Source organism: Budorcas taxicolor, chromosome 10, assembly GCF_023091745.1.
Source record: "Budorcas taxicolor isolate Tak-1 chromosome 10, Takin1.1, whole genome shotgun sequence".
NCBI classification, from domain to species: Eukaryota; Metazoa; Chordata; class Mammalia; order Artiodactyla; family Bovidae; genus Budorcas; species Budorcas taxicolor.
Genome location: NC_068919.1, coordinates 21,661,980 through 21,876,685, shown reverse-complemented (window position 1 = coordinate 21,876,685; position 214,706 = coordinate 21,661,980). Strand labels below are relative to the sequence as shown.

General features: G+C 47.2%; 10 protein-coding genes and 4 non-coding genes across 18 annotated transcripts; 6 read left to right on the top strand and 8 right to left on the bottom strand.

Moving 5' to 3' along the window:
• Positions 1-13,151: 13,151 nt before the first annotated feature.
• Positions 13,152-21,707, bottom strand: AJUBA (ajuba LIM protein). Its single transcript, XM_052647044.1, has 8 exons — positions 20,604-21,707; positions 17,749-17,850; positions 16,072-16,139; positions 15,891-15,953; positions 15,065-15,195; positions 14,931-14,982; positions 14,047-14,115; positions 13,152-13,601 (listed from the first exon to the last, which is right to left on the bottom strand). Exons 1-8 carry the CDS (start codon positions 21,637-21,639, stop codon positions 13,476-13,478), a joined length of 1,647 nt encoding a protein of 548 aa, XP_052503004.1. The 5' UTR covers positions 21,640-21,707; the 3' UTR covers positions 13,152-13,475.
• A 3,667-nt stretch (positions 21,708-25,374) lies between these two features.
• Positions 25,375-44,583, bottom strand: C10H14orf93 (chromosome 10 C14orf93 homolog). Of its 4 annotated transcripts, none has more exons than XM_052646987.1 (7): positions 44,562-44,583; positions 33,627-34,641; positions 31,001-31,321; positions 27,497-27,558; positions 27,167-27,270; positions 26,392-26,504; positions 25,375-26,123 (listed from the first exon to the last, which is right to left on the bottom strand). In XM_052646987.1, exons 2-7 carry the CDS (start codon positions 34,221-34,223, stop codon positions 25,704-25,706), a joined length of 1,617 nt encoding a protein of 538 aa, XP_052502947.1. In that variant the 5' UTR covers positions 34,224-34,641; positions 44,562-44,583; the 3' UTR covers positions 25,375-25,703. The 4 variants fall into 4 exon arrangements, with proteins under 4 accessions (XP_052502947.1, XP_052502948.1, XP_052502949.1 ...); XM_052646988.1 differs by having other exon boundaries at positions 33,627-34,438; positions 44,562-44,582; XM_052646989.1 differs by lacking the exon at positions 44,562-44,583 and adding an exon at positions 44,477-44,535 and having other exon boundaries at positions 33,627-34,438.
• Positions 44,584-47,972: 3,389 nt separating this feature from the next.
• Positions 47,973-48,132, top strand: LOC128054913 (U1 spliceosomal RNA). The gene has a single exon (XR_008200057.1). It is a non-coding gene; the product is annotated as a U1 spliceosomal RNA (small nuclear RNA).
• A 9,125-nt stretch (positions 48,133-57,257) lies between these two features.
• On the bottom strand, positions 57,258-62,634 carry PSMB5 (proteasome 20S subunit beta 5). The gene is made up of 3 exons (XM_052646483.1): positions 62,276-62,634; positions 61,239-61,545; positions 57,258-57,770 (listed from the first exon to the last, which is right to left on the bottom strand). Exons 1-3 carry the CDS (start codon positions 62,471-62,473, stop codon positions 57,484-57,486), a joined length of 792 nt encoding a protein of 263 aa, XP_052502443.1. The 5' UTR covers positions 62,474-62,634; the 3' UTR covers positions 57,258-57,483.
• A 2,921-nt stretch (positions 62,635-65,555) lies between these two features.
• Positions 65,556-66,246, top strand: LOC128054270 (40S ribosomal protein S10). Its single transcript, XM_052646882.1, has 2 exons — positions 65,556-65,570; positions 65,665-66,246. Exons 1-2 carry the CDS (start codon positions 65,556-65,558, stop codon positions 66,244-66,246), a joined length of 597 nt encoding a protein of 198 aa, XP_052502842.1.
• Positions 66,247-68,424: 2,178 nt separating this feature from the next.
• Positions 68,425-69,294, top strand: PSMB11 (proteasome subunit beta 11). The gene has a single exon (XM_052647268.1). The coding sequence runs from the start codon at positions 68,425-68,427 to the stop codon at positions 69,292-69,294; it is 870 nt and encodes a 289-aa protein (XP_052503228.1).
• Positions 69,295-74,033: 4,739 nt separating this feature from the next.
• On the bottom strand, positions 74,034-82,116 carry CDH24 (cadherin 24). Its single transcript, XM_052646828.1, has 11 exons — positions 81,916-82,116; positions 81,439-81,733; positions 81,142-81,261; positions 80,901-81,068; positions 80,532-80,719; positions 79,950-80,203; positions 78,814-78,950; positions 76,058-76,179; positions 75,866-75,977; positions 75,015-75,263; positions 74,034-74,533 (listed from the first exon to the last, which is right to left on the bottom strand). The coding sequence occupies exons 1-11, from the start codon at positions 82,114-82,116 to the stop codon at positions 74,034-74,036; spliced, it is 2,346 nt and encodes a 781-aa protein (XP_052502788.1).
• A 2,709-nt stretch (positions 82,117-84,825) lies between these two features.
• Positions 84,826-124,133, bottom strand: ACIN1 (apoptotic chromatin condensation inducer 1). Of its 2 annotated transcripts, none has more exons than XM_052646135.1 (19): positions 123,771-124,133; positions 122,152-122,217; positions 120,148-120,259; positions 119,612-119,731; positions 104,524-104,612; positions 102,560-103,807; positions 101,911-102,126; positions 101,322-101,437; positions 93,668-93,809; positions 90,176-90,218; positions 89,187-89,317; positions 88,940-89,056; positions 88,273-88,414; positions 87,798-87,943; positions 87,436-87,543; positions 87,190-87,297; positions 86,657-86,981; positions 86,447-86,547; positions 84,826-85,749 (listed from the first exon to the last, which is right to left on the bottom strand). In XM_052646135.1, exons 1-19 carry the CDS (start codon positions 124,131-124,133, stop codon positions 85,423-85,425), a joined length of 4,020 nt encoding a protein of 1,339 aa, XP_052502095.1. In that variant the 3' UTR covers positions 84,826-85,422. The 2 variants fall into 2 exon arrangements, with proteins under 2 accessions (XP_052502095.1, XP_052502096.1); XM_052646136.1 differs by having other exon boundaries at positions 88,940-89,092; positions 89,187-89,320; positions 123,771-124,082.
• Positions 106,456-106,527, top strand: TRNAE-UUC (transfer RNA glutamic acid (anticodon UUC)). The gene has a single exon. It is a non-coding gene; the product is annotated as a tRNA-Glu (tRNA).
• A 92-nt stretch (positions 124,134-124,225) lies between the features above and the next one.
• Positions 124,226-134,374, bottom strand: CIROP (ciliated left-right organizer metallopeptidase). Its single transcript, XM_052646881.1, is given in 27 exon segments — positions 124,226-124,401; positions 127,106-127,162; positions 127,165-127,250; positions 127,882-127,988; positions 128,301-128,416; positions 128,419-128,435; positions 128,632-128,755; positions 129,546-129,668; positions 129,671-129,821; positions 129,927-130,023; positions 130,156-130,178; positions 130,357-130,423; positions 130,754-130,826; positions 130,829-130,907; positions 130,943-130,994; positions 130,996-131,089; positions 131,204-131,267; positions 131,470-131,498; positions 131,501-131,651; positions 131,999-132,042; positions 132,045-132,168; positions 132,450-132,504; positions 132,594-132,674; positions 132,714-132,745; positions 132,810-133,005; positions 133,007-133,049; positions 134,338-134,374. Coding segments are annotated over 27 exon segments (2,298 nt in total).
• Positions 134,375-141,253: 6,879 nt separating this feature from the next.
• Positions 141,254-142,793, bottom strand: CEBPE (CCAAT enhancer binding protein epsilon). Its single transcript, XM_052647082.1, has 2 exons — positions 142,284-142,793; positions 141,254-141,724 (listed from the first exon to the last, which is right to left on the bottom strand). The coding sequence occupies exons 1-2, from the start codon at positions 142,791-142,793 to the stop codon at positions 141,389-141,391; spliced, it is 846 nt and encodes a 281-aa protein (XP_052503042.1). The 3' UTR covers positions 141,254-141,388.
• Positions 142,794-151,739: 8,946 nt separating this feature from the next.
• SLC7A8 (solute carrier family 7 member 8) lies at positions 151,740-204,595 on the bottom strand. Its single transcript, XM_052647134.1, has 12 exons — positions 204,172-204,595; positions 203,574-203,757; positions 189,051-189,255; positions 187,913-188,064; positions 165,987-166,112; positions 164,238-164,391; positions 163,490-163,613; positions 161,540-161,643; positions 158,239-158,335; positions 156,287-156,436; positions 154,369-154,546; positions 151,740-153,886 (listed from the first exon to the last, which is right to left on the bottom strand). The coding sequence occupies exons 2-12, from the start codon at positions 203,713-203,715 to the stop codon at positions 153,732-153,734; spliced, it is 1,587 nt and encodes a 528-aa protein (XP_052503094.1). The 5' UTR covers positions 203,716-203,757; positions 204,172-204,595; the 3' UTR covers positions 151,740-153,731.
• Positions 171,367-171,472, top strand: LOC128054951 (U6 spliceosomal RNA). Its single transcript, XR_008200088.1, has one exon. It is a non-coding gene; the product is annotated as a U6 spliceosomal RNA (small nuclear RNA).
• On the top strand, positions 181,003-181,105 carry LOC128054952 (U6 spliceosomal RNA). Its single transcript, XR_008200089.1, has one exon. It is a non-coding gene; the product is annotated as a U6 spliceosomal RNA (small nuclear RNA).
• Positions 204,596-214,706: the final 10,111 nt, after the last annotated feature.

Sequence of the window (214,706 nt, the reverse complement as noted above, 5' to 3'; positions counted from 1 at the left end):
CGTTTAGAATGAAGGAAACATCCCAGCAAGTGGAGGCAGAGACAGGGAGTCCAAGCTCCATGCTGGGCCCAAGAGACCAGACCACGTGAAGCCAAAAACGTTATAGTAAGACAAGAAAGTTGAAGCTTATGGATCATCCTTGCAGTTAAAACTGTTGCAGAAGGACTTCCCTGGCTGTCCAATGGTTACGAATCCACACTTCCACTGCAAGGGGCACGGGTTTGATCCCTGGTGGGAAAACTAAGATCCCACATGCTGTGTGTTGTGTGCATGTATTGAGGCAAAGAAACCAAAAACCCTCTGCAGCAGGATACTGAAAAAGAGTCTTACAAACCACATCATCTGGTGTCCTTGAAGAAAAGGAGAGGCCGTAGAATTCATTCTCTTTCGCTCCCTTCCTATCGCTTTATTATGGACTTAAAAAAAAAGAAAGTTTTATTGAGGTATTTTGGCATACAATATTTAAAGTGTACCACTCATTAAGTTTTGACATAACTATACATCTGTGAAACCATCAACCATAATCAACACAGTGAACAAAAGCATCATTCCCTAAGTGATTACATGTGCCCTTTTATAATTCCTCTCTTTGGCCCCTCCCAACCACTGATCTCCTTTCTGTCACTATAGATTTGTTTGCACTTTCTAGAATTTTACATAAATGGAAACAAATAAAGATGCACTCTTTTTTCTCTGGCTTCTTTCACTCATCATAGTTAATTTTGAGTTTCATGCATGTTGTTGCTCTTCTCAATGATTCATTTTTTTTCAGTTCCTGTCTTATTATTGTTGAGAAGTACTATAGACCCTCTAAAGCCTTAATTTGTTTGAGTTTGTATTTAAGGAGGTGCTTCCTCCATGACCCCAAGGTACTTAGCATCACACAGAGGCACTTTTTTTTTTTTTTTTGATGAGGCTGCTTGGCTTGCAGGATCTGAGTTCCGAACCCATGTCCCCCTGGGGTGGCTAAGCAGAATCCTAACCACCGGACCACTAGGGAATTCCCACGTTTTTTGTTGAAGGGATGAATTTTGACCACCTCAACAGTGCCTAATACCTTATATAGTTATGTTTGTTCCGTGGAATGCTTGGTCTCTTAGGCCAGCATCTTCATGATGGTGTTCATCTCACCTTCTGCTATACCATATGCAAAATAACAACCACTCACTTCTTAAATGTTTTTTAATGATAAAGCCAAGAACATACTCAAGTGTTCTTGAGCTAGACTCTGGGGGAAGGGGGAAGGTGTCAGGCGGGTGGTGGAAAAAGATAAATTAGGCATCACTCCTGCTCCCAATGTAGCTCTACCTTCTTGAAGACACTGCTCTTCATCAAGTTTTCAAAAAATATGTTTTAACTTGATAATAAATGTAAATGGGAGTCTGAGAAAAAGTTCTACTTAACCTTTCAGACTTGGGCCATCCCTTTGCTGCATTGTTTAGAATTACAGAGAAGAGTAGAGATTTGCTGAGAATATTGCAGGGACTCTGCCTCCCATACTGTAGCCAGGAAACAAAACCATGCTCCAACAGAGATTTTGGGTGAGCAGTTAGTATTCTACTTATCTAACTAATGGAAAGGTTTAAGTAGAATATTTTCTCCCACTGAAAATTTGGGCTTAAATAACCAGTTTTACAGCTAGGACATTAAAAATAGCCATTGAATTATGGAACCATGCTTAACTGAGGAATTGTTTAGAAAAGAATGTTTTAAAAGCCATACCACTTTAGGGTGTTCCTGATTGCCTAGTGGTTAGGACTTGGTGCTTTCAGTGCAGAGGTCTGAGTTCGATCCTGTTCAGGGAAACATTGCACATGCCTCATCAGTTCAGTTCAGTTCAGTTCAGTCACTCAGTCGTGTCCAACTCTGCAATCCCATGAATCGCAGCACGCCAGGCCTCCCTGACCCTCACCAACTCCTGGAGTTCACCCAAACTCATGTCCATTGAGTCAGGGATGCCATCCAGCCATCTCGTCCTCTGTCGTCCCCTTCTCCTCCTGCCCCCAATCCTTCCCAGCATCAGTCTTTTCCAATGAGTCAACTCTTCGCATGAGGTGGCCAAAGTATTGGAGTTTCAGCTTTAGCATCAATCCTTCCAATGAACACCCAGGACTGATCTCCCTTAGAATGGACTGGTTGGATCTCCTTGCAGTACAAGGGACTCTCAAGAGTCTCCTCCAGCACCACAGTTCAAAAGCATCAATTCTTCAGCACTCAGCTTTCTTCACAGTCTAACTCTCATATCCATACATGACTACTGGAAAAACCATAGCCTTGACTAGATGGACCTTTGTCTCTGCTTTTGAATATGCTATCTAGGTTGGTCATAACTTTCCTTCCAAAGAGTAAGCGGCTTTTAATTTCATGGCTGCAATCACCATCTGCAGTGATTTTGGAGCCCCCAAAAATAAAGTCAACCACTGTTTCCACTGTTTCCCCATCTATTTCCCATGAAGTGATGGGACCAGATGCCATGATCTTAGTTTTCTGAATGTTGAGCTTTTCATAGCACTTTGAAAGTATCTGAAGACAAGTAGCAAGAGTATTATGGTATTATGGACTCAGAAGCTAGTTTCAGGAAAAAAAAAATTTTACAGACAGTCAAGAGATTTCAGAATTATTTTCAAGGGTGTTCACTGGAAAATGAAGGTATTCAGAGCTGCAACTATTGATGATTAAGCTAGAAAATTTCATGCCTATTGTAATACATGATTTAGGAAGAAAACAAGTGAATAAAGAAAATATGTAATCAACCTATGACATCAAATGAAAATTTAAGAACAAATGTTCATAATGTGCCATTTTTGCAAATATTTAACCCTTCTAAGGGGATTTGAAACCCAGCCCTTGTGGCTTCAAGGGTTGTCTGACTGTTCATGGAAACTTTTGTTATGCAGACTGGAATGAGCCTGGTTTTACTCTGAGACACTATTGCAAACCAGCATGTAAACAAGGAAATTTTGGATCTCAAAGAAAAGCTGAGAAATTTGGCTCAAAAAATGGGACAGATTGAAACCATTTTTACCAAAGGAATATGAGACAGTTAAAAGAAATTGATTCAGAAAAAGACTCCTATCATTTTGAAAAGCTAGACATGAGGCACAACTTGTTCAGTTCTTGTTATAACTGTGTGCTGCTGTAATGCGCAAACACGTGCCAGGCTGATAAAGTATTTCCCTGGGTTTTAAACTGATGATGATACTGTCTCATACTGAGCTGCATATGAAAGAGATTTTCTCCTTTAAAAATTGTGTCAGAACCAGTGGGAGAAACAGACCTGCCAAAGGGCATTTGGAGGTTCATGCTTGGGAAGAACATACACTGTAAGTTTTGAAATGCCTCCTATGATTAAAGTGTTAAGGGGAAAAAAAAAAAGCAAAACCTTGAGGAAGTTAGCAATGTGGCATACTTTCTATATTCCATTACCAAAGAGAAATTTTGCCAAACTAATTTATAGTGTTCAACCACGGTAGCTAAGTAGATTAAGAGTTACATCTGGGTTTCTCATGACTGGGTTGCCTTATAAAAACCCAGGCACAGATATTTCTGGAAAGCATGCTTTTCTTGGGCAGCTTTTCAAAACCAATTTATTGATATTTTCAAATGATTAATAATGGGAGGCTCTAGTATGGATGTGAGAGTTGGACTGTGAAGAAAGCTGAGCACCGAAAAATTGATGCTTTTGAACTGTGGTGTTGGAGAAAACTCTTGAGAGTTCCTTGGACTGCAAGGAGATCCAACCAGTCCATTCTAAAGGAGATCAGTCCTGGGTGTTCCTTGGAAGGAATGATGCTGAAGCTGAAACTCCAGTACTTTGGCCACCTCACACAAAAAGTTGACTCATTAGAAAAGACCCTGATGCTGGGAGGGATTGGGGGCAGGAGGAGAAGGGGACGGATGACAGAGGATGAGATGGCTGGATGGCATCACTGACTCGATGGACGTGAGTTTGAGTGAACTCCGGGAGTTGGTGATGGGCAGGGAGGCCTGGCATGCTGTGATTCATGGGGTTGCAAAGAGTCAGACACGACTGAGCAACTGAACTATGGATGGGGAGCCCTTGATCTTCCAAATCAATGGTTACTGACGCAAAAGTCCGTGGGAGCCAGGCAGGTAATTAAAGTATGCACAGTCCAAAGAGTGCTGGGGACTGTAACAAACCAAGGAAAGAATACATCAGATAAAGGAGCAGCCTCATTCAGTTCCACCCAGTTGTTGCCTTGTGGGAATGGAAGCCCAGGGGTGACAGATCTTCTCATTATGCAAAAAACCTTAGAAACCCTGCTCTTTGTATATAATATCCAGATTTTTATGTGAAATCTCTTGAACTGTGAATGCTAGCAACCAGTTATCTTGTTCGTAACAGCTTATTGTTATTACAGAACCAGTACACACGCATTGTATAAAAATAGAAAAACGTAGGCCAACAGCAGCAAAACATTTTCCCACCTCTCAGAGAGCACCACCGTTAACCCTTACTGCACATCCTTTCAGATCTTTTTTATTCATAGATATGTAGACATTTTAAAAGCAAAATGTGATTACCCTGCACGTGTGGTTTTGGTATTTTATTAATGATTTTGACCTTTCCGTCTCACTACATTTTCACCCCATCTAATCCCCTCTCCATATTAAAACATTTCCAGTTGACCACAAATGCCTTTTGTAGCAATTTGTTTAAACCAATAGGAAACCAGGACCATGTGTTTTCTTGCTCTCGTGTGCCTTGTGTGTGTGTGCTCAGTTGCTTCAGTCGTGTCTGACTCTGCAACCCTATAGGCTATAGCCCATCAGGCTCTTCTGCCCATGGCATTCTCCAGGCAAGAATACTGGAGTGAGTCGCCATGCCCTCCTCCAGAGGGTCTTCCTGACCCAGGGATCGAACCCGAGTCTCCTGCATCTCCTGCATTGCAAGCAGATTCTTTACCGCTGAGCCACCTGGGAAACACATTGTGAACCTTAAGTCTCTTCATTCTAGCAGTTTAGGCTTAAATATACATTATCTACTGACTTGCTGAAGAGAGCAGGCAAGTTCCCCTACAGACTGCCTCACTTCCTAGTGTCCATTAGTTTGCTTCCTCTGTTTCCTGTAAACTGCAGTTTGTATCTAATACTTCTTTTGGGGTGGGGAGAATATATGCTAGGTTGGGCTATGTATTTGCCTCACACCAGAACTAGTCTATGGGTTAGCAATACCAGGACAGTTTCCAGGAAATGAGTGATGACAGTCTGATCCCTCCAACATATGCTTACATTTTTGGCTTCAAAACTATATAAACTGACAGTGTTACTTGGCACTGTATGAATGTACAGTTGTCTCCAGTCATTTCACCTATAGTTTTTAACACTAATTAATAATTCTTGCTGGCTTCCCTAGTGGCTCAACTGGTAAAGAATCCACTTGCAATGCGGGAGACCTGGGTTCGATCCCTGGGTTGAGAAGATCCCTTGGGGAAGGGAATGGCTACCCACTCCAGTATTCTGGCCTGGAGAATTCCATGGACTGTATAGTCCATGGGGTCGCAAAGAGTTGGACACAACTGAGCGACCTTCACTTCACTTCAGTAATCTTTGCTAGGACCAAAAATTTTTCTAGAGTTCACAAAATGCCGTTTTTCCAATTCTGTCATTTTTCTACATTTATTAGAATTTTTCCCTCTTCAACTAGGATTCAAATTAATACTATAAAAAATAATTCCCAATGGGCCAAAGTCAGTGCCTACAGGTTGCTACCTTCTGATCAACACTTTAAGCCAGACCAGTCTCACCACTGTCATCAGTACCCTGTGCATTAGGTCTCTTATTTGTAACACTCAATTTCTTTGCACTTGTTGACATGTTGTTTGTAATCTTCTCACTGCATTTTATGTGTGTATTTATCTCCCTGGCTAGACTGTGACCTCCTCAAGGACAGGGACTCTCCTGTAGTATATTTCCTTTGCTTCTCCTAATGTGCTCTTAAAGGTACTTTGGTGATTGCTAATTCTAATTAACAAAAAAGCACTAGGAAGAACCCAAAATTTTCATATTGTCTCTTGTGTTCCCTGGCTTTCCCACTAAAACTTGTCCTAATTATCATAATGAAGTGCTTGTCTCATTTACTTATGCCCTGGGAGTCCCTATGATGAGGGGGCGGGAAGAGGGGAAATAAGCCCTTTATTAATCTTCAAAAGTTGGAAAGCCAATTTCCAGTTTTGTGACCTTGGGTAAGTTCCATCATCACTCACGAGTTTCTATGTCTTCACTTAGTAAAATGAGGTGACGGGGTTATCTCTGAACTCACACCTCACCTGGCTGTAACACTCCCGGATACGAATCCAACCGATACCTTTTAGTAGGTGTTCCTCCTAACCCATCTCTCCCTGCTTGAGTAGCACCTTGGCTCCCTTTATATGAGTCAACACTATCCTTTCTAAGATGAGATGAAGTCATACCCATGGTGGACAGAATTTGTCTCTGATGACTTTCTGACCATCATAATTAGACTGGTCTAATCAATGGCACCCCACTGCAGTACTCTTGCCTGGAAAATTCCAAGGACGGAGGAGCCTGGTGGGCTGCTGTCCGTGGGGTCACTAAGAGTCGGACACGACTGAGCGACTTCACTCTCACTTTTCACTTTCATGCATTGGAGAAGGAAATGGCAACCCACTCCAGTGTTCTTGCCTGGTGAATCCCAGGGATGGCAGAGCCTGGTGGGCTGCCGTCTATGGGGTTGCACAGAGTCGGATACGACTGAAGCGACTTAGCAGACTTAGCAATCTCTATACAGTCATCAAAAACAAGACTGGGAGCTAACTGTGGCTCCTTATCACCAAATTCAGACTTAAACTGAAGAAAGTAGGGAAAACCACTAGACCATTCGGTGAAAAAGTGAAGTGAAAGTGAAAGTTACTCAGTCGTGTCCCACTCTTTGTGACCCCATGGATATTCTCCAGGCTAGAATACTGGAGTGGGTAGCCATTGCCTTCCCCAGGGGATCTTCCCAACCCAGGGATCGAACCCAGGTCTCCCGCATTGCAGGTGGATTCTTTACCAGATGGGCCACCAGGGAAGCCCCTTTTCAGGTATGACTTAAATCAAATCCCTTACAATTATACAGTGGAAGTGACAATAGATTCAAGGGATTAGATCTGATAGAGTACCTGAAGAACTCTGGACGGAGATTTGTAACATTGTACAGGAAGAAGTGATCCAAACATCCCCCAAAAGAAACGTAAAAAGGCAAAATGGTTTTCTGAGAAGGCCTTATAAATAGCTGAAAAAAGAAGAGACGTCAAAGGCAAAGGAGAAAAGGAAAGATATAAGCATCTGAATGCAGAGTTCCAAAGAATAACAAGGAGAGATAAAGCCTTCCTAAGTGATCAATGCAAAGAAATAGAGGAAAACAATAGAATGGGAAAGACTAGAGATCTCTTCAGAAAATTAGAAATACCAAGGGAACATTTCATGCAAAGATGGGCACAATAAAGGACAGAAATGGTATGCACCTAACAGAAGCAGAAGATATTAAGAAGAGGTGGCAAGAATACACAGAAAAACTATACAAAAAAGATCTTAAGGACCCAGATAACCACTATGGTATGATCACTCACCTAGAGCCAGACATCCTGGAGTGCGAAGTAAAGTGGTCCTTAGGAAGCATCACTATGAACAAAGCAAGCTAGTGGAGGTGATAAAATTCCAGCTCAGTTATTTAAAATCATAAAGATAATGCTGTGAAAGTGCTGCATTCAATAGGCCAGCAAATTTGGAAAACTCAGCAGTGCCCACAGAACTGGAAAAGGTCATTTTTCATTCCAATCTCAAAGACAATGCCAAAGAATGTTCACACTACCGCACAATTGCACTCATGTCACACGCTAGCAAAGTAACGCTCAAAATCCTCCAAGCAAGGCTTCAGTAGTACTTGAATGGAGAACTTCCAGATGTTCAAGCTGGATTTAGAAAAGGCAGAGGAACCAGAGATCAAATTGCCAACATCTGTTGGATCATAGAAAAAGATAATTCTAGAAAAACATCTGCTTCATTGACTGCACTAAAGCGTTTATCTGTGTGGATCACAACAAACTGTGGAAAATTCTTAAAGAGATGGGAATACCAGACCACCTTACCTGCCCCCTGAAAAATCTATATGCAGGTCAAGAAGCAACAGAATTAGACATGGAACAAAAGACTGATTCCAAATTGGGAAAGAAGTACATCAAGGCTGTAAATTGTCACCCTGCTTATTTAACTTATATGCAGAGTACATCATGCAAAATGCTGGACTGGATGAAGCACAAGTTGGAATCAAGATTGCTGGGAGAAATATCAATAATCTCAGATATGCAGATGACACCACCCTTATGGCAGAAAGCAAAGAGGAACTAAACAGTCTTTTGATGAACGTGAAAGAGGAGGATGAAAAAGTTGGCTTAAAACTCAGCATTCAAAAAACAAAGATCATGGCATCTGGTCCCATCACTTCATGGCAAATAGATGGGGAAACAATGGAAACAGTGAGAGACTTTATTTTCTGGACTCCAAAATCACTGCTGATGTTTACTGCAGCCATGAAATTAAAAGATACTTGCTCCTTGAAAGAAAAGCTTTGACCAACCTAGACAGCATATTAAAAAACAGAGACATCACTTTGCCAACAAAGGTCCGTCTAGTCAAAGCTGTGATTTTTCCAGTAGTCATGTATGGATGTAAGAGCTGGACCATAAAGAAGGCTGAGCGCTGAAGAATTGATGCTTTTGAACTGTGGTGTTGGAGAAGACTCTTCAGAGTCCCTCGGACTGCAAGATCAAATCAATCAATTCTAAAGGAAGTCAATCCTGAATATTCATCGGAAGGACTGATGCTGATGCTGAAGCTGAAGCTCCAATACTTTGGACACCTGATGTGAAAAGCTGACTCATTAGAAAAGACCCTGATGCTGGGAAAGATTGAACGAAGAAAAAGAAGGGGACGACAGAGGATGAGATAGTTGGATGGCATCACTTGCCCGATGGACATGAGTTTGAGCAAGCTCTGAGAGTTGGGGATGGACAGGGAAGCCTAGCGTGCTATGGACCATGGGGTCACAAAGAGTTGGACATGATTGAGTGCTTGAACTGAACTGAACTGAATCTATGCATCCCAGGAACAGTCTGCTCAGATTTCCCAGGTCAAACCTTAGGACCTCCTTCCCAACCAGGGCCAAGTGTGGATACCAAGGGCCCTACACAAGCAGTTGGCACAGCAGAGGCTCAGTCTTAGGTCTTCCTTGCTGCAAGGGAGGAGGAGATGGAGAGAAATGAGATTGGTTATACTCTTGTCCTTCTTGTAGTATCTCACCTTTAGGCTTCTGAAGGCCTCTAGGTCAGCTCTGGGGTATGGGTCCTTCTAAAAAAAAACACACAAAATAAAAATGCTTTAACTCATTACTTTTTCCCAATTCTTTTCTCTCAGTCCTGTAAGTCTCCTTCCCCTCTTTTTGTTCTCTTCCATATAGGTGCAGTCTCAGGAACCTCATCCAACTAGCTTTCTGTACCCAGAAACAGATTAGGTCCATCTTGACTGAGGACATAATCAAGAGATAAACGGAGCCTTACCATTTCCATGGCCTTGAGCGCTCCAGGTGGAAGGGGGAAGCAGCCAAATCTCTAAGAAGTCAGGGAGAGAACCACCCCCCCCACCCCCGAGCTGCCTTATTCACAAACCACATTTGGGCCTGCAGCAAATAGGCTTGGCCAGCCAGAGCACATAGCTCAAGCATGCTGTGAAAGCCTGACCCCTGTCTGTGACTCCCCTCTAAAGAGACACAAAATGGACTCATAATTCTTCCTTTTCTCCTCTCCGCATCTCAGGCCTAGTGGCTGCTGATGAAAATCAGGTGGTGGATTCGCCAAACAAGGTCCACCTGTTGCTGTGTTCTTGGCGGCATCCCATGAACCTTTCAGCACCAACAGGAAATAGCAAACAGAACTACTAAAGATGAGCCGTCTCCCCGTGAACAGGAAGAAGGGAAGCTCTTGACACGTGGGCTATGCTTGGAGCTTGCCAGTGATGCCATGGGGCGGCTGGAGCTGCTCTTATGCCACGGTCTGCCTTCCCTGGGCCCGTCTTCATCAGACCTTACCACTTGTTTTTCCTCAGAAAGGAGGGAGAAAGTGGCCCCTGTGGCAAAGACAGAATCTTAGAGACCCCCACAAACAGGACTAGGACAGATAAGCACAGACCTGGAAAGGAATCAGCCAGTCAGTGATGGAGGTCAAGATTCCCAAGAGTAAATGAACTGAAGGAGTTCAAACCTGGTGCTCTGTGACAACCTAGAGGGGTGGGAGGTGGGAGGTGGGAGGTGGGGAGGTGGGAGGGAGGTTCAACGAGGGGGCGTATGTATTATACCTATGGCTGATTCATATTGATGTATGGCAGAAACCAACACAATATTGTAAAGCAATTATCCTCCAATTAAAAAAGAAAAAAAAAAAAAAACTGAAGGGATGGAGGTAAGGCTACACATGCTTGTCTGGATTTCCCAGGTCCGGAGTCGCCTGATGAGAAATTTTCCGGGTCACAGAATCTTTGTATTCACTTATTTTATAACAATAGTTCAGAAGAAGCAATCCCAGCTGTGCTGAGCTGTGTGCTTGGTAGCTTAGTTGTGTCTGACTCTTTGCGACTCCATGGACTGTAGCCTGCCAGGTTGCTCTGTCCATGGAATTCTCCAGGCAATACTGGAGAGAGTTGCCATGCCCTCCTCCAGGGGATCCTCTCAACCCAGGGATCAAACCTAGGTCTCGACCCACATTACAGGTGGATTCTTTACCATCTGAGCCACCATGGAAGCCCAATCCAAGCTGTAGAACAAGTAATTTCAGAACATTTATCCCACCAAAAACAAAGTGCATTTCCTCTCTTTCTGGCACTCTGGTGTGAATCTCTTCCACTCGCTCAGAGGCGTCTGTTATGCAATTCTCAGGTTGACTGGCAGTCTTTAGAATCATCCCTAAATGTGAGTTATTTCCAATATGAAGCTAAGTGGCATAGAATGAAGACTAAGGATTAAAGGTTATCAGATTAATTTGCCTAAAACCAATTTGCCTAGAGTCTCAAATATTTATCAAATCTGCAGCATTTCAAAAGAATTTAGCAGATTCACTCTCACTTTTTTATGACTTATAAAATAGCTTTTATGTATATTTATTAAACTTTAATTTTTACAAAATTGATATATCTTTGAAACCCTTCACTGAATAATTGTGAAAGTTGATCATATATATTGCCACAAAAAAAAAAAATGCATTTGAAAAAGGAAACTTGCACAGTCAACAATATTGGACCAAACTAAAGAATAAAACTTATTAATAAAAAATATTTAATACCAGTCATTGATAACAAAAGTTTCTCTCTCTCTACAAATGCCAACTGGTATAAATTTTTAAACTATGGAACAAAACAATATACTATATTATTATTTTGATTGCATGTAGTTTTAAAAATCAATCTGACAAGAAATGTATGCTTTTAAAAAAAGTAAGTAAATACTATATAATTTGCCAAAGTGCAACCAGGGATATTTAACTTGTTACCACAGGAACCAAATGTGGAAACCCAAGTTAGTACAGGATTTTGTATTTAGTCTGGCAAACATATTTGTTTTACGTGTCGTAAAACACTTTGTACTGTTGCAATTAGCCCTCTGCCTTCTTGTTCTGGGTAGGTCAGAAATCACAGCCGTCAGCAGGTTTTTCATCTTATTTATCAACCTCTTGAGAGTGCTTGATTCCACCACTATTAATTGTCATTAGTTTCACGTGCTGTTCTAAAGAACTCCCTTCCATATGCAATTGGGACTATTTTAATAGGAAATTGAGAAATATCTGATATTTCCCCTTACTTTGTCATAGTCCAGAGCAACCAACTATCATTTGACCAGTAAAGCAACACAGCATGTGCAGCGGTTAGACACACAGACTCTAGAGTCAGGTGAATACACTGAATGTGAATGCTGGCCCCCTAACTTACAAACTGCTAGTACTGGGGAAAGTCACCTAAGCTTATGAAGACTCAGGATGCAAGTATAAATTGCAAAGAAAACCAGCATCTTTCTTCACCTTTTCACTTTCTATTGCTGTTGTCTATACAACCTTTGTTAGTCAACTGAATAGGCCACATACTTGTTTGTTAAGAATACACTGATTGGCTTTTTAATAGAACGAATGTAGTAGACAGACCTAGGCATCAAAATCATATTGAGTTGTCGTACTTTTCAAGGCATATAATTTGGAAAAGAATATTGGATTAAGAAACACAAAAAACGATACACGAAATGTTTATATCAATTATATTTATTGCTGGAAACTTTATAGTTTAAAAAAAAAATGTGTGGGATGTCCCTGGTGGTCCAGTGGTTAAGACTCTGAGCTTCCAATGCAGGGGGCATGGGTCTGATCCCTCGTGGGGAAACTAATTCCACATGCCACATGGTTTGGTCAAAAAATTTAAAAAAAAAAATTTGTTTAATGTTTGAAAATAGGTTAACACAGGAAAAGATATTATCCACAAAGGTAAGAAGCAATCCAATCATTTACAAAGTGCTGCAAATCTGATAAAATTTATGTTGCTGATAACTCAAGAGTACTCTTAGATGAAGAGACACAAATCTGAAATACTCAAGAACAGAACAACTAAATGGCTATAAAAATACCCAAAAGAGAACTCAGTTTTTGGCAACCTGGTCATTAAGAGAAGTGAACTTTAAGTAAACTTTCAGTGAGTTGATTTTAAGAGGTCTAGCCAAACATTAGAACCAAGAGTTTTGCCTCTCTGGCTCCCAGAACCTCAGAGTTTGGGAGCTGCAGTGGATAATCCTGGTTCCCTCTAAGAGGCAGCAGGTCCAGAGAGCTGAGCTACTTCTAATGAACCAAGTGTAACAGTCACTAAGAAGCGAGTGTGTGTGCGCACACAAATGTATACTAGACATACAGACCAGAATCAGACCTTTAGAAAGTATTGGAACCCACCTGTATGTGCCTGTCACATGCTATAGCACAGTCTGTACACATGGAACGAAGGCCAGTCACCCCTACCATGGCAACTAGAGGGCTCCTCCTCCACATCCATTTGGGAATGTCTTTTTTTCTAAGAAAAAAAAATATGTTTGGCTGTGCCAGGTCTTAACTGCGGCACACGTGATCTTTGATCATCACTGTGGCACATGGGATCTTTAGTTGCAGCACACAGGATCTTCAGCTGTGGCATGTGGGATCTAGTTCCCTGACCAGGGCTCGAACCCAGGCCCCCTGCGAGTCTTAGCCACTGGACCACTAGGGAAGTCCCCCATTTGGAATGTCTTGATCTTTGGGTCTCTGGCCATTGGGGCCCTCCCTAGGGGACTCTCCTGCCAGGCCTGCAGTGCCTTTCTTGCCTTGGCTGGCCTCAGAGGGGCCCACTGGCCAGAGGAATTTGTCAGTGATGGTGTTGGCAGCAGTAGTGACTACATCTCAGATATAATTGGCAGGGGGCTGCCGGGCACTGAGCCTCTGCATGTGACAGCCGTGGCAGAGCAAGTGCCCATCTAGAGGGAAGCAGCAGCAGCCTTCCTCATCACTCAGCTGCATCCGGCAGTCCTAGGAAAGAAAGACACCTAGTTCAACTCAGCCCGGGCACCCTGGACATCTGGGGAGGCTGCCTTGTGCAGCACTGAACTCCCAGTGACTGGAAGAAAGTGGGTGGGGTTGGAGGGGATGAACACCCAGAGAAAACTGGGGAAATACCTCAACTGGACACCAGGTGTCGCTGCTACAGCAGAAATAATGAGACAGAATCCCATTTCCAGCTGTTAGCAGGAGTACCTAGGTTTAGGAGTCTTGACTCTGGTGATGCCTGATTTAGAAAGGACTAAAGGACCAGGCCCAGAGAGAGTGGCTGAAGGGCGAGAAAGAAACTGGAGATGGGTCAGAGCACCTTCCTGGTTTCCCACGGCCTATACCTCTCCTACAGACAACAACAGTTTTCAGACTTCACTCCCCCAGCCCCATTCCAGCTCTGGGTGCCCTGGCCCCCAACACTGACCTCACAGTGGTAGCATTCAAAGTGATAATCTCGGTCCATGGATATCACCCTCACGATGTCCTCACAGCCCTGAAATAATGCACACCCCCGTGGGCATGAAAGCAGCTTGACAAGCCGAGCTTCGCCCTCCCCACCTGGCCCCCTCCAAACGAAAGATCACACAGAGGCCTCCAGACCCTCTCTGCCTCCATCTGTAGCTTTTTTCTCTTTTGGCTGCACTACTGGGCACATTGTACTTCTCCAGCCAGGGATCTATTGCACCTGAGCCCCTTGCAGGGGAAGCTCAGATTCCACTGGACCACCAAGGACATCACCGTTCTGTAGCTTTGAGATGGCCTTTGCAAACCCTACGGGAACTTTCCCCTTCCCCATCCTTGGCACCACCTCCAGAAGGGTGGTGTCCCCTCTTGAAGCCTCCCCTCTGTCTGGAGGCTCAGGCCTTACAGAGAGGAAAGGGGCACGCAGCGTAAGTAAGCTAAGCCGGGGACGAGGAGACCCTGCAGGGTCTGGGTCCTCACAGGCTTTTGGCATTTTTCCCGTGGCACACACAGTGTAAATCATGTCTGACCCCTTCCTAGCAGCCCTGAGGATTCTTCCCACCTTTTTCCGGCCCCTACATCTGGCGACCTTGACTTCAGAGAAAGTCTCCTTCTCTGGACTGGGAGAAAAGAGATGAAGCCTGGGCCCAGCGAGGCTGTTGGATAAGTCCAGGCCCGGATGTTGGGGTCAGGGTGATGACCCAGAGAGCAAAGTCACACGGGAATCTTTGAGGAGTGCATTCCTCAGCACCACCGCCTCCCATGGGAGGCCAGGCAGCCGGTCCCCAGTCCCTTCCCAGAGGCGGCAGCCCTGGCTGCCCTGCAGGAGAACCCAGACACACTGACCTCTGAGGGGAGGATGGGTTGGCCACAGGCTGCGCACTTAGGAGCGTAGCTTCTGTAAGGGAGAGGACAGAGGTGAGCCGAGGTGGGGGCTCCCCGAGCCGGGTTCCACACCGCACCCCGCAGGCTGGACTCACTTGTGGTAGTCAGTGACACAGTACACCTGGTTGGAGAAGTCCACGGTAAAGGGAATGCCGTCCAGGCATTTGTTGCAAACGATGCATCGGAAGCAGCCGGGGTGGTAGGACTTTCCCATTGCCTGGAGGATCTGGTTCATGGGGTGGGTGGAGAATCAGTCTCTGCTCTTCAGCTACTGATGAGGCTCCCTGCTGCTCCCCCTAATCTCATCCAAGCCTCTGCTCTCCTCCCTCCGCTGTGGAACCCAGGAGGACCAAGCAGTATTAAAAATAGATGCAGAAACCCTGAAAAACGTCTTCAGAAGCATCCAGGCCAGTGTTTCTCAGCCTTGGCTGCATATCAGGATCAGGCAGGGAGGTTTTTAAGCCCATCTCTGCCTGGGTCCCACCCAGAAGTATTCACCACAGTCTCTGGAGATGACCCAGCCCTGGTATTTTTTTCTCTTCCCCTGTGATCTACTAGGCTGCCAGGGTGGGGAACCACCAGGCAAACCAACTCCTCCTTACAGAAAAGAAAACTGAGCTTCAACTGATCTCAGCCAGTAGCAGAAAGGGGATTAAGACTCAGGACCCCACACTCCAGGCTCAGGCGGAGGGCGGGGCTGTGCCTGCAGAGTTCGGGAGGGGCTAGATGGCAGGCTGAGTAGTCCAGACTTGATCCCACAAGCAAAGAGAAGCCACTATAAACAGTTGTTTGGGCAAAGAATGGGATGCAAGTGATTGCTGATGGGTTTCTCCCCTCACTTTTTCTCAGGATCCATTTAGTTCCTGATTCCGCCCCTCAGCCTAGCAGCCTCACAGTCTCAGCTGAAGACACTTTGCTTACCTTCTCCAAAATCAAGTGACCACAGACACAGCATTTCTCAGCTGCTTCCTGAAACCCTGAAAACTGGGAAAAGACCAAGGGAGGGCATTACAGGCTGAGAACAACCTGAGGAGTGGGACCCCAGCCGGCCACAGAGCAAGGCATGGGAACCAATTCCAGACCCAGGGGACCTCTCACTCACCAGATAGTCTTCCTCACAGTACACAGAGCCATTGACGCTGTAGAAAGCCTTGCAGCGCAAAGTTCGCCCTAGAAGCAGCAGAGAAGACGCTGGAGTCTCTCCGGGGTCCAGGCACAGGGCATCCCCGTGGTGGGGTCACTGCTCTCTGAAGCTTCACGGTTCACTTAAACCTGGACTTCAGTGCTTGTCCTCCTAACCGCTGTCTGCCCCACGTCCCCATCTGATGCAATTCCCATTTGCTCTGGTCTCATTCCTGCCAACTCCCCACTCCTGTGCTGCTACTTCTCCAGCTCCCGCCTCCTCACCAGCTTCCTGTGCCCCTGCTTTCCACGAGTGCCTTCTTCCCCAGTGTCTGGGCTTCCTCGGGGAGCCACCTGGCAGAGCAAAGCCCACCACAGGTTGGGGACAAGGTTCAGGGGCTCTGAACAAGATGCCATACGATACGTTCAAACGCAATCACACTGTCATGGACTCTGCCCTCTGGGACCTTTCAACCCAGGAGCCTCCACACAGCTCTCCTCTGAGCCCTCCCCGTCTCCCAGGGATAAGCTCCATGGAGGTCAGGACATACTGGAACTACCACTGGGGACAAAGTGCTTTGTTTGGGAGCAAAGTTGGTCCCCTTTCCTGCCACACTGGACTGTTTCCCCAATTTTAGAGGGACCCAGAGTCTCTGGGGTCACAGCAGCCCAGGATCTTCTGCAAGCAGACGAGGCAGGACGATTCCCCATGAAACCAGCACCCAGGAACTGCTCCAGGGTGTCTAAATTATCAGGGATCAGGAGGAATGAGACGAGGGCGGAGAATGGGCAAGTTGCCCGTATCTGCCCTCCTCTCACCAGAATCTCCACTTCCAGCTCTCCCCAGTGGTTCAGAAAAGTTGATTCAGAAACTTGTGAGACACAAGGGAGTAGAAGGAGGGAAACAGACATTCCCAGAAGAGGCTCTATAAACAGAAGGACAGACAGACAAATGAACCTAAAGGGAGCCAGGCAGAGGCTGGGAGCGGCGCGGAAAGAAACGCTGAGGGCTGGAGTCAGACAGGCATAGATAGGAGATTAAAAGGTTCAGCAAAGGAACCAGAGTGGGTAAGGGCGGGGGTTGGGGGGTGGTAATGAGGGAGGTGAGGGAAGGGCTGGGGAGTTGAAGCCACTGGGAGCACCCCCCTCCAGGCGGGCCTCCTGAGCTAACAGCAGCGGGCATTCCTGGAGCGTGATGTCATCAGCTTGGCATGGCCTGGTGGCCTGCACTCCAGCGAGGTGGCTGAACTCTGACCAGCCAAGAGAAACGCCCCCTGCCCCCCACAGCTCCCCACTCCCCCAGCCCACCCCACCCTTCCCACATTCCAGTCTTTCACCGTCGCCCCAGGCAACTCGGCTGCCCAAGACCAAGCCCCACCAAGGCGAGGCCAGAGGGGTGGGAGGGAGTCCAGCTTGGGCAAGCAGGAAGGCAGAAGAAAGCAGGAACAGAGCAAAGGAAACAGGCCGAAGAGAGGGAGGGCTGACTGGCTAGAAAGCTGACCCAGGTAGCGCACAGAGTAGGGGAGCAGGAAAGAAGGCCAAGGCCAGACCAGCAAATGCAGAGGCACAAGCTCCGCTTTCCCGGGGCACTCATGCGTGTGTCCGTGCTCGAGGCCTCGGGCCCTGTCCAGAAGGTCCCTATGGGGACTGCACTCACCACAGGAGCAGCAGACAAAGCACTGGGTGTGATAGAGGCTGTCCAAAGCCTGACAGGCGTTGCTCTGCCCATAGATGCCTTTGTTGCACTTGATACACGTGCCTGAGAGGAGAGAACAGCTTGTCAGCATCACATCCCACTCCCCTAGCTGAAACCCAGGCAGGCGCCATCTTTCCTGATCGCAGAAGACCACCAGCCACAACCTCCATTTGATGGGCTCCATTCTGGGAAGAACGAGTAAATGGGATGCAGCCAGGGCTTGGCTGGACAGACTTACTCTTGTTGACTGATTAATCAACAGACATTATCTGAACATCCATTTAGCGCCAAGCAAAAACACTGTGCCCAACACTGTGGAAAACTGGAGAAAGTCAAAGGTCCCCGGCTTTCAGATGCTGGTTTCTGTTGGGGAGAAAAGGCTAAAAAGGCAAGGTCTGATCCCTGGGGCACTATGTGGACAGAGATGCAAGTTCATAAGGCCCCAGCAGCAGCCTGGAAAAAATGTCCTAGTGAAAGGAGGCCAGGCCCAGAAAGCCTCTCCAGGACCTCAGTTTCCCCATCTGTAAAATGAACTGCTGTTCAGTTACAGAAAGAGCTCTGCTCCATACCCCTAAGCCTCCAAAGATGGTGAGAAGGATGTGGCTCAGCAGAGGGCCCTGTGCAGACGGGACCATGTGAGTGTGACTCCTCTGGGTACGTGGCTGCTTAGAATGCAGGGTGTGTTCCAAGGATTGAGGGTTGCAGAGGAAGGGGGTGGGGAGGGTAGCAGAACCCCTAATGTCTCCCTGTCATCTTCTATAATAGAAGAAACAAAGCTGAACTGCTCTTCCCCAACATCTCCCCTAAGATACATAACACCAGGCTATGGCACCCGCCTTTCCTGGGTGTGTTCTTCCCTCCTTCCACTCCCCAATTCCAGGCCCATGAGTGAGGGCCAGGGCTTGTCTTTGGGGAGCAGATCCCAACCGGCCCGCCTCACCCCTCACCCTGCCCCACCTCTCCCCCTCGGCACACTGCCACACTCCTTGCCTGTTGGGGCCCATCCCGGTCTTTGCCCAGGGGCTTGGGAGCCCGTGCAGCAGCTGCAGCAACTGATGGGCCCAGGCCTGCCCTGCTCCCACCCACCCTCTGGCAGCTGGGCAAGGCTGGAGCCAAGGAAGAGGGCCCCTACTAGGTGCAGGAGTGGGAGGGTAGAGTTAGGTTGGGGGTTCTGTCAAGAGGAGGCAACCAGACCACTAGGGAGGCCCTTCCCTACCCACCCTCCGCAGGGAGGGGAGCTCTGCCCCAAGAGCATTGTGCCAGGGGGCCCTATTAGAGCCACTTTTGGGGGAAGCCTTCGGACATTATGGGAAGATGAGAGCCAACTGCTCAGGCACGTCCGCCTCACCACCTCTAACCTAGCACATCCACCTCTCTAAGTTCTTCCTGCCATTTTTACAGCACTCTCTCCCAGCAACTTTCCTCCTTTTGCTTCTGATGGCTTAGCTGAGGAGACTTCTGTCCACCCATCAGCGGGTCTCCTGGCCTCAAAAGGAAACTGCTAAAAGGCTCCCTTAACTAAAGGGTTATCTGCTCTGGGGGCAAATAGGGAATGATTAGAGTTGAACTAAGCAGGGCCCTTTCAGCCGTTAGCCCCTGCTACTTCTGAACCTCCTCCCAGTCTTCCTTCCCTGGCTGGGGTTCTCTCCCTATTTACATTTCCAGCCAGAGTTCTAGAGCTTGGGGTCTACCTCAGGAACATGGATGGTGAGAAAGGTGAGAAGACGCTGGGAACACTGAACAGGCTCACAGACCTAGGTGTGAGCCCTCCACTTCTTTCTGTACTTCCTATCGAAACCAGATCAGCATTTTTTAATACAGTGGTGTCTGTGGGTCTTGGCTAAAAGATCATTCAAGACCGCAATACGCTCCCGCAGCTGAGACGTACAATAGTTAATATTTCTTGAAGTTAACTGCTTTGGAAGAGAGGCAGCAACCAGGTTTCTTTAGCGACAGAAAAGTAAGGATTCTGAGCAGGTTATGACCAAAACTCATGGCCAGGTTATTTCTGGCAGTTACACACGGTCGTCATCCATCCAGGGCCATCCAGGGGTGATGCCGTCCCGGGTGGTCAAGGCTTCTGCCCTGACTTCCGGAGGATGGGAAAAATAGAAGCTGACTCCACTGGGTCTGGACTTAAATGCCCACGCACGCACGGAGCCAGCAGGACTGGGGCCAGCCAGCAGCAGGGTCCCTGCTTTCCGTCCAGGGTTTTCTTCCTCCCCCCAGGCTCCATTTCCCCGACAGCGGCCACAGCTCCGCGCGTGTTAGGAAGCAGCTCCCCCACCCCCTACACCCCACCTCCGCCCAGCGTAGCGCGACCGGCCCCGCCCGCAGGCACCTGGAGCGCCCGGGCAGGAGCCGGCACGCACGCTGCCCGCCCGCCCCGCCCCGCCACCCTCGCATTCCCCGAATTCCTGCGGGCGGAGCCAGGGCCCGGGTGGGGGCGCGGCGCGCAGGAGCCTGCAGGGGCACGGCCGTCGAGGGGGGAGCATGAAGGGGGATGCTCTCACCGCCTCATTTGCCCCCCACCCCCCGCAAGGCCTCCTACCGCGAAAATACCCAGGCTTTCTAAAGCCTAAGGAACTGGGATTCACGAGATCATCGGGGCGGAGGTGGGGAGGGGGAAGCGGTGAATTTAACAGGAATAAGATGCCCATGGTCCATTTGAAACCCACTGGGTATGGGAAATTCCTCTTGCTTCTTTCCTAGCCCCGCGTCTCTGCCTCCGACTTCCCAGCGTCAGCCGTCGGGGCAACGGGCAACCGAATGAGGCGACCGGTCCTTTCCCGACCCTAACCACTTCTCTCACTCACCAAAGTAGTCCTCTCTGGACTCCGGCTCCCGTATCCGGGCCCGGGCGGCCTCTGGAACAAACGCACCCGGCGGCTCCTCGAGACCCGACGTCTCAAGCCCCGCGGATTCTCCGCGGACGCCGGCTTCTCGCCCACCTGTGCCCACCGTCAGGCGCAGCAACGCTGTTAGTTCATCCTGGTATCGGGCGCCCGCGGCGCAGTCCCCGTAGCCAGTCACCGAGTGTCGTCCGGGTTGCGCCCCTCTTCTCTCCAAGGGCCCTGTCGCTCCCACTCCGGCCCCGGCTAGAGCTCCCGGGCTGCCCAGGGCCGGGGGATACGAGTGGCGACTTTCCTGGCAGCCGAACCCCGAGGGCCGATGAGCGCACAGTCGGTCCAGGGCAGCGTGGAGCTCGGGGTAGGCGGACGGCACCCCTCCAGAGGAATAGCCCGCCGGAACCCCGGGCAGGGGTGGGCCAAACAGGCATGGCCCGGCAGGCAGGGGGCTTCCGTGGCGCTGGTCGTAGCCCATGCTGATGCCGCTGGTACGGTTGCTGCAGGGTCGGCTACCTCCGGCTCCACCAGCCCCCGCCCCGTCCAGCAGCAGACTGCCCCGGGGACTGGACGGCTTGCTCGCGTCGCTGGCTGAGCTACTGGCGAAACTGGAGCGGGGGCTTAGGGCTGGGGCCGTGGTCTCCAGCCGAAAGTCGGGGGGCAACGACTGAGGTAGAGGCAAGGCCCGGGAGGGAGGCGGTCCCCCCGGAAAGGAGCCTTCGTAGCGCGGCACCTCAAAGGAGCCGCGCGGGTTCCGCTCAGCGTCCAAGGGGCCTTGCTCCCGGGCTGGCTCCAAAGGCTCATCCCCAGGTCCCCCAGCAGCTCCACGGGGCCCTGATTTCCTTGGTCCCCCCAGCCCACTCAGGCGTCCCTTGCCCGGCCCGGGGGTCCCATCAGACCCAGACCGGCTAGATTCACCCTTTCTGCGGCCGAACTTCGCGCTGCCGGAGTCCGAGAGTCTTAACTTCTCCAGCAGGCGACTGGCTTTCTCCCCTAAACGCTCCATGCCCTCGGGTCTGGGGCGTCCAGCCCCCTCCCCGCCCGGCACCCTGCAGCGTCTCGGCTGCCGCTTCTCTTTCCCAGCGGCCGGACTCCGGTTCCCGAGGGGCACAGGATAGGCACAGGGGTTTAGCGGGCGGTCCGGATGCCCGGCGCCAAGAATCCCGCAGCATCCCCCAGCGAGAGGGGTTTCGTCCCCCCGCGCATCAGGGGTTAAGCGGGGCTAGAAGGGCCTACGGCCGCGGCTGTCCCGTCCGCAGGTCTATCTGTTCACGCGTAGACTCGCCCGACAGTCCCCACTCTCCCCAGCCCCCGCCCCCCTCGCTCACACTCAGCACCGACTCAACTTCTCTCCCAAACTTTTGTCTGCCTGGCCGGATCTACTTTCCCGGAGGGCGGAGCGCCGAACGCGAGAGGAACAGGGGTGTCGGCGCAGGAATCCAGTGCACCGGTAAGGGGTGCGGGGGTGCGGGTGCTGGTGCTGGTGCTAAGTGTCCCGGAGCTGGAGATCCGCCGACTGGAGGCGAAAGGAGGGCGGGGGGCAGTTTAGGCAGTTGCTACGACATCACTCAAGAATTAGGACAGGAAAAAGTGGGTGAGGGGAGGGGAACTCTTTGTTCGCAGTTGGAATGCGCGGAGGGGCACGGTGGAATGTCGCGATGCGAGACCGAGCGACGCGAGGCTTGTTCTGCGCAAACACCGTGACTTTGTTCCTAGTGTGGGAACTGTGGGAGAGATGAGCAGGGACTGATACAGAAGTCCTGTCGTGAGACAGAGGGAAGAAAGGCAGATACATAGAGAGGTTCAGAGACGCGAGACGCGTAAGAGGCCAGCAAAGCGAGGAAGCTTATATAGAGAGGTGGTGGAAGACAGGTATGGAGAGGAGAAAACGACCAAAGGGGATCGTGAGTGGTGCGGGGATGGAAGGCTGGATAGACCTAGAAAGTGACAAATTCGCGCAAATCCAGCGAGAATGAGAGAAAAACAGATAAGCTGAGATAAAAAGACAACTCTCTGAACCTAGAGCTCTGTAATGGGTGGGAGGGAGCTTTAGTGTGTGAAAAAGGAGAGGAAACGGCTGGGGACTAATCTCTCCCTTCAGGGTAGGACAGATAGAAGGATAGACAGACACCCCCTGGTGTTGGGAAATGAGATTTTTAGCAAATATAGCAAGTGACTGGGTATAGAAGGCCTGGTTTGAGGGTTAGCAAACACCCTTGGTTGACCCATAGGAGACTGGTGATGAAGAGTAAGTACTAACCTAAGGGGAAAAAGAAAAAAAAAAGTCATTTAGAGGCGATAGCAAGTGAAAATGATCAAGGTGGAAAAGGAAAAGAAGCTGATCTTGGAGGATCAAGAATAAGGAAAAGAGGAAGCCACTGCTGAAGCTGAATGTACCTAATTAAATATCAGCCAACTGATTTTGCCCAGACTAGCACATGGGGCATGGGGGAGGGGAACGGAAAAAGAAATGACTCCTTCGTATTTAGATAGTAAATTAGTATGAAAATGATATGAAAACAAATCGTGCATATATTTTCATCTCAACATTTTGAACACCTTTTATAATCTTAGTGTAGCCTTAGGGAATGAAGAAAGAAAGGAGGTTAATATCTTTGGGGAAATCAATTTGGCACAAACTGTTAGGCTTCTTTGTCCTAGCTGTATTGTCTCCCTGACCTCATCTCTCCTGAAAAGCAGCCTGTTTCCCAGATCAGGCCTACAGCTTTTCTCTGATCCAGAGGAGAGTTTACTCTCAGACTGGAAGCAGGGAGAAGGAAAGCATTAGTAAGGGAGCTATCAGGTTGCATCTAGAACCTGCCGTGAGCTACGTCTTCAGGATCAATCAGAAGGTTCTCCCTCCTCTCCTGTCTCCACATGGGGAAGGAGAAACTGGATTCTTCCTTCCAGTTACTTACATCCTCCAATATTTGGGAATTTCGTTCCTCTGGGATTAGAATGGAAGAGTAAATCTTATGAAAAGTTGACATGCCATTAAAGGAGGCCCATCCAGGAGTTGGTGGTGCAGCAATGGGCAGAGTTGGGATCAAAAACCTGTGTTTTCAGGGGATAACAGAAAGCAGACACACGTGGGGGAGGGTGTGGTGTGCTGACAGGGTATGCTCCAGTAGTGCTCATGACCTTGGAGTAGACACTCCATAGTCTGAGCTGGAGCTAGGAGCTCCACAGGCCCTGCTGTCCATGCCCTTAATTAAGCTCTATATACACTGGTGATTCCCAAATCCACCTCTCTAGCCCAGACCTTCTTGGACTTAAAAAACTCCGCTGACGACTAGCATCTTTACTTGGTTGTCTCAAAGGCACACAGCACTCTAAATTGACCTCACCTTCCCTGCCTCCCAAAACTGGCTCCTCCAGCATTTCCTGAGTGAATGATATCATTTTTTTTAACTACTTAGCTACTTACACCAGAAACCTGAATATCAACCTTATGTCTTCCTCCCTTAACCTCAAACCCAACTGAATCCTATCACCATTTATCAATTCTGCTTCTGAAATATCTTTCAAATCTGTCCTTTCCTCATCGCTACTGTATGTATGTGTCCTATATCTCAGGCCACCATCTTTTCTCTCCTGGACCACTGCAAAAGTCTCCCTGCCTAGGCTTTCTCTCCTTCCCATCCATTGTATACACTGAAGTGAAGTGATTCTTCAGAAACACAAACTGATCATCTTATTTCCCTGTTAAAAACTTGTCAACGAGCAAATTCACTGACAGTGGTTAAGACTCCATGCTCTCACGGCTGAGGGCCCAGTTTCCATCCCTGGTCGGGGGAGGTTCAAATCCTGTAAGCCCTGTGGCATAGCCAAAAATATATATTTTACAGAGTCTGTCTGCCCCTTCAGTCTCTTCTCTCGGCATCATCCCCTCCTGCAGCAGAACTGCACTTTGTCAGTGCTCTCTCTTGCCTCTGGACTTCTGTACTTGCTGTTTTCCCTAGGTTTGGAACACTCTCTCTGCCTCCTCTTCCTTCCTGGTTAACTTCTCCTCGTCTTCCAAGCATCGGTCTAAACACTCCTCTGAGAAGCCTTTCCAGACCAGAGCAAGTTAGCTACCCCTGTGGTACACAGCCATAGCACACACACATCCCCCTCATCACACCTATCACAGTTCATTTCATTGCCTACTTAAATGCCTGGTTTCCTGACTAGATGATAAAACTGCTCAGCATCTAGCCTGTTCAACAGAGTATCCACAGCACCTAGCACAGTACCTAAAACCTAGTAAGCAGTCCATATGTTATAGGACTGACTGAACAAAGAGAAAGCCATGTTTACGTCTCAGTTTATCCAAAAATGCACACATTCTCTGTGTTTGTGTGTATGTTCTGAATTTGTGCTTATGCATACACAAACACACATACACACACCTTCTTCAAAATACAGTTTGGCTGACAGAACTAAGAAATAGCTAGCAAGCTGCATATACTGCTTGGTCACACAGTGGGAAAGCAGCTGTTGGTGAGACAGGGGAATTCTTTAAACCTTAATTTCCTCATGTGTAAGGCAGGAATAATAAATGCTTCCTTATATAATTGAATAAACAATAGCTATTACTTCTAGATCTCAACTCCCAAATAGGCGCGGAGCTTGTGCTCTGCTCAGAAGCATCAAGTCCATGACTGCAACTGTCCACCAGGTGGGAGTATTACCCTGGCCTGGCGCTGTGCTGCCTCCACTGCAGAGCAAGACCAGTGAAACTAGCAGAAAAAACAACTCAGAGACCAGGGCACATGTCAAGAAGGCCTGTTTCTTTGACCCATACTCCTCCTTTTCTCATCCTAGGCTCCTCCGAGGCACTGTTTATGCTTAGGAATAAGCATTTTCTGGCTTGCCATTCACAGTTGGGGGTGTTTTTCCCCCATGAAAATAAGTCCTTTTATCCCACCAGAGCTGCTAGCTTCTACTTCCAGTGGAGACTGTGTTAAGAGAGGCGGGTTTGCTTCCTCAGACTGCAGAGGACATCTCGTTATTTTGGGAAGCCCTGTGGCCACCCCGTTCAGGGACATGGGGTTTGGCAGATGCCAGAGTTATTCTTGCTTTTAGATCTCACTCATCCTTTTCCACCTTGATTTCAATGAATGAGTTCAAGTCAGGGCAGCAGGTTTTGTGGGCTTGGTCAAAAGATGGGGAGACAGGGCCATTCTCATCACCTCCCTCATCCTCCTCTTCTTGGAAATTAGGATTATAAAGTTCCGGTGGAAGAAGCTGGGCCTCAGCAGAAGGCAAACGGTCTGAGGGAGGCCCATATACACGGTTGGCTTTGGTGCCATGCTTAGAGTTGGCATCCAGGTGGTAGCAGAGCTGCGTGAGGCGCTGGGCCCGGAAACGGGGAGGCCGGGCCACCCAGACACCTGGCTCATTAAGACTGTCCTCTTCATCTGACATCAGCTCCTCTGTCACATCCTTCCATAGACGTTGGTCCTCAGGGCCAAAATGCCTCATGATGCTGGATCGGTTGGCAAAAAGCTAAGGCAGGAGCCCAGGACAGAGATTAGGAAGAGCAACAAACCACACATTAGGTTTGGGGAAGGGGTTTGGGTAGGAGGAAAGCTGTGAAAAATCTGTGCCTGAGAGAACTAAATTCACAAGAAAACCCCAAACAGACCTTAGAGAATTGGCTCCTGTCTTCCTTCTCCTCCACTCAATCCTGTTCTCAGAGGCCACACCCTCCCACTGTGGCTTATTAGCGTTTCGAGTTTAGCATCTTTTCTGAAAGGAAAGCCTAGAAACCTACCCGGTATCTGCGACTTCGAAGTTTCTTCTCCTCTTTCTCCTTCAGGCCTTTAAAGGGGTTTAAGGAGTTGCGATACTCACGCCTCTTAGTCAGGAAGTAGGCTACACAGGCTCCTGGTGGGGAGGGAGAAGGGAGGCAGCAGAAAGCAGGGGTCCTCAGCCCCTTTTATTTTTGCTGTGACACTACCAGGTGGAAGAGGGGAGAACCACTTTTACACAATGGGCTTTCTGGGCACGTCCATCAGCATCTATCCCTTCCTCTCTGGTGTAGCTCTCCTGCCCCTCTGCGTCTCTAACAGGAACTCCTCTCACTGTGAAAGGACAACTCTGAGGCTTCTGCAACTCCCCTTCCCCAACCGCAGTCAGACCTACCCCATGCTACTCGGCTGACGGCAGATCCCAAGTACTTTTTCAGCAGGTGCTTTCTTAATGCTACAGACAGATAACAGAAGGGCACAAGAAGTAGGAAACCCAGGACGTGATACGTAGGGACAAAAGGGGAGGCCTGATTCTAACCTCCTTTTCATAATACCCGAGACTCGGGCTCTGTAGAAGCATCATGCATGATGGTGTTCTGGCCCCTTCCTTCTCCCATTTTCATTTCAGACTGAGTAGGGGAATGAAAAGACAATCCTAGGTGAAAAAATAGCCAAAACCAATTTTTGAAGTCCACTAGTTTCAAAACCACCTAAATCATCTCCATAGGCCTCTTCTCCTCTGGTCCGGAACAGGGGATGAAGAAAGGCTGGGGTGCAAATTAACTCGGTCTTTCTCACCTTTCAGCTCCTTGTCAGTATAATTGTGGGGACTTGTTACCAGTTCTTGCTTGAGCTTTTCCAGAAGAAACTTCACTACGGAAATATTCCAAGAGGACTTGATGCTGCCCCAAGAGAAGAAAGTAAATAAGACAGTCAGCATTTTAAAAGCTAGACAGAGATTCCTTGATTAATCAGCTTTGTGGGAAAGTCCCCCATGGCCTAAGACATGACACAAAGGGCAGTGGTGAGGTGGAAGCCCTAGCCTAACTATTATATTGGAGCAGTCCCCCTCTGCTTCCCTCTCCTTGGCAAAGTTCCTTATGATCTTTTCCCTCAAGAGGATCATACCTTTCAGACCCATTGAATCTCTTGTCATTGGTGATGTGGTTATGCACATTATGGACCAATTTCTAGGGGAAACAAACAAAACACAGAATCAAGCCAGGAACAAATATGATGAAACCCTTCTCTGGTCCCTATGGGGTTTTCTGCATGAATCTTGCCCATAGCCTAGGTACCATTTTCTGCTGATGCCCTTTTTTAGCCAGAGAGCCTACCCACATTAGTGTCTCTAATGGACACCCCCTCCCCACTTTTTTCCTTTTCATTTAATTTATGTGGAGCCTTCAGAATTATTCTGGGTCTTACTCTTGCTCTCTATGATCACTAGAATACAGGTTTTCAAACATTTCCACAAACATACTTCTAATAGCAAGGAGAGAGCAAATATACAACAGGGCTACTTCAAATAGACATTTCTTGAAGCCCCTTTAGTCAGTCAGTAGCTCAGTCATGTCTGATTCTTTGTAACCCCATGGACTGCAGCCTGCCAGACTCCTCTGTCTGTGGAATTCTCCAGGCAAGAATACTGAAGTGGTTTGCCATTTTGTATTTCTCTTAACATGAAAATGTCTTTCAAAATCTTCTAGTAAAATTGGTAACCCAGGAAAATGTCCCAGGTATATCTCTTTGCACATTACAACAAATCCCAGGGATCCTCATATCATGGTCCAAAAAACACAAACCTGAAATAACAGAAATGTGAAATGAAAGGGAACTTGGAGACACTGTCACCCAACCATCCGTTTACATCATTAAACAGGCTATCTTTCAGCTTTGCTTATATACCTTTAATGATGGGTTCTCACTAGTTTTTGACTCAGCTACTATGAACATCTCTAATTGTTAAAAAAAAAAAAAATTGCCTTAGATACTCCAAAATCTGACCCCAGTTTTGCCCTAATAGCACCTCAAGTATTTGAGGACAGCTTCCATGCTCTCCCGAGGTCTCCTCTTATCTGGTCTAAACACCAAGTCCTTCAACCAGTCCTCATGACATAGTTGCCAGACAGACTCTTCATGAAACTATGACGCTCTGGTTTGCCAGTGTTCCTCTTACAACATGGCACCTGGAACTGAATCGAACTCATCCACTGAGGTCTGGCCAAAGGGAGCATTACTTCCCTGAGGAGAACTCTATACTTCTAGGAATGAAACCCAAGATGCTGTTACCTTTCTTAGCAACCACATCGCTACTCAGTGCCACAGGGTCCATTCATAGTGAGCCTGTAGTCAGCTCAAGTCCATTTTTCACACAGATAACTATTTCCACCCTTCTCCAACTGTTTTTTTTTTTTTTTTTTTTTGTACTCTAATGCAGGATTTTACATTTCCTCCTATTAAATTTAGTTTTGCTGTTTCTGAGTATATTTTCATCCCAAGGTCCTTTAGTCAATGGAAATTACCCAGTCCCAAACTGATGGGATGCTGATCTCAGGATTTCAGCTTCGTATTCAGAAATGCCCAATTTCACCTCTTACTCCTATGGCTGACTCACCATATCAACTTAGGAAATTACTGTTAACTCTTTATGACTAGGGTCTCCACTCTATAAAAAAAAGAGTTGTACTAGCTTTATATCTGATATAGTTATTTTACCTTTTAGAAGTCCAGACTTGAGAAATCACAAGGGAATGGGTGAATGCTTCAGAAAGAATTTGAAAGAGTTGCAAAAAAAGAAAAAAGATGGGGGAGGAGTTGCATAGCTTTCCAATTCAATTGACTTGGAAGAGATCAGCTGATAAAATCAAACCAAGCTTGAAGTGAAAAGGGAAAATACTCTAGCCAATAATAAGTGTTAAGACTAAAGGATGCTGGCTCACCTGCCTCCTGAGCAAGCTAAAAATAAATAATTTCTCCAATGGGTGGCTGGATCTGCAGCAGTCCAAGGAATTAAGGTTCTGATTTGGGCCTTTTGGATCCCTGGCAGAGCAGCAACCCCCAGCAGCCTCAACAGATTGGAGAAATGCCTCTCGGATTCCTTTCCAGAGCTAAAGGTTGGGACAGTGAAGATCTGCAACCATCCCTCTCCCTCTGAACCCACGGACTCACACAAGAACATTTTATATCTTTCTCTGTGATGGGCAGCAAGACTCCCTGACTGGTCCACTTGCCCCTCTTCCCATCGTACAACACCGAGCATGATGGCTGAGCATGCTTCCCAGAAGGCACTGTGCCAGGCTCTCCAAAGAGCAGGAGGAAGCCTGGCCTCACCACTAGACCTCTCACTGTAGGCAGTAGGCACAAGAGGAATAAAACTAACCAAAAAAAAATCCTGATTTTATGCAAATTGTAATTATCACACATATATTCTGATTTAAACACTAAGAATTTGGGGGAATTCTCTTGAAAGGTACTTCTAGGTATAAGCCTCTATTTCTGTCACTGGCAACAACAGTGTCCTGTTGGATTAGAAATCCATGACAGAGAAACTAAACCTACTCCCCATTCTTGATAAGTGACATATCATTAAACGTAACCAAAATCTGAAATAAAGGTTAGAAATCAGTTGATACTGATTATGAATGGTGTCTTCTGGAAGGGGAATAAAAAGAATCTATCAACGTAAAAATGAAAGAAAGAGTAAGAGTAGGATCTCTTAGAAAAAAGGAGAAAGAAGTAATATAAATAAAGGAAGTATAAATGGTAGTCAGCCACTTTCAATCTTTACTAAGGCTGTAACAGGAGAAATGGGTTCTATACTCTGATGAGATTTCACTGGCTGTCAGTGGTGACCATCACCCTTGACCAGAACTCTCAGTTTCCCTCATAAGCTATTATCCAGAGGCTGGAGACCCATTACAGTCTCCATTAGAAAGATGTCTTGGATGACAGAGCTGATCCAAAGGTCTGTAGTCATCCTAAAACAGGGTTTCTTAACCTTGACTCTAATGACGCTGGATAACGGAGGTGGGGGCGGGGGATCCTATCAGATTGTAGGATGTTTAGGGATGCACTAGGACTCCAAGCCACTGTAAGGTTCCAGGCAGAACTGATTCAGGCCAGTACCTTCCCTGCCAAGAGCTCTGAGAATCACCAGACTCTTCTAACCTTTATCCTTGAGCTGAGTGTCTAGTGGTCCTCTGCATCTTTGGGGTATGGGACCACCTCAGGACACCTTGGCCTTGCTGCCCAAGGGGCCCCTTGCTGCTTGCCCTGAACATTGATTATTTGCAGGCAGTTTCTAGTGCTATCCTGCTGCAGTCAATTTGCTGAACCCCATAAAGATCTTCCCATCAGAATTATGAGATCACCAGGAGACATGATATAATTCCCTTATCTTTAAATGGAAGATATCAATCTATCCGGAAAAGCCTAAACAAGTTCCACTGATAGCAAAGGGACTGTCTGTCCCTGGGGCTAGGGAACAGTCTGTCCCTTCTTGCCCTTCCCACTCCAGCAGGCTTCAGGATACCATTCATTCCACATGGGACGTTTAAAAGCAACCCACATTTCACTCTTCACTTATCTCTCCAAACTGAAGAAAAATGTATAGAAACTGAGCTCACTCACAGAGAGGACCAGATCCCGCTTGCGTCTGGAGTTCTTCTGCCCACTCCCTCTGGTCCTGCATGGGGAAGCAGTGAACCCTAGAGACTGTCTCAGCTCCCCAGTTCCCCCAGGGCCTGACTCTTCCGAAGGCCCTTCCAGGGCGGCAGCAGCACTGAGCATGTCCTCCGGGCGGGGTGGCGGCAGCTTGGTTCCATTTTCTGGCCCGGTCTCTGAGGTTGCCCGCTGGATCGCCAGTTGTGTGACTGGTGAAAGCTGCTTGGCATAAGCAGGCACCAGCACCCGCTGCACTGCACCTTCAGAGGCCACGTAATCATCCACCAGCTAAGAACATACGGAAAAAAAAAAAAACCCTATTACCCAGCCAGGCTTGTAGGAACCTGGTCAACCATCATTCACTGGTAAGTATGATGAACAGGGAGTGGGGAACAGGGAGGAATCTAGCCCAGTCTTCAGTGGTTCATGGCTTGTTTCTCTGGGACTCTGGGGGGCACGTGGGGCAAATATTTCTTGCAGATACAGGGCCTCTCGGGCTTCCCTGGTGGCTCAAACAGTAAACAATCTGCCTGCAATGCAGGAGACCTCAGTTCCATCCTTGGGTTGGGAAGATCCTCTGGAGAAGGGAATGGCTACCCACTCCAGTATTCTTGCCTGGGAAATCCCATGGACAGAGGAGCCTGGTGGGCTAGAATCCATGGAGTCACAAAGAGTCAGACACAACTGAGCAACTTTCACTCAACGGGGCCTCTCATGTTGGGTCATTACCACAGGACTGATGGTAAGGACAAGGCATGTTTCTGATGCTCTATTTGTGAGTAGTCATTTATGCTTTGCACCTGAGTACAGGTAAGGTAGCTAGGTGTTTTGCCTGAAAGGGATTGAGTGAGAAAGTGATGATAAGAAAACCAGGCAAGAGGAGTGAGAAAATAAAATAACAAGAAGGAGAAATAGAAAAATGGGAGCAAAGGAGGTAGATATAGTCAGAAACCTCTAGAGAGGCTAGTACTGCTTTCCCCCTCCCCATCCCCTGCCCTCTTCCCTTTGCAGGACCAGCAGGTGCCCTCACCTTGATCCTGCCCTGGCTACATCTGACAGTCGCTGCCCTGACATCCGCTTGCCTGCCTGTGCCCTCACTCAAGGACACACAGGGTAGGGGAAGGAAGGAGGGAGGAAGGGAGAGAGGGAGAGAAGAAAGGAGGGGGATTTCTGCAGCCAGGAAAACAAAACAGTGAAAGTGGGGGAAAAAACACAGAAAGAAGCGGGGGAGGAGGCTGAGATTTATAGACCTGTGAGCTGCTTTCTGTGCTGTGAAATCTAATTCCATCCTGTCGGCTTGGAAGCCTTCCCTGCCAGAAAGAACCACAGCTCAGGGCACTGCCGGGCCTGGTGCCTCCCTGCCTCCTCCCACCTTCCCAGCAGCTCCTCTGACACCCCCAAACCAAGGATAGTCCCTGGCCAGGCAGACGGGCGAGCCTCGGGGCCATCACCCACCCATGCGGCTAGGCCTTGGTGGAGCAGTGACTGGTTGCAGTATGACCCTGGAGGCGGCCTTCATTCCTCAGAGCCAGCAGATGGGCTCGGAGTCTCAGCCCCCCTGTTCTGCTCTACTCTTTCCTGGGTGTCTGGGCCTTGTCGTGGCGGGTGGAGGAAAAGACAGAGGGCAGGAGGAGGACGCGGTGGAGAGGGTGGGTGGGAGCTGACAGACCTCCCACTGTCTCTCAAGTGGCAACACATCTGTTAGCTTCACATCTGAGATCTCTAGAGTTGCTCCATCTCCTTTCCAGACTTCCATGTGACATTCTTCAGTTTTTACTCTCCTCAGCCAGGATTGCCCTGCTCATATGGCCCTGAGCAGTAAAGAAGCTGAAATATCAGTGTATTTCTATGTCTTTTCCGGCTCACAAAACAGGCCCGTTGGCTTCCCTCTTCCTCCGTACGTGTTATTATCCTCTTAGGTAAACTCACAACTGCCCATTTTTCCTCATTTTATTTCCTTTCCTCTACCTCCCTCCTACCTTACCTCATATTCTCTCCCTTGCATCAATTCTTCTTCCACTTAGGTTCATCTTTCTCCTCTGCTCTTTTTCTCCACTTTTTCTCCTTTCTGAACCCTTCATTTCCAATGGCCTCTTTCCCTTCTTGCACCTGTCAGCTACCAGCTTTGCCCTTTCCCTCCCTCATTCCCTGCTCTCCCTCCCCGCCTCTGCCTCTCTCTCCTCACATCCTCATCTCTCTCCTAGTCCTGAATTCCTCTTGGCAAGCAGAGGGCCCATGATCAAATATGAATGAGTCGTCTGTGCATGGCAGGCATCCTCGCCAGGAGAGGCAGAGCCCATGGAGCTGTCAGGCAGCTGTGGAGAAGGTGCCATGCGGCGCGACAGAGTGGGAGGGCAGGGCAGCCCCGATGCCACTCATGCCAGCAATGGCCTTCTACCAGAAAGGCCACGGGGTCAGGAAAAAAACAGGAGGGCTCACTCTCTCTGACGACAAAGGAAACTCGGTACCCTGCTGTTCATCACTGATAGCACCAAAAGAAAGGCTGAAGGACGGAGAGGAGAGAGAGAAAGAGAGGAAGGCCAGGAAGGGCACAAGGGAGCAGCTCGGCTCCGGTCCTGTGCTGTGTACTCACAGGGTTGAGCATCGCGGCCCCCTCGCCAGCAGTCAGGGCGCATCCCGGGAGCCGCACATCTCTCTGAGCTGCGGGGAAGCCCAAGGGTCCGGGCCCCCCAGCCGAGGCCGCTCCCAGCTGCCGCAGCTCCTCGATCACCACCTGCACGCCACTGCCCACACTGTCACACTCCTCCTCCGCAGCCGGCACGGCCCGGCTGGCCTCCCCGGGGCTCTCCTTGAGGGGCCCGGGCTCCTCCAGCGGGGAGCCGTGTGCCCGACTCTCCCTGTCTTCATCCGCGGCGGGCACCTTCCCTTGCCTCAGCTCACCCACTTCCTCCTGGAGTCGTTTTAACAATTCGTTGTTGGCCCTGGCGAGACTCAGCGCTGCCTCAGCCAGACCCACGGCCTTATCCACCCGCTGGTAGATAATATGCAGGAGCTGCTCGGAGCTCTGGACGGCCAGGCCGTGTCCCGTCACCGTGATCGGGGTGCTGGGAGGATTCCCACCCTGACAGCCTGAGCTGGCCCCGCTTGTCTCGTTCTTACACGCACAGCAGCAGCATCTGGCCTCGCTGCCACTGGGAGGGGAGAAGAGAATGGTGGCGCTGAAGGACATGGTTGTCGAGGCGGGAAGGGCGGTGCTCACACTGCTGGACTGCTCCAAAAGTGTCCCCAGCCGACCGGACCGCAGGAAGCACTGGCCTCTCTGGATTCACTTTCCTTCCTCATGGAGGGTGGTCAGAGGAGCCTGGGCACCCGGGGTTGGGTTCTCTGAAGGAGCAGTGGGCTAGCCATGAAGGCGCACACAGACCATGGCTGCCTCTTCTTGTCCTGCAGAGTGGAGAGGGCCTTCTCTGTGCAGATCCTGGGCTGCCCTAGTCCCACACACTGGGGGGTCACCCTCACCCCTTCCCCATAGGGTGGGCGTACGAAGGCCTTCCCGAGGAACTCGGTTTCAGAGGGTGGAAGGCATGAAACCCCCCACCACTCCAAAACTAAGGTACAGAGAGGAGACTCTAAGGACCCACGGGCATCTGGAAAGATTAGAAGATTAAGGAAGAAAATGTAGATCTGTCTTCTCCGCCTCTCTATCTTGGCTGTAATAACTGTATTGCATTTTACGGCTTTGACATCATTCCTTAAGGAGTTCAGAACACTTCACGTAGGTTAATCTCATTCACACAACAGCTCTAGGAAACACATATTAACCCAGGGCCAGAGAAGAGACATGCAGAGAACTTATATATCTTTTTCAAGGTCAGGGAAGACAGCAGAAACCAGTTATTGCTACTTTCAATCTAGTGTGCGTGTGATTTTTTTTCTTAAACTGATACCACTTTTTGTTGACATAAAGAATGATGATTCTACGGTCTCTATAATTTGCATACAGATGCAGAATAAGACTCCTAAATAAGGAGGAGGCCAATCAGTGCAGCCCCCAAGACGCTGCCAACCTCACACTATTATATCATTAATGCTTTGGAGATGGGCAGGGGAATGAAAGGAAAACCTGGATGGGAGAACTGAGCTTCCCTAACCAGGGCTGCAGAGACCCCTACTCTCACACTTTGTACACCTGGGCCTCCAGCCTCTGCAATTGAAGCTAACTGTTCTGAATACTCCAGCTGGAAGCCCAGAAAAATCACCTCCAGGGCCCCTCATCTCCACTTCTCATGCTGCTTAAGGGAGCGACAGAGCTAAACGGGAGTTTCTAAGTAGCTCCATGCTGCCACTCTGCCCACACAACCAGCCCCCAAAAAGAGAGATCAGAATATCAATGATAAACCAAACTGCCTCTCCTCTGAATCACTGTAGTTAAGCGACTAAACTACTCCAGGAGAAAAAGAAAAAAAAAAGTGTGGGAGGGTTTGTACCACTGAGAACACTCCAAGGAACTTCATATTGTCATTTTCTAAATGACACTTGATTATAGAAAAAAAGAATCTTTCTGCCTGAAGCTCCCTAAGTGACAAAATCTTATGTTTACAATTTCCTCAAGAGATACATTTCTATCTTACCCTGTAAATTATATCATAACACCACAATTAAAAGGAGAGGAGGAGGTTAGGAGAATTTTCCACATACAGAAATTTGGGGTTTTTTTTTTTGAATCAGCAATCTCATTTCAGAAACAGGCAATATCAATGCCTCTGAGGTACTAAGATGTAAATCTGACAATGCATTTTAATTACATTTGGTTATTAAAAAATAGTCTTTAATTTGCTCTTTCTACCCTTTATATCGAAGAAATGCTTTTCTGTGCTAGATATTCACTTCTTGAAATAATGTTAACTCAAATCCATTTACTGCTTCTCTGTCATTAGAGTCACTGGAAAGCAGAGCTAAACCTAAAAAACTAAAGGTTAAAGGAACTCACTAAGCAATTCCCAAGTCAATTATGAATGAATCATTAATATATCCTTTTCCTTCCTAAATAAGGGCCTACAAGCTCCTGTGGGGTTTTAACTTTTTTAAAACCAACATCATGCAAAGAGTTTAACCTGAAACGTGGATGCTGTAAGAAAAAGTTATTTAAATGATAATACACAAATGATCGCTCACTTGGGTTTAGGATTTGTACAGTAAGAAATTAAGACCTGCCACTTATGTAATATTTTACATCAACTATAATTCAGTTAAAAAAAGTTTTTTTGGCAGCACCACTCGGCTTGTGGGATTTTAGTTCCCCAATCAGGGATTGAACCCAGGCCCTGGGCAGTGACAGCACAGAGTCATAATCACTGGACCACCAGGGAATATACCCCCCCAAATTTAATAAATCAGTAATGTATAAAATAAGCTATAAGGATATGTGTGTATGTGTGTACTCAGTCACGTCCAACTCTTCGAAACTCCATGGGCTATGCCAGGCTCCACTGTCCATGGCATTTTCCAGGCAAAAATACTGGGCTGGGCTGCCATTTCCTACTCCAGGGGATCTTCCTGAACCAGGGATCAGATCTGAGTCTCCTACATTGGCAGGCAGATTCTTTACCACTGCAGGGCCTGAGAAGCCTAAGCTACAAGAATATACTTTACAGGGAACATAGCTAAAGTTTTTATAACAACTATAAATGGAGTACAACTTTTAAAAACTGTGTACCACTGTATTATATACTTGCAACCTATAATATTGTACATCAGATAAACCTCAATTAAAAAAAAATTTTTTTTTAAACTAAGGTGCATCAGGTTGGGACTCTGGGTAGGTATCCTTCCTGGGATCAAACTGACAACTTCTACACTCTTGCCCCAGATACTCTTTCTTGCAGGAGGCCTTCTCCCCTGCTGGCCTTGTACCTGCCTCAAGCCCTTCTGTCCCTTTAAATGGTCTTTCTTAGGTCATCTTCCCAAAACAGCACTGAGATGGGAGTAATAAATAAGTAAATAAAATAAAAAATAGGGTTCTCATCATGCGGTACCACTTAAGGGCTATTTGAACTTGGGCCTCAGTGTTCTCTGGGGCTATCTACCTCCACTCTGCCCACTTTGAGTGTTTTTGTGAAGATTATAATATATATAAAGCCACCAACAGAGTGCTGGCACATAGTCAGTGCTCCACACATAACAGCTGGATTCCTGAAACATTTTGTGTTCCTATCTCGAACATCCATGCTGATGTCTTCATTTAGAAGAAAAAAAGCCAATGGCTTGAAATAGAATTTGGGGAGCTTCCCCTCTAAATTCAATACCAAATTTTTAAGAAATGAATTCAAGTCTACAAAGTTGCCTTTTATCAGTACAAAACCTTTTATGATGCAAATTAGAAAGGTAATTGAGAAAACAGTATTTGTAACTACTTGCTATCATGACCTGGCTTTAGACTAAGGATACTGTTCAACTATACTCATTTTTAATTTTGTTTACTTATTTATTTGACTGTGCTACATATAAGATCTTAGTTCCCCAACCAGGGATGGAACCTGTGCCCCCTGCAGTGGAGGCTCGGAGTCCTAACCACTGGACCACCAGGGAATTCCCAACTCTGCTTGTTTTTAATGTGCTAAATATATTTTCATATTTGTGTTGCATAAAATATCATGACACTAACCCGCTCTACAATTCCGTCCCTCAGTTTCTTTCTGTTTTTCAACTTTGGGTATTACCTAACTTCATCCATTTTAGAATGCCACATTCAGGGCAACAAATACGTGTTTTCTTGAATCAATCTGTCTATAAAAACCTGGTACAGTGCAGTGTAGCACAGCAGGCATTCAAATAACTCTTTTGGGGTATCTATGGACATCATTTCTGATTTAGTTTCCCTGGGTCCTGCTAGAGTCTCCCACATAACCTCTAAGACCCTGAATAAAAAGATAAGGAAACTGGGCTTGGCAGGTATTACAGGAACATTTCACAATTATATTTACTAACCAGATACCAATTTAAAATGCTAATATCATTAGCTACCTATATCTTCATTAGAGAAGATGAGCAAGTTATATATATATAAACAACTGTTTCTAAAAATTCTATCTATATAAGGCCATGCTAAAGGATGAGTCACCAAAATGGACTGCCACCTCCAAGTACTCAAGTGAAAGGAAGATAAAGTCCCTATACACAAGGAGCTTACAGTGCATGTGAGAACAAAAGTCTAAAGAACAAAGCAAAATATACACAAGTGGCTAAAAATATAGTATAGAATAGAAATATCTTGAGTTAGTTCAAAATTATAGAAAGATCAACAGAATGAAATCATGTGAGATAGGGGTCTTATCAAAGAAAAGTCTCCAACTGACACTTGAGCAAGGTATAGGATGAACTGGTACAGTGGTAAGAAGACAAGCTGAGTGAGAGGAAAAAAACCAAACATTACAGAATTAACAGGGTACATGTGAGAGGTCAGAGCAAAAGGGCTTACATACAAAGTACAGAGAGCTGACAGTGGGCTTTGAAAACCAAGTTAAGGAAACTCTTAGGTCAGGGGTCAGCAAACCTTTCTCTGGAAAGGACTAAAGAAATTTAGGCTTTGCCGGCCATGTGGTTTTTGACACAACCATTCAACTTTGCCATTGCAGCACAAAGGGGCCACTGATGATACATAAATATAAGTATGGCTGTGTTCCAATAAAACTTTATTAATACAGAAATGTCACAAAATATTACATTTTAATATTTATATTAAAAAATATAAAAGCCATTCTTAGCCCATGGGGCCAACAGAAACAGGTGTAATGCCAGACTAAGACTATGTGCTAAGGTTTACTGACCTCTGTCTTAGACACTTAAAGTGGAACAGTTAGAGATTAGAAGGCTGTTTAATCCTGGAGAGAGGTGATAAGAATGAACATTTGTGGATATGAAGGTTCAACACCCTGGAGGAAGGACTGATCTTATTTCTTAACTTAATAAATATGCGGGATAGAGAGATTGGTTAAGACAAATTCAAGACTGTAAACCTAAGGGTCAGAAGATGGTAACACTGACAGAATGATACAAATGAGGAAGCTGAGAGGTGGCACTGGCATGTTTGAAAAGATGTGTATTTATATAACATGTTAAAATATCAAACTGATGGCAGCATCTTTAAATGGAATGTTCTGAAAGCAACTGGCTAGGACTGAAAAACAAAAACAAGAGGAAGGTCAGAGCTGGAATGCAGACTTGGAAACTTTAGCAGGAGGTTATATTTGAACCTCAGAGAGTGAATGAGCTCTCCAAGGAGTACGTATAAGATCCCTGGCAGGGGCCAAGGACAGCACTTGGAGCCAATCCTTGGAAGAGTCTTCATTAAAAAAGAATGGTCAGTAAGATGGAATAAAGTGTTAGGAACGCCAAAGTAAAAAGAATAACAAGAAAGAGGATCTAGTCAACTGTGACAAGTGCAGCAGAATGGTTAAAACAAGATGAAAATTAAGGAAATGCATGTTATTTGTCTGTGATGGTCACTGGCGCTGACTAGTAAATTTTTTTTTTTTTTGGTAGTGGAAGTAATACTATGCATTAGATGAAAGAGAAATTGATGGAGAGAATATGGAGGCAAGACATGAAGTCAAGTTTTCTAGAGTATAGATATGAAAGGAAGGAAGCAGGAAGTCAGAAGGGGCACTACAGCCTCAGGATATTTAAAAAGCAGAAAAAAATAAGGTCAGTGAAAAAGGAAAGGATGAACATATTAGGAAAGGATTTAGGTTTTCTTCTAGCAAGGATCCTCCCACTGTGAGAAGGCAGGCAGGTGAGCTGTTCTCTGAGTCAGCAGAGAAGAAAAAAGATGAATGCAGGGGCAAAGATTCACTGATATGGAGCAATGAAGACAAAGATGAAACCTTCTTTTTTTTACAGATCTTCCTCAGTATGAACAATTCAAACTGATGAGAGAACTTTATTATAGACAGTGCTGCATTGTTTGCTGCTATAACCTATTAATCCTTCTAACATTGCAGACTTAACATAATCATTCTTGCTTTTTTCCATAACTAAAGTTTCAGAGCCCCTTTAACTCTGCTAATGTTATTAACATACCTACACTTTATTCTGATATCTTTATTTTACCTCTCAAAATGTCTAACTGTTTAATACAATAACCTGTGAAGCAAGCCATGGAATGTTTGGCAAAGCAATGGTTAACTGGGATAAATTATCCAAGCAGTGTCTATACCATTATTATTAAACATTAATACTGTCAACTTTTGCAATTTCAGATTGCTGATTTATTTTAAAACCAAGTTTGCATTTTTGTTCAAGAAAGAGGAATGAACTAAGACTGACCATCACTGAAGAATATATATGCCTTTTGCAAAACTGTGTTAACTTTTAGAATTAGAATGTTAAGAAAATGATCTTCAATCCTATGATGACTTGCCAACACAAAATGACAGCAGCTGTCCAACGTAAGTGTGCATAAAATCTGTGTTTGGGGTTCATCAGTATCAGTCTAATTTTAACAATGTGAAAGGAGCCTAGAAAATGTACTTTTCAATACTTTTGATATTTTTTCATAAATATTTGGATAAAGAATGAAAACTCATCTTTGGACAGACAGTTCAGGGTAAGGCTGTCCATAATCCTAACTATCCATTTCCTCCCAAGTCACATGTATTTTTGTTAGAACTAAATATATCATAGTCTTGGCAGCTCCCTTGCTTGCTTCAACCCATTCTGAGTTTGAATTTTCTGCATGACTGAGTTCACCTCCAAACTAGGAAAAATAAGTTTCCTCACTATCTAATAGATGTGTAGTCTATGGTATCACTCAGAAGATAAATGTTTTTATAATGGGCCCTTGACTCATTCAGGGTCATGCCAGCAATGGACTTCCTTAAATGCGATTACTGAAAACATAGCAATTCATACCATAATCTTCATTTCAAGAAATAAAAAGGAAAATGGCCACTTAAACCTCCTACTGTGCCAGTCAGCCCTGCTCCTCCACCTGAAGGTATAAAATGTCTCATCCACTAAAAAACGTCTAACTCCTCAAAAAAATCTACTTGTATGAGAGATGTGCTCTTTATCACACACGAGCAGGTAAGGAAATATCATTAATAGTCTTTTTCTACATTTTGAAACACTGACCCAAATAGAGACCAACAAAGAAAATCTAATACCTTGTTTTTTAGGAGTAAAAAAAAGATGTGGACCCAGAGGGCAGAGTGAGATGTTAAGAAAAGGATTTCACATAATCCGAAAATTTCAAGTACATTTGTATAGTAGTACCAGAGTTTTTAACCCAGTATTAAACCGCCTCTTTTCTTTACATTTGCTAAAATGCAACTTGGTGAGATTAAAATGACCGGTGTAAGGTTTTCATATCCATATACCTGACATAAACGGCTCTCCCTGCATTTCCGGAGAAACTGAAAAATGAAAACCTAGCTCCCAAAGTTGCGTCGTATGCCCAGCGAGCCCTTGGTAAATGTTATCTGATTAAATATTAGTCAAAGATGACAAACTGGGCACCAGGGAAAACAGAACCATTTCCGAAGAGAGTGTTTCAACTACAGGTAGGGCGAGCGCAGCAGCGCAAAGGGGGAACAGAGCTGAGCTCTTCCCTTGGGGCCGGAGGGGACAGGGCGACCCGTCGCTGAGCCCCCGGATAGACGGAGTGCCCTGGGGGTCTCGAGGAAGGGGTGTTCCTCACAGCGCCGCAGACAGCCGACTGACCCGAGGAGATCTAGCTGGATCACCGCGGCTAACTGCCATGGGGCCAAGAAAGAGCTGAGGATGGCGGGGGAGTTCCCGAGGAGGTCCAGCTTTGGCTGCCCTACTGGTATCCCACCGCGTGTGCCCCTCGCGCCGCTCCAGCCGACACGGCTTTGCCGAGTCGCCCGGCTCACTGCCAGGGAAGAAGGCGGTGTCTGCTCGTGTACCCTGCCAGCGCGCGCACGCGGGGAGGCCCCGCCTCACCAGTCTCCGGGCTCCTGGTGATTGGCGGTTGGGCGATGGGGCGGAGCAAGGCCGGGGACGTTACTGGCCGCAATCCACAATCACTCAACAAGTCAGGAAGGGGAGGGGCCTCTTTAGGGAGGGACACGACTGCGAGGCTTTTTCAAGGCCGCTAGACGCCATCTTTAGCTTGATTTTTTTTTTGTTTACTCCGTTTTGTTCCCTGCTGCTCATAGAGCTGCGTGTACACGATTATAGGTACATTGGCTACAGATCGGCCTCATACATTTGGTGGTGTAAGGCTTTTCGTTCCTGCCGGCCTCAGCTACAGATTTTTCAGATAACACTAGCAAGGTAGCAGTTGCCCTTAGTTCAAGTAAGTTTTCATCTCTACGGGCCCTGCAGATTGCAGAGCAAAATCATCCGAGTTTAGCTTTGCTTTGCCTCGGTAGGAGGGCCGAGCCAACGATATATTCGTGGGAGGAATTCTCTTACCCAGAAATTCAAAGCAAGAATACTGGCTAAAAGCCTAAATTCCTAGTAAAAATCAATTAACCTAGGAAGACAGGGCTTGGGCTGTGTACCATTTAGGAAACGCTGTCTTCTGCGAGAAGGTAAAAAGTATACGTGATGACGTACAATGAGGGGGGAAAAGAATAAGAAAGAGCAAAATTCCATTAATAATTCCAGCACTACTGCCATCACAAAGGCTACTTTAAGACTGACTAGATTTCAGATATGCAGGTCTAAACTTGTGGAATGCTCCACGTTTGAGACTGATGTAACTTGCATTGTTAGGGAATAGAAATGCACTCAGTACAGCTAAGAAACCCAGAGCTCACACAGTCTGCATTCATTACAGTGAACGTCAAGACTTGTACAAATAGTTTTATCGCCGTTGTTAGGTGTCCTAAATACAGCTTGAAACTGAGTGGGACGCAAGCTGGGGGATGGAACTGTATTATCATCGTACAGTGGTTTTGTTGTCCTCAAATTTGAACTCTACAGTAGATCCTTTTTTTATCTCGTGGTCACTATTTGTGACATTCTAGTTTCTCCCTTATCACCCCATATATTTTCTATCCTTTCACTCCAATCTGTCAATACAGGTTTGAATACGCTTTCCGTATGACTCCTAATAGGAGACAGTGGTCCTATAACAGAATTAAGGGAGAAAATGGCTCCTGTAACTGGAGGTACTTCTCTGAGCCTGTTGCCCTCTAATTTATACACTTCTGTCCATGACGCTTATCATAGGGAGAACGTTTTTCATTCCAAAAAACGCAACATGGTAACCAAATGCATTTCTTATCCCTCCTATGTATTATTTGCCTTTGCCTCCTCTTGGCCCCTCCCCCATCATCACCATCAAGACCGGTTTTAGAGAATTGGACTTGACTGGATTATTTTCCTGATATTTTGCCAGCTGTGGAGTTATTCAAACAAATCCCAACCTATAAACGACCATTTCTGTCAAAAAGCCAAGAGAGAACTTCCCTTCTGAACACACCAACCAAACCACACATAAAGGCCAAAATATACACAGCTGTACATTTAGGAACGTGAGACAATAAAAAGCAAAACCACTTAGGCAAAACAGTCACTAAAGAAGGCTTTAAACCACAGAGTCAATAAATTGCTTACCCTCATTTGCCACGTGGACTGTATATTCCCTAGCAATTATTTAATTATTCAGTAAGCTAATACTTTAGAAGAGGAGAAAATACAGTAAATGCACGTAGAATCAAAGTACCTAAGTAATTCTATGCATAGGATTTCTTCTAGGCTGTAGTTTGCGCATGAAATCCTGTCTGGATCACATTTGGGAACACAACAGGAAAAAAAAATATCCACATCCTAGGGACTGCTTTGCACACATAAAGCCAAAGGCAGTCGCTTTTAAAAACAAAATCTGATACGGCACATATACACACTGTACATACACAGAAAGCACAAAACCCCAAGATAAATCTTTACAAACTTATTTGCTTCAAAACACACACACACACACACACACACACACACACAGAGTCTTCATGAAAAATGTGGGTAAGACACATTGTAAAAAGGGCTTGACCCCTCCCCCAGGGAAATGAGTGTCACAATTATAAAATACAAACATTTTTAACCTATTGGCCTTGGACAATTGCCACATTCAAGCCACTTGGTTTTGGTTCTGGAAGAAGGTGTGTAAAACGCACGCAAACAGCTCTGTGAGGGAGCCTCAAATCTGTTTCCTTCGACGTTGCCTGTGGCAGAAATTTACATTATCCCTTCGGCCGGCTTCAAAAAGAAACCTCTACTTCCCAAGAGGCTAAATTTTTAAAAATCCCTCTACTATAAAAATTTACCAGTTCTTAAAATGTGATAGCAAAAAGAAAAAAAATCTCTATAAATTTGGCTGGAAACAGTTGTACACGGCCATCCTGCTTCTCAACTTCTTGGTATATTTAAAACCTTTACCAGGAAAAAGAAAGAGGAAGAGAGACAGAAAAAGAAATGGGGGAAAGCGCACATTCCCCTTAGCAACAGTTTCCTCACCCCAGCACTGCCACAGATCTCTATTTTTTAAAAAACTTGAATACACACACAAGATTAAGGAGAAAAAAAAATGGAAAAAGGATACCCGAAGGTCGTATGGCTCTTTGTATTCGTGTGTGTGCAAAAAGGAGGACTCGCGGAGCCCGAGCCGGCAAGCCCCGCCCCTCCCCGGACGCCAGCCCGGATTGGCCATTGGCGGCCGCGGGGCGCCCCGCCCGCGAGCACACGCGCAGCGCCCGAGGCGCGGGCCCCAGGGGGCCCCTAAGGGCCGCTCGACCCCCGACCCCAGCCACCTTCCGCTCCGACCTGGGCGACCTGGTTGGCACCTTCCCTACCTCTCTCCCCTTCCTTTCACTTTTCAGCCTCCTCTCACCCTTTCCGATGTTTTTTCATCAGTGAACCCTGGCCCTTGTCACCAGCATAAATAACAATCCAGAAGCGAGCACCTTCTCTGACAGTTTGCTAAATTCGGTTAACTAGTCAGTAAAATTCTAGAATGGGATTAAGCATCAGGCAGCCGATGTGTGGGGCGAGTTCATGATTTCCAGGTGGAACTCTCTGGGTCACATCTGTTGTTAACCCTTCCACCTTTAAATGAACCTTCAGACACGTATGTGGCCTCCTTCAGGGGAGAGGCAAAGTAGCCTTACACTTCTGGCGTGGTTTCGCTCAATCTTCTCCCCCGGTTTTTTTATCTGTTTGGTTAACATTGCGTTCTCAAGAACCTAGAATGGTCTCCCTTTAGCTCCTGCATGGAGACCTGGTGGCTTACACCTACATTATAAACCACTCATGATCTGAAGGTCCTAAGCCCCTGTTTGTACTTATTTCCCACAGCTCTGACTTCTTCACTTCTGTAATATTCCTTTGCTCACGTGGTCTCATCTGCCTGGAGTAATAATGCCTGTGTCTTCTCAGACTGTTACCCAGTCCAAGCTCGCTCAGCTCGTGGCACGATAGGCTAATGAATCTGAGAGAGGAGGTGTCGAGGCGAGGAAGATACTTTAATTGGGTAGCCGGCACACCGAGAAGATGGCACGCTCAGTTCAGTTGCTCAGTCGTGTCCGATTCTTTGCGACGCGATGGACTGCAGCACGCCAGGCTTCCCTGTCCATCACCAACTCCCAGAGCTTGCTCAAACTCATGTCCATCAAGTCAGTGACGCCATCCAACCATCTCATCCTCTGTCATCCCCTTCTCCTCCTGCCTTCAGTTTTTGCCAGGGTCAGGGTTTTTTCCAGTGCGTCAGTTCTTTGCATCAGGCGGCCAAAGTATTGGAGCTTCAGCTTCATCATCAGTCTTTTCAATGAATATTCAGAACTGATGGTAGGCTAGCACCTCAAAATAACCATCTTATTGGGGGCTGGATGCCAGGTTGTTTTATAGATCAGAGAGAAGCAATGAGGCACTGAAGTCAAAAGACAGACTAGAGAGGGAGATGCAGTGGGGAAGTAAAGTGAAAGGGCCTTCAGTCCTGCAAAACATCTCCAAGGGAATGTCCAGCCTTCAGAAGGGGTGAGTTAATCTCTTCTATTCACAGGTGTGTGTGTGTGTATGTGTGTGTGTGTGTGTGTGTGTGAAGTGGCTCAGTCGTGTCCGACTCTTTGTGACCCCATGGACTGTAGCCTACCAGGCTCCTCTGTCCATGGGATTTTCCAAGCAAAAGTACTGGAGTGGATTGCCGTTTCCTTCTCTAGGGGATCTTCCCGACCTAGGGATCGAACCCAGGTCTCCCGAATTGTATACAGATGCTTTACCGTCTAAGCCACCAGGGAAGTCCCATTCACAGGTGGGCAGGGACAAACTATCTCTCCCTGAGCTGAACAAAGGCACTTTAGTTTACAGTCAAGCAGAGGGGCAGGATCCTCCAGACAAACCATTGAGTATTATTATAATAATAAAAGCAAGTCAAAGAAATAGTTTCCAACATGGAGTCAGAACTGGCTTCCCCCCCTGCAACAAGACTAGTCAGTTTTTATCCATTCTTCAGCTGTTTGAATCAACAGAGACCATTTCCTTCTCTCTTCTATCAGCATGATCTTCATGTTTACTTAGGTTAGCAGCACTTAACCCTACCTTGATTGTTTCCCATATTTTAGTAATTTCACACTAGGAAACTGAGGATTATCTCTTAAACTTTTTTCCATTCAGGAGATTTAAAAAAAAAATTTTTTTTACTGCAGCAGCTGGTATAATTATAGACATTTAGTAAGCACCGAAAAAAAGTCATTTATAATTGAGTGAATTTTTTTCCTAGCTAAACACAGATCTTGAAACTCAGATCCCACAACAAGAATTTGCCTTCTTTAGGAACAGTTCAATGAACACTTACTGTGCAGGGATTGTTATGAACACTTTACATGTGTTTACTTATTTAATCTCCACAGTTATGGGGAGGTACTCATTATCCTCATTTTATATCAGTGGATGAGACTAAGACATTGAGAGGTATAATAATTTGACTAAGGCTATAGAGCTAGTAAGAGATAGACCTGGAACATGAATTCAGAAAATCTAGCTCCATAGCCCAAGTTCTTAACCATTATGCCTCACTGGCTCAACAGTACAGCTTTAAAAAATATTGATATCTGATTTGAGCCTCACAACATTCCACAAGACAAATGGCCTGAATGCTTCTAAAATATCAATGTAATGAAGTCACATACAAAGGTGAAGGGACTGTTCTAAATTAAAGGACAATAAAGAGACATATCCAGGAGATAGCGAAGAACAGGGAAGACTGCCTGGTGTGCTGCAGTCCATGGGGTTGCAAAGAGTCACACAGGATTTACTGACTGAACAACAACAAAATGCAAAATGTGATCCTTGATTGAATCTGGGTCAGGAAAAAAAAAAAAAACTATAATGGACACTGCCGGGATAATTGGAGAAAACTGAATATGGGAGATGAAATATATGAAATTAGGTAACATGATTGTATCAGCAGTGAACAGGCAGGTTATTGGCATCCCCATGTTATAGGAAACAGAGGATCAGAGAGAGGTTATTACAAGGTCTCATAGCTTAATCGATGACTGACCTGGACCCCCAAGTCAGCTGTCTTGTTCAGCCTCCCAGTGCTGAAATGCCTCCTCCATTCCCTGCTGGTTCTCAAAGTCCAGGATGTTCTTCATACGACTTGCTTCTCAGCAGAAAGGCCTATTGCCTCCAAGTGGTTTTTTTTCACCCTAACAGCACTCTGGCTTAAACAGCCACCCAGGCAACAACTGTGACTATTATATGAAAATGAGGTTGCATTTGCTTATATTCTTAAGGGTTACAGACTTTCTGTGTTTCCTTTCCCATGTTTTCCATTAATTATTTCCTGCCAGCCGGGAAATCACTGGGAAAACATTTGCTAGGAAGATACTAGAATATCTCATATCCTCGAGTTGTACAGGTGATCATTTTCAAAAATGTTAGGATAAAGGGAAAACAGAATTGTTAACAACAATTATTACAGTCAACATTGAGTGTTTACTAGGTGCTAGTCACTCTACTTCGTTTGGGGAGATACCATGATCACGAGGTGGTTTTCCCAGGGTGAGGCTTCTCTATTGCACTCAGGATGTGCTGACCCCTGCGATTTCCCCAAATGTAGGAAACTCAACTGCATAATTTGTGGTAGTGGGGGACTGCGTTCGTGCTTTCCCCTGGTTAATTTTTTGGGGGGGCTTCCCTGGTAGCTCAGAGGTTAAAGCGTCTGCCTGCAATGCGGGAGACCAGGGTTCGAGCCCTGAGTTGGGAAGATCCCCTGGAGAAGGAAATGGCAACCCACTCCTATACTCTTGCCTGGAAATTCTCACCGACGGAGGAGCCTGGTAGGCTACAGTCCACGGGGTCACAAAGAGTCGGACACGACTGAGCGACTTCACTTTCCATCACTTTCCATGAGATAAATACTAATATACTGTCTCTTTTACTAATGAGAAAACTAAGACTTAGAGAGGGAAGGTGTTATATACCTCAGGGTTACTGAGCTCATTAAAAGGTGGAGTCAGAACTTGATTCCAGGTCTTCTGACTCCAGGGCCTGTGTTCTTGGTCATTCATTAGTCTCTGACTAAATTCCAATCCACTCTGCCTTGCTATATGTTATCTTCTTTTGCTCTCGTTCTGAGTCCACAAAAGAGAAATCTGTCTTCCCTCTGATTATCAATAGAATGTTCATAACCCCCATACAACATCCCTTGGGATATAGCTTTAATTATGAGTGTGTTTCTACAAAGATCAGAGTTAAGATGGAAAAACCATTTTCTCTTTTTTGCCCACACCATACAGCATGCAGGATCTTTGTTCCCTGACCAGGGATTGAACCTTGCCTCCTGCAGTAGAAACAGTCTTAACCACTGGACCGCCAAGGTAGTCCAGTCATTTCTTTTCAAGTTTCTTTCTTTCTTTTTTTCCCTGCTATGGTCACAGGGGAATCTTTGGTAGAAAGTTCAAGTAAACCATTTTTGTGCTCTTAGGTAATGAGAATAGGGAGAAAATGCACAGTTTTAGTCTAATTACAATTTAAAATTCTAAAGCATTTGAAATTTCAAACGTTAAACTTCACAGATGACTTGTCGATTGAGGGAAAGCTACTTATTTAGCTTTGAATCAAACAGATCTCTTTAGTATTTTAAGCTGTTTCTGTTTAGTGAGATCCCAAAGGGGCCCCTCCATACAGTGAAATCTAGCTTCTCCTGGCACGAGGCCAGGAAGCTGTTTCTGACAGTCATTCATTAGCACACGGAAAGCATTTTAGAACAGAAGTAGAAGGAAATCCCAAAGTCAGCTGAGACTGGAGAGTCAGTCAGAGACACTGGAGAGGGGACAGTCTGACAGTGTTGAGATTTGGAGAAATGAGAGTTTACAGAAAGGTGGAAGATAATGCAAAAGAAAAGAGAAGGAAGACAGGCAGAAGGACATAGTACTCAAGGAAGAGTGAAGAACGGAGTTATGTTGTAGCAGGAGTGAGAGTCAATTAGGTTTTCAAAGAAAAAAGTTATGGATTTGGTTAATTGTTAAATGCAAAATAAACAGTATAAACAGCTGGGATGTCTTCCTTTCAGTGAGTTCAGCCACTCAGTCATGTCCTGCTCTTTGCGACCCCGTGGACTGCAGCACGCCAGGCTTTCCTGTCCTTCACCATCTCCTGGAGCTTGTTCAGACTCATGTCCATTGAGTTGGTGATGCTATCCAACCATCTTATCCCCTGTTGTCCCCTTCTTCTGCCTTCAATCTTTCCCAGCATCAGGGTCTTTTCTAATGAGTCAGTTCTTCACATAGGCTATGTAAAAACAAAAAAAGAAAAAATACCAAAAAATTAAAATTCAATAACATAACAAATTAAAGATTGATAAAAGCAAAGTAAAAGGAAGAAGAGGAAAAGAAAGATCAATGTCAGCTAATATAGACAGAAGAAAGGACAGAATGTGAAAAACCAACATTTGCAGCTGCCAATGCAAAAAGTGATTCAGGAAGGATCATCAGTGGATGCTAAAACCAGTGGGTTCAAGACTGTGGGAGAATAGGATATTCCCATGATTTCAAATAATCATTCTACTTGCTATTCATTTACTCAGAGAGTTAATTACAAAGGGCAAATGTACCTTTATAAAGAAGAAACCTAGCAGGCTCACTTCAGCATCATCAGTAAAGTAACAAACTGACATCATGTCCCTTCAGCAGCAGCGCAGTGGGAAGTATACAATATCACCTAGGCAATATTCTTGCTAAAAATGTTTGACCTGAATCGAATCATGAGGAAAGACTCAGACAAATCCAGATTGCACAAGACATATGATGGTCTGTGCTCTTCAAAGTATAAATGTCATAAGAGACACACACAAATATGATGACCTATTCCAAATTAAAGGCAACTGAAAAGACATGACAATTAAATGTGATGTGTGAGCCTTGATTAAATTCTGGATCAGGAAAAAAAAAGGTATAATGGACATTACTGGGGCAGTTGGTGAATTTGAATACAGACAGGATATTAGATAATATGATCATCTAAATTTCTTAGTGTGATAACAGTATTGTAGTTTTGTAAGGGAATATCTTAGCTCTTAGGAGACATATTTAGGGGTAAAATATCATAATCTCTGTAACATGATCTCTGTACTTTTAAATGATTCAGTAAATAAATAAATGGAAAAAATAAGTAAATGGATGTATACATATAAAGCAAATATGGCAAAATAACATTAGTGAACATATGTGAAGGATAAGTGGGTATTCACTGTAATATTCTTTCAACTTTTCTGAAGTTTTCAAGCATTTCAAAATTTTTTTTAATAGATAATTTTTTTTTTTTTTTTTGCTTTAGCAAGGAGATCAAACCAGTCTATCTTAAAGGAAATCAACCCTGAATATTCATTGGAAGGACTGATGCTGAAGCTGAAGCTCCAGTACTTTGGCCACCTAATGCGAAGAGCTGACTCACTGGAAAAGACCCTGATGCTGGGAAAGATTGAGGGCATAAGGAGAAGGGGATGACAGAGGATGAGGTGGTTGGATGACATCACTGACTCAATGGACATGAGTTTAAGCAAGCTCCGGGAGTTGGTGATGGACAGGGAAGCCTGGCGTGCAGCAGTCCATGGGGTTACAAGAGCTGGACACAACTTAGTGACTGAACAACAACATTTAGATTCAACCCTTTCTCAAAACAAGGTTACAGTCTCAAGGACTCTGGGGTTCTATGATTTATTTTAGGACTCCATTATAACGCTTCAGAAGATTCCAAAGCACAAGTTAATAAACACCACCTAGGATGTCAAAGAATTCTGTTTAAGCAGTGGAAGAAAAACAAGTGGCACAATGCTAGATTTTGAAGGAAACCAAAACCCAAAGAAAGGTGACTTGTCTCCATTTTTGGGCATGGGGCTTGGTGACACAACTTCCTCTCTTTCACCAGGAGTCTTCTCCTTATAAAGAGCAAGTCACTCAGGTGCCTGATACCCAGGAACCAGGCTTGGATATTGGCTAAGCCTCTGTCCACGGATTGAAGAGAAAAACAGAATAAAACAAAATACACTAAGGGAGATAATGTACAGAGCTATACCCACAGCTCAGTTCTTCAGGGGCTGATCGTATTCTGTGTGCAACTAATCCTGCAGTTTGAAGAGAAAGATAGCAGGACTGCAGGAGCCAGGCAAGGTGGGAATCGGCCAGAATGCTTCTTAAAACTTCTTTCTATAGTATCCAAGAGATGGTTGGATGGTGTCACTGACTCAATGGACATGAGTTTGAGCAAGCTCCAGGAGATGGTGAAGGACAGGGAAGCCTGGCATGCTGCAGTCCATGGGGTCACAAAGAGTTGGACACAACTGAGCAACTGAACTGAACTGATGGCCCCAGTTGTGGTCATTTACAAGCAGGGGGTGGCATAACATCTTTTAAAGATTCATAAAGCAAGTAATTTTAAGTTGTATTCCTTTAAAAATTAATGCCATTTCATAGTATGTTTCAGAGGAACAATAATAACATAGGGAATCATAGTGCTGAGAAGGGGTAAGAATCACTGACATTAGGATACTGTAGTGAAATCCTTCATTTATGCATTTATTCATTGAAAATACGTTATATTATCTCTACTAAGTAGCCTGCACCACGCCAGCCATAGAGGAATAAACAAAGTGTATAGTAGAGTAAACGCTTAACTGAAAAGGAAGACAGATACCATAAAACGATATGAGACCTTACAGAGATGCTCTTGGATGTAACCGAGGTAGCTGAGGATCGCAGTTGGGTTCTACTGACTGAAGGCTGATCCACCTTTCTGTGACTTTTCCCTCTTTGGGAGGTACTACTTAGAGGCGTGGGACTGTGTTTAACCTGTTGTTCTGGTTTTAAATTCTCCACTGCTTGCTTTTCTGAAGATGAAGCTGAGAGGGCAGCCTCAAGACTCAAGGGAAACAAGGTGATTATGAGCTGTCCCACAGAACCCTGGTGCTCAGTGGATTCCCTCTAATCAGACAACAATACACATCACCACTCCAAAAGAGCTGCTGTGAATAAAGGGTCGATGTGTTCTGTGGAACTCTATGCATGGGAAGGCTAAGCACATCTGATGTCCCTGGGAGAGCGGTGGCTGAGGCTGGGCTGGGAAAACAACTGCAGTAGGTATAAAAATACCCCTTTGATTTTGTTCCCTTGTGGGCTGCACAAATTCCCATGTGGACCTGCTTATTTCCTTCTTACTGGAAGTGCCTGCTATTCCTGTCTTCCTGGGAGCTTGTGTTTCTTCCTCCTTGCCATTTGAATAGCCTTTGTCCTGACCTGTGGGCATGGACGTTGTGAGGTGAGTGGCCAGGGAGTAGGAAGGTGAGGGGAGAGAGGACCTCTTTGTGAGCCTAAAAATAAAATGTTAAAAAGGTACTGGGGCAAAAAAGGTACTGAATCTGTGACCCTGCCTCATTTATGCTGCTGCTTCTCATGAGAGAGGTTTCTCCTTTCCCATCTACCTGGCTGGCTTGAGGAGGTGGTTCTGAGAGAGCGCCAACCTTCTTGCCAACCTTGTACAAGCAGTGTAGACACAGAGATTCTTGCAGAATGTAAGCGGCTGTGACAGTACAGGGGCAGCGCACAGAGGCGCACGTTCATCATGTATGGCTGGAGAAATTATCTGTCTCCAGGGGCACATGTTTCACTGTGCATTAGCTTCTTGCCGCTTGCTTCTTCCCCGTTTCTCTGCCCACTCTCTTTATCACTGTCCTTCTGAGGCTCCCTTCCCACTCCCTGACCCCCCCATTCACAGTTCGGCTCTGCCCGTCAATGTCTCCATCCGTCTTCTCTGCCCCATCCCTGTCTCCCTCTCCTCTTTGCTCCATCTCCCTCTTGCTGTCCAGGAGTCGCTTTTCTGTTTCTCTCATTTGTCTAGTTTTTTTCTAGCTCCCTCTCTCACATTCCATCTGTGCTTCCCTCTGTAATACCAGCTTTTTGGGTACCCTGAAGCTAGCGATAACCTTTTCTTGCTATATTAAAGTCCATCAGCAGCACTTGGTTTATTGATGGATTCGTTTTTATTTAGATTCTGTGAAGAAGGGAATTTTTATACAGTGGGAGCAGAGAGAAAACATGAAATCAAGCAAAGGAAGAACAGAAAGAAGGGCAGCCTGAGAGGAATGGAGTAGGGGGGAGGAGGGGAGGCATCAGAAGGGGCTGAACCAACAGTGCCTTATTTCCTCTTAAATAAACTGGTTTGGATCTTCATGGTTGATGACAGCTAAGTCTGGATTATAAAGGGTTAAGCACCAAGTCAGGCTTGGCGCCTAACTCAGAGGCAGAGCTTCAGGGAGAAACGAGTTGGTTTAAATAAACCCAAGAAGCTGACGTGGGTAGAATTTCTTCTGCCTGACCCATTAACAACTGCGAATGGGACATTTTAGAAATGGTTTTTATTGAAATGCTTCAGTGGGGCATAGCCCTGAGAAGCCAGAACTTGGCTCTGAGGCCAGGCCTGGGGTGTGCTGCAGAGATGTGGACAGTTGGCTGCTGAGGGGTTGGGGGTGGCCTGGGTCAGGCAGGAGGTGCCAGCAGCTGCTGATCAGGGCAGTTCTGATGGTTTGCTCTCTCATCTTGCCTGCTATAATTAAAGGTTTCCCAATATGATCTGACTTCCTAAAGGGAAATTAGAATTTAAAAAACAAAACAAAATCCCCAAAATAGCAGAGATGCTTAGTTGCAATATACATATGTTTTAAATCATAAAGTTCTTAATCCTGTCTTGTCACTGCTACTGGTCAGTTTCCAAGCATCTAATCTGTTAGAACCCTGGTGGGAGGGGCTCTTAACAAAACAATTAAAACCAACAAGAATGAAATACCTAACTGTACTCAACAAATTAGATATATGCATGTAAACTGCCACTGACCCCACCATCCTCCTTCTGGGGGGAATTGCTCCCCCAGAGTCCCTCCCTTTTCTCACCTGACCCTTCCATCCCGCCTCGTGCTTCTCTCCCCTGACACACCGTGTAGAACTCATGGACCAGAATAAATCAGTTGTTTTATTTCCCCTCAAAGGATGTAACTTTCCACTCCCCAAATGACTTTGACAGTTTTCTCATTTGCTAGCTGAGGAGGATATCAAGAGACACTGACCTTCTGGTTTTGCCTAAAGAGGGAACACTCAGTAACTATTATGCTTCAGTCCATGATTTGCTTTAACTACGCCCTTCCTCCCTCCCTGCCATGTCCTCGCTTACCTTCTTACCATCCCTCTTGAACCTTCTACTCAGGGCACCGAGTAGAATGTGCCCCACAGGGCACTGCTGCTCCCTGCAGCCATCCCTTGCCTGGTATGGTGATGCTATAAGCCACATTTGTCTTCAACCCCACAGCATTCCCTGCCAGCAAGAGAAAGCGTGGGGCCTCTAAGAGTGTTTTGCTCCCTATTTAATCAGATTAGTCCCATCACCTACCCTGAGGAGTCAGATTTTGGTGTTACTGAGCTATCTGTGGAAGGAGGAGAAATTGTCAGACATCACTTAAAAAGCCCTGGCCCTTGGACGCCTGGGAACTGCCGAGAGAAATTAATCTTCCCCCTATTTAAGGCAATTTCTTTTCCATCATCCTTTGTCAAGAGGACTGCACTGGGAAATGAATCTGATGGGAGTCCCTGAACTGGTACACTCCACTCAACAGCATCTCTCCGATGCTGTGCAGCATCCATCATCCCCATGCAAGCAGAGACTCAGACTACTGCAAAGCCAGCTCCCTACCAGTCATAGCAGCAAGAAACGGCCATCACAGAATGGGTGTCACTGGGTCTAGAGACTTGCAGCTTTCCTCTACCTCTGGTCTTTCCAGAAAACCTACCAAAAATTATCTCTTCCATTAAGCCAGTCTTTTATCCAAAATCCAGGAAGGCAGAGAAACAAGGATATGCTAGAATACAGGACTCTAGGACATGTTTCTTGCCTCAACAGAAGGACTCTGCCAGTGCAGAATATGTGTTAAATTGAACAGAGACCACTGCAAGGTAGGTGTGGGATAGCAACAGGACAAGGGCAGCCCTACTTCAAGACTCTCTTCTCTCCAGACTCAATTTTCTTTCATGGGCTAAGAGCCCAGGGAGTCTTATTGCTCTCTGAGGTCAGGGTGGATTTCCAATCTTCAACTCTTTTCACCTTCCAGGTTACTTCCCAGGGCAGTTATTTTCAAATTATGCTCCTTAGGTTACCAAGGGGCTTCCCTTGTGGCTCAGCTGGTGAAGAATCTGCCCGAAATGAGGGAGACCTGGGTTCGATCCCTAGGTTGGGAAGATCCCCTGGAGAAGGGAAAGGCTACCCACTCCAGTATTCTGGCCTGGAGAATTCCATGGACAATCCATGGAGCTGCGGACTCAGACACGACTGAGCGAATTTCACTTTCACTAGGGTACCAAGAAGTACCAGGGAGTATGTGTGCATGGGGAGAGCAGGGTGTGAGAAGTGGCTGGAGGGGAAAGCTCAATGGTTGAGGCACTGGACCCTTCAACTCTACTTCAATCTGACTTGATTTTGTTCAGGGGCTGGGATTTTCTCCTAAGTTCATTTTAAAAAGAGTTCTAATTTTGTAAAAGGCCTGCAAAGCGCTGTCCTAAGTGAGAGGAAGACAGCTGTGTCTGGGCCTCTGGACTGAGGCAGAGGGAGCTGTGGCGTGGCTCCTGCCTGCTCTGGCTGTAGAGCAGGTCCTGCTCCACACTGGCAGCTCCTGGCTCCAGGGTCTCCGGAGGCACTTTTCAGCAAAATGAATCTCCTCAGGCACGAGAGCCATTTGTTTTCCAAACTCCCTTCTCTGGTCTCACTAATTCCCAATTTCCCTGCATTTGACAAATGCAATTAACAAGCCTCGATCAGTTCCTGGCAGACAGCCCTCATCAATCAATATGGAGACTCCAGAGATCGCGTGAGGCTGAGCGGAAGGGAAGGTGCAAGAAGGGAAGGTGGCTGCAGTAGGGAAGAACAGGCTTTATAGCTCGCTTATCTCTGAGTGACCCCTCCCAGCCCCCTGGCCTCAAAAGAGGACACTCCACTGTCACCCTCACCAACCATTTTCTTGCTTTTGGCCGACTCATATAAAGCAGCGTTGACACCCTCCTCATTCTCTTAACGGTTTCTCCCATCAACCTCCTACATCTCTCCTGTCTTCTCCTTAACAGAAGGCCTTGCCATCTGCTGCCACCACAGCCTGGGAAGCCCCTCAGTGCTAGGGGTGACAAATCAGCCATCTCTCTGCTCTCAGCAGGGACTCTTCCACACCCACAGGCTCCAGGAACGATTTTGTGCTGTTTCCTGCCCAGGAGGCTAGAGGTCCACGATCATTTCCCTGTCTCCCACAAACACACACCGCAGGGCCAGGACAGGCACCACCAGGCTGGTGGTCACTATGCTTTCACATACAGCTCTCTGTCCTCTCTGTTCCCAGGGTCAAAGCCTTCCTTTCCCAACTGGCTTACCCTCCTCACCTCTCTGCTCTGCATGTGGCATCAGCCTCCCCTCCCCCAGCACAAGGGGAGAGCTTTTTTCTCGGCAGCTCTGCCTGGTACAGCCCTGTGCATCTTTCCACCTCATCAACTTTTCATCTCTTTGCAAACGGAATCAAGAAGTCTCTCCCTCCTCCCTGCCTCTCTCTCCTTCTCCTTTGTTATTAGCTTCATGAGTGGGGATGTTAATGTATTCACTAGACAATGTCTTCACACTGCTGTTTCCTGTAATTACAGTCCCTTCCCTCCCACTGTCCCAGCCCATCTGACTGTAAAGTGCTTGGAGGAGGGACAGTGTGGAGAAAAGACGCAACACAGGCTGAGGTCGAGTAGTGTCATGTTAACATTCAACAAAGTAAAACCAATAATTACCTCTGCAGTAGCTCATTAACAGCTGGTAACACATGGAGGTCAATGCACCAGAGATTAAAAAAAAAAAAAGTGATTGATACAATTGGGGACCCCTCCGCTAGAGGATGGGGAACTGTACCCATATTACCAACAACAGTCACCCCAAGAAATGCAAGCAGCCACATCCGTCCTCCTTCAGTGGGTAGATTCACTATACTTGTCATGTAGGTCGGCGACATTGTCACTGGAGACCCGGATCCAGCCATCCTCCCTGACATGGTAGAGGCTGACGGAACCTCCTGAGTAGGCATCTCTGTAGGTGGCTTGGTAGATGGCTCGACGGGCCAGATCATAGGCCTCCTCCACCTCCAGGTCATAGGAGTAACCCCGATCCATGACCCCATAAGCATATACAGAGCCAGAGCCTACAGAGAAGGTGGCCCCCGAGATCCGGTTTCCTTCACTGTCCACGTAGTAGAGGCCTGGAAAGAGAGATGAGGTTAGTAAGAAGACAATGAGCACCTCTTCGGACATCTAATTCATCTTTAAAGGCAACAGTTCTCCTTTCCTCTTGAGACCCAGGGAGACCAACAGAAATTCAAGAAAACAGCACTTCTATAAAATTACTAAAAAAATAAAGTGAAGAAATAAAATTAAATGTGAAGACTTCAGGATTCTACACATTCCACTCCACCTCACCTCACATTACAGTTACTGCCTTGTCTGTCTTCTCTGTACAACCAAAAAACTAGTATAATTCAAATGACTTCGGTTTCAAGCACAGAACTTCAGGCACTGTGGGAGATAATGTTTGAGACGATCCTAACCCTCCAGAGTTCAGACTATCTGGGAATATTATCTGGACAAGTATGCTATCTCTTCTATCACACAGTAAGAGAATAAAGCCTAGAATTCTAAGTCATATTGTAAAGAACCTACACTGTCCAACATGGTAGCCACTAGCCACATGTGATTCAACACTTGAAATGAAGCTAGGACCTACCACATGCTGGAGTGATAGTCTTTTGGATATACCAGGTTAAATGAAATATATTATTAAAATTACTTTTCCTTTTCAATTTAAAAAACATGGCTACAACATTTAAGATTACATGTATGGCTCACATTATATTTCTATTGGACAGTGCTGGTATAGACTAAACAGTTGGCCAGGCCAACCGCCTTTTTTTTTTTTAATTAAAAAAAATTTATTTTCTTTTTTCTGGCCACATCGTGCAGCTTGTGAGATCTTAGCTCCCCAAACCCAGGCCCTCTCGGCAGTGAAAGTGCACAATCCTAACCACTGGACCATGAGGGAATTCCCCCAACTGCCTATTTTTATAGTTTTTTTTTGGAACACACCCACAACCATTTGTGTATATAGTGTCTAGGACTGCTTTTATGCTAAAACCAAGCTATGTAGTTGAGACAAAGATTACAGAGCCTGCAAACCTAGAATATTTACTTACATTTGATCCTTTATGAAAAAGTTAGCCAACCTCTGGTGTAACAAAAAGTTAGACACAGACTTGATAAAATTTTTATCACTTTGATCTGCCCCCTGGACCTCTCCAGCTGGATGCCTTTGTCACCAAATTCATATTTAAATTTCCTGTCCTCAAATACTTCCAGCGTTTCTCCCTTATGGACCGAACTCATCCCTCTTCTGCCCCACCAATCCACTTCCTTCTGTACTCTCAAATTCTGTCAATGCATCACTAATATTTTTCCTATTTCAGTGGGTCTCAACAATAACTATGCATCAGCATCGTCTAAGGAAGTCTTTTTTTTTTTCGGCCAGGGCATGCAGCTCCCAGGACCTTAGTTCTCCAACCAGGGACTGAACCTGGGCCCCTGGCAGTGAAAGTGCCAAGTCCTAACCACTGGACCGCCAGGGAACTCCAGGTATTTTTTAAAAGATGCCAAGGACTTAACCCAGGTATTCTTTTTAAATTGGTCTGGGTGGGGGACAAGCACAGAGCTAGATTCTTAAGTTCTTCATGTGATCACGATACAAGCCAGGTTGAAAAGTACGGCCCTTATCAGCTTCCAGGTTCCGATGGTTGTAACATGGAGCCCCTCCGCAGGCCCACTGCCACTACCTTGCCAAGCCGGTGCACCATCTAGTTCCAATTTCCCTTTCTGGATCTCTGGCTCACTACTCTGCTTCACACATCTTCAGCTCCAATTACACTAGACTTCCAGTTACTCCCCGCAAGACCTCATGCTTCTTCCTTCTCTTTTGTTCATTTCTTCACATCCAGGAAAATGAGACCTACCTAAGAAGCCCTCCCCAGCTTCTCCCATCAGAAGCAATTCTTCCTACCTCCTTAAATTCTTTCAGCATTTTACTGGTTCTCTTTAAAGCGGTATTCATCTCATTCAGCCTCGCATGAAGTAATCTGGGATCCTTTCTGAGTCTGCTTGAGGCCAGCGGCTGACTCATCCTGAATGGGACAACTCGTCAGGAAGGCGTCTCTGAGACAGTACAATTTAGGTTAAGCTCTGGCTTCCCGGGTTTTCCTTGCTGGCCAGCTTTTGTACTCTTTTACACTGTTTTCCATCACCTGGGACCAATCCAATAGCTAACGGTTCAAAACAACATTTCCAAAATGTCTCCCTAGACCGCACAAGAGGTATGGAACTGTTCTTTCACACGTTTCAAAGAGAAATGTCTCAATTTCCAAAGTAACAAACTGAGCTCCTCTCTCACAGGCACTTTTAAGTCTCTCCTCATCCATCCTCTATTGAGGGGTGAACTAATATTCTCCAAAGCAAATGAAAAAGTGGTGGGTATTCTACAGTTGATCAATAGAGAAAAACTTAGGCATTTAGAAAGGTAAATGAGGGAATTCCCTGGCAGCCCAATAGTTAGGCCTCCACACTTTCACTGCAGAGGGCACAGGTTCAATCCCTGGTCAGGAAACTAAGATCCCACAAGCCACAAGGTTAGAAAAAAAAAAGCAAGCAGGTAAATGAATGAAGCAAAAACAACAGGAGGAAAGATTACCTATTTTCAAGCACCAAAGGGGAAAATTACACAGAATGTGACTAGCTGTATACCAGCTTGACTAAAGAGACATTCAAAATTGGCTGAAGAGGAACTGCTAACAGATACAAGTCTGAATTTCCTGGCAAGGATTTTATATACTAGGAAGAAAAGTAGGTTAAGGAATTCTTTTCGGAGACAACGGGACCAAGGTGATTATATCAAGCAAGGAAAAGAGATGGGCCTAAAGGGCCCCTTCTAGGCCAAAGACTCTCTACAGGAAAAAAAGGAAGAGAAATGACTAACTTTTGAGTAGTTACTTGGTTTTGTTGTCCAATATGGTAGCCACCAGCCATATGTGGCTGTTGAGCCCTTGAAATAAGGATGACACGCCCCTAAATATTTTAGTTATTATGGATTAAAACAATTGTTAAAATTAATTTCACCCATTTCTTTTCATTTTAAAAATATATCTATTAGAAAAAAGTAAAATTACATCTTACATGTGTAGCTCACATTTAATTTTTTAATTTATTTTCTTTATATCTAGCTCACATTACTTCTATCAAATTGCACTGATTAGAGTTTTTATGTCTATTACCCAATTCTTAAATACAACTCTTTGCACGTCTTATCATTTTACAGGAGAGACTAGAAGGAAAAACAGTTTACGTGCCAGACACTGCATATTTGACATGTATTGCCTCATGGAACCTATATATGATGATGAAACAGGCTGAGAAAATAAACAACCTGCCCTAAGTCACATGGATAATCAATGACACAGCTAATCTACCTCTGTGCCCTTTCCTACACTACATCTCTTCCTTGAACAAAGAGAAGGAAGGACTGAGAGTTAGTCAACACACCCTTAGCACTGACATATGCTCTTTCATTCATCTGTTCATGCAACCTCTCTGTAATGGCAGCCCAAGAATCACATGGTTGCAGCTTAACTTACCAGGGCCTCTCTTATCCCAGCCACAGATCATGGTGCCCATGGACAGCCCCATGCCTTTATACTGATACACCATGTTGGCAAGCAGCTTGGAAGCAGCTGCAACGGAGATGCGCTCCTTGTTTCGAAGCTCATAGATTCGACATTGCCGAGCCAACAGCCGCTCCCAGAAGCTGCAATCCGCTGCACCCCCAGCCATGGTGCCCAGCAGGTAGGGGTTGATCTCTATCACCTTCTTTACTGTCTGGGAGGCGATGTAGGCACCGGCTGTGGCCCGAGAATCTGCTGCAACAATGACTCCGTGGCGAAACTGTTAGGATTAGAGAAAACACAAGCCAGGGGCCACATCAGACCACAGAAACATCACCCTGACATTTCTTTGTGCATCGATACAACCCCAGAACATCTCTGTCGCTGCTGTTTTATACTTCACAACGTATTTTCCCACTTATATGTCACTGGAGCGTCTCATCAATAGCTTCAGGTGAGATTACTTTCACTTGCTGGCTGAGGAAACAGGCTCAATGAGATCGAATGACTTACCCAAGATCACAGAGCCAGTTATTACAAAGCTAGGCCAGGAATCTTAATTGTCTGGCTCCTATTAGAGTGCTTCCTCCCACCAACTTTCCTCCTCAAGCCATAACGTTTCAGTTACCCTGACCTATCCGGGCCACTGTTTCCAAAATCTTTGGTGATCACAACAGCCTTCCCTCTGCCAGAGTTCACTGTCGTTGCGGCCGCCTCTTTCCCGGACAGGAGCAGCCTGGGGTCGCCTGGGAATCAATCCAAACAGCCTCGAAATCCTTCTCCCACTTACCCTCACTATTCCCCAGCCCCACCGCCAGCCCGCTCCCGCCAGAATAAGAACCGAGGCCTCTCGGGACAATGAGACAGCGAAACTGCCGGGGTCGGGGCGAGAGGCCCGGGCCTCCGCCTGGGCTTCGCGGCCGCGGCTACGGCGGGTTCTGGACCCGCTGGGAAGCGTGGAAGGGCGCAGGCGGGCAGGATTCAGCCCGGCGCGGCGGCTGTGTCTGCACCTTGAAGGCCAGGGTGGTGGTTCCATGAAGCATTTCAATTCTCGGCTCCTCTGGGACACCCCAGCTGGGCGCGGCCAGGCTCAGCCCATCGCTGGGACTGCCTGGACCCAGGTCCAGCAGATCCGCACGACCCCCGAGTCCAAAAAACCCGCGCCGGTTCACCGGTAGCGGCCTCTCCAACACGCTGGCCAGCGCCATGTCTAGTAAGGGCAAGGGAACTGCTTGCCAGAACGCCTAGCAAAGAGCGACCGGGCAACGCCTCGCCGTCACAGCTTCACTCCCTATTAAATCTATCCCAGGGAGGAGCCATTTCAAGTCCTGGCAACCACGCCTCCAAACACAGGAGCCAGATGCGAGTAATTATTTTCACCAAGGAGGAAAAAAATAAATGGCTTCACTCCTCTTAAATGATAAAGGGGTGTGGCTGACATCTTGACTTTGGCCACGTAACCAACGCAGGATTAGATTAACCTCAAATTCATAGGAAGCAAACGCAAACGTCAGGTTAAGGGAGGGAAGTGGGGCCGGCCATCTTTGAGACGGGCGTGACTGGATGAAAATCTGTTCTAAACCGGTAGCAGTAAATCGGCCCCGCCCCGCCCGGTGTCCAAGCAACAATTAACATCTATACCTTTTCAGCAGTCTGTTAATGAGACTGAAGTTGCTATTTTGTTTAAGGGCACTCTGTAATACTGGGTAAAATAATGATCTACTCTGAGGCTATTTTCCTATGAAGTTTCTAAAACCACGGTAGTTTGAGCTGGAAAGCGCAACAAACATGAGTGCTATACCTCTTGTGTTTTGATAGCATCAATTGCCACAATAGCCAGGTTCTCTAACAGCAACCAATTTTTAAGATTCAGTATTGTCTTTACTCCCACCCCCTGGTGGAAATTCTAATAAGTAATGAATTGCCCAAAAGGCAGATGGAAGAATAAAGAAGGAAAAGCAAAGGGCCCAGTTAATTCACAGACTGGATTCGCAATTCAGCTCCTGAATAACTGAGTCAATAGTAATTTACCATTTCAGAGCCTGGAGGAGAGTTGAGGGTCCATAAAGATGTACCAAGAGGTTTCCTGACTTAATCTTGCTAAGACAAGCCCTTATTCAAGAACGTGCTGTATTTCATTGTCTCTCCCTCTCTCCACCCACCTTCATTTTTCAACCCTTTTGGGAACTATAACAAGCAAAGAAGTGGGCAAATGTATGAAATGTTGCCTTCTGCTTTACGTTTCTATGAAGTCAGTGTCTAGTCTTCCTTGTTGGATTCCAGCAGCAACATCCATCAATATCTAATTCCCTCACTCCTCTGATGCCCAACTCAGCCCCTCCTCTTCCCAGCAGACTCTGCATGTGCTGTATTTTTAATGCTGAAATTTGGCAACTCTTTCCAAACCCAACCATCAGAATAAAGAATGTAATGAAGCAGAAGATCTTTATGTGGGTCTCACACTTGGATGGTGTGGAAAGTACAGAGTGCCTCTGTTTATTGAGCACATAATATTCTGTAGTCACTCCTGCAATGCAACTAATCCTCCTTCTGACTTCTCTCAGTGGTTCTTTTCCTCTGCTGCTAATGGTGTCTGTACTTTTCTTAAGGCACTTTTATATTTTAACCTGGTTATAAATATACATTTATCTCCCACTGGACTGTGAGTGTTTAAAGACAGGTATTTCTCTGGAATTCCCTGGCGGCCCAGTGGTTAGGTCTTGGTGCTTTCACTGCCAGGGCCCTGGGTTTGATCCCTGGTCAGAGAGCTAAGGTCCCACAAGCCAAGCTGTGTGGCAAGGGGAAAAAAAAATCTGTAAAGACAGGTATTTCTCTGTGCCCGCTATATGCTTAATACATGTTTTTCAAATGAACACGTGAAAGGATGACAGTATTGTTCTAGTCACAGAGGCTTGAAGCCGTGGCTCATATTTGACAGCTCCTGTTCCTTTCCTCCACATCCAATATATGCCAAGTCCTGTTCATTCTCCCTCCACAGTGCTGCTCACATTCTTCTTCATTGCAGTTGATACTGCCTTTGGCTTCTTATCGTCTCAATCCTGAATTACTGAAATAATCTCCCAATTTTTCTGGGCCCAAACTATGTTTCTAATTAATTCTACACAGTACCAGGTTGATTTTCTTAAAACATCATCTTGATCTTATCATTTGCCTGCTTAATAATGGTCTGTAAGGTTCAGCTCCTCAGTATGACATTCAAAGCCTTCCAAAATCTGTTCCCATTTTACCTTGTATTAGTTCTCTGCTCCAAGGTCCCATTCAGGGAGACCTCAAAGAAGAGAGGTACAAATGATCAGTGCTGCAATGGGTGGAAATATAAACTGATACATACCATGGAGTATAGTATGGAGGTCCCCGCCCACAAAAAAAAAATTAAAAATAGACCTACCATATGATCTAGTAATCTCATGTCTGGGTACGTATCCAAAGGAAATGAAATCACTGTCTCATAGAGATAGCTGCAATCCAACGTTCACATTATTCACAGTTACCAGTACATGAAAACAATATCCATCATCAATGTACGAATGCATAAAGTGTTATATATGTGGTAGAGTATTATTCAGCCATAAAAAAGAATGAGATCCTGCCATTTGTGATGAGATGGATGAAACTTGAAGGCATTAAGCGAAGTGAAAGAAGTCAGGCAGAGAAAGACAAATAATGTATGAGCTTACTTATATGTAGGATCTAACAAAGCCAAAAGTTATGACCAACCTAGATAGCATATTCAAAAGCAGAGACATTACTTTGCCGCCTAAGGTCCGTCTAGTCAAGGCTATGGTTTTTCCAGTAGTCATGTATGGATGTGAGAGTTGGACTGTGAAGAAGGCTGAGCGCTGAAGAATTGATGCTTTTGAACTGTGGTGTTGCAGAAGACTCTTGAGAGTCCCTTGGACTGCAAGGAGATCCAACCAGTCCATTCTGAAGGAGATCAGCCCTGGGATTTCTTTGGAGGGAATGATGCTAAAGCTGAAACTCCAGTACTTTGGCCACCTCATGCGAAGCGTTGACTCATTGGAAAAGACTCTGATGCTGGGAGGGATTGGGGGCAGGAGGAGAAGGGGATGACAGAGGATGAGATGGCTGGATGGCATCACGGACTCAATGGACGTGAGTCTGAGTGAACTCCGGGAGTTGGTGATGGACAGGGAGGCCTGGCGTGCTGCGATTCATGGGGTCACAAAGAGTTGGACACGACTAAAGCCAAACTCTTAGAAACAGTAGATTGGTGGTTGTCAGAGGCTCAGAGTTGATGAAAATGGGAAGATGTTGGTCAAAAGTGTACGAACTTCCAGTTATAAGAGGAATAAGTTCTGGAAATCAAATGCACAGCACAGTAACTCTCGTTAACTGTATTCTTTTGTACACTTGAAAGTTGCTGAGAGTAGACCTTAAATGTGCTTACCATAACAACGAAAATGGCTTTCCAGCGCCGGCCCCGGACACAGCAACCGTCGCGATCTTGATGCCCAAGAAGAACCGGATTGCCATTTATGAACTCCTTTTTAAGGAGGGGGTGATGGTGGCCAAGAAGGATGTCCACATGCCCAAGCACCCGGAGCTAGCAGACAAGAATGTGCCCAATCTTCACGTCATGAAAGCCATGCAGTCTCTCAAGTCACGAGGCTACGTGAAGGAACAGATTGCCTGGAGACATTTCTACTGGTACCTCACCAACGAGGGCATCCAGTATCTCCGCGATTACCTCCACCTGCCCCCTGAGATCGTGCCCGCCACCCTGCGCCGCAGCCATCCTGAGACTGGCCGGCCACGGCCCAAAGGTCTGGAGGGAGAGCGACCTGCAAGACTCACACGAGGGGAAGCCGACAGAGACACACACAGACGAAGCGCCGTGCCCTCTGGTGCCGACAAGAAAGCCGAGGCTGGAGCTGGGTCAGCAACTGAATTCCAGTTTAGAGACAGATTTGGTCATGGACGTGGTCAGCCACCTCAGTAAAGTCGAAAGGGGTTGTTTTATGTTGAATAAACCTGTAAACAGAAAAAAAAAAAAACACAACGAAAATTATAATTATGCAAGGTGAAGGATTTGTTAACTATCCATATTGCAGTAAATGTTTTGCGATACATACATACACAGACACATACACAGAAGTATCAAATCATCATATTGTACACACTAAACTTAAATAATGTTATATGTCAATTATATCTCAATAGGGTTTCCCTGATGGTCCAGCGGTTGTCTGCCTGCCAAAACAGGAGACGAAGGTTCAAGTCCTGGTCCGGGAGGATCCCATATGCCGTGGGGCAGCTACTGAGTGCCACACTCTGGAGCCCAAGAGCTGCAACCACTGAGCCCACATGGCACAGCTACTGAAGTCTGTGTGCCCTAGAGCCCATGCTCTGCAACAAAGAGAAGCCACCACTGGCCACAACTAGAGAAAGCCCATGTGCAGCAAAGGAGACCCAGTGCAAACAAAAATAGATTAATTATATCTCAGTAAAGCAGGTGTTGAAGAAGAAAACAATGATAAGTGCTATAGTTCACAGGTGAGAAAGGTGGTCAGTATGGATCGGGGTGAGTTTGGGGGTCAAGGAAGGCTTTGTCAAGGAGGTCTGGATTCATTTCCTTAAATACCACTTAGGTCCCATTGCTTCTCAAATTCAGAGCCTCTTCTCTCTCGGCCCGTACCTGGGTAGGGTTTTCAGAATGGGTGATATGTAAGCCAGACTTGGGAGGATAAAATTCAAAAAGATGAGGGGGAGGTGGGAGATGTACTGGGAATAACATGAAAAGAGGTTGTGGTGGATGGGTTAGGATTGGGCCACAGGGGGCCTTAAATGCCAACCTGGGGTGGATTTGATCTTACACCCCTGTAAGGTTTCTTAGTAGAGGAGACATGGGATTTGAGTGATACCTTAGGAAATTATGTGAGCTTGGAGGATGAGGTTAGAGGGGGAGCTGCAATATTTAGAAAAGTATACTCCATATGGTTCCGGAAGTAGATGTAGCTTGCCACTCCGCCCCAATCTAGTTTCTCTCTCTGGAGGGCCAGCTGCCAGCGTCCACCCTTCCTTGGTCTGAGGCTTAGACTCAGTCTGATGGTGTCAAAGTCAGTTGTTTCTCCTGCCTTGAAACTGCAAACCAATCTCTTGCCGTTGTGAACTGTGGGGCAGAAAGGGGACCAACAGATCCTTTCAGCTGCCTGCTCAGAACTTCAGCACCAGTCAGAGAAGCTGTACTGCCAGAGAGCTGTCCGGTGTGCCACGACTGTCTGCAGATGGAAGTTCAAGCTCATGCCCAAAACAGAGAAGAAAAAGACCTCCAGGTTTTAGTCCCCCTTCTGGCCCCACGGAGCTCTGTCATTCTGAAGGTATCTGGGCGCCCCGTACAAGGCTCCCTCGCTCTCCTTTCTGCTGTCTTTGTGCCAGTCCATTCCGTTTTCCCCACGTTGCTCATGAGGAGAACCTGTAAGCTCAGTGCCATGGCTCCCTGACCCCATGCCCCTGAAGAGTGAACCCAGCATCCGGACTCCTGCCCCAGGGGGTCCATGGCAGTCTATTCTGTTTTGTTTTGGTTTGGGGCCGTGTCCTGTGACCTGTGGGATCTCAGCTCTGTGACCAGGGATCGAACTGAGGCCATAGCAGTGTAAGCCTGGCATCCCAGGGAACCCAGTCTGACTATGCCATTACACTGACTAGTCTGTACCCTTCCCTAGGCTGGGGGCTCTTTCAGGGCAGGGACAGGACTTCATTTATCTCTGTGCCCAGTGCCCCCCACAGGAAAAACAAGAGGAACCCAGCTCTGCTCCTTTCACTGGTGCCCCCTTTCCTTTGCAGTTACCCAGCCCCCACCCAACTCCAGGTGCTTGGAGGATGACAGACAGGTGACTCCTCCGGTGACGCTCAGGTGTGTCATGGGCAGCGTCTCCCCAGCGCTGAAGACTCCACTGGCCTCATCCTGTCCCCTCCTCAGCAGTCCTCCAAGGGGGAGGGTGCTGCTCCGTCAGCCAGTCCCAAAGCCTGGTTTGGGTTTTGGGAGAAGCCACAGATCACACACCTTCCTGTATGGTTCTGGCTGCAGCCCGGCTTCTCCTTACCATTTCTCTTCCTCCACCCAACCCAGCTCACAGATCCCTGCCTTGCTCCTTCCAACCTTCACCGGACCCCAGGGATGGCTCTGCAAGATGTGTGCAAGTGGCAGGCCCCTGACACCCAGGAAACCTCCCCTCACCTGCCTCAGGCTGGCAGCTGGGCTGTGCCCCGAGGCTGGGACCCTCAAGCCTTCCTGCAGACGCACGGCCCCAGGCTGGCCCATGGTACCACCACTCTGGCCTTCCGCTTCCGTCATGGAGTCATTGCTGCGGCTGACACCCGGTCCTCCTGTGGCAACTACGTGGCGTGTCCAGCCTCACGCAAGGTCATCCCTGTGCACCAGCATCTCCTGGGCACCACCTCTGGCACCTCGGCTGACTGCGTCACGTGGTACCGGGTGCTGCAGCGGGAGCTGCGACTGCGGGCACTGAGGGAGGGTCAGCTGCCCAGTGTGGCTGGTGCTGCCAAACTTTTATCAGTCATGATGTCACGCTACCGGGGGCTGGATCTGTGCGTGGCCACGGCCCTGTGTGGCTGGGACCGCTCTGGCCCTGCCCTCTTCTATGTCTACAGCGATGGCACCTTCCTGCAGGGGGATATCTTTTCGGTGGGCTCTGGGTCTCCCTACGCCTATGGTGTGCTAGATCGCGGCTACCGCTATGACATGAGCACCCAGGAAGCCTACGCCCTGGCCCGCCGCGCCGTGGCCCATGCCACCCGCCGCGATGCCTACTCTGGGGGTTCTGTGGACCTCTTCCACGTGCGGGAGAGTGGATGGGAGTATGTGTCCTGCCATGATGCCTGGGTGCTGTACTCGGAACTGCAGAAGCTTCCAGAACCAGAGAAGGAACGGGAGGAGGAGGCCACCCCCGACAGAGCTGGCGAAGGCAGAGAACCGTCTGTGGGGCTGGCACCTGGGGACTTGAAGGTGCCCACAGAGAGGCTGTGAGCAGCAGCAGGATCTGGGGGGCCCAGCCCAGGGTGAGAGATGGGGCCACAGGGGAAGCATCGGGGTCCTGCTCTCCTGGGTTGCTGGCTTCATTTGTTCCAAGTTTCTATCCCTTTCTCTTCCCAGAGCTATTGACCTCTCTGTCCGACTTGTTCCTGTTGGCACCCAGTAGATTGATCTAGCCTCCTTCTCAGCACCGAGTCCATCTTTCAGCAAATACTGAGCACCGGCTGCACACCAGATGCTGTGCTGAGCTAGACTCTCTTTTCTTGCCATCTTCCTTTCTGCTTTCTTCCATCCTATCCCCACTCTCTCTTCTTCTTCTCATTTTAGTTCTCAGCTCAGCTTCAGAGTCTTTGCACTTTCTCACCTGGATGGGGGGGACGGTGGGAGGGGAATGAGGGGGGATAGTAGCCCCCGGGACCCAGGCTGGAAGGGGCGGGGCCGGTGCAGCATGAGCATCTGGGGGTAAGTGATGGGCTCCCTCTACTGCTTTCCTCCTCTGCCGCCACCCCCCACTCGACCCTCCTGATTCTGATGATGACTCCTTTACTGACCGCAGTTTTCATGATTAACTGTTTAAGGTTAATGTGATCCTCACTTGACAGAAGAGGAAACAGGTTCAGAGATGTGTGACTTGCCCGAGGTGATGCGGTCAGTGCAGAGATGAGCCTGGGATCCAGGCCATCCACTCCAGGGCTGTGCTTCTTCCGCACAGCTTCTCTCCCAGGGCCTCTTCTTGCGCCCGGGGAGTGATGTGGGGGAGAGAGCAGCTGGGCTGGGCCCCTTCCTGCTGGCCAGGGAAGAAGGAACCTGGAGGAGCCCAAGGGTCTGGAGAGCGGAAGCATCCCCTGTTGAGTCCTCTCTGTCCTTTCTTGCCGAGGCCTGAGTCATCGGCACCCCGCAACCCCAACCAGTGCGCTCTGGCTTCTGAGCCTGTCGTGGCTGCTGCCAGACTTCGCCTGCCGTCCCTCTGCCTTCTCCCCAGCCTCTCCTTCCGGTAGCTCCCTCTGGGCATGAAGAAAAGAGGGAGATGGCTGTGCCAAGGGGAACTGCTGGGTTAGCGCGTCCTCTCCCTCCCCTCCTGTCTGCTTGCTGCTCCCCTGTGAGCCCTGACTTGGTGATGCAGGCTGACAACTCCAGGAGGGATGCCACCCTGCCCCCTTCCCCAGGCCAAGTGGAGGGGAAGGCATGGTCAACCTAGGAGATGGGACCCGAAGGAAGGTTCCTGAACCTTCTTTCTTTGTCTTACTCCCACTGCTTCCAGTCCCAAGATGAACAGCATCTCTTCTCCCTCTTGGACCCCCTCCTCCCAGCCTCTGGCCCAGTCCTGAGCCTGGACCCTGCACTTAAGGCTAAGAACTTCACCAGGCAGGAGCTGGGCCAGACAGAGGAGCCCTAGTAGGCTCTGGCTTTCAGGGGATGATGGGGGAGAAGGGAGGAAAGCTGGGGGAGCCCCAGGAAGGAAAGCAGTAGGGGGAGGAAGGAAATGAGGGGGGTTGCTGCAGAAAGATGCCCAGTACAGGAGAGCAAGCCTTTGAGCGGGGGTCTGGGAATCTGGCTTGTGGCCTCTATGCAATCTTTCATCCTTCACCCTCCCCTCAGCCTCAGGTGAGGAGGTGCAGGACTCTGGGAATGATAACTATAGGTCAAGGATCCTTAGGCTAGTTTTCTCCTGGAGGAACACAGGAGGAAGGGCAGTTTTTGCCCAGGGTTCAAGTGTTTGGTTGACTCAGATAGAAGGTGCACCTCCACGTGTGGAGATGAGTGTGGGTCTGTGACACTGTGAGTGAGTGATCCTGGATAAGTGGTGGTTCCCATGTGCAGAGACAGGAAACGGGCTACAAGGGAAAGAGCCCCGTCTGAGTAAGGAGAATGGCCAATTATCAGGGAGAAAGGGCTTACTATTTTTGGGGGGAGAAAAAGTCCAGAGTAGAGAGGAGGTGGGGCAGGGCTCACCCCAGGGGTTCACTACTTCTGCAGCCTCACTGCCCTCCCCGGCCCCCTGCAAACACCCCCACCCACCCAACCAGGGAGTGAGAAAAGGCAGGAATGGAGGGCAGGCTAGCCTGCCGTTGTCACCTGAACCAACCCCCAGGCTAGCTAGGAACCACATGCAGCTCCCCACCGCCCCCCTTCCCACACTCTGACCCCCTCACCTTCCCATTAATCAGGGAAGGAGGACTGAACCCAGATAGGGAGGGCTCTCTTCTTGTATCTCCTCCCATCAGCTCTCCGTTCTCTCTCTTCTCTTTTCCTTCCCTGGTCCTGCCCTCTTCACTTCCTTTGACAAATTCTCTTTCCAATGGTGAGATATTTAAGACCAGAGATAAACCTAAGGGTCTAGCTGAAAAGTCTGTTTCCCTACACTGTTTTCCTGGCAGCTGAATGAGTTGGGAAGGACCTCAGGAGAGTGTTAGGGAGGGCTGGCAGAGCGGGTGAAGGCCCGCACCCCACTTCAATGCACCGCTCACTAGCCAGGGGCAGCCCATGCCTCACTCCCTCCTCTTCTCCGCTTATTCCTAAAGGTTTGATTCAGGCATCAGGGGAGACCATGGGGGTCAATCTAGCCCTGACCCGGGAGACCCGTCCTGACACCCAGCTTGCGGTGCTGCCCTCCTAAGTGTCTCCCTCTGGGGCAGACAGACTGCTCTCATACAGGCCTTCAGGCAGGCAGGGCCCAGTTTCCAGCCTTCAGCAGAGTCAATGACAATGCCATGCTTGCACCATAGGCCTGGTTTGGAGGAACCCATCGACATCACGGCTTCCTGGGAGAAGATACTATAACTGTTTCACTGAACGAATCTGTTCTCAGAAACTGTGTCCAAGAAATGGAGGCCTGTACTAACCTATTTGATCCCTCCCTCCATCCTTCTCTTCATTGTTTGTTTTCTGGCTGAAGCCAAAGCCCTCTTCAAGCAGAGCTGCGTGTACAAAGGATCTGACAGGATGGAGGGCGGCCTGTCAGAGCAGGGTCTTTGTCCTCCCTGGTGGCATTAACCACACAGCACATAAGGTCCACGAAGGCATCTTCCCATTGGAGCAGCCTCCCCTGACTACCCTCACCTCGCACTTGGAAGGGAAGGTCACAAGGACCTGTCCTGACCTATCCACTCCCCAGGAGCTCTTGCTGGACTTACGAGACCTGGGCCAGGTCTACTGTTTGTTCCTGGGTGGACCCCTTCTCTACTCAAGGAGCCCACAGTGAGAGACGCTGGCCACCCGCTGGGCTCCCGTCCCAGCTGACTTTGGTTCAACCCCTAAAACAGCCCGCCTTCCTGGGGCCCCTCTCTCCCCTCCTCTGTGCCCATGAAGAACAAGACCACAGACCGGGAAGAATGAAGGGTGGAGGCAGCAGGTCCACTGTGACTGTACCACCTTACCCCGACCCAGCCTTTTCCAGCTGGGACCACAGGCCCCAGCAGGCGCCGGCTTGCTCCCCGCTGCTGTCCCCCGCCCACTGTCCTAGTCTAGAACCCCTCTTCCTCTCTCCTTAGTCTCATTATAGCTCCTCCTTCTCTCCACAGTCTCCCTCCTGCTCTCCCCTCTGGCCAAGCCCCATGTCTTAATTTCCTTGGACACTTTGAGACCAACAGAGAACCCAGAGGTGGTGGGAGCAGGGGAACGAGTCATTATCTCCTTAGTCCCAGAGTGGAATCAACCCAACCTCTCCTCTGTGAAAGGGACTTGAAGCAGACTGTCCCCCAAAGGAGAAAGGAGAATGAGCCGAGGGGGTGGGCTTAGGCCTCTCTTCCAACCCTTCAGCACAGTGACACGCTCTGAGAGACACCTGAGTGTGGAAAGGAAAGCAGGGCTCCAGCTTTACAAAATAAAGTGTTTGTTTATTATGAAATTAGAGATGGAGGCCCCTCCCCTTCCGCCCTCTTTCCCCTTCCCCAGCAGCCTCCCTCTTTCCTTCCCCTCCCCCAGGGGCTGGGAAGCATACAAGACGATGCCCAGAGCCAGGATGCCCAAGGCCGGTTGACAGCTGGGCAGAGCTCCAGGGAGGCGGCCACAGTGGGGGGCTGGAGCTCTCGCCCTGGGAGGTGGGCTGGCTCCCTCTCTCTGCTGGAGGCCAGTGGAGCCAGGATGAGGCCATGAGTGATGGATGGAACCATGCGGGCAGGTCTGTAAAGACAGGAGAGCCAGAGTTGAGAGGCGGTGAGTGGGGGAGGGCTTTGGGCCCGCCTGGTGCTCCTAGAGGTCTAGGGACACTGACCTGGGGCAGAACATCCCCTGCAGGAGGGTGGGCAGCAGTGGCTGGACGTTTCTCTTGCTTTTGGGATGGACAACAGAAAAAACCAAAAAGCCCATCACAGGGACCCACAGAGAATGTGGGCAGATGTGGGCAGGAGACAGACAGAGAGCGTGTGTGCACAAGGGAGACACATAGGGCCCTGGGTGACAGAGGCAGAATGGAACAGACCAAACAGAGCCCCGAGAGAGTGGAATCACAGTGAGAGAGGCGGGAGGTTCAGAGTCGGAGCCGCACAACCCAGACCCAGATAGGGAGCCTGTCGGAGACAGACGGATCCCTGGAGAGAGACGAACAGACGACTGGGGAGGAGGGACGTAAGGAGGCAGTTGCCTCGGGGAGGTGGGGAGGAGGGACACGGGGACTGGGGAGGCCTGGGGGCCCCTGGGCTGCTGCCGCCTGCCTGGACCCGGGGGGCTCACTCAGAGGGCCTACGCTGCCGCCCCGCTTCGGTGGGGGAAGCGGGGGCAGTGCCAGGCCCGTCTCAGGGGGCTGGGGGCTCCTTGGCCCCGTAGAGCTCGGCTAGGGTGCGAAAGAGCGGCCCCCAGTCGTCCAGCGGCTCAGCCGGGCCCGGGGCGCCGCCGATCTCGCTGCCGGAGCCCAGGGAGCTGAGGGAGCCGCAGGAAGAGCCGCGGCCCTCGTAGCCGTACACTTGCACGGAGTCGTAGGGCGGCACGCTGGGGTCCTCGTCCGCCTCGCGCAGCCGCAGCGCCAGCAGCTGCGCCACGTCGGCGGGGCCGGGGGGCCGGGGCTGGCGCGGTGCCCGCGCCCAGGGCAGCACATCGCGGCGCGCGGGTGGGCCAGGCGCCGGCGGGGCCGCCCCGTCAGGGTTCTGCAGGGCGCTGATGTCGAAGGCCTCCGTGTCCTCCTCACCGCCGCCCTCGTCGTCGTAGGTGATGATGTTCTCGCGCACGTCCTCCTCTTCGAGCACCATCAGGGCTTCTTGCTTCTGGCGCCGCAGAGCCACGAAGAGCACCACCAGGGCTGGGGGAGAGGCGCACAAGTTCCATTTGGAACGGCCCAGGGGTGGCAAGCCCTAGCTTTGACCTTTGGCAAAACGCTTTTAAATCCTGACTTCAACCCTTTACTCGCTGTGTGACCGCGGAGAGTTGCTTAACTTCTCTGAACCTCTTTGGCCCTTGGATTGCTTGTGTGGAAAAGAGGGGAAACATATTTACCCCTTAAGGTTGTTGAAAGGATGAAATACCAAGTGATGTGCCCAGCACCACATATGGCCCAGAGTTGGGGCTCGTTAAATAGTTTTTATGGCTCATGACTGTCTTTAGCTTGGCAGGTCAGGGATATGAGGCCAGAGTGTTTTGGGTGTATCAGGCAGTGGGAAGACCCAGACATGAGGTTCCTTCACGACCTAGGGTGGACTTCCCTGTGTCCAAGGTCCTGTTCTCTCCACACCCCCTGCAGGCCTGGACCTCACATCTATGACCCCATCTATGGCTTGACTCACCCAGCAGCGTGCCCACGCAGGTGACGATGGCAAGCAGAGCCCCCGTGCTGAGCCCAGCAGGTGAGAGCTGAGCCTCGGGCCTGCAGGACGCCACGGAGCCATCAGGCCGGCAGCGGCACACACTGACAGTTACTGTGGCTGTACTGCTCAGTACTGGCTGCCCCCAGTCCCACAGTTCTATGGGAACCAAGTAGGGGGCCTGGCGGGGTGGAGCGGGGCGAGAGGGCAGCAGCAGGCTGGCGGAGCCATCTGTAGGAGAGACAGGTCTTTGGGCACCTCCTGGGATACCTTCCCACTAAGGTCGGTGCAGCCCATGGAGACAGAGCTGTCTTGTGGGGAAGGTTTGCAAAGAGCAAAACCACAGCCACCTTTTTTATTTATTTATTTTGGCCACACTGCGTGGCTGGCAGGATCTCAGTTCCCCAGCCAGGGACTGAACCCAGGCCCCTGCAGTGAAAGCCCTGAATCCCAGAATCCTTTGGCATCAATGGTAAAGAACCTGCCTGCCAATGCAGGAGACACAAGAGATGTGGGTTTGCTCCCTGAGTCAGGAAGAGCCCCTGGAGTGGGAAATGGCAACCCACTCCAGTATTCTTGCCTGGAGAATCCCATGGACAGAGGAGCCTGGTGGGCTACAGTCCATGGGGTCACAGAGTCGGATACAACTGAACACATACACCCGCCCCCCCCCTCCCCCCCCCTCCCCCCCCCCCCGCTCCACAGGCCATCAGGGAATTCCCCAAACTGCATGTAGATTCTGTAGGGTGGAGCCCCAGGTAGGTGGGTAGAGTTAGGGATGGTGGAGGAGGGGAGGGAAGCAGGTAAGGGCACAGTTGTAGGAGGCTACCCACCTCGGTTGTCCCGGACAGTGAAGTTGGCATCCGGGCCCAGAGGGCCATGAAAGGAGACATGGCTATTGTTGCCGACTTCATCTCTGTCCAGGGCTCGGATGACCTGAATCAGCTGAGGGGAAGAAGAGAAACCTGTATGGAGTGGGCAGCAGGAGGTCTCGAGGTCCCAACCCGCCTGCCTCAGTGGCTTACCTGGCCGGGGACTGCAGAATCGCACACAAAGGTGTCATAGGGCTCAGCCAGCTGGGGAGCGTTGTCATTCTCATCCAGGGTCTGGATGGCCACTTGCACCCGGGAGGCCTGTGCAGAGCTGTCTGAAGCCAGAACACGAACACGTGCACCCCACGCAAGCACACACATCACAGTTACACACAGTACATATGGTGTGTGAATGTCACATCCAGAACATGGCATGCATGTGGGACACATGAGATATGCGTGAGATATGCAGGTAGCATCAGTGTGGTGAGGTGAATGGAACAAGTGCATATAACATCCATGTGGTACCCAAGAATATGTGGAATACACACCCCATATACATTCAACAGGAGCGTAGCACTCAGGACATATATAAACAACCACCCACATGCAGGGCACTTGCACCATCAAGGAAAGGTAGACTGATGATGCATAGCAAACAACAGCCACGAAAGATGTGATACGTTCATACCATACAGTCCATGTACTCAGTGTTTAAAGTGAATACAACGCACACAAAGGGAACGTTCCACATGTACAGTGCATGCAGCATCATCACCCCCAGGATGCAGAGAACGCATTTTCATGCACGAAAACAGTGGGACAGACATACACACTCGTGCACACACACACACGGCCCATCAGAGGTCTGGGAGGCTGTGGCGTAGCAATGAGTATCACTTAGGATTGACCTTGGGGAGGGAGGAGCTACCTGATTCTCAGGCGCAGAGCCAGGCCAGCCTGGGTACTGCAGCCATAGACAGGCCCCCTCATCACTGGGTGGCCCCCATCATTACCCTGCCTTGCTCCTCACTGCCAATGGCATCCAAGAGAAAATGCAAAGTATGCATCCCTGCCCTCCCCAGCGCCCATCTCCCCTAGGCTAAATCTCTCCCCTGGGCTAAGTCTCTCCCCTGGGCTAAATCTCTCCCCTAGGCTAAATCTCTCCCCTAGGCTAAAGTTCCTTTAGTCTTTCCCCCAGGTTGAGGGAGAGCTGGTTGGCTCTTGGGAAGGGGCTGAGGTCACAGCCTAGGCAGAGGAGTGGACTGCCTGGCTAAAGGGTCTGGGAGATGGGACAGAGTCCATCTTTCACTGCAGTAAGGGCTCAGGGCCTGCTAGTCAGTATTGGGATTTGTGGGCATGGGGAGCAGGATTTGGCAGGAGGTAAGAAGACAGTGGGGCTGCCGTCTATGGGGTCGCACAGAGTCAGACACCACTGAAGCGACTTAGCAGCAGCAGCAGCAAGAAGACAGTGAGGGAAATACACACACACACACACAAACACACAGGGCTATGTAAACAGACGGCCAAAGCACACACAGGGATGTTCACATGGGGAGACATGCATGCACTGTCACACAGCTGCATGGTCATAAACATAAACCTATCCACATACAGTTCAACACATATGGTGGAGGAGATAACAGCTGAGACTGCAACCTGACTGAGGCCCCACCACTTAATGTCTGCGTGACCTCAGGAAGTTACTTAACTTCTCTTTGTCTGAGTTTCCTCCTTTTAAAATGGGGGGAAAAAAATCATGCATCCCTCATAAAGCTGTGGTGATGATGAAGTGAATGCATCTGCATTCGGTACTTAGAACCGTGTCCGATACACAGGAAGTAGTGAATTATTACTGCCTGTCCACAAACACTCACATACACAAGACAATGTACACAGACAGCTACTTGTGTCTATCACTGGGCTATGCTTAGTCGCTCAGTCGTGTCTGACTCTTGGTGACCCCATGGACTGTAGCTCATCATGCTCCTCTGTCCAGGGGTTTTCTCCAGGCAAGAATACTGGAGTGGGTTGCCATGCCCTCCTCCAGGGGATCTTCCCAACGCAGGAATGGAACCGGGGTCTCCTGCATTGCAGGCAGACTCTTTACTAGCTGAGCTACCAAGTTTCACTATACATATCCAATTACATATATGCACAAATAATATAACTCCATACACTCAACTACATAACACATATATATGCAACTATAGACATATACTCACAAGCATATATATATAGGTATGTATATGTATTTTTCACACACAGGGAAGTGCGCGCCCACATGTACACATACACATAGCGCTTTAGCTCTTCATTGACGTGGTGTAAGTATGTATGCACACAGGGACAACTCCCATAGACAGGATGTGGACGGCAAACGTGGGAGATGCTGAAGCATGAGCAGGCACAGCAAGGACAGGTTCACAGAAGGAGGGGAGGCCTCCCTGCCCCCACGGGCCATGGCTGCCCAGAGGCGGCTGAACCATGCTGCTGATGACTGGTGACTGACACAGGCGGTGCAGGGAGCTGGCCCCTCTCCCCTTCCGTGGGGGCTTCCCACAAAGCTTCCCAGGGAGAGGCTGCTGGCACTCCCCGGTCAGCTTCTCCCTGTTCCCACTTCAGCCTGAAGCAGAGACTGGGCAAGGCAGGGTCTCCCAGGGTGCATGCCGGGCTTCTTAGGGATTGAGAGCTATTTGAGGTTAGATTTATTTTGACTTGGGGAAAGTCAGGTATGGGAGCAAATTAAAGGTGAGGGGAAATGCTTAAGCCAACCCACCGTGCCCAGTCCAGCTCAGGAGATCAGGAAGCCTGCCTGGTGGTAAGGGTCCAGGCTGGGCACCTAGTTGTTATACCCTGGGTGGGGGTGTGTGGCACTAACACCCCCCTCACCCCATCCCCAGGGCCGGCCCCTCTGCCAGGAGGCTGCCGCCACCTCCCGGCCGTCCTGGAGGCCCAGGACTCCTCACCAAGCTCTGTGGCCAGCACTGTGAGGTTGTGCCAGACACGAGCCTCTCGGTCCAGGGGCACTGCTGTGCGGATGGTGCCGTCTTCAGGCTCGATGGAGAAGCAGCGCTCCAGGTCCGAGTGCGGGAGGATGGAGTATCTGGGGAGATGGAGCCAGGTTCAGGGCTGAGCTGGGGCAGGGCCGAGCTGGCGGCCACCCCTCCCTCCCACCTGTTCACCTTGCTGGGCCTCCTGGCTCATCTGGGCAAAGGGCCTACATGAGCTGACCAGGCAGCGCCTGCCCTGTGCACCTGGAGCCATAATTCACATTAGGGTCCCCTCGAAAGACAAATATCTCTGGGCAGTCACCAATATTAAACACCTATCCTATGACATGGGGTGCTGAGTTTCATGGGGGTGTGGAAAGAGAGACAGAGGTGACATGGGGCAAACACTGCCTGTTTTTCTGACTCCTGGGCTCTGTTCTGAGGACCAAGGACCTGAGTTCTAGCTCTGCTCTGTCTCAGACTAGCTGTGTGACCTTGGGCAAATCTTTTAACCCGTTCCCTTAACTATCAAAGGAGAATGACACTGGCCCCTCCCTCAGTGCTGTGACAGGGATGCTGGGCAGCAGGCTGGGCAGGTGGAAAGAGCAGGTCTTCTTGAGGCTGACAAGTCCGGATTGGAATTCCCGCGTTGCTGCTTACTGAAAGTGTGACCTGGGGCACGTTAACGCAACCTCTCAGGGCTGAGCCTCTAAAGCAGCTGCAGCCGAGAAGACTGCTACCCTTATCTTCAATCCTCCTCTCACAGGTTGTTGTGAAAATGAAATGTTATCAAGTGAGTAAAATGTGAGGCGCTGCGGGAGTGATCAATAGCCACGGCCACAGCCATCAGCTGATCTGGTGCACTCATCAGATGAAATGCCATATCTGCTCTCACGGCCACTGGGAGGCGCCACTGCCATCCACACAGGGATGGGTGGAGAGTCTGGTTAGCAGGTCCTCCAGCCCTCCCCTGGCCCCCAGGCCGGCAGTGGGGAAGACTTCTGCCAGGAGGGGAGTGTGATGGGCAGGAAAGGTGGGGGGGAGTCCTTGGGTGGGAATAGCCTGCGGCTGGGCCTTTTCCCTAAGGCCCCGCCCTGCCCCCGCCAGCTCACCTGATGGGGCTGGCTGGGGAGTCCAGGTCCGTGGATGACACTTGGCCCACCAGGGTCCCAGGAGCCTTGTTCTCAGGCACTGCCAGGTGGTAGGCAGCCTGGGTGAAGGCCGGTGGCTCTGGAGCATCCTGCACAGCCACACGCACTGAGGCCACATCCTTAAAGGGTCCTCGCCGCAGATAGGCTGGGTCAATGAGCGTATTGGTAGCCTCCACGCGGAAAGAGTAGGCGCGACGGGTCTCAAAGTCTAGGGGCTATGGTGAGGGAGATGGAGTTACTGAGGCAGGTGCAGGCCTCAGGGAGGTGGGCACCAGAGGGGTAGTGGCCTCGGTGGTCAGGGTGGTGGGGGGCAGATTACTTGGTCAGAACTCCAGGTCTGCCCCTAGTTCAATCACAGACTTGCCCTGTGCAAAGTCCTGAGCCAGTCACTCCCCCATTCTGAGCCCCAGACTCTTATCTGAAGGATGAGGAGAGGACCACAATCTCTGAGCTCCAACACAGAGATCCCAAGTCTGCTCTAGCCTGGTGAGGAGCCTGTCCTGTGGGGCAGGAGGTAGGTGTGAGTGGGTCTGAAGCACTCACCTTGCGGACAGTGAGGAGCCCATCTCGACCCTGGGAGTCTGTGCTGATGCTGAAGGCCTCCGATCCCTCCCCGTCAAGAATGCTGTAAGCCATGAGGGCGTTGTCCCCCAGGTCTGGGTCCTGGGCCCGTAACCGGCCCACCAGGGTGCCTGGCCCAGCGGTCTCCACCACAGAGAACTGGTACAGGCCTTGGGGTGGATGGAGGGAGAAGTTCTTAGAGAGGCCCCCAGCCCTCCTCCCTCCCCCAGCATGTCCTTCTCCCAGGCCTGGCTGGGGGAATGGGTTGGGGGAGGCTTCTCCAGGGGCGACAGGGGTGGGGTGGGGTAGAGTGGTCAAAGGATGGCTCAGGCGGCGGCACTGGCCCCTTACTCTGAGGGAACTTGGGGGGGTTGTCGTTGACATCGCTGAGGGTGACCGTCACCGTGGTGCTGCCCGACAGCCCCCCCATGTGGCCGCCCATGTCCTTGGCTTGAATCACCACTAAGAACTCCTCCTGTGTCTCCCGGTCCATGTTGGGGATGGCGGTCCGCACCACTCCTAGGGAGAGATGATGGGTCAGGGTTGCCTGATCCCACAGCTGCCTCACCCAGCTCCCGAGCTCTAGCCTCACCAGTCTGGGGGTCCACAGAGAAGAAAGGCAGTCCATCCAACACAGTGTACACCAGCTTGGCGCTGTTCCCATAGCTGGGGTCATCGGCGTCGTGAGCAGTCACTTGGATCACTGATGTCCCTGCGGGGGTTTCCGGCACCCCACTCAGCCAGGACAGAGCCAAGTGGGGAAGAAGAGCAGATGAGTGGGACCCAGACACGAGCAGGGCTGAACTGAAGGAGATGGGTTCTGGGGCAGAAAGCAGTGGGGAAAGGGGAGGTGAGGGCACTCCAGGATGTCCAGACCTAGGGTACTCACCCACATTGGACATCTCGGGCACTGTGGCATGGTAGGGCCCGAGGGGAAAGATGGGTGGGTTGTCGTTGATGTCTTGCACCTTGATAATGAACTCCGATGGGGGCTCCAGGGGTCGGTTGGAGGCTCGGTCCACGGCTTGGGCCAGTAGCACGTACTGTGCCTTCTCCTCCCGGTCCAGGCTCTTGGTGACGTGGATATTGCCTGTGGCCTCATCAATCACAAATACGGTGCCTGCGCCCTCTCCGCTCAGCAGGTACTTGGTGCGGCCCTCGCCCCTGTCCACATCTGAGTGCAGCTGCAGGGGTCAGGGAAAGACAGCAGCAGGTTCCAAGAATGGTGACAGAAAGTTAAAGAGTCTGCATCTAGGACTGGGGACAGTGTTGGGAATCCTCAGGGACCAAGGTCATTGCAGAAGTGATGAAGTTGCAGAGGAGAGCCTTGAGAGTCAGGGGAGATGCGGGAGGGGCTGAGCCTTACCTTGCCAATAAGGACAGGCTCTGGTCCAGCGTACTCCTCAATGACAAAGAATTGGTTCCACACCCAGCTCCTTCGGGTCCGAAGCAGTGATGGTTCTGGGGCCCCCCGGGACCCTGCCCAAGCCCGGGCTGGGGCTGCCAGGCGCCCCATGCAGCCCCAGCCACCCAGCCAAGCCAGCAGGAGCCTCACCAGGCCCCACATGTTTGGGCTCCAGCCAAGGCTCTGTTCACTGCTCCTGGGTGCTGAGGCATGAGCTGGCTGGGGCAGAGGGGCAGAGGCGTTGGGGCTACCCCATGGATCCACACCTGTAGGACAGGCAGTTGTTCAGGGTCGAGGAAACCCTTACCATCTCCTCCCAAAGTTAGACGCTCCAAATATCAGACCTCCGAGGAACCAGACACCCCACTGCCCAGAACCCAGAATGAAAACGAGAGCAGTCTGATCTTTCCCTCCAGCCAGGCTCTCTGCCTGTATTCACCTCCAGCCCTCCAAGCTGATAAATCTTTGGCCAGTCAACTCTGAATAGGGAAGCTTGGGAAGAAAATAGGAGAGGGATGCTGGGAGGGCTTAGAACCGCAAATCTGGCCCCTGAACTCCCAGGGTGAGTGTGCAGCTAGGTGCTGGAGGAGATGGGGGCTACCATGGAAAGGGCTTAAAAATCCAGGAACTGGGATTCATGGAGGTGTGGTCTCAGGGTGCCGAGGGTCAGGCTGAAATGATAAGGAGGGCTGCCTCAGACAGGGTTGAGAACCTGTGAAAGTCTGTCCTCCACAGGAACCCCTCCTCTCCAGAATCTGCTCCCTGGCACACTGCTAGCTGAAGTCCTTGAAGGGGGACTGGGCTCACAGACAGAGTGAGAGGGGGGAGCTGAGAAAAGGGGAGCGGTAGAAGCCAGGAGACTGGGGAGGCAGACCCAGAGGCTAGAGACACAGCCAGATGCAGGGTGAGAACAAGACTCAGGGACTGTCCGCAGAGACAGAAAGAATGGCAGCAAGAAACAGGAGGAAAGAGATCAAAGGAGGTAATCTGGGTGTCTGAAAGGCAGAGAGGAGTCCTGGGTACCAGGCTCCAGAATGGGTGGAAGGGCGGCCAGCACTGTGGTAAGCAAGAAGGGGCGGCTTCAGCTGCGGGGGTCAGACCAGGCCGCCCCAGCTCAGAACTTCATTCTGGGAGAGGGGGCAGCTGGGAGGGGATGCGGGAAGGAAGGTAGAGAGAAGACCCTTCCCACCGCTGTCTCCCCCTTCTCCTCCTAGGGGGGACCCCTCAAGTGGCTGTGGCTGGGCCCCTCCTCCCCCAGAGCAGACACACACCTGACAGTCCTTGCCTTCCCGAGGGAAGAGGGAAGCCGGAGGGAAGCCAGGGACCTGGGAGGGAGGCGGGACGAAGAGAAGGTAGGGGATAGGGGAGTGAGAAACAGGATAGCGGGAAGGGAAGAGGAGAGGAGAGGGAGGATCGGGGAGAGGAAGGAAAGCGGGGAAAGGAAGACAGGAAAGGAGAGAAAGGTGAAGGAAGAAAAAGGCGAAGAGGAAGGGGAGATGGAGCAAGACAGGCAAGAGGGAGAGAGAAGGGTTGGGGAGACAGGGAAGGGGCAGAAAAAGCAAACAGGCAGAAGAGGAGGCAGGATGAAGAGAAATCGAGGGAGAGGAAAATGGGAAAAAGAGGAAAAGAGGTGCGAGGGAAGAAGGGAAAGCGGTAGAGCGCGGGAGAAGGGAGCCGGCAGTGGCTCCCAGCCGCGGAGCGCACCGCTCGCCGCTCTGAAGACACCCGCAGGCTGCGGGCCCCCTGCTGCCCCTTCGCGGATTCCCGACCGTGGGCTCCAGGACAGGCGCCCTTACCTGGCAGTGCCTAGGGGCCCAGCTTGGCGGGGAGCGCTCCCGCCCGCCCCCGTCGCCGGGTCCCGGGGGCGCAGCCCCGAGCCGATCGGAGCGGGCGCCGCGGCTCCGCTGCAGGTCTGAGCGGCCCCGGCGAGAACAAGGGAGCGAGACGGAGGGGGCGGGGGAAGGAGGCTCCGCCTGAGGAGGAGCGAGGCGGCTCCGCGCCGCGCGGGAGAGGAGAGCCCAGCCTCCGACCCTCCCCGGCCAGCCCGGGCCGCGCGGCGAGGGCGGGGGCGGCGCCTGGTGCCCGCCCCCTCGGCGCTGCTGGCCGCCGGGCGCATACAGATGCGGCGCCCCTCCCGGGCCGGGCCCGCAGCGCCCTGAGGGGCACTCGGGTGGGAGTGCGTCCAGGCCGTTTCCGAAGAGCAAGCGGGGAGGGCGCATCGCGGGGCGCGAAGAGGCCCGCAGCCGGACGAAGGGCGAGCGCACGGTGAGCCCGGGAACCTGGAACCCACTGCGGAGGCCCGGCTCGCCGCTCCCGAACCGGCCTTGGGAACTGCGGAGGACCTCGGCCGTGAGGCGGCGGCATTTTGGGAACCTGTGGAGGGCAGGGTAGCGGGCCGGCTGGGGGCCTTAAGCACGGCTGACGGGTCCAGGGAGTCCGCGGGCTGGGCCCAGGGAACAAACAGGTCAGGGACCGAGGCAAGACATCCGCGGGAGGGCACGGAGCCTTTTTGGGAAGCTCGTTTACAGAAGCCTACTGAGCGAGCTGCTGCCGCCCCCTGGTGGCAGTTATGGGAAGACCTTGAAGGTGGTGAGCAGGTGACCAACTGCCTCTAGCAACCCGACAGGACCGTCATCTTCCAAGGGGGTCTTCCTCACTGGGGAGGGGGGAAGCCGCACAGCTGTGGTGTGGTCAGAGCCGAGGCAGGGATGGAGGCGCGGTGGGGAGTCCCCTCTACGGGAAGGAGCAGCCTAAGTGTATGGAATGCAAGTAATGCTGGCTGCACTTAACAGGAGACAGCCTCCACTTCAATTTGGCTCTCACCCAGGCCCTGGCCAAGGAAAGCCACTCAATCACACACTAGTTAAAACTAAGTCAGATTTTTATTATTTTCCATAGACCACATCATTTAATAATAAAAAAAATAAAAATAAAAATTGAACAAAAGGAAAAGGTGGATATAAAGTGGAACCGGTGGGCAGGAGCCAAGGGCTGCAGGACAGAAGAGACTGGGAACTGCAGGGGCCCTGGGACTCAGGAGGAGATGCTGATTCAGCTCATAGGTGACCCAGTCCTGGCCCCGGCTGTTCCCAAAAGGGGGGTTCGAGTACCAGAGGTGGTGAGTAGGATGGAGGAAAAAACAAGGGAGGTTTGGGGCTCCTGGCTGTTCCCCACTTCTCAGCCAATACCTCCCTCCCTAACTTAGCTCTTCCCTCTCACAGACTTCACTGGAAATGAGAGGAGAGGGCTGAGTCCTAAGAGAGATTATGGAGGTGGGGTAGGGGTGGGAAGGTGGCCACTGCTCCATGTGGTATTTGGGGACAGGTGGCAGCCAGACTCAGCACTGGGCAAATGGTGTGAACGACCCTGGTTCCAGGGTGGTGGAGATTGTACCTATCCCTCTGTGGCCTTGAACCCACCCTGGGGCAGGGTGGCCCATGCCTGCAGCTCTCCCTAGTGTCTTCCCGGCTAGCGGCGCCCGCCCCGGTCCCGCACAGGCGTGCTCCTGCTCCGGCTCCTACTGTGGCGCTTGGTGTCTCTGCGGTCCCTCTCCCTGCCTCGTTCCCGCTCCCTGTCCCTCTCCCGATCTCGATCCCCCCTGTCCCGCTCCCGGTCCCTCTCTCTCTCCCTGTCCCTCTCTCGGCTGTGTTCTCGCCGCTTCTCTCGCTCCAGCTGCCGGGTCCGTTCCCGCTCCGCCTCCTTCTCCCTCTCCTTCTGCTCTTCTTCTTCTTGCTCCTTTCGCCGCTTCTCCCGCTCCTTGGCCCGTTCAGCCCGCTCTGCCTCCTTCTGAACAATCTGTAGCAGGCAGGGAAGGCAGAGAACAGGCATCTCAACCCCGTTCACACCAGTCCCACCTGGGCCCCCTGGCTCCCGGACCCTGCACTCCTAGCTCAGGATCACCGTCCGCCTTGCTGTTACGCAGGAAGGGGGAGGGCCCAGCAGTCACACCTGTCCTTGCCTCAGAGCCCCAAGCCCTCCCAGTTTTCACCTGTTACAGCCATGACAGGTAGCAGCACCATCCATGCCTGGCCTCTAGTATTTCCCAAGCTACTTAGCAGTGAAAAAATTCTCTATTTTCTTCAGTGGAGTAGCATAAGCCTAAAATTCCCAAAAGGCCCATCAAGAAAAAAGCCCCATTAAAAAAGCTAAAATTCCTAGAAAGGAAAAAGCAGAAAAATGGCTGAGTTTATAACACACAAATTTTTCGGCTAACTAAAATCAACTTCCAAGAAGTGTGGCTGGCACACCCAGTTTGGATACACACACAAAGCTCCAATCTCCATGTCTACCTTCTACCTTTTTGGGTCTGGCTTCTCTAGGGCACAATCAACTGGGTCTTGAAACTACCTCTTTCCATGATGCTTAGCCTCTGCCTTATTATCCTAAGCTGACAGGATACCTAGGCCTACTCTCTCCCGCAGTCACATGACTCTGCCCTCCATGCCCCCTAGCCTGATGCATCTCTGAGCAGGGCGGGAAGGCAGGCACTCACCTGGCTGTCAGTCAGTGGGAGCCAATAGATGCAGGGAGCTGCCTTGGTCTTGCGGAAAAGGTCATCCAGCAGCTTGGCAGGTGGTTCCTCCTGAGCTTTCTCTGAGGTGGAAGGAAGTGGTTCAGACTTGACGCACGTGAGCCTGTGGCCCATCCCATTTGGGTCCCTTCCCCACTTACAGGTGGGTACTGTGCCCCTGCAGCTAAGTACCTTTCTTCTCACTCTTTTTTTCTTTAGACTTTGCGCGTTCCTTCCGGCGACGATCACGGGACCGGGATCGGGAACGGGGCCCTTCTCGAACTTTGTCCCGATCCCATTCGCGCTCAGATCGAGTCCGCTCCCGCCGCTCCATTTCCCGTTCCCGTTCTGCCCACTGCTCCCGTACAGCCCGCTCCTGCTCCCGCTGTTCTGCCCTGGGGTGCTGTGGTGGCTGGGTTGGGGGTGGGGGCGGGGGGTGTAGTGGCCGTGGCATCCCCTGCTCCTCTGTCTTAGTTTCAGAGGGACGGTCCACCAAGAGGCCTCGGTGATAGTCCAGCTGCGGGCAGAGGAGGCAAAAGGGTGGAGACAACATCACGCCACTGAAGGAGCCCAGGCGCTGGCAAACAGACTCACGGCTCAACTCGGAACCAAAGTGGAGGGAGGAGCACCCTCAGAGACCACCGGTTTGGCCAGGGTCTCAGCTGGAGTCTCGCAGATGAGGGCCTCCCCTGCCCCTCCCCTCTTCCTCTCCCTTGGTTTCTTACCTCATCTTGCTCAGCATAGTCAGCACAAAGGAATTTGGGGTTGGACTGGGGCCATTTGACCCCATGTAGAGCTGTGCGGGTGGCAACTGCTTCCTCTACTGTCGAGTACTGACGGAGGAAGGGAGAGGCAGAAGGTCACAACAGGCCTTCCCTCCCTCCCACTTGCCGTAAGGCCTCAAACCTGCCCACGTTGGTCACAAAAGGAGATATAGGGCACAACCTAGAGAATCATCTTCTTCCCCTCACCGTTACAAAGCAGTGAGATTTGATCTTGTCAATCCAAAAAGCCTCTTCTACCAGAGTTCCTGTACGTCCCAACAACTCCTTCAGTTGGCCTAAAGTGAAGGGACGAACCTGCCAATGGAAATGAAACTTCAGGGTCTCAAAGAAGGCAAGAAATATGCTCAGGTGAGGCTCTCTACAAACTCGAGACAACCCTGCAAGGTGATACTTTTTTCTCATTTTTCATATGAGACAGGTTGTGAGGTTAAGTAACTCACTCAGAGTCACCGAGTGAGTAACCAGCAGATGCAGGAGCTGAACCTAAGAAACACGAGTCCACAGCTCTGACTCTACATCAAGCTGCACCGCTGGAAACGATGACTTACCAAATTGGAGATGTGGACGATGTTACTGATCTTGCCCCGGGGTGGGGAGGGCACCTGAGCAGTCCGGACTGGGTCATCAATCGTAATGGAAACTCCTGACTTCTGCTGGCTAATGGAACGTCGAGTTAAGGTATCTCCTAAAGTCACTATCAAATAGAGCACATGAATTGTTTTCAGCAGGGAGCAATGCTGGTTTTCGCCTTCAGCAGGACTTTTAAATTCCCTACCGGTAGTCACTCTTCCATCTAAATGTGCTGAGTACCTGCACTGTGCAAGGTACAGTCCAGGCTGATCTCCTCATTATGGGGACGCAAAGATTAAACAGATTCGAACCTAGCCCTCAAGTAGCTTGGTAACAAGACAGATGTGTAAAATACTACAACACAAGGCAGAAGACATTCGATGCTGTAAGAGGTCCACATCAGGTGCTCTGGGAACTCAGGGAGCCACACGTTTCACTCAGTGCTGCACCCACCTTTCTTGACTTCATGTTCCACAGGGGGGGGCAAGGCCACCTCTACTGAGACCTGGGGAGGTACAGGGGCTTCGGCTTCAGGCTCCTTCTCTTCTTCCTCCTCTTCCCTCTGCCCATTCTCCTGGCCCTCAGCAGGTACCACCTGTAAGGTATCAGAGTAACAGACGGATTCTTCAACACCAAACCGGCATATTCTTTCCTGCCTCTGGTTTCTTGGGGAGAGATGGTGGTAGTCAGCCTCAAGCGTTCTTTCCACTGAGGGGAAGATTTCATTATTAGGGTCACCTCCGCCAGGTCCTGGGACTGGTAAGACCTTAACTCATCCATGAGGAAAACTAAGGCATGAATTGGCAAATTTTTTTCTGTATAGAGCAAGACAGTAAACATTATAGAATTTGTGAGCCATACAGTTCCAACTAGTCAATCCTTGATATTATAGCACGGACGCAGCCACAGAGAAAAGTATATGAACTGGTGTTAACTGTGTTCTAACAGAACTTCATTACAGGCAACAGGTTAGATTTTGTATTCTGCTGACCCCTACAAAGGTCAATTAAGCCAACCCCCTGCACAGATTTCCCTTCTAGAGCTCCACCTTAGCTCCCTACTTAGCAACTCACTCTGCATTCAGACCCCCCTCCCCCAAAGTGGGGCACAGGAGCCCTACCTGAGTGACAGTCCGGCATATTTTCAGCCCCTTGTCATGGGTCCCATCATCACCATTACGCTCAGTCTCATCCTCAGAGATTCGGGAGTCGTCAGCATGAAGATCCACAACAGCCTCCTGCCCCGCCAGGGGTTTGATGTCGGGGATGAGGCTCTGGGACACAGATACCCCCCACCCCGTTACACTGGGCCCATGTCTACTCCCACCGCATGTCTCATCCTCCCTTCCCCGGCCCCTCCCACCTCACCTTGAGCGATTCAGTGGTGATACTGATGGAGGGTTTCTTCTGGGTGGCAGCTGTGCTGGCTCCCCAACGCCGCTTCCGACTAGGCTGGCCCCCCTCTGTGTCACTGTTTCCAGCTGGCACCCCCTTGGTAGCTGCTGTCCCCAAGAAACAGGACCCCACAGTTAGATGGTCCCAGGTTCTCTGCTGGTTCACACCACAACACCCACAGATAGCCTTCAGCTGGAATTTTAGTGAAAGGTTAACTTAAGGATATCACTTTGGGGGACTGGGGAAATCGTGTTTCAGAGTAAATAGAAAGCCTGGAGCCACTTCCTGAAAGATTAAAACTACTGATCTCTGAAGGCAAAAAGGGAGAAGTAACTAGGCTGGTGAGCATTTAAACTTTTACTGGTAGAAAAACCTAAAGCACTGGGGAAGACATACTGAGGATGACATGGGAATGAGAAGACTGTATGATAATAAAATTCAAGTTAGTTTTAGATCATGACATGACCTGGTTATGCTTTAGATAGTATTAACACTAATAGATTGATATTTAAGTCATAAAGATCTATTAAATATTACACTTTTGTCAACTTAAAAGAGTTCTTCATTGAAAAATGCTCAAGTTGTTGCTGTTTGAGGTGTGGGAACTCTCATTTTCTCAGATGTGCTCTTAGAATAAGGCATAAACTGGTAAGCATTTTATAGGAATCCCTCAAACCTACTCCTGAAAAAAGCAGGACTATAGATAAGTAATGGTGAGACACTTCACAGTGTATCTCATTAGGGTTAAGAAAGAAATGGGGGAAAAATAACAAGAATTGTTTATGAAGTTCTGAATTATAAACTGGAGCCTTAACTATGCCATAGATTTGCTGGGTAGAGTTGCTGGGATGGGAAGGGGCGACCCAAGAATGCCACTGAGAGAGAATGGAAGTCTGTCTCTCTGTGCACTCTGAGACTTATGGTGCTCTGGACCTGCATCAGGGATTTGGGGCTAGACTTACAGACAACGGAGATCTTCCTCTTGAATGATTTGGGCAGCAAGCTCTGTATAGAGAAGAAAGGGGGAAAAAAAAAAAGAGAAAGAGACACACCCCACAGAGAGGTGGAAAGGAGGTTAGATGGGGCAGTCTTAGCACAGGTTCCAAAGACACAGAGAGATAGAGACACAGAGACAGACAGACCGAAACAGAAGCGGCAAACGGCAAAAACGAAGCAGAATCAATGCAAGTTAGAGAAAAAAATAAAACCAAACATCACAGCAGGGAAAAGTCATCTAGTCCATACCACACCTATGTATTAGCTTAACCAGAAATAAGCTGGAAGAATTTCAGTGGCCTCCCAGCCCCTTAAAAGCACTGGTCATGGCCTCTTCCACTGGTGTCTATGGATGGAGAGGATGCGAGACCCAACAAACTATGCCCAAAACTGAGTTAGTTAGTCTTTCTAAGGTCTTCCTTGCTAACTGGAGCAAAATATGAGTAAACAAGGAAAACCAACTTTGGGATGGCAACTGTGACGATATAACCCTCCTCCTTTACTCAATGCCCAGCCCGACATCCACTGACAGTGGCTCTGAGCAGCTTGGACAGCAGACTGTTAAAACTGCCTGGATCGCTGCCACACTGTGGAAAAGGGCAGCACCAGACTCACTGGAGAGGAGCCTCTGAAGCCAAGTGCCGGCAGAAAGAATTTAAAGGTGTCTTTGGTAAAGACAGATTTTATGAAGGGCAGACAGTACCCAGGAAGAGTTTCAGACTTTCCGACCACTGTACAGAGCTCTAGCAGAGCCCTACTATGTCATCTCCAAACAGGGCTTATGCCTTAGGGGCTCTGTCAATGACCAGAAACTTCCAAACTTGCTTTTGAGCAAGTTTCTGCCCCTAAACACTCAGTGGAAGACTGTGGACAGAGCAAAAAGAGGAAGAAAGAGCAAAAAGGGGAATAGAGCATTTTCAGATTTAGGTGCTTATTTCTGGAAAAACTAAGACCTACCACCCTTCTAAAGGGTAGGGCAGGAGCCCTCTTGATGAAATCCCTTTCCCCCATCCAACCCCCAGCCCCGTTTGTGTTGTCTAACCAAGTCTCCTTGGTCTCCTTTAAGGGCCAGCCTGACCCCTAGCCAGGCCGCTCTTGATGGGTAAGTTAGTGAGAAAAAAAAGTCTTAATTAAAACAGGTAGAACATGAACCAAATAAATAAATCCAATAAAGAAATCAGAATAAAGATAAAGAAAAAAAATAAAAATAAAAGATTAAAAAAAGAGGAGAAAGAAGAAAATAAAGAGGAAAATAAACTAGGAATATGACAAATGTTCCAGGTACCATCTCACACCTGGGATCTTCAGTTCAGCCAATCGCACCTCACTGTGTACTGTATCTAGTCAACCGCCGGTCCAATCAGAATGAGCCCTCCCTGCTAGGCGCTCTGCATTTGGTGGGGGGTTGGGTTGGCAAAAAAGGTGGGCGCACGGCGTGGTGGTCGGCACGGCACTGCCAGAGTCCTCCCAGGGGCGCACGGGGGCGGGAGGGAAACGTGTGGGGGGACGCTGCCCAGTTTCCATGATGTCAAGACAGTTCACTGGCGGTGGCCAGGCTCAGCGAGGGGTACAGGGGGAACAGGGGCAGAGACATCAGTTCTGGCCCTGTAGGGGCATCATCCTGTAGTCCCTGATGAGATGGCCTGTGAGTAGCAGGAATGGTCCTGGCCTTTTATCGTGGGAGGCAGGCAGGACCCTATGTCCACCAGTGGCAAGCTGCAGCAACACCACCACCCAGTGCTTGGAATCCAGGTGATGACTCCAGAGTCCCTTTCTCCTCTGCCTGTAACTGGGGAGGGGGTCCTCTCACCGAGTGGGTTCATGAAGCCTCTGTTGAAGGCAGCCTGGGGGTAGTAGGTGGATAGCCCCAGGACCTGGCACACATTCAGCAGCAAGGTCAGAATACTTTTCTTCTGAGTGGTGTGTGGCATCTCCTCAGGGACTCCAGCTGAGACAGTGGTTCCAGTCAGGTGGATGGATGAGCCCCTGCCTCCAGGGATGGAGGAGAAGTTGGAGCAACCAACATGCTGCCCTTCACCATGGACAACAGGGACCAAAGGAAAGTCCATCTGATGAGCAAATGATGATACATGGCTGGGCTGTCATCAGCATTAAATCCCTGGGCTCAGACCCTAGACTTCTCTGCAGGGTTCCTAGTCGTCACAGCTTAAGCCGAGAGCCCCACTTGGTATTTTATAGCTGGCACTGTGATCACAAACATTGACTCTTTAGGAGGTCTTGGTGCCCTAGTTGGGGATCCCAACAGTCTGCAGCAAACAAGGCAACCCACAGTCCTCAAAAGGGCAAGGGCGTGTGGGCAGGCGCCCCAGCACTGACACAAGCTCTTCTTGGGGTGTCCCAAAGAGGGAGATGATGCAAGTCCACCCCTTTCCAAATGCTTTTTGCTTTCTTAATACAAGTCTCTCCAGAACAGTGCTCTTCTTGGCCCCCTGATGTAAGCAAGGCAGGGAGGCAAAAGGGGGCCCATCACAGGATCCCATACACATGCCCCCCTCTGGCCAAGACACCTGGATAGCAGACTCGGCTCTGACTGGGCAGCTCAGTAGCAGCGGTTGGGTCCAGAGGAAGAGGCGGCATCAGCGATTGGCCAGTTGGGCAGGGTTATATTTTACGGGCGGATTACCGTACATGAGGTACTTGGACAAAGTTTTACGGGGAAGAAGGACCTTGTAATAAATAATATTCTGCACATCAAATCACTTTCACCGGCCCCCACCCCCGCAACACACACCAAAGAAAGGCTACACACACAACAGTCCCTCCCACCCTGTTACTCTAGTCCCAAACCCAGCTAATTCTTTCTCTAATTACTTTAAGAGTCAAGAAGACTTCGCTGGCTCTGATGGGAGAAGCCCCCTGAATTGGGTGCAGGACACAAAATAACATGTATGCCCGAAAAGTAAGTTGAGGCATCACAAAAATAGCCAAGGGGCCTCTGGGATCACCCCAGGAGCTGGCTTCTAAGTAGCTTCATCTTTCAACAAGACCACTGGGGGGCAGATCAGCAACAAAAATTCCTCAGCATGGTGGTCAGCGGAGATCCACCAAAGCCCACTAGATGGCGCTGAGCTCCAACATGTTTTAAAAAGGAGGGAAAGCTAGGGGGCTACCACAGGGAGAAGCTGGAGAAGGCAGCAGGGAAAGCTAAGCCTGGGTCTTAGATAAAGGGCCATTAACTGACTTTCTGGGTGGTAACAAACTTCCCCAACTGCACTACTTCCCCAACAAGGAAAGGGGGATGAAGGAGTCCTGTCCCATCACACGGGGTCTCCCTGGCTAAACCAGCGAATTCTCCCTTGGCCCTGTCCTGATCCAAATCTTTGCCTAGTCCCTTTTTTAAGCTATCCCACTGTGGAAGAGGGATCACTGGAATATTCTACTCTTTCCCCTAGGTCCACTCCTGCCCACCCAGCCCAGTAGGTGGCTTGGGTATTTACCTCTTTCTTCTCCTCATCCTCAGCACTGCCCTCTGGGCGGTCATCATTGCTGACTTGGTCTGCAATAGGCATGGGGGGCTCTGGAACCTCATTTTCAGCTCTGTTTTCACTTGTGTCCATGGTCACTTCCTCCTTCTCCTCACTGTCATATGGGGATTGGTTGGGGGGCAGGAAAGAACCAAGGGGAAGAGAGAACAAGATGTTAGGTTTTGGGTCAAGGAAACCTCCATGCCTCAGTACTTGGGTGGGATTGGGAGGGCTGCTTTTCAGATCAAACTAGAGACTTTGCCCCAATGGAAAAGCAGACAACCTTTTCCCTAGGGGAAAGAGCACAGATCACAGCAACCACATCCTCCCACTGCCCAGATGGGATAAAGCTGTGATATGTGAGGTCAGGACTCCAATGCTCTTAGGTAATTCACAAGAGTACTCTTCTCATATGAAGAGGAGCAACATCCCTCTCTGAAAAGTCCCTCAAAAGTGACTGTTATTTGCCCACAACCCCAAGGCATCCCCAGCCCGTGGTCACGGGCACTCCCAAACTGCATGAGAAACTAAGGGAAGCCCAAGTCCTTAAAAAGATGAGAAAGAGCAGCCAAGGCTCTAGCAAATGACCCCAACTTTGTTGTTTAATCAACTGCTTAGGGTAAAAGCTTAATGACCCACAGATCTGGAGACACCAGGAATGGAGAAAATGGTGGGGTGGGGGCTGTAGGGAGAGTAGGGCTGGTGAGGGTTCAAGCTTCAAGGACTCTCTCTAACCAAAAAGGAAAAATTAACACTGCCAAAGTATGAAAGCTCAGAGAAGAACCAGGCCACTTTTACCTGCTCAGAGGTGTAGGAATTGTTCTTACATTCGGCTTTCGCCCAGTTTCTCCCACTCCCTTATTCCAACTTCCAAGAGATAAAGAGAGCAGGCCTCCCAGTCAGGACACACCCTCCCCCACACCACGCATCCCTCCCCCCGGTGCCCCCCCCACACTGAACCCACTCCCCCACCCCTCCAAATCACACAAGTAGGGTCCCACTGCAGGCAATGAATCTCAGAGGTTCACTTCAGATAAACTAGCTTCCCAACTTCTTTTTTCTGTCTTCATCCCTAACTTGTATCTCTAATCTCACCCCCACTACCACCCAAACACTGGGGTGGGGAGGGGAGGGCGGGGAACAAATCAAGATACAGGGTCCCCTCTCTAAGTCTCAAGAGAGGGGAAGCCAAGCCTCCACAGGCTGATAACCAGCACCAGAAAATTCGGCATTCTCGACAGGCTGCCTGACACTCAGAGGTCAGAACAGCCTCCCCAGAGCATGGGAGGGATGCACGGGAAGTGGGGGGGGCAGAAAATCGGAACTGTGCCCCCAGCTAATAGGCTCCCACAGAAACACGAGATTCAACTGCCTGAATCTAAAGAAAAGGCTCATCCAAAAAATACCTATTTCCCACACAGAGAGGGCAAGTGAGGCCAATTAGAAATCAGGCAGGAAGGACAAAGGGGGAAAGCAGAATGACTGAAAACAAACCAAAACGAAAGACAGAATGAAAGCCAAGGGGAAGAGAAGGGAGATGAGGAGGGCTAGGGCGGTAGGGAAAAAGGATACATGGAAATGTGAAGCTCTCACCCTTCTTTGCTTTCTGATAACATGATTTTTTTTCTCCCCCTGGAAGTGCTGTTTATCCCTTTCTGGAATGGAAGAAATAACAAAAACCAAACAAAAAAATCCTAAAAAATTTTAAAAAACAAAACGAAACACCTTCCTTGTCCCAAGATCCCACCACCTCCTCCCCAGCCACCCGATCCAGAGAGAGAAAATCGAGATGCAGCAACTGGGATCCAAAAAATGGTAAATGGAAGGAGAGGTGGTGGTGGTGAGGGGAGGCTAAAATAGATCTGGATTTTAAGAGATAAGCGTTAAGTCCTCACGGCAAACCCCGAATTCGGCTGGATTGGTCTCTCTGGAGGAGGAGGAGGAGGAGGGCCAGGCTGCTGGTAGTGGCTGGCTCTATTGTACTGGCGGAGCGGTGGCGATCAGCCGGAGACATGCAGGGGAGCCATCTTGCCACTTACCCAGCAGCCCGTGTGTGCGGATGGGGGAGGGCCCTGCTGCAGCAGGGGAGGAGAAAGGAGAGAGGGAGGGCGCTGAGTGAGCAAGGTTCTTATCCTCTGGCAAGCTACTCAGAGCTCACTGCTGGCTCAATAGGCCTGGCCCTTTCCCTTCTTTTCTCAGGTTACAACGGCTAACGAGGCCTAACCCCAAAGGGAAAGGGTGCTCTCTCCTTGTCTTCCTGGGGGGCGGGGGAGGGGGCTGGGTGGAGAGGACAAAGTTACAGCTGTTTGCTTGGAAGATTCCAGAGAATAGAAAGAAAGGAAACAGCAGAACTGGGAGTGAAAAAATGGTAAGAAGGAAGGTAACAAGGCCAAAGTTGAATAGAGACAGAGGGGAGGGTCATGAGCAATATTTTAGGTGTCCATCTTCCTCTATCCCAGAGGCCAGGCATGGAACATTGAAAACTGATCAGCTGGCTCAAGGTGGGAAGGTGGGATAAGATTTGGCACTATCTAATCACTATATAGTAACTGGCTGCTTACGGCAGCAATGACCACGTGTTACTACTTCAGGGAGATGAAAGGAAAGGATAAGCAGAGGTGCTTTCTGAATTACCAGTAAAGGAGGGGAGAGGTATCCCTAAAGAGAAGACAGACAACTTTGTTTCACAGAGTCTTTAATAAGGTCACCCTGCCCCAGGGTCTGCAGGAGCCAAAAAGAAAAAGATAAACAGGGCAAGGGGACCTTGCCTAAAGCATGAAGGCCTCTTCTTGGAGCAAGGGCTCCAAAGTGAGGGCTCTGGAGTACATAAGGGAAGTCAGAGAACTGTTACTGGGAACGGGGTGGGGTGTGTGCAGATCTGTTGGGAAAAAAGTGATTGGGAACTTAACAGAAATGATTAATCATGGGCATCTCTGAGCTAATGTAATATGTGAAGCTGTCTACCCATTCAAAAAAGCACTCAGTAGATGCTCAAAATGCTCATCTGTTGACTACAAAAGTGCTCCTTTTGTAGCCTAGTCGCAGTAAAGGTTTAACATTAGAACAAACTTCTGGATTCTTAACCTAAAGCTTAATATTATCTCATTTGTAATAACAGAGCTTTTAGCTAGGAATGAAATTTCCTCCCTGCTACTTAAAATCTTAAATGTACACACCAACTGCATGCTAGAGCAGTCACGTTTATACATCACACCACAGTTCCTTTTCACTTAGTGGTCCCTGTCGGCTCAGTAAGATTGAGTCTGGAGTCAAATGGCCTAGGGCTCAATCCAGGACCCAGCCCCACCTCACACAAGTAGCACACAAGTGATACCAATTTCTGATCCTCTCTGTGTATCAGTTTCTTTATCTGTAAAGTTGGGATAATAACAATATCTATCTCATCTAACAGTGTGATAAGGATTTGCCCTTAGGAACCTGGTTTGGAAGACACCCCAAGTCAAGGCAAGGATATGCATAAAATGCATGTATGTTTAACAGGCCGCTATCTCATCTGAGACTACCTATGGAGCTTTTCAGTGTCCTCAGAGTGCAGACTGCTCTTTCTATGATGTAAAGGCAATAACTGGTTTGTTGCTTCCACTAATGCCCTCGCCACTGTCTAGTGCCCTCTGGTTACTTGCCCCTTACCCTGCAGAGTTCCTCAGGGTCAGGGACACCTAGCCTGGAGCCTAACACAAAGAAATGTTCAGTAAATATATCCAAATTAGGTTGTCATTGTGGGTCCAAGTAAGATACTTTAATAAATGATTGCTGCATTAAAAGTTTCCTTAATATTTTTTAGACAGAATTCCCATAAAGACCATTACCCTAAAGAGAAACATTACCTTCAAACATCCTCAAATACATGTTCCCTGTCCATCAATTGTCCTAAAATACTTTCAGCTGCCAATACGCCTTTCCAAAAGTGGCTTCCTTGGAGAAAGAATTTTAATAGCAATTCTATGTCATTTTTTTCAAGAATAAGAATTTTACGATGCTATCCTTGGCCTTCATGAGACATGAATTTGTGTCATCTATTTGCTCATGATCAAACCTATGGGATCTAAGAATTACCAAAACTTTTCTAAGAGGAAACTCTGAAACTGCCCCAAAAAAGGGGACCCAATCTACTTGCAGGACTAGTCCCAAAGTCTCCTTAGCTATGTGTCAGAGCCCCACGCAGCATTTCTTGGTAGTCCCTTTTAGACAAAAGGCATCTCCTTTTCCACTACTTAAGTTCTTACACAAATGTTTCTGATACCTTTGAAAAGAAAGTGTAACTGCATGGGGATTGGGGATGGGTGATGTTGTTGTTTAAGGCACGTTTAACTCTTTCGTACCCCGTGAACTGGATTCCGGCAGGCTCCTCTATCCATGGGATTTCTCAGGCAAGAATACTGGAGAGGGCTGCCATTTCCTTCTCCAGGGTATCTTTCCCGACCCAGAGATGGAAACTGTCTCTTGCAGTGGCAGGCGGATTCTTTACCAGTGAGCCACCAGCGTGATACCTACTCATAATTAAACAGCAAACAAAGCATTTGCAGCCCAGAAGAAAAGGACAGAACTAGTTGAGGGCTAATAACATCACATTAGAGTTTGTATCTGAATATGAATGAGATTCAAAGAAACTAATGGAAAAGGGAAATTTCTATAGACATTTATGTTTGAACTTATTGAAAATTTCTATAGACATTTATGTTTGAACTTTATTGTAGAAAATTCACAAAGAGCTGAGGACTGATATGAAATTTAAATAACAGTAGGATTTGACTACCTTTGGTAGTGAGATTTAAATACAGAATACCCTCAGGAGCATACTAGTTCCAAGATAACCAAGGAGAGTATGGTTTAAGAGGGTATGTCCTTAGATACCAACTTCTCAGTGAGTGAACTCTACTACTGATAACAATAAATTCTACTTTTTAAAAACTATGCATCATTAGGCATACTGGCACTGTAGGTCCCTTAGGAGTATCAATTACACTGTCATACTGGTTTAAAGGACCATTTCCTTCCTGCTATTCAGGCAAAAGGACAACTAAACATAGTGTCAAGGGCCCAGCAATTCTACTGCCTTCAAGGTTTGTATATACAGGAAGGTTTTATTTAGAAAATTGGGGTTTGAATTAACTACTACTGGATGATACAGTTGTCCACACAAAGTTTTTCCTTTCCTTTTTTCCTCTATACATTTTTTTAATGTAAAAAAGAGTACCCTTTTTTCCTGTATATGAGTAAATTTTTGTTCTAGCTATAGCAGGCAAGGCCGAATTTTGGAACAGGGCTCAAATGAAACAGGACTGAGGGCTCACAAATTCCTGCCCCAAGAAATGAAAAAGATCCCTTACCTCATAAATCTAGAATCCCTCAGGGAACTAGAATCCCTCAGGAAACAATCAGAATCACAATGGATTTAACCAACCACAGCAAAAAAAAAATTTAGGTCATCTCTTCCCAGTGGTGAGAGATCCTTGAAGTAAAGTCTAATTTTTCTTTTTAACACTTTACTGAATCAATGGGCCCTAGCTCTATTTTTTAAAAGTCATGTGACTTCTTGTTGAGACAGAGAGGGAAACCAAGGTTAAGCCACAAATGGTCTTTTTCATTTAGCACTCCCTGTTGTTTCATCTCACTTTTAAAATTGGCCAGGCTCCAGAGATCACCAGGCTAAACACTAGCACTCAAAGAGGAGTGAAAGACCAGGAGTGTTGTCAATCAATTCAGCAGGGCCTCCAGACATGTAGCCAAACTTCTCAAAGACTCATTTACCAAATCCAATGCCAGAATATCCTATGGGTTTTGGGCATGTAATTCTGTTAGGTTGCCAAAAAGACCACCTGAAAGGCAGACGGAAGGAAAGCAGGTAACCAGGGATGTGTATGAGCCACTCTTGAGCTCAGACTGCATTTCCAATCCATGGGCTGCTCCACGGAAATCTGCCTGGGCAATAATGGGCAATCTCAGGATTTGCCCAAGGTGCCATTTGCTATCTCCTTGCCAGAATCAATGTGACTAGATGACCTCAGTCTTAAAATACATGTCAAAGCCACCTTTACCTAAGGAGAAAAACTCTGTATGAGACTCCAAGGTTCATTTGCCCTGGACCTACATGCAAAAACCCAGAAATAAGGTGCTTTAAAACAGCATACAGTGCCACTCTGTTGCCAGGATTTCAGAGACCTACAGGATTTTACGGTAAGCAAGGAGCCTTTCATAAAATTACTTGCTTCTCATGGTGCACAGGAAGCAATTCCTCAGACCCAATTAGTAAGCAGGTTTTCAACACATACTTTGAAACTGCCATTACAGAAAAGACATATTGTACTTCCATGGGATGGAGGAGGGAAAGGCAGGTATTATCTCTGATTGATGGATAGAAAAGGGAAGGTATCACCCCATTTCCTCATCGATGGTGTAGCTGGGAAATCCTGAACACCTTCAGAATTCGCTGGGTTTTCACCTTAAGGTCCTAGAAGAAAAACTCCTTTCCAAAGGATAATGTACCCATTCCAAAAGGGAAAAAACGAAACCTTTTTTTAAAGGCAATAGAGTGAACTTTTAGCTTTCAAACCAAAAATGTAATGGCCACAAGATGGCAGCAGAGACAACAATATTAGTATAGGCAGCAGCGAGGGTATATCCTAAGGCAAAAGCTATATAATGATTACATAACTACTGTTAAAGGTTTCAAAAAAAAAAAGAGATAATAAATCAATCATGTCACTGCCCGCCACCCTCCAAAATCAAAGGCAAAAGGTAGTCTGAAGTTCTAAGAAGAATTTACATTACTAGACATATACATAAAAACGAAAATCATATTGCTAGTATTAGCGTTACAGCAATCATGGAACAAAGTTAGGCCAACTGTCTACTCAGGACATTTTCTGACGTTGAAAAGGTAAGCAATCTTATTTCCACAATGCTTTGTCATTTCCCATGAGACTTCAAAGCCAAGAATTTTGGTTTAATGCCATCTTAATTTGTAATACATATATTCAACAAATGACTGACAATTTTCAATTACTAATTTAATTTGATACGAGTATTTTCTAAAGCTAGATTTATAAGGAATAAAAAATTCACATTAACTGCATAAATGGTAAAACCAATCCAAGGGTCTCAGAAGGGATAAGCTTCTGACTTGATATGGACTTCATATTTTGCTGTACTGTATACTGTAAAAAGTAACTAGGATAGACTGTGGCTAATAAAATGGTAGCTAATAACCAGAGAAAGCACAAAAACTAAAAAACAGCACCCTTCTGTTTTTTTTTAGATCCTCAACATCCTTTATTAAACTGTGTTCCCAGGCTCACAAGCAGCTGGCAAATGTGAGTTAAAATACCTGAATCGATTCCTGCTTTCTCCTTAAAGGAATTGACTGTTTTGGTCAGATGATCCCAGAAAATGGGTTTCCTTTTACTCCCACCACTGCTTTTCAGACTACATTAAGAGTTCTGGTGGCAGCTCTCAAGACAGTATAACTGAAGCCTAGCCTTAGTCCAGATACAGCTCTGCCTTTGTGTTTTATAATGTAACGAAGATTTAGCCAAAGAACCCCAGGGAGCCAGGAACTATCCTCCAAACCGGGAGAGTTATATCCCAGCTGAGAGGTATCACTTACACAGTGTGATGAGTCCTTTCTGATTCTGGTAGGTGAGAGGCCGGAGTCTCTGAGGTCTGGGGCTGTGTGGCAGCCGGTGGCTCTGCCTCTTCAGCTTCACACTTCTTTGGGCTCCCCTGTCAGGACAAACACAGCAAAACAAACATAGCCAACGTACTTAAGTCTGCTTGATTCCTCTTCTTTAACATGGAGCTGATAAAAGGCAGAGCACGACATATATAGTACCAGCTCCAGACACGGCCCTATTATTTATTTAATTTTAAAAAGTGGAATGGAATACTGCTTAAAGAATTTCTGTGCTAGCAAACATTTTATCAGAATTCTTCTTTCAGAGAACTGAGAAGAGGCTTCCTTTTGGGCAGAAAGAACTGATCCCAAGAGCACTGAAGATGAGAACCCTGATGCTCAGCCTCATAGAGAACTTCCATTAACCAGGAATTGGGAAATACAAGTAGAATCTAACAGGTATCCCCTTCTACATTTCTACTGAGCTTTATCCAGACTGCATTTTCAGTTTTTTAGCTAAGACAGAAGGGAAAATCATGCCTAATCCTCTGTTTTCCTTTAGAGAGGGGGCATAATACCCTACCCGATCAGGCTGTAACCTCTGGGTCACATGCTTTTCAGCTGGCTCAGGTTGGCTCACACGCCTCACTTGGATAGAGGATGGGGTGGAAGTCCTCTCCTTTGGCTCAAGGACCTGCAGTTGTGGCAATGGTGGGGCTGCAACCTCCTGACCAGAAGAGGGATCTTTGGTTTCAGTGTAGCTGGTGCTGTTGTCCCTAGAGACTCCAGGGCTCAGAGACTAAAGAAATGAAACACATTAGCCGAATTATTTTATTTGGTATGTATTCAGTAGATCACTGAGTTTTCCAGCTTAATACTTCGGATCTTTTTATCCCTAGATTTGACTTAGTGATTTCCCTATTTCCTAGATTATCCAAAAATTTATTAACTCCCAGTTAGGTGCTGGGTACTGGGATATACACATAAAAAGGTATGACCATACCCTCAAGAAGTTCATAGCCTAGTGAAAAATGGGTAGACAGATTGACCTTTCTTTACAATTAATAGGAATCAAACTGAAAAACCACCAGTGAGTTGAAAACGAGACTGCAAAATGAAAAGTAATCACTGAACTGGGAACTAAAGGAACCTTTTTCTATTCCTGCTGGAAATCGTAAGCTCTGTAGGGGCTGAAAACAGTGCAGTACAGACAGAACATCTCCCACACTTACTTTTCTGCTGTTGCTTGATGCTGACCGGGAACGAGAACGGGAACGTGACCTGGACTCTGATGTTGATCTGGAGCCCACCTTGGATCTATCACGAGGGTTGGCATGAGCACGTGCCCCAGCTGCATCTCTCTGCTTGGATCTTGGAGGTGAGTGAGACTGAGAGCCTGAACTGTCAGGAGAGCGAGATCTTGATCTAGAACTGGAGGATGAAGATGAGGAGGATCGGCTAGAGGAGGAGTCAGCTGACTGTTTCAATCTGTGGCTTGGAAGAAGGACATGAGAAGCCCTCCTGCCTTCTTTCTGTTCCAAAGATTCCTCAGTGATCCCTTTAGCCAGCGTGAATTCCTCAATTTTTAGAGGGAGTGCTTGAGTGGATTTTCCTGATTCAGTTTCAAGACCTTTCTGGGCTGAGGATTCAGCTTGTGTGCTTTTCTGAACTAGAGGCAGGACACTCTCCTCTGGCACTTGCTCAACTGGAGATTCAACTTTGGTGTCTGCAGGACCTGACAAAGGAGACAAACTTCCCACCAACTGCACAGTATGCTGAGATAGTAACAGTTCCCTGGCCTCAGCATCTGCATTAGGAGGAGATAACTGAATGAGGACAGGAGGAGCTGGGCCTTCCATGGGCTCTATTTCTTCTTCACTCTGGAGCTGTGTATTAGGTGGTGGAGAAGATGCTTCCTTGGTAAGTAAAGGTGGGGGAGTCTCCTCCTCACTGGCAGTTAGTTCTGGTTGTAGCACAACCGGGGCCTTCGCCACATCTTCAGTCAATCGAGGAGGGGAAGGAGACTTGGATATTTCCTCCAAGCCTTTTGAAAATTTTATTTCTCTTTCTTCTTCTTCAAGAGAAGCTGTTTTCATCTCTTTCTCCTGCTGATGTCTGGCTAGATGACTTCTTCGGGCCTCCTCCTGGGACCTTGTAACTCTCCCTCCTCTCTCTAACCCCTCCTGTTCCTGGGATCTTATAGTTTGGGGTCTCTCATCTGTCACCTCCTCCACTTTTACTATGGGTATCTCTTCTCCCTCTTCCTTAAATTGTTTCAGGACTGGTGCATCTCTAGATTTTTGTCCCTCATCATCATCTTCCTCCTCTTCCTCCTCCTCTTCCTCTTCCTCCTCCTCTTCTTCCTCCTCCTCTGTTTTCAAATTTCGATCTGCTCTGACCCTCAGATTTCTAGAAGGTGTTTCTTGATCCTCTTCCTCCTCTGCAGCCTGGCTACACTCGGAGAGTTTAGCTGCTCTTGCCTGAAAGAAAAGATATTCAGCAGTTCAAAGTATATTTGCTCACTATCAACAGAAGAGAAAAAGTATCTCACAAGATACACATATGATGGAGACACTCATGATATATGCTTTCAGCAACACAGAAAGCAAATGTGGCAACAGACATGTGTGACTGATATGGACTTCATGGGAATCAAAACAAGTACAATGATGAAACTGCTAGGGCTTCATTTGTTAACTTCAAGCTTTAAAATAAATGCGAAGTGAACATCTAGAAAGTGTGGGGAGGCGGGCCTGACCTATTTTCAGTAAATGTGATTATTTTGATCTTTTGGATATATTTAATTTGTCCCCATTATTTCTTTTTCCAAGGTTGTAATTAACCTTACATATACTTTTGTATTCTGTTCACTTAACACCATATCATACAGCTTTAAGGTTTTAATTAGATAATGAACTATCTGTTTTCTAATAATGTGCTGCCTTACAAATACAGATCAGCCTGCTAACTTTCACAATTAAGTTTTAATTTTTATATATTCATTCAGAAATCTGAAGGCCAAAGCAGATATAAATTAGGAAACACAAAATGAGAAAAATGTTAAGCAAAGAAGGTGACTATACAGAAAGCTAGAGAAAAATCAACTCTGAAAATAAGTTGAGGAAAAAGAGGAGGAGGAGATATCAAAAGCATTTCGCAAAGAAGTGAAGGATGCTTTCAGAGACAACAGAGTTACCTGTCTGACTCTGGATGATCGTCTTTCTCCTTTCCTTGGTTTCTCCTCATCAGATTCACCTTTCTCTTCAGAAATAGAGGTGCTTTTTCCTATCAAATGAAAGAAAACCAAGTCAGACTTAAAAACACAAACATTCATATAATACTGCTTTCTAAAATCAATCAATCAAACCATATGAGCTGGTCAACACACATCTATATTAATTTCCCCGATCTCTATATGGAAGAAAAGACCATATGAAGCCCTAAAAGGTCAGGACATGTTGATAATTCCTGCTATGCACATCTGGAATGTTTTACTATCTCAAAGCCAATTCACATATTACAAGTAATTCAAACAAATAACTACCAGGGGCTTCAAACTGTCTATCACAAAGTACACTTATTTCTGTTAAATGTTTTGTCACTGAATCAAAGCTAAAGACTTCATTGTGTTCAGTTTGATTTTTTTGGACTGCCTATTGCCACTAGTTTTGCCCAAAACCTCATGATTAATACACTGGTTTGTACAACAATAATCTCATGATTACTTAAGAGAAATGATTTTCAGGGCACTAAGGTTCCTAAAAACTTCTTCAAGCCTACTGGACAGGGCTCTGGAAATAGGCCTTCTCTCAATTATGTTTTATATATGGAACTCAAGGTAAGATTATTTTAAAGAAAAACAAGTTCTACTATTAAAAGAAAGCTTGCAAATCACTAATGTAGATCATTCCAATTAATAGCTCCAAGTAAAACTGGAAAAAATGTTCACTTACAATCCATGTAAATCACTTAAATAATTTGGGTCTCAGTGTCTTGACAGAAAATGGAAGGGAGGGGCTGGAAGATCTCTACGTTTCCTACCAGTATTAAAATATTACATGCAGTAGAAATGCAAATATTGATGAGAACCAGTTTAGAAAACAGCCTAAAGATAATTACTTTCCAGATAGGTACAATGCAGTACAAAAGGTTTAAATGATGCACAAACACCTGTTCTACACTAACAGTATTTAAACTAGTGCAAATAATGGCAGATGGTGTGAGAGAAGAGAAGTTTTCCCTTATTTCTATATTTCAGCAATCTAAAGTGAACTAGTCTTGGGTTCTGTAACTAAAAGAAACTTACAAAATGAACTAGAAGACTGCATATACTTTATAAAACTTTATTCTATTATCACTTGATTAACAGGATCTCTGAATATATACCATTTCATATCTAGGTTAGAGAATAAAGACTTTTTAGCATACATAGGAGAAAGAAGCTGATTTATTGTAGTTTAACAAGAAATTTTTAAAAAGGCAGAAGGTAGATGGAGTGATAAACAGGTAGAGCACGGAAGTTTTAGGGCAGTGAAAATACCCTGGTATGACACTCTAATGATAGATACATGTCATTTGTCCAAACCCACAATAAGTACATCAAAAGTGAACCCTAAAGCAAGTTACAGACTTCAGTGATTATTATGTGTCACTGAATATTCACACACTGTAAGAAGTGTACCACTCTGGTGTGCAATGTTGATAACAAGAGAGGCTATACATATGTGGGAGGAGGAGAGGGCACATGAGAAATTTCTGTACCTAGCAATTTTGCTGTGAACCTAAAACTACTCAAAAAAATAAATAAATAAAAACCCAACAAAAACACTATCCAGATGCTCAAGAATTAAAAAAAAATTGGAGGGAAGATAGAAATTTAAATATTGCAGATTTCTTAAACTATCTAAAGACAAAGAAAGGAAAATTCTACACCAAATTATCAGTTGCTGCTCTTTTAGTTTGTGGGACTATGGTGATTTAAAAACCTGTTTAATGGACTTCTATGAGAAAAGAATCTAAAAAAGAGTGTATATATGTATAACCAATTCATTCTACTGTACACCTGCAACATAACACTGCATTGTTATTCAACTATACTCCAATTAAAAAAAAAAAAAACCTAGGGAATTCCCTGGTGGTCCAGTGGTTAAGACTCAGCATTTTCAGTGCTGGGGCCCCGGTTCGATCCCTGGTCAGGGAACTAATATCCCACAAGCCATGCAGCAGAGCCAAACAAATAAATAAAAGCACCTGTTTTCTTCTCGTTTTTCAAAAATTTTTCTAAAGAATACATGCTACTTTTTGTAATAAAACAATCATTTTTAAAATTATAAAATCCTATACTCTGGAGGAAAAACCTACAGAAGAGATTCTCCAATACACCTCAAATACTATAAACAGGAAAAATTCACAGGTCTAGCCATCCCAAGTACTTGCTTTTATCATTTCAAATTCTATATAAGAAACATTCTCTGTTTTATTTCAACTTAAAAAGTGAGCGTTATAAACACATATATGCTGTGAATAAATAAATGTGATTTTTAAGGGGGGGAGAAAGGTATGCATACAGTTAGCCATAAATATGCTAAACTGGTCAAATAGTTTTTTAGAGTTATGATTTTAAAATTAAGTATGTACAAGCAAATAGCCTTTATCTCCATCAATTATAAACTACATTCTATTCTATTAGACCATAATGCTATTATGATATTGTAAAACTGCAGTGACAGGATTCTAGACAATCCCTTCTCCAGAAGCACTTGCCTAGTAAGTCATCAAAGAGATGTGGGAAAACTGAGAAAAGTTGTTCAGAAAGTTCTGGACATCATTGTTTTGCAAAAAAAAACAAACACAAAAACGACAGCTGGAAGGGACCTTCAGACATGAAAACAAGAACCTAGTAAGCAATACGAACTGTAAGAAAGAGATGAGGCATTTTTTTGAGCTCCTTGTAAGGAACTGATGTGAAGCAAACAAGATTCTGCAAAAGGTGCCATCTATGACGTGCACATGGCCACAGGAGTGTCTCCAGCCTGATGTTACTGATATGTGAAGGAGATGAGCACCTGTAGCAGAGGGTGGAAAATAAGCCAGGGTGAACCTAAGATTTCTAAGATTCCAAGCCAGAAGTCTTCAGGAGGGCAAAGATAGTATAGAATGTATTAAAGTGAACAAAGTTAAAGGGCCAGATAGGAGGGAAGTTTCTTCATCCTGGAAAACAAATCCCTCGGTAGGATCTGCAGGACCCAAGTTAGGTAACTATAGAGATCACAGCAAAGCCTGCGGCCAAATGGTATCCTTGGGTATGAATAAGAAGCAGAAATTAAGAAAAGGATGCCAAACCTAAATCTGACTCATGTTTGTTGTATAAGTAACTTATCTAACATTTCTGTGGAATCTCAGCATCCAGATTTAACACAAGAAATAGGAATAAGCGCTAAATGCTCTGTAAGCCAAAGGCTGGTTAAAACCCCTTGGGGTCGTTCGTACCTTTGCTAATCAATCCATATTCTGACTGCCCATTTTTTAATGTTTTAGTATTTTTCCTAATCTTCCGAGTGTGGTCTCTTCTTAAAAAAAAAAAACCTGAAGATAATAAGGACTTCCATAAAACCAGTTATGACCTAGAAGGGAATCCAGGCAACCTCTGATTATAGAGGGCAGAAAATTCTGAAGAAACTGGTGGGGAGGTAAGAAGTCAAGAAGGGGAGCCAGGGAGGAGTTTATAAACCAATCCTTTCTTCCTATTTGGGACTGTGTCTACAGGACATGAATGGGAGGCTGCTGGAGTATAAGACAAGGATCTTGATTAACTGTAACACTGAAAAGCTATTCTTTCACTTAGTCATTTGTCGGGAGCCGCGTTAGGCATTACTGACAAACTGGAGGCACGGCCCCCAGCCCCCTCTCCTCATTCTGCAGGCACGCTTCCCGGGATGAAGGAGTTAGGCCTTGTAATTCTGACTTTTTTCCTCTCATCAGCTGAGTTGACTGAAAAGGAATATTAAGGTGCTTATTGTTCTTGAGAGGAGCATGAGAAGGCATCAAGCCTTCTGCAGCACTGCTCTGAAAATAATTCATGAAGTTAATCACTGACATTTGTTCAAGGACTTTTACAAAAAGGTGTTCCAGGATGAGCACATAGGCCACAGCTTGAGGCCATGGGAGGGACAGATATCTGAAGCCTATTTGCAAGGACAATGTTTATGGCAAAGGAGTTCACTGAATTTAGGGCTTAGAAATAATTAAAACAGTTAGAAGTTAAAGATTTAAGGAATGTTGTAAAGTTAGCATATTTTACTATTGCTTATAGAAGTTAGGAATTTTTAGAGACACTATAGCTAGAAGCCTTTTTAAGAGATAGTGAGCTCAGGATGTTCGGGGCAAACAGGACTTAGGAAGAAGTAAACTGAGGAATGTAGCATGAGTTACAATGTAATCACAAGTTAACTACAGGACACATTAGAGAAGGTAGACAATAGATGATAAGGCTGATTCCCAGAGAATCACTGAAGCAGGAACTCTGTTTGAAGAGCAACAATGATATATGGAGATAATAAATCTGGGAGAGGGGGAACTGAAAATGTCAAACCTCTGGCCTAATGCTTTTGTAAAAGTATAAAAGAGAATCTTAAACTTGGAGTAAACAGGCAGTCCATAGAAAATTGAGAGGCTGTCTCATCGCCAACACCGTTCATCTCTTCAAGTTGAATCCCTGCCTGCTGGAGTTGGACTCTGGCAAGTGGCGCCCAGAACAGGGGACACTGAAGAGTAAGTAATTTGACATTGTAATGCGGGACGGTTAGGATTGTACCTGTGGGTGGCTGGCACCCCTCTGCAGTTTAGGCAGGGTGAGGAGGGTACAGAATCAGTAAGAATTTTTTCTAGAAGAATGGGTTTCTCTCCACCTAAGAATAGACAAATGTTTATTGAAATATTACTTCATATGTTAGCCCAGAGAGGCGTTAAAGTAAGGACAGCAAGACTGTCTAAATTTCTACGTTTCTTTTATACTTTGCATGGGCCAGAAAAGGTTCCTCTAGATGCTTTTGCTCTGTGGAATGTGATTAGAAATGTCCTAGACCCCTGTCATGAGGCTGTTAGACAGCCTAAAGGGGAGGCTACAACGGTGGATGGTGGTGGGTCTCCACCTTCTGCGCAGATCATATTTTCTGCCATTGACGAAGAAAAGGAGGGAGACTGTGCTCTACCTCCCAAGGAAGGAGAGGGCTTACAGGATGCTGCGGCCGGGCACCCTGGCGAGCCCCCTCCCCCTCTACGCAAACCTTTAAAAATTTATCCACCACTTTCTGACTTAAGGCGACCACCGCCACCTCCACTTGTGCCTCCCAGGACCCAGGAGTTCCCAACTTTGCCTCCAAAGCCTCCCAGAGCATTGCCTAAGGCTGAGAAAGAGGTGTTTTGTTTTTTTTTTTTTGAAACAAAGGAGCTTTTAAAGCAGACACATGCACAATATACAGAGCTTGCTCCTTGGAGAAAACCCCCTCAGGGGGGCCTGACCCAGGCTTTAAAAAAAAAAGATTAATCCTAATGGAAAGGATTCTACAAATAGAAAATGTTTCTTGTGGCCAAATGGGGCATTTTTGCCAGCAATGTCCTGCCAAGCAGGGACAAGCCATGCCAATCAACCCCAGGTAGCGCAGGACTGGACCTCAGTTCCACCACAACAATATTAACCCCTGACGTGCTGGTTACTCAGATTCCAACAGGAGTGGCTGGCCCCCTACCTGAGGGCATTGTAGGACATGTGCTAGGATGTAGCTCGCTTTCTTTTTAACATTAGGTGGTGCCTGGTGTAGTAGATTCTGTTAATTAATAAAGATCAAAGAATAGCACAGCTTTTGCTTTTAGCTTATTATCAGACAGGAAAAACCTTGACTTCTCAAGCTAGGGGCCCCAAAGGATTTGGATCTAGTGATCTAGCTTTTTGGGTGCAGGAAATTATAGCTTGAACCGTGAACTTCCTGATGTTCAAGCTGGTTTTAGAAAAGGCAGAGGAACCAGAGATCAAATTGCCAACATCTGCTGGATCATCAAAAAAGCAAGAGAGTTCCAGAAAAACATCTATTTCTGCTTTATTGACTATGCCAAAGCCTTTGACTGTGTGGATCACAATAAACTGGAAAATTCTGAAAGAGACGGACATACCAGACCATCTGACCTGCCTCTTGAGAAATCTGTATGCAGGTCAGGAAGCAACAGTTAGAACTGGACATGGAACAACAGACTGATTCCAGATAGGAAAAGGAGTACGTCAAGGCTGTATATTGTCACCCTGCTTATTTAACTTCTATGCAGAGTACATCATAAGAAACGCTGGACTGGAAGAAACACAAGCTGGAATCAAGATTGCCGGGAGAAATATCAATAACCTCAGATATGCAGATGACACCACCCTTATGGCAGAAAGTGAAGAGGAACTCAAAAGCCTCTTGATGAAAGTGAAAGTGGAGAGTGAAAAAGTTGGCATAAAGCTCAACATTCAGAAAACAAAGATCATGGCATCTGGTCCCATCACTTCATGGGAAATAGATGGGCAAACAGTGGAAACAGTGTCAGACTATTTTTTGGGGCTCCAAAGTCACTGCAGATGGTGACTGCAGCCATGAAATTAAAAGATGCTTACTCCTTGGAAGAAAAGTTATGACCAACCTAGATAGCATATTCAAAAGCAGAGACATCACTTTGCCGACTAAGGTCCGTCTAGTCAAGGCTATGGTTTTTCCTGTGGTCATGTATGGATGTGAGAGTTGGACTGTGAAGAAGGCTGAGTGCCGAAGAATTGATGCTTTTGAACTGTGGTGTTGGAGAAGACTCTTGAGAGTCTCTTGGACTGCAAGGAGATCTAACCAGTCCATTCTGAACGAGATCAGCCCTGGGGTTTCTTTGGAAGGAATGATGCTAAAGCTGAAACTCCACTACTCTGGCCACCTCATGCGAAGAGTTGACTCATTGGAAAAGACTCTGATGCTGGGAGGGATTGAGGGCAGGAGGAGAAGGGGACGACAGAGGATGAGATGGCTGGATGGCATCACTGACTCGATGGACATGAGTCTGAGTGAACTCCGGGAGTTGGTGATAGACGGGAAGGCCTGGCATGCTGCGACTCACAGGGTCACAAAGAGTTGGACATGACTGAGAGACTGAACTCAACTGAACCGAGACCTTTAAAAGATCTTTTAATTCAAGGGAATAAAATGTCAGGGCTGTTAGATACTGGAGCAGACGTCTCTTACACTGCTGGAAAAGATTGGCCCTCGTCCTGGCCGACACGCTTGACCAGTTGCCAGCCCGGTAGGAATAGGGTCAGTGCCCTCGGTTGCTAAGAGCTCACAAATTTTGACATGGTCAGATGAGAAGGGGGCACAAGGCACTTTATGTCCATATGTGGTTCCTTCACCACCTTTTTCCTTATGGGGGAGAGATATATTATCTCAGATGGGATGCTTTTATATAGCCCAGATGAAAAGGTTACAAATCAAATGCTGCAAATGAGGTATAATCCTGATAAGGGGCTTGGTAAAGATCAGCAGAAAATTGTTTCACCATTAGAGGTGGTTCCTAACAAGAATAGAGAAGGTCTGGGATATTCAAATTTATCCTAGAGGCTGTTGCCTTGCTGCCAACCCTATTACCTGGAAATCTGATGATCTGGTATGGGTGGAGCAATGGCCTTTAACAGCTGAAAAGTTCCAGGCAGCTGAGGATTTAGTTATGGAACAACTGACAGCTGGCCATATATGGCCTTCTAATAGCCCCTGGAATACTATTTTTGTTATTAAAATCAGGAAAATGAAGACTGTTACAAGATTTGAGAGCTATAAATACAACTATGGAAGACATGGGGGCCCTGCAGCGGGCCTCCCTTCCCCAGTGGCTGTGCTTTTCAGTATAATGTGATAGTTAAAAGATCTACAGGATTGTTTCTTTACCGTTCCCCTAGCTGTCCAACATGGTAAGCGGTTTGCCTTCAGTCTCCCTTCAGCTAATTTTAAACAGCCCTATAGAAGGTTTCAATGGAAGGTTTTGCCTCAGGGAATGAAAAATATCCCCACGTTGTGTCAGAAATTTGTAGACCAAGTGGTGCAAAATGTTAGAGCAAAGTATAAAGATCTATATTTGATATATTATATGGATGATATTTTGGCAGCTCATAAGGACAGAACCTTGTTACAACAAATTTTATCTGGATTGAGGCCTTGAAAAGCTGGGGTTTAAAGATAGCTCCAGATAAGATACAAGCAAATCCTCCTTTTTCTTATTTAGGGAGGGTATTAAATATCCATACCATGAGTCATGCCCCTTTGCAGCTGAGATGTTTACTAACTTTAAATGATTTCCAGAAATTATTAGGGGATATTAATTGGATATGCCCACATTTAAAACTGACTACTGCAGACTGAAAGCCTTTGATTGCTAAAAAAGTGATCCTAATCCCAGTTCTAAGTGAAAGTTGACTAGTGAGGCAGAGTCGGCTCTTGTTAAAGTGGATGAAGCTTTAAATGATCAGTTAATTAGGATTAATATTACCAGAGGATGGGATTTAATTATTCTTGCCACAGAGCATCCACCTACAGGATGCTTGTGGCAAGAAGGCCCACTGGCTCCATCTACCAGTGACCCCAAGAAAAACAGTTTTATCTTATCCCAGCTTGGTGACACAATTAATTATAAAAGGTAAAAAAAGAAGTGTGAAACTTTTTGGAAGAGAAGTAACAAGTATAGTGATTCCATTCAATAAAGATCAATTACAATTTCTTTTACAAAATAATGATGATTGGCAAGTTGCCTTGATAGATTTCAGGGGTCAAATTTTGTTTCACTTACCCTCAAGCCCCCTGTTGCATTTTTTGAAAACACATCCAGTAATTTTTCTGAAGAAATTTTCTATTCAACCTTTGGAAGGGGCAATTTTAGTTTTCACAGATGGTTCCGCTAATGGTAAAGCAGTCACAATTATTGATGGAAAATCCCATGTTCAGGTAATTGAAGAGACATCAGCCCAGAGAGCTGAGTTAAAGGCGGTTATTTGGGCTTTTCAACATTTGAGACACCGTATCTTCAATCTTTTGACTGACTCCCGATATATTGTAGGGTTGTTTCCTCATATTGAGACTGCTAATATTCCGGAAAATAAAACTACCATCTTCTCCTTGTTATCTGATTTACTGAAGGAGATTAAACATAGAGATAAAAAATATTTTGCGGGACATATTAGAGCCTATTCTGGTTTGCCCGGCCCTTTGCATGAGGGAAATGCTTTGGCAGATGCATTAACTAAAGTAATTGCTTTAAACTTACATGAAAAGATTGACAAGGCCAAAAATTCTCACAAAATTCATCCTCAAAATGCAGCTGGTTTAAGGTATGAATTTCATATCCCTAGGGAAGCAGCTAGACAAATAGTTATGTCCAAACTGTCCAACATTTAATCCATCTCCACCATTAGGAGTAAATCCCCAAGGCCTTAGGCCTAACGCTCTCTGGCAAATGGACGTTAACTCATATCCTGGCCTTTGGAAACCTGTCCTTTGTGGTTGTTACCGTAGATACCTTTTCTCATGTTATTACAGCCTCTGCTAGATCAAGTGAAGCAACAAGAGATGTAACTCAGCACTTGTTTCAGTGCTTTTCCCAAATAGGACTCCCTGAACAGATAAAAACAGATAATGCCCCAGCTTATACTTCTGCTGCTTTTAAGAGATGTTGTCAACAATTTTCCATAGAACATTCAACAGGAATACCTTATAATCCCCAAGGCCAAGCCATAGTGGAGAGGGCACACCAGACTTTAAAAAGTCAGATAGCTAAATTAAGACAGGGAAAATTTAAATATTCCTCTCCATATCATGTTTTACACCATGCTTGGTTTGTAATTAATCATTTAAATGTGGACACACAGGGACAGACTGCAATGACGAGACACTGGACTCCTGAAGGGGCTACGACTCGGCCTCTAGTTTAGTGAAAAGACCTCCTTACAGGAGAGTGGAAAGGGCCAGATACACTGCTAACTTGTGGGAGAGGGTATGCTTGTGTGCTTCCACAGGATTCTACTTCTCCTGTTTGGACCCCTGAGGTTACTAAAATCTCTGAAGGCCTGGAGTCCGGGACCGAGGAAAGATGGGGAGACCAGAAGCTCGTCGAGTCCAAACCTGAGGGAGCCAAGGAAACGCCAAAGGGAGAGTGACCCTTCGCCTGAGGCTTCACTGCTAGTACATCGCTTCAGGCGCCTGGCGCTTCAGGAGAGACATGTTGATCGAGTTCAACAGTATTCTGCCCCACCTCGTCGCCGTCATCGTACTTAAACAACCACTTCCAGCACGGTACCAACGTGGGGCCAGCTAAAACATCTCGCTCAGCAGGCTGAAGAATTAATAGAAAGGGGGAGATATGAGGCCACTCCTATGATAATGTTTGTGGCTATGCTTGCTGTGTTGGCTTGTCAGGCCCTCCAGCGCAGGAAAAGTTCATTGAGCCTATTTGCCTAATTCACCTTCTTTCCAGCCTGTTGATTGGATGAATGAGCCCATTCGTGTTTTTGTTAATGATACTCTTCTTTTGGGTGGGGCTTCCATCTATCCTAATAATGTTAAAACAGCAGTCAGCACTCCCTTCAATTTTTCAGGCGTGTCCATTTATCCACCTGTTTGCTTTGCCATACCTTCCTCTCTACAAGAAGTAGCTCCAGTTTTGAATGGATGCATTAGCACTTCCTTGAAAGGCATGCTCAGTGATTCTCCGAGAAGCGATGGCAAGAGAGACTTTTGGTCTTTATAGCTGCTGATGCCGGGGGTGCAAGAAAGACTACTTGAAGCCTTAAAAAAGGCAGCCCCTCATTTAAAGGACTATCTGAGCTGTGCACTCCCCACTTTGGACTCTGATGAACAAGGACTACAGGTTTGGGAAAGCATAAGCAGAATTTCTGGCTTTCCTCGTTGGAAAGAATGCATGTACGCCATAAAGTTATCTATTCCCATTGCTGCCACCAGACATTTTCTGACCAACTGGGGGTGCCCCTATCTTTCGAATCAACGACGGGGCTTGATTTATGTAGAGCCTTATAGGTCCACATGGAATAATTCATTTCTCCCTATGCCTTTAGTGATCACTAGGTGGCATGCCAATGGACGGGTTCCTCCTCTAGTGAGCTTTGACGGAACGGGTCCCATGCAGCCTGAGTTATGGAGAGCACTGGCTGCCATGGCACCTGTGATTTTACACAGACCTTTAAATGAACAAAGATATATTGTACAGGCCTGCGTACACTCTCCCTAGGCCTTTTTGTGGGCCAGAAATCAGTGTGATTTGGAAGTTTCTGAAGGAAAAACTGTTTACAATGTTATATATGTGAATTGTTTTATATCAAATTGTGTTGATGGGAATGATTATAATAATTATAAGGCTGTGATGATTGTAAAGCAACCACCATATCTGATGGTTCCTATAAAATTAGAGGGACAATGGTTTGATGATTATGCACTGAAAGTTTTATATGAACTTAATGGCTTAATTTCTCGACCTAAGAGATTCATTGCAGCTCTGGTTGTGGGAATAACTGCCTTGACTGCCATAATTACATCAGTTACGGTTTCAGCTGTTGCCCTGTCAAAAGAAGTGCATACGGCCTCGTTTGTCGATCAGCTGTCCAAAAATGTCTCCGTAGCTCTTACTATGCAGGAAATTATAGATAAGAAAATAGAAAATAAGGTCAATGTTTTAGAAGAAACAGTCCTGCTTATAGGGCAAGAAATTACAAATTTAAAAATTAAATTGTCTTTAAGGTGCCATGCTGAATTTAAATGGATGTGCGTTACCCCTCTACAAATGAATGAGTCCATGCTCTCTTAGGAACACATTAGAAATCATATTTTACACGTCTGAAATCATTCAGATTTTAGTACTGACATTTCTAAGTTACACCAGGATATTTAGAATATGAAGCAGGCGGAGTCTGACTTTTCCTTTCAATGGCTTTCTAATTGCCTCTTTGAAAATCTGGAGGGGTATCTTTCCCATGGATCCTTTTCTACAATAATGATTAATGCGGCCATGTGCTTATGCCTGTTAGTTCTGATTTGTGTAATGGCCCCGTGCCTTTTCAGAATAGTCAGCCAAAATGTCTCTGCTCTATCTACTGAGTTTCATACCTATGCTCTAAAAAATAAAAAAGGGGGAGATGTCGGGAGCCACGTTACGCATTACTGACAAAATGGAGGCACGGTTCCCAGCCCCCTCTCCTCATTCCGCAGGCATGGTTCCCAGGATGAAGGAGTTAGGCCTTGTAATTCTGACTTGTCTTTTCCTCTCGTCAGCTGAGTTGACTGAAAAGGAATATTAAGGTGCTTATTGTTCTTGAGAGGAGCATGAGAAGGCATCAAGCCTTCTGCAGCATTGCTCTGAAAATAATTCATAAAGTTAATCATTGACATTTGTTCAAGGACTTTTATAAAAAAGTGTTCCAGGATGAGCACATAGGCCGCAGCTTGAGGCCATGGGAGAGATTGATATCTGAAGCCTATTTGCAAGGACAATGTTTATGGCAAAGGAGTTTACTGAATTTAGGGCTTAGAAATAATTAAAACAGTTAGAAGTTAAAGATTTAAGGAATGTTGTAAAGTTAGCGTATTTTACTATAGCTTATAGAAGTCAGGAATTTTTAGAGACACTATAGCTAGAAGCCTTTTTAAGAGATAGTGAGCTCAGGATGTTAGGGGCAAACAGGACTTAGGAAGATAAGTAGTAAACTGAGCAATGTAGCATGAGTTACAATGTAATCACAAGTCAACTATAGGACACATTAGAGAAGGTAGACAATAGATGATAAGGCTGATTCCCAGAGAATCACTGAAGCAGGAACTCTGAAGAGCAACAACGGTTTATAGAGATAATAAATCTGGGAGGGGGGAACTGAAAATGTCAAACCTCTGGCCTAATGCTTTTGTAAAAGTATAAAAGAGAATCTTAAACTTGGAATAAACAGGCAGTCCATAGAAAATTGAGAGGCTGTCTTATCGCCGACGCCGCTCATCTCTTCAGGTTGAATCCCTGCCTGCTGGAGTTGGACTCCGGCAGTCATTCATAAACTGAGTTCATCAACAGAACTACCAGACTTTTAAAAAACGTTTAAGGTCTCAGGACTTACACTCCTTAAGATTCTTGGGGCAGGGACCAGGAATTCATATTCTTAAAAAACAATATCCAAAAAAAAAAATCCTCAGGTGCCACTGTTGATTAACAACGTATGTTACTAGGAACCTTAATCCAAATGTTACACAACAAGGAACCCCAAACATCCAAAGCTAACAAATAAACTGGAATCCTAATAGTTTACTGGCCTATGGCAGACTGACATTGTATACCTGAAACAAACCTAACTTCTGGGTAAATTCCAGGCATTACTACTGATCCAACCAAGCATTGCTAGAACTCCAAAACTACCACTCCACTTAGGACTCTGACCACATTTTATGCCCCATCTGTAATGAAGTTCATATTCTAGCCAAGGTCAGAGGTTGAAAAGTTTACGGACAGGGTATACTGAACAAGACACAGAGCAATTGTTAGTTGTACCGTACAATTTTAACCCACTCCAGTATTCCTGCCTGGAAAATCCCATAGACGGAGGAGCTTGGCGGGCTACCAGTCCATGGGATCACAAGAGTCAAACACAACTTAGCAACTAAATCACCAAACCCCTCTACAATTTACTACATTCATTTCGAATTTTTCACCTCTTTCCTTTCACCTACCCCCTCTTTCCCCTCATCAATTACAGCCACAGGCATAGTCCTTCTGATGACTCAAAGCACTGAATAGACTAGCCACCATCTTCACTCTAAATATTTATTTGCTTTTTAAACCTTCATCTATTTCAGGACATTCCTCATTTTCACTTCAGGTTACATTTAGACCAGAGAGAGGTTCTCTCTTTTTCAAAAGAGTTTATCAGATCATATTCCCATCAAGCAGTTTCAATGGTTCCTCCATTACCTTTAAAATTAAATATCACCTTCATTCCTATTCCTGTGCCTCTGTTCCTTCCTAAAAATACCTTCTTGTCTTTTCTGTGCCAGCTCAAATCCTACCTATTCTAAGGGTCAGCTCAAATACTACACCTCCTTAATAAAGCTCTCTATCATCTTTCTGGTCCTCAGTGAATTTTTCGTCTTTCGAATTCTGACAGTACGTGTGTCTGTACTCCTCGTATGTTACTTAACACATACCATCTTCTATTGTTACCTTTATGTGTGATTGTCTTCTCTCTCCCTAACAGACTGTACAAGGTGCTGACACCCCACCACATATTCCTGCATGGAGACATGTATACAGCAGAACTCAATACATAATTTTTTGGCTAACTTTTATTTGAGAAGGAACACTGACAACTAACATGCATTCTAAAAATATTAAAAATATGGAATGATCACTGTCCCCATGACCACTAACATTAATAATTATTCAAAATACTTGTTAGTTTACACACTGGCTTCCTTTATCTACCTACTATCCACATGTCTTATATACATGTTCTCCTAAAGGTATACTTAGGTAGTTTCTAGAAGACAAAGGCTGTATTTACAGATTTTTGTTTGAGATACTATGCAAAAGTGGGTGCAAAATGCTTTCTAAAATGTGAAAAAATTAACCCTGCCTGAACCAATTCCACACATCAGGTTTGAATTCCTTGTAATATGCTCATATAATACTCTACATTGCCTCTCAGCACACACCATGACTCTAGTTAATTATATAATAATTTGTTTAATGTCCATCTGCTCACTAGACTGTATGCTTCATTATAGCAGAGACTTGTCTTTTTACGATATTTCATGTGCCTAGCACATGCCTAGCATATAACAGACACTCAGTAAAAACTTGCTGAATGAATTAATAAACTGAAGATGTCCATTTGGGAGTATGACTGGATGTGGGACACAGAATATATACAACTGGTGAAGAGATGAAAACGACTTGTGACTCCTGCTAAATTCAGAGGTACAGTACAGGAAGTTAGAGAGGTATATAGGTGAGAAGAAAAATCAGACCGCCTTATAAAATACTCTAAGAGGTTAACACAACATTGAGGTGAAAGCAGAATTCAAAAAGGACATAATTTCCATGAAAAACAGACGTCAAATACCACTGTCACAGAACTGCCCTGAGACTTTAATGGAAGCTTAGCATGAAAGGAGGTCTACCTACCTCCCCCCACCAACTACACAAGATTGTTAAAACAGCGCAGTGGGGAAGGAGATACGTACTGGGTGAATGTCTGCTGAGCTCCAGCTCTGGTCTCTCCAGGCTGCTCTGAAAGTCAGGAGGCAGCAGGGAAGCCACTCCCTCGGGATGGATCATCTCATCCTCCGAATCAGCTGAAGCTTCTGCAAGTACAGATTGGGTCGGGGCAGGGAGGGAGTGTAGGGCTCAGCATGTGGGAATATGTAGAGGGGTGAAGGAGGTCAGGCAAAGTCATGGATACAGAGTACATACTAAAGAGAGCTCTGTACGTAAGAGAAAAGCTCCCCGGTTTTTCTAGTCTGTCAAAGGATAACTTAACTTACGTATGACTTCCTGTTGGCAGGAATCCTCTTCTAACAAGATTAAGTAAAATTAAGTGTCTTCTTCCCTGACAAAACGTAAAGAGTAACTCACTTGGCTCCATAAACTACCAAAGCAAGTAAGTGGCAGTTTCATCCTGACTTATATTCCTGAAACTGCCTAGTGAAATAGGCCCATCTACTCGGTGACAGGAGTAAGAAGGAAAGACTCCATGTGAGAAGCAACAGTCTGGACTTACCTTCAAGTTCTGCAGCTTCTCGAGCTTCACGTTCCAAACGCTGCCTAAGCAGCTCCTGCTGCTTTTCCAGATACTGCTTTATAAAACTGTTCTGGCTCATTTCCTCACCAATCTGCACAGAAGAAATGGAAAAAGATAGTCTAGAAAAGCAAACCAGGAAAAGGCTAGGAAGAAAATTCCATGGAGCAAAGGATTATATCTGGACCCAAGAAAGATAATACTGGAGGGCCCTTTTCTAAGCTACTCCTAAACTGAGGACCAAAATATATAGCCCTATGATTCACAAAAGATGGCAAAAAGAGGAACTGCACACATAATCTTTTATTTTAAATATTCAGTTCCCAACCAACCAGTGATGCACAAATAACTTAAAAAGGAATAAACCCCTATAAAACTATGTCTTTTAAACTAAATTTTTAGACAATCTAAACCATATATCTAATCTTTCCTTTTAATAATATAAAAAACTGAAGAGAAAAAAACCCTAGTTCATACTAATTCATCTTTAGTTGACACAAAAGATCAATCTCCACCTATTCAGGAAACATTTAAACATCTCCAAAATTCAATATCAGACTTAAAAAGCTGGAAAGCAAGAGACTAAGAAAAGGGATGTCCATTCAGCATATAGACAGAGTTCTAACTCCATCTTCTTTGGGTGAGAAGAAATCTTTGGTGACAATATTTAAAATCCAAGACTCCCATGTCACTCTTTAGCCCTTCAGCTTTTTCTTCACAAGCCCTCCTCTCAAGAACCTTCTTGCTTAGCAAGTCCTAGTATAACTCCAAAAAAGGAAAAATACCTGAATGCTTTTTATGTCATTAGTCTTCTTTCCTAAGAATGGTAAAAGTTTATTTTCACCTAAAATAGAGATAAGTCTCTTGATAGTCATTGGACACTAATCAAGTGTGGGTTGCAAGTATTAGAGAATGTAAGTATTTGTTGCAAAAATCCTATGTTAATAAAAGCACAAAAAGACAAAAATGGAATGGGCAAAAGGAATAGAATGGTAAACTGATTAACATGCAGTTTCTTATGTTTGCTAAAATACTTAACTAAACCTCTGTAAGCTAGTTAGATTATAATACTTTCAGCTTAATACGCTAATAACAAGGGAGTAGGAAAGCTCTCATGTTTTTCAACAGTATCTTGGGATTTCATCTAGTACTGAAGCTGCACACGTTACACTAACAAAGACCTGGATTTTTCCTTTAAGTTCGTGGCACACTATAATGAGGAAATGGTAAAGCTGAAAAGAATCTTAAGAGACTACATAGTCTAACATAAAAAAAAAACAAAACTGGGAATGGTTTCTTTCAAAGAAATCTTATGCAGAAACTCAATGCTATTCTAGCTTAGGGGGGAAATGTGAACTGCTGCTCACTTGGAAAGAAATTTCCTATGGGAAGCCTCCAAAAGCATCTCCACAAAATCTTAGCAGTTATAAAACTATCGATCTAGTTCAACCTTTTCTCATCTCGGATACAGGGAAACTGAGGAAATCAAGGTCTCCGAAGGTTAAGTTTCTTGCCGCAAGTAACAATGCTTAGGAATGACTCCATAGTTAATATTAACACTGATAATGGTGGATGATCCCCAAAGGATTGATTTATTGGAAAATTTATGTCAACACAAGAATTCTTCTTGGATCAGGAGGTATTTTCCTATACTGCCATGGTGACTGTCTACTTCATATCTACAAGGACATCAACTACTTCTCTCAAATCAATGTTAAATAAATGACTTCAGACCCTTGCACTCCACTTAATCAACTGGAACCACATCTTTCTGCACACACCATTTCAAGAATCAAAAATTAACTTAGAGCTCTTCTGATTCTTGACTTCTTTATTAGAATTCAATTGTCCCAGTAGGAAAACATTTTCAACCCAAGGAACTTAGGAAAATACTGGTGAGAAACCAAGCGCCAAACATACAACATCATGTCCTTCCCTGTCTCTGTGCACTCAGAGTCCACCCCGGTAATGAATCTTCTTTCTTACCTGGGAATTTGGCTGGAATGCAGCATGCGGGGTTGAGTGTTTTTGTAAATTTTCTAGCATTAGAGCCTGGTATAGAGAAGGGCAAAAGTCAGAAACCAGGAAAAACAAAAGCAAGAAATACCCCTCCCCCAATCTCTTCATCAAATGCAATGACTAACCATACACACTTAAACTGTACTTTTCCAAGGACCTAAATGCCCTTTACTAATACTGTTCTCATTCATCTTCAGAAGACCCTTAAAGGTAGCCATGGTTACTGCTACCAAACGTACAGATGTAAAATGCAGGCATATTGAAGAAATCTGGCTAGGCAATAAAATCTGACAGTACTACAATCGCTATTGTCTTCTGCACTTCTGACTAGTGTTCCTTCTAAATCTGGCCCTTCACTTCAAATACTCAAACCAGGTTCAAACACATGAAACCATGATTTTGTCCTCAGTGAATTATTTGATCAGTTACCCAGGATTAGATCTACTCAAATGAACTTATATTGTTTCCAAAAGAGTGGCAACTAGATTTACCAAATTTATAAACACACACACACACACGAAACTGTCAGCTTCAGTATAAGCAACGGTCTGCCAACTTAACCCTTGAGCCAACCCAGGCCAAAACCATACTGAATGAGTGAGTGAGTGAAGTCGCTCAGTCGTGTCCGACTCTGCGACCCCGTGGACTGCAGCCTACCAGGCTCTTCTGTCTATGGGATTCTCCAGGCAAGAATACTGGAGTGGGTTACCATTTCCTTCTCCAGGGGAATCTTCGCGACCCAGGGATCGAACCCGGGTCTCCCGCAATGGAGGCAGACGCTTTAACCTCTGAGCCACCAGGGAAGCCCCCAAAACCGTACTAGTGGTCACGTATCCTAGCTAACCCAAATCAAAATCAAGAGATCCTCACCTTCCCTCCATTTACACCAAATAAACACACCAATTCATCCGTCTACCTCTTGGCAATCCCACCCTAATCTACTTAAGCAGATTCAAAATCCCCAATACATACCAGCCCACCTCACCTCTCTCATCAATATTCACCAAACTCTTATCCACCCAAATTGCTTCTGGATGCCCTATAAAATATACACTTCTGCCTAACCAAGTCCCTTCAAATCAAGGCTTCTCTTCATCTCACCTCCTAACCTAGTCAAGCAGACATTTTTGCCCTACCCCAATTCTATTCATTCGGGTACCAATAACCAACCCCATCAACCCCTCCGGCCAACTATACCCCTAACTCCGACCCAGCCCAACTCGCCCCCCTCAGGCCAGCAACGCCGGTGGTTGTAGTGGGATTTAACTCCTTCTGCAGCGCATGCGCCGAAACCACAGACACAAACAAGGAGGGGGTGGGGGAACGAGGAAGGAGCTTAAGACACTCCAGCAGGGTAGCGCGCACCCTCCCCTTTTGGGCTCGCGCCGCTACCGTTAAGGCGGGAACCGGCGCTATTTCTACTCCAGCGCGAGCCTCGCCAACCACCGTGCGCGCGGATCCGGAGGCTCGCGCTGGCGGCCTGAGCTCGCTCGCGCCGAGCCCGGACACTGCGCCTGCGCCGCGGCAGAGACTCGGCTCTACCGGGTCCGCTTCCCTCCGACACCCCGGCAACGCCGTCTCCTCACCCCTTTGAGCCGCTTGACCAGGGCACTCTTCTGCCCGCTCTTGGCTAGGCCTCGCTGCTCCAGTGCGGCCTTCAGGTCGGTCACCCGCAGCGCCTGAAGAGGCTTCCCGTCCAGAGTCACCTCCTCCAGCTCCGCCATCTTGCGTGAGGTACTCGGGTCCGTCCCGACGGCTTCGGGCATCTTCGGTAATTTCCGCCAACGCCCTTCGAACGTACCGAGTTGGCCCCGCCCACTGCCATAGTCAACCCCTCGATTACCACTCAGAACACCCCGGGTTCCTCCGGAAGTGCTCGGGTGTTTCCGTCTGCACATCGGCACCAATTGGTTCTTTCCAGCCTCCCAGCCTCTCCCCGCCTCCCGCATCCTGGTTTCAGAGCTCGGTTCTCTTCGTCTTACCGAGGTTTTGAATCGAATCCGTTCGGAAGCTGTCGACTCTGGCCTAGCCATAATCGGAATTATTCGGCTATCTCCGGCCCTAAGGCTGAGGCGCTGTGGAGCTTGGGTGTTTGGGGCGGGTCCGGGGCCGGAAGTGCGTGGGCTGCCGGGTTGGCCCTCCTTAGGGTTTTCAGGAAACATGGAAGCGGCCGCGATAGTTGGAGTCTAAACCCTGTTGTGGCGGTCTCCGGGTGCCCTGTGAGAGAAAAGGGGAGGTAAGCGGGGTAGAAGTACCTCCCTCCTTGAGCCGGGCCAGACTCAGTGTTTGCGTGCTACCCTTAGTGTGGCAAGCCTCCAACTCTTCTACGGATACAGCTACCGCCTCCCATCTTCCGAATCTCCGCCACTCCCATCTAGGGCTGTGTTGCTCTTTGGGACCTCGGAATGCCAGATTCCGTGGCCTCCAAAGTGGAAGGTGGCAGCATTGTGTCTTTGGACCTGGCCTACGAACCAGTTCTTGATCATTGAACTTGAACTTGCCATTGAAGCTATGTCGCAAGACTCGGGATAAGTTCTCCCTTTCTCTGAATAAGAGAATAATATTCCTTTAGGAAGAATTGCTTCTTGTAGGGCCACTGTGAAAAAGAAACCTCCTTGAGCTGTTTTGGTAGTGAACTGATGGTAATTGCTTCTGGATTCCTTTGTCAGTAGAAACGCTCCAGCTTAGAAAAGAAGAAACACAAACAGTAAAATATGTCGTAAACAAGTAGTTTGTTTTCATTGAGATTCACACTGTGGGATTTGAGAGCTCTGCAAGCTGGTTGACCTCCCAGCTGCATCAGTGATGCTAAGGCCGGTCATCAACAGGTATTCTATTAAACACGAAGAAAAGTGTTCATACATGAATTGTCACAGCAGTATAACACTTGTTAGGTCCCTAAGCCAGCAAACCAACTAGACCGTTTTCTCAGTCCTTAAAAAACAATTGGCTGTTTTTCCTGTTTTTCTTACTCTGTTATCTCATTTTGGACAAGGCACCCTCACTAACTCTGCTCTTCAATTTTTCCTGATGCTTTACAGGAAATATAAGAAAATAATAGTTATAAAGTTCTTATTTCAGAGGCTACATGCACATTGCAGAGAAGGCTCTTTCACTGTATAAGATTTTCTCTTTTTTTTTTTTAACCTACTGTTGATAGCTCAGAAATGATTAGCATCTGGGTCCTGACCAGCTGCTTGGTAAATTAAAAAATGTATACCTTTTTTTCATTTTAGGGAAGATATATTGGACCAGTATTAATCATTGATTTTTTTCTTTACTCAACCTAGAACATAGAATTAGGTGGGACAGAATGAACAAGGGTGCTTTGGTTATTTTTAGATTCTAAGTAGAAATGATGGAGGGAGGCAGTGGTTGGGGAGGGTAATGGGTTTGGAAAAGAGGAAAGTTGGCAGAGATGAAATGAAGTTATTCTTGGGTGCTTTCTGTAAGGTAGTTGGATAATAAACAAAGGACCCTGTTGTTTTTCTGTAAACCAAATTGGTGAAAAGTAATAGACGCTGGTTGAGTGTGGTAAGTTTCCATGTTGTTGGGAAGCTTTGTTTTCATTGCTCTAACCAGAGAGTACATAACAGTGCTTTTATGTTTCAGAATGCCACTGGAATCGTCTTCCTCTTCAATGCCGCTTTCCATCCCTTCTCCCTTACCTCCAGTACCAGACAATATTTCTAATTCTTCTCCTCCTCCAATGTCTTACATCACTTCCCAGGAGATGAAGTGTATTCTTCACTGGTTTGCCAGCTGGTCAGGTCCTCAGCGTGAACGTTTCCTTCAAGACCTGGTAGCTAAGGCAGTACCAGGAAAATTACAGCCATTGCTGGAAAGTCTGGAGCAGCTTAGTGTGTCTGGAGCAAACCGACCACCTTGTATCTTTGAGTGCCAGTTACGTCTTTGGGATCAGTGGTTTCGAGGTTGGGCTGAGCAGGAACGCAATGAATTTGTCAGGCAGCTGGAGGTCAGTGAGCCAGACTTTGTGGCAAAGTTTTACCAAGCAGTGGCTGCTACAGCTGGTAAAGAATGATATTAAAAATCAAAGAAAAAAAAAATCAAAGAAGATAGGCAGAGCTAATGCAGCCATGGCCATAGCTTTACTGTGAGAACTTGAAATGTATCATCAAAGACTTGGAGATGGTGTCCTGATCAGCTGGCGGAAACTACCTGACAAGTACAGGCCTGGTGATTCCAACAGCCTGTCAACTGGACTCCTGGAAGTGTTTTCCATCTGAGCAAATCCAGATCAGCAGCCTGCTTCCTAGCTTACTTCAAGAATTTAAATACTTCCTTTGCAACTGTAACTGAAAGGAATCTATACATTATAACTCAAATCTATTACCAGCCTGGCTTGTTAGGGTATCAGGTAGAGCATTTGTACAAGGTCATGACCTAGCTGGATTTGCGTGGCCGGTTCACTATCATTACCAAATTCTGGCATAATTTTGTAACATTCCCACTACTAGCTTTCCTCTTGATGATTTAGTAAAATTATGGAAAAATCAGGAGACACAGATGTTTGTTCCCTTCACCCTGATGTTTGTTTGAATCCAAATAGCAGTGACTTTTCCTAAAGTATATGTGGCATCTTTTGAACTGGTAGCAGATGTTCCTATCTTATAAGTTTGCTTTACAAAAATATGAAAACAAGTAACATTCTTTATAGGCTGAAGGATTTATTTTTTTATGTCAAAATAACGAAAAAAAATAAAAATATAACGAATTTTCAGAACCGTAAGTCTCTACTTTTTTTTTTCATTCCAAGGCTAGTGTAATGTTGATATACAGAGAAAGAGGCATTCTGAGAAAAGTAGAACATAAGTATAGACATTAGATGAACTTTCTATCCAGTGTCTCTTAAGAAATCATCTCTGCTGTAACCCCTGTCATGCTCCAGGTAGCATCACACCTTGTAATCCCTCCACTGGGCCCCGTGTTGTGCACTGGAGCTCTGGTGAATGATAAAGGCAGGAGGTCCCACCTGAAGAGTAGCTTCTTTCTGATAGGCCATGGTTCCCAGTGCATCCACAGGAAAAACAACATTGGGCAGAATCCTACAGACAGACCTTGATGGGTCATGAAAAAATTATGGTCCAAAGTAACCAAAAACCTAGGAATGTAGAGGTGATAATGTGGCCTGGAATAATGCCTAGATGGCGGAGGGTCTTAGCTTTGTTTTATTTTTATTTCTATTTTTTTGAAGTTCCTCCTATTTATGTTTCTTTTCTTTTGCTCCCTCGACACTCTCAGACCTTCCCTCACCCAGAACTCCCTCAGACCCTCTCAGCTATTTTCTTTTTTCCTACGTTTATTTTAATATCTAGATCTCCTTCTAAATGGTAAGCAGAACAAGAAATCAATAAAAGGGTTTACACAACCTGAAATGAATGAGACCAAGATCCAAGACTGCCAAGAACCTATATTGTTGGAAGGAGAACTTGGCAGCAAGGGAAATGACTTAGGGGAAGAGCTAGACAATGGTGTCTGGGCAAGGTGCATTGGTCATGCTTAAGGTGATGCTCCTCAACCTGGTGCTCCAGTTATGAGGACTCTGTTTCCACTGCAGGGGACCCACGTTTGATCCCTGGACAGGGAACTAAGATCCCACAAGCTAGGCAGCACAGGCAAAAAAGAAGAAAAGGGGATTAGGAGCCGTATGTCCTAGAGATGGGTAAACTCCATTACTGTGGAGGGGAGAGGTGTCCCACAGTAATGGGCCCCATGCAAGGGTTCCTTGTTTTCAGAAATACAACTTCGTATAATCGCTGGTGGCGCAACAGGAAAGAATCTGCCTGAAAATGCAGGAGATGTGGGTTTGACTCCTAGGCTGGGATGCTCCCGTGGAGGAGGGCATAAAGACTCGCTCCTGTATTGCCTGGAGAATCCCATGGACAGAGGAGCCTGGCGGGCTACAGTTCATGGGACTGCAGAGTGGGCCACGACTGCCGCGACGGCGCAGCAGCACACAGGTCAGAGTGTGAAAGTGTTTAAGCAATGCAATTTCAAATACCTAGATTCTGGAATTTGAAGACTTCTTGGAATGTTTCCTTACTTGCTGTTACTTGCTGTATTTTATGATAAGGGTGGCTTCTTCATAATGGTACTTCTAGAGGTTTCTTCTGGAGAGTCAAGGTCAGAGCCCTAGGCAGCATACCAACTGAAGGCCCTTGGCAGCCAGGAAATTTCCACATATGCGCAGTGAACACCAGACTAGTGGTAAGGGGCTGTGGATATAGCACCTAAAAGGACTGATCTCTCTTTTCTTTTTTCTGGACACTTGGATCTCTTAATGGAAGTATAGTCTCTGAAAGAGTATATGTCATGAGACAGGTGTGCGATGAACGGGAAGGTCTTCAGAGGAGGGTTAGGAAGTGAAGGACTTCAGCATTCTCCTTGGCCCCCTGTATAAATCCTTAGCTGGAAGCATCTCCTTACCTGCCAGTGCCTTCTCTGCTCACTAGAGCCTGTAGTACTGCTTCTGTCAGTGTTTCTCACTGTTCCTTCCCCAGGGAGTCTCTTGGAGACCCAACTAATCCTCAAGACAGCTGGAATAACAGGTCTTAGATTGAAAGACTTACAGTTTGTAAGTAATAGCATTGGTAACCGGAGAAGGCAATGGCACCCCACTCCAGTACTCCTGCGTGGAAAATCCCATGGACGAAGGAGCCTGGAAGGCTGCAGTCTATGGGGTCGCTGAAGGTCGGACACGACTGAGCAACTTCACTTTCACTTTTCACTTTCATGCATTGGAGAAGGACATGGCAACCTACTCCAGTGTTCTTGGCTGGAGAATCCCAGGGACAGGGGAGCCTGGTGAGCTGCTGTCTGTGGGGTCACGCAGAGTCGGACACGACTGAAGTGACTTAGCAGCAGCAGCAGCAACAGCATTGGTAACTTCATTAGTCTAACAACCAGCACGAGCGACAGAAGATCATATTAGCCAGGTATCTGCAAGGAAATATGTAGCAGGGCATAGTTATAGCCTCAGTTACCTACTCAAGCCCACCTTCTAAGGAAAATTCATTCTAAATCAGAGTCACGGACTCAGTAGGATACTTCGTAAAAAATGAATGAACATCAATACGTAAGCTACAGTGATTTATTGTACAGCGCAATGTATAGAGCCAAAATTGTATAGTAACTTTAAATGGAGTATAATCTATAAAAATATTGAAACACGTATTTTCAATGTGCTCTATGTACACCTGAAACTAAAATAGTATTGTAAAACAACTATACTCCAATGATTAAAAAAAAAAGATGTACATAAAAACACGTTGTGTGGTACTACCACAAGAGCACTTCCAAACTTTTTTGCCAGTGTACTACAGCCAGTCCACTTCTGATACTCATCTGAATAGCCTTTCCTAGAAGGCATGGGGCCCAGGATGATCCCTCCACCTGCACTTTGTACACTGCCCTCTCTATGCATTGATGTAAACAGCAGCAGCCAGTCAGGTCTGCTTCCTTCCATGTGGCATCTGAGAGGGATGCCTGGTCTTGTCCCCAGGGAGCAGCTGTGAAGTGAGGTTGGCAAGGAAGCACCGACTCTAAGGATGGTACATCTCCCCGTGGGGATTCTCTGCCCCAGGTGGGAATCCATTTCCCTTCTTTGAGCATTCACTCTGAAGGGCAGGGTAGAGGGTAGAATAGTGTTTGTCCAGATGCCTCAGAAGGAGACTTCTGTCTGGGCCAACTGTGTTTCATTCCGCTTTCTCTAGTTCAGCCACCCCGCTGACCAAGGGCTTGGACCTGCAGGGGCCTCCCAGCATGGGGTCTGGGGAGCAGCTTCATTTATCCAGGTGCGGGTAGTGGCAGCCCAGTCCGCTGTGTGTGGGGAATTACAGAGTGACACGAGGATGGCGGCCAGTTGTGCAGCCCCTCAGCCCCGCAGCACATGCACCGTCGGCCAGCACATGCACAGGAGAAGCCTGAGGCGCCATTCCCACAGGCGCTCACAGGGCCAGATTCCAGGCCAGGCCCTGAGAGACAGGAAGACAAAGAGGCCTCAGAACAAGTGAACCCCCCAAACCCCTCAAGGACAGCCATGCTCACAGTTTCCATTCCACGTTAGCAGCAGATAACCCCCTCCAACCTCTCCACTTACCCCAAGCTGACTTGAGTCAGAAATGCCCTCTGCGATTCTCCCTTATCTCTCACCCGGCCCCACAACAGCCCCTCTGCAGTGCTGTGGTTGACCTGGTCCCAGCCCCAGTCTTTTTTTTTTCTTTCCAAAAATTTCCTGATCTAACCATTTGGCTGTAGCAGGTCTTCGTTGCTACACAGCTTTCCCTAGTTGCAGCAAGCGGGAGCTACTCTCCAGTTGCTGTGCTCAGGCTTCTCATTGTGGTGACTTTTCTTTCGAAGCGCAGCCTCTAGGTGCACTGGCTTCAGTAGCTGTCGCTCACAGTCGCTATAGAGCTTTGGTTCAGTAGTTGTGGGGCACTGGCTTAGTTGCTCTATGCCATGTGGGATCTTCCTATCCTAGGGTTCAAACCAGTCTCCCTTGCATTGGAAGGTGGATTCTTAACCACTGGACCACCCGGGAAGCCTCAGCCTGAGTCTTTGAAGGCAGCAAGTGGTTGGGTCAAGCCTAGGACATTGGGCACCGTCATAGGTAGCAGTCATTTACAGTCCTGGAGTAGTCAGACCTCCCAGTGTAAAGACAAAGGGCCCCACGGGAGGAGGTAGCATTTGACTGCTCCCTCTTCCTTCCATGACCCTAAGCTGTTCTCATTCTCACCGCTTCTTCCAAGGAAGCACCCAGTGAGCCTCCTGCAGTTCCAAGTGCTTGGCCAGGCTGTGGTGGAAAGCAGCTGTCCCCACTCGTCTCGCCTTGTCACTTGCTTTGCAGAACAGTTCTCTCTAAGACTGAAAAGGAAAGATGGTACATGAGAGGGAAACTTCAGAAGGGTGAGAGAGAGTTGGGAGGAAGGGGTTGGTGAGATATCAGTGATTCCTTCTGGCTGATATGTGGGGAGACCTTGCCCTCATTCAGACAATCCCTCCTTCCATGTCTCAAGGAGCCATCCAGAGAAACCCAGGGCATGGAGCAGTTCATGGAGTGTGGCCTGAGGACACATGACTGCAAAGTGAAGGGACCGCAGCAGGGTGGACCCACACTCTCACCCCTCTGCCCAATCGGCTCTTCCTAGAGCTTGAGGCACCTTCTGTTCCACCCTGAGGAGGTCCTTCCACTTGGTGGGAAGCTGAGTGACGTGCGCCCCCTGCCTCAGCCTGTCTGCTTCTTCCTGTTCATCACGCAGCAATCACCATGACCACGACACTGTGGCTGAGGCTGGAAAATGCAGGGTGCAGTAGACAGTGGTATCAGCAAGGGGCCTGTCTTCTTAGTCCAGCTCGCAGCAGGCAGTGGGGGCTACGATAGGTGAATATTCATGGGCCAGGTCAGGTGGGGGCAGAAAGGAGGGGACTAGGGTAATGCAGAGCTCTCCCTGAAAATGGAGGCCTAGGAAACTTGGCAAAGGTGGTGCCAAGGGATGGTGTGGGGGGTTTTCAGTGCCCATCCAAACTTCATCAGCATGCCCCCAAGTTACCCCAAATAAGCATGATTTTTTTTTTTTTTGGCTGTACCATACAACTTGTAGGATTTTAGTTCTCCCACCAGGGATTGAACCCAGGCCCTCAGCAGTGAAAGCCCAGAGGTCTAGCCACTGAACCACCGGGAAATTCCTCCAAATAAGCACAATTTAATGAAAATGACTTATATGCTCCCTTTCTTTCCCATGACATCTAAGATTGAGATGCAGAGCCAAGAAAAGGGATTTGAGTTGATCCTCACCTGTTGGTGGCGCTTGGATGTGTGGGCAACCCACACATACAGGAGAAATCAGTGTTTTGGATCCCTGGCCCCCCTTTCTGGATAGGTCAGCAGTGGGGTTCCTGCCCTGACCACAAGGCATAACCATGTAGATGGGTGTCAGGGGTGTGGTAGGGAGTGAAATGTCTCATCTAGCTTAGCGGTTGGGCTGGGGAGAGGATGACAGGAAGCTGGGTACCAGGATAGGAGCCAGCTAGTCTGATGAACTGAACGTCGTCTAGGCAGATGGTTAGAACAGGGAGTCTTTCCCCCACTCCCTACCAGTCTCTGATTTAATAAATTGCCAAAGGAGAGGAGTTCAGGAATCTGCCCTGGTAGGAAGCGCATTAAGTAATTCTGATGCTGGTGGTGGTGGAGAGGTCTAGATAGGCTAGAGGTCTTCAGTTCCCCAAATCCGAGAAATCATTCTCACCTTCACCTCCAGGCAAGTCTCTCCTTCATATCCTGGTTTCAGGAGGCTGCACCTGACAGGAATGAAGCTGTAGGTGAGCTGGAGAGGTTTCTGGGTGTTCCTGAAGCAGTACTGTATACATGCTCAATCACATGAACTTGACTGTGGTAGTTTGGGGTGTGTGGCTCTCCCCAGACAGCATGGCAGTAATGTGCAGGGTTTGGATTCAGAAGCAGGGGTCCTTGCCTTAGAGGGATTTAGCAAGATGGGCGGTTTTACCTCCACATCCTAGACATCCCATTCCTTTTCTGTGTGGTCTCCGTGCCATAGCCTTCTCTGTTCCTTCAGTCTTCCTGTGCTCTTCAGCTTTCTCTCTCCAGCCTCTGTCCTTGCTACCAGGGCTCAGGATTCCCCTCTCACCTCATCTCCTTCAGGATTCCAAGCTCCCTCTGATACAGGATCTCCACCATGACAGGTTTGGGTTTGGAGGGGTTGAGGATCCTGGGGACCAGGGAGGGCAAGGGAGGATGAACAGAAGTTTGGGGGAAGTGGGGAGAAAGGAGGCCTGAGAAGGCTCAGACATCTGTGTCTCATCATGTAGACACCTGTCTGAGGCAGCCCCTCAGGAGGGGTAGACTCCCAGGAGGAGCAGGCCCCAGGAGGAGTAGCCCCCAGGAGGAGTAGCTACCCCAGAAGGAGAAGCCCCCTAGGAGGAGCAGCCCCCAGGAAGAGTAGATCCCCAGGAGGAGTGGCTCCTAAGAGTAGATCCCCAGGAGGAGCGGCTCCCAAGAGGAGTAGATCCCCAGGAGGAGCAGTCCCCAGGAAAAGCAGTCCCCAGGAGGAGTAGATCCCCAGGAGGAGCAGCTCCCAGGAGGAGTAGATTCCCAGGAGGAGGAGTCCCCAGGAAGAGCAGTCCCCAGGAGGAGCAGTGGCAGCAGCCACATCTTATAAATGTCTCTCCATAGCCTGCTCTGGATCTAGCCTTCTGTCCCCGTCTTCCCTGCCTCACTTACATCTGGCTTTCTTCTCTTACCATCTCTCTTGAAATCCCCTTCACCAAGCTTGAGTTTTTTTGTTTTTTTTTTTTTTTCCTCAAGATTTGAGTGTTGTTGACTAAATCTGTAATTCCTGCTAGGAGATCCAATATGAACTACAAGGGCCAAGCAGCAGCCCCCACCCTTCCCCCACTGGGGTGCCAAAAGCAGAGCTGGAGTGGGGCAGTGTTAATTCCTGAGGCCTCAACTGACCTTTCCAAAGAGGAGCCTACTTCCTAACTCTCTCCTAACCCTCTTTTATCTCAGCCTAAGTTCCTGTCATTCTGGGTGGACAACTTTGAAACCTCAGAAACAAAAAATTGGGGTAACTTCATTCTTTGTTTCATAGATGCTTGCCTGTTTCATTGGAGTTGGACAGACAAGGCTCCTGCACTCCACTAGCTCCCAGGTCAGTACAGGGTGAACTCTAAGCTGTAAGACTTAGGCATTTCCTCCACCTGTGTAGAGCACATGGTGATTGCCATTTAAACACATGTAAGTTGACTAACATCACCTATGAGAGGCTGCTCTGTTAGCTTTGTGAGGCTTCATAGAAGCTGCTTAGAGGCCTGCCCAGAGGAAAAGTAAACTCTCAAAAAACATTAATAGAAGATGTTCAAAGATATTCAACATGTGTTAGAGGGCATATTTAGAGGACTTCAGTTCTTCTTCTGAGACACACCTAGTTTTTTTTCTCCAAGTGTCAGAAATCTTGTTTTTATTTTCTCCCCCACTCCTGGCCTGGCTGGCCCAGTCTGGGGGAAACCCTCAGGGTCAGGGCTTGTGGAAGTGTTCAAGGTCTCTGCAGCTCTGGAGGTTTTCTAGGCTCCGGCTGCCACAGCTCCTAAAGCTTTGCTGCCCCCTTCTGGCCTTACTGGGATAGGGCGTGCCCTCTCCAGAGAAGGGGTTCATCCTAACTTCTCATAAGCTTGCACAACTTCTGACCTTCTAACACAAGCAGCACAGGAAACTCGTCATGTTCCTTTGGCTGGAATACTTCGTCCTGCCTTTGCCTGGCAAATCCTTCCTCATCTTTCAAGATCCAGCTGAGAAGTTTATTTGCCTGTTGAGACTTTTCTTTAGTTCCCCAGGCAGTGTTAGTTTGCATATCCTCTATTCTCCAAGGGCATTTCCTTCGCATCTTTGAAGTAGTGCTTATTATATTCTCCTGACATTTCTTTTTGTGCTTGTTTCCCTGTCAGACTGTGGGTAGGGGCTGAGGCTGATTCATCTCTGCATCTCAGAAGAAATATGAAGTAGGTACGGAGGGATAATGGAGGTGAGAGAGTGGCGGGTGTGTGCGTGCTTGGTTATTCAGTCATGTCCGAATCTTTGTGTCCCCATGGCCATAGCCTGCCAGGCACCTCTGGCCATGGGATTTTTTTCAGGCAACGATACTGGGGTGGGTTGCACTTCCTTTTCCAGGGGATCTTTGATCCAGGAATCGAGCCCATGTCTCCTGTTGTCTCCTGCACTGCAAGTGGATTCTTTACCTGCTGAGCCATTGGGTTGAGCCCCTGGGGAAGCCCAAGATGGAGGAAGGAAAGTGTAACGAGGCAAGGAGAGGAGGAGGGCAACAATCATGTGATTGACCCTTCCTTTGTGCCCAGACATTGTTCCAAGCACTTTAGACTCAGGTAATCCTTTTGACAACCTTATGAGGTAGCTGTTATTATTACCCCATTTTTACAACCGAGGCAACATGGGTAGGTGGTATCCATGGGATTTGAATCCATGTATTTAGGCTCCTGGGCACAGGCTTTAATCCACCGTGCAGTAGCTTTTCAGGTGCCCAGTGTGGAGGCGAAATAAAGTGCTGAAAGGAAGAGGATGAGAAAGATAAGGGTGCAGAGAAAGAAAGGGGTAAGGAGAGGATGAAGGTGTTGAGACAGGGTGGAGTTGGAGAGGGTGAGGATGGAGATGAGAAAGAGGGCATGGAGGTGGGAAACTAGATGGGAAGGGGAGATTGATGGAGGGTGGAGATGAATGATAGGTTGTGGGGTGTGGGTCATGGGTTGTGCACAGAAAGTGAGGCTGAGCACAGAAGTCATCCTAGGTAGAGTCATCCATCTGGGTGCTCCGTCCAGTACGATCACCTCTCAGTTCCTGCATCCTCTCATCTTAACATGCCTTTCCATCCACCTTAGCAAGCCCTCCCCACTCCCACCCAGGGTCAGACCCAGGCCTTATCACTAGAAACTGCAGTACCTATGAAATAACTGAATCAAACATCCCACTCTCTGATATGATCTCCTTTCCTTATGGTTTGTTTGCTCAAGCTGGCCTACTGTCGCTGTTCTAAAGCTCACTGAAGAACCATGGCCCTTCTTGTCTCTTCACCTCTTCTTATTCGCCTTAGGTTCCAGATTCAAAACAAAATCCCTCCCCTTCCCTATCCGTCCCATCCATCCTGCCTCCCTGGGTGACCCCCATGACCAGATGAACCCAACATCTGTCTTGTCCACACTTGCTCCCAAGTAGGTAAGGACACCTGAAGGAAGTCCCTCCAGAGGACAGACTGTTGTCACCTAAAATTGTCATCCTTGACTTCAACTGGCCACTCCCAAGATCAGAGATCTCAGCTCCTGCTTCCACTGTCAGCAACTGGGATTTTACACCTTTAAGCCTCTTTCTTGAAGCTTCCTACTAAGTCACTTGAAATCACCTCTTTTTTCGTAGTGAAAACAGAAGCACTGAGAGGGGAACAAGCTCAGCGGACTCCAGACCTGTTTGGGTCTGTGTCTGCTGCTGCGTTTCTCCCCTTTCACCTTAGGAGAGAGGAAATGTCTTCTTCCTTTGGAAGGTGGTTCCACCCCGGGATGTTCTGCATCCCCTCAGAGCATGATCTAGTCTCAGCTCTTCTCTGACCTCACCTCTCCCCGTCAGTCTAGTCTGTTTCCAACCCCAGCCTCTGTCAATGAGTGGGAAGGTCCTGCTTGGGGAATTCCTGCCTCTGCTGGGAGCCCTCAGTTTTTGCCACAGTGATTCCTACTCACCTTTGAGGTGTCTGCTTACATGTTACTTCCTCAAAAGCCTTTCCTGACCCTCACTTTTAAATCAGATTCTCTTATAAGCATCTGTCACAATCATACTTTATTTCTGTCCCATAGCACTGCCTGCAGTTTAGAACCATCTATTTATTTTGGGGAGGGGGGTATGTTTGTCTGTCCCCTTTGTGAATCTGTAAACCCCACAAGAGCAGGGACAGTCCTTGCTTATCCTATAGCTCCTATAACAAGCAAAATGCCCAGAGGGTTGTAAATATTGTTTGAGCAAAGGAATGAATGAGAGTGATGAAAGAGAAGGGAGGTAGGAAGGTAGATGGAGAGTGAGGGGAAAGGATGGTGATGAGGACAGGGTGCAAAAGTGAGGCTGGGGATGAAGGGGAGAAGAGGAGGGAGAGGACAGGCAGAAGGGGTCCTCATACTGGGTCTGGTTAAGGCTTCCAGACCCTGAGTAGGCTTCCCTGGAGCTCTGTCTCTTGGCCCTGCTGCCCCTAAGGTTTGAAGGCAGAGCCAGTGGGCGGGACTAGACTTTATCTTGGGGTGCAGCCCTAACCTCAGATGGTGACAGAGCTGGAGCCGGCAGGGGTTTTGCAAACCGTCCCGATTGCAGCAGGCCAGCAGTCTCACTCGGGACGGCGGGTGGGGCCTGGGCTTATCTCCTGAGCGCAGTCCTAACCTCAGATGGTGACCAAGCGGGAGCTACAGGCGTTTTGCAAACCGTCCCGATTGCAGCAGGGCTGGATGGTCTGGCCAGGGGTGACAGTGCTAGGTGTGGGGAGCAGTCGGGTTTTGGACAGTTTGGTGCTTCAGGGTGAAGCTTGGCTTGTGGGGTGTGGGGGATCCATGCTATGTACAGCTTGCCTCTACCTAACTCAGATCTGGGTTTCTGAAAGAGAAGGGGAGGTTCCAGCTCTACATGGGGGGAGTCTCTCCCTAGTAGGAAGCCTTCCTTCTCCCAAGTCCTAGAACTCTTCTGTTGCTCCATGAAGTCAGCATTGATGGCCAGGTGCAGCCGTTTTCCTCTGAAAATACCCATCATTTCTCCATGGGGTAGCCTCAGGGAGTTTCTGATGGGCCTCCTCAGTGAACTTCTCATTGGTGCTTTTCTGGGGCCAAGCCAGGTCTGCTTATGGGGGCAGCTGACAGGCCAGCCTGGAGTCCTGTCCAGGTTGGATCCTTCCCACTGGGGACCAGCCCCAGCTGAGCCCTGTAAGGAAAGATCTACCCACTGGTAGTGACAGGAAGTGACCGTCCCAGAGGAGTGCACAGGCCCTGGCTACTGTTGCCTCAGCATCTCCCCTATGGCCCCCTCCATCCCATGGTCCCCTCACTGGCTTGGGGCAGGGTAGGGTAGGGGGTGGAGGTGAAGAGGCCCCTTTCCACCCCCACAACCCCAACCGGGATCTTGCAACACTGGGATGGGGGCCCTGGGGGCCCGGGCATGTGGCAATCCATGGGGGGTGGGGTGGGGAGGTGTGCACCAAGCAGGGGGAGCAGCTTTCACAAGCAGCTGCCACCGCCACCTCGGACTGACCTTGGCAGGCTCACCTTGGACAACTTCCTGCCTCTTGGTGGTATGTCCAACATCCTCCCTTCTCCCCCTTCCCTGGGGCCTAAGATCTGGGCTGTCAGCTCAGGACTCTTACACTGGTCCCAGTTTTGTTCATGAAGGAAAAGTGGGCCAAACTGTGGACTGTAAAGCCAAGGGAACACAAGTGTGTGTGCTGCGGACCTTGATTTGCTGGTTTTCAAAGTTCCCATGCCCTTGTCCCAGGACCTTGTACCTTCCCCAGGCAAGGGTGAGACTAACCACCCTTCCCGGGGATGCCTTCTTTCTGCCACCTCTGGAGGCAGGCATCTCTGTGGCAGGGTGGTGGGGGAAGAGGGGCTCAGGGTGCAGGGAGCCTGCTGCTTCAGAGGGGATGAAGACTGTCCTGGAGGGAGGGCGGTGCAGTTCTGGCCTACTCTTCTTCCACGTTTCTATTCAGTCAGCCTCACCAGCTCTACTTGCTTCTTCCGGATCGGGACACCTCACAGCCTTGGCATTTGCTCTCCCCCTGCTCCTCTCCCACCCAGTTTACCACAATCGCCTCCTCTAGGACATTTTTAAGGTTTCAATTTCAGTGTTACCTCCTCCTGCTGTGTTACTTGCTGCAGGAGTTGTTAAGTTCCAGCAGCAGCAGAGAGCTATCACCCTCCCAGGCTGTGAGACAGCTGCAGAGAGTCCTTGTCCTGTCCCCAGGCGTTAGGGGCTAAGTACCTGACTTCACTCTCCTGCGGCCCACAATCTCCTGCACTGCCTGAACACAACAGGTGGAGGAATTATTCAGCTAAGAGTTGGACTTATCTTGGTCACTACAGTGTCCTCAGAAACTTGCAAGGGCCTGGTATGAGAAAGATGCTCAACAAATACTTGTGGAATAATTTACCAAACCAGTTGAAAAACCTCATTCCGAAAGTGTGACTTCCGGCTACCTGTCTTCTCCCCAGGATATGATCTGTTACAGAGGATTGCAGTGTGCCCATCACTCTGCGTCAGGCAGGGCCCAGGTATGCGCTTCTCTCACCTGGGGCTGTGGCTCTCCTCCAGACCCCGTGGCAGGCACCCGCCCCAGGGAGCCCCGGGTGCTGGGGGCTGGGAGGAGACGTGATTCAGAACTGTGGGAAAGAAATTGGACAGATACTGAAGCAACCCAGGTCCCATCACCCAGAACCTGAACATCAGTCCAGGGGCAGTGGTCTTGAGCTGAGAGGAGGAAATCCGGAGGTTGAGTCACTTACCATGCTCTGTACAAACCCCCCTTATGCAACCCATCCCCCTGGGCTGAAAGGAAGGTGTGGGATTCTCCCAGGCATCCACTGAGATGGGCGCCTCCTTCTTCCCAACTCAGGTAGAATAAACCATCTAGTGAGGTTCAGATCTGTGTGCCCAAACTGGACCTGGGGCTGGGGGATCCAGGGCACAGATGTAGGGGAGATGGTGCCTGAGAGGCATGGAGGCAAAGGCAGGAAAGAGGCTGAGTCCTGGGTGAGATAGGCACGGTGCACGCAGATGTCTGCAATGTGGAGGCTCTGACCCGGGGATGTGGAGGTAGGTGGGGAGAGAGAGGACTGGGAGGATCTACACCCCAGACTCTCTCCCTCTCAGAAGGTTATTCCTTGATGTCTAGCACTACTATCTCAGCAGTGGCCTGTAAGTCATTGGTGAGCTAGGAGAGACTGTAACCAGCCTGTATAATCTCTCATGTCTCTGATTCTATCCGACAATCCTTGATCACTGACTGAACGGGACCCATGTGCCCTGCACTGTTCCATATGCCTCCAAGGGGAGGGTGTGAGTGCAAAGTAGAAAAACAGGTGCATGTATGGAGCCAGCAAAGGGCCTGGGTGAGCTTCCAGAGAATGCCTCTTATCCCTCCGGCCCTCAACTATCTATCAAATGTGGCTCACACTATCTTCTTGTCTGAGGGCAAAGCCTACCAGATGATCTCTTGAGGTTGCTTCCAGCCCCTTTGAGATCTGTGATTTATGGAGCTAATTTTGGCTCTGCCTCTAACCTATCTCATGACTCTATGAGTGAGTCCCTTCCTTCTCTGAAGCCTCGGTTTCCTCACCTGCAGAATGAGAAGTTTAGATGAGATCTCTGAGGTCCTTGCAGTTGTAGCAAAAGGAAACAATAACAACTATTCATGCTCACTGTGTGCTAGGCACTGTCTATGAACATACAGCATTACTACTCCCATTTTGCAGATGTGGAAACTGAGGTATAGAGAGAAGTAACTGGCACGAGGTCACACAACTAGCAAGTAGCAGAGGGAAATTCAAACTGAGGCTGTCAAGCACTGTCATATTATGCCTCTCAGGCTAGAGTTCTACGAAAAAACTGCTTTCCACATGGGGTTCATTGCACAGGGAGGTTGTCATCCTCCTCATTATCAATTTTATTGTATATGAACAGGTCTCGAGGACTTTCCCAACTGATTCGTCCCCCAAACACTCAGATTCTTTAAGGAACCTACGCCTCGAGGAATGGAGGACAAAGGTGGGCACGGGTGGGTTGGAAGCATGGGGGTCTGTCAGTCTGGTAGACTGAAGTTTGGGAACTGGGGAGAAGGGATTGAGTCTCAGATCAATTGTTGCTGTGCTGATGTGCTCAGTTGTGGCCGACTCTTTGCGACCCCATGGACTGTAGCCTGCCAGTTTCCTCTGTCCATGGAATTTTCCAGGCAAGAATACTGGAGTGGGTTGCCATTTCCTTCTCCTCAGATCAATTGCTGAGTGACCATAAATACATCAGAGCCATCTGGAATTTTCCCTCGGTCTCCTGGGGCAGGAAGTCCCAGAGCTACACCTCAAGGTGAGCGAGAATAGGCTAGGGTCGGCAGGCCTGGGCAGGAGGGCCTGGAGCTATGGAGATCTCCCTGCAAACCACAGAGCTCTGCTAAGGGAATGTCCAGAGGCCACTCCAGGTCCTCTAGGGTGGGAGTAGAGTGGGCCGCATCCAGGGAGAGAAGAGCAGAGGGACAGATACCAGACCTGGCTGTGTGGTATGCTGGGGGACAGCTATGGGCGGCTTGTCTGCTGAATTTCCCAAGTGTTTATTTGGGCCTGGAATCGAGAGGTATACAGACCTAGCCTTGTGCATTCCCGGCCCGCAGAGCCTCCATCACACACACACCCACACACCCACACCCCCACACCGGCCCAGGCCCAGTGCACAGCCCCAGCACCAAGTCATATGCAATTTTATTCAGCCACAGAATCATCATGCCGAGCCTGCCCTCCTCCTTGCCCCCTGCTGCCACTTGCCCATGGTCTCTCTCTGGCTGGGCCTGAGAGGGGCTCTGGGCCCCAACGAGGCCGGGTGTCCGAAAGGTCAGGCTGAGCTCGGGAGCTGGGGCCCTCAGTCTGCCAGGTGGGCTCAGCTGCAGCCCCCCACGCCCTTGATGAGGTTGGCGGCCTCAGGGATCTGGCGGAAGAGGTTGCGCAGCGTGTCCAGCTCCTGGGTCAGCTGTTCCACGCGGCTGCGCAGGCGCTCGTTCTCGGCCATGTACTCCAGCACCTTCTGCTGTGTCTCCAGGATGCGCCGCTTGGCCTTGTCCCGGCTCTTGCGCACCGCGATGTTGTTCCGCTCCCGCCGCAGCCGGTACTCCAGGCTGTCTTTGTTCACCGCCTTCTTGCCCTTGTGTGAGGGGCCCGCTGGGGAGGGCGCCTTGAGGAGCGGGCTGCAGGGGGCCGCGGCAGCGGCCAAAGGGGCCTGCAGGGGGAGGCACGGAGGGAAAGGAGTGAGGGTGTGGGGCAGGAATCCCACCAGCCGGAACACGCGAGGGGCGTCCGAGGGACGTGGGATTCATGGCTAGCTCCTGGCCCCGTCAGAACGACCACCGCCCTGCCAGGACCCGCTGCTTGGACCCATACTGCCTTTCATGTCCCCCACACGCTCTGAGGCCATTTTCCTTCCATCTGTCTTGAGTCTCCAGTTCTACCCTCAGCAGGCATTTCCTCTTCTAGAAGCAGGAGGCAGCCCAGAAATGAGAGGAGGGGGCTGGTGGGCAGCAGAGAAGCTGGAGGGGGATGCTCTTAGATCAAGGCAGGCCAGCTGGTCACAGAGACTGCAGGACACATGGGTTCCAGCCACACAGTGGGGCTTCAGGTGGGAGTGAACTCACAGAGAGGCCAAGTGAGGTCATGGCTAGGTGTAGAGCACAGAGGGCTTGGGTGGGTAGATTTCACACAGCAACACCACACATGGACCCCGAGCACACGGCCTCCCTCCAGCCCCTGGGTGGCAGGGAGGAGAACTGAGCTGTTCTTACCTTGAGGACGCGCAATGGCTGGCTGGGTGACGCCAGGCCTGGGGGCAGGTGCATGGCTGTCTGTCCACAGTGTGCCACTTGGTACTGCAGAGGGTTGTAGCCGCTGCGGCTGGCCCCCCGGCTGCCCTCAGGCCCCCTAGGCTCCTCCTTCACGGCCACGGCCCTGGGGTCGTAGCTCCCTGGGCTGCTGTAGATGCCAGGCCCCAAGGCCTTCCTGTCGGGGCCGAAGGTATGTGGGGTATAGGTGAAGGGCCGTGGGTCAGCCGGCAGGTAGTGGGGGAAGGCAGGGGTCCCCGGGCCCTTAAGGCCTCGGGCCTCAGGGGCCGGCTTCACGGCGAAGAGGTCGGAGAGGAGCTGTTCTTCCCCAGACTCGATGTAGGCAGACAGGTCGATGGAGGCCTCATGCTCACACATGTCCCCCAGCTCCCCAGGCCCCGCGCGGGCCCCTGAGAACTCCAGTGGCTGCTGGCCAGCGCGGGGCTCGCACTCGTAGTAGGTCCCGTGGGACATGGCCGGCCCGCCCCCTCGGCTCCCCGCCCCTGGCCGCCCCGCTCTTGGGGCACCCTCCGGGATGCTCGGCTGTCTGTCTCCCCCTGCCCTAGATCTGCCCTCTCCGATCTCCGCCGTCACCCACTCCTGTGTGGTCTCTCTCCTCCCTCCTCTGCTGTTTCCTTTTCCTTCCTCTGTAGTCAATGCCTCTTTTCTCTTCCCTTTTTTCCCCTCTCTCCCTGGGGTGACTCAGGGAGGGGCAGGGCGCACCCCAGAGGGAGGGATGTAAGCCTTAGAGAATCGGAGCCTCTGGCCTATTATAGCAGATGGGGGCTACTCTGGTCAGGCCCCAAGCCAGGGTTCTAAGATGCCCGGGAGCCAATGCTTCTGGGAATGTCTCCCCCTCCCCGTCAAGTCCAGGGAGAGGGGTTCCAGAATTCTCGTTGAGGGCAACACCTCACTCTGAGTGTCCTTCTTCCTCTGACTTCCAAATGTCCTGTGCATAAAGTGCCCAGTCAGGAGGAAGAGAGGAACCCTCTTCCAGTGCCGACCCCCAGCCTGATCCGAGCTCCTCCCTGGACACACCTCCTTCTCAGTCCTCCCCCCACCCCAACCTGCTGCAACAGTGCTGGGCTCCACCTACCCCCAGAGCCACCCTGTTCCTTTTGTAGTCCCACCTCTCCAAACCACTCTCCTGGGTGCAGGCCAGGGATGTTGTTTGAGGGGTTTAGGAAGCAGTGATGGGCTTCCCAGATGGCTCAGCGGTAAAGAATCTGCCTGCAGTGCTAGAGATGCAGGAGATGCAGCTTCGATCCCTGGATTGGGAAGAACCTTTGGAGGAGGAAATGGCAACCCACACCAGTATTCTTGTCTGGAGAATCCCATGGACAGAGGAGCCTGGTGGGCTACAATCCATAGGGTCACAGAATTAGATACGGCTGAAGCGACTGAGCACAGCACACACACAGGAAGCAGTGATAAGTCTGGGACCAAGCCATACACTAGAATCTGTCTTCTGGAGCAGAGCAGGCTCTTCTAAGTTTTGCACGGGGTCTGTGCAATAGCCCAAGCCTTCACATGTTTCCAGCCCAGGCTACCTCTAGCAACCTGGCACTGTCCCTGACTGCCCTGTCTTGGCAGGGCTGGTCAGGGCTTGGGCTCCATGCCCCAGACCCTGGCGGCCTCAGCAACAGCTGCGCTCCTCTGGTGGCTCCAGCGCCTGGCCTGTGCTGCCAGAGCCTCGGGCTGGCGCTCTGCCCTGTACAGGTCCTGAGGGCTCTGCCCGTTTCCTGTGGCCGGGCCGCAGGGCTCAGGAGCTCGCTGCAGCTTGGTTTGCTCTTTTTCCTTCTGCATGGCCGTTCTCTGACCTCGATGCGTGTCTCTTGGGTCCACTTCCTCTTGTGAGGCTTGACAAAAGCCTTCTCTTTTGTCATCACCTCTTCCTGGGGCTCTGTTTCAGGGTCTCAGGGAGAAGCCCATGGCTCGCTCTCTGCACTTTTGGTCTCAGACCGGGCCCCCTCTCCCTTCCCTTTTCTCTTTCCTCTGGGAACTCCCTACTCCCTTCTGTCAGAGACACTGGCTTTTACCTGTCACATTTCATCCGCAAAAGGGACTATGTTGTTGTTTAGTTGCTAAGTTGTGTCTGACTCTTGCGATCCCATGGACTGTAGCCCACCAGGTTACTCTCTCCATGGGATTTCCCAGGCAAGAATACTGGAGTGGGTTGCCATTCCCTTCTGCAGGGGATCTTCCTGACCAAGGGGTTGAACCTGAGTATTGGCAGTTCAATACGGCAGGCAAATTCTTTACCACTGATCCACCTAGGTACAGTGAAAAGGAAAGGACACATAGAAATGTGTCACTGATTCTTTTGTTACCAGCAAGTGCTGTGAGTGCCCTGTGGAGGCCAAAGGTTTTTTAAATTGGGCACAAGGGCCAGACCTCAGTGGTGCACATATAGAGGGCCTGTGTACCATATTGTTGTTCAGGTGTTCAGGTGTGTTTGGTTCTTTGTGACCCCATGGACTGCAGCACACCAGGCTCCCCTGTCCTTCACTACCTCCTGGCGTTTGCTCAAATTCATGTCCAGTGAGTCCGTGATGCTATCTAACCATCTCATCCTCTTCTACCCCCTTCTCCTTTTGCCTTCAATCTTTCCCAGCATTAGGCTCTTTTCAAATGAGTCAGCTCTTCACATCAGGTGGCCAAAGTATTGGAGCTTCAGCATTAGTCCTTCCAATGAATATTCAGGGTCGATTTCTTTTAGAATTGACTGGTTTGATCTCCTTGCAGTCCAAGGAGCTCTCAAGAGTCTTCTCCAGCACCACAATTTGAAAGCATCAATTCTTTGGCTCTCAGCCTTCTTTATGTTCCAACTCTCACATCTGTACATGACTACTGAAAAAACCATAGCTTTGATTATACAGATCTTTGTCAGCAAAGTGATATCTCTGCTTTTTAATATGCTGTTTAGGTTTGTCATAGCTTTCCTTCCAAGGAACATCTTTTAATTACCTGGCTGCAGTCACTGTCCCCAGTGATTTTGGAGCCCAGGAAAATAAAATCTGTCACTGGAATCTTAAAAAATGATACAAATCAACTTATTTACAAAACAGACTCCCAGACATAGAAAACTTACAGTTACCAAAGGGGAAGGTTGGGGGACAACTTGGGAGTTTGGGATTAACATATACACACTGCTGCTGCTAAGTTGCTTCAGTCGTGTCCGACTCCGTGTGACCCCATAGACGGCAGCCCACCAGGCTCCTCCGTCCATGGGATTTTCCAGGCAAGAACACTGGAGTGGGTTGCCATTTCCTTCTCCAATGCATGAAAGTGAAAAGTGAAAGTGAAGTTGCTCAGTTGTGTCCAACTTAGCGACCCCATAGACTGCAGCCCACCAGGCTCCTCCGTCCATGGGATTTTCCAGGCAAGAGTACTGGAGTAGGGTGCCATTGCCTTCTCCGATATACACACTACTATATATAAATGAAGGCCATTTGAGCAGGTGAGATTTTCACAAGACTGTTATCAGAAGGTTTTTGAAAGGTTCTGGTTAGAAGATCTATCTTTTCATTTTAAAGTTCCCAGTGGTAGGAAACCACTGAGATTAAAAAACAAAAAAAAGTTGAGAGATTCTGTTTGAGTCAGAGTTACCAGCCTAGGCATCTGCTTTTATATATATTCTTTTTTCAGATTCTTTTCCATTATAGGTTATAAGATACTGAGTATAGTTCCCTGTGCTATACAGTAGGCCTTTGTTTTTCTATTTTATATATAGTAGTAGTGTGTATAGGAGGAGAAGCCAATGGCACCCCACTCCAGTACTCTTGCCTGAAAAATCCCATGGATGGAGGAACCTGGTGGGCTATAGTCCATGGGGTCGCTGGGAGTCGGACAGGACTGAGCGACTTCACTTTCACTTTTCACTCTCATGCATTGGAGAAGGAAATGGCAACCCACTCCAGTGTTCTTGCTTTGAGAATCCCAGGGACGGGGGAGCCTGGTGGGCTGCCGCTGTCTGTGGACTCGCACAGAGTCGCACATGACTGAAGTGACTTAGCAGCAGCAGCAGTGTGCATATATATAAAATAGAAAAACAAAGGCCTACTATATAGCACAGGGAACTATACTCAGTATCTTATAACCTATAATGGAAAAGAATCTGAAGAAAGAATATATATAAAAGCAGATGCCTAGGCTGTTAACTCTGACTCAAACAGAATCTCTCAACTTTGTTTTTTTGTTTTGTTTTGTTTTTTTAATCTCAGTGGTTTCCTACCACTGGGAACTTTAAAATGAAAAGATAGATCTTCTAACCAGAACCTTTCAAAAACCTTTAGCCTTCTGATAATAGTCTTGTGAAAAATCTCACCTGCTCAAATGGCCTTCATTTGAAGACACTGGAGCTGTACGTAAATCTCACTTTCGGGAACTTGTTTTTAGGTTAACGATAAGGTACTCATTTAAGTACCTTTGTCCCAGCATCAAAAAGCTGCATGTAACAGAATCGCTGAGTCTGCCATCTTTCCCTCAGTCCAGCTGCCTGCCTAGAGCACCAGTGTCTGCTACCGACGGATGGACAGCCACCATCCACCTCCACAGCAGCCGGAACGAGACAAGAGCCCGGACTTCGTGGGGCAGCCTAAGCCCGGGGCCCCTTTCCAGGGCACCACACTGGTGGCGATGTGAGGGCTCAGCCCTCCTCTGCTAGCATTTGTTGGTACATTGCTAATTTCCTGGTCTGACTCATCCTAGGAGGCAAATACTGGCCCATGTTCATTGAAGGAAGAGCTTGGCCGAGGCTCAGCGTCTCCAGTAAGCACACAGCTGTCTTGTGGGGTGTTGCTTCTTCACCTGTGTCTCTAAAGAGAAGACATGTCCTCTGTGAGACTAGTTCTCACGCTCAGAAGCGTTTAGATCCCCCGACAGTCCGGCATGGATCTAAACTGGTCAGGGTAGAAACCCACAGGTTCTTCCACGGGGCCTCTGATGGCCATGCTGCATCTCCCTCCTCCTTCATCAGGATGAAACAGTCCCCAACCAGACCCCTCAGAGTCACGGGACTTGAGCTTTTCTGAGTCCTGGCTTCAGGAGGCGGGTCACAGATGCAAAACTAGCAAAGTTTTTCTGGTTTTGAGAAACCAAACACAGACATCTAGGGATGTTCATCAGCATGAGACAGTGCTTGAAAGAGAAGGCAGAAATGAAGTAAGAACCTGGAGGAGAGAAGCAAGACGTCATCCTGAGGGGAATGACTGAAGGTCTGGAGAAAAGAACTTCTCCCAGGCACTGCGTGGCATGGCATTCCTGCAGAATCTCCTTTCTCACACTGATTAAGTGATAAAATATGGAGTGGACCCACAGGGAGAGCAGACGCCTCAAGAAATAGATGGATATTGGCTCTGTTTGCATGCTTGCTGCTGTAAAAAAAAAATAAATAAAATCTGTCACTGTTTCCACTTTTTCCCCTTCTATTTGCCATGAAATGATGGGACCAGTTGTCATAATTTGTTTTTTTTAATGTTAAGTTTTAAGCCATCTTTTTCACTCTCTTTCACCCTTATCAACTATGTACCACACTGAACGTTAAAATAAGATGTGAAGATGTAGGGCTCCCTGCAAGTCAGGCATTTACCCCTCTAGTTAGAAGGCCCCCCGTTTCTGTGCATAGCTTGAGGCACTTTCTCCAAGAGCTCTGACCTAGCATGAGGAATCTGCTAGTATCCAGGAGACAGATCTCCAGTCCCTGAAGGGGAGATTTCTATTTTCTCTTCATTTCGGAGGATCCTGTGGCAAACACTACCAGCCGGGAACTGCTTCAGTTTTGCAGCAGTGCCTCAGTTAACCACCAGGTGGTAATATTGATCCAAAATTCAGGACTTGAGTGGCTTCTGTGCTCAGGAATCAGGTGAACAGTAGAGGGCAGGCTCCCACAGCCCTGGCAAGGGCAAGACGCCCTGAATGAGGAAAAGGAAACATGGCCGAGATGGGGGTTTGCAGGGCAGTTGCAGAGAGAGTGGGCAGGCAGAGAGGACTAGGGCCAGGCCCTTGTCTCAGCGAGGAGGAATTCTACCCCTTCACCCCCACGATGAAACAGTCATGATGGTTAGGGCGTTGCATTTTCTGCTGGTATGCTTTTTCATTGAAACATACACGTTTCCTTGCAGACCATTTCCATGCAGACCTGTGAATTAAATAGGCAAGTAAGCAAGACAGATGGTATTTTTATCTCTGCTTTATAAAAGGAAAAGGAGGCTGAGAGGCTGAGCTGCCCAAGGTCATGCAAGGATGCAGCTTTGACCTGGGTAGGAGGGCGGGAAAGGCAGTGGTCTAGTTCTAGAACCCGCCCCCCCACCCTCCCTCCGGGTAAGAAGGGATAGGGAAAGGCCAAGCTCAGGGATTCAGAAAGCTTCTTTGGCCTCATCCGGGCACCCTGGGGGAGAGGGAGACTGCGTCTGGCGGGGGAGCCGGCCCTGGAGGAAGCGGGGAGGTGTGCAAATAGGCCAACCGGAAATGAGAAAGCTCTGGAGCTCAGCTTGGGGGGGAGATAAGCAGTCTCGGCCCCTCACCTCCCGGGCTGACGTCGCCGTGTTTCCCAGTAACCGGGGCGCTCTGGACGTCTCGCGCCTGGGAGGAGGAGGCGCTGGACGGGAAGCGGGTGGGGAGGGCAGTGCCAGCCAAGGGCAGGGGGTTTCTTGGGTTCGGCGGAGTTGAGCAGGAACGGATAGAAGCCCTCCGTGTCCACCTGGAATCCTTTTCTCCTTGCGGCTGCAGTTGCTACCTAGGTGCCTCAACTGAAACAATACATCCGTAGTATCTTAATGACTTTGTATCAGGCCTCAGTTCAAACACCACCTCCCTCACCAAGTCTCAAAGCTCCTTCCGTCACCTACCGCTAGGTGACCTTGGGCGAGTTGCTTAATCGCACTTGTAAAATAGCCGTAGTAATGCCTACTTTGTCGGCTGTTTAAACTTTGAATAAGATAATGTGTAGAAAGCAACTGGGTTTAACCCGTCAGCCTCCTTCCGGCCCTCCTATGACTGCACTCTGTGGGGGTTTATCTGTGTCTCCTTGTGTGTTAATTGGCTCCAGTTAACTGTGTGACCCCATGGACTGTAACCCGCCAGGCTCCCCTGTCCATGGAATTCTCCAGACAAGTATGCTGGAGTGAGGTGCCATACTCTTCTCCAGAGACATGCTTCTGCAGCCTTGTCTGAAGCTTCAGTTGGACAAGATTTATTTTTTTCTAATTTTATTTATTTAAATTTAGACTTTTTAACTTTCCATTGGGGTATAGCCTGTTACCGATATTGTGATAGTTTCAGTTGAACAGTGAAAGAATTCAGCCATACAAATATGGACAAGCATCTCTGACCTTGTAGGTCCCAGGCACTGCACAAACTTCAGGGAACTGGCCAGTCCAGTCCTGCCTGCAGAAGCTCAGAGCCCAGCAGAGTGGGCAGTGATGCTGTGATGGACACACACATGTACCATGTGCATTCTTGTCTTTTCCCCCCAAAGACTACTTGCTCCTTAAAGGAAGGTCAGACACCTCTTCAGCTAGGATAAACAAGCTGCCTGAACTAAAATTAAGGAGAGGTGGGTTAACATATATGACTGTTCTTATGGAGACAATGAAACAAAATATTTGAAGTCTGTGCTGACTTGGAAAATTCAAGGGTAAGTTTGCTATTCCCACAGCGCATAGCAAAATCTTGGATACTGTGGTTAGAGAAATATTTATTGACCACATTAATAAACAAATGCATAAATAGCTGTGATTTCAGTGCTCGCCAAAGGCTCCCAAGTTCCCTAAGGTCAGAGCATCTGAAATTCCCCACATTAAAGTGACTGACACAGTTAAGACAGCATAAAGGCTCAGGTTAAAAATAAACGCATGTTGTCTAGGCGGAGACCCACATTTGCCCTTTTGAGCAGGTTGAAAGGTCAGCAAGTGTCACCTTACAAAAGAGAGGGGGCTCCCAGGGACAGGTGTCTCTAGGGACTGAGAGAGTTGGACTTGGGATGGGGTGACACGAGGAATGGACTTGCTGGAATGGGGTGACATGAGGAAGCCTTGGGCAGCCTCGGAAAAGAGCAAGCGTGTGTTGGGGAACTGGGGGCTCCCCAAGGGTGGATATGCGGTTTGGAGAAGGGCCTCTTGCACAAGACTGGCCTCTGCCCAGTTTGCCCTCACTCTTTCGGGACAGCCTTGGGCTGGGAGATTCAGGAACCCTTTGAGATTAGGTTCAATCTTCTTTTTTCATCCCTCTGAAAGTGCTAAATAAGCTAAGCGACGTGCCCAAGGACACACAGCTGTTTGGTGGCTGAGCTGGGCCTTGGAGCCAAGTGTCTGTGCCGCTGTGAGTGGCAAGCCTCCAGCCTCCGTCTAGAATGCCAGCCACAAAACAGTTATGTTGGGGCCAGGCCGGGGCTGGGAGTGGAGGCATCTTGCCCGCCAGTGTCCTCAGTGTCCCAGATGGTGAACAGTGATGTCCTAACACCCGCCGCCCGCCCCCCCCTCCACCCCCACCGCCTCCATGCGTCTATCATCAGAGCCAGCTCTGGAATGATGGTCTCAGGACAGGCTGCGGGAGGGCTGCCCGCAGAGGAGGGACCGGATCTAATCCTGTCAGCTTCCTCCAGAGATTAACCCGGAGCACCAGCAGGTTCTTGTCCTTACCTCGACTGCTTCCTCCTCTTTCCTGGTCCCTCAGTCCTCCTCTTCTACCTGTGTGGCTGAGTGGACCCCACCTCACCTCCCAGTCCCTCCCATCAGACCTCTGGCATCCACCACTGGGGGGTGTTTCTCCACAGGCTGAGACTGTTCCTTTCTGATGCTTTTCCCTTTGCTGACTGGGCCTTAGGGGACCACCCCTGCCTCTACCTCCCTCCACTCAGCTTGGCGCTGTCTGTCCCTCGCCCACGTTTCCACGTTGGGTAGGGATGAGGTTTTTCTTCCCAGATAGTTTGCTGGCTGTCAGCACAATACGGGCTTCCCGGGTGGTGCTAGTGGTAAAGAACCTGCCTGCCAGTGCAAGAGATTTAACAGACGTGGTTTCCATCTCTGGGTCAGGAAGATCCCCTGCAGGTGGGCATGGCAACCCATTCCAGTATTCTTGCCTGGAGGACCCCATGGACAGAGGAGCCTCAAAGGCTACAGTTCATGGGGTTGCAAAAAGTCAGAGACGACTGAAGTGACTTGGCACGCATGAGCAGCACAATACATCAGTAGGAGCAATCATACTCAGACTTCACGCAAGTATGGAGTTTTTGGTTCAAAATGAGAGGGAGCTGTTTGAATGTGCCAGCACTGGGCCCCAGGACACATCAAAGCTATGGAATGCAAGGCCTTTAGGAATGCCATCCTGGGAGGAACCTGGTAAACAAAGACCTCCCTCCTGACAGACAGGAAGTGCCTGGCCACTGTCTTGGAAGGTCATTGGATTATCAACACCACCAACTTCATTTCCATTTAAAATTTTATTACATCAACAAAAAAGAAAACAAAAAACCCTCACAAAACAAAATTCTAAAACCTAAACAAACGCAAAGACAGAAGACTATTATCCAGGTACAACTAAAACCCTCCCTGAAGGGGAGAAAAAACCCCAAAAACTTAAAAATCCCAAAGAAATAGAAATGCCAGCTTCAAAAATATTTATCCAAAAAGTAAGGCATCCACTTTACAAAAATAAAGAAAAAAAACAATAATTGGAGGAGGTTGGAGGAATGACAAGAGGGAACAAGAGGATGGTCCCCTGACCCTCCAGAGGCCAGCCACAGTCCACCTGGAGTCCACTCAGAAGGGACCACAACTTGGAGCAAACCTGTATCTCACTGATGCAGGCTCAGGCAGGCCGGGTGAGGAGCCAGAGGCCAATTAGGCCAGAAGGGCTCCCCAGGTATTCCAGTTGCAGCAAACAGTATGGGGAGTTGGGGGGAGGGGGACTTCTGCCTGGGATAAAAGAATCCCAGTCCTTAGCACAACAGATGAGGGAGGGAGGCTCCAAGGTCCCTGGCCGGGCAAACAGTACCTTCTCTGGAGCATGGGGAATGGCAGCCCTGCCTGCAGGACAGGATAGCTCCAAGTCCGCAAACCACAGAGAAAGGGCTTTTCCGAGCCCTCCACAGTGACATTTTGCGATGGCCCTCTCATCCTGACCTGGAGGTTGTCCAGACAGGACCTTGATGGCAGCAGGAGGAGGGACGGATGATCTGAGGTGGGGGAGGAACTGGCCTTCAGAATATACTTTCTCCCCAGTTTTCTACATGATGGGCTAGGCACCTCTGGGGAGATGGGGAAAGCTCTCTCCCTGGGAAGGCTTGTCATACCAGGTCTGACTGGAGGGCTAGAAGCAGGGGTATTTTTAGGTTCCAGTTCTTGGATGGGAGGTGACTTAAGGCTGATTTGGCTCAACTTTAGGCATGAAGGGCTTCGGGAGCCTTCACACCATCAGTGCTGAAGCTAAGGTCCAGAGAAGAGGAAAAGGGCAGGATCGGGGTGCCAAAGGGCAGGATGGGGGTGCTGGCATTGCTGGCTGCCTGGGGCTGTGTGGGGGCATTGTTGCGGCGGGTCACAGGGTGGTGGGCTTCTTCCCGTGGAGGTGGGAGGGAAGAGGACTGGAGCTGCTTTGTGATTAGGAGAGAAATGTCCACTACATTGATAATAAGCAACTTTCTGGGTTCAGGAAGCTTTGGCACCAAGTTGGAGGGAGGATACAGGGGCAGAGGCAGGGCTGGGTTTCTGCAATCTGAGCCTTTCCCAATCTGTTCCACAGGCCTGGCTGGGGGAGGGGGAGAAGGCAGTTCTCCAGCCCATTGGTCCTCAGTTCAGTGGGGACGTGCTGTCCGGAGGAGCCTCACTTTGCACAGGGGGCCCAGGCCAGGGTGGCCGGGAGCCGTGGGGCAGAGGGAAGCATCACCTCTGATTTCTTGGGTCCCTAGTGAAGGGAGGGGGCCTTGGGTCTCTCCAGCTGACCTTTCATGGTGACAGATTTGGTTGAATCTGTCCCTCCCAAGTGACTCACAGTTGCTGCCACTTCTCTTGGAGCTGAGGCCTCCCTTGGGCTCAGGAATGGGGAGGGAAGGCAGTACTGAAGTCAGGTTCCTGAGGAAGCGACTGAGGATGTGGACCCCAGAGGGAGGGCTGTGGAGGGCACCCCTGGCAGCTCCTCTAACAGCTGGAGCTTGGGCAGCTCAGGGGAGGGGGGCAGTCCAGGAAGGGAGAGGTGGCTTTAGATACAGGCCTTGGGGGTAAGAGGAGGCTAGATCTTTGGGTACAAATGTCAGTATCTTTGTTTATAGTTTCTCACCACCCATACCCAGGTCTTATGCCTGCTTGACAGAGGCAGAGGTGCATGTGAGTTTGTGAGCGAGTGTGTGTGTTTGGGGGACCTGGGCAGAGGGCAGAAAGGGAGAGGAGGAAGGAGGCAGCTGAGAGGGGAGGGTGGTCCTCAGGGCCCCACTGCGTCCTTGTCCTTGGAGGCAGGGGGCTGGCAGATGGGCTGCTGCTGCTCCACATCCTGGTTCCTATCCTTCATCTTCAGGTCCTCGGCCTCCTTGGGGTACACAACTACACACATCTTCTGACTCACCAGGGTCAGCAGCTCTGTAGGAGGAGGCCACACAGAAGGCAAGTCAGTGCTGAGCATCCCACCAAGCCAACCAACCAGGCCAAGGCCCTTCCCGCTCTCCTGCCTCAGCATCTGGCCTCAGCTAGGCTCCTCTAGGAGACTCTCTCTCCAGGAGATGGCCGCCTTGACTGCCTCCTCCATTTCTGGGACACCTATTTGCTGGCTGCTCCTCCTCATCAAGGCCCCAGGCTCACTGACCACCAATTCTGGGGTCTCCACCCAGCCCATGGCAGCCTCTCCAGGATGGCCACACTCTGGCAGGCCTAAGGTCTGCGTGGAAATGCCCAGAGTTCTCCTCTCCTCAGAGGTCTCTGAGCAGAGACCTTTCCTGTGGCGACCCTTTCTCCAGTGTTCTGTAGACAGCCTCCTGCTCCTGGTGGGGCTCTCTAGCCAGACCAGTGACCACTCGACTCCAGACCAGGGGCCCTCTGGCTGCCCATAATGTTCAGCAACTCACCAATGAACTTATTGAAACACCTGGGCTTGTGCTGCCAGTAAATACCCAGGAAGTAGACCGGCACCCCTGTCACCATGATGGCCAGGCCGATGCCACACACCACGGGCTCTGACCACAGGCTGAAGACCAGCAGGAAAGCCCAGAACAGCAAGTAGATGATGGGGAACAGCAGGCTGACCTGTGGATCAGAGTTGCTGTTACCTGTGTGGACCCTGTGGCCCCCAAGATCAGAACATCTTCCCTCTTCTTCCCAAAGGGAAGCATTTGGAGGGCAAAACTGGGCTTCACTCAGTTCTGTGGCTCCCCGACCCTGAGCCTTGACAGAGCAAGTGTTATGTCGAGAGATGTTAGTGAACGTGGGCAGTGGGACAGTAAGAGGAGTGTGGGGGCCTAGGGAGGGGACAATTCTCACTGTCGTCCCAGGAGGGATCAAATAAAGCTTCTTCATGCAGCTGCATGCCTGCAGCAGTCAGAGAAGCCCGTGGGGGTTGACGAGCTTGCTGGTATATTGCTCTATGTCTGCTGAGGGTTGAAGGTGAAGGAGAGCAGAAGAAATGAATGAGGGCAAGAAGGAAACTTCCTGTCAACCAGACCCCTACCCTCTCCCAGCTGGCAGGGTATGGGAAGTGTCCCTCCTCTCACCAGAGTCAGTTCCAATTTCTTTTAAGCAATTTGAAAGATAAACCTTAAGCCATTTGAGCAGATAAACCTAAGACCCAAGAAATCAAGAAAGCTAGTGTGGTATGAGGCAGCCCGGGGCCTTGTTTAGTTCAGGAAGGAGCAAACTTTACAGGACCAACATCCTCTTGTTGACCACAGGTGGGAAGTCCCCCATAGTCTTCCTCAAGGTTCTAGACTTACTGCCTTTCTCCTCCTTGTCCTCTCCTCTCGGAGGGTATGCAAGTGGTAAGGAGATGGCATTATTCTGCTTCCTTTTCCCTCTAGCACACTTTCTAAGCATGGCAGGAGAGTGGCAATGGAAAACAGAGATGTGAAGAGCATCTAGTCTCCCTGCGTTTCCAGAACGTGTGTTAGTCCCTCAGTTGTGTCTGACTGTTTGTGACCCCATGGACTATGGGGTAGCCCGCCAGGCTCCTCGGTCCATGGGATTCTCCAGGGAAGAATACTGGAGTGGGTTGATGTGCACTCCTCCAAGGGATCCTCTTGACCCAGGGATTAAACCTGGATCTCCCGCATTACGGGGAGATTTTTTACTGCCTGAGCCACCAGGGAAGTTCATTTCCAGAACAGTATTGTTCAAATAGCTCAGGGATATACCCTCTTCTTCTAATTTGCAGGAGAACCTATAGCACTCTAGCATATGTTGTTCTGAGCAATCCCATTTATTCCTATCACAAAATTATTTCTTGTAAGTCAAGAGATTTACCAGGCATCCTACAGCTATAGTAGTCTAAAAAGGGAGGATCATGGAGTACTGAAGTGGACTGGGAAACTTCAAGAAAGAGAGGTTCTTGAGATGGAAAAAGGTTAAAATTTGGAGAGGCAGATGGGAGAAGGAAATTCATTCTGGGATGAGATGGAAAGACTGAATGAGTGAAGCCAGTTACGTGGAGAGACAAGGTGGAGACTAGTCAGATTAGAAGGTCCAGGAAAAGTCAGTTGACTTTTTAAAGATTTAGAGCCATAGGAAACAAAGGAATGACACGATGGAAATAGTGACATGATGGAAGTTTTCAGGTCATGGAACCTATTCCTCTAGCTGCAGTTTGCTCTGGTCCCATGGAGAATGGAAATGGCTGCCCCCTTTACACACGGCCTTTGCTTCCCAAAGGGTCTCCCACCATCGTGGAGATGATGAGGCTTGGGCAGCAGTGAGAACAAGGTGATTTAAAAGAATCTGAGCTCAGCTAGAAGCAGTGGAGGAGGGGGAGGGGGCCCCACAGGGAGGTTCTAGCACCTTAATGGGGCGATTGATGTCCGGCTTCTTCCAGCGAAGAACTATCTGTCCGGCAACCGTGACGCCATAGAAGAGGTAGTTGATGAAGCCCACGTAGTTGATGAGCGTGTATATGTCGCTGGTGACAAGCATCAGCAGGGTGGAGATGCACTGGGGGGCGTGGAAGAAGCTCATCAGTAATCAGAAAGGCACTGGGAGACCACAGATAAGCTGTTTACTGGTGGCAGGCTGCTCCCCTGCCTCTAGGCAGACAATGCCATTCCACAGTGGGATCTCTCAAAATGGAGACTTTATAGCTTCTCCTAGAAACCCAGGTCATTGCTAACAGCTTCATCATCAGGAAGTTCTTTCTTACTGCAGGAGCGATAATCTAAACATTTAACCACAGGTACAACATGGGCACTAACCACTCAGAGCAGATGCTGGCTGTATACACCTGGACTGGCAATGCTGGTGGCACGCAGCTCTATGCCACTCTGGGCTCATTTATATTTCTTCCTTAGTTGAAGCTCAAGCTAATTTTGTCTTTTATCCCTTAGGGAAGACTGTTAACTGCAGATTAAGGTTTATTCTTGCCCTCATCCTCTTTTCCTGGTTGAGTCATCTAATTTATTTTTCTTCCGTCCTTTTTTTTTTTTTTTTAATGTCATAAACAGTTATATAGCACTTCCTAAGTGTCAGGCTCTAGTTTTAGCATTCTGCAAATATTAACTCATGTAACCCTCATAACATCCTTCTGAAGTTTTCTTGACAGAGTTCACTTCCCAACTTCAAAATTATCTCAGGGGATCTCTCAGAAGCATATTCTTTCTCTCTGCTAATTTGTTAAGGCCAATAGAAGGCTCAGTTCTCCTGTAAGATCTGATGGTGAAAATAAGAAGAATTTAAGGGATGAAAAAGCCAGATTCTTACTGTAGTTGCCTTGTAGTCATAAAGAAAAGAAAGAAAGTGAAGTCGCTCAGTCATGTCCGACTCTTTGCGACTCCATGGACTGTAACCTACCAGGTTCCTCTGTCCGTGGAATTTTCCAGGCAAGAATACTGGAGTGAATTGCCATCATTAGCCTGCACCAATGGCACAAACTTAAAAAAAAGCTTGTGGCTTACTGGGAGCACTGAGCCTTCTCCAGCTGCCTTTCACCACTGACCAATCAAGACGACCTTCTTCCTGTACCGGAACGTTCTGAAATTTCCCCTAATGTACAGTGAATGCCCTTGACTCTTGAGAGTTCTGCTCTCTGATCTAACTGCTTCTCTGTTAGACCAAAGTCATTTTTGATATTTCAGTTGGGATCCAGAAGGAAAAACAAAAAACCAAAGACTCACTGGGGATAAGTCTTTCTCCTTCTGTATGCTCTATATAAATGATTCTACTCTGGTGTAATTAATTCCACCTCCATTTACCAGATAACCCCCTTGTTTCCTTTTCTCCACTTTCAGTTTACCAGTCTTCCCTTCTGATTTTTCTTATTTGGTGTGACACCAGATTTGGTGAACACCAGATTTATTTCAGTGGTGTTTCCCCAGAGACTGGCAGAACCTCCTCGGGCAAGAAGGTCGATGGGGAAGGGTGGGAGTGTGCTGTGATCAGCCAGGAGCACAGGCCCAAAGCTGCAACCCTGTGGGTCACAGGGGCAGGAGGAGCCAAGGAAAAAAGCTTCTTTGTGAGCTTGTAGAATCTGGAAGCAGCTCCTTCAGTCTGACTCAAAAGGATGGAAGAATGAGATGAGCCAGCCTGGGAGCCTTAAGGCATTTCAGGACTTAGGCTCCTTCCTTGCTATATCTCTTGATATTAATCAGGCCGATGTATACCATTTGCTAGATTATCAGAGGCCCCAAGAAACCTAGGAGGACAAGGGTAATAGCGGCACATGTGGGAAGTATGAACTCCCAGTTCAAAATAGCACAAAGGGGGAGGGTGTGTATAGGGCTGGCAGAGGGAGGGACCCTTACTGTGAAGAGCAAGGCTGGGATGGGGGTGCAGCGCTTCACGTGGATCATGGCCAACACGCTGGGAAGGTGGCCCTCCCTGGCTCCGGCAAAGAACAGCCTGGCAGAGAGAAAAGCAGGTCAGCCTGGACCATCCAAGGCTCCCTTCCTAGCCCAGCTCCCTCTTCCATGTCCACCTCTGCCCATACAGGAGCATCTCCACTCCAGCCAGGTACTTCTCGTGCACACCTTCCAGCCCACTAGTCAAAGGACCCACGTTCACAAATGCAGGTGCAGGCAAACCAGAGGCAGTCAGTGGATATGTGGATGGATTCAGGGGTGTGGAGACCTTGAATGTGGTCTGGGGTTCCTGATGACGTACTGTTACTCTGAGAGTCTCTCACAAAGCTTGGAGAGCTGTAGGAGTAGCCCCTCTCCTTTGCTTAATGCCTTAATCCCTTAAAAAATGTACCTCCCCCCCTCAGAGGATATAGGTTCTTTGGGGCATGGGGAATAAACTGTGCATGAAAACATATATCCCGGTCAAGAAGTAGTTGCCCTTGTGGGGGTTGGGGAATGGATTTGGATGAGGAAGGGACACATGAGAACTTGACGGGGGGGATATGTGGAAATGATCTATATCATCGTGTTTTGGGTGGTAGTTATATGGTTGTCTACAATCGTCAAAACTCATCAGTCTGAGCACTTATGATCTGGTATGTAAATTATACCTGAAAATTTATATCCTTAAGCTACTTATTCTAATCCCAAAAAACCATCCTAAAGAAATGCATACAGTTAGTAAAAGGAGTACATACAAAGATATTGTAAAAGAAAAAAGATTGAAAAAAAATAGACAAGAAACTCAAACTTTTTTTTTTTCTGCACTGTACCATAGTTTATAGGCTCTTAGTTCCTTGACTGAGATTGAACATTGGGCCCTTGGCAATGAAAGCATGGAGTTCTAACCACTTAACTTCCAAGAAACTCGCCCAAAATTATTTTTTAAGTTTAAAATAATGATAATTTTTCTGTCTGAGATACTTGTAGACTCATATGCAGTTGTAAGAAATAATGTGACCTTACGTAGACTTCACCCAAAACTCTCCCATTGGTAATATACTACAAAACTATACTATAGTATCATGACTTGGATATTGATGTTTACAAATTATTTTTTAAAAGAGAGATTTTAGGGAGTTCCTTGGTGGTCCAGTGGTTAAGAATCTGCCTTCCAATGCAGGGAACACAGGTTTGATCCCTGGTTGGGGAATTAAGATCCCACATGCTGTGGGGCAACCAAGCCCACACACAGCTAGAGAAGCCTGTTCGATGCAGCAAGACCCAGCACAGCCAGGATAAAAAGAGAGAGAGAAATTTTAACGTAAAGAGCAGCCCTTCTTCCTCTTTCCTCTCCCAAGAAAAAAGAGAATACTGTAAGCTGTTAGGAGTTATTTACATATTAGCAGAAATTAGACCACTTTTTCTTTTTTCTATGATTTTGGAGGGAAAGGATCAGCTAAGGGGTGAGAGGAAGGGGATGTGATGGCGGGGACAGAATGGCACAGAGTCAGCACGCTGGGTGGTCTGGAGAGAACTGTCACTTTGTCATTTGGGTATGGGGGAGAGTGGGGCTATCAGCAGCAGCTCCTGAGGAGTGTGAGGGTTGATTATGGCCCCAAGTACCCATATGCACACCATCGTTGCCACCATCAGTAACCTCGCCCATTTCAGTTTCATGCAGCTACATGGCATCGCCTCTGCAGGGCAGCCTCATGCACCCAGCAGGGCCCCAGGCGCTCTGTGGGCCTCACCATGCACATAACCAGGGTCCCACGTTCATCTTTCTCCTCCACATGCAGCCGGGACCAAGGGAGTTGACAGGTCCAACAGCACTGGCAAGTCAAGTTCACAAGAGACAATCGTTGCCCGGCGAGCCAACCATGGAGCAGACAGGACATTAAGCATGACACACGCATACACACACCCACTCCTCAGGAAGAATCATCCTCTCCCTTCCCCCAAACACAAAGGAATAAGAGAGAGAAGGAGGGAGTGGGGGAAGGAACTGGAAGGATGAGCTGAGGAGGCCTGCTGGGTGAGCTGTGCCTCTGACTCCAAGGCTGAGCGCACCGGGCCACCGCCTCCGCATGCACACACAGCCGGACTACATGCACGCAGACCGCTGCTCAGCCTGCCCGAGGGACAAACCCCACTCTAAAGCAACTGGAGCCAGTCACTCTGCTCCAGTAGATCCCAGAGAGCCTCATGGGTCACTGATCTTCCACCGCTCGCCCTCGGCTGGGGCCTCCAGGTGGCCACTGCTCCTGTGTAACACGCATATGAGGTTGCTGTGGGTGAGTGTTGGAGGGTCCTGGGGTGCAGGGAACACCCACACTCCCTCTTCCCTGCCCTGCCCTCTTCCCTTCCCTGTCCTGAAAACATGACACTTGTTTGTCATTTCATGGGAACTCTGCCCTATTGTGACTGGTGGCTTGGGAAGCAGTTGAACTCAGGGGCTCACTGCTTGTGAGGACTATGTCCTTGGGGGAGGGGGGGCTTCCTAAGAACCCTGGGAGGACCCTCTGAGCCACAGCAATGGAAATCATCCATTATCTGCTGGGCTCAACCACCCATTCTGGAGACAAGACGAGACATCAAAGAGGGGGCCAGATGTCCGGGTGTGCAGAGGCGGGGGCTGGGGACTCCTGGGTCCACTCACACCTTGGGCTTCCCTGAGAGTTTGGGGTGAGAGATATGGCTTTGGACAAATGTTTCCCTTTCGTTCTTCCCCAGTTGTCTCACTTCACACCCCTACCTGAGTCTCATGGTGGCCACAAAAGGGCCTCCCACAACTGCCTGTCTGTTCAACAGGGAGGAGCCTGCACCCTCAGGGCACTCAGAGATGAGCCAGTTTCACCTGCAATCTGGATCTAGGACTTTCACGGGAGGTCAGCCCAGAGGTCCTGGGCATGGGTCCCTCCTGGTCCCTTTCAGAGTGGGGTTCCTTTCCAGCCAGCATGGCCTGTTTCTAGGCAAGTGGAAAAGGGACTCCGAGGCTGCAGGCAAGACGCTGTCCTGCTGCCAAGCACACAGCCCGGGCCTCCTCAGCCCTCTGCTCCTCTGGACATGAGGTGGGAAGGTTGGTGCTTCTTGCCACCACATGTAAAGCCACACATGTCGTGCGTCACCACATGAGCAGCACAGGCTCCTCCGCCAGGCGCCCACACAGAGCCCCGTTGATGGAGACAAGCCCCCCACAAATACACAGCAATATGCACAGCAGAGGGGTCCCTGGCCCTGGAAGGGCCTGGAAGGCACTCACCGGGAGGAGGTGAAGAGGGACCCATTGACTCCTCCAAATGTAGACAGGGCAACAGAAATAGGCATGATCCAGGCCATGACCCCCAAGAGTTTCTCTCCAAAAGTCTGAGAGGGAAAGCAAGAGGATAAGTAGAGCTCACAACCTTCCACATGCATGTCACTGCTGAGAAGGCTCCCTCCCAAACCCACCCCTGCTGAGTCTCTCGGGTTAAAGTCCTGGGAAGGAGGGACAACGGAGTCCGTATCCTGGCCCCTCGTGCACCCCCAGTTCCCTTGGTGATGACTACACAGTGAGGAGTCAGTAATGTTTGGGACGAATAATGAACAAGACTGTGTGTGGTGGTGATAAAAATAATAAACATTTGTTATCCTTGCTGTATGGATAAGGAAACTGAGGCACAAAGCAACTAAGTAGTTTGCCTAAGATCACACACCCAGAAAGTGGAGGGTGAGGACCGGAAGCCAGCTGTGTGAGTCCAGGCCTCGCGTACAAGGTACACTAGTGAGTCAGGCGGGCTGGGGTTCAAATCATAGCCTAGCATTTAGGAGCTATGAGATCTTGAGCAAAGTTCTTAATTTTTGAGCCTCAGCTTTTCCATCTGTAAAACAGAAATAAATCTTAATTCACAGAAAGAGAAGATATCGGACAGGGGGTGGTATGATAAGAACAAACCACTATGTAGGCTAAGAAAGAAAAGGTGGTGAAGCTATACACTAGTCTTCATGTCTTGAAAGGATATAAAATGTTGGGCAGCAGCTTTTTCCACCTTCTCTGAGCCAGGGACATACCTGAGTTACAGCATTTGCATTTATATGTAACTTATAGCACTTTTGGGGGAGGCGTTGTTTAGAAGAGCTGTCTTGTTGGGGAGGGTTGGATGCCTGTGAACGGACAGTGCAGGGCCTCTTTCTTTATGGTCTTCAGAGATGAGACATGTGGTAACAGTGGCGGGGTGGGGCTGTGGTCCAGGTGAAGCCACATGAGGGAACCACGTGGTTCCCAGGTCTCTCCCAGGTAACAAGGACCACAATGCCTTGGACCTGCGAGATCTCTTTCCCCAAAGAACACAAGCTGCACACGCTTTTTCCCTGATGAGGGAAGGAGTCAGGTTGTCCAGGTGTGGTTATAGAGGCAGAGGGAAATGGCATGTGTTGTGCAAGATGGTGACTTTCTGAGGAGGAACCCATCTCCTTTATACAATCATCGCATATACAGTTTAAAGTGCCCTCGGTCAGGAGTTAGCTCTTCCCAGGTGGCTCAGTGGTAAAGAATCGGCTTGCCAAAGAGACTCAGGAGATGCTGGTTCAATCAACCCATTCCTGTGTTCTTATCTAGGAAGTCCCGTGGACAGGGGAGCCTGGTGGGCTGCTGTCCATAGGATTGAAAGGGTCAGACACGACTTGGTGACTAAACTACCACCACAGATCAGGGGTTGGCAAACTTGTCTGTCAAGGGGCAGATAGTAAATATTTTGATTGTTCCTGGACACCTGAAGATGTGGCTTCTGCCCTGAGGACTTGAGACTGCCAAACCCACAAAGTCATGGATCAGGGGAAAGTGAGTGGGACTAAACCAGTGAAGCTATGTCACCGTTCCTGATTTGAGGGCATATGAGAGTTTTTGCTTTTAAATTTTTATTGGAGTACAGTTGATTTACAATGTGGTGTTAGTTTTGAGGGCATGTAAGTTTGATTTCTATCCTTTTTTTAAGTTGAAGTATAGTTGACTTACTGTTTCAGGCAAAGCAACTCAGTGATATATATATATATAAATTATATATATATGTAGCTTCCTTTTCAAATTCTTTTCCATTATAGGTTAGTACATGATATTGAATATATTTCCCTGTGCTATACAGTAGGTCCTTATTCTTTAACTGTTTTAAATATAGTAGTGCATCTCTGTTAGTCCCTATTCCTAATTTATCCCTCCTCGAGTTTAATTTCTTACCACAGCGACTGCATTTGATGCCAGCAGCTCCTGGGGGGACATTGCAGTGACGTAAGCCACATTGGCAAAGACATACACAAATGTGACCAGTGGGATGGAGATGAAGATGGCCCTGGGAAGGTTCCTGTAGAGGGAGAAGGGGTGAGAGGGGGCAGGGCTGGCACCTGGGACCACCTGCCTAGTCAGGGGGTCTGGGGAGTGCCTTCTCTCTCTCTGCAGGAAGCTGAACTTGCAGACTTCTGTGATGTTCCCTCTACTTGGAGGGTGGATTTTGTCTCTATGTGGGGAGGACAGTTGAAAGGAAATAAGACAGCTTAGGCTGGAAATACACTCCACACTGTTTATCTCCACAATGCACTCCCCCCACCCCCCATAATTCCTACACCTCAAGACAAAGACCTGTCTGTTGCAAGACAGGTGAGTAAGATGCCTGGAATTCTCTCAGGGCATATTTCATTCTCTAAGGCAGTGGGGTTATCTCAGCATCACTTTCAGCTTGTAATCTGCTCCAGGGTAGTCACTGGATTGTTTTTCTCCTGCAGGGTGAGTGACAAATGGTCTAAGTTCCTGGAAAATGAACCATTTCTTCAGGCTGAACCATTTTGAATGGTTCAAAATGAACCATTTCTCCAGGTCATGGTCAGAAGGGGGCTATCGGGAGAAGTGGGCACTAGGCACCTGGCTCCCTCTTTCCAGTGGCAGGTGCCTTGGATATTGAAGGGGGAGGGGGAGAGCTGTTGTAACTCACTTGTAGGGATCGACAAGCTCCTCAGTCACGTAATTTAGAAAGTTCCAGCCTCCATAGGCAAAGGAGCCCTGAAGGAAAGCCAGTGCGATGAGGCCGATGTCAGGTTCTTGGAAATTATCAAATGCATTCTTTGGCTCCAGCCAGAAGTACTGTCCTGTGGACACACGGACAGGAGGCTGCTCAGAGAGACACATGTCAGAGCCCGGCAGCCCCAGGTCCCTGATCTCCAATGAACCCCACATATTGGTGAAGAGGGGCCAAAAGTGGGCCGAGAAGTTCAGGACCCCCCAGAACATGATAATGATGAGTCCAAATAGGGGCTCAGGTCCAAAGCACAGCTCTGAGTGTTCCTTTTTCAAAAGGCAAAGTTCCTTGGAAGGAAAGCCTGGGAGAGGTTACTGGGTAGGGCAGGGTAAATGGAGTTGGCTCACTAGGACTCAGAGATGCAGGAGTGGAGTCACTGGTAGTCTTCTGACTACCCTCCCTCATATTCAAGTTTGTACATTTTCATGGAGAAGCAGCAAGAACAACGGACACTCCAACATAAGCTTCTGTGATGCTATTAGCTCAAGCTTGCTGTGCTTTCTTTGTCAATATCCTCCTGTCTCTTCCTAGGGTGTGTGTTTGGTCTATCTTTTCATGGAATAGATCTCCTGAAGACGGGGAATCTTCAGTGGACAGCTTTCCAATTGCCTTCTTAGCCCTCAGCACAGTATCCTGTACACAGGGGGTCCTCAGGAAAGGCTGCTGACTAAGACTGTAGTGAGATACAGAGTAGCTGACCATACTTTATATCTTCACCCATAATCAAGCATTTAGACAGGAAATAATGAGATGAGAGTGACTGGGAGAAGGCAGTGAGACCAGATTAGGAGAGCCTAATATCTTTGAAAAGACAGCCCAGCGATTTCTTTAAGTCTCTACTCTTGAAAATAATACCACCTGCTAAAGAAATGAATCCAAAGGATGAAAATAATTAGGCCCATTATAGAGCTGAACCTTAACTCTGTTTTCCTGGAATCAAAATCCAGACACACCATACCACCTCCAGGGCTTGTGGGCAGGTGGGAGATCCCCCTGTTTGTCATCTGACTTTCTCTAGGAGGTAGTGACACTAGGCAAAGGCTAGTGCTGCCATGGGAACCATGGAAACCAAATACAGACTTGGGCTTGGAAAGGGCCAATCCAATGGGGAATGTTGGCAGGGGCCCCAGGAATGTAGAGCTCTCTCGTGTGGAGCTGAGCAATTTCTGAAATGTGTAAAAATCTCCTCTGTCTCCCATTTTAAGATACCGACAAGATAAACTATAAGATACAAAGAGCCTTCCTGGAGCTGGGACAAACAGCAGTGTTTAGAAATATGGAATCTTCATCTGCCTGTGCTAGAACCATGAGGTCAGCAAGGGAGGAGAGAATTTGGCACCCCAGGGGGTGTTCAGCTCCCAACCATCCTGGGGAAATTGGTTTCTTGTCCCCTTTGTCAAGCAAGTGAATAAGAGAAGTCATTCAAGGACTTCCCTAGTTGCATTGGGAGTTAAGGCTCCCAACGCAGCGGGCCCCAGTTCAATCCCTGCTCTGGGAAAACTAGATCCCACATGCCACAACTAAGACTTGGCACAGCCAAATGAATAAATAGTAATAACACATACGAAAAGGATAGAATCGGGACATCTCAGGTTGTGCACACATCCAAAGACAGTGCGAGGGGGTGTGTACATGCAAGGGTTGGCACGTTCTGATGATACCCACCTTTGCAGATCTGTACAACTCCCATGATGATGATCAGGCCCAGGGCCAGGAGCTTGCCAGCTGTGAAGATGTCTTGAACCCGGGTGGCCCACCGCACACTGGAGCAGTTGACCCATGTGAGGAGCACTGCAATGACAGACCCCCAAACATATCCTCAGGGCCATGAGGAGACTACCGGATCCGTCTGGACAGAAGCAGCAACCTTCCTCAGTCCTGATGATGAGACTGTAATAGGTGAGCCAAAAATGCCACAGGCTCATCACCAGCATCTGAAACTCTGGTGGGGTTAGTAGGTGGGGTTCCAAGTGGAGACTGCGTGCCACAAATTAGAGCTTGGTCAGAACACGTCCTGCTCAGGCTTAGAAGTCAGAAGTGAGCGTGGAAGTGTGGGCACTGACTTTGGGGAAAAAATCAGCCTCTCATCCGGGCATGAATGTGGGCTCAAGATATTGTGTGCTCAAGAGGAGCCCTAAGCAGCTGGTAGAATCCTGGATGTCGTCTTCCTGAACCTGATTTTAGGGTAACAAAGTATAGAGGAATCTTTTGTTACTCAGCTTTTTCAAGTTCTGGTTTACATTTAGTAAAGTTCATTTTTTTAAGTGTACAGTTTGATGAGATTTGACAAATGTATTCAGTTGTTTAGTCACTTCGACACCCTCTGTATAGAATATTTCCAACACCCCTAAAAGTCCTTTTTTATATTGTGCTCCTTTGAGGTCAGCCCCTTTCCCTTACCTCTGGAAACCACCAATTTAATTTCTGTCCCGAAAGTTTCGCCTTTTCCACAATGTCACATAAATGGAATCATACAATATGCAGCCTTTTGTGTCTGGCTTATTTCTCTTAAAATGGTGGTTCTGAGGTCCATGCATGTTGCTGTGTTTATTAATAGTCCCTTTCTATTGTCAAGCAACATTCCATTACATGAATGTATTAGTGTTCTATTCAATAGGCAATGGACATTTGGGTGCCTCCCAGTTTGGGGCTATTATAAATAAAGCTGCTATAAGCACCTGCATAGAAGTTTTTGAGTGGATCATAGAGGTCTTTTTTTTTTTTTTCATAGAGGTCTTTGAGGGGAGTTTTCATTTCTTTTAAGTAAATTTCCAGGGATGGGATTTTGGGTCATATGGTGAATGTAGTTTGACTTTATATGAAATAACCAAACTGTTTTCCAAAGTGGTTATATCAGTTTGATACATCCTTGGCAGCATTTGGTATTGTCAGCTTCAAAAGTCTGACCATTTCTAAAGAGTGTGTAGTGACATTTCATTGAGGTTTTGATTTGCATTCCCCTAGAGACTAATGCTATTGAGCATGTTTTCATGTTTATTTGCCACCATCCCCATATCTTCTTCGGTGGCATGGGGGGCTAGGAGTCACAAGGATCCCATAGAAACACTAGCAACATGGACCCTCCAAGGGCTGGCCGAGAGCTCAAAAGCTAAGTGATAGGATGGTTTTACTGCATCACTCCCTAAGCAACTTAGGGGAGCACAGGGGCTGTGTAACCCAGCTTCCTGATGGTTATGAAGTACTTGAGAATATGAGAAAAAAATTAAAATCCCCTTGTTTCCCCTGCCCCTGAAACAGACACCAGGATGTGCCCTCAACCTTCCAGGGCACAAACCATACATGTAGTGAGACTCTGTCTCCTCAAGCCTCTAATCAGGCCTCTGATTTTACTTGAACAGCTGACCAAGTTCTATCAACACCTTCTCCTGAAACTGTCCTTTTACTTTCCAAGTATTTTCCAACCTTACTTGATTCTGAGAACATCTCCTCGGGGTAAGGACCTGACATGATTATCCATCTGTAACCTCCCTCCCTGTGCTGTTTCTACCTGGGAACCTCCTCATCTTTCAGGATCCAGCTCAAATGTCACCCGCACCGTGAGTCTATTATTTTATTTATTCCTAACAAGGTGCCTGCCAGGTAAGATGTATCAGCTGCATTTTGTAGACAAGGAACAAAGTTCACTCCTCCTTTCTACCCCCAGACCACTTTGTTAATAAGGCTGGCACTTATTTCTTTGTATTACAGTTGTCTCTTTTTTTTTCTGTGTCTCCTTGTAGAAGGGCAGGACTATGACTTTTTCATATTTTTAACCCCAGGGCATATCATTTGTCATGTTGTTTAATCGCTAAGTCGTGTCCGACTCTTTTTCGACCCCAATAGATTGTAGCCTGCCAGGCTCCTGTCTGTGGGATTCTCTAGGCAAGAATACTGGAGTGGGTTGCCATTTCCTTCTCCAGGGGATCTTCCCAACCCAGGGATCAAACCCAAGTCTCCTGCGTTAACAGGCAGATTCTTTACCACTGAGACACCAGGGAAGCCAGGGCATATCATTGGTGCCTGCATATAGTAGGTGCTCAACAAACACTTAATACTTGAATAAAGAAAATGCCACACTTCATCAATCCTCCAGTCTCATCTCAGTCTACACATTCTACAGTGGGCACCGATCTCCCCAGCTCTCCAGGAACCTTCTCAGTTGGTTTCACAGTATCAAAACAGCAGCAGGAAGCATAACTTCAAGGGCAGGAACTCTTGATTCCTAGTGGAGGAGCTTTTATCCAAGATGGTGTCATATGAGAATCAAAACATGTTTTCAGAGGAAGGATTTCATGTGCCCAAACTAGGAGAACATTTTGTAAATGTTCCAGATGGGCTGAGATGTCCTGATACATACACATTATCTTGCTCAATTCAATAAGGATTTCAGGATCACATGCCTGGTAACAAGTAATTAGGCCTGTAATCTCAACTCCTCCACAGGCCGCTAGGTACAAGGCTGGGCCCCTGGGCCCCTGGAGTTCAAGCAGATACAAACAATAATGACTAAAGGATAAAGGAGACTGATGTATGAAAGGAAGATTAGGAAACAAAACCCTTGACTCCAGGAGAGGTAAGGATTACAGAATGAGGAACCAGATCATGATGTCATCATGCAGAGATCATCCTTGCCAAGGGGAGGAGAGGGCAAAATGTGGTCACCTCCCCACGTGCCGGCTTAACTGGGCAGCCAGAAAGGCTTCTTCACAGTGTTCCTGGGGACATCGAGAAGTTTGAAGGAAAGGACAATTTGTCAAGTTAACTTACTGTGCGTGTCTTCTGTCCTTCCTAAGCCTACCCCCACAAGAACCCAGCCTTTAACTAATCTTTAACCTCTAGCCTTTTCAGGGATCTTTCAGACATAATAGGGACTTCCCTGGTGGCTCAGACGGTAAAGCGTCTGCCTGCAATGCGGGAGACCTGGGTTTGATCCCTGGGTCAGGAAGATCCCCTGGAGAAGCAAATGGCAACCCACTTCAGTACTCTTGCCTGGAAAATTCCATGGACAGAGGAGTCTTGTAAACTACAGTCCATGGGGTTGCAAAGAGTCGGGCACGACTGAGCGACGTCACTTCCCTGGTGGCTCAGACGGTAAAGCGTCTGCCTGCAATGCGGGAGACCCAGGTTTGATCCCTGGGTCTGGAAGATCCTCTGGAGAAGGAAATGGCAACCCCCTCCAGTACACTTGCCTGGAAAATTCCATGGACAGAGGAGCCTTGTAGACTACAGTCCATGGGGTCGCAAATGGTCAGACACAACTGAGCGACTTCACTCACTCACTCAGACAAAATAGAGAAATCTTGAGAATAGGGTGGGGGAGATAGGCTGCCTGTGACACTAATTTCCTTGGACAATGGCTGCACACCCCCTCCACCCTGTCTGACCCTTGGCCCTACAGGCGATCACAGCATGTGACTGAGGGGAGAGAAGGTACTTTCAGTCTCCTGGTACCCCAGGTTAGCCTCCCTCACAGCAGGCTGAAATCTGAGCTTCCATCCCAAGAGGAAAGGTCAGTGAGGAAAGGCAACACTTGGCAAGACCCTGCCTTCCTCAGGCATCCTGTCTCTGTCTGTCTATACCCAGAGCCCTTTCTGTTGCTGAGGGCTATGTCCCCACTCTCTTCCCAGCCAGATCTTGAGTTCTGCATGCTTGAGATACAGTGACCTCAGGGAGGCCACATGTAGATGGGGACGAGGGGAAATTGCAGCTTGAGATGTGAGAGTCTCCATCCATCCATCCATCCATCTACCCAACCATCATCTACAAAGAACCTTACTAGATACCCTGGTGGGGGGAATTATAAATAAGACACAAGTCCCTTCCTCTCTTTAGGAAGTTCACACTGTAAGAGGGGAGATGGCTGAGCTAAAAGATCACAAAGCAATACGACGACAACAGAGCTCTTCACAGAAGCTTGGCAGGCATCCACATGGAGCCCCTAGGTCAGCCCAAGGAAATCAGAGATGCTTCCTTTTTCTTTTGGCCAAGCCCCACAGCTTGTGGGATTTTAGTTTCCCCCAATCAGGAATCAAACCCAGACCCTCGAAAATGAGAACTCAGAGTCCTAACCACTGGACTGCCAAGGAATTACCCAGAGATGCTTCTTATAAGTGAGGAAGATCCTAGCATTAGAGAGAATTTTTATAATGTGGGGCTAGCTGGACAAAATAAACAGGAAGACATAAGATGGGCTCTTGTGCATTGTAATCTGACTGTGCGGAGGGTTGCTGCTTCTCTAGAGGGCCCCATGGAATCCCAGATTTCTCTGTATTTCTTGGGCACCTTCTCTTTTTCTTTTGTTTCCTGACTTTTTAAAAAAAAGACACGGTGAAAGGTTATCAAGAAGATGAGACTTCAAGAAGATGCTGAAGTCAGGGGTTGGTTACTTAATCTGCCCCGTTCGAAAACCTTAATGTCAAGGTAATGGGAGAGAGACAAAAAAATGAGACAGGCAGGAGGAGGGGACTCAGAACCCAGTAATCTCTTACCCTGCCCAAAACCCAGGGCCTGGTAACTGCCATGTAGGTGGGAAAGTGGGGCTCAATGCTTTCTGCCCTGGGAAAGCTGCAGGATCAGCGGAGAGGCAGAAGCCTTGTCAGACCCACGACAGTACCTGGGCCAATCTGGAACGTCCACCGTGAAGAGGGTAGGTAAGCTCCTGCTCCCTAAGAGAAGGTATCCCTCACCCCAGGCCAGTCCTGATCCTCACACTGATCCCCTCACCCCAGGCCAGCCCTGATGCTCACACTCTGATCCCTGGGGAGTCACGAAGCCTCTGGTTCACTTCTCTCCATGACAAGACACCAGAACTCACTGGGCCTGTGGTGGGCAGACACACTACCTCAAAGGTATCAACTTTCTAATCTTGTGAATGTTGCCTTACAAAAGGAATTTCACAAATGTGATTAAGTATCTGCAGGTGGGGAGATGATCCTGGATTATCTGAGGGGGCCCCGCCTCCTTATAACAGGGAGACAGGAAGTTCAGAGTTACAAAAAGAGATGTGATAACGGAAAACGGAAGTCAGAGACAGAGAAAGGCTTGAGTGCTCACTTTGGCAGCACACACATTAAAATTGGAATGGCCAGAGAAGATGAGCATGGCTCCTGTGCAAGGATGACAAGCAAATGCATGAAATATTCCATATTTTTATAGAAAACAAATTTATGGTTATCACAGGAGAAAGTGGGGAGAGGGATAAACTCGGATTTGGGATTAGCAGATACACAGTACTATATATAAAATAAACAAGTTCCTATTGTATAGTCCAAGGAACTGCATTCAGTATCTTTTAATAAACTATAATGGAAAAGAATCTAAAGAAGAAAATCTGTAACTAAATCACTTTGCTGTATATCAGAAACACAATACTGTAAATTAACTATATATATGTCAATTAAGAAAAAAAGAGAGAGAAGGAGAGATTTAAAGATATGCTTCTGGCTTTGAAGATGCAAAAGGGGCCACGAGCCTAAGAATACAGAAGCTGGGAAAGGTGAGGAAACAGTTCTCCCCAGAGCCTTCAGTGGGGCCTCAGCCTTGGACACCTTGAGTTTAGGACTTCTGACCTCTAGAACTGCAAGGCGACTCATCTGTGTAGTTTTAGGCCACTAAGCTTACGGTAATTTGTTACAGCAGTAATAGGAAATGAATGCAGGGCCAGACACCACAGAGAAAGACAAGGATGCAGGGGCAGAGCCGTCGTGAGGCAGCACACGCCAGGGCTCCAAAGGAGTGCCTGTCACAGGCCTCGTAGGACACCAGTTGGAGGGAGGGGGGAGCACCGGGAGCAGGCAGCGAAGTGAGGTCACCAATGGGCTGACCTGGTTGGCGAACTTCCACGTCACATGCACCACATGATGGCATCTCAGCTCTTCCACAGGCCCAGATGCTATAGCTGGAGGGTCACCACCTTCTCTTTCTCCTCTGGGTAATTCAATACAGTAGTAAACAGGCTCGCCCTAGGGTAACTCTAGCTGCGCATTTCCTCTCAGAAAGATTCAGGGCAAAAGACTCCTCAGAGTCCTGCTTCATCAATCCTGGCTTCTTCCCCAGCCTCCTCCATAGTCCATACAGTAACAGGCCCATGTGCACAACCCAGACGCACAGACACACAGCCCCAAGAGTTACAAACCTCTTTCGAGGCCAGTGGAGTGCTGAGATATTCACAGACACGAGTCCTTTGTTCTCTGTCCCCAGAGTTTGGTTGGTCTCCTAACTTTACGGACCAGAGGCCACAATCAAAGGCCATAAAAGATGTCCCAATGGAGAGCCAAGAGATGCTCAGGAGTCCAGAGTCTAAGTTCATTTTTCCCGGCAGAAGGGAAAGGGTGGCCCCACTGTGTGCTATCTTGTGGACAATGCCTCCGCTCTGCAGCTTCCCCAGGCAGAGTCCACCCCAACTGACTCAGGGAGTTGAGGTGCACAAGATCCAAGGGTTACAAAAGTTGGAAGGAAAGAATAGGAACAACATTTGGGAGACAATTTTACCTTAAATTAAATACATTATAGACTACCGGTAAAAGAAGCAATTTAAAAGACTACCGGTAAAAGAAGCAATTTAAAATCAATCTCTCTAGTGCATTTTGAAACAGAACATCAGTGAATCTTTAACATAAATAAATAAATTTTCCTTCAGAAAATCCTCTAAGGATGAATTAGGGGATTGTGGGGCTGGTCTTAAGTCCCTAAGACCATCACAGAGCCAGGGCTGTGACTTTATCCCTCTTCCCTTCAGCTCTATCCAGCAACACCTTGCAGGCAGAAGACCACACAGGTTTCTGGTGTCTCTGTCAAGTACAGATCAAGCCAGTAGAGCTCAGAGCAGCTTGTGTAAGGAGTGAAATGGTAGCAGTGGGGCTGGGGTTGAGCAGGTCTGAGGAACAGAGGCAGAGATGGCTCCCTCAGAGGGACATGGTAGCCTGGGCAAACTAAGAATCAGACAACGGAGAACTTGAAGAACCCAATGGCCATGATGCCCAATGTGGTCACTTACTCTCTGGACAAGCCAGTCAAGCTCTTTGAGCCTCCTTTCCCTATCTGTAAAATGGAAAGAAGTGTGGTCCATTTTAATGCCACGAGGATGCTCTATGACCTGTGTATGACTGTACAAAAGGTTACATGGTTATCCTTATCCTTACATTGTTCATAAGCTAAGAAACTGGAACTCAAAAAAAGGGCATGCTTTGCTCAGGATAATGCTGACAATTGGCAGTAAAGCAGAGAAGATAGGAAAGGGGATGGTTTGGAGGGTTCTGGAGCCACCATATCACACATCAGGACCTACCCTGCAAAGCTGCATTGCTTCTCCCTTCTTGCTTCTTCCTCTATCCCTGATCCTTTGCCTCAATTTCTCACGTTTCAACCTTTTTCTCAGCAGGATGCTCACCCACAAATCACCTGCTCTGGGGTCCTTCAACCCAAGCTGTCTGGAAGAGTGGGCACAAAGATGGAGTAGGGGGCTAAGGGAGTGTAAACATAAGGTCAAGGCACTGCACAAGGAGCCCAGATGTTCAAGCTTGTCCATATACCTTGGTTGGAGCACCCATTCTGTACAGGAAGGAGTGTCCTACAGAAAGCAAGGAATGCTGCTGCAGCTGCAGCTGCTCTACCCATCAGGCCCAGAAAAGAAGGAAACTTCCCTGTTCTTCTGGAGCCAACAGTGCACACACAGCCATTAACAACACTCTGATGGCTAGGGTGACCCTGAGATTCTGTAACAGTCTGACGCACAGTAGGTGTTAATATGTACTGAATAGAGGATGGCTAGATGGACAAATCTATTCAGAAAATACTGAGAGTGCACAGGGCCACTGTGCTTCTGTAGAGAGTAAACATCAGGGTTTTTACATCAGGGGACAACCCCATGAAGCAGGGTGGGCAAGTACTGCTGATGCTAGACAGAGATGGGGGAGGGTACATAACACGGCTGTTTCTCCTGCCCCCAGAAAGCTCACAAAGCACAAGCTATCCCCACCATGACCACTGGATTACTGTCTTTAGGACCTCCTTTGCTTTTGGACACAGGATTCTGGCTTCTTGCTCAGCTGGGCAGGCAATGGGTCATTTCGTATCTTTAGCAGAGGGCTAATGAGCACTTTCTCACATGGATCCCCAAAGCACTCTTGTTCCTTTAGTCAAGCCAGCTTCTGCTCTATGAACCACACTGCTCTGGTCTGATGGGTGGAAGTCAGGAAGAAGCCATTTGGCTAGGGGTTGGGCTGACTGTTATAAAAGCAGTGCTGAGAATGACACAGTTGGGGCTCACTTATAGGCAGGTCTTGGTACTGAAGGGAGAGGCCTGTACCGTACTACCCAGAGGCGTGGTTTCAACCTCATGGGCAGTCGAGGAGACCCAGAACCTCATCTTATATGTGGGGGAAGTAATATTCTAGCTAATTAGTGCCAAACACAGGACTACCCCCTGGGGTCCCCGTCTCTCCAATTCCCAGTTGCTTATTCTGCCACTACACCGGCCTTTCTTGAATCACATGCACATCATTCTTCTCCTCCCATGCCTACATTCTCTCTCCCTTGCTCCTGTCAGTGGTACCCATGGCCACTAGGGGCTCTGGGTTTGTCACCTGAAGATGCTGGCCAAGTTGCTTTCTGGGCAGCAGGAAGTAAGATGCCAGTGTCAAAAAGGGAGAGACTAGGATGGCTGTTCCTCAGAAGCCAGCGGTTTTGTGTTTGCCGGTCCCCCAGGGCTTTGGAAAATTACTTCCCACAAGCAGACTTTCTTTTCTGCCTTGTGTTCCCTCCTCTGGTCCCTTATCAATGTCACATTACATTTCTCTCCAACTCTGGGAACTTCACTTGGATTTCTTGGTATTGCTGGCTCATTCTTTCCTCAAGAGTGAGCTAGAGGCAGCTTAGCAAGGTTTGTTTTCCTTTAGCATTTCCAGAGCCTGGGCTCTCTTTGTCTTTGCAGATAAGAGAGAGCAGGCAGTAAAAACACCCAGCGTGGCCAAAGTCCATAAAGACAGGTGGTGAAGGAGAGAGGGAAAGATCATGAGAGACACAGCGGGGATGAAGAAGGAGGGGGAACAAAACACGTCATTACTAGTGAGAGAGAGACCATGCGTGGGTGAGCAAGATTGAGAGGAGCAGAATACAGAAAGAAGGTCAGGACAGAAAAAAGAAGGATGGAATGTACTAAAGCAGGCAGCTGCAGAAAGGGAAGCTAGTGACGCCACTTGGTAGAAAGCAGAACGCCCTGTTCCCCTCCAGAGCTTCAAAATAAGCACCTTTCTGGGATGGAGCTCCCTAGCCCTCTGATGCAGCCGTAAATTTCACCTGGGTCATGGGCCTGCCAGAAGCGCTGATTTCTTAGCCTCACCTTTTGCTGGGGCATGCAGCCTCCTGCCATGTACTGGCCTGCTCCCCAACTCCCTCCCTCTGGACCAGGAGCAAATGGGGTAAGGTGCCCCTCCGACAGGTCCTAAGGGTGGTGCCCCCAGCCAGCGAGCTCAATGCCTGCCGCAGTGGGTGTGGCTCCGCTCCGCTCTGTGATAGGCTGGACCCGGGTCCTTACATGGGACTGGGCACGTGTTTCTAATCGTGGAAAAGCTGCTTCGCTTGGCCTGCCTTACTTCAGCCGTTTCCAGATCCAAGGAGGTAACCAAGGCCGGCTGCCGGGAGGCACTGACAGGCAAAGAAAACACCGCAGCCCTGTTTGAGCTCTAAGGCACCCGACCCCGAGACTCGGATAAGATTCCAGCTCAGCCCACACAGGCCTGCCTATCTTTCCTCCTCACGGACCTCAGAGAGGAAATTGAGGTAGGAGTAGGGAGACACAGAGCCAGCTCTCTGAAATCCTGGGCTCACCCAGAGTCAAGACATTTTTCATACGGGCTCAGGAGCTATTATAAAATCTCACGTCTCTGCCTACTTACCACAAAGGTTGGTATTATCACAGGAGTGAAGGACTGGTGAAAGACAAAAACAAGAAAAGGAAGCAATAACAACGTCAAATGCAGTTCTTTCCTATCAACAAAGCTTTGATTCCAGCTCTGGTAAGGTGCATACTGGGGCTTTGAAATAGATCTTGCCTACCACGCTACAGCACGTTTTCCCTTCTCCAGCTCTTTTCACCTTGAAGCACTGGCATCATTTTGGAAATCTCAGAAGCCCCTCTAAGGACAGATGTGCTGAGCCTGTGGCAGGGCTTCTCACCTCTGAGGACAAACAAGCAGCGGAGGAGGGGTGCACCCCTGTGCTGGAGCTTGTGGACATCCTGATTCACACAGCTCTTCCTGGACACTTCCAGCTGAGCTCCTGCCCATGCTGCCCCACCCCCATCCCTTCCTTTCCTGGCTCCCTCTTACCCTTCCCTCTTATTCTTATCCCTCCCTGCCAGTTGTTGGACCTGAAGTTTCTGCTGAATCACCATCTAGTACTTAGTTGAGCCAAGAAACCCAAACACCCAGCTCAGCAGTTTACAAGAGCTGAGTAATTCTTCAGCGTTAGCTAAACATGGCTCCTGAACTGGGGTGGGGGAGAAGAGAAAAACAGAAGACACAGGGAAAGCAGGGGAGACAGAACACATTGTGCTATGCTACCTGGAGGAGCCCCATTTAAGTCCTACCCATTAAAGAATACACAGAAGAACCATGAGAAAAAGGTCTTCATGATGCAGATAACCACGATGATGTAGTCACTCAATTAGAGCCAGACATACTGGAGTGTGAAGTCAAGTGGGCCTTAGGAAGAATTATATGAACAAAGATAGTGGAGGTGATGGAATTCCAGCTGAGCTACTTAAAATCCTAAAAGTTGCTGCACTCAATATGTCAGCAAATTTGGAAAACTCAGCAGTGGCCTCAGGATTGGAAAAGGTCAGTTTTCATTCCAATCCCAAAGAAGGGCAACGCCAGAGAAAGTTGAAACTACTGTACAATTGCGCTGATTTCACATGCTAGCAAGGTAATTTTCAAAATCCTTCAAGCTAGGCTTCAGCTGTACCTGAACTGAAAACTTACAAATGTACAAACTGGGTTTAGAAAAGGCAGATGAACATCTACTTCTGCTTCATTGACTACATGAAACCTTTTCATTGTGTGGATCACAACAAATTGTGGAAAATTCTTAAAGGGATAGGAATACCAGACCACCTTACCTGTCTCCTGAGAAACCTGTATGTAGGTCAGGAAGCAACAGTTAGAACCGGACATGGAAGAACTGACTGGTTCAAAATTGGGAAAGGAGTACATCAAGGCTGTATATTGTCACCCTGCTTATTTAACTTATATGCAGGTGTGTGTATGCATGTGTGCTAAGTCACCTCAGTCGTGTACACTTTGTGACCCTATGGACTATAGCCCACCAGGCTCCTCTGTTCATGGGATTCTCTAGGCAAGAATACTGGAGTGGGTTGCCATGGCCTCCTGCAGGAGATTTTCCCAACCCAGGGATCGACCCTGAGTCTCCTGCTGCTTCTCCATTGCAGGTGGATTCTTTACTATTGAGCCACAGAGGAAGCCCTTATATGCATGTACATCATGCAAAATGCCGGACTGAATGAATCACAAGCTGGAATCAAGATTGCCAGGAGAAATATCAAGAGCCTCAGATATGCAGATGATACCACTAATGGCAGAAGTGAAGAGGAACTAAAGAGCCTCTTAATGAGGGTGAAAAAGGAGAGTGAAAAAGCTGGCTTAAAACTCAACATTAAAAAAAAAACAAAAACTCAACATTAATAAAACAAAGATCATGGCATCTGGTCCCATGACTTCATGGCAAATAGAAGGGGAAAAAGTGGAAGCTGTGACAGGTTTTCTTTTTTTGGGCTCCAGAATCAATGCAGATGGGCACTGCAGCAATGAGATTAAAAGACCCTTGCTCCTGGGAAGGAAAGCTATGACAAACTTGGATAGCATATTAAAAAGCAAAAATATCACTTTGCTGACAAAGGTCCATATAGTCAAAGCTATGGTTTTTCCAGTAGTCATATATGAATGTGACGGTTGGTAAAGAAGGCTGAGCACTTCGAATTGTGGTGCTGGAGAAGACTCTTGGGAGTCCCTTGGACTGCAAGATCAAACCAGTCAATCCTAAAGGAAATCAACCCTGAATATTCATTGGAAGGACTGATGCTGAAGCTGAAGCTTTGGCCACCTGATGTGAAGTGCTGACTCATTGGGAAAGACCCTGATGCTGGGAAAGATTGAAGGCAAAAGGAGAAAGGGGAGGCAGAGGATGAGATAGTTATCTAGCACCACTGACTCACTGGACAAGAATTTGAGCAAACTCCAGGAAATAGTGAAGGACAGGGGATTCTGGTGTGCTGCAGTCCACGTGGTCAAAAAGAGCTGGACGTGACTTAGCAACTGAATAACAACAACATTACAAGACATCCCTCCTGGCCACTGGTTAGGAATCTGCCCTCCAGTGCAAGGGATACAGGTTCAATTCCTGGTCGAGGAACTAAGGTCTCACACTGTGGGGCTACTGAGCCTGAGAGCTCTAGAGCAAGTACACCGCAACTACTGAAGCCTGTGTGCTCTACAGCCCATACTCGGCAACAAGAGAAGTTTGCGCACTACAATGAGAAGCTCTGGTGCACCACAACTAGAGAAGGCCCTCAGGCCACAATGAAGAGTTCGTGTGCCACAACCGAGACCCAGAGCAGCCAAACTGAAAATAAATAAATAAAATGAGTTCTAAAAACTCATTACTTTTTCAGCCCAGGCCTGAAAGATTCAAGCTATCTCATACCCCAATTCTCAGAGCCAAGAACAGTATCAGGCACATCATGGCCCTTGATAAATATTTGCTAAATGAACAAAGGATTGTGATTCTCATTTATATAAGGCTGCCCCAAGGCCTCAATCCGCTTCTGTTCCAGAGAAGGCTTTTGAGCCAACATCCTGGGTGGATTAACGCCCCGAAGGAAAACTTCCTACCAAAGACCCATTCAACATCTCAGGGATTTGGCGAGGATGTGGAAGGCAGAAATAGAACACAGTGTATAAACTTCTCATCACAAATGCTGGAGACAGTTAAGTAGAAACATATTTCATTTGAAACATTTTTAATTTTGATTTGTAGATAAACTATATTTCTCCCGCTTAGGCTTAGCAGTCGATCAGTCACATGGCCAGCTGACTCTGCTTCTTCCTCTTCCTTGTTTTTGTCACCTTGTAACTTTGTTTTCAGTTTGGGCCACCACCTATTTGGCCTGGAAAAGTGCTCAGCCTGCCGACTTATCTCCCTGTCTCAAGTGTCATGCTCTTTTCTTCAGGCGAATGTGAATCTAATCATGTTACTCCTCTGCACAAAATCCTTCAGCGGTTCCTTGGATGTAGTCTGCTCTTCTCGGCACAATACCTAAGGTCCTTTAGTTTTTTATTTTTTATTTTTTTTTATTTTTTTAACCTAAGGTCCTTTAAGATCTGGGTCATGCACGTGAAAATCTGGCTCGTCCTCTTGTGCCTTATCTCCTGTCTCTCCTAGGCTCTACCCCTACAAAAGTCCTCTCTTTTCTCCAAGGATTCATTTGTTTCTCGACCCCGAGTCTTGACTATGTTCTTCGCTCTACTCACTGTTCTATTGTGTGCCCAGATGGAGACCATCCGTTTACCCTCTTAGACTTAGCTCAACCCTGGCAGCCCTCTACCAACTTTGAAGCAGCTTTCTCTGTGTGGTACACACTTTTGTCATCATACTATATTGTAATTATTTGTAATGCCATCTTTTCGCTAACCTTTAATATATTCCAAGATTCTGTATAAATAATGTCACTCAAGATAGGAGCTCAATATGATGATTAACTGATGGATTTGCAGTTTCTTTTTTTCTTGGAAATCCATGTGAACATGATTTGTTCCATCTGCCAAAAATCCAGTTAGGTGGGGTTTGTATTATTATACCCAATTCATGGCTGAAATTTTAGATTGGGACTATGAGGTCTCTGTGTCTGTTTGTTTATTTATATATGTCTATATGGGGCTTCCCCAGTGGCTCAGTGGTAAAGAATCTACCTGCCATGCAGGAGATGGGGGTTCAATCCCTGGGTCAGGAAGATCACCTGGAGGAGGGTATGGCAATCCACTCCGGTATTCTTGCCTGGAGAATCTCATGGACAGAGGAACCTGGCAGGCTATAGTCCATAGCGTCTCAAAGAATCAGATTATGACTGATGCGACTTAGCACACATGTATGCACATATATCTATACACATATGTTATGGATATGCAGTATTTTCTACCTCCAAATGGTATTGCCAAAATTAGTTTGTAAAAGAGCTCTATTTAACTGACTTAAAGAAAATCGGGTGCTTATTTAAGTTCTCAGAAATACAATAAAAACTAGCCCAAATGAATTTCAGCTTCATGTGACCTGAGAAAATACTCAGTATTAAAGCTAGTTTATGTTTGTCAGTTTAATACAGACATGTCATTAGAGTTATCAAAATTAAGAATAATCTTTCGCTGTACCTCAGTTACTAAAGATCAAAGATGATCATGTTACCTCTGTTACAAAATTGGTCGGCAAGAAAAATAATTTGAGATGATGACTGACTTTGTCTAATGTCTCATCAAGTTTTTAATGAGTAATTCAAACAGTAATTGTTGGAAACAGCGAAATTAAATAAATGTAAATAGGACAAGAGTTTTTAAATAAACTCTTCAATGATCGTTATGTTTTATGGTATGCCTACTTAAAAACAGTTTCTCTAGTGCTTGCTTTGGCAGCACATATACTAAAACTGGAATAATACAGAGAAAATTAGCATGGCCCTTGTGCTAGGATGACAAAAAAAAAAGTTTCTCCAAATCTTTTAGTAATTTAAAACTTCGGAGTTTTGCTAAGTTAAATGATGGGGCTTCATTGAATGTCTTTATCACTTCCAAGTAAGATAAAATACTGAAACATTAACTGCTAAACAAGTCTAAATCTTCTGTCTTATTACAGAAAAACTAAAGAGGTTTATATTTATTAAAAACATGTCTTGTACCACATTGAAAAAAAACATTATATTATGAGGAAATGTATGTTTTTAGAAATAATGGTATGCATTCATGAGTTTGCCAGTCCAAAAACAAAACAAAACACTGTTATAACAGTTTACAATTGCTTAACAAAGATGAAATGGTTATCTTTTTTTTTCTCCCTCTCTGATGTCTCCAGTATGTGGAAAGTCAATGAGTATTCTTATTTTCATGGCAATATAGCTAATTGTATAAATTCAATAAGAATCTGTTCTCCCTATAACATTATACAATTAGAAACATTGGTTACATTACCAGGGCTTTGACTGGATTGTCAGATTTGAGAGAGACAGGCATAGAATTAGATATGACCAGACAGCTTTAAAGAACTAAGATTGACTTCATGGAGCCATAAAGCTCTTTGGAAAGACAAGCTGGTACGATGACTTCAGGTTTCCCATCAGCTTTACCTGGTGAGTAAGAAAGATTCCTTCTTGGCAGGTGCAAGAACCTCAGGATGATTTTAGGAACCTCAAGGAGAGAAAAATTCACCCAAATTCATAGGTATTACAGGTGAATGAGAGTTGGACTGTGAACAAAGCTGAGCGCCGAAGAACTGATTGATGCTTTTGAACTGTGGTGTTGGAGAAGAGTCTTAAGAGTCCCTTGGACTGCAAGGAGATCCAACCAGTCCATTCTGAAGGAGATCAGCCCTGGGATTTCTTTGGAGGAAATGATGCTGAAGCTGAAACTCCAGTACTTTGGCCACCTCATGCGAAGAGTTGACTCATTGGAAAAGACTCTGATGCTGGGAGGGATTGGGGGCAGGAGGAGAAGGGGACGACCGAGGATGAGATGGCTGGATGGTATCACAGACTCGAGGGACGTGAGTCTGAGTGAACTCCAGGAGTTGGCGATGGACAGGGAGGCCTGGCGTGCTGCGATTCATGGGGTCGCAAAGAGTCGGACACGACTGAGCAACTGAACTGAACTGAACTGAACTGATGTCATGTTCAGTGTGGCTTCCTGGTCCTGAGAGGCAATTAGAAGTTCAATCTGGTGATTCCTTATGAAAAAGTTCCAGCAAAGCATGTTTTTAAAAGCCTGGACTTATGTAAATAATCACAGGCAAAGTTTAATAAAACTAAATTTATTTTACAAACAAGTTAGTCTTAATTTGGCTATCTTTGGTAAAGATGAAGGTGATTTTAGAGAGAGAAAAAAACTTACATTCAATAGAAACTATAATACATACTTATGGATATTAGAATCTAATTCTGTTAATCACTTTTGAGGTTTTGTTTTTCTACTTGTAAACTGGGCTAGATCCTGAATTCTTCTAGTTTCCTCAAATATTTGGCTACAACTCCCCAAGTAAGGTTTTCAATTTTTCTGTCATTTCTGACTTGAAATCACTGAGAACTAAAGCTGTCGTTTTCTTGAAGATAATGAACTGGGACTGAACAGCCTGATAAACACTTAAGAGAGCTAACATTTAGATAGTCTTTGTATCTGTTGCTTTGCAAGTCATTCAGGAAGTTTACCTGAATACCAGATGACATCACCACTTCAACCTGCAAAAGATGCTTAGAGCCTAACCTCTAGAAGTCTCAGCTGGTGACTCTCAGGATTCAGACACTGGGTTTATAATTTGCTCTAGCCATCAATCTCTTTTCTTCTTTGTCTCCATAGAAATGCCTCTTATTAAATACCTGGTTGCTTATACTCTGTAGGCCTAACTTTCAGTGCCCACCTATATCGCTGCCTCCTGACATTAGTAACTGAACTGACCTATTGTTAGGATTAGGAGATTGGTTCAATGAGATATAAAGCAGTCTATCAACTCTGGACTGTGAAAATTCTAGAGAAAGTTTCAAAGGCAAGACTGTAGGGGACACCAGGATGTGCCACCCTAAAATGTCTCTGGCATGCAGATTAGTTCAAGCTGCAAAGTGATCAAGGCCCACAAGACCCAGGAAGAAATTCTGCTCTTCCCCGCAACTGCTTAAAAATAATTTAGATAGAGGACTGTTCCTGGAACAGGATCCTGTAAAATATAGGCTGGGTGAGGGGGAAATTAGAGATTAGAGTCCACTTTCTGTTCCATTGTCTCCACAACCCCCAGCAAACGTTTACTTTTCATTTTCATGTCATTTACCTTCCTCCCTTAGAAGTCCTAAACTTCTGTACCAACATTCTCTTTTGTCTTTAGCTGAAGATGGTATTTAAGGTGAGGGTTTTGGCCATTTGGGCGTATACTCAATTTTTCTGTGTCTCTTCTAAGTATACATGTTAGTAAACTTTTGTTTGATTTTTTTTCTTTTTAATCTGTCTCATGTCGATTTGGGCTTCAGAGAAGGCGATGGCACCCCACTCCAGTACTCTTGCCTGGAAAATCCCACGGATGGAGGAGCCTGGTAGGCTGCAGTCCATGAGGTCGCGAAGAGTCGGATGCGACAGAGACTTCCCTTTCACTTTCATGCATTGGAGAAGGAAATGGCAACCTACTCCAGTGTTCTTGCCTGGAGAATCCCAGGGACGGGGGAGCCTGATTTTTCTGTCAGTAATGACAGAAAAATTGAAAACCTTACTTGGGGAGTTGTAGCCAAATATTTGAGGAAACTAGAAGAATTCAGGATCTAGCCCAGTTTACAGGTAGAAAAACAAAATCTCAGAAGTGATTAACAGAATTAGAGTCGGACACGACTGAAGTGACTTAGCAGCAGCAGAAGCAGCAGGTGACACTAGTGGTAAAGAACCTGCCTGCTAATGCAGATGTAAGAGACATGGGTGTGGTCCCTGGCTCAGGAAGATCCCCTGGAGGAGGGCATGGCAATCCACTCCAGTATTCTTGCTTGAAGAATCCCATGGACAGAGGAGCCTGGAGGGCTACAGTCCTTGGAGTAGCAAAGAGTCGGACACAACCAAAGCAAATTAGCATGCAGTACGCATGTCAATTTAATTCTTAGACTAGCCAGAAGAACCTGGAAGGGTAGAGGAAAATTTCTTCCTTCCCAACACTCCTAAGACTGATGAGACACTCATAACCTTTGGGGAACAGAGAAGGGCAAGAAGGCAACCCTGTCCAGTTAACACAGGTGATGTGTATAGTGTATGGGGATAAGACGTTTTGGGCTGGAGAATATGAAACCTCAAAGGAAAACGAACTGAGAATAAGGGATTTAGAAGTTAGGAAGGACTGTTGAGTCTTCTCATGTCAAGGGATTAATTTGCAAGAGATTTTCAAAACAACACACACAAGTATCTATCAAAACATCTGGAAACTTTCTGAAGAGGAATCGCAAAGCAATTCAGAGTTAAAAGTAATACCTACAGTGAAAAGGCCTTAACCTTTCGAATCACTCAAGAAAGAAGGATGAGAAATCTGAAGCCCTGGAAAACTAGCTTCTTAGGAATCACAGTAGACAGACAGAAAACAAGATAAGAAGTTTTTTGTCTTTTTTTTTTTTGCTCGTGAAATGCATGCAAGGTACGCGTTTCTCCTCGGGGAAAAAGGAGAAGGAGCTTCTTTTGTACAAGGCATTCAGGAAGAGGGGGACTTGAATGAGAAGAAAAGATTCCAATTCAGATGCTGCATGTAACCCCAGCCCCAAAAGAGAGGGAGGTCAGGAGCTGCCTGAGTGAAAGGTGGCCCAGTCCCCAAGAGAGAGGGGACAAACAAATCCTGAAGGAAAAACCACAGTTAGGGAGGAGGATGTACAAATGGGGTACCTTAGAACACATTCCTTCTGTGTCACTGGGACCACTTAGTTTATAACTAGGGACTCAGGTAGTAGCCACCGAATGTGGCTAAACGAAGAAAAACACAAGCTGCAGAAGTAACCTGTCAAAATGTATGTCTGTACGCTCACATGTGAGTGCTGAGAGATGCATTTTACTTAGAATTATAAGGATACCTGTCCACTGTTACCAGGGCTTTTGGGCAGAGGAGAGGGGTAAAGACAAGAGGAGGCTTTCCTGGTCAACTGTCTATACATACTGACTCTTTTACTTAGAGAATATGGTCATTTACTTATAAAATAAGAAACAAAGAAAAGAGGGAAGGAAGGAAGGCAAGAGAGAAAAATAACCAAGGAAATCACAAAAGGAAGGTACCAAAACCAAGTTTTAATCCCTCCCATTCCCCTAACTCCCTCCTCCCACTGATATGCTTGCTCTGGAGAAGGGAGAAAGGCTTTTCCTTTAATTAAAATATAAAAGATTTTCTTTTTTCACTGCCTGGTGGCTAGGGATATTCTGCTGACTTAGCAGTGAATAATCAGCTTTGACCTAAATAATAGAGTAACTCAAAGTGGCAGTTGCAGTTGCATAAGCTTGAGCCAAATCTGCAGTTTCTTCTCTCTCCCTCTCCTCCCCCCATCACTCCCTCCAGGCTCTGAGCAGGCAAGCCAGTTACAGCAGAGTCTTTCCACCTTTCCACCTCTGGTCATTCCTTCCATCATTTCTCACCCGATCTTTTTCAAAACTCTAGAGTGCCTTTGTGCAAGAAGTCACCCACCTAGCCTTAGTGCATTTGGGGAATGCAAAGAAAGCAGTGGGGTCTGGCTGCCTGAGGAACTCTGCTCTGTGGCCCAGGTTCTCTCCGAGGGAACAGACTGAACAGTCTCAGGGTTCTTGACTTCTAGATGAAGGGTAAGGGTAGCCTCTAGTCTGAGACACTTAAGCAGTATCAGCAGGAAAAAGGAAGCCATGTCTATGTGTACAAGACGCTGACACAGCAGTGGCCAGCACTCTGTGATCCCCCTCCCACCCCCACTAACCTGTCTGATGGCAGAAACAGCCACTGTTCCCACATTCCCACACCCCCTTCCCCCTCCTCTTACCTCCCGCAGCTCCAGATCCAGCCAGCAAGCAAGGACCAAATGACTATGCTTGTGACTACCCTCAGTGACTAAACAGGACCACCAGGTGCCCCACACTGTGGGAAGAACACTCTTGTCTCAGGCAGTCCTTGTCACAGCAACCTACAGCACATGTGTGATTGCACCCCCATCTCACAGGAGGCAGCTGGTGACCTGGTCAAGCACTGGCTGCAGTTAGAAAGTGGTGTGGAGATGCAGGCTCAGGCGGCATGGTTTTGGATCCCACATCCCTCTGCCTCCAAATTCACAAGCACAAGGAATATGCTCCAAACAAGTATGCTGACCTCACAATAACACTCGCCTAGATGTGGAGTCTATTCCAGGGCTGAACACCACTGCCAAAGTGGGCACACCCGCCAAGAAAATCACCACTCAGGTCCCACCCCAGCCCCAGGGTGGTGGGTGACCCCCCTCCTTCCCCTTCCCACCAGCAGGACAGAAGGAAGTGTCAAGACCTGGGAAAAAGTGTGACCAGGATGGTCAATGCCCTGAGCTAACTGATGTGTGTTGGAAGGTATGGGAAGGCAGGGACAAAGCTGATTCTAGAAGAGGAACCTCTGAAATAGTCCAAAGATTTACTTTAGAAATTAGGTATTTTTGGTTAAAAGATATAATATATCCCAATCCATTGAGATCCCTGATGATCAGAGATTAAGTGCTGAGACTTCTAGAAATACAGATTGCCAAGCTTCTCTACAAAACCTCTCTAAGAAACTTCCCTGGTGGTCCAGTGGTTAAGACTCTGCATTTCCAATGGAGGGGTCATGGGTTCAATCCCTGGTTGGAAAAGTTCTGCATACTGCGTAGCACAGCAGAAAAAAAAAAAGCCTCTCTAACCTACTGCAGCTCATAGTGACCTTTTCCCCTTCTCAGATTTTTTGCTGCAATTGAATTCCAATCATGGAATCTGCCTATGACTTTTCTACCTAGTCAGAAAATTCATGAAAGGTGGAGACCATAGATGTGGCATTTGTTTTCTCCCAACTCACACCTTTACACTCTCCTCACAGAGAGGTTTAAGATGTGAGCTGGCAGGTGGAGGCAGAGGTGGAGAGGCCAGAAAAGTCTTCCCACGAGCGGCAGGGGGCCTCCAGCATGGTGCGTGTGCTGGAAAAAGAAGGAACGATCTTGGCTAATTCACTTGCTTGGCTCCACTTCCTTTTCTGCTCAAGGAAAACGTAACACTAGCCCATCTTACCTTATGGATTTGTTGTGAGGCTTGGATCAGATAACACATATGAAAGTGCTTCATATATAAGTAAACCCTGCCAGTGAAAATTACAGTTCTTCTGAACAGCTACTTAAGTTTCTTCTTTTTTTAAAAACCAAATAATCATATATGGAGGGCTTCCCAGGTGGTGCCAGTGGTGAAGAACCCGCCTGCCAATTCAGGAGACATAAGAAACATGGGCTTGACCCTTGGGTCGGGAAGATCCCCTGGAGGAGGGCATGGCCATCCACTCCAGTATTCTTGCCTGCAGAGTCTGATGGACAGAGGAGCCTGGTGGGATTTGTAAAAAGTTGGACACGACTGAAGCAACTTAGCATAACACAATTATGTGTGGAATCCATTTGCCTACAGCAGGCATGTTGGACATTGAAAAGTAACAAGGCATAAAAATAAAAGGAGCAGAGGAAAATAAATAAATATATAAATAAAAGGAGGAGAGGAAAAAAAATTACTAACTAAAAGGAGAGGAAAGAAAGAGGGAGAGAATGGAGAACCAGATCATGAGGAAGACACTGTCCTGAGCGAGGCCCAGATGGTACTTACGTAAGCAGAGGGCAGCGAGGAGGCGAAGGCCAGACTCTGGGGGGAAGCAGGTGGGGAAGAGCGGCTGAAGCACGTAGTTGGAAAAGGTGAGGGCGATGACAGCCTGGTTGGTGGGGTAGATCACCAGCACCGCGATCCACAGCCTCAGGAACCTGCGGGGGAACCAGATGGAACTTGAGCCAAGATGGGAATTAAGACCCCCGGCCCCACCACCAGGCATGGCAGGGATTCAGAAGCCATCAGGGGAAGTCTGGGCAAGTCATCGAGCAGTGTTGAGAGAGGCAAGTGGGCTAAAGGGATGCGTTTCCTTGTTGTTTTCTGAGATGCTGAGGAGCCCAGCCCCCGCCTGAACGAGACACCTAGCTCTCTGTACCAACAGTAAATTGGTTTAACAATGAAGCACTATTTCAACTAGTTCCAACCCACGTCTTAGTTCCTTCCCTCCTCCTGCTCCTTCCATTGTTTCATCATCTCTTCTCTACCACTCTGGCCCCCAGAAGCCACTGGTGGAAAAGAAAATCCGCAACCCCAGAATCTTCACAGTCAGGGCACGCTAAGGGTGTGGCCAGTTAAATGCGTGTTAAGGGGGTGCACTGAGTGGAGTTTGAAGAAGTGTCCTCCATACCCTTGGGCTCCTTGGTTAGAATTGAGCTCTTCAGTATCTGGGCTGTGGGGGCTGAGAAAATCAGGGACACTACTCACTTATTTTTCAGGATAAAAGGGCTTTGTTTTTGTGATGTGCTTTCCCTGGGCATCTCCAATCAGAGGTGTCATTTAGTTCTACTTGTTCTCACTCATAGAATCTTGCTCTCTAAGGTCAACAGAGATTAAGGGGATTCCCTGATGGTTCAGTGGTTAGGACTCCACACTTTCACTGCCAAGGGCCCAGGTTCGATCCCTGGTCTGGGAACTGAGATCCCACAAGCCACAAGGTGCAGCAAAACAGGACAAACAAAAACCCTAAACAGAGATTAAAACTACAGCCTGGTTCCTCTGCCACTGTGAGGGGGATCAAGGGAACACAGGCTGAACTGGCAACCATGATGTGGAGGAACCCCAAGCTCGCACCCTCCTCAGCACACTGGACAGCCCTGGCCTTGGCTTCCCAGACCACTTAGTCCTCCCACTATTCTCTTACCCAGCCAGGCCTCCAAAGATGTCCTTGACATAGGAGTAGTCACCTCCAGATTTGGGGATGGTGACCCCGAGCTCAGCATAGCACAGGGCTCCCACAGCTGTGATAAGGCCTGTCACGATCCAGATGATGAGAGCCAGGCCCACAGAGCCGGCATTCTCTAGCACACCTTTGGGCGAAACAAAGATTCCAGAGCCAATGATGTTCCCTGTGAAAGGCATTGAGAGTAGTGGTGAGACAAGGGAGTCAGACCCCAGCACGGCGGAGGCACTCTCACCTTTGATCTGAGGCAAAATGCCTTTGGGATGCACAAATCCCCTCCGGGCAGACATATCTAGCAATAACTCTCCTTAGCAGGGGAAAGAGCGCCAGACAATGGACACGGTGGTCAGGAACTGGTCAGGTATTCTACATGCGTCACGTAAGCGTCAGGACAAGCCGACGGAGTCAGATACCATTTCTCCCATTTTAGAGAGGAAAGTGAATTGCCTAAGTCTACACAGTAATAAATGGTAGTGCAAATTGAACTTCCAGGGTGCTCCGACTGGGCCAGGCATAGTCTAACCAGGGTGGCGACAAATGCCCCACTTAAGGCTGGCTGGAAAAGGAAGAGCTGTGAAATGGGCAGTTAGAAAGCTTTAAAAATGAGCTGAAGGGTAATATCTTTGGACAGACTGTGGTTATACCCTGTGTCTGGGGGTTTCCAAGACCCACAAGTATGGACAGCACTCCTGGAGGCTGGCCTCTACCCCAGACACAATAGCCCCACCCTTGGTGAGGAGCATGAAACCCTAAAAAAACAGCTCTTGTAGTTTAGAAGTGGTTTGTTGGGACGCAATATGTGCAAAGCTATATATTCTTCCAAAGGTCATTCCCCTCCATTGTTTCACGTGCTTCTCACAACAACTTCACAGAATTCAGGAGGAGAAAGGGCAGATGTTTCTATTTCACAAACCGAGAGACTAAGACACAGCGGGGTTAAGTGGCTTTCTCCAAATTCCACAGCTACTGATGGGTAAAATTGGATCTAGAAGTCAGTCTCCTGATGCTTAATCCAAGGGTTCTTTCCACTAATCCACATCAGTTCTGTGTATAAGGGGCTGGTCTGCTCCCGGCAGGTGAGGCTGGCTCCAGGGACTGAATGTTGGCTGCTGGCATGTGTGTGTGGGCAGGGGAGGAACAGGAGTGTGGGGGCAGCTCCTGGGACATTTCTTTCTAAGCTCTCCTTTGTCCATATCTTAAGATTCCAGGGGTCAGGGTCCAAGGGTCGGGTGCTTCGAAATCTCCCTTTTCCTCTTCGTGCCCCACCCAGCTGCACCAATGAGGGCCTGAGGGAAGAAGTAGACACTAAATGGATCCAAGTCAAAATGCAGAGCTGGAGTACTGGAGGCCAGTTGGATTTGACTGTTCTGAATTCCTACCATCTCTCTTTAGTGGTCTGGAACCATTTCTGGACTGATCGAGATGCAGACTATGGGATTTTATGCTCAAATTTTAAAAACTGACTTTTAGATCTCAATCACAGCCCAGCCTCAATCCAGTCCTGAAACCTTTCACTTTTAAACCAAAATTCAATTTTTAATTCCAGACTGCGCATCCAGGTTATTTTAGTCAAAGAGGAAGAGAATATTCCCATCCTGAAAGCAGAAATATTTCATTCTTTTGGGATGTAGAATATGCTGCCCCTTTTCAAACTAAAGAACTGCTCCTTGAGAGGAGTAACGAGATAGGGGAGGGGCCAGGAGGAGCCTAGGAGCAGCTACAAGCCGGGAGACTGAAATACCAAACTGGAGAGCCTAGGGCCACAGCTAGATTGAAATGCAAAGATGGCACATTTCTGACTCAAACAGGCCTCTTTCCTCCTAGTGTTAAGCCATCCCAACAGAATAGGGCTACGTAGAGAAATGAAGCTAAAAGAAGAAACGATCCCTCATGTTTAATTTTGTGATCTAAACATCAGGCCAAGAGATAGAGAAAAATGAAATCCTGGGTGCCCCCAGTTCTTAAAGGCTTTTCTTTTTTTCTTTTTTTTAAGTTTGAGGCTTGGAATGAGAAGCTACCTCTCAACCCCCTTCTCAACTCATCTCCCATGTGTGCTGTGCATGAATGCTGGGTCAGCAGAGACTAAAGGGCCTCCTGGTAGCATCCTAGGACGGTCAGCGTCAAATGACCCTTCACCTGCCACAGTGAACATGAGATGGGGTTGCTGATAGTGCTGAAAAGTAACAGTAAACTCCTTGCCTGGCAGGAATTTATCAGAAGAGTCATCTGTAGGGCGTTTTAAAGCCAGCCAAGAAGAGAGCAATAGAAGGTTATAAAACTAGCTCAAGGGCTTGAAAAAACAATCAGTATGGGAGAAAAACAGGCTCTGACTTTGGTTTTTAAGATGCCGAAAGGGGTCGTGGGGCGACAGCCAGGAATTTCTCAGGACCAGTAAAAGGCTGTGGATGTTACTGAAAAGATCTCATTTTCTCAGTAATGAAGAGTGTTCAAGTTTTACTTCAGAGGTCTTAGAAAACACCCCAGTGGAGATGAGTGAGCACTTCAGTTCTCCTGCTTTTGCTCTGACATTTCCAGAGCACGTGCCCCACCCTGTCATCCCAGGTGGAGGGTGGGCGGCCCAAGACAAACAGCCCTTTTTGGGGGTCTGACCACTTCCTGTCTCCGCTGGTTCCTGGATACTGTGTCCTTCCATGGAGCTGCTATAGCAGATGGTAAGGCTTGGCACTGGGACAAGAGTTCTCCCTATCAACCATCTTGATTTTTACCAAATTAAAGTGACGAAGATAAAAGTAGGGGAAAAAAAATAGAGACTTTCTTGGCTGTCCAGTGGTTAAGACTCCGTGCTTCCACAGCAGGGGGTATGGGTTTGATCCCTGGTTGCTGCTGCTAAGTCACGTCAGTCGTGTCCGACTCTGTGCGACCCCATAGACGGCAGCCCACCAGGCTCCCATCCCTGGGATTCTCCAGGCAAGAATACCGGAGTGGGTTGCCATTTCCTTCTCCAGTGAGTGAAAGTGAATAGTGAAAGTTAAGCCGCTCAGTCGTGTCTGACTCTTTACGACCCCATGGACTGCAGCCTACCAGGCTCTTCCGTCCATGGGATTTCCCAGGCAAGAGTACTGGAGTGGGCCGCCAGTGCCTTCTCCGTGATCCCTGGTTGGGGAACTAAAATCCCAAATGTCTCACAGCGTGGCCAAAAAATTTGGGGGGCCTTCCCTGGTGGCTCAGTGGTAAAACAATACACTTGCCAATGAAGGAGACATGGGTTTGATCTCTGATCCAGGAAGATCCCACACGCCTCTAAGCCCGTGCTCCAGAGCCCGGGAGCCGCAACTACTGAGTCCACATGCCAGAACTATTGAAGCCCACGTGCCCTAGAGCCCGTGCCTCACCAGAGAAAAGCCCATGCGGCAACGAAGACCCAGCACAGTGAAAAGTATAATTTTAAAAAATAAAAAGTGAAAAAAAAATTGAATTATGTTAACCAAAACTGAGAACCGGGGGATGGGAAGGAGAGGAACATCTCACCCTGATTCTAGGAAGCCACTGCCTAGAAAATCAGAATCAGATGTCTCCTCTTCCTTAGCAGCCTCTGGAACGGCTACAGGAAGAGGAATGTCACTTAGAGCACAGCTATGTACTGGAGCCGAAAGAATACTGACACTGCATTTACTTAAAAGTCATGTCTTTTATATACAATCTTTAGTGTAATTTTTTGATTAGTATATATCTCCCTCACTAGACTGTAAGCTCCATGAGAGCAGAAACTGTATTGTTTACCTGTGAAATGTCACAAAGTATTAATAAACACTCTATAAGTATTTATCAAATAAATAATGTTTGATGTCAATCTACAACTTACCTCCATGGAGCAGTTTAATACACCTGTTTATCTGGAACCTCAAAAATCTGTGAAATATGTCAAGTGTGTATTGTAGGCAAATGAGTAAAGCAACCCACTTATTCCACTGCTGAGAGCAGACTGGCTAGTATTACCATCTCTACTTTGTAGGGAAAGAAACTAGGGCAACCATTATTCTCATTTTTCCAAATGGAGAAGGAGGTATTATTTTCCCTATTTTACAGATGAAGAAACTAAGATGCAGAGAGGTGGTTATTTGCCTAAATCACAGGGTAAATTAGCAGTCACCGTCATAGCCTCAAGCTTTTCCCTGAAAATTATCGGTTTTACATGCTCCACCCTATAGATCATGAGAAAGGTTCACAGAAGTTGCTTGTTAAAAAACTGGAACACAGATCCAATTCTTTCCTTCTATTGCAATACCAGCTTCAGCGATGAGTTACAAAAGATTCATGCCCATTACCTTACTTGATTCTCACAATTACTTTCTTGGGTGCACAGGTCAGGCACTCTCATCCCTATTTACCTTTGTGAAGACTGAGGCTCAGAGAGGCGAAGAGCCATGATCAAAGTCACATACTGCATTAGGTAGCAAGGCCTGGATGAGAGGCCATGTTCTTGGACTCCTGGCCCAGAGGTTCCTCCTACTCTGAGCTGCCTCTCCCTGAGAAATTACACAACACATACCTTAACTTTTACACTGTCCAAGTGCAGGGCTTTTACACTGTCCAAGAGAGGCTTTTCTGGAATGGCTTTGAAAAAGGAGAACTGGGGAAGCATGCCTTTGACTATGAACATTTCTTGATGAGAGGTTGGAAGAAAGTTGATTACAGCAGGAATTTTTTTTCTCCATTGTTTTACTCTTAGACTCATCATCTACAAAGCCACTCACGAATAAGATGCCCAACCGTCTGGTAGAGCCAAGGTACTGGAGGTTGGTTGGGTTTTCAATCCTCTCTTTCATCGACCCCAATTAGGGAAATAACCATCTTATCACATAGATCTTCTCAAGTAAAAAATGGGCTCTAGGATGCCTGGACAATAAAAACCAGCTTGGCTTGTTCTGTCAAAGAAAAGCCAAGTGAACCACTCCATTAAGAAGGGGCCAAGTGTATCACTGGGCAAGTCATCACTAGAAAAACTGCTGAAATTGAGAAAATCCACACTGGCCATGAACAATCGCTGACTTCCACCTGTGGGCCAATACCCATGTGATTCCTATTAAGGCCTTACTCACTTCCAGGCCTGTCCACGCTAGAATGCTGCAGCCATTACAGAATGTCCTAGGGCATGGAATTACAGATTTCTACTGCTCAACAGACCCTCAGATCTGAAAGGCTTTGGCCTTCCCTACTGACTCATGCTAGTCTTGGAATCTAGCCAGGGCTTCTCCCGGACCTTGGAGGTTCTGTCCATTTCCGTGATGTCCAGACAAAGCCAGGGTGAACCTTCTTTGTACTTCTCACACAAAATGGTTGGAAGGGTCTCAGGATTTTCAGGATTGCGAGAACAGCATGGAAGTGGGGTCGGCACATTGAGGCCAGGCTTTGATCCTCACAGCAGGCCTGAAAGCTCACCATGCCTCTCATCCTGTCTCCACTTTCCATCAGGACTGTACAAACAGCCACCTCAGGGTGACGGCAGGTCAGGGCTCCAAAACACGCCCTGTGGGGTTGCTGTCTCTTGTGGAACAGAGATGTGGTTTAGATTCCTTGCTGAAGAATGAAATGGATGCTAGACTTAAGAGTCAGAGGAGCCACTGAGTTCTTGCTTTGCCACTCACAAGCTGAGTGGCCTGAACTGTTCTTAGTGTCCCTACACCTGCTGAATAGGAATACTTGCTCCTGCCTTGCCTACCTCACAAGGTTGTGGTAGGGATCAAAGGCGAACATACATGCATGGAAACACTTTACAATCTGCTTAATGATCACAAATATAAGGAGTTGCTAGGATTTGCAATAGTAGGGGTAGAGACAGTCTCTGATGCTGTTGCTGCTGCTGCTAAGTTGCTTCAGTCGTGTCTGTGCGACACCACAGATGGCAGCCCACCAGGCTCCCCTATCCCTGGGATTCTCTAGGCAAGAATACTGGAGTGGGTTGCCATTTCCTTCTCCAATGCATGAAAGTGAAAAGTCAAAGTGAAGTTGCTCAGTTGTGTCCGGAGACAGTCTCTAGAAGATAACAATAATGGTCTCGTCTTGGAAGTTTGGCTCTGAAATAGCACTGCAGGGCCAGGGCCATGAAGAACATTCTCTGAGCATCTGTTTACTTGTCTAGGTATAATTTTTAGATGCTTCAGGTGGGTGGCCAACAGGTAATTGCATCTCAAAAAGTATTTATTGAGCACCCACTCTGTACATTCTTGCTTTAAAACGTAATTGGGAAGCACTAGTTACACACATGGATTTTTAATATAATAGATGGAGCCAACCACCACCCACCAGTGACTGAAAGATAGGCATCCTGGCCTGAGGGGCTAAGTCTGCTGAACCCTCAAAAATGCCCATTAAGGATTCACAGCAGGTGTCCAGCGTCTCCCTGTCGGATTGGGAAACCAGGCACCAATAGTGAGAGGCTTTGTCTACCTCAGTGGTTCTCATCCAGGGACAATTTTGCACCATCTCCCCACCTTCAAGGGACAACTGACAGTGTCTGGAGACATTTTTGATTGTCACAGCTGGTGAGGGGGTGCTACTGGCATCTAATGGATAGAGGCCAGTGATACTGCATGGGACAGCCCCTCAAAACAACAAAATATCTGGCCCAAAATGTAATAGTGCTGAGGCTGAGGGAAGCCTCAATGTTAATTTCTAAAGTCTTTTTCAAATTTGAACTTAGATGAGATTTAGCATGCTTTGTGTTTTGCTTGTTTTTTGCTAAATGTAAAAATGCATTGTTTATGGGAATAACTCATTTTTAAGCTAAGGCTTTTTTTTCATATGCAACACTAAATTTACCACCTTAACCATTTTTAAGTGTACAGTTCAGTAAGTTCAGTTTGTTAAGCATATTCAGGGTGGTCCAGTGGTTAAGACTCTGTTTCCACTGCAGAGGGCACACGTTCAATCCCTAGCTGGAGAGCTAACACCCCACAGGCGGCTAAGAGAAAGCATATTCACATTGTTGGGAGACAGATCTCTAATGGACGGTTTGGCTTAGATTGGCTGCTATTATTAAAAAAATACTTTCTATGCATTTACTCATGCCAGGCTGAATACATGCGGATATGAAAATGAGAAAGACTCAGTCCCTGTCCTCAGCAAATTGTGGGGAGAAGTGATGACATGATGCACGTGGACTCAGAACTGACACCACCAGGAAGAGGAGAAGTTGCATGAAAGCAATCGCAATACATGACAAGATATTAGGGATGGACAACGTCATTTGTGGGGGCTGCTCAGAAAAAGCTTCCTAGAAGAGGGGAAGCACGAGAAGCTGATGAGTAAGTAGACTCGAGTCAACAGAGAAAAGGAAAAACACTGTCTACTTGATAAACAGGTCAGACTTGGGCTGAATTGGCCAGTTCTTCCCATCACCCGATCAATCTAATCTGTTTTTGAACCAAAATGAATGAGTGTGGGGGTGGCGGGGGGATAAGGGAAGTGGGGGTGGTGGAGGATGAGCTTAAGAGAGAAAGAAACTAGTATTTATTGAATATAAACTGCTGGATACTTGCCAGTTTAATATTTCACAGAAAATTTCTATTTTATTGCCAATGAACTTGTTCCAGGTTACAAAGCTTGTAAATAGGAAAGCAGTTTACAAACCCAAGACTATCTCCAAAGCCCTTCCTTTTCTGATATCAAAAATGGTTCCTCCCTGTCCAAAACATGATACAAATCATGGGAAAATTCATCATATGCTTTCTACTCCCAGCATCAGGACCCAATTAGCAAATGTCTCTTTATCCCTAGACAGCCTGACCTGCCTGTATCAGCTGCTGATTAAACACGCTATGCAGAATTGTACTCTAAAGAGGCTGCTAAAGCATTTACGAATCTCACAGACGTACAGGCACCTTGAAACTCTATACATAGTGAGAAAAATACACTAACAATTCTGCAGCAACGAAACACCCCTGGGTAATCGGCCTTCACAATATGCTGCTCAGTGTGAGGTTGCCCAGAACATCTCAAGGCACATTATGAAACCCTCTCCCCAGGAGTGACGTCACTGGTAATGCTGAAGATATAACCGCAGGGAGCCAACCAATGTGAAGAGTTGTGACCGTGACAATGGATGAGAGATGAGATGTGACTGATTAAGTTTTTCAGCTCAGACTTCATTCATTCTATAAATATAACAGCTTAAAATAGACTTGAGGCACAATTTGGCTTCTTAGAAATAAAATTCACCAGTGCTTAGCACAAAGCCTAGCATATAATGCTGAATGAGTATTTGTTAAATGTTAAAATATAAGATGATCAGAATCCTGCGACCAGTAGCCCCCATACCTGTGCCAGGGAGCAGCCTGCATTTTGTCATTTACAGATTTCCAGGGAGAAGAGCCCAGGGGGCCTCCTTTGCAGACATGTTCTGGGAGAGGAACAAGGCGTGGTCTTTCTTGCTCTGCACTCTCTCAGCTGGGAGTTAAAAATTAGAAGGGATGAACTCCTTTTGGTTGTTTTGGGTAGTTCAGGATATATTCTTGGGGTTATTTGCTCATTCCTGTTTTTTTGATACCCTCTCACCTGGAGAATCCCAGGGACGGGAGAGCCTGGTGGGCTGCCATCTATGGGGTCGCACAGAGTCGGACACAACTGAAACGACTTAGCAGCAGCAGCATCTCCAAACAATAATAACCAAACAAGGACTTCCCTGGTGGCCCAGCGTTTGAGAATCCGCCTGCCAAAGCAGGAGACACAGGTTCAACCCCTGGTCTGGGAAGATTCCACATACAACTAAGTGCATACACCACAGCTACTGAAACCCTCATGTTCTAGAGCCCATGTTCTGCAACAAGAGAAGCCGCCGCAATGGGAAGCTCTCACTCACTGCAACTGGAGAAAGTCAGCAGGCAGCAATGAAGACCTAGTTCGGCCAAAAATAAACAAATAAACAAAAAAAAAGTAACAACAAAAAACAAGAGCAACAACAGACATTCCTAAGGCTTTCTTGGTAGGCAGCTCTGCTGCTGGATTAACCCTCAGAGGAAAGCAGAAAACCCCTGGTATCTGGGCAACTTGAAAGTCTCACCCTGTATGCCCATACCGCCATGTCACTTCAATAAGCCAATTTAATTCAGAAAAAGTGGTATGTGTATGTGGTGCTGGCCTCTCTGAGAAGGTCATCTGATCTGGGTACAGGGTGTTTTTGTTGTTGTTGTTGCTTTTCTAAATAGAATGGGTTGTTTGATTCTGTTTCTTTGGACATCTTTTTTACCTGCTGGGTTTCTATTTTCTTTCCCCTACCCTAAGTGTCTCCTGCTAGTCATTTATTCTGCATTAACTCCGCTCTTTGAGAGACCATACTGTAGCCCTGCCAGCAGCCCTGCCTCAACTAGATTACTCCTTGAGTTCCCTGCCTGGTTCCTGGAGGTAGGAAGCCACAGGATCTCTGGTTCCAGCCACCCTGTGGGGCATTTTGATTAAGCCCAGTGGCTTCAGAGTTCAATGACTTGAGTGGGAATCCTGGCTCTGCTACCGCTAGTTATTTATTCATTCAATTCCACCCTTTCCATAACAGTACTTATTTCATGGGCTTAGATGAGAATACTCATAAAGCACTCATCTGGTATGTGGTAGTGCTCAGTAAATGGTAGCTACTTATTATTATTACACCACTAATTATAACCTCTCTCTGTTTACCAAGATGTGTTTGTTTTGAAAAGTATCCTACTTGGCTTCTGTCTCAAAGTTTTCTTTGAGAACAATGAGAGTTTTAAACATGTTTTCATCCTGAATGAACCAAATCCTAATCCCTCTCATGTTGGAAAAAAAAAAACCTGAAGTACAAATTTGAGAAGAATTTTCACACTCCAGCCCTCTGGTTAATATCCAATAGACATTTGGGGGATTAGAAAGCTAATACATTAAATCAGAGACTAAAATGTAAAATCTTCTAAAATGGTGTAAAAATACATGGGTCTGAAAATCTTTTGGACCTGAAATATTTCCAAATCCATCCAGTGCCATTTCAGTATGGTTATACCTATAGTATGCTTCTTTGTTGACAAACGGCCTTTAAAAAAAGTTTTCCCCCAACTTTTCCAGTATCAGATACCCATGTCCTTTCCCAACGCCAATGTCCTGCATGACTATGGTCCTGCATGGCCCACTCCCCCCACCACACAAGACACACCAGCCTCCCTCCTTCCTCTCTTGGTTACCGATTAGAAACAGGGAATGGCTAAGAGCTTTGACTCTGGAGTCAGAAGATCTCAGTAGTCAGTCCTCCAGGATCTGTGACTCCATTTCCCCATGTTTAAAACAGAGTTATAATATCTATTTCCACAGAATTGTGGTCAGGATTAAATAAGGTAATATATAGAGAGAGTTTGTGTAAAGCTCTGGTTTTTCCAGTAGAGAATGCCGGTCCAGAGAGGAAGAGTGAGCATGTGGGAGAGTCAATGGAAGTATGGTCTGTGCTGACCACATCCTGCAGCAGTGCAGCCAGCACACCTCAGGCTCCAACCCCCCCACCAAAGTCTTCCTGCAGCTGTACTGGTACTTCGTCTACTCTCAACTGATTGCTCAGATCTTGTTTACATTGGGACACTTCCTTGCAGGGAACACAACACTGAATGCTTCGTCTATAAAAACAAATAAGGACCTCTGCACAGGATCTGAAGGCAAACGTCTCTTTCAGGGCATGACAACTGAGAGTAGAGAATAATGCTTGTGAGTTTGATTTAGGATTTAGACAAGCTGTAGGTCTGAATCTTTAATACTTTTCAGCTCTGTGACCCTGACCAACTTTCTTGTATAGTTGGGCTATATACTTGTATAGTATAGGCTCTCTCTGAGCCTATACTTCCTTATGTGGAAGAAGGGCTAAGAAGTGCCTACTACATGGGATTATTGTGAGGGATAAATAAGACAATGTAGGACTTCCCTGGTGGTCGAGTGGCTAAAATTTCATGCTCCCAATGCAGGGGCGCAGGTTCGATTCCTGTCCAGGGAACCAGATTCCACGTGCTGCAACTAAGACCTGGTGCAGCCAGATAAATAAATACTTAAAAAAAGAATGTATGTTTGGCAATTGGACAAGTGTCTGGCATATAATAAATTTTTAATAATAACAGTAGCTTTGATAGCATTAATTAATGAATTTTGTGGCTCCTTCATACTTTCTTTAGATTTTGAGGGGGACTCCACATTCAAGGAGAAATCTAAGTTCACCTATTACCAACAGGTTTCTTTGGCCAAATATGTGGCGAGCAATAGTCTGGTTAAATTAGGGCAAAGGTGAAGTTTAAAAATTAAAACTGGACAACCTCATTTCCAAGTTAATGAAACTATTCCTAGCTTAAAAGATTTTCAAGTTAGGTTCCCAACAGCCATTCAAATAAACACTTTATTACTATTGTCTTCACATTTGTGTCAATTAAATTCAACAATCATTTGAGTAACTATTTCAAGTCAGGGACTCTGCTAAGCACTAAAGATTCAGAGATATACACGACACATTTTTTTGCTCAAGGAAATAACCGTTTAGCTGTTGTCCTTCTACCTACCAAATCTCCCAGAATTATCTTCTCTATTCCATGTTTCTCCATGTCCTTCAAGAGGCTTCTTAATCTAGGTCTCAGCAAGAACTTCTCATTCTTTGTGCTTCTCACCATTCCCCTAACTTTTTCCTCCTTAGGTAACTCAACTGTATCATAAATTTCCAATGTTCTTTGTCTAATGCATATAAAACTTATCTCTCCGATCAGATTATAGATAATTCTAGAGCATGCATCTTCTATTGGTTCATTTTATATTTCTGTAACACCGACCATCTTTTTATTCCTATTTTATTTTAAAACTGTTATTTCTTTCTTTATGGCTGGACTGGGTCTTTGTTGCTATGAATGGGCATACTCTAGCTGTGGCGAGTGGAAGCCACTCTTCCATGTGATGCACGGGCTTCTCATTGCCGTGGTTTCTTGCTGCAGAGCACAGACTCTAGGAGCTCAGGCTTCAGGATTTGTGGCGCACAGGCTTAACTGCCCTGAGGTATATGGTATATCTTCTCAAACCAGGGATCGAACCCATAACCCCCACATTGGCAGACGGATTCTTAACCGCAGGACCACCAGGGGAGTCCTTAGTATTCCTATTTTAAATCATCGATGCTGATTGTGAATTAAACTTTTACAACATTTTATGAAACATAGGTTAACTTATCCCTAAGTTAACTGGATATGAGATCAATTTAGGGCAGTTGCTCTTTTTCCATACCTTGTGATCTGATTCACTTAGGAAATTTCCTTTCTCTTTATACCTTTGAACTCTTTCTTCCACAGTGTTGACACTGAACGCTAGAGCACTGAATTTCATGTACAGAATGCCATTTCTATTTTTGCATTTGGTCTTGAAAAAACCTGAATCACTGTCATCTACTCGGAAACCCCTCTAGAGGACAGGGCAGCTACTCGGCACATCTGTAAATCAACAGCCACACGGCAGGGGAAGTGGAAAGGATTTTGCCCCCACAACACCCTAAAGGGGAAATGTGTGTCTCAGCTTAACTGGAGATACAATCATGACTATTAACTCTACAAGGATTCTTGCACTTTGGAATAATACCCTGATTTCTCTGAAATCACATATTTGGGGCCTCTTTTCACGATAGAATACCAGAGTTATTATTCTTCCTGCTACAATACCAATAGGAGCACTGGGACTATTCTTACACTGAAGTGCTATCCATGAGGTCGTGGACAAATCATAGTAGCATTCACCCAACTAAAAGCCATAGCTCTTACACCTGGACACTCCCATTTCTTCACAGTCTTAGAAAAATACTAAAGAAAGAGACAAAAACAAGCTCATTATATAGGAAAATATCCTCAACCCTTGAATACCTGCATATATATAGGGGTGGGTGAGGCAGGAAGGGAGGTCTGATTGTGGTCCTGTGCATGTGGGTGTAAACATCTGTGTATGAATCAGAATCTTCCCAAAGGAAGGAAAATACTTAATCCTCTCAGTCAAGCTGTGAAAGAGGTAACAGCTCTGGGCTATTTATAGACCTTAAATTGGCATGTGCTGTACATATTGAGTACTTTGCTGATCTCATTCTTTAGAGCAGTTGCAATAAAGGTGAGATAGAGAAAAGGTAATGAGAGATTAAAATCTTGACTATAATATTTTAACATAACATTACCTTACTTGTAACTGTAGATGCCTGGAAACCTACCAGAGTCAAAGAATTAGATAGAGCAGCATTCCACTTTGAAAGCTGAGTGGAGATAACACTGAAGCCTGGGTGCAGAGGTGAAGAGGATTATCTGAATACTGTACTGATATTATTTGATTTCAAGGGTGTTCTCCAATGTCAGCATTGCTTAGTTGCCAAAATGCTTCTGTGCTACCATGAGGACCATGGGGTTATCCAGAGAAACTGGTCTGTGGGCATCAGGACACGACAAGCCTTCAAAAGGAAGTCTGCACAGAAACCGACCTGGCCTGACTGTCCTGTACCCCTTTCTCTGGGGAAAAGGTAAGGCCCTCTCCCAAAGACAGTAGAAGAAACTCTCACCTTCTGGAGTAAAAGCAGTACTGAACCATTGCGCATCCATCTACAGGGGCTCTCTGGAAAGAGGACTGTGTGTTGTTCAGAGACAGGGCCATATTTAGGACCCCTGCCTGGTAGAGTGCAGTTACAGGGTTGGAGTGGCCTGCACTGGCACTCTCGGGGACACTCAGCCTCCCCAGTTTCAAAGCCTTCAGCCAGACTCACCATTCTAATTACTCCCCTTTCCCTTCAGACCCTCACAGGGTCTTCCATGAGGTAAGAGACATAGATGTTACACAACCCCACTAAGCAATGAGAGAAGCTGCCAACTGCACAATTACAGAAAAGTACAATCTGTCGCTTCTTTTCTTCCATAATTTATTTCCTCACCCAGGAAATGGGAATAAAAGCCCTGTCACATCTACTTCACAAGAGAAAGTGCTGGATAAGATGGAAAAGCTAGAGAAAGGCAAGGCATCCTTATACTGCTGTTTTGGCTATTTTTATTACACACCCCCTAGACCCATAGTCTCATATAAAGTAAAACCAAATAGCTCCTAAATATGTCTCAAAAGCCAATCCACAGCCTGTTAAGGAGATGGCTGCAGAAAAGCCTGTTAAAAATCTAGGTTCCCCAGTCCTACCTTAAATCACTGGAATCAACCTTCCAGTGTAGAGTCCAGAGACCTATATTTTCAACAAGCTTGCAGGCAACACTGACCATCAGCCAGGAGTGTGTCCCTTAAGTGCTCCATTCCCCAAACACTGGACAGAACTGACTGGTTTGGGAGAAGAGATGTATGATATACAACACTTCCTATACCTCTCAAACTTAATCCGTTCGTGCAGGCGGAAGCACAGGTGAATGACAACCCTTTTCTAAGGCAGCAGGACACAGAAACAGTGCTTTGCGGGGCTGGGGGACTGAGGGATTAAGGTTCTACAAGAGGACCACCAGACGGGGAGGAATGGTCGGTGGGAAAAGGAATTGGACTCACCTACAATGATAGCACAACCACTGACCAATCCAATCTCTTTCTTCAGGGCCACTCCGCCCCCTCCAGAATCCGCCTCCTGCGACTCGCTCCCACCTGGGTGGTTCTTTTCAGTGTTGTTCCGGTGCCTGGCTCCTTTTTCCATGTTTCTCAATAGGATTTCAACCTCCGAAAGGGATCTCTCTTTCTAAATGCATATGGGTGTAAATATATTTAGAGAGAGAGCCTTTCAAATGGAAACGTCCTTTTCCATCTTAAGGACCACTCCTACCCTCTTAAAATAAATAAATAAATAAAAGACCCAGGCAGATAAAAGCGAAAGATGAAAATATTCCTATTGCGTCTTGACACTTTCTTGTCACTCGTGCTTACAAACAAGGAAAGTGTTGTTAAAATGGGGGCAAGGGGGAGAGACACAGACATTTAAATGTAAAAATAGAACTGCACCAGCTACTCCGGCTGGAATTCTGAAAGGGATGTATCCTTCAGAAACCAGGACCGTTTTGCACTGTGTACCAGGCAGTGGCTTATTTCAGAGCTTCAAAGAGGTAGTCTGGATTTCCCTCAGCTATCCCCCTAAGAAAACAGAGATTGTCTTTACCTCCCTTTAGCCTTTTATGAGGATAAAAGTAGTTTTCATTAACTGAAAGGAAAAAAGGCAATCCTCCGGTACTTTCTTCTCTTTCAGCGGACCTGACCGATTTGCTCCGGGTCCTGTTTCCACCTGGCGTGGGTTCCTTCCCCCTCGCGTCTCCTGCCTTCCGCTTTCTCCAGAGGTCCTCTTCGGTCTCGCTCGTTTTCTTGTCCTTGTTTTCCTCCTTCCGATCTCCGTCAGTCCTCAGGGCACAGACCGCGCCATCCCTCGTGGTTCCAGGAGAGTGCCTCTAGCACAAACGAACGTGCTTCCCTTTTAGCGAGGGGTTTTAAGTGCTGGGCTAGCTCCGCCTCCCACCTCCAGCGTTGCTCTCCATCCTCCGTCTCCTCCCTCCTGTTCAATGTAAATAGCAGCACTCAGTCCCCAAAGATCACCGACAAGATGGATGAAAAGATTTCTCTTTAGTCGATCTTCTCCCTTGTCTCCATCTTTCTCTTTGTAAGTAGTGCAAGTAAAATCCTCCCAGGTCGACTGTTCGGGAGAGTCCAGGAGCTGGTATAGCATTACAGGTCATTCAGCAGACGTGGGCTTTATAAATAAGGGACCGGTTGTGCAGACTCTTCAATGCCATCAGAAATACAGTGGCGAATGTATTAAAATATTTATGTCTGGAAGATTTGAAGGAGAGAAGGCAGTAGGAACGTTATCTTCGAGTATCTGAAAATAGGAGGAAATCGGGGGTGGGAAAGGGGAATGGAAAGAATTAAGACTAATGGAAAAGAGGTTCATTTAGTATAATTGTGAGCAGCCTTGAAGAGTACAGTGGAAACAGAAGTACCCGGAAGAAATGGTGGCCTTAGTGATCACATCTCTTACTAATATTTAGTGTTAGATGAAACAGGAAAAAAAAAAAAGACCTCAACCCTGGTCCCAGGAAAAAAATGACACAAAATCTGGTGGCATGGGCCTTTTATAGCTTCTAATATTATATTTTTGCATAATGAAATTATTAGAAAGGCAGACCAGAGAGGAAGTGGGGAGTTATTATCAGCACCTCTCTGATCATGAAGCAGATTGTTCATGTTAAGAGATGACTTACTTCCATATTGATATTGTATCTAGTTTTCTGTGAAGAATTCTACCCAGAAACTCCTGCCTGAGGTGAGAGCAATGACGTCTATTTATAATTGCAAAGTACTCTGAAAAAACAGCAGAAAGCAATATAGCAGACAAAAGTATAAATCTAAAATGAAATTATTTTGAAAATGTGTTATATACATTATGCAAAAGCACTTGAGTTTAAAGTGGGTCTAAAAAGAAAGTTCCCAAGTTGACACTAAGTGTGGGAACTTGGCCTCACTTTCTGCAGAATGTTCCAAAAAATTTTGGATTTTAAGAAAAGTAAATACTTAATTTCCTTTAAGTGGGGATGGTTGAGCTGCTGTAGGAAGGTCTTTTCCAAATGGGGTAAAGTCCAATCAACAATCTTTTCCACTTCTCCCCTTGACCACTCAGCAAGTATTAAGAGGTTTCAAAGGTTGAGAGTTCAACTGCTTCTCCTTCTGCAGTTCATGATACAATAAATTGAAAGCCTCAGCAAAAAAAAAAAAAAAAAGGTGGGGGGTAGTGATGCAAAAAGGATTTTTTTTCTTAACAAAAGAAGCAGAGAACAGACAAGGCAAGGAATATATAGCCCAAAACTCCACAGGAGGGGATGAGTCATGAGAAATGAAAAAAATTTGAATTGCTTTTGGCCTTTCCTCATGACATCCGAGAGTATCAATTCTTTCATTCTGAAACTTCTGCTCAAATTTCAACATCAAGGTATAAACCAATCTTTCTGCTTACAAATATGAATTATTTCAGTAATGTTTCAATTCAAAAGGTGTAGATTTAGTATGAGATAAAATAAAAATGTGATGAATTGAAGGTCTCTTGCCTAAACTGGTGCTAACTGACCACAATATGGTAAGCTTTAGCCATCTCAATTTATGAACTAAGAAGCTAAGAGAGGAAGAGGATCAAATACAAGCGTGGAATGCAATTAAGCACACTCAATTGGAAAGAAGGGTTGTTGAAGATTAATATTTCTATTTTTTTTGCACTTGAAGTTTATAAGTGGCTTATGATTATCTACTAGTGATATAATGTGAAAGCTAGAAAAGGAATCTCCACCCCTTCTCCCTCCACAAGACCATTCATGCATATTATATGGCTCCCTCCAGGTTGGGATCTTTTTGTGAAATAAATCCTAAGTGTGTCAAAATTCCACATGGCTGACATGGAACTCAGGAGAGAAAGAAAAGTCTTCCTGTGATATGTTGAGAAAAATCTGTAAGAATAATTAACTGAAGGTTCAATTTTGAGCACTGAATTCTTCTTTATTCATAACTAATGTACATTTGCCTTTATAACTTTGAATCTACTATCCATATTTAAATAATACATTATCTACAAACTGTTTTCTGCACAATATCTTGACTTTTTTTTTCTCATTAAATACTATGGGTAGACAAGACTATTATTTTTTCCTCTTTTAAAGATTAGGAAGCTGAGGCTCGGAGAAATGTCTTATCTGAGGACAAAGATAGGGCACCTTTGGACAGACAGGATATCAAATGGTTTACACTGAGATCTTTTCCCAGGACACTGCAGCTACTTGCTGATTCCTCAGCTTCTTCCACCTGAGAGAGACGAAGACCTTTGATCAGGGCCATGTCCAAATCTTCTTGGGTTGTTATAACTGTGCCAGAGCTCCACCTTGATATCACACCTGATATTTGTTCAGTGAGACCCACAGGTTTTAACCTGTCCCCTACTCCTCTACTTGTACCCTTTTCCCATAGTCCCACAGTCCTTTCCAGGTACTTTAATACAACTCTGGTTCCAGAATCACTGTTTACTGGGTCACTGTTTACTATTGTTTTTCATGCTTAAGATGAGAAGAAATTAGTCTTTTTACCCAGGGAAAGGGTGGGTAAGAGGGTAGTTTTCTTAGGAATCTGCAGTTAGGAAGAGAAAGGCTGTGTGAGGCTGACATCTACTGCACAAAGAGGGGTATAGCATGGGGGCACGCTACTTTTGTGATAGTGGAACAAAAGCCATGTTTCAGTATTCCCCTTTCAAAACAACAGATAAGAAGTAACTGTTAATGCAGAGGAGTAGAGCACAAAGCACATTCACTCCATTTCTGACTTTTTTTTTTGCCTTGTTGCATGGCTTTCATGATTTCAGTTCCCTGGCCAGGGATCAAACCTGGGTCCTGGCAGTGAAAGCCCCTGGACCACTGGACCACCAGGGAATTCTCTTGACTTCTTTTTCTGGACAAGCACTTTATTCTTGTTCCTTGTAGCAGAGCTGTGAAGTCTGAGGTCGCTAGAAGAGGATCCAAATCTCTTTCTGGAGAGAACTCACAGTCCATGCTCCCAATCCACTCTTCTCGAACCTTCCTGCCCAAAGTCAGAAGGGAGCCATGATTTCAATTAGAGCCAGCTTTCTTCCTGGAATCCCAGGGACCAACCTATAGTGAAACTGTGGCTTCCTGAGCTAGTGGTTCTAAGAGCCTTTGTTTCATTAAAAATGGAAAGCAGATGAAAATTAGTGAGTTAAGAAGAAGGAAGGAAGGAAGAAAAGGCCAAAACGGGTAAGAAAGAAAAGAAGGTGGAATGAGGAGATGCCCTCAGTTAAGCCCTTTCAAGGGTATGCTCTGTTTGCCTTTCAGACATATTCCTAAATTGGAAGGAGCTTGTATCTTCCCGGGTTTATGTAGTCCTGAGAATTTGGATGGAGCAGACCCTGTTTTGTTATGATGGTCCATTAATTCATGCTCTTCTGGAGATAATGATGAATCCTTGCTCTGACACTAGAGATAAAAATTCCAGCATATTACTCTCCTGTCTGCTGCACTTGGCTGCTTTCCATGGAACTAGCCCAGCACTAGTGGGAAAGAAAGAAAGATACACCCCCTGAGGCAGACTGCATGTCCTTCACTCCTTTACTGGCCTCATCTATCATGGCACCTTGGTATTCTTCTTTTTAGGATTTAGGTGACTTTAGTTTTGAGTACTTAAATATGAAACTGCCACCTCCTCACTGGTTTTCACTGAGGAGTTGTATTTACCAAAGATGAGGGTTCTTGTCTTTTAAGATATGGAAGAGAAGTTCTCTGAGGTCAGAGGTTTGTTTGGTTCAACAGAGGTAGCCCTAATACCTTAAGTGGTGCCTGGCACTCAATAAATATGATTCAGTGAATGAATGGTGATGTGCATTAATGAATAATAAATTATATAATAACCAATGAACCGATGTGTTCACTAACTGTAGCAAGATATAGTCCTCAGTGCTGGGAGAGGTACTGGATTGTGGAAAGAGGGGAACAACACCATCCAAGTTTGACTTAAAGATCATTTCTCACAGAGCACACATCTCAAGCAGGCCTTCCATACTGCCCAGCAGTCCTACTGCAGTCTCATAGTTATTGCCTCTTGCATTTATCTCCTGCTTGCTGCAAACCAACACCATCCCCCAAATCCTCACTGTCAGTTGACATCCTTGCCTATTGTTTCATGGTGAGACAATAGAAGAGAATGTCCATGTCCTCCAACCACTGATTCTGTCCAAGTGCCGGTATCTCTCCCTACATACTCGACCTCCCTCTCCTGTAGAAATGGATGTGGTGTGTTCCTGGGTATCTCCCTGACTTGTGCCATAGCTTCTCTGTCCTTTCTTACCCACTCAGGAATTTTGCTCCTGCAATTACTCCTCTCTTTCCAGAATCATGTTTTTTATTCTCTCCTGGATCTTTCCTATCAGCATGCAAACATGCTGTAATAACTTCAGTTTAAAAAATACAAAACTAAAACAATAAAAATTTAAAAAATAAATAAATAATACAAAACTAACAGAACCTCCCTTGACTTTACTTCCCTCTGCAGCTGCCATCCCCCTTCTCTGCTCCCCTGTTTCCACTTCTTCACCTCCATTCATGCTTGAGTCTACCACCCGTAAGCGTTTGTCTTTATCCACACGATGAAGCCATCTGCCAAGGTCACAGGTAGCCACCGCAGGGTCCAGTCCGATAGGCATTTCTCAGTCTCCAGCCTACTGATCTCACAGCAGCCCTGGCTCCTGGGGTCCACTCTTCTGGCTTTCCTCTACCTCATTGGCCTCTTAGGCTCCTCAGCTGGATCCCTTTTTCTTCCCAATCTCTCCTCTTCTTCATCTTCCCTCACTACCTGGGTGTTCTCAGTCCCATGACTTTCAGTAGCATCTACACACTGATATTTCCCAAATTTATAGATCCAGCCCTCATCTCTCCCAGAAACTCTGGAATTAGCTATCTATCAACTTGATGTCTTTCTTGGATGTGTGTGTAATAGGCATCTCAAACTTAACATGCCCAATTACTTCAAACCTGGTCTTCCTCCAGTATTCCTCACTTTAGTAAACTTTAGTAAACATTTTAGAGTTAACCTTGACTTACCTGGTCTCTTATCTTTTACTCTACATCTGGTTTATCAACCAGTTCTATTAGGTGTCAATTTAAACTTACTGAGACATGACTTATTTCTTACCATCTTTACTGCTACTACCCTAATTCATTATGACCTTTATGACCGTCTCACAAGCTCTCACCCGGACTATTACAATCATTTCCTAGTTGGGCTCCCTGTTTCAGACACTTGTTCTTCTAAAATGTCCTCCTATACATCATTCTTAACAGAGCAACCAGAATGCTCCTCTATAATCATAAGTCAAGTCATATCTCTCCCCTGCTCAGAATCCTCCAAAGGCTGCCCATCCCACCTGGAGTCAGGTCTGAAGTCCTTTCTCATGGCCTCAGGTGAGCATTCCAAAATCATATCCTTGTACTCTTCCTTCCACTTAATCCTCCCAGGCTCCTAGGCCTCTTTCCTGTTCTTTGAACGCTGAGCTCCGCCTCAGATCTTTACATTGGCTGGAGCTTCTGTGAGGAAGACTCCTCCTCTTAGACAGTCATGTGCCTTGCCCCCTCCTGTTATGCTCATCCATCATCAAATGTCACCTTGCAGGATTTCTCTGATCACCCAATAGAAAAACCAATCTTTATCCTATCACCTGGGCATTTTTTGTTGTCATTATTACCTAATATTTTTTGCTTATTTTTTCCTTGTTTCCCCTGTTAAAATGTAAGCTACAGATGATTGGATTTTTAATTTTTTAGGGGGGGGGAAATGATATTATGGTTATAATGAATATATAATTGTATATCATAGCTATATAATCTTTTAGAGTTATATACCAATATAGATGAAACAATTTAATGTCTTGGGTTTGCTTCAAAGTAATATGAGAGGGAATGGAGAGGTAGTCTGTCAATGAAAGAAGGCTATGAGTTGATATTGTTTGAACTGGGTGATGGGTAGATAGGAGTCCTTTACAATATATTTTCTGGTTGTTGTTCAGTTGCTAAGTTGTGTCTGACTCTTTTGCGACCTCATGGGCTGTAGCCTGCCAGTCTCCTGAGATTTCCCAGGCAAGAATACTGGAGTGGGTTGCCATTTCCTTCTCTAGGGATCTTGCCGACCTAAGGATGGAACTCATGTCCCATGCATTGACAGGTGGATTCTTTACCACTGAGCCACCAGGGAAGCCCACTATTTTCTTTAGCTTTGTATATATTTACATTTTTCCATAATAAGAAACAAACACAACCTTTGCTAGTTTATCATAATCTCCCTAATGCCCAGAGTAGTACTAGGCATATAGAAGGAATTCAATAAATATATATTTGTTGTACAGCAAAAACCAACACAGTATTGTAAAGCAATTATCCTCCAGTTAAAAATAAATTTACAAAAAGAAGAGAGAACATTCTCCAACACATTTTTAAGTTTTAAAATGTTTCATCTGATCCCAATTAAACAAATGTTAATTATATGTATATAAACTATAGAATATGTTCTTTATTACATATAATAATAAAGGCTTGTATTGATCTATAAAAATTCATATTTATTTAATACTGATTGCATAATCAGTTAGGAGAGTGAAGGTATATTTTCAAGATAAATGTTAACCATTTACTGCTAATTGTTGAAATCTAAATTTTAAGTTCCAAAGGAGATTTTATAAACAGTATCCCCTTCCAGGTTTTGCATCTGAGAATGTTTAATTGTGGGAATATCAAAAACTAAACTTAAGAGCAATTTTTAAAAATCCACGAGGGGGCTTCACTGGTGATCAGTGTTTAAGACTCTAAGCTTTCCATGCGGGGGGCACAGGTTGGATTCCTGATCAGGGAACTAAGATCCACATGCCATGTAGCATGGCCAATAAATAAATAAAATTTTAAAAATATACATGTGGTTTAATTTCTTATCTCTTTTTTTACCAAATCATGATAATTAACTATCATCTCCTATACTACTACTACAATTGCGCAGCAAATCTGGAAAGGAAATACAAAAGTCTAAAAAGCTACAGTGTAGAGATCACTGACGTGTAATATATTGCCCATAGGAAGAGAATGTGATTGTTAAGGAAAATTTGCAATACTACACAATTAATCAGATTAATATAGAAATAAATTGTAATAGAAGTTGGATTACACATATGAGGATGTGCTCAATTAAGGTCACTTGCATAGTCAGCCCATATTTATCAACTGTTTACTGTGCTGGATACTGGGAACAAAGACCATCTGCTGGGGCTTCCCTGGTGACTCAGTGGTGAGGATTCTGCTTGCCAATGCAGGAGACAGGGGTTCAATCCCTGGTCCAGGAAGATCCCACAGGCTTTGGAGCAGCTAAGCCCATGTGCCACAACTGTTGAGCCTGTGCTCTAGAGCCCATGCTCAACAACAAGAGAAGCCACTGCAATGAGAAGCCTGTGCACTGCAACTAGAGAGTATCCCCTACTCACTGCAACTAGAGAATGCCTGCGGAGAAACAAAGTTACAAACAAAAATGCTTAAAAAAAGAGACCATCTGCCTTCAAGGACCTCAGGGACTGTGATGATTAATTTAAGGTGTCAACTTGACTGGCCACTTGACTGGCATGCCCAGTTTAAGCATTATTTCTGGGTTTGTGTAAGAGTGTTTCTGAATGAGATTAGCATTTGAATCGATGAACTCTAAATTACTTTAAAGTAAATTTCAGTTCAGTTCAGTTCAGTCGCTCAGTCATGTCCTACTCTTTGTGACCCCATGAATCGCAGCATGCCAGGCCTCCCTGTCCATCACCAACTCCGAGTTCACTGAGACTCACGTCCATTGAGTCAGTGATGCCACCCAGCCGTCTCATCCTCTGCTGTCCCCTTCTCCTCCTGCCCCCAATCCCTCCCAGCATCAGAGTCTGTTCCAATGAGTCAACTCTTCGCATGAGGTTGCCAACGTATTGGAGTTTCAGCTTTAGCATCAGTCTTTCCAATGAACACCCAGGCCTGATCTCCCTTAGAATGGACTGGTTGGATCTCCTTGCAGTCCAAGGGACTCTCAAGAGTCTTCTCCAACACCACAGTTCAAAAGCATCAATTCTTTGGTGCTCAGCCTTCTTCACAGTCCAGCTCTCACATCCATACATGACCACAGGAAAAACCATAGCCTTGACTAGATGGACCTTAGTTGGCATTCTGCTTTTGAATATGCTATCTAGGTTGGTCACAACTTTTCTTCCAAGGAGTAAGTGTCTTTTAATTTCATGGCTTCAGTCACCATCTGCAGTAATTTTGGAGCCCCAAAAAATAAAGTCTGATACTGTTTCTACTGTTTCCCCATCTATTTCCCATGAAGTGATGGGACTGGATGCTCTAAAGTAAACTGCCCTTCCCCATGTGAATGACCATCACCCAATCTGTTAAGGACCTGGTTACAAGAAAAAAGCAAAGGAAGGAAGAAGGAATTCACTCCTTTCTGCTTCCTATCTGCCTGCTGGAGTTGGGACATGTCATCTCATCTTCTCTACCCCTTGGATTGGGATATAAAACTTTGGCTCCCCTGGTTCCCTGACCTTTGGACATGGAATGACTTACACCACCAGCTTCCTGAGTCTCCAGCCTATAGACAAGAAGGTCATGGGACTTCCTAGCCTGTGTATTGAGTAAGCTAATTTGTTATAAATAAATCTCTCTTCCCACCTCCATCTAATATACATATATATATATATATCTTCTGCTGGTTCTGTTTCTTTGGGAAACCTTGACTAATACAAAGACCTTAGATGCCAATACTTTAGATCTTTCTCTATTCTCCTAAAGTGAGGTACAGCTAGGTTGCCTGTGAAACAGGAGGGAAGAGGGCAAGGCAAAACCTTTAAAAGAATGACAAAACCCTTGAAGAGATAACAAAAAATGGTTAGAACCTACTAAGCTGAAGATACTGGAAGCTTCAATTTCAGTAGACATTGAGGTTCAGTGTGCTCTCTTGGTAATACATTGAACGTGAAAGTGTTGGTCACTCAGTCGTGTTCGGCTCTTTGTGACCCACCCCTTGGACTGTAGCCCACCGGGGGGTTGCCTGGAATTCTGGCAAGAATATTGGAGTGGGTTGCCATATCCTTCTCCAGGGGATCTTCCCAAGCCAGGGACTGAACTTGACTCTCCTGTGTCTCCTGCATTGCGGATGAATTCTTTACAGCTGAGCCACCGGGGAAGCCCCTGGAGTGTGTATCCCTCTTAAATAAACCTGCTTTCACTTTACAATGACTTATTCTTGAATTTTTTGCTGGGCAAAGCCAGGAGCCTCACTTGCCTGTGCATTCCAGAGATTCATCTGAGACCTGGGACCTGACCAGCCTCTCTTGCCCCATTTTCCTGTAACATCATGACTCCCCCAACAAAGGATCACTGGACATTTGAGGAAAGCTCCAGCATGAAAGTCATAGACAATAATAAACATAGGTGATGCAAGGAACAGAGGAAAACTTCCCCAAAATTATAATTACCAGGACCCCGTTCTGAGGCCAGGTAATAGGCCCATTAGGTCGTAACAGTCACTGGGTTCAAAACCAAACTCTTCTCCTTTCCACAGACAAAACCAAACTCCTGTGTTCCCCATTTCGTCATGGCCACAGTATCATGCTTTTGTTACTGAGTTCAAACTCACTCTGTTCACCACATGAGAGGCCAATAAATCCAAGAAATAAGGTGTTGAGGCAACAAATAGGGCTTTATTCAGAAAGCCAGCTGACTGAAAAGATGGCAGATTAATGTCTCAAAATAATCGTCTTGTGGGGGCCTGGATGCCATTTTTTTTTTTTAATAGAGCCTGAGGGAGAGAAGCAATGAGGACCTAAAGTCTAAAGGCAGAATACAGGGAGAGGCAGTGAGGAAGCAAAAGAAGAAGGGTCTTCAGTTCAGTCCAGTTCAGTTCAGTCGCTCAGTCGTGTCCGACTCTTTGCGACCCCATGAAGCGCAGCATGCCAGGCCTCCCTGTCCATCACCAAATCCCAGAGTTCACTCAGACTCAGGTCCATCGAGTCAGTGATGCCATCCAGCCATCTCATCCTCTGTTGTCCCCTTCTCCTCCTGCCCTCAATCCCTCCCAGCATCAGAGTCTTTTCCA

Coding starts and splice junctions, on each gene's coding strand:
- PSMB11 (XM_052647268.1), top strand. CDS start 68,425: ATGGCTCTGCAAGATGTGTGCAAGTGGCAGGCCCCTGACACCCAGGAA.
- AJUBA (XM_052647044.1), bottom strand. CDS start 21,639: ATGGAGCGTTTAGGGGAGAAAGCCAGTCGCCTGCTGGAGAAGTTAAGA. Junction 15,954..16,071: donor ACTGTGAGGAAGACTATCTG/GTGAGTGAGAGG, acceptor GTCTTTTCCCAG/TTTTCAGGGTTTCAGGAAGC. Junction 14,116..14,930: donor AACCCATCCTCCCCTCAGAG/GTCAGTGTGTCT, acceptor GCATTATTTCAG/GGCTGTGAGGACATCGTGAG.
- SLC7A8 (XM_052647134.1), bottom strand. CDS start 203,715: ATGGAAAAAGGAGCCAGGCACCGGAACAACACTGAAAAGAACCACCCA. Junction 188,065..189,050: donor ATCTTTGGAGGCCTGGCTGG/GTAAGAGAATAG, acceptor GTTCCCCCGCAG/GTTCCTGAGGCTGTGGATCG. Junction 166,113..187,912: donor CCTCGCTGCCCTCTGCTTAC/GTAAGTACCATC, acceptor CTGTCATTGCAG/TGCTCCTCACATGGGTCAAC.
- C10H14orf93 (XM_052646987.1), bottom strand. CDS start 34,223: ATGTCCTTCAGCGCCACCATTCTCTTCTCCCCTCCCAGTGGCAGCGAG. Junction 31,322..33,626: donor GGGCCGCGATGCTCAACCCT/GTGAGTACACAG, acceptor GTATGTTCTTAG/CTGGTGGATGATTACGTGGC. Junction 26,505..27,166: donor TACTGACAAGGAGCTGAAAG/GTGAGAAAGACC, acceptor CCTCCCCACCAG/GAGCCTGTGTAGCCTACTTC.
- CEBPE (XM_052647082.1), bottom strand. CDS start 142,793: ATGTCCCACGGGACCTACTACGAGTGCGAGCCCCGCGCTGGCCAGCAG. Junction 141,725..142,283: donor AGCCATTGCGCGTCCTCAAG/GTAAGAACAGCT, acceptor CTCCCCCTGCAG/GCCCCTTTGGCCGCTGCCGC.
- PSMB5 (XM_052646483.1), bottom strand. CDS start 62,473: ATGGCGCTGGCCAGCGTGTTGGAGAGGCCGCTACCGGTGAACCGGCGC. Junction 61,546..62,275: donor CCACCACCCTGGCCTTCAAG/GTGCAGACACAG, acceptor TAATCCTAACAG/TTTCGCCACGGAGTCATTGT. Junction 57,771..61,238: donor CTGGGATAAGAGAGGCCCTG/GTAAGTTAAGCT, acceptor CTCTCTTTCCAG/GCCTCTACTACGTGGACAGT.
- ACIN1 (XM_052646135.1), bottom strand. CDS start 124,133: ATGCGGGAGGCGGGGAGAGGCTGGGAGGCTGGAAAGAACCAATTGGTG. Junction 90,219..93,667: donor AGGATGAGGAGAAGAAAGAG/GTAAATACCCAA, acceptor TTCTCTATACAG/AGCTTGCTGCCCAAATCATT. Junction 86,982..87,189: donor ACTATGCTGAGCAAGATGAG/GTAAGAAACCAA, acceptor CTCTGCCCGCAG/CTGGACTATCACCGAGGCCT.
- CDH24 (XM_052646828.1), bottom strand. CDS start 82,116: ATGTGGGGCCTGGTGAGGCTCCTGCTGGCTTGGCTGGGTGGCTGGGGC. Junction 75,978..76,057: donor ATTCTGCAGTCCCCGGCCAG/GTAAGCCACTGA, acceptor TCTTCCCCTCAG/CTGATTCAGGTCATCCGAGC. Junction 74,534..75,014: donor CTGCGTGGGCACGCTGCTGG/GTGAGTCAAGCC, acceptor CCTCTCCCCCAG/CCCTGGTGGTGCTCTTCGTG.